Here is a 288,358-nt window from a genome sequence, read left to right as displayed (position 1 = left end):
TTTTCATGACACATCCCCAAAGGCAAGAGAAACAAAAGATAAAATGAATTTATGGGACTTCATCAAGATTAAAAGTTTCTGCACAGCCAAGGAAACAGTCAGAAAAACTAAGAGGCAGCCCACGGAATGGGAGAATATATTTGCAAATGACACTACAGATAAAGGACTGGTATCCAAGATCTACAAAGAACTTCTCAAACTCAATACACGAGAAACAAATAAACAAATCAAAAAATGGGCAGAAGATATGAACAGACACTTTTCCAATGAAGACATACAAATGGCTAACAGACACATGAAAAAATGTTCAAAATCATTAGCCATCAAGGAAATTCAAATCAAAACCACACTGAGATACCACCTTACGCCAGTTAGAATGGCAAAAATAGACAAGGCAAGAAACAACAATTGTTGGAGAGGATGTGGAGAAAGGGGATCCCTCCTACATTGTTGGTGGGAATGCAAGTTGGTACAGCCACTCTGGAAAACAGTGTGGAGGTCCCTTAAAAAGTTAAAAATTGAGCTACCCTATGATCCAGCCATTGCACTACTGGGTATTTACCCCAAAGATACAGACGTAGTGAAGAGAAGGGCCATATGCACCCCAATGTTCATAGCAGCAATGTCCATAATAGCTAAATTGTGGAAGGAGCCGAGATGCCCTTCAACAGATGACTGGATTAAGAAGTTGTGGTCCATATATACAATGGAATATTACTCAGCTATCAGAAAGAACGAGTTCTCAACATTTGCTACAACATGGACAGCACTGGAGGAGATAATGCTAAGTGAAATAAGTCAAGCAGAGAAAGACAACTATCATATGATTTCTCTCATCTATGGAACATAAGAACTAGGATGATCGGTAGGGGAAGAAAGGGATAAAGAAAGGGGGGGTAATCAGAAGGGGGAATAAAACATGAGAGACTATGGACTATGAGAAACAAACTGAGGACTTCAGAGGGGAGGGGGGTGGGGGAATGGGATAGACCGGTGATGGGTAGTAAGGAGGGCACGTATTGCATGGTGCACTGGGTGTTATACACAACTAATGAATCATCGAGCCTTACATCGGAAACCGGGGATGTACTGTATGGTGACTAACATAATATAATAAAAAATCATTTAAAAAAAAAAAACAAAAAACTTGATGGTTACCAGAGGGGAAGTGGGTGGAGTGATGGGTTAAATAGGTGATGGGGATTAAGGAGCACACTTGTGATGAGCACTGGGCAAGGTATAGAATTGTTGAATCACTGCATTGTACACCTGAAGCTAATACAACACTGTATGTTAACTAGCTGGAATTAAAGGAAAAACTTAAAAAGTAAAAAAAAAAAAAAAGAGAGAAAATGAGATATTTTAAAAATCACTTCCATGGCATGGAAGAAAATATAAAATATTAGGAATGAATTTAATGAAGAGCGTGCAAGTTCTCCTTATTGATAACTTAAAAAAATTGCAGAGAAAAACAAAAAGAATCCTAAATGAATGGCGAGACATACTATTAATTGGAAGATTAGATTTTATGAATTAGAATATTCTCTTTTGTTCAGATTTTAACTCTTTCCTCATCTATAGATTTAGCACAATTCTGGTAAAGTTGCAACAGTATTTTACATAGAAGGGGGCAATCTGAATCTAAAATTTATATGGAAATGTAAAGGATCTAAAAGAGTGAAAAAAAAACTTTGTAAAAGAATGTTTGAAGATTTACGCTACCTGATTTTAAGACCTACTATAAAGCTACAGTAATTAAGACACTGTGTTATTGGCAGGACGATAGATCAATAGACCTGAATAGAGTACAGAAATAGGTACACGGATGTACAGACAATTGATTTCTGACAAAGTTGCCAGGTTAATTCAACAAGGAAAGGACAGTCTTTTGAACAAATTGTGTTGGATCAGTTGGATACCCACATGAAAAAGAAATTGAACTTTTATCTCTATTTCCCACAATACACAAAAATTAATTCAAGGTAGTTCATAGACCTAGATATAAAAGTGAAACCTAAAATACTTCTAGAAAAAAAATCTTTTTCACTTTGAGACAAGCAATGTTTTTTTTATTATTACGTTTATTTAGCCAACATATAAGACATCATTAGTTTTTGACGTAGTGTTCAGTGATTCATTAGTTGCATATAACACCCAGTGCTCATTACCATATGTGCCCTTCTTAATATCCATCACCCTGTTACCCCATCCTCTCACCCCCTCCCTTCTGTATCCCTCAGTTTGTTTCTCAGAGTCCAGAGTCTTCTGTGGTTTATACAGAAAACATTAACCATGAAACAAAAATTGATAAGTTGAACTTTATCAAAATTTAAAACTGTTTTTCAAAAATGCGGTGGACTGTTTAATGGTCACAACTTCCTCTTCTAATATGCCCATCCCTTTGCAATGTGACTTCACCCTTTCTCACATCCAGAGACAGAGCCGTTTTCTCAGTCCCTTAAATAAAAGCTAGTCTTGTGACTTGCTTGGACCAGAAGAATGTGGCAGAAGTGATGTTTTGCAAGTTTCAGAGCCTAGGTCTCAATCCCTGTAACTTCTGTCTTTGCTCTCTGCAACATTGCATTGAGGCTGCGGTGTAAGGAAGTCAGTCTAGCCTAGTGGAGGACATGCTCATGAGGACATCTTGGATCTTGTAGCCCAGTCTACCCTCCAGCTGAATCAAGCCTCATAAATGATCCCAGACTAAACCAGAAGAGGATGTGTTCAAACCATGGAATTGAGAAATAATCAGTCATCACTGTTTTAAACCACAAAGCTGAATGAAAGAGAAATTGGTACCTGGAGGTGGGATGCTGTGTTATAAAAACCTGAAGCATTGCCATTGGCTTGGGGACTAGGTGGCAGATGGAGGCAGGAAGGATGCAGAAAGAAACAGATAGTGAAGAATAAAAGATCACAGGAAAGTTCCGTTGGAGGCTGGAAAAAGACCCACGTTATGTAATGGTGGAAACATTGGCAAAATTGTCATCTGTAGCAATTTAGAAGCTGTACATGTATTTAATGAATTTGTGGGTGTAAATAAGGAGATATCTAGGTACAATGTTGAAAGTATCAATTCGTGTTTAGCTACACATGATAAGATGCATGGAGGGAGAAATGAACTCAAAAAATAACTGTTTGGTTTTCAAGGAGAAATTAAGACATGTATTAGACTCAGTAATGGAAAAAATCTACTTGGAAATTAAGCTAATTTGGAAAATAAAACTACAGTTGACCCTTGAACAACCCAGGCATTGGGGCACTGACCCTTGCACAGTCAAAATCCATATGTAACTTTTGATTCCTCAAAAACTTCACTGATAGCCTACTGTGACTATAAGCCTTACCAATAACATAAACAGTCCTTTAACACGTATTTTGTATGTTGTACTGTATTATATACTTTGTTCTTACAGTAAAGTAAGAGAAAATAATATGTTATTAAGAAAATCATAAGGAAGTAAAAATATGTTGATAGTACTATACTGTATTTATCAAAAAAAATCCTATATAAGTGTACCTGTGTAGTTCAAACCCGTGTTGTTCAAGGGTCAACCATATTTCTTATTCTTAGTCTCTCCCAGGGGAAGACTTAAAGTAGGAAATTGCCTCTGGGTAAAGACTAAATTAAGGGTGTGTCTATAAGACAGTGTTTTTAGGAGTTCAGAACAAATTAAGTGGTGCCTACAAGACCCTCTCAATCTTCACAAAGGGCTGCTAAGAATCACAAAGGCTTTGTCCCCAATGCAGCCCCACACATGGCCTCTGTGAGTGTTCCAGATGTAGTTTTGGGGGCATTTAATGAATTCCAATCAAAATCATGGGAAAACTATAATTTTTAACAAGTTATATTAGAAGAAACACCACCAGCTTTACAGACATATGGTTCTTCCACTTCCTTGCATTCATCATTTTGTCCCCTCTGAAGTGGCTTCTGCACCTTCTACTCTATAGAAACTGCTCTCTTAGTGGACAACAGTCAGTGGCCCCCTAATTGCATATCGAATGGACTTTTTATTCCTTCTTTGTTCCCTTGAACTTTTTGGAGCATTTCCTGCTGGTGCTCTCTTCCATTTCCTTGAAACTCTTCTTTGAGTCTGATATTACACAGTCCTACTTCTCCTTCGGCTTCTCCAGTTAATTCTTCCCTGAACTCTTTATGATTTTTCCTCCCCTTTTTCACTAAACAAATCTAGTTCTCAGCCATCCTTTCTCTACATTTATTTCCAGGGTAATCTCATATTAATCCCATGACTTAAACTTCATGTCCATATGGATATTTACATCTGCATCTTCATACCCGCCCCTCATTTCAGAACTCAAGACCTCCCATTTCAACTACTTTTAAAATCAATGTCAATCCTTTTAAGCTCAGCTCACTTAGGACAAGGTCTGAACTTTGCCATTGTACTCCAGAACCTCGCACAGTGCCAGGCATGGTGTCTGACATGGAGTAGGTGTGGAATTTGGTGATTTATTGGATGCTATGGGTGGTTAGGTGTTAAGTATGGCAATGACCCCTAATTTCTTCTTTGGGTTACTGCAGAGATGACCAAATCTGTATCACACGCTCTAACCTGGTATTTAAAATGCTCCACAATCTGGCTACTACTTAGCTTTCCAAAATGATCTCTGATCCTTCCCTTTAACCAAACATCTGCTTTTCATCTCCTGGGCATGCGTCAGACAGTCCCACCTACTGAGCCACTCCTCCCATCTGGAATGCACTCCTTCTTCAAACTACCAATCAAAATCCTACCCATGCTTTAAGACTCAACTCAAATAGCATTTTATACAATTAGAATAGTTTCTCCAATTACCCCAAGCAGAAAGACTTGTACCTCCAAGGACATATCAATCTTGTTATACGTACTGATCATATAACATTCCTTCTTACTCGTGTTGTAGCCATTCACATATATGTTTTATTATACCTACGAGACTTAAAGCTTTAAGAGGTAGAGATTGTGTTTCATTTATATTCTCAATCCCTCCTAGTACCTAGCCCATCATGTGACATGTAATAAATGCTCAATAAATAATTATAAAACGGAAGAATAGAATAGAGATGAATGAATAATTGAAGGCAAGAAGGAATGAATGAATGTAGTCGTTGAGAATAACTGTTCCCCAGTTGCTTTTACATATATACCCTTCAGCAAGTTCTTAATAACTGTACTGAATGTGCCAACACTGAATGAAGCATGTGTTCAAGAGAAAATAAGAGACCAAGAAATCAGCTTGTCGGAAGAACTATCAAAGTTTGGGCTAATTGATCCATGGCTCAAAGTTTGTGGCTGTTGGTCCCAGGTAGAACTCCTGTGCCAATTAGTAGAATAGACAGTAAAAGTAGAAGCCAAGTGAAATGTTTATACTTCTCCAGGCTCACTATATATAAATTATTAATGCTTCCTGATACTACATTTTCCCTGAATATATTTAAATCTGAATACATGGATGGAAGTAGAAAATGCATTTACATTTCCATTGCTCCAATGTAATTTATAAACCTAACATTTATGATATATTTCTGATTACCAAATACTTTCATCCTAGAAAACTTATAAAGCACAGAGAAGCACAAAAATGAAATTAAAATTACCTATAAGCTCTTTCTTGTGGTATAAATCAGTTAATATATTGGAATCTATCATTTTAGGGATTTTTTTCTAAGTATGGGATAATTACATCTTCTAATTTGCTTTCTTTCTCTTAGTATACTTAGAATATTTTCTGTTACTAAATACTTGTAATAGAATGTAACATTCAATGGTTGTTACATGGTCCATAATAATCACATATCATATAGTCAATTTCTTATTATGGGACATTTAGCTTGCTTTGAACATTTCATAATTATACATAAGTGACTGTGATAAACATCCTGTCCTCAAAGCTTTAGCACCTCTCTTATTATAATTATAGAAAATTCTAGTTGTGGAATTACTGGTTCAAAGAGTGTGCACAATCTTATGGGTTTTCACACATACTGCCAGATTTTGTTTGCTTCATTTTGCTTTTAAGAAATTTACACTCTCATCAACACTGTGTGAAATTTCCTATTTCCTCATACCCCCTTCAGCAGTTTTATAGGTAAACAGTTATAGCTTATTGCTGCTTAATTTAAATGTATCTCTGTACTTGTTTGTTAAATTCCTTCCCATCTTATATAAGCTCTTTCTATTTCTTCCTTTGTCACTCGATGGCTTAGATCCTTTGTCTTTTGTTTTTGTATTGATGTTTGTAAGACCTATTTGTATTTAAAGATATTAATCTTTTGTCATATGTTATAATCATAATTTCCCAGTTTTTGTATGCTTGTGAACTTCATTTATGTTGATTTTTTAAAAATATAGAATACTTTCATTTTATGGTGTTTGCTATATCATTCTTTCCCTTCATTAATTCTGTCCTTACGTGTATACAGATTGATGTGCTTTTGCTTGTTCTTTTTATATTTTAACCTTTTAGTCAACACATAGTTTATCCTGAAGATGGTGTGGGATGTGATTGTGACTTTATTTTTCTCCCCAAATAATTAGATAAGCCTCCTAGTACTATTATTAAATAATTCCTTTATTTCAACAATTTGAATACCACTCTTACCATATATTAAATTCTTACATATATCATCCTCTGCTCTAGACTTTCTATTTTGTTTCATTTATCTGTTTACCTCTTTTAAGAAGACATTATGTTAGAATTACAAGGTGTATAAATATTTACTAAAGCAAGTCCACCTTTCTTCTTGTTTTTAGAATATTTGTTGGCTTCTTCTCATCTATTTATTTTTCCAAGTAAACTTTAAAAATGATTTACTTAAGTTCCAAAAAAATCTTTTTAGGATTAGTCTGGAACCTCATTAAGATTCATAAATTAAATAATGGTGAACTGATAACTTGCAAAATCTTACAGATCCATCCAGAAACCTGATTCTATTCCAACTATTCTTTAGTCAGTTTTCTCATGCATCACATGATTTTTTAAAAATTTCATTTATGTCTAGGATTATCATTTTTTTGTTGTTGCTATCTTGAATGGAAACTTAATTCATTATATTTCTAACAGAATATTGCTGACTTATTGTGAAATAAGTCAGAGAAAGACAAATATCATGATTTCACTCATATGTGGACTTTAAGAAACAAAACAGATGAACATAGGGGAAGGGAAGGAAAAATAAAGTAAGATGAAATCAGAGAGGGGTGCAAACCATAAGAATGACTCTTAACTCTAGGAAACAAATTGAGGGTTGCTGAAGGGGAGGTAGGTGGGGGAATGGGGTAACTGGGTGATAGGCATTAAGGAGGGCATTTAGTGTAATGAACATTGGGTGTTATATGTAACTGATGAATCACTAAACTCTACCCTGAAACTAATAATACACTATATGTTAATTAACTGATTTTAAATTTTAAAAAAATTTAAAAAATTAAAAAAAAATAAATGAGTACCCTAGGTTAAAATTATTTTTTTTCAACAAGAATATTTTTTACCTGAAGCGTAATTCAGAATACAGGGTTCTAAAGGATATATATAAAGTGTTCCATCCAAAAAAAATAGAACACACATTTTCTTCAAGTACACACAGAAGAATCCCTTGTTAAATCACATAAAAAGAGACATAACAAATATTACAAATTGAAGAAGATTGAAATCATATGAAGCATATTTTCTGACCACAGTGATACAGAACTAAATATCAACAATAAAACAAAGCTGGAAAATCTACAATGTAAATATTAAATATTTAATATGCATATATTAAACAGCACATTACTACATAAGCAATAAGCCAAATAAGAAATCAAATGGCAAATCATGATATATCTCAAAACAAAAGAAAAAGAAAACACAATATTCCAAAATCTATGGGATGCAGCAAAAGCAGATGTTAGAGTAAAATTTATGATATAAATGCTTGAATTAAGAAAAAAGTTTCAAATAAACTTAACATTACACCACAAGGAACTAGAAAAAGAAGAAACTCAGGTGAAATTTAGTAGAGGAGGAAATAGCAAAGAAAAAATAGAAATAAATAAAATAGAGACCAGCATAAGCAGTAACATAACATTGAAAGTATTGAGCAGTTTTTCCAAAAGAAATAAATAAAATTGGCAATGCTTTAACTACGTTAACTAAGAAAAAAAGAGAGAAGAGTCAAAAACTAAAATGAGAAATGGAAGAGAAAATAATACAACAGCTAACCACAGAAACAGATTACTATAAACAATAACAGATTACTATAGACAATTATATACTAACAATAAACAGCTTACTATAACAGATTACTATAGACAATTATATACTTACTATAACAGATTACTATAGACAATTATATACTAACAATAATACAACAGCTAACCACAGAAATAGATTACTATAAACAATAACAGATTACTATAGACAATTATATACTAACAATAATAGAATTCTATAAAAATAACAGATTACTATAAACAATTATATACTAACAAATCAGATAACTTAGAAAAAAAAAGATAATTCCTAAAAAAGCACAAGTTACCAAGATTGAATCATGAGTCTTGAATCCAAGAAATAGGAAATCTTTTTAGACCAGTAACAGGAAGGAAAATTCAATTAAGAATCAAAAATCTCCCAGAACAGAAAAACCCAAGACAACACAGTTTCATTGGTGAATTCTACAAACATTAAAAAAAGTAATTAATGATAATCTTTATCAAAATCTTACAAATAATAGAATAGATCCCTCTATTCATTCAAAATCATTCCATGAGGCTGGTACTACACTGATACTAAAGCAGGATAAAAACAATACAAGAACAAAAAAGTCTAGTTTGTCCGATGTAAGTATTGCTACTCTGACTTTCTTCTGACATCCCTTTGTGTGATAAACATTTCTCTATCACCTCACTTTCAATCTGGTCTAAATGAGTCTCTTGTACACATCATACAGATGGGTCTTGTTTTGTTTTGACCAATTCTTACACCGTATGTCTTTTGATTGAAGTGTTCAGTCTGTTTACATCCAAAGTAATTATTGATAGACATGTATTTATTGCCATTTCATTACTTGTTTTGTCATTGTTTCTGGAGATTTTCTCTGATCCTTTCTTGTCTTTGTCATTTTTGGCCTCTCCTTTACACTCAAAGGGGGTCCCCTTTAATATTTCTTGCAGAGCTGGTTTAGTGGTCATGAACTCCTTTAGTTTTTGTTTAGGGACCTTTTTATCTCTCCTTCTATTCTGAATGATAACCTTGCTGAATATAATATTCTTGGCTGCAGGTTTTTCCCATTCAGCACTTTGAATATATCATGCCACTCCCTTTTGGCGTGCCAAGTTTCTCTTGAGAAATCTCCAGGTAGCCTTATGGGTTTTCCCGTGTTAAATTAAGGACAAGTTAAGGACTTTTTGTGTGTGTGTGTCTTGCTGCTTTTAAGATTTTTTTTCTTAATCACTATATTTTGCAAATTTAATTACAATATGTCTTGGTGTTGGCCTGCTTTTTGTGATTTTGTGCCTCCTGGATCTGAATGTCTGTTTCCTTCCCAGATCAGAGAAGTTTTCTGCTATTATTTTTTGAAATAAATTTTCTGCCCCCTTTTCCCTCTCCTCTTCTTCTGGACTCCTATAACACTAATGTTATTACGTTTGATGAAGTCACTGAGTTCCCTAAGTCTGGTCTCATGTCCCATAGTTCTTCTTTTTCTCCTTTATTCAGCTTCATTTTTTCTAGTATTTGTCCTCTAGGTCACTAATTCATTCTTCTACTATTTTCAGCCTGCCATTCATTGCATCAAGCCTGTTTCCAATCTTGTTTATTGCATTCTTCATCTCTGATTGATTCTTTTTTAGCTGTTCTATTTCTGTGGTAAGGGTCTCACTGATACCTTTTATTCTTTTCTCAAGCCCAATGAGTTTCCTTATGATTGTTGCTTTAGAATCTCCATCAGACATTTTACTTATATCTGTTTCACTTAGATCTCTGGCCATGGCCTTATTTTGTTCTTTCACTTGGAATAAATTACTCCAGCTGGGCATTTTGTCTAAGTCTCTGTCTTCCTCTGTGTCTTAGAAAAGCCACGTATGTCTCCTCTCCTGAAAGTAATGACTCTATGAAGAAGAGGTCATGGAATCCCTAGGGTCTGGTGCTTTGGGGAGTGTCTCCAGTGTGCGCTGCATGCACTCTGCTATTGGGTTTTGGCTGCTCTATCCTTCAGGTTAGTTGTCTGCAACTTACCTGCTGTGGGCAGTATTTGGTCTCTGGCCTGAATGTGGTGAGTTTTAACTAGGTGTGCTCTGGTGACTTGCAAAATGAGACCCGACACCAGCTCCACCAGAACTGAGGCCCTGCAGAACTCTAGTTGGGAGACATTGTGCGGGCAGGGGTTTGTGCTGGTCTTCTGAGGGAGAGGCCCCTCCATGCTGGGACTGAGGCAAACTTGTCTGAGAAGGGCAGTCTTAACAAAGCACAGAGGGGTGGGGCATTGTGTAAGCAAGTTAGGCAACCAGTGTCCATACTGAACTATTTCCCTCAGATGGCTCTGTGTTTATGTTGAGGAGTAGGGGAGGGAAATGGTGCCAGCCTGCTCTTTTGTTCCTGGAGGGGCATCTCCGTGAATGCTCTCTGTCAGGGAAGCACTCCTAGAATAATGAATAACCTCTCCCCTGGAAAAAAAATCTTTTTTTCCCCCCCAAAATTGATTTATCTATTCAAGAACTTTCATTCTCCCATATAAATTTTTATTTTATTATATATTATTATTTTTTAGAGAGAGAGAGAAGACACAACATGCAAGCAGGAGGAGAGGGGCAAAGAGAGAGGGTGAGAGAGAATCTCCAGCAGGCTCCACATCCTGTGCAAATGCAGGACTTATTCTCACAACCCTGAGATCATAACCTGAGCCTAAATCAACAGTTGGATGTTTTAACTGACTAAGCCACCCAGGCACCCCTCTTCCACATAAATTTTTAAATAAATCTGCTGAGTTTCTTAAAAAAGTCCTGCTGGAATTTTAATTGGCCTTGCATTGAATATTTAGACTGATTTGCTCATATTAAAATCTTTATATCATGAGATGCTATCTCATCCATGGGCATGGTAAGTCTGTTTCATTCAAATCCTCCATTATAGCCTGTGAGTTGTAAAATTTTCTCTCTAAAAGTTGTGTGCATCCCAGATACTTAATAAAACCTCTTGTTATTGTGAATGATACAATATTTGTTTCTTAAATTCCACATACAGATGAAATCATATATTTGTCTTTCTCTGACTTATTTCGCTTAGCATAATATCTTCTCGTTCCATCCATGTAATTGCAAATGGCAAGATTTCACTGTTTTTTATGGCTGAATAATATTCCATATTTTATTTGTATATATATTTGTACATATATGTATATGTATATACACACACACCACATTTTTACATATATTTTATATATTTTTTTATATTTTTTATTTTTATTTATATATATATACACACACTACATCTTCTTTATCCATTCATCTATTGAGGGCCATCTGGACTCTTTCCATAGTTTGGCTATTGTGGGCATTGCTGCTATAAGCATTAGAGTGCATGTGCCCCTTCAAATCACTATGTTTCTATCCTTTAGGTAAATACTTAGTAGTGCAATTGCTGGGTCACAGGATATCTCTGTTTTTTTTTTTTAAGATTTTATTTATTTATTCGACAGAGATAGAGACAGCCAGCGAGAGAGGGAACACAAGCAGGGGAAGTGGGAGAGGAAGAAGCAGGCTCATAGTGGAGGAGCCTGATGTGGGGCTTGATCCCATAACGCTGGGATCACGCCCTGAGCCGAAGGCAGACATACAACCACTGTGCCACCCAGGCGCCCCAGGATATCTCTGTTTTTAACTCTTTGAGGAACATCCATACTGTTTTTCAGAGTAGCTGTACCAGTTTGCATTCTCACCAACAGCATAAGAAGAGTTCCCCTTTCTCCACATCCTTGCCAACATCTCTTGTTTCCTGAGATGTTAATTTTAGCCACTCTGACCAGTGTGAGGTGGTAGCTCATTGTCGTTTTGGTTTGTATTTCCCTGATGCTGAGTGGTGTGGAGTATTTTTTCATGTGTCTGTTGGCCATTTGTATGTCTTCTTTGGAGAAATGTCTGTTCATGTCTTTCTGCCCATTTCTTGACTGGATTATTTGTTTTTTGGGTGTTGTTTGATAAGATCTCTAAATGATCGTATCATTGGCAAATAATGATAGTTTCAATTTTTCCCTTCTTAATATTTGACCTTTTACATTCAATGATATGTTAAAAGTAGTAGTGATGGAGAAAATGCTTATTTTACTTCAATCTTAAAGGGATTGTGTTCCTAAGATTCTCCACTGAGTTTGATATATGCTTTAGGGTTTTAGCATAAAATCTTTGTCAAGTTAAGGAAACTCCCTTTTATTCTCAATTCTTTAAGAGGTTTTTAAAAATATAATAAACAAATATTTTAATTTAATCTTATAAAGTACATTCTCTGCATCTACTTTTACCACACTGAATTACACTGATAGATTTTTCTGATGTGAAACCATTCTTACTTCTTCAGATAAACTCTTTTGATCAAGATGCACACTCTTGGGTTTAGTTAGCTAATATTTTCTTTAGGATTTGTGCATCTATGCTCATAAGTAAAAATTGTTTATAATTCTTTTCTTTCTTTCCTTATAACATGTTCTCTTCATTTTGTTGGTATTACCTAGAATTTTAGTTCTGGATTGTAATGGATATGTGATAAATCTATTTTGGTAAATTCATATTATATTTATATTGTATTATACTATCTTCCTTAACTTATTTTTTCCTACTGAAATACTTTCCATAAGAGTGTTTCCAAAAAGGTATTTGTAGCAAGCCTTTTTATTACACACTCATATTTAAATGATGATTTCTGTGGACATAAAATTCTAGGCTTTAAAATAATTTCTTTCAACATTTTGAAAATATTTCCCCATTGCCATATGCTGTTGGTGCTACAGTTAAGAAAACTGATGTCAAACTGTTTCTTGTTCCTCTGTAGGTGAGCTGCTTCTTTGTTCTGGAAGATTTGGAAATATTTCTTTGATTTTGATGCTTTAAAATTTTATAATTTAAGATGTAGATGCTTAGTGTGGGATGTTTTTATATTTACTCTGCATTTCTTTTTAACTTGAAGGTTATGTTTTTTTAAATATGGAAAATTCACAATTATTTATGTCCTCTCAACTGTGTTTTTTTTTTCCTTCTCGCATTTCTAAATATATTTCATATTTTTTGTTTTCTTAATACATTCTTTGTGTCTTTTGGGAGAGTTCTTTAATATGATCTTAAAATGTTTACATGTTGTCATTCAAACTATCAATTGAACTCAATCCATTTTATTTTTCACACCTATGTCCAGAAGCATTTTCTTTATGACTTCTACCTCTTTCAGTGTTAAACCTGTCCTTCTTTTACATTCCTCTTTTGTGTTTTGAACACGCCCCCCCCCATCTCATCAATAATAATACATTTATTTTAAATTATTGCTCTATCTGTTCCACCACTTTCTTTGTCTGGCTTAACTTGTTCAGGTTGTGTTACTTTTTATAAAAGTTGTGAAAATGTCTTGTCATTGTATCTAAAACACTTGCAGTCTCCTGGAGGTTTTGTTTCAACCATAAGGCTCAGGTTCCAGCTTGTACTCCCCCTGATGAGAAATGCTTGAGCTCTGATGTCTCTATCTTTGCCTGGCTCCCCTTCAGGAACTGCAATCACCTACCTATTGAGATGTGGATTGGTATCACTGGGGTAAGAACACTCAGGGACAAACCCTAGTTGTATTTATTTTTGTTTTCCAGCTTTCTTGAAGTATAATTGACAAATAAAAATTGCATATATTTAAGGGGTACCATGTAGTGTTTTGATAGACAAAATGTGAAATGGTTCCACAATCAAATTAATTAACATATCCGTCATCTCACATAGTTATGATTTTGGGGGGAGCATGGTGGTGAGAACACTTACGATCAACTCTTTTAGTGGATAGTACTCAGACCTAGAAAAGAAGGAAATCCTTCCATTCATGACAACATGAATGAATCTGGAAGACATTATGTTAAGTGAAATAAGCCAGATACAGAAAGGCAAATACTGCATGATTTCACTTATATGTGGAACCTACAAAAGACGAACTCATAAAAGCAGAGAATAGAATGGTGGTTGGCAAGAGCTAGGGAGCTGGGGAAATGGGGTGGTGTTGGTCACAGGGTCAAAGTTTCAGTTATGCAGGATAAGTAAGTTCTGGAGATCTAATGTACAAGCCCTAGTTTTTAGCAGTACTCTGTTCCAAACAGGTTGACACACTAGCTTGATTTTAATCTCTCACCTCATTGCTAGGGCTGGTGCTTTCCTGTTGTTGCTGTATTTGTTGTTATGTATGATATCATACATGACGTTCTGCCTTGCAGAAGTAAGGAGACTAACACTGGGGGGAGAAAAGTCACACTAAGAAAACTTTCCATGGTCCAAACTATACCCAGATCTCTTTTCATGTTAATTGCCTATATTCCTATACTACCAGGAACCCAATCACATAGCTGGATCTTCTAGCAGGTTTTTTTTTTTTTTAATGTTAACTATGATTCATTGATTTTCTAGATTCTGCTGCATATGTATTCATAAGAGGAATCCAGCAATACTTGCCAGTGCTGTTACCCTGTCTGTTGTGAATTTTGTATATTTTATGTCCAGCATTCTTGCTGAATCTTTATTAGTTTTATTAGGTTATCTGCAGATTAGATATTCCGTCGAAAAATTTATTTTCTAGAAATAATGTCAGTGATGTATCTTCCATTGCAATTATTAAACTCCTGTTTTTTTCTTGTCTTGTTGTATTTGTTAGGATCTCTAGGATAATATTAACTGTAGAATTGATATTGAAAATCATTGTCTTGCTCTTGACTTTAATGAGAATAATATTTGCTTTAGGTTTTGAATAATTGTCTTTTATCAGGGTAAAGGAAGTTTCCTTCTATTCTTAGTTTAAAAACTGGTAGTTTTATTTTTGTTTTTATCTCAAATCATGAATGCTTTTGAGTTTTGTTAGATGCTTTTTTATTTACCGTGATGATCATATGGCTTTCCTTATTCCCCCCCTTCTTTTCCTTTCTTATTTCATTATTTTCTTTCTTTTCTGTGCTTATTTTTAATCCATTAATTAATATAGCAAGATTAGTATTACTTAATGTGGATTTTCTGATATTGAAATTTCTTTGCATTCTTGAAATAATATATATTTGGATTTAATTCACTAGTAGTTCAAAATTTGTGTATATGTTCATAGATGAGATTATATTTTCTTGCTTTGTTTTTGTCCAGTTTTGGTCAATCTTATATTTACCCTTTAAAATGAGTTGGATAACTTTTCCCCACCTACTATAACTATTTATGCAAGATAGGGAACAGCTATTCCTTGAAAGTCTAGAAAAATTAGGCCATAGAACCATTTAGACTGTAATTTCTTTATATGTGGGAAGAAACATTTTACCAATTAAATAACTTTGAAGTATATTGACAGGTTTTTACTTTTTTCTTGAGATAGTTTGAGAGTTTAGATTTTTCTAGATAACTATCCATTTCTCTAAACTTCAAAATTTATTGGCATAAAATTGTTCATAATGTTCTCATGATTTTTTAAAAGCACTATGATATGTACAGTTATGGCCCTTTTATATATTACTAATTTTAATTTATGACCTTTTTTTGATCATTATGTATTCCCTTCTCCTCACTCCAACTCCTTCTGGTTTGGAAATTATAATTTTTATTTTTAGTCTCTTAGTAGTTACTCTTTCAAGTATATATACACTCTTCATTTTCTGATGAAAACTCTACAGGAGTCCTTGGCCGGAAGGTTCTCAGATTGCTAGGATTATCCATTAACACAACTCTCCCACCATCTTCATTATCGTTGTCTGCAGTTTTAGGTTTGCCTTTAAAAATACACCAAAATTAATTACTTTAAGTCAATTATTTTACTAGATTTATAAGCATATTTTATCAGTATCTGGGCTCACCACTGTTTCTTACAACACTCCTTTTTGCTAGGGTCACTGATCACTTTTTAATGGTGCCTTCAATGTGAGTTGGAAGATGAAAAACAATTTTAGGTTCTGTATGTCTAGAAAAGTCTTATTTCAGCCTCACTTTTAAATTCAAACTTAAATGGGTATTGAATAAGATGAACTATTAGTTCTCCTTAGCCCTCGTTTTTCAGAATCTATTGTTCCTGGTGAGTGGTTTGTTGTCAGTCCAACATTCTTTTCTAGGTAACATGTCATTTTTCTTTGGTCACTTTTTACTCTTTTTTTGGTCTCCCTTGGACTTATGGTATAGCGATTTGGAGTGATCATAATCCATGGTTCATGAATACTAAGTGCTATCTATCTATATCTATCTATTGTAATTTATCTATCTCTGTATGTCTCTCTATACATATATATATATCAGTATATTAATATTTACATAGAAATAAATATATAGCTATATATTGATATGGACATATAGTACTTAATATCTAGTATTTAATGAACCCTTAAGAAAAATTAAACTACTACCAAAAACACACATCTTTTAATGGGGTCTTTTCTGATCCCATCTCCCTGTCTCCTTCCCTTCCTGAAGTAATCCAAACATGAATTTCATGTTTATCTCTTCTTTGCTTTAAAAAATGTTTTATTACTGATCTACCTATAATCTGTCATCTATCTATCATCTATCTATCTATCTATCTATCTATCTATCTATCTATCTATCTCTATCTATCTATCTATCTATCTATCTATCTATCTATCTATCATCATCATCTATCTATATCTATCATCATCTGCCTATGCCTCTACAGTACATTATTATTTGATCTACCTCAATTTTGGACTTCATAAAAAGGGTATCTTACTACATATAGTTCCCTGGGACTTTTTAAAAAAGATTTTATTCATTCATTTGAGAGGGAGAGAGAGCACAAGCAGGGGGAGCTGCACAAGGAGAGAGAGAAGCAGGCTCCCTGTTAAGCCTGATGCAGGGCTTGATCCCAGGACCCAGAGATCATGACCTGAGCCTAAGGCAGTTGCCTAACCAACTGAGCCACCCAAATGCCCCTCTGGTACTTGTTTTTTTCACTCAATATATTAAGATTCAAACAGGTCATTTTCTCTGCTATGAAGTATTCCATTGCATGAATTTACTATTTAACTTTTCCCTGTCAATAGACATTTATGGTGTTTCCCTTTTTTTATATATGGATAGTGCAACTATGACATTTTGTATCTCTTGAGACACATGTACTAAAGTTTCCCTTGAATATATATCTAGGAGTGGAATTGCTGAGTTGTGAGGTATAAGGGTGTTCAATTTTACACAATAATATCAAATTGATTTTTAACATAATTGTATCAGTTTACACCCCCAACAATTACACATGGGGATGAAATTGACACATGTTCTTGCCAAAACTCAATATAATCAGATTTCTTTAACTTTTACAAATCCAATCAGTAAGAGATGGACTCTCATTTTGTCTTAATTTGAATTTTCCTCATGACTAATGGTTGGACATCTCTTCACTTTTTTATTAGCTTTATGATTTCCTCCTCTATAGAATTCAGAAACTCTTTTTTTTGTTCCCAATTGAGTTGTTTGTTTCTCTCTTATCAACTTATAGTAATTTTAAAATATAGTCTCAATTTGAATATTTTGTTGGCCACATGAGTATTTTCTATCAGTTTGTATTTGATTTTTCACTTTTTAAATTGTCTTTTTTAAGCAGTTTTAACAGTTTTAATGTAGTTGAATCTATCAATCTTTTCTTTTTAAAGTTGGTAATTTTAGTGTATTATTTAAGCAATCCTACCTTAGCACAAAGCCGGAAAGACACTTACCTATACTTTTTTTCTAGAAGTTTTTTTTTATGTGACCCAGTTTTTCCACTTTGATTTCTTATTTTTTTCCTGTTTACTAAAAATAATTGACATACATCACTGCATAAGTTTAAGGTGTACAGTATGATGGTTTGATTTACATTATTGTGAAATGATTACCACAATTAACATCCATCATTTCATAGATACAATAAAAAGAAAAGAAAAAAATTCTCTCTTTGTGATGAGAACTCTTAGGATCTATTCTCTTAACAGCTTTCCTATATTTCATATGACAGTGCTAACTACAGCCATCATGTGGTACATAATATCCCCAGTACTTATTTATCTTATTACTGGAAGTTTGTACCTTTTGATCACCTTCCTCCAATTTCCCCTCCCCCAGCCATCTGCCCCTGGTAAACACAAATTTGATCTCTTTTTTTGATGAGTTTGGTGTTTTTGTTTGTTTGTTTTTAGATTCCACATTTAAGTCAGATCATATAGTATTTATATTTATTTTTCTGACATATTTCACTTAGCATAATGACTTTAAGATTCATCCATGTTATTGCATATGGTAAGATTTTCTTATTTTTTATGGTTGAGTAATATTCCACTATATATATATATATATATATATAAATATTCCATATATATATTCCATTATATATAACTGTCCCTATACAACTCCTTTATCCATTCATCCATTAGTGGACACTTAGGTTGTTTCCAAGTCTTAGCTATTGTAAACAATGCTGCTATGAACATGGGAGTGCAAATATCTTTTCAAGTTAGTGTTTTAGTTTCTTCTGTATTTAGTGTTTTAGTTTGGATTTCTTCTGGATTCCCAAAGGTGGAATTGCTGGAACATATGCTAATTGTATTTTTAACTTTGAGAAACTTCCATACTGCTTTCTATATTGTCTGTGACAATTTACAATGCCCTCAACAGTGCATGAGAGTTTCCTTTTCTCCATATCCATGCCACCATTTGTTATTTCTTGTCTTTTTGGTGGACATTCTGACATTTGTGAGATGATATTTCATTGTGGTTTTACTTTTCATTACCTCCAAAGACTAGTGATCTTGAGCATCTTTTCAGGTGCCTGTTGGCCTTTCATATATTTTCTTTGGGAAAATGTCTATTCAGGTCCTTTGCCCAGTATTTAATTGGATTATATGGGTTTTTGCTATTGAGTTGTATATGTTCTTTATATATTTTGGGTATTAACCCCATATCAGAGGTATGGCTTACAAATATTTTTTCCAATTCCATGGACTGTCTTTTTACTTTGTTGATGGTTTTCTTTGTTGTGCAGAAGATTTTCAGTTTGATGTAGACCCACACCTTTTTAAAAATTTTATTATGTTATATTAGTCACCATACAGTACATCACTAGTTTTTGATGTAATATTCCATGATTCATTGTTTGCATATAACACCCAGTGCTCCATGCAATACATGCCCTCCTTAATACCCAGCACCAGGATAACCCATCCCCCTACCACCTCCTCCCCTCTAAAATCCTCAGTTTGTTTCCCGGGGTCCATACTCTTTCATGGTTCATCTCCCCCTCTGATCCCCCACACTTCATTTTTCCCTTCCTTCTCCTAATGTCCTCCATGCTATTCCTTATGTTCCACATATGAAAGAAACCATATGATAATTGTCTTTCTCTGCTTGACTTATTTTACTTAGCATAATCTCCTCCAGTTCCATTCCATGTCGATGCAAATGGTGGGTATTCATCCTTTCTGATGGCTGAGTAATATTCCATTGTATATATGGACCACATCTTCTTTATCCATTCATCTGTTGAAGGGCATCTCAGCTCCTTTCACAGTTTGGCTATTGTGGATATTGCTGCTATGAACATTGGGGTGCATGTGGCCCTTCTTTTCACTACATCTATATCGTTGTGGTAAATACCCAGTAGTGCAATTGCTGTAGACCCCCTTTTTAATTTTTACTCTGGTGCTTGTGCTTTAGGTGTGATTTCCAAAAATTCCTTGCATAACAGCTTTTTAATGGAAGTTGAGAATTCTTAATATATTATCCATTTTTAACAGCTCTTTCTTTCTTAAAGTATTTCTATTTTTCTATGTGTATTTTAGAGAAAACATTTTAGCACTTTCTTCCAATTCACTAACTCTCCCTTTAATTATTTTAGTCAAGAGATTGTCTTGCTATTGAGTTTATTAGATCAACAACTATATTTTTCAATTTTATGTTTGAATTAAAAAATATCCACTTGTTCTTTTTACATTTCATAATTTTCTTATTTGTGGATGTTAATCTTTCATTTATGTCTTTGAAGACCCTAAACATGCTTATTTTGAAGTCTATTCCAGATTGTTCTGTTACTTTGTTTCCATCTATAGTAAATTTATATTCTGGGTTGTTGATTTTATTGATTTTTTCTCATCTTCTGTTTTCTTTGGAATTTATATTTTTAGGCTCATTTTGAATGGGTAGATATTTTTCTCTTTTCTTCTTTTTCTTTGGGCTCACTCTCCATTTAGTGGTCTTGACTTAACTGTCCCTGGATGCCCCAGAACCATGCTTATATTGGTGCCCTAGCCCTCTGCTCTGCAGTTAAATTTGGGATGTCATAGCTTCAGGCTGGCTTCATTCTTTTCTTGGTCTTAAGACTCTGTCTGCTTTCTCTTTCTTCTCCTGGTCCAAGAAACACTTGGCAACATTTAGAAAGACTGAAAATCAACCCCAAAGTACTTTTTATTCTATATTTTCTTAATTGTTAAAGACAAGAGTGAAATATTATCTCTTGTCCCACTTTTTAAAATTTATATTTATATTTATACTATATATGATTTATATGATAAATTCCTTCTTTTTTACTTCTTGGTTTTGCTGATATGATTTAGGATTTTAAATCAGGATTATTGGCTCTCAGTTTACTATTTTAAATAGCCAGCTTCCCTCTTAAACTGGAAATGCTCCCATGTAAAGAATAGGAACACCTATGGTTTTCTAGTCTTCCATAAAATGGAGCACTGGTGAGCATGATAAAGATGAAGATATTTTGGGGACTGCCAATTTTCTTCCACCCAAACTGCGACAAATGAAAAATAAGAGTAACATAACTAAAATAGATGCTCTTTTCAGGTCTTTCTAATAGTTAACTCATAAGAATGTGAAAGTATTTAAATAAAAAGTATTTGCAGGCACTAGAGATACAGCAAAACCCCAAACCTAGAAGTGGATAGCACTATACTATCATGGAATTTTTAGTTAAACAAACTGAATCATCCATAGGTCTTTTTCAAGTTCACCTTCAAAACATTTCATTCTGTCTTCTATCTCCACACGTCCACAGCTTCTTTCAAGGACACTCATAGCTTCTATATTGCCAAGTCCAAGAGACTTTTCACTATAGTTGGCTTCTTGACAACATTCAAAAACATTGACAACCTATATTTTTAAATCAATTTTCTCTCTTAATTTTGATGAGACAAAATTCTTAGTTTTCCTTCTATTTTTCTGGCTGCTCCTCTATAATTTTGCTGATAAATATTGGCATTCTCAAGGCTTATTCATGAGTTTTCATTTCTATCAACACACTCCTTATGAAGTCTTATCCAGTTCCATAGCTTTAAATAATGTATAGTGAGGATTCTCAAAATTAATCCTCAGCTTTAAATTTTCTTCTAAGCCCCAAACTCATAGGTATAATGCCTATTTAATAGTACTACATGGATGTGTAAACAGACAACTCAAACAAACCATCAATTGTTGCCCACTACACTGTTCCTTCTAAATTCTTCCCTTATCTCAGTAAATGATTTTACCAGTCAGTTACTAGGCTAACAGTCTAGGAATCTTTCATCACTTTTCCTTATCCCCAGTATCCAATCCATCTCATTACCCACAAAATATATCTTGGATCCATGTAATTTTCTCCAATCCCATAACCACCACTGAAGTCCAAGCCAGCATCATCTCCTACTTAGCCAACCACAATAATAGATTCTCACTGATCTACATGCTTTCATACCTGCCTCACTCCAGTCCCTTCTTCACATGGCAAAGTGATCTTTTTAGAATATAAATCATATCATGTTATTTCCCTGCTTAAGATCCCTCATGACTTCCAAGTGCCTTTAAAAAAAAAAGTCCAAATCCTCTTAACATGAATTATTTCACCAAACTTAATCTTGTTCTTCTCTCTCCCAGTTCTTTTCAATTTTTCAAAATGGCAGCTTTGGTTCTGCCTTAAATCCCTTGTATTTGCTGTTCCCTCTGCCTGGGAGTTCTTTGCCTAGCTCTTTGCAAGGCCTTGACTCAACTACATCATTATCAAAGGAGTTTTTCTCTGACCACACTTCCCCAGAATGTTTAATTCTTTTAACATTTTCTTTTTTTCCTTCATAATGTTATATGGAATTATCTTATTTTTTAAAATTATCTCTCTCTACCCATTAATGTTAGTTCAGTAAGGGAAGAGACTTTGTCTTGTTTGTTGATGTAGTCTCACAACCTAGAACTAGGGTGACAGTATAATTTATTGTGTTTGTGCTAAAATAGTAAGATGGATGGAATACAAAGATAACAGTTGTAAACAGGCACTACCCCAGGCAAACTGTGATGTATAGTCAATCTGCTGAGAGCATTATCTGACACGTAGTTGGCCCTCAATAATGAACTTTTAAAAACAATTACAAAATCACATAGTGCTAAGTGAAAGAAGCTGACATGAAAATGCTTAATACTATATGATTCCATTTATATGAGATTCTAGAAAAGACAAAACTATAGAGATGGTAAACAAAAACATCCGTGGTTGCCAGGGACTTTTGGGGAAGGGGGAGGGTTGTATAGTTGAAGGACAAAGGATTCTTTAGGACAGTGAAACTATCCTACGTGATATTGTAATGGTGAACATGACACTCTGCATTTGCTAAAATCCATAGAACTTTGCAGTACAAACAGTGAACCTTAATAAATGCAAAATTTAAAAACCATTGAGGGGGTCAGGGGATCCCAGGATAGAATATGAGCTATGACAAAAGACTTTAATTGTACCATAAATGTATAAAATACCCCCACTGAAGGAAGTTGGGGAGGGCAGTGATGCTGACCTAAGTAACTTTAGGAGTGGACATTGTGAGACTAAAACATAAAGAACTGCACATAAGCACTGTGCTCTGTTTGGTAAAGTCATTTCCCACAGGGTGTGGGTTAACAGCTCTGAAACCACTATACACGTATACTGGAACTGAACAATTAATTAAATGAATGCAGTTGGTATAAGCCAGGTTCTCATTGTTGGAATGGAAGGTAAAGAGAAGCAAGAAAGGAGAGGATACTAGAATGATCCATGTGGTACTGAATTAAAGTTGAAGGCATCACGGGGCGCCTGGGTGGCATAGCGGTTAAGCATCTGCCTTCGGCTCAGGGCGTGATCCCTGCATTATGGGATCGAGCCCCACATCAGGCTCCTCCGCTATGAGCCTGCTTCTTCCTCTCCCACTTCCCCTGCTTGTGTTCCCTCTCTCGCTGGCTGTCTCTCTCTCTGTCAAATAAATAATAAAATAAAATCTTTTAAAAAAAAAGTTGAAGGCATCAGAACAAACTCCTGTTTAGCTTGATATAGATATGGATGAATATATATACAAAATTTATAGATATATATACGTATGAGGGTTAATATACATATATTTCCTTGCTTTGTCATCAATGAGCCCATTCAGCATGCAAATCATGGTTTCCAATATCTTCTCCAACAAGAGAAATCACAGCTTTTTGGGGAGATGGCTGGTGCTAGACCTGAGGCAGGGACTATATAGAATGAGCCTCTAGTAGTGCCAGAAAATAATCAAGTGTTCATACACACACAAACAGAAGAATGAGGGTATGTCAAAGGAACACAGCATCCAACCTGAAAGAGCTCTCTTGAGCCAAAACTGGAACAATTTGGGCAACAAAATAGGCTATAGCCTAAAATTAAGTATTCAGGAGTTCATACTGTTATAAATAAATGATTGAATAAATTAGTAAGTGGAAGAGAAGAGACAGATCTCCTGTGCCAAAAAAAAAATTCCAAATAAAAAATTCCAAATAATTTATATAGAAACTCATTTCTCAAGGCAGTGGAGCATAACTCCCCATTTCCTAAGTGTGGGCTGCACGTGGTTACTTCCTTCCAAACAGTGAACTATTGAAAGGGGGAAAATGACTTTACATTAAAGAAAGTTGACAAACTAGCCCAGCCAGATGATAAGGGTCAACATCAATGGTGGTAAGTCATGTTGATAGCATCTACCCTTGAGAAGAAGTGTTGAGAATTCCTCCTCCAAACCCATAACCCCAGTTTAGCAATGATTAAAATATCAGGCACACCCAGATTGAAGAACAGTTTATAAAATACCTGAACAATACTCCTCAAAACTGTCAAAGTCATGAACAAAAAGGAAAGTCTGAGAAACTGTAACAGTCCAAAGGAATCTAAGAAAACATGATGACCATATATAATGTGGTACCCCAGATAAGATCCTGGCACAGAAAAAAAAGCTAAGTAAAAAATTAAGGAAATCTGAATAAAATTTGAAAATACATAGAATACTCTAGGAATACAAAAAGGGATAGTTGACTTAGTCTGGTGATGTGGGGAGGATAGGGCTTCTTCAGCAAATCTATCCATAAACTAAAGCCTGAAGGTTGAGTAAAAGCCAGTACAAAGGTAGGTTCTGAGTTGGGAACAAGGAGAAGAATGTTCTGGGCAAAGATAAGCTTGTGGGATGACGCACAGGTAGAAAAAAGGCATGTAACATTGAAGAACAGTAAACAAGTCTAATGTCTTATATCCATCATCCCATTCTTTCTCCAAAATAGTTCTTTTTTAAAAAATATTTTATTTATTTATTTGAGAGACAGAGACCGAAGCAGCGGGGAGAGGGAGAAGCAAGCTCCCTGATGAGCAGGGAGCCCAACATGGGGCTTGATCCCAGGACCCTGGGATCATGATCTGAGATGAAGGCAGGCACTTAACAGACTGAGCCACCCAGGCGCCCCTCCAGAATAGTTCTTAAAGAGGCTATGATTGGTCCCAATTTACAGAAGAGGAAATGGAGGCCATGTTCCCAGAGGCATATGGCTGATTAAAAGAGAATTGGGAGCCCAGCCCATCAGTCTCTAAAACCTATACCCTTTTCTCTCACACTACTTTCCATTTTCCTAAGAAAGAATTATATAAAAGTAGGCTGTGGTCAGGCAGTTTCTCACTTCTGAATGAGCAAAGCTGAGTCTGCAAGGAGTTAAGCAGATAACAGGGATTCTGGGAATGGTCGGCCAGAGCACCATTGGTTCTCACTAAGTTGCTCTCACAAGAAGCACTCTCTTACTTGCCAGGAACCAGAGCCCTCTGAATTCAGAGGTCAAATTCCAACCTGTGAACCCAAGGGGAATTATGTATCATGAAAATATGGCCTGGGAGCTGGAAACAAACAAACAAAAAGCCTGTTACAGAAATGAGAATTATAGCAGTGGAAGGAAGGTTGGGGTTGGAGACAGGCTGTACCCCAGCGGGGGAGAAGTAGACAAGGTGAAGAATTCAGTCTCCACTTGGAAGGTGCTACCAAGAAGAGTCAAGAGTCAGACCAACATTGTTAATTAAAAGGATTCTGCTGCCACTTCCCCCTCTGGCCCCTTTCCTCCTCCTCCGTAACTACCACTTTAACAAGCTGTTAAAAAGCCAGGAGGAACCGTCCAAACTTAGCACCCACCTGAAAGGTCTCATTGGTGTCCTCACTGGCCAAGCCCAGGAACAAAGCAACATTTGGTGGAGGAGGGTAGGAAAAGGGATACCTTGGGCAGAAAACAAACTCAATCACTGGACTGAAGCATTACAACATTGGTAGCAAAGGGAGTGATACAGAAGTTTTTACATGCCAAAAAGAGAGCCAAAAATAATTGAGAACACCCATAACAGTGTAAAAAAAAAAGCACTCAGAGGAGGTTGAACATTAGGAAAACTTGTTCTAATGAATCATTAGATCAACTGCTTTTAAACTAAAGTTCTGTAGATGTGTTTACCAATGAAAAGGGATGGCAAATATAATACTATCCTATTATTATTGACCAAAAGAATGTGGGGCTGGGAAGCAGAGCAGGGAAAATTGGGTACCCTTGTTTGTCCCTCTGTTACAGTTCCCAGTGAAGTCCTTAGATGAGTAACCCTAAGTTTCAGCAGTAAGGCATCTTTGGGTGCCCTTGAGCCCTCCTAGTTGGGCCCCAGATCTGATCTGTCCTGGGTTCCACCCACCTAAAGGATGGCCTTTTCAGAGGCTGACCTGTTGTTTGTGTGGTCGTTTGAGAGACAGCCAGAATTTTCTCTAGGGTGCATTATACTGTAGGGATCCAGGTTTGGGGCACGCCTAGTATCTCCTAATTACTTAGCTAGAGAAACTCAATTTTACCACACAGATGGAGTCAAGCATGTTGTTCTCTTTCCAAGCAAGTTTGAATCAAAGGGAGGTGTGGTAAGAAAGTCAGAACTTTGAAGCTGGAAGCAATTGACATTTGGATCCTGGAGGAGGAAGGGGAAGTATTTGTGGTTCGTGTTTACATTGGCTCAGATAACAGGGCTCAAACAGTTGCGGTATGACTTTCTCATCATCACGCCCTCTGCATCAGCTGCACAGAGCTGGCTAAGTGGGGTCCTAGGGACATTCTTCACCAGCTGACCTTTGTCCTGGCTGTTTCTAACACAAGCACCATTAGCTGTCTTGTGGCTTGGGATATTAAATGTCGGAGAATGGGGGTAGGGTGGGAGTTCACCAGGTCAGCCTGCTGCTCTGACTCTGAGTATAGCATACTGTTGATTGTTTGCCAAGAAATTCTGTACAAGAAGGTGGCATGACTCTAAATGATTAACACAGAATGGGGCTATTTGGGGACAAATATATGAGGTATGTATGTTAAGTACTATGAATTATTTTATTTAAAAAAATACCAGAATGTAACACTTTCGGATGAATGCTGCTGACTTCAATGTACTTACTCACTGAGGCCAGCCGTATGCTGACGCCATTTTGATCCCAACACTGAATACCTTAATGTTGGAACTCATCTTTGGAAATGGTCTTAGGGGATTAGTTACATTCCTTTTTATATTATCAATGGTGAGTCTTCATTCTTGGAGGATGTATTTGATTTGAAGAAAGAGCCAAAAGTCATAATGACCTCATTATGGTAGGTGATTTGGCAGAGAATGACTGTTTTTGGTGAAAATAATTATAAAACCTTTCTAGCATCATCTCTCTGACTGACATCATAGAGTCTAAGATTTTTAGTTTTGGAAAGATTAGGAGAAATAATGTAAGGCATTCCAAAAGAACTTCATGCTGAATGATATTTGGACAATCTAAACTCAGTTCTGAATTTGGAGTATCAATATCATCTATTCAGGGACTATTAAAAAAGAATGGTATTTCAAGCCAATAAAATTAGTAATACTAATATTTGTGCAATGCTTTTAACTTTTCAGAGGGCCTCTGGAACCCATATTTAATGGTTTCCAAGTTACAATGAGGTAATATTTGATTGCAGCAACTTTTAACCCCTTCAGGTATAGTTAAAGAGAGGGGTTTAAACTAATATTTGAAATACTTGATGCCCTGATTGGATGAGAATGGGTGAGGAAAGTATTGATTACTTTTTAATATACTCTCATATTTTATGGTAAAATACTTAGGAATCTGGGCTCAGGAGCCTGCTTGCCTGGGTTTGAATCTTATCTCCATTGCTTACTTAACTCAAATCAGCCTCTTGGAACCTCAATTTTCTTCTCTGCAAAATAAGAATAATAATAGTACCCATCTCAGCAATTTTTTGGTTATCAAATGAACTTAAGGTATACATATTGCACATAGTAAGCACTCAATGAATGTTGATTGTAACTACTGTTAGTATCATTATTTCCCAAATCGCACTATAAAATAGGCAGGACAGGTTTTCTGAATTTCAATTTTATTTAATTGGCATAATAATCTTGATTGTGAGTCATGAAAATGCCCAAAAGTGTAAGAGTGTGATACTTTCTAAAACTCCCTGTGTATAAGATAGATTATAACAATGTTTTTCCTTTCAGTTATTCTAGTAAACAACATACTCTTAGTTTTAGAACATCATGATTAAAATGGAATTTGTAAACTCTTGTTTTTATCTGTTGCTTCTTCCCTAGTCAGGGCATTTCTGAAAAGGTTTAGTGCATGCCAATGCTTTAAAATTATCATAAAAATAATGCAGAAGATGTATATTACATGTACTTTCTCCTATATATTCATTCAAAATCAATGCAAATGGTTGCAAATTCCTTTCCCTGAGAACACTCTAGAAAATTTTGTAGAATTTTAGGTTATGCAGGTAAGTGGAAAAGTCTTCTTCAACTAATGCTGTTAATTTTGGGTTTACATGGTAGAATTTAAGTATTTGAATATAAATGACATTCTCCTTTCAGCCAAAATGCTATCATACTTACATTAATGCCTTGTGATCAAAGACAAGTCATTTAATTATTCTGAATAATCTTTGGTCAAGTTATTCAATTATGAAATCCAAATTTGCTCATCAATAAAATGCGGTTAATCAAATACTTGGGATTAAACTAAGAAAAAGGATACGTGTTATGTACAAAAAAAATCTGCCATCATTTGTGTAGGTGTCTCCATTAGGGAGTAAACTGTTCTGAGAAATAAGAGATGATATAATGAAAATACTTAGCACCATACCTGGCATAGTAAGCTCTCCATAAAGATGAGTCACTAAAAGTAGTAGTAGTAGTAGTGCAATAATATGACAATTGCTACTGTCCTTCAGGAGCTCATTAAGATATGAGCCCACTCTCCATCCCTTGTCCCAACCTGTGATTTATTCACTTATCACAAGATGCTGTATTTTATTGTATGTGTGCATAATCCAAGAGCTTAAAAGGATGCGCACACACTTCAAGAGGGTCCCTTCTACTGCTCCAAGCATTGAGCATACTTATGAATATAACTAAGAAAGGGTGCTTGAGCTGGAAGAAAGGGTACGGAGGTATTATGGTGCCTGAGTGACCCTGGTTTCCAGGATGTGGCAGTGAGCCAATAGAGGGAATTTGAGTACTTAAGATTAAAGGACCATGAGTAGTGTGGCTGGGATAGGCAACACTAGGGTGGTAAAGGCACATGCAGAGAGAAAGAATGAGGGGTGCGACTCTCATGTCAAGGGGGCCCCACATCCAAGGCACTGGGGGCCCCACATCCAAGGCACTGGCCTTGACTGACCCATCCAGACAGTCCTAAGTCATACACTTCAGGTTCTCCTAAGGCTGAGCACTGTCTTCTCTACAATGCCTATCCTGCCTCCCCAAACACCCTAAGTAACCCTCCTCTGAGTCCCATGGTGCTATCTTACTATAACTGGTTGACTAAGGAAATTCTTCTCCTAAGTAGAGACATCATACGATTTTATTTTTTACCACTGGCTGCCCTCAAATACTCTGTATTGAACACTCACACCCCTTCTCACGGGGAAATGGGTCCTTTAATGGCACTTTTTCTAAATCCCATAATAATCCAATCATATTTACTTATTAAAACTCAGTGTGGTCCCATTTAAAAATTTAGCCTCATATGTGGTCCAAAGCCCTTCCAGTTCCCCGGCTGAGGTGAGCCTTGTGGGAGTAAGTGGCTGCTCTTTGCTCACCCCTCTGCACACACCAAGGTGCATTTCCTCTGAAGAAGGTAGAGGGGGAGGATAAAGAGAGCAGAAAGTTCTGACAGGGGTTTGTCCTGGCTCTGGTCAGAAGGACAGTAATGATGTCTGGCCTGGCTCTGGCCATGTGTCCCTTCCCTCACTCTGCTTTGATCTACTGTCTGCTGAAATTGTGGTCTGTATGTAGGTAGATGGCAACATTTTTTTTTCTGGGGGATGTTCACCCCAGCCTCCTCCATTGCCAAGGGGTTGCCTGGTAGGGCACCCACGTTGGCTGTCAACCCTGCTAGCATTGCACACCCTAGATCTCCTCTCAGTTGGACATGACATTGTTTGGCCTAGTCGAGTCTGGGCCGCCCATCTGCTTCTGCCTCTCAGCTAAGCTCTACAGTTCTTCACCTGGAGCCATAGGTACCATTGGGCCCTTTTCCTCACCTTCCAAGACCCTATGAGAACTGGGAGGAGGAGGACTTTGCTTCATGTTTGTTCTGCACACCCATCATGACATTGCTATCAAGCCCTGATGATGGCTCAGATGCCTTGAGGGAGCCTCCTACCTTCAGAATCTCAGGATGAGAAGCAGGCTGCACTCCATGCCGGGTCATATGCTCTAAACTGTAGAGAATACAGATACAACCTTCTCTATACTCTGCTCCTCAGACAGCTCCAGAGGGGACCCAAGGGTCTTTCAGCTCAGCAAGTACCCAACTGGGATGCAAGAGTCAGGATTCCTTCACTTGTAAGCACTGCCAGTGCACACACCTGATGCCCTTTTGGATAGCCTGCAGGAGGGCAAGCGTCCCTTTCTGTCCTGGAGAGGAAGGAAGAGCTGCTCTCCACAAACCCCCCACTCTTTACAAAACTGATGAATATTCCCCCTCCTTCTCCCCAACAGGAGTGGGGTGAAATGTGGTCCAGGCGAGTTGCTCTGACACCTCTTGGTAAACTCCATGGCATAGTGTCGGTGCCAGTAACTGACATCTCCTCATGGATTTCTTTAGGGTCTGTGAGTTCTGGTTCCTTTCATGTTTGGCTGTGGTGCCTAACCTATGATTCCAGAACATTGGGAAAAATCCCCTCTTAACAACTTCTTACTCTACCATATTGGAATTTTCTGTTTTTTCATCCATACTCTCTGTCATGAGCTTTAGAAGGATATAGCTTACATCTTACTCATTATACTTTTTTGTATGTCTCAAAATTTTGTTATTGTGGAAAAATACACATAACATAAAATTTACCTGAATTTATCTTAACCATTTTAAAGTACATGGTTTAGTGGCATTAAATATATTAACACTCTTGTGCAGGCATCACAACCATCCTTCGCCAGAACTTTTCACCTTCCAGTCTGAAGCACTGTACCATTAAACAACTCCCATTTCCCCTCCCCCAGTCCCTGGTGACCACCATTCTGCTCTCCGTTTCTATGAATTTGACCATTCTAGTTACTTCACATAAGTGGAATCATGTAGTATTTGCCTTTTTGTGATTGGCTTAATTCATTAAGCATAATATCCTTAAGGTTCATTCACATGTTGACACGTGTCAGAATTCCCTTCTTTTTTAAGGCTGAATAATATTCTGTTACTTGTATATACCACATTTTGTTTATCTACTCACCCATCAATGAACGAGTTGCTTCCACTTTTTTGCCATTATGAATAATGCTGCTATGAACACAGTGTACAAATATTTCTTCAAAACCCTGCTTTCAATTCTTTTGGGTATATACCCAGAAGTGGAAGTGCTGAGTCATACAGTAATTCTGAGTTTAGCTTTTTGAGAAGTTGTTGTAATATCTTCCATAGCAATTGCACTACTTTACATTCCCACAGTGTGAGAGGATTGCAATTTCTCCATGTCCTTTCCAACATTTGTTATTTGCTTTTTAAAATAGTAGCCATCCTAATGGGTGAAAGGTGGTATCTCATTGTGCCTTTCTTTGCATTTCGCTAATGATTAGTAATGTTGAACAGCTTTTTATGTACTTGGTGGCTGTATATCTTTGAAGAAATGTTTAGTCAAGTCCTTTGTCCATTTTTAAATAAAATTAATTGATTTTGCTGAATTACAGGAACTTTTTATATATTCTGGATTTTAACCCTTTATCAAATACATAATTTGCAGATATTTTCTCCTATTCTGTAGGTCGCCTTTACACTGTATTGATTGTCTTTGATCCACAAAAGTTTTTAAGTTTTATGTAATTCCATTTGTCTATATTTGTTTTTACTGTCTGTGCTTTTGGTGTTAAATCATTGCTAAATCCAATGTTATGAAGATTTCCCTTACATTTTCCTCTGGAAGTTTCATAGTTTTGGGTCTTACATTTAGGTCTTTAATCGATTTTTAGTTAATTTTTGAGTTAACATAAGGGTCCAATTTCATTTGTTCATATGTGGACATCCTATTTTTCCAACATCATTTGTTGAAGAGACTGGCCTTCTCCCAGTGAGCGTTCCTGGCATCCATAAGATCATTTGACCATATATGCAAGGTTTTATTTCTGTACTCTTTATTCTATTCCATTGTTCTAAATGCCTTTATGCCAGTACCACACTGTTTTGATTACTATATATTTGTAATAAGCTTTGAAATCAGGAAGTGTAAGACCTCCAACTTTGTTCTTCCTTTTTCAAGATTGTTTTGACTATTCAGGCTTCCTTGAAATTCCATATGAATTTTAGGATGAATTTTCTATTTCTGCAAAAAATGTCACTGGGATTTGGATGGGAATTGTGTTAAACCTATAGATTGTTTTTGGTAGTACTGACATCTTAACAATATTAAGTTTTTCAAATCATGAACATATGATGTCTGTCCATTTATTGGTGTTTTCTTTAATTTTTTAATCAATGTTTTATAGTTTTCAGTATGTAAGTCTTTTTTCTACTTGGTTGAGTGTATTCCTAAGTATTTCGTTCCTTCTGGTTGAAAGTGGAATTGTTTCATTAATTTCCTTTTTAGATTGTTCATTGTGAGTGTTTAGAAGCACAACTAATATTTGTGTGTTGATTTTGTATGCTGCAATTTAATGAATTTGTTTATTAGTTCTAACAGTGCGTGTATGTGTGTGTGTGTCTGTGTAATCTTTAGAGATTTCTACATATAAGTTTATGTCATCTGCCAACAGAGAGAATTTTACTTCTTCCTCTTCAATTTGGATGCATCCTTGTCTTGTTCCTTATCTTAGAGGAAAAGCTTCCAGACTTTCACCATTACGTATGATGTTAGCTGTGGACTTCTCATATGTGATATTTATTATGTTGATGTAATTTTCCTATACTCTGAGTTTGTTGAGTGTTTTTATCATAAAGGGTATTGAATATTGCCAAATGCGTGTTTTTCATCAACTGAGATGATAATGTCATTTTTTCCTTCATTCTGTTAATTTGGTTGGTATATTATATTGATTGATTTTCATTTGTTGAACCATCCTTGCATTCCGGGGGAGGGGGGAATCTCCCTGGTCATCGCTATGATCCTCTTAATATGCTATTGAATTCTCTTTTCTAGTATTTTGTTTAGGATTTATTTATCCCTATTCATCAAGGCTATTGGTCTATAATTTTCTCATCGTGTCTAGTTTCAGTATAAAGGTAATGCTGGCCTCATGGAATGAAGTTTGATGTTGTTACTTCCTCTACAACTTTTTGGAAGAGTTTGAAGAGGATTACTTGAATTTTTCTTTTACTGTTTAGTAGAACTCACTAATGAAGCCACCTGGTCCTGGGCTTTTCTTTGTTAGGAGGTTTTTGATTACTGATTCAATTTTCTTACTGATTTTTGGTCTGTTTAGATTTTCTGTTTCTTCATAATTCAATCTTGATAGGTTATATGTTTCTAGGAATTTGTCCATTTCATCAAGGTGATCCCACTTGTTGTCATACAATAGTTTTATGGTACTCTCTGATAACCTTTTTTATTTCTATAAAATTGGCTGTCATGTCCATCACTCACCATATTTTTATATTTAGCTTATCCAGTGCTTTCTCAAGCTGAGATACTTGGAAACCATTTATTGAACTAAATGTAAAAGAAAAAAGCACTAGACACTTCCAGCCATGTGGACAACCAATTGTAAGTAATTCACTGAGAAAGTATGGACCTGGAAAAGCAAGCCTCCAGGTCAGAACTTGGGCCATCAGGACAGGGTTCCCAAGGCTGGCCCTGGATGCTGTGTAATGACACCCTGTGAGACATGTTGGAGTCTTCAGGCATGGAATGGGTCAGGGAGGCATAGTGATCTTGCCCATTATGCAGCTTAGAACCAGCTTAACCTGGCCATGGGCGCCAGCAGGTCTTGCATGCTCCCTGAGCCCAGCTCAGGCAGCTCTTTTCACACTGCTGAAGAGACCACTAGAGGTGTTGTGTAGTAGTAATCCACATGGGAGGTTGTCTGGCAGAGACAAAGCCTGTCTATCTCTGTGCTCTTGAAGAAGCAGAGTTCAGGCTAGGAGTCACTTAGTGGGCTTCTTTAGGATGGAGTGGGGCACTTTCACTTCTTGCCCTTTCATAGTTATGACCAGGAAGAGCTATAGAGAACCACAGGTAGTACGTGTATGTGGAGAAGGTGTGGCCAGCTCTTGTCTCACAGTTGGTCTTACTCCACTGGCTTTGAGCCTGCTCTCATAGAAGCAACTCCATAATCTGAAGGGTCATGCCTTATCCCCTGCTACAGACAGCCAAAGTTGGCAGGCTCTTGTTTTTATGTAAAGAGCTATTCTACTTGCCCAGTATGATTTCAGACTCTCATTTGCAGCTCTGCCATTCCCACCTATCCCTACCCTACCAAGAATCTCTCTTTACCATCTGCATTAGCTCACTTTTACACATTCCCCACACATAGTGCTGTGTTTGGTGCTTAGCAGGTGTTTGGTAGATATGTGCTGGATGTCTTTTATTACTGTAGTCTTTCCACAGTGTCCTAATTTAGAGAAGATAGAGAAGGGATGTGTTCTCTGCCACGATCCTAAAGACTAAAGGGAAATGTATGTGTCAATGAGTCTTTCCTCTGTTTCATTCTTCTCATTTTTATTCAACTACCCAGAGACCAGCATTCTCATTTGAGGTCTTTTGAGAAGCAAGCAAACACAGCAGATGACAGGCAATGCTAGCTAGCAATTTTTCCCCCTTCAAAGCAGGTTAGCAGGTTCAAATAAAATACATTGAAGAGGAATTACATGAAACCAAAACGGAAACTGTGAAGTGCAAGCTGATATTTTTAGAAGTTTGTGTAATGACAGGTCAGATTCCTGAGGATTAGCCAAAGTGGCAAATCTAACACCGCTTATTCAAAAGGGGGTAAAAGATACAGCAAGCAATTATAGTTTAGCAGCAGTTGTGTGTGTGTGTGGGGGGGAATCAACTCTTCTTGAACTTACTGAGGGGACAGCTTGAAAAGTGTAATTTGAATATAGATAGCCAACCAGACAGAAGGTTTCTATGAGGCGGGGCTCGTGAAGCTGGAGGAAAGGGAAAAGGAAAAGAAGGGGGTTGCCAGGAGTTCATTATTTTCATATTTTAAAGCCCTGAATAGTTTGAAAAGATGATTGCCAGAGGGGACCAGGAAAATTAGTGGTTGTTTGATTCAGGATCAATTTTCAAATCTGCCCAGTTTATAATTGTACGCCTCTCGCTGTCATCACTCATGTGATTCAGGCTCCAGATGTTCAGGGTTGAAATGTCCCCCAGGGCTTGGTATGCCCCCGAGCCTTTCTGTCTTCTGTCTTCCCCCCCCAAACAATTTTTCCCTGGACTTGTTTATTGATATCTGAAATGCCTACATTGGGGCTTAAAAATAAGAGGTGAAAAGGAAACACTAAAAACACAGGGCTCAGGCTTAATGTGTATCATCTTTGCAAGAAGTGGCATTGATTAAATCCACACTCAGACATGAAGGGCCAGGATCCTGCTCTTTTCTAAGAGCAGATTTTTGTGAGGACAGAGTTCTGAGATTCCTGGGAATGAAGAAGATAAGGGCATGAAGAGGGGGAGGGGAGGGGAGCACAGAAGACAAATTTGGATAACCTGACGGTTTTGGTTAGGACTCACCTTAGTTGCCTGTGTTTGATGTTTATCATTCCTAACTTTAAGGATAATGGGGGAACTTCAGAACTGGAAAGGATCTTTAAGATCATCTGGCACAGCCTTACTCAAACTGGGTTCAGCAGGATCCTGAGATCCACAAACATATTCTTAGTCTACAAGTTTTTTGCAAGATTTAGAATTTTGTTCTCTCCTTTTAATGGTGATATAAATACATTTTCAGAACATTCAGGGCATCTGAATACAGATCTGGAGCAATGCAATCTTAGGACAGCGTTTATGGGGTTTTTGTTGTTGTTGTTGGGGGGAACCACGCAAAGGGAACTCGTACTTGAGCTTGTCCAGGTGGGAGCAAGTTGGCAGGTCCTAATATTACAATGACAGCTGCCAACTTGTGTTCTCTGTATACTCGCACTGAACTCTTTACCAGTAATAAACACAAGACTTATTTGCCAAAGATAATTTACAATTAAAAGACACTTTTATAGACTATGATTTTTTTCCCTAAAGTTTTTTTTTAAATAAATTAAGACTTTGATACCACATCATGGAAATTATAGACTATAACAGATGGCTAATGAAAAAAACAGAGTCAGGTTTAATAGATGAATTATGTGTTTCATAAAGTTAGGATGAAATACTATCATGGCACACTGTATGAATGAAAGTTTCCAGTAATTTTAAAAGAGGAAAGTGATATGAGGATTTTGTCATCACATAACACACAGAAATATAAACATATCAAACCCCCAAGTACTTGGTTGTAGCCTTCAGCACTCTATTCATGTTGGGGATAACAATTTAGTTTCTGCCAAACAACATTATTTATTATCTTAATGACTTTTATTGTCTTTTGAGTTTTGTTTCTATTTTGTGAATATGACTTTGTAGTTACTTAATACTTATAAGAAGTTATACCTAATCTTATATTTGTGTAAAAATAAAAAAAAATATGTTAAGTCAACACTGTGTGTTTGCAAATTTTTCCCCATGAGTAAGAGTCTGGATATAACTTACCTTCGAAAAACACTAATCTCTTTTATTTAAAGAAACGATCCTTCAGTGTTATGGGTTATGTCTTAGTATTGGAGCCCCCATGGTCCCCAAGAAAACTCAACCATCTTGTCCACCTATATATATGTTATTCTATGTTCTGCCTAGTGTGATTACTCTTTCTCTATTCCTACATTTGCTGTTTTCACTCCCCAGATTTCCTTAGTGTTCCTACATCAACCACAGGAAACTTCTGTTCATGTTTCAAGATCAGCTCATAAAAGGCTGCCTCTTCTGTGAAGCTGTTTTTTCTAATACCATCAAGCAATTCTCCAATTCTCAGTGGACACTGAGTGTTCCACAAATTTCACCCAATTCTCACACTACCTACCTGGAGATAGTGTCAGATCCCACAGGTTAAGGGCTCAGTCACAAAGAAGCTGCTCCCACTTTAGAAGCCAATTACAAGTCCAGGTTATCACCTGACTGACTGGCTATAAATCAGAGGTTTCCAGGATCCCCTTCTCAGGCTTGGTTAATTTGCCACAGTGGCTCAGAGAACTCAGGAAAACAGTTTATATACTAGGTTACTGGTTTATTACAAAGGATACTAAAGGATATGAATCAATAGTCAAATGAAGAGATATACAAAGTGAGGTCTGGAAGAGCCCCCAATGCAGGAGTTTCTATCCTCGTGGAGTTTGGGGTAGGCCACCCTCCCAGCACATTGATATGTTCTGATTCACCAATCTGGAAGCTCTCTAAACCTGTCCTTTTGTCTGTTTGTCTGTTTTTAAGGGAGATTTCATTACACAAGTATGATTGATTAAACCTTCAGCCATTGGTGATTGAACTCAACATCCGCCCCCCTTCCCTGTTTGGAGGTTAGGGATGGGGCTGAAAGTTCCAACTCTTTAACCATAATTCCTCTGGCATCCAACCCCATCCTTAATGGTTTTCCAAAAGCCACTTCATTAACATAAACTCGAGTATGGTTCAAAGGGGTTTGTTATAAATAATGACACTCTTTTCACCTTTATTGCTCTGGAACTATTTTAAGAACTAAGGACAAAAGGAATCATTATAACAGAAGATGCTCCCATTGCTCTTATTGCTTATGAAATTCCAAGGGTTTTGGGAGCTCTGACTCAGAAACTGGACAAAGACCAAATATATATTTCTTACTATAAATCACAATATCACAGAAGCCTTCCTTTTTTTCCTGGTGTGGAGAGTGGCTTTCTCTGTTTCCTACAGCTTACAGTTTCTATGTCTCATGCAGCACTCTCCATGGGACATTGAATATATCTACTTCTCCACAAACTTCTGATTTGAGCTTCTCAAAGGTATGGACCTAGCCCTACTCATCCACTGTTCTAGTCTGTGGCTCATTGTATATTCTTAATAAAAGTCTACTAAGTAAGTTAGATCTCTCTATATCAAAATAATACATCCTAATGAAACTGACCATCACATCATGAAGCACAGCCTCTGATGTTACCCTTACAAGATTTCCAGGAGACATTAAGCTTCTAGATTTATTTTTACCAAATTAGAGCATGAGAGGAATAAAACAGAAACAGAGGAAAATTTTGCCAGCAAGACATTATTAAAATCCCTGGAATTTATATGCAGAAGTGGGCAGGAGGCTATCTCTAGGGTCAGCTTTTGACCTTCCCATTTATGTTTGAGGAAGATGGGTTGGAAGTTAATTTTTGTTTGAATCTGCTTTGTGATTGGTTGCAAATGGAAAGACTTCTCCTCTCTTCAGGAAATGATGCCATCACATTGAGAAGCTGTTTTTTGGACTAGCAAATGGAAAATGTTCTTAATGAAAACAGGAATAATAACTCTGAGTGTGGGGAAGAAGCACTGGGAGGAAAAAGGAGAAAGAATACATATTAAATAGATGTGCCTACCAGCATACTGATGAGGGAAGGGATTTGGAGGTTATTGTAGGAAAAAAAAAAATCTCTTCATGTTATTATCCTAATGCTTTTCTGTAGCTTAAAAAGTGAATATACAGAATGTGTTACAATGGAAGGAAAATGCCAATCAGTTGTCTCTAAAATAGAGGTATGATGGTCACTTTCTAGAGCTATGGTGGAGTCCAATGTTCTGGCCTGTCCAACAGTCCAACCCTTAAATTCACTTTTACGTGTCAGACTTTATGTCCAAAGCTTTGTTTAGAAAATACGGTCACCAAATTACCAGACATATATTGCAATAACCATAATGGCTCATATTTACTAAGTCCTGACATACATTCTAAACACTTTATATGTATTAGCTCATTTTCCCCATTTTACTCAGGAAATAGAGTCACCAAGAAAGTAAGAAATCTGGCCAAGGTCACATAGCTAGAGGGTCACTCAGGCCAACTTCAGAGCCCCAGCTGCCTAGCATTATGACATTCTGCCTTCATAGTGGACATACATTGGCTTTGGAGTCACACCAGTCTCTCTACAGATCCTGACCATTGGCCCTTGGCACAAGACAAGTTATTTAATGTTTATCAGCCTCCATTTTATCCTATGCAAAATGGGAATAATAATATTTAACTCACAGGGTTTTGTGTAGATTAAGTAAGCTAACATACATGAAGTTCTTGGTATAGTATAAAATAGATAATTTCCCCACAACTTCATTAATCCTGCTTTAGGATCTTTAGAAGACAGAGCCTTAAGCTTTTTGGAATGGGCATGATGCATAAGGCTGGCTTTATGGGCTGGTGTCACCAAGCATGCATATCCTATCAGGTTGAGGTCCCACTGTGGTCATGGACAGGTGCATGAGGATGCTCAGAATCAGAGACTGATGAGATTGTTCCTCTGTCATTGTATGTTCTCTTCAAGGGGGATATGGCTTAGGAAAATGAGGAAAATGAGACTTAAAATTAAATTGCTTCCGCTAATCCTGTATTCTCTCTGCAAGCAGAGTAAAATACCTCCATACATACACAAATGTAGCTATCATGGGATTGGTGATTAGCTCATGCCCTTTGCTCAGTTCATGTCTCAAATGGAGCTGAAGTTCTGATCTTCTTGGGGGAGGGTATAGAAGGATGAAATGAAAGCAGGGGATGAGGCAGCACTGGAAACAAGAAACAAGCTCACGTTGGGGGCAGAGGGTGGATGATCACATCCTCAGTGTTCTCCCAGCCCACTCACATTGTTCAATGAAACAGATTCTAACTGGAAATTCTTAGAATCCTTTCTACTGTCCTAAAAATGCCAGTGTATAGACCCAGAGTTGTCTCCATCAATATTTAAGCCCAGAGTGAAGAATTACCATCAGGTGGCACCAAACCACAGCAGGGCACAGAAAGGATTCGGATTGCATAGCCGGACCCCTGGAATACTTCCAGAATTTCAAACTCATCACATGTGCAAAGTCTACCTGGTCATTTCATTAACCTTGAACAAAAGCGATGACACTTCACGATTAAAGTTTTTGGGCATCGCATACCATTTTATTCTGGTTTTGTCATATATGCTGAATATCTACTATTTGGGGACATATGTTAAGTGCTTGGGATTCAGAAACAAAAAATACAGCCCCAGCTTCTAGGAGCTCATTGTTCAGTGTGGAGACAGTCAAATAAACAAGCAATTACACCATGGTGTGATAAGTGCTACCACAGTGGAAAGCAAGGAATGCCTTGGGACTGCAGGGGAGACACAGGAGGGACATCTGAACCATTTTCCCCGGGGGGGGGGGGGGGGGGGGGACAGGAGTATGGGAAGAACATTCCAGGCAGAGGGAGCAGCTTGTACATCAACCTCAAGGACTCATGGTTTGTTCCTGGAAGTGAAGAGGAAGAACGTGAACATGAGATATGAGTCATGAAGGACCCCAAATGCCATGATAAGGAGCTTGAACTTTTTGCTGTATATTAATAATTCTTTGTCTTTTCTGGGATGCCGACTATAATGGAATTTATGGTCCTTTTTCTTTGGGAAAAAAAGGTACAATGACACACACATACACATACTTTTACATTTTACATTCAACTTCAGGGACAATTGTGGGCCCCCTGGCATCCATTATTTAAGGACCCCTGGTTAAAACAACCCACCTAGAAGTAGTAGACGTCAGTAGAAATCAGATTTTAGGTTGAACAAGAATATGTCCATGAAATGGCCACATAACCACTGAAATGGGAACACAGATGATGGCTTGGAAGAAGAATAGCCTGAGAATGAGGAGGATACAACCACACTTGGGAACCTGTTGTCATGGTTTAGACAAAACAATGGTTTTGTTCAATTTCCTCCATCTCCAAAACTTTTGTTGGGTAATGGGTAAGATGCAAAACCCAATCATTGGACTCAGAGCATTTTTCTGCCCCACTCCATTCTTTCTGAGGAAGTGCTCACCTGGGAAGGCAAGGGAGAGAGTAATAGGAGAAGCTATAATCTACAGATGATATCACCAGCCCCTAGATCATGGATTGCCTAGGAAGGCACCCCGGAAGTTCATCTCTGAGAACATGCTTCTGGAGCACGTTATTTGCTTCTAACAACCACAGCGGTATCTCATTAGGAGATGAGGAAGTCTCTAGGTAACAGGATGTTATTTGTTCTTCTGTGTATTGGGGAGAGGGGCAGGAACACAGAGAGGGAAAAGTGCATTCTTTCAGCAGTGAAATAGGGATGTAGGGATCTGAACTTAATCCTGACTCTTCCTGTGAGAGCCTGGAAAAGTGTCTCTGTACTCCTCTTCCTTCATCTAACAGAATAACAATAAAAGTGCTAACATACGCTGGGAGGAGTAATAAGGAGGAGAGATTACAAAGTACTTTGTAAATTCTGCAGAAAGGTGTTACAGCATTGGTGGCTGGCATGTTCGTTAGAAGAAATAGCAGTATTATAGCCATCCTCGTTTTCTGACAGACTTTTGATTTCTCCCATCAGTAAAGGCCCTCCCAGAAGTAAGGAAGTCCTGCATCCCTTTCTTGTTGCCTTCTTCAGCTCTGTTGCCATGTGACAGCAATATGGCGGAAACCCCAGAAGGGACAGTGCCATGAAGCAGTGGGAATTTTGGAGCATTGAGCTAGGCTCACTACCTCTCTGAAATAGCTGTTTGGGGGAGACAGCACTGGCACCACTGTACATGGTTTGGTTTTTTGTTTGTTTGTTTAAGTTTGGGTTTAATTGAATTTCACTGAAGCCAGGAGGGCCTATAGCACTTGCTGTCCCCCATAACATGGGCACTAGCTGCTCAGAATGGTTTGGTTTCCTTGAAGTCATGTTGTGGCAGACTGATTCACCCATCCATCCAGTTCCATGCCTGCTGCTTTTTCCATAGGACCATCCTCGCACCTGAAGAATGTGGGAATGATGAGCCCTGCTGGAATCTAAACCAATCTGCCATTTCCTTCAGACTCCCAAATGCTTGCTCCACAGTGTGATGCCTTGTTGGGCTTGAGGTTGGTTTTTTTTTTTTTTTTCCCTTTTTCTTTTTTTCAAGAGCCGGGTTTTGGCACCATTTCTGTCAGTTGCACTGGAACATAAGAGGAGAGTAGCTACAGGTAACAGATTATTTTTAATTCTGCCTTGTTATTTGGAACTGATTTCCCATATGTTGTTGTTGTTCAATTCCTTGCATGAATTTTCTCAAATATTTGTAACATATGTCATATCTATATGCAGATTTTAAATTATGGATGCCTTCATCCAATCATTTTCGAAGGAGGAAAAACCTAAGTCTAATACTCTCAAGCAGGACCACAGTCTCCTGGGTATCAGTTATCGTTCAGGTAGACACATCTGGTGAAATGCATCACATCAAATTAGTATCAAGGGTATTGAGACTCTGAGACTACAGGCAGACAACCCCCTTCTAATGTACTGCTTTTTAGATTGTTGGGGAAACTTGAATCCCAATTCTCTTGTGAAATGAGTGATACTAACATGCCTGTTCAAATGCTCAAAGTGAAGATCAAAGCAGCAGTGTCCAAATTGCCTTTGCAAACAAAGCAGCCCCTTGCATCCCCCCTGGGGATACTGTGCTAATTTTATCTACTCTCCCTGGCTCTTCTGCTATTAAATAGCAATAAATAAATTTTTTTCTGGGTTTGCCAGTGGCTTATTTGTCTGACAAACAAGCTCATTTCCTTTTAAGTGTGAGGTTTTAGTCCAACTAATAGAATTAATCTATTTTTAATGAAAATGCGAATGGCTTTTACTTAGAAATCTACCTACCCATCTCCCTCTCAGCAAGAGACCCCTCCCCCAGTGCCTTCTCTGAACACATACAACCAGCCATGAATATTTCAATACATCTCGGGCTTTCAGATCAATATAGGCAACTCTCAAGCCCTATTGATTTTCAGAGGTTTGACTCACAAGGGTGATAAATATTTCTCGACTTACGAAACCTGAGTTAAAGAGGCTTTGCTGGCCCTTCAACTTTTCCAGACGTCTTTGTCTCCTTTTCTGTCCTCTTCCCATATTCCTTCTGCTGATTCTCCCTCCCTCCCTCACCCTGCACTGCCCTTCTTCAGTGCCATCCCCCCTACACCCCCCAACAGCCCTGAGACGGAGGTTTATGACTAAGCAATAAGTCCTGGAGAAGCAGGCACTATTTCCCCACTGGGTCCACTTCAGGTCAGAGGGAAAAGAAGCCAAAGGAGGATAGCAGCCCTAGCACAATTCGGCCCCCATCCATCTCGCCTGCAGGGACTCTGCCAGCTTTCCTCCTGTCTCTCTGATTCATTTATCAGCACAGCTGACTCCTCCTCCTGCACACCTCTGAAGATGTAATCCCAGAAGGCGACCCTAGCAACATACGAGGAATTCCCCACTGAGGCACAGGAGCTGAGCTGCTCCATATGGGTAGGAAATAAGCTAATTATACAGTCAGCCATGTCCAATGCCAGGATGTATGTTGTTATAAGTTTATCCAGCCTAGTTATGAAGCAATGAGCCCGAGATTCTTGGAAAATTTTACTGAACCTCTGGTAGTTGATCTACTGTGATGTGCTTGGATTAGGAGGAGTTTAGAGACCTGGGCGTGGATTTCTCTGGCTAACCCTGGGGGGTTGGTCAAATCAAATGACTTCCCTTTGTGGGCCTCTATTTCCTCATTTATAAAATATATTCACTCACTCATTTATTTAACAAATCTTTTTTGAGTCTTTCCTATATGCTAGGGACAGAGGCTAGAATGGCACGCAAGATAGATATAGGTCCCTGTTCTTTTGAAGCCTATCATCTAGCCAGGAGTGGTCAGGAACACAGTCATGTTTCATCTTCCTCCAAACTCCCGTACTGCATTCCTCTAGATATTATAAAGACAGTGTATTCTGTAAGTATTGGTTTATGGGAGAAACCATTATGTTTATAATCTGATCCCTTACTAAACCGTGTGTTGTTTGTTGGTCTGGATTGTGCCTAGACCTTGGGAGATGCTTGCTCACTGGATGTTAGTTGAATAAATTGACTCTTTATGCTTTGTGTCCTGCTCAACATCAGATAGAATTGAGGTAACAATCCTGTGTGTGGAGCCCCAGTAGCATCACGCTCAGTAGGCAAGATCCTGCCCCAGTGGTTTTTCATTCCAAGTCTTTGTGTAAAGGGAAGCATATGAAAGGACTTACAGAAAGCAAGTTATAAACTGTCAATAAATTGTAGCTGTCCTTTCAATGGAAAGTTAGAGATGACCAAAATGATCCCAAGACCAAAACGGACAGACAGACAAATTAAAGTCTCTCTCTTGAAGTACAATCATGTTTTGTGCAAAAGTAGGAGCAAAAACCACTTTTTTTATAGTAGTCTGGTTTATTTTTGGATTTGAACCTTTTAAAAAAGTTTTAAATTTATTTTTATTTTTAATTTAAAAATTTTCAAGCTTTATTGAGATATAATTAACATATAACATTGTGTAAGTTTAAGGTGTACAATGTGCTGATCTGATGTACACATATATTGTGGGTTGATTACCACAATAAGTATCTGTTAACAGATGAATTATAAAGGAAATGTGGTATATATTCACAGTAGAATATTATTCAGCCATTAACAAGATGGAAATCCTGCCGTTTGTGACAACATTGATGAATCTTGAGGGCATTGTGATAAGTGAAATAAGTCAGAGAAAGACAAATACTGTATGATTTCATTTACACTGGAATCTAAAAAAGTAGAATTCATAGAAAGCAGTGAGTAGATTGGTGGTTTCCAGGGGCAGGAGCTAGGAGAGAGAGGGAATGAGAAAATGAGTGAAGTTGATCAAAGAGTACAAACTTCCATCTGAAACTTTTACTTGAACTCACATCTGCTGCTATGTGACTTTGAACAACACTTAGATGGGAAAAGATGCACAAGGCTCCTTCCAGCATTGGTATTGCTTGATTCTACATGGCATTGTTGATCATTTATGAGAGCACAGAAATAAGTCCTCTTCCTTTACTTTCCTACTCCCTCATAAGTCCACAGGGTGAGCACCCCTTTCTCCAGGAAGAGCTCTCTGGGAGCTTCCTTCACCTAATGCTCAGTAAGGGGTTTCTCCCACATTTATCTCTGTTGTAGTGATAAATTTTCCTGATTGTCCCTTCCACTAAACTGAAGATCTCTGAGAACAGAAGTTATGTTTCTTCATAACTTTCTTCTTATGTTTCTTCTTCACAACATTTCTAACATCCTAGCACATTGCTGGCACAAAATAGGTACTAGTAAATGTTTAAGTTGAATAAGATTGATAAGTTCTCTGCTTAACATGTTGAATAAATAAATATTAATTGAAAGTCTAAGGTGTGGAGCAGGGAGGTGCTGATGGCATTCCTGCTTGCTCTTAAACCCTCAAGAAGCATGCAAGAAAGGAATCAGGAGTCATTTACCTTCTGTGTCCATTCCACTGGAAGGAAATGATGACCATTTTGGTATCATTGAAAGACATTTGGTTTTTGTTCCCAGTTCCTGGCATAGACTTCCTAAAAGTTTCAGAATTTCCTGAGTGATAATTATAATAGGAGCCTCTTTTGTTCTAATGAGGCAACTCTTGACAGGCCCAAAATAGCTTCTGGATGACTGCTGGTCATAGCTTCAGTGGGGGCTGGTCGCCAGAAAGACCAATCTGGAATTAGAAGCTTGAAATTTTCAGCCCCATATCTAACTGCCAGAGAGGAGAGAGGGGCTGGAGATAGAGCTAATAACCAATGACCAACAATTTCATCAATCCTGCCTACATAGTAAAACCTCCATAAAACCCCTAACCTATGGGGTTCAGAGAGCTTCTGGGTTAGTGAACACACCGAAGTGCCAAGAGGGTGGTGTGCCTTGTCCCTCATATGTTCCCTGGTGCGTCTCTTCCATTTGGCTGTCCCTAGTTGTATTCTTTATAACAAACTGCTAATAGTAAGTTAAGTGTCTTCCTGAGTCCTGTGAGTCATTCTAACAAATTTTCAAACCTGAGGGCAGATCATGGGAACCCCAAATTTGTTTCCAAGTCAGACAGAAGTGTGAATGATCTGGGCACCCCACTTGAGACTGGTGTCTGAACTCAGGACAGTCTTGTGGGACTGAGCCCTTAAGCCTGTGGTGTCTGGTATTAATTTCAGTGTAGTTAGTGTAAGAATTGAACTAAATTGTCAGATACCCAGTTGGTATCAGAATTGGTTGATGTCAGGAGTAAAAGTCACACATTTGATATCAGAAGTATGAATAAAAACCAGCTCAACCATGAAGATAGACTTTACTGTTCGCTTTGGCAATAACACTATCTCCTTCTATGGGAGAAGACCCAATCTCCCACTAAGCTTGCAACTGGGTGAGTATTTCTTGAGTGGGGTCTGCAGGGAGTGGTATACAGAGGAGGTGATATACTGACAACTTCTTAGGGGCAGGAGCTGGTTTGGGGAGAAGATGGAACTCTAGAGCTTCTCATTTGCTCTGGAAGTTTTGAAAGATCTCAGAGACCTTCCTGGGGAAAAATTCAGTTACCCTCCACCAGAGACAGAAATGCAAACCACACAGTAGAGCACAAGGCTGCTCTCCAACTTGGCAAAGCAACACCCCAATGGTGGCAGAGCTAGCAGTGGATGTGGCGGTGGGAACGTGGTACGGTGTGGATGATAGCAGCTTGGCCCTCAGTGTGCCAGATGCTTTGCTGGTTGCTTCTAACAGCTGTCTCATTTTGTTCCTCTCAAAATCCTTTTATAGACAAAGTACTATGATCCTTAGGATACAGATCAAGACATTAATTCTGAAATTCTGGGGGAAAAATCTGATTTGTTACATCAGAAGTCACAAAGTTTGCAAGTGTTCCAAACTGTGTGTGTGACTAGGAGACATGATAAGCAGAGCACTTACATTGCCTCAGTATTATTCAAAGTGTTTTTTTTGGGGGGGGCAGTATTTTATATATAAAAATATGAATGCAGATTTTACTTAAACATGTAAAAATTAAAAACACATCTCCAAAGGGGCCCCTGGCTGGCTCAGTTGATGGAGCACAAGACTCTCAATCTCAATGTTGTGAGTTCCAGCCTCATGTTGGGTATGGAGCCTACTTAAAAAAAAAAAAAAAAGCACATTCGCAAAGAAAATGTGCATGGTAGCAGGTTTTCAGACCACATTCCAGCACTTCCAGTGGTGTCGGAGTTCTTTGACAGAAAAGTTTGGAGCACAGGGATGCGTGAGTCCTGGGGTCTCCGGGCTTGTAATGGAACTACAGCTATCTAAAGAAGTTGTGACGAATGTCAAAGTGCTTTCAGGCATTGACTCTGAAGTGTAATTTCTTTTTCTGTTTCTGAGAAGGAGGGGAACGAGGGATGGGGCAGATCACTTTATTAATCAAATGTGCAAGCAACATTTGTTCTCCAGCTAAGAGTTTGATGCTTCCTATCCAGTGGCACGCCCTCCATTGCACCAACATACCCCTTATTCCGAACAAGACATGAGCTGGAAGTATAGTCAATCTGGAATTAAAAAAAAAAATCAAGTTGCTGTCTGTTAGTGTCTAAACGCATCAGATGGAATCATTTGGATGGATTTCTCATTAAATCTTGAGGGTATATGAGGGGTGGTCTGGTCCAAAATCTAGGTTATGTAAAGTTTGTGAAATTTACTTTCAAGGGCTTCAGGGAGCACCTTAAAGGGAGAGACAGCTGTCCTCCAGAGCATCTGAAACTGAGTTTACTTGGGATGTCCTGATGACTTCTGATCTACATGTTATAGTATCCATGGAAAGAGACAAGAGTTTCAACTATGAGTCCCAGATTAAAGGCAGGTGCTCTGAATTGATTCACTATGGAGCTGCTTCTTGTATGGGCAACTCTACCATGTGAGGCCCAGGCTTTATTTATAAGACCCAAGCAATGCTGGGGGCGGAGCTGGGGACAGCTGGTAACCCACAACTTTCCCCAACTGAGCAGCTTTCCTTTTACATCTGCCTCCTCTGCCTTGAGCCGTTCTCTAATAAGCAAGTATTAGCTGCCTGTTGCTCTGTAGCCCAAACTCAGTGCTAAACATCTACTCTAAGAGATAATCCATTGCAGATTAGAATTTTTAGGCTAAAAGGCACTGTGAACACCACATTGTCAAAACGTCTTCCTTTAACAGTGAGGAAACAGGCCCATAGTTGTGAAGGGACTTGCCTAAAGTCATAAAATTAGCTAATAGTAACACTGAAATAGGACAGGTGTATCCTGACTCTCATCTGAGTGCTCTATTGTTCCAAATAAAACACCATCTTTTTCAGGCAAACGTGGTGGAATTTTAAAAAGTATTTGGCTCATTTGGTCACTTTTCTCTGAAAACAGGGAGCCCATGACTAATGATACAAACTGAGAAATTGAAAATAATTACTTACTGGGGTATTCTTGTTGAGCACATATTCCCTCTCCTCCCTCTCCCCCACAAAAGGAGTAGACTTTTCCACACCACTAGAAGGCTTAGCCATATGACCTGTTTGGCCAGTGTAATGTGAACAAATATGAAAATAGCACAACTGGGCAGAGGTATGCTATTATGGTGCGGGTTCTGTGTTCTCTCCCTTTCCCATAGGATGGACATGTTCTAGCCTCCTACTGCTCTTCACCTTGGGTCCTAAAATAGAAAGACATGAGACAGCCCTGAACCTAACTTAATGCAATTCAGCTGAAATGCTGACCTACAAACCCGCAGGCAAGAATACACGTTTGTTGTTGGAATCTACAGAAATTTGGGAGGATTATTTATTATACAACTTATCACAGCACAAGCTAATACACTCAAGCAAACCTTTCCTTAGATATCCGTACCTTTCCCTCACCTTTCCCATTGCAGTGTACAAGCTCAGATTGTCACTTCACTTTTCAGATGAGACTATTGCATCCCAGATTAGATGCTTTTTATAATGGCACATTGGAAAAGCACAGAGTCATAGCTGAGGTTAAAATTCATATATCCTTCCTGATTTTCTGCATTCAGTTTCATATGGTATTTAGATGTGAGATTCTTAGTACCTTTCAGGTTGAAAAAAACCAAGGCTATTTGGATTTGTTTCTATCTATCTATACATCTATCTATTAATTATCTATCATCTATCTATCTATCTATCTATCTATCTATCTATCTATCTATCATCTATCATTTCTCTCCCCCACCCCCTTTCTCTATCTATTTATTTATCCATCCAGCTATGGATTTCTTTGAACTGGAAAAAGATAGTCTTAAAGTTCCATTGTGTTTACTGTTGCGGGGTTGACATTTTTGTGTCTAAAAAAATCAGCTGAGTTGATAATGTTTAGTTGATCTGTCTGCATCTGATTATGCTTGTTTCCAGATCCAAGCAGTTGTTAATGAAACAGTTGCTGTTTTGTTGACAGAACATTAATTACTTGATCTTAGGACTCAGTAATTGCACAAGCCCCCTCTGTATACATTACTAATTACATTAGCAATTATATGGCATTTTAAAGACAAAGAAATGACTGAAGCAATTGCAGTGTCACAGGTAACCTGCTGTTAGATTTCAATCACATTCCTCACGTGCCCATGATGTGCGGAAGCAGTTCTGATGCATCTGTGACACTGACTTGAAGAAATGGCCTAAGACTTCTTGTCTATGAACCTACTGCCTAGTGGGAAGCCCATCAGGTGGGCAGAGAGAATGTCAGGAAAGTCTCTTTAACTCTCATTTCCTTCCCCTATTGAAAGAAAAATTGGAGAGAAAAAGGTTGGACAAGAAAAATTCATTTCTTTATTTAAGAAATATTTATTGAATTTTACTATGTTAGGTGTTAAGTGACAGACCTAGTCCATGACTCTGTAAAGTTTATAATCTTGTGGAGAAGACAGATGATAAGCAATAAACACTAAAATAAATTGGTAATGGTCAGAGTAATGCTTGTTAGTTGCTGTAACAAACAATCCCCCAAATCTCAGTGACTTCATATAATAAAATTTTATTTCTTGCTCAGATCTTGGTCAGCTCTTTCCAAGTGGTGGCTCAAGGATCCAGCTCTCCTATGTTGTGGCCCCGTCATTCTGGACTTCTTAGTTCCCAACGGCTTGGACAGGAAAGAGTATGGAGGATCTTGAGAGATTTTAGAGACAAGGCACAGAGGGCCATATACCATTTCCCTTATAATTTACTGGCTGAAGCTGGTCACAGGGCTACTTCCTCCCTGCAAAGAAGGCAAGGAAATGTAAAGAGAAAAGAAGAAGTGAGCATTTACCCAGTGTCTGCTGCACTACATAATTACCGATGGTGACTAGTGCTATGGAGGACAAGGATGTAGTACAATGAAAGCATGCAATGGGAACCTTTACCCACTTGGCATCCAGCATCCATTCATCCTTCTGATAAGAATGCACTCATTGCCTAAGAAGGGAATTATTCTCCACTGTGTGCAGTTTCTGTGGAGCTATTATTCAAGTTCTCTCTTTATTCAAGCTAGAGAACTTGAATGGCTCCACCCCATTCCTATGAGGCTTGTGCACATGGAATGAGCCATGCCCATCAGATTCTCTCCCTGAACATTGACCTCAACTGGAAAGACACAAAAGACAAGGGAAGGTAGGATCTCATTCTCCACCATGAATGCAGAACCAATCATCAGTTCTTGTCGCTTGGATCTGTGTGTCCCTGGTCCCTGTCCTTCCTGAGCCTATTTATCAGCATTCCTTTCAATCTCTGCATGATCTCATGTTGTTCCAATTAATTCCCTTTCTTCCTGGATTAACCAGTTGGCTTCTGTGCTTACATCAAAGAACTAATAGACACAGGGGTATGATTTAGATTGTGTGGTTCAGTGTCCCTCTTAGGAGCAGCATTTTTTTGCTGATAGATGAAGCCCAAGTTGGGGTTAAATAGGCAAAGAATGAGGAAAATTTTTTTAATTTAAATTTGATTAATTAACATATAGTGTATTATTAGTTTCACAGGTAGAGTTCAGTGATTCGTCAGTCTTATATAACACCAGTTGCTCATTATATCACGTGCCCTCCTTAATGCCCGTCACCCAGTTATCCCAACCCCCAACCCCCTCCCCTCCAGCAATCCTCAGTTTGTTTCCTATGATTAAAAGTCTCTTATGGTTTTTCTCCCTCCCTGATTTCATCTTGTTTTATTTTTCCCTCCTTGCCCCTATGCTCCTCTGTTTTGTTTCTTAAATTCCACATACGAGTGAAATCATATGGTAATTGCCTCTCTCTGATTGACTTATTTCACTTAATGTAATACCCTCTAGGTCCATCCGCATCATTGCAAATGGCAAGATTTCATTTTTTTGATGGCTGAGTAATATTCCATTATATATATATATATATATATATATATATATATATATATATTACATCTTCTTTTATCCATTTGTCTGTTGATGGACATCTGGGCTCAGGAAAATGGTTTTTAAGGCAGAGGAACTCATATGTGCAGAGGTCCTAAAGTAGAAAAAAATTGCAGTGTTTTAGAATCATAAAGTATGCCTGTTTGGCTGGAGGTTGGAGGTTGTGGAGTGAAGAAATGATATAAGATGGAACTGGAGAGGTGGGAAAAGTAATAGATTTCCTTTGCTTTGTAAGCAATGTGAATGATTTTATCTTAAGTGCAATAGGAAGCCACTAAAGGTTTCAAAAAGGAAAGAGATATGACTCAATCAACACTAAAAAAACCGAACAACAACACACTCAAGCTAATCTGTGAGACACAGACAGAAAGGAGTCAGAGTAGAAGCAGGAAGATCACTCAAGAGTTCAGGAGTCAACAGACAGGAAGCGTGACAGTGGTTTGTCTTGGTGGCTGGTAGAGCAAATGGAGGAAGACACTCTGGATATGTATTGGGATAACACTGACACAACTTGGTGATGACTAATATTCTGGAAGCAGGGAAAGGGAAGCAACAAGAACGACATCAATTTTATAGGTATTGAGATTTAGAAAAAAATAACAGAGGAGTAGGTGAGAGTGACAGAGTTAAGAATGCCTTTTTGGTGCGTTAGGCTTGAACTGCCTTGGAGGCTCCAAGCAATCATGTCAAATGTTGATGTATAAGTCTGGCATTCAGAAGAGAAGTCTTGGTTAGAAATATACTTGTAGATAGTATGGATATAGACACTGTATTTGAAGCCATGGAGAGGAGGAGATAAGATATCTGATAACCCTTGAATCTATTAGACTGGAGAATAGACAGCAAAATTGTACCACCCACCCACACACCTAACCAGGTTTGGACTATGTTGTCTCCCTCTAAGCCCTGGACTTTTAAGCAAGCCAGCCCTTCCTGCCCTACTCAGGCAGGACACAGCCAAAATGGCTCCCTCTATTCCTGAAACTTCCCTTGCTCTCCAGTCGTTTCCCCTCAGCTTTCAACCCTCTTGCCTAGTTTCTGGGTAAAGCAGCCCTGCTCCTCTCCTCTCAGTCTGAAGCCAGTTGTATTGCTCTAGTGCAGCTCCTGGCTCTCTCCCTTAATGGCTCATGCTCGTTCTAATCTGTGGGTTATTTCTGCCTCCCTACCTGATCCAGCCTGGCCTCTGAGATGCGCTTCTTATGAGCTCCAACCTTTGAGGAGATTACTTCATGGCGCCTGGTCATTGGCCTGACTACTGCTTCCTAGAGTGGAAGCAATGAGTAAAGCAGAGAGAGAACAGCAGATGCTAGCTTCTGGGAAACCAGCCTGGTGACCTGAAACTGGAGAAGTTCCCCAGACGGTGTGAGGGGGCTTGTCCTCCTGACCCCTCACCTCTCCACAGCCCTAGGTCACCTTCCTCTGTTTACTGAGAACACGCCTGTGAGAAAAACAGGGCCTGGCTGGGCTGGTGAGTAGTGTATGAGAGAATTTGAACTTTATCGATCTTGACATTTCTGCCTTGGTATGTGTGACTATTCTTACACATATGGATTGGATCAAATGAGATAATTTATGCGAAAGCACTTTGAAATTTTTAGAGGGCTATCCAAGGTATTGCTTGTTGTTATTATTACCATCCCATAGGAAAGGCTTTCCTCTTTAACATATCCACGTATTTGATTAAAATTAGGCGGCAAATTGGCAAACCCATAAAGTGCTTTCTTGTGTAGCCTGTCACCTATACCTATGGTGACCATATGGCCTGCATTTTCCAGGATGGCCCAGACTCCATGTAATTTTATTCTTTACAACAAAAGTGATTTGTTAAATTCTCAACTGAATGTCACTTAATTATTAAGCCTCTGTAAGATTTTTCTGAAAAATAAATTTGTAAGTCAAAATAAAGACCTTCGTCAGGCTCCATATTTATTATTGTCATCTACGTAAAGTGGGACGTACTATGAGAAGTCAAAGCCCCTCTTTTATCTTGGGTGTCCCACCTGGCAGGAGGGGAAAATGAGAGGACAATGGCGTGTGTGGTACCATGGCATTGTGAGGACAGCCACCCTGGAATTCGTTGGATTTCAGTGGAAGCGGAGAGAAGGATGAGGACTGGCCACAGCACCTTTGTCCCTTGTTAGTGCTCCTTCCTCTGTTTTCTTTGTGGCCGTTCAGTGCTTGCTGACAGAGAGCCCGCTGCAGCAGCGGCAACGATTTGGGTTCCCGTTGTCCACACATGCTCCATGTCCATGGCTGTGGGAGTAAGTCATGAACGGAGACTAAGAGAGGAGGAGGGACCAGAGGCCACCCGCTTGCTACCCACAGCTTATTTTTTAGGGAAGAGAAGGAGGTTCGTGTGCTCCTTGTCTAAGACATCATCACTTCCTGATCTATTCTGAAGTAGCTGTCCCACCAGGCACCTGAGAGATATTTCACAAATGGCTGCATCCTCTTCATACCTCCTCTTCTTCCTTCCCTTTCAAAACACATTGTCCTTTGAACAGCCTTCTGCTAAAATCCTAGCCCAGGGGCTTGGTTAGTATTGCTCCATAAGGGATTCAGGGCAGAGATCACTTTTGGCCTTCAAGTCAAGAGAATTTCTGAGTGAAAAGGGTCAAATTTCGAGAACATTGCATGACAGTTTGCATTTGAGCTTCAGTTAAGTCTGGCCCTGACTCCCCCAGCAATGAGCACAGTAGGCCTTACTTTTCTTAACTGTGCTGTGAGGGAAAGGCCCTTCTGGTTCCACGGAACAGTTCAAAGAACAGAGCACTTTTTGTCCCAGATACTCTTCACTGGGCTTCACAATGTAAGCTTCTGTACTCAGCTCTGCCACCAGGTCACACAGCCGCGATTTTTCTGCTTGTATAAATCAGGTTTGATGAATGTTGGAACAAACACCTCCTAGATGCTTAGCACTTTTACACACCTTTTTCTCATTGGAACTCATCTTATAGGGATGAGATATAATACCATGTACAAAATCATCCAAGAGAGAATGAGGACTCTGAGTTTCACAGAGCTCACACTCCTTGCTGAAGTTCACTCAGGTGAGACGCAGCCAAAGCAGGATTTCAACCCTGGTGCTATGGTTCCAAGGCCTGTGTTCTTCCCAGCACATCACTGAAATTGCATTCAGAAGTTGATGCTCTTTAAAAGAATTTAAAAAAAAAAAAGGAAAGAGAAAAAAGAAAATTCTGTAATCCAGTAAGCCCCGAGTCTTCTAAAATTAGTTTAGAGAAGAGTGTAAGTCATTTTGAAAAGTGAATCACCACAGCATTGCATGGCCAGAAAAATGTTTGAAAGGAAACAGCTCACAAAGATACAAATGTTACCATTCTGACTTTTGATAGTATTAAGATCATTTCACGTCCAACAAGCGTGCAGTTTATTCTTCAGTATTGAGGCTGGCCGTGGGGAATTTTCTGGGATAGACTTACAGAAAGAAACTCCATATTCTGTAAGGGCCTAAAAAAGGACATTTGGAACAATTCATTCTGGGACAAAAGTCACATTTATACTATATGGATTGGAATATAAGGAGCGTTGTGGGGACACGTAGGGCAGGATTTAGAAGGATGGAAGGAGAGGGAGGGACTATTTTTGATCCTTTAGTATATGCCAGAGAATGAGAGGGGTGTTTTTACATGTGCTGCCTCATATCATCACCACGGCAGCGCCATGAGGCAAGCAGTGTGACCCTAGCTTTGCTAACAAGGAAGCTGAGGCTAGGGAGGATAGTGGCTTGCTCATGGCCACTCAGCCAGTGGAGAAAATGGAAGAATCTTGCATGAATCCCAGCATTTTTGCTTGAACAAAGGGGTGCATGGCATTGCCATTTGCTGATGTAAAAAACTTGGATTGGAGGATCAGTTTTGGGGGGACTCAAAAGTTTATTTTGGGTGTGTTGGGTGGAGCTTTCTGTGAGATATCCAAATAGGCAGCTGTCTGAACCTCAAAAGAGGAAATATAAATATGAGCAATGTCGGCATATGAACAGGTGCTAAAAGCCAGGCTCGGGCTGAGCATGTAAACTGGCACCAGCTCCACAGATAGAGGCGACCGTGTAGTTTATCATCCAAATCAGACACTTAAGAACAAGAGGTATTATTATTAATAAGTACACTGGGACAAGGTCCTTGGCAAACTAGAGCAATTGCGTCTTCTCTCTCTAGAAGGTAATCTGGCAATATCTGAAAATTACAAATGCACATGTTCATTCACCCACTTCTGGAAATTTATCCAGCAAATTAATATAAATATTCATACATATGTGCAAAAATGATACATTTATTAAGTATTAATTACATTATTATTAATGTCAAAAAATAGAAAACAACATAAATGTCAATAAATAGGGAAATGGCCACATAAAATATATACATAAAAAAATGGAAGGTATGAAAGGGGGAAAAGCACTGCCCCCTGGGCCTGGGGACACAGCCAGAGAATGGTGTGAGCCCGCAGCCACTGTCACCTCTGTCACAGCAGGGGTCCAGGCTTCTCTCCTGGTCCTCGCCCTTTCTGCTTATAGGTTGGGGGGGGTGGGGGGGAGTGTTCTCCCGAGAAAGCCCTCCAGGGCTTGGGCTCTGCCTTCTGTTTAAAAAAAAAAAAAAGAATACAATGCAGCCATTAAAAGCCAAGCTTCTATTTATGCACAATTGAAATCTTCAAGATATATAATTACATTTTTTATAAGTGTGTAGCATGTGTTACTATTTGTGGAAAAGAGGGGCAGAGGATAATTTGTACATGATATATAGAGACTACCTCTGGGAAAATACACAAGAAATTAGTAAAATTGATTACTTACAAAGAAGGAAATTGGGTGGCTACAGGACAGTTGTCAGAGGGAGACTTTTCACGTACCTTTTGACTATCTTGAATTTTGAATCATGTTAAAATATTACCTCTTAAAGAAAAAAAACATTAGCTTAAAATTAAAGATCAATCAATAAAATAAAGTCAGTCTTAACTTTAACCTGGATTGTGAAGCTGGTCATGTTTACACATTTTCTTTCTTACAAGGTGAAAACCACAAATACTTAGATCATGCAGGAAAAACAGTATTTCTCATGCATGGTGACCAAGATATACTCTGTCAGGGGCACTTGAGTGGCCCAATCAGTGAAAAGTCTGCCTTTGGCTCAGGTCATGATCCTGGGGTCCTGGGATCCAGCAGCACATGGGGCTCTCTGCTCAGTGGGGAGCCTGCTTTTCCCTCTCCCTGCTGCTTCCCTGCTTGTGCTCTCTCTCTCCCTCTCTTTCTCTCTCTCTGTCAAATAAATAAATAAAATCTTTAAAAAAAGATATCTTCCATCAGACCAACAGACTGACACTGAATAAAAGATGGCAAAATGGACTATGAGAAACAAACTGAGGGTTTCAGAGGGAAGGGGGAGGTGACGGATTGGGCTAGGCCAGTGATGGGTATTAAGGAGGGCACGTATTACTTGGAGCACTGGGTGTTATATGCAAACAATGAATCATGGAACACTACATCAAAAACCAACGATGCACTGTGTGGCAACTAACATAACATAATAAAAATTTTTAAAAAAAGATGGCAAAATACCATCAACAAACATTCCAGATGAATACCTGGAAAAGGGCAATAATGGCATCCAGATGGATAGTGATTAGGAAAGAGGCTCCACGCACACTTGTAACCAGTGCACCAGGGTGGCAAGGCTCGTGGGTGAGTGAATAGAAAACGACAATATGAATCTATACAAATGTTCTGCAAATGTAAAAATAAAGAATGAAGAGCCCAAGATACAGAGAAAAGAGCATATAATTTAAAATAATTTAGAAGAAAAAGAAACTGACTAAAATGTTAGACTGAAATTAAAAAAAGGAGTGACATGAAATAACAAGAAAAAAAGATACACACACACACATCTATATATACACAGTTGCAGACTGAAATTAAAAGTTGTAAAAAGTTTCAGCCACCATTGAGAACTGATACCAGGCTAGTCCTTTCTTAAACAATGAGGAAACTAAACAAAACACATGAAATGACTCCTTTCAGACATTGGAAAAGAGCAGAGAAGGACTGTGACAGTGAAGGAAAAGAAACAGTGGAAGAAATTATGGCCCTACAATTACTGTGGCTTTCTGTCCGAAGGTGCTTTCTGGACCTCAGCGAAGTGAGGAGGAGCTCAAGCAGAACAGGGCTGTCTCGCTGGGTTGAGGAGACAGAGATTGAAGTTTACATGGTCTAAGGTGGCTGGAAGTTGTGTGGCAGACTATTGGAGAAAAAGAAGCAATGCAGAGAGAGATCCAGAGATCTGCAGAGGAGTCTCCTAGAGTCTGATGCTAAATATTAAGCTATCCATGTACAAGGTGCAATTCCATGAGGCCATACAAAAACTACCTATAAGGCTGAACAATTGGCAAAGCTCACAAGACCTGAGAGATGTTCAACTTTCAACTAGTCAAAGAAGAAAGACATTGTTGAACACCGAGGCATTCAGTAGATAGTCCAGAAGGGTCATGTTTTAATGGGAGGGCTAACTGAACCCAAGAGAAAAGGCTACTCTAGATTTTCCCTTACAAAATTTAACCAGATCCACAAAGGATCAAACTGATCCTTTTCAAAATAAAAAGCAAGTCTCCTTAAAGAGAGACAACAAAATCCAGACATTCAATATCACATTCATAATATCCAGGATCTAATAAAAAAATTACTAGACATATAAAGGAGCAGGAATATATGATCCATAACCAAGAAAAAAATCAGTTGGTAGAAACAGGCCAGAAATTATAGAGATAATGGGATTAGCAGAAAAGGACTTTAATACAGCTATTATAAATATGTTCAAGGATTTAGGGGAAATTATGAACATTATAGGGAAAGAAAGGGTATAAAAAAGAATCAACTGAAAATATTAGAACTTAAAAATGCATTACCTGAAATTTAAGAATTAAATGTGCTCAGTAGAATATTACATGCAGAGCAAGAAGAGATCAGTAAATTTGAAGTCATGGCAGCAGAAACTGTTCAAACAAGCATAGAGAGCGAAACACTGAAAAAGAAATGAATAGAGTTAAGTGACTCATGGGACAATATCAAATGATCATATAATTGCAGTCTCTGAAAACTCCAAAACATTGCTCAGAAAGTTTTAAAAAATACATAAACACATTGAGGAATATATTATATTTATTTGTCAGAAAACTCAGGATTGAGACATTCTTTCTCCCTAAATTAATCCATAGATTCAACACAATCAAAATCTCAAAAGGCTTTTTGGTAAGAATTGACAAGCTGATTCTAAAATTTATGTGGAAATGCAAAGATCTAAAATAGCCAAATATTTTTTTGAAAAAGAATTAAGTTGAAAGACTGATTTCAATACCTACTATAAAAGCTCAGCTTAAGAACACTGTGGTATTGGCATAAAGGTATATATATAGATCAATGAAATAGAATAAAAGAAACAGGCCCACAGCAAATACACGCTCAACTGGTTTTGACAGAAATGCCTAAATAAAACTCAATGTGGAAAGAATAATCTTTTCAATAAATGGTTCTAGAACAATGAATATTGTTATGAGATGGGGGAAAAAAAAAAACCCAAAATACCTTTTCACCCTTATTTCAGACCAAACACACAAATAACCTAAAATAGATCATAACTTAAATATAAATCTAAAATTCAAAGTTCTAGGACAAAACAAAAAAGAAAATGTTTGCAACAGTCAACCATTCAACATTGAAGTAGACAAAGATTTCTGAGACCAGAAGCATAAAGCATTATCTGAAAAATTGAAAAAGACTGTTAAATCAAATTTGACAAAAATAAAAATTTCACCGCTCCAAAAAACATTTCAATGTTATATCCATATGTAAAAAACCCAACCCAAACTAAACCAAACCAAAACCAAATCCAAATAACTCCCTCACCTTAGACCCAAGCCTCAGACTTTTACAAAACTTAACTCCAAATGGATCATTATATGACTTTTAGGAGGAAACCTAGGAGAAAATCTTCAGGATCTAGGATTAGGTGAAGAGTTCTTAGACTTGAAATCAACAGTATAATCCATAGAAGGGAAAACTGATAAATTGGATCCCATTAAAATGAAAATTTTTGTTCTGCAGAAGACCTTCTTAAGGGGAGGATAAGATGAGCTACAGACTGGGAGAAAACATTTGCAAACTTCTTATCCTACCAAGAACTATTATTTAGGGTAAATGAAGAATTCTCAAAAGTCAAAAGTAAAAAAAAAAAAAAAAAACCAACACAAAATTCAATTAGAAAATGAGCAAATCACAAAGAACATTTCACTGAAGGTGGCATTTAGAAGGCAAAAAGCACATGACTAGATATTCAACTTCATTAGCAATTAGGGAAATGCAAATGAGAACTACGATGAAAATCACTACATGGCTAAAATAAAAAACAGTGACAAGACCAAATGCTGGCAAGGAGGCAGAGAAACTGGATCGCTAATGAGATTATAAAATGGTACAGTCACTTTGGAAAATGGTTTGGCAGTTTCTTATGGTACTAGGCATGTAATTATCATATGACCCAGCAATTGCACTCCTGGGCATTTATCCCAGAGAAATGAAAATTTATGTTCACACAAAAACCTGTACGTGAATGTTCATAGCAGCTTTATTCATAATAGCCCCAAAGTGGAAACAACCCAGATGTCTTTCAATGATTGAATAGTTAAACAAAGTGGTATGTGGAGTACTACTCAGGATTAAAAAACAACAAACTACTGATACATGCAACAACTTGAATGAATGCTGTGTGGGGGCAAAAATCCCAAAAGATTGCATCCTATATTACTCTATTTCCATGACATTCTTAAAATGAACAACACTGACATGGAGAACAGATTAGTGATTGCCAGGGTATGGGGACAGTGTATGGGTAAAGGAAAGAATATCTGTGAGTATGGTTACAAAAGGGCAATACAAGGGAACCTTGTGTTCTGCATCTTGGCTATGGATCCATGAACCTACACAAGTGATAAAATTGTCTAGAACTAATATACACACACAAAGAAGTATATATACAACTGGGAAAATCCGAATCTGATGGGTGGACTGCACCTATGTCAATTTCCTGGTTGTAATGTAGTACTATAGTTTTGCAAGGTGTTATCACTGGGGGAAACTGAGTAAAAGGTATAGGAGATCCCTCTCTATTATCTTTCACAGCCTTATGTGAGTCTACAGTGATCTCAAAATAAAAGTTTAATTAAAAATAAAATCACTTCATTAAAAAAATAAAAAGGCAAGCCATAGACTGGGAGAAAATATTTCTAATGGATATATCTGACAATGGAATTGTATCTGGAATAAATAAAGAATTTTAAAACTGAATAATAATAAGACAAACCACCCAGTGAAAAAATGGGCAAATGATTTGAACACACACTTTGCAAAAGACAATAAACAATGACCAGTAAAATGCATTTTGAAAAGATGCTTCACATCATTAGTCATCAGGAAAACGCAAATTAAAACCACAATGAGATAGGCGATACACTCGAAAATACCAACTTTTGGTGAGGATGTGGAGCAACTGGAAATCACATATATTGCTGGTATGAGTAAAAATGATACAGCAACTTTGGAAAACAATTTCATCTTTTTTTAAAAATAAAATTAAATATATGCTTATTATATGTTCCAGCAATTCCATTCCTAGATGTTTACCCAAAAGAAATGAAAATGTAAGTCCAGAGAAAGTCATACATGTGAATGGTCATAGTGTTTTATTCATAATAGCTAAAAAAATAGAAGAAGTACAAATGTTTATCAACAAGTGGATGAGTATATAGATTATGGTATATTCATACAATGGGATACTATTCCTCAATAAAAAAGAATGAACAAGTAACACATGCAACAACATGAATGAATCTCAAAAGCATTATGCTTGATGAAGATAAAAAAGATTGCACACTATATAATCACATTTATATGAAATTCTACAAGAGGCAAACTAATTTATAGACGCAGAAAGCTGAGCAGTGGCTGCTTGTAGTCAGGGGTGGAAGCATTGACTGCAATGGGGGTGAGGACGTGTTTAGGCATGATGGAAACATTCTACATCTCAATTGGGGTGGTGTCAGTTCACCAAAACTCACTACACTATGTGCTCTAAATAAACCAAAACCATAAAACTCCTAGAAGAAAACATAGAAGTAAATATTTTTTGACATGGGTCTTAGCAATGATTTTTGGGTATGACACCTAAAGTACAGGCAACAAGATAAAAAACAAGTGGGCCTATATCAACTAAAAAGCTTCTGTACAGCAAAAGACATGATCAATACAATGAAAAGACATTCTAAGGAATGGGAAAAATATTTGTGAATCATATATCTGATAAGGGATTAATATCTCAAATCTTATAAAGAACTCATGTAACGCACATGTCATGAATAGACTTTTTCTTTTTCTTTTTTTTTTTTAAGATTTTATTTATTTATTCGACAGAGATAGAGACAGCCAGCGAGAGAGGGAACACAAGCACGGGGAGTGGGAGAGGAAGAAGCAGGCTCATAGCGGAGGAGCCTGATGTGGGGCTCGATCCCAGAACGCCGAGATCACGCCCTGAGCCGAAGGCAGATGCTTAACCGCTGTGCCACCCAGGCGCCCCTTGAATAGACTTTTTCTGAAAATATATGAATGTCCAACAGGTACATGAAAAGATGTTCAACATCACTCATCATTAGGGAAATATAAATCAAAACCACAAGGAAATATCATCTCAAGCCTGGTAGAATGGCCATCATTAAAAAGGCAAGAGATGACAAACCATAAAACTTCTAGAAGAGAATATAGGCAGTAATCTCCTTGTCGTGAGCCACAGCAACACTTTTCTAGATATCTCCTCAGGCAAGGGAAACTAAAGCAAAAATAAACTACAGGGTCTACATCAAAATAAAAAGCTTTTGCACAGAGAAGGAAACCATCAACGAAATGAAAAGAAAACCTACCAAACGGGAGAAGATAAACACTGTATGACCTCACTTATATCTGAAATTAAAAAAAAAAACTCATATAAAAAGAAATCATATTTGCGGTTACCAGTAGTGGGGATTGGGGTGGGATAATTAGATAGGAGTGGTCAAAAGGCACAAGCTTTCAGTTATAAGTTCTGGGGATGTGATATACAACAAGCTGACTGTAGTGGACACTGCCGTGTGATACATAAGACAGTTGTTAAGAGAGTAAATCCTAAGAGTTCTCATCACAAGGAAAAAATATTTTTTCTTTTCTGTATCTATATGAGATAATGACTGTTAACTAAACTTACTGTGATAATTATTTTACAATGTATGTAAATCGAGCCCCATGCAGTACACCTTAAACTTATACAGAGCTGTGTGTCAATTATATTTCAACAGCACAGGGAAAAATATGCCTCTTTAACTTACATAAAAAAAGGAAGCTGAGTACAGTTTGGGGGCACAACACTTTTAGTCCTTGATATAAAAGATTAGCAAGAAATGCATAAGGCTGGAGAATCTCAATAATGTAATATTGATTAATAAATATCTTTCTACCCTAAATCTTCACCTTTTTCTCCAATATCCTGAACTATTTTTTAAAATGGTTATATGTTAAGCCACAGAGAAAATATATCAAAAAACACCTTAAATCAGAAATTGTACAGTCTGTATTCTGAAATAATGCAAGAAAAATAGAAAGTAACGGCAAAATTATAAAATAAAAGTCCCCATTGCTTTGGAATTAGTATGCACACTACATAATACTTGGGTCAAGATGCAAAACCAAAATTAAGAGTATTCCATCAGTTCCATGGTTAAGCGACACAAACTGATAACATTGAGTTATCAGAGACAGAGGGATGTATTGAGAAGATCCTGATGTAACACAAGGAACTGAAAGGCAAGAAGACTCGTAGGCGTCTCTGGAAAGCCGAGGAAGGCTGTTCCAGGACTCTCAAACTGGGAGCTAATGGGGCCTCACTAAGGCTGTAGCTAAATCTGGGAGAAGGAGGTTCAGTAGAAAAAACAATAGTTATTATGACTCCACGGATGAGAAAAATACAATTTAAAACCAGTGGATTGGAACCAAGTCTGTCCTTAGAGAGAAATTAAATAACATTAAATTATTTCATTTCTAATAAGTGAAAAGGTAAATAATCTTTACTTAAGTCAAAACAGAAAACATCTCCACTACACCATCCCCCAAAAGGAAAGACATAAGAAAAAATAATAAAAGTAAACTGAAATTTTAATAGAGAATTAGTAATAAATCTAAGAATTGCTTCTTTTTTTTTTTTTAGAGAGAGAGGCAGAGTGCGTGAACCCGATGGGGTAGGTGGATGGGAAGGAGGGACAGACAGCAGAAGGAGAGATAGAATCCCAAGAAGTCTCCACACCCAGTGCAAAGCTGACACGGGGCTCGATTTCACAACTCTGAAATCACGATCCAAGCCAAAATCAAGAGTCAGATGTTCAACTGACTAAGCCACCTGGGCGCCCCTAAGAATTGATTCTTTGCAAAAAATCAAGTACCAAATCACTGAAAGTCTAACAAAAAAATATACTAAATTAGACAAGAGAAATCCAGTAGGAACTGTGCGCAATTCTGTGCTAATCAATTTGAAATTCTCAATGCAATGGTCATTTGTGTAGAAAAATTTAGAGAAATAAAATTGACAAAAGATGAAATAAAAATCCTTAATTAATCAATAATTATGAGTAAAATAGAAGAAGCTATCAGAATATTGTCTCTAACAGAAGCTCCAAATCCAAAAGTTTTGATGAACAAGTATTAAATGTTTTTCAAGAAAAATAATTCCTGTTACGTAAGCTAGAAAATTAATGAAAGTTCTCCAATTTATTTTATGATTCTTCACATCCCTCAAGAATACAAACTTGGTACTTGTGAAACTGAAAAATATAAGCCAATCTTACTTTTGACTTGACTATAAATCAAACACGGCAGCTTATTTAAACAAAGAACATAGCAGAATCAGGAATTCAAAAATGGTTGAATGATAGAACATCTATTGATGTAATTCATTAACTTCATGAATAAAAGAATGAGTCACATGATTACCTTACTAGAGGCCAAAATCCATTTGACAATTTTCAATGTCATTCTTGATTTTTCCCCCAAAAATGTTAAAATGAAACTTCTTAGCAAGAAAGAATAGGAGACTTCCTTAACCAAAGAAAGCATATTTATGTTAAATTGGCCAAAATCACATTTAATTGGGCAACCTGGATATTAAAGTCAGACCTAAGCATGGGAGCTCGTTATCATCACAACTTCTTAATATTTTCCTGGAACTCTTAGTCAACAGTACATCAACAGAAAGAAATATGAAGTATAAATATTGGAAAGGAGAGAAACGCTGATTTGCTTCAGAGGTTACGAGAATAATATCCTTGATGGGCTCAGGCTTTTGGAAACCAAATTCTCCTTATTTTCTGCTTTTTGCCTGGTTCATTTCTCCCCTGGGGCAATGAGCAACAAGCCTTCTATCTGCTTCAAGTAGAGAGGGAAGGAAAAGGGAGATGTATTGAAAAGAAAGACAAGAGGAACTGGAAAGAGCTCGAAAATATTACTGCACACACTCACGCACACGAACACATATGCACACACAGGACACAAATCTGGAGAAAAGGATAACAGGACATATTCCTTGACGGTAAAATAACCATTGATTTTTTTTCTTTTCACTGTTCGACAGTATCCACATTTTCTACAGTAAACATTTATTACTCATGTAGTAGAAAAAATATATATTATTTCAAAAGAAGAGGCAAACAAGGGGATAGTAAGAAACTGCACCAGAACTATGGCTGGTGGGGAGCTGGGGAGCAGAATCCAAGGGGAATGGGTCACCGGGATGTATTTGGAAGAACTGTGGCTCCACCACCAGAAGACCTGGATTCATTTCTGGTTGTATCACTGATAAACCTGTTAACTCCGGGGAAATCATTTAACTCTCTGAGCCTTGATTTCCTTTGACGGAAATGCCTATGCCCTGCTCCTCATGTTCCTACCTGGAGGGGCTTCCCTGGAGACTTAAGACCTTCCCTTTGCTTGACACTGGAGTCTATGGTTCAAGTTACCATACATCACAATTGCCCAGCCCCGTCAATGCTCTTTTCTCCTGATATTTATTCATTTCTTCTCTTTTCACTCTCAAAATTCTCTTGGCTTAAACACTAGATTACGTGGTCACTCTACCTATGGCAGTTTTGTCCCTGGGAAGATGGCTGTTTTATAGTTTTAAATAAACGTGGACTTTAGCCAACGCTGCCTGCCAGTGCAAGCAGGCTGCTGGGGTTTCGGTGAAACCCACGTGCCCATGTGGCTGCTGCAAATCACCTGCAACTACCCAGGCACGGGGAGGTATTGTCACCTGTCAGGCATTGGTAGGCACAACTGTGCTTGCAGCTTTGGCCGTGGATCACAGCCACATGTGCAGGCCAAGAGTTTAAATTGTGTAGTCAGCACTAATCTATAGAGCCCCAAGGTGTGTTTTGCCAGGCACAGGTAGAGCATGGTAGATCAGATGTCCCGGCTGTCATCCTGCTGTGTTGTTCCAGATACCATTTGGAGTTGAGGGAGAGAACCACGGAGGGTTTAAAACCCCAGTTGGATTCATCTGGCTTATTCACACTTTCCAGAATTCACCCCAGTTTGGCTCTGGTTTGTCAAATACATAAGCACCGACCAAGATTTTATAATTCAGGACCTATATTGTGGGTTAATCCACAGATTTTCTCCTTCCCCCAAATACTGCTGGCCTCTGGCAACACTGAATACTGAGTTCTGAAAAAAATAATTGTGGTAAGTTAACTTCTTTGGTGGCTAGAGATTTCTTGTGGTTCTAATTTTGTGGAATATGGGCCTGATGCGATAATAATCTTCTGTGTTCCATTAACTCTTTGAACTCTTTAAAAATGGGGCTCCTGAGAGACCATGAAGGAGCCACACCCATTCCCATGGAAGACAGCCCAGTCTGCATCTGCTAAAGGCCAAGACCCTCTGGTTGAGACTGAGCAGGACTGGAAATGGAGAAATGAAATTTTGGACACGAATTTCTTTGCATATCAAGTCTCAGGAAAAACTAAAAATTTGAATTCAACTTTAATTTCTTTGGACTTTTAACCCCACAAGTTAAGGAAATATAACTTTGGACTTTACTTCTGTTGGACTGAAACTTCTTTGGACTTTCTTTAGAAGAGTATTATTTAATTTTTGGCCTTCAATATCTCCCTTAGAATTTCCTAAGAGTCAAGAGTTTATATTCAGATTTGGTCCCCTCTATGTTGCTGGCATGATATAATTGAGTATATTGTTATTTAACCACATTGCAGAACTTCTGGAAGGCATTATATCAGAGAACATGGCTGAACAGTTTTGTGGGGAGGAAAACAGAATCAGGATGCATTTTCACTTAGTTAAATTAGTGTCGACTTTGGATTCATTCAGAGTCTTCTGAGGGCAAATTCCGAACTGTCCACCTGTGATCCCAGAAGGGTTTTCCAAAGGCGATGTGGCTAGTACTAGAGGGCCGGTCTTATAAAGTGGGAGCAGCACCGCTATGAGAAAATGCCCCCCCAGGACAAATAGCCACACCTGTGATGACCATGCACTTGGGCGTTAAACTCAGTAGTTTGAACAAAAGAGCTGGGATGTACCAGGAGAAATCACTTCCCGTCCTCTCCTCGTGTTTCCGTGAGTAATACTGCTGGCTCTCCTGCCCCCCTCACCCGCTCATCCCCCTAAGGAGGAGGGAGTTACCCACTCATGAAATGACAGCCTTCAGTCGATGCTTCTCAGCTGCGTGGAGTTCATCTATCAAAAGCCTTTAAGCGTGGGCGTTGTGCTCCTGGATTCTCGGTAAGTGAATCTGCTGTGAAGACCCAAACTTGTACTTGAATGGGCTGCCCCGGGTCTATGCTGCTGCGTGTTGTACGTGCCTGTGGGGCGCGGGGCGGGAATGTTAACAGACTCCTTGCCTATGTCAGCCACTCTCCCCAGTAACTTTTATCAGTAATAAAGCTGACAGTTTGCTCCTCACTTGCCTGGCTCCTGTCGGTTCTGCACTTGGGCAAGAACAGAGGTATTTGTTTAGTCTATAAAGCCCCCAGAAACCTCACCTTTAAAAGGTGAGTAATAAGCACCCCCACCACAAAAAGCTGTATTGAAAAGTTAAGCAGATAATGGATGTGAAGAGATTTTGTAAGTTGCTGATGATGATGTTGTCTGGCCAATGACCACTGTTAACCTTTATTAGTTCTAAGAGAAGCATCACCCACCTTGAGAATCAGAATTTAAAAGGGCACTGCCGGCTGTCACCTATTAGTAGCGTGAATGGCTACCACTTACTGACTCCCTACTCCATGCTGGGCACTCGGGACAGTTTCCCACTCCCAGCATTTCTGGTTTTCTTGACATTACCGCTTTCCTCAGAATGTGAGGGGAAAGGAAGTCCGTGAGAGAATGCTGCAGTGTGTGCCAGTGGGAGGTCCCGGGTGCCACCTCTCATAAGTACAGAATAAATACATTTGCTGTTGACACTGCCTCATGCAAAAAGAGTTGGGAAGGGGCTGCCCCCACTCCGCACTCTTCTTCAAGATTGGAAGGGGGCATAGCGTACCCACTTTTTCTCTCCTAACTGGATATCTTTGTGTGTCAACTTCCCATTAGCTATTCTGTCGACACGGCGGCCGGCCCCAGCTGCCCCGTGCACCCTATCCCCCAAGCAGAGATAATGAGACAGTGCTACTTATATAACCTGGTCTGATTAGAGTCTCAGATCTTTGCACCTCAACAGCTGTGTGTTGTCACCAATGGAAATTTTTAACTCGTCTGCCAATTCCCAGGTCGCCCAAATAAGTGGCTGAAAGAGTGGCTGCTGTTTCATCGTTTATTAGAACAGAATTTAGGTTCTGATAAACCCTAATGCTGAAAATTAGCTCCGAGGAAACTGGCTGCAGTTCCTGGTCTCTGGCTGATAGGAACAAGTAGAATTTATTCAGGTGGGTTTTTTTATCCTGTAGCCAGTTCAGCACACAAATTACTTCAGAGCTATTTTTAAAAACGTAATAAGACCAATACTTAGGAGAGCCAGATGCAGTGTGAGGAGGATCAGAAAGCATCTATTACGGGCTCGACATTCGCTCTCCCACAAAGCCTCGAATGATATTGAAAAATCTCTTCCTGGTCTTCCTGGTGGCTTAGCCACGTCCCTGGAATCCTCTGGGTGTTGGTCAGACTTGCCATGGGTGGGGAAGTCATTTTAGCCTGCAAAGTCATGTTGGAATTAGCCTTTTGATACGGGCAGAGTGAGCGGCGCTCAGAGCGAGGCTTTTCAGACTGTTACATGGAGGGGTTACCTCTAGGACGACGACGAGGGGTCTGCAATCTGCTCATTCAAAACTCTGGCACTTGAACATTCTTTTCAAGGTCTGCAATGAAAGAGGCTTAGCCTCCTTGGTGGTGTGTCCGAGTGTCTCATACCCACTTCAGGGGAAAAGGCAAAATTATTTTTCGAACATCTTCTAGAACTTTCCTTCTTGTTCTGACGCTATGAAGCATAAACCCTCCTCCTATCACCACTCCCCTCCGATTCCTTTATGCACAATTCCTGGAGGTTGCAATGAATTCCACCCCCTTGGCTTTTCCTTTTGCAGTCCAGAATGATCAGGAGATCAACCGGGATACGCTGCATTCCCTTCGGGGAGCCTCAGGGGGAGAGGAGGAGGCCGGCCTGTGCAAAGTTACAGGACATCGTTCCTGGCCTTGTTGGACCTTACCATCTAGTGAACAAATTCTTTAATTCTTCCCTGTCAGGCAGAGTTTTCTTGCCTCTCCCCCGAGCTCTTGTTCATTTTGGCTGCGTCCTTCCCAAGCCTTTCCAAGTTCTCCCGATTCCTTCTTCTTGTCGGAGGTCCAGCTTGAACCTCATACAGGAAAACAATAATCTTATTTTAAAAGATTTCTAAATTCAAAAAAACTATAACATCTTGCTTATATTATTTTAAAATTCAAATGGGAAATCAGGGGAATTTGAGGCGGGGCTGGGTTCTGGCTCTGCCACTGCCCAGCTGCTCAGTGTCAGGCAAGGCCCATAACCTTTCCCTGCCTCAGTTCTGGCACCTCTGAACCGTGGGTAGCCACAGGCATTACAGGCTTGCCTGGAGTATTAGAGAGGAAGTAGTACAAGCTCCCTGTATTGATTTTTTTCCTTATAGTGAAAAATTAAAAATGCTGAAAATTACTACTGCCTTCTCATGGATTAAAATAAAACAGGCTCAGGGCACCTGGGTGGCTCAGATCATGATCCCAGAGTCCTGGGATCAAGCCCCACACGGGAGCCTGCTTCTCCCTCTCCCTCTGCCTGCCACTCTGCCTACTTGTGCTCTCTCTCTCTGTGTCAAATATATGAATAAAATCTTAAAAATAAAACAAACAAACAAATAAAACAAGCTCATGGTTCTCAAAGGCAACAGCAGGGCACCCAGTGCCCCCTCTGTAATACCTTTCCTAGGGCGGGATCTGTGCTGCCAGCCCCCACGGCAGTGGTTCACAGGTCTCCCGCTCACAGGGCTTCATGGCGCTGTGTGTCCATAAACCAGCCCCTCCCTCGGGTAATGAAGCCCCATGCAACATGGGGCATCTCCTCTCCTGGTGGTCCCCAACACTTTCCCACTCACCTCCCAGTTTATAAAGCACTTCCACATGTACGAACATATTATCTCATTTAATCCTTCCAACAATCACATGAGCTTGTTCCTTGGGTCCCATGTTACAGAGGATAAAATGCGCTCAGAAAAACCAAGTCATTTTTCCGTGGTCAAAATGCTCACGAACAAGGTAACTTGAACATGAACCTCGGCCGTCTGATTGTAAAGGTTGTGTTTCTGCGGTCTCTCTGTTCCTCGGCCCCGGGTTCTCCCTTCCTGCTGCCGGTGCGGTCCCTTTGACACAGTCAACGCCCTGGTCTGCGGCCGGGAACTGAACCCGCAGGTAGACCGCAGGCTCAAGCAGTCCCGAGGTTTGTGAATTCAGGGAACACGGCTCAAGCCCCCGGGGGCCTGCAATGGACCGAAGCCCACCCACTGAGCGCCAGGCTGGCTGCAGACTTGCCCAGCCACCCTGTCCGCTTCCTCCGGGCACCTGAATCTTGCCTGAAAGCGTTTTGTAGGATCTACAAAAGCTTCGTGAGTCGTTTTAAACTCAGCTCCATCGCCCCAAGGTCTTAAACATGTTTTCTCTTGGGTTTATCTTGGTCTCTTTTTTTGCCATCGAGGTTATGAGAGGGAAAGGGACAAAAGCTACCTCTGGTCTAATTTTTTAGATCTTCTAATCTAACCATTTTTAGCAATGCTTTTCCGCAGTTGCTTGCTGAATGATCTATTACTTATCAATATGCCAGAATTGAAAAAGTCAGTCTCTAGCATGGGCCAATTTCTTTTGCTTGTTAGTTTTTTGTTTTGGGGGATTTTTTAGAGGGAGAGAGAAAGAGAGTGGGAGCAGGGGTGGGGGCAGAGGGAGAGAGAGAATCTTAAGCAGACTCCATGCTCAGTGTAGAGCCTGTCCCCGGGCTTGATCTCACCACCCTGAGATCATGATCTGACCTGAGCCAAAATCAAGAGTTGAATGCTTAACAGACTGAGCCACCCACGCTCCCCAAGGGCCGATTTCTTGATTCACATTTAAGAGCCCTGAAGTCTCCTGGTAGGTGTTGAGTTCTGCTCTGTGCTAGGTGCTTTCATAGGAGTAATCCCATTTGATTCTTACCACAACCTCACAAAGCAACGAGGCAGCCCATTTTGCAGAACACAGTGGAGTCCCAGAGAGGCCAAGAACTGACACATTCAATCAACAGACAAACTGAGATTTGAAAAGAACTCTTCTGGACATAAATCTTTCGGTTGCAGCCCAGCTGCCCACTTTAGATGTCATTTGTTGTACGTGCTTTCAAGAGCCTGATAGCGCATCATGAGCCCATGATTAACCCTTGCCAGGATGAAGACAAGCCTTGTGAAGGTCCTGAAGGCAGGAAGCTGGGCTGGGATGTGAGAATTCCCAGGTTTAAGAAAGGACACTGCCCAAGGGCACTGGCATATTTATATAGATTTCTTTGTTATGACTATTGAAGTCCTTGGCTTTTAGGAAACTAAGTTAGAGCATGTTGGGAAAAGCACCCTTCCCAGATTTATTCCCTCTTGTCTCTTTCTTGTCAAGACAGTGCTCTATTAGGCAGAAGGAGCCCAGCACCTATATGAGGGACCTGGAGCATTTTGCCTAAGGCTTTGTGTCTCCTTTGCTCCTTCCCCACTTCCTGCACCTGCTGCCTTTGCCACAGGCTCCTTCTCCTCTGCCACTCTGATGAATGTCAAGGTGAGGCTCCACGTTCTGCTGTCATTTCTGAGGAATGGTTGCCATCAATCATGTCTCCTGTGCTCCCACAAAGGAACAGCCCCCTCTTTACTCCCCACATCAAAATGTGTCCTACAGGACAGAACCTCAGTATCACTTCTCCTATTTGTGCCTAAGGCCTCTGAGAATTTACTTAACTGAACTTTTCTTCAGCACAGTACTCTGTTCAATGCCAGCATAACCTGCCATGCTAGAAAATTCTTCTGTTCTTGTTTTAAGATCAAATACATATCATACTGCATATTTGAAAGTTGCTAAGAGAATAGATCTTAAAAGTTCTCATCACAAGAAAAAAATTTTGTAACTGTGTATGTGACAGATGTTAACTAGGCTTACTATGATGATCATTTTGTAATATATACAAATATCAAATTGTTATGTTGTACACCTGAAACTAATAAAATGTATGTCAACTATACCTCAATAAAAAAAATCAAATACTTACTGTGTCTTTTCTTCATTTTCTTTCTTCTTCCACCCTCTGACATTCCTACATAACCAAAAGCACAGTTAAACAATTAAGGGAAGAGAGTAGTAGCTGGGATGAAAACTATATGCTATGCAAATTAGCATATGCTTACACACTTGTAAGCCTTTGGCCGGTACAATATGATTCAACATGGAAGAAAGGTTTAGCCTGACGCACAAGCATTTCCCCGAGCTTCTGGGCATACCACCTTCTGTATCATCAATATGCCAACCCTGCTAAGCCTGAAGAAAGGGCTGATTTTTAGAAGGCTTATTATACAGGAAGAGATTTCTTTTTGGTTTCCTTGCAAAGTCAGGATAAGTTTCCCAGAAGAGCTGGTTTGATTTCTGTTCTCACCTCTTGCCCAGTCAGTGAACTCCGGGAAGTGATAGATTCTTGGGCCTCAGCCCACACATATGTAAGGATGGTGAAGACAAGAACCAGTTGCTTTAATAAGCTCTCAAAAATAAGAAAGTGAAGGCACCAGCACATCACTTAGTAGGTGATTTTTGTGGCTTATACAGTGGAACTCCTGCATTTTCCAGGACAAACCCAGTTTCAGATACAGCTCTACTTGTCAAATCCCAAATTCTGATTCTTGGCTTACAGAATATGATCACCTTGGTTATAGGTGAGCCTGTACTAGTTGAGGTCACTTTGGTAACTAATTTTTCTTGGATGGTGTCAAAGATGACTCTGAGCTCTACCAAACTGTACAAATGAGTCATATTATTGAGATGATACAGCGCAGTTACCAGGTGGTTCTGATAATAATTAGAAACACATTTCTATATTTCATAGAACCAAGGCAAGGAAAACATGACCAGGAAAATGTTACATGTGGGGGCAATTATTCAATAGGTCCTTGGCTGAGATTTGTGGATATGAACATAATTCAGAGGCAAAAATGAAATACTGGAATAATACATGGAGATTTCTTTTATTGGTGCTGCATTACAGAACACAGGAATTAACATTCAGCCAAGTCTTGATTTTTCAAGGAATGATGACCCAATCTGTAGATTACCAAACCTTTTCCTCCCTTTTCTCATTGCCACAGTCCAGGGCTTCTCAAATTTGAGTAATGTGTTTAGGGAAAAAAAATCCTTAAGAGCCCAGAATATTTCTTAAATTATTTATACCAAAACTGTAGAATTTGCATAGAACTAAACTTTAAGATTGAAAAATCAAAATCACAAGATCAATCAATTGGACATTCACAACATTAATTTACACTGGTGGATGATGTTGTTTTGCTGAAACAACATGGGACAGACATCGCAATCTGAGGAGGAGGAAATATCAGAGACAAGAGTGAGAGACCCACAAGCCCCAAATCCTCCTGTAAGACAGCAAGCTCCTCTCTCAGGGATTTAGGAACCCTGGCTTGAGGAATACTGCTTTTATCCATTTAGAATTGATGATCTTTTTCTGTATTCCAAGATCTGCAAGGGGGGGAGTAAATGTGAAACCGCAACGGGTCAGCTATCCTTCTTGTTGGTAAACACTGTCACTAAAGGGAACTTAGGGTGATTTGCAGATTTCAATCAGATCAACTTTTGACCTCCTTTTATTCGTTTCTCATTGCCCTGGCTATTAGAGGATTATCCATAATATTGCATCTCCAGAATCGTCTGCCTGCTGCACAGAACAGGCTGTAGTGCCTCATGCAGACACATGGCTTTTCCAGAGACTCCCACATTGATTTTCGAAAGACTGGCGCACGTCTATTAGGACTCCCTTATATTGTAAGCAGATCCACTTGAAGGAGCAGCCAACTCATGTATTGTGATGTAAATGGTGTTGTTCCACACCCAGCACTTTCATCTTCCCAGAGTTTCACAAACACTGACTAATTAATAAGCCTCCTTTCAGGGCTGGCAGGGAGGGGTTGTAAGGCAAGAGTGATGGGTGGTTTTCCAGATAAACACATGTTCTTTTTTTATCTAAGGCTAAGGAGAAAGAAACAAAAACGTATAGAGCCCAACGCTTGCTGCGTCTGCCACTTTCACATTCTTTATTTTACTTAAACCTCACAAGAGTCTTGGCAGGAAAGAATCTTGGCATAAAGGTCTTCTTGTCACCAGTTTTACAGATGGGCAAATTACAGCTCCTAAAGATACTTTTCCAATAGATATACAGTTATGAGTGAGGCTGGAAGTGGGATTTGAACTCAGGTCTGCTAATTTCCAGGGCTCACACTCCGTTACTCCATCTACACAGGCTGGAAGTTGAGCATTTTCACTGTATTGGTCATTATCATTGTTATTGTTAACAGTTTTATTAATATTCAATGGCCACAATATTTCAAAATTATTTATTTACAATCTTTGAGGCACTTAGAGTTCTACACAGCTATTCTGCTCTTGCTCAGTTCAGAAATGGCAAATATTTGGATTTGATATTTTGGTCTCATTTCTGCCTTACGAGCAATTTTTCATGGGTTCAAACTCTTGGAACTTGCAAAACTCTGGAATTGAAAACAATGCTTGCCTTGTCCTCAAAAGTTATGTTCATGACACACCAGATGTTCTGGTCTATGATTTAAAAAAACAAAAAACAAAACTCTTCTTTGCTTTGAATGGAAGAAAACACAGACTGCTGTTAAGGACACATCTTTCGCTACTATTATCACTTACAAAGAACTGGGACTGTGGCTTCTCCTGAGTGTGCCACTTCCGGATATGCAGAGTGCTAGAGAACTCCTTCCTGGCAACAGGGCTGGATTGTCCATCTTGAAATTTACCATTGGTTCAAAGGGCATCACGGCCAAGTAATGGTCCCAGTGCCGTTCCCTCTTTCATCCACAAAACAGACAGAACTGAGACTTGTGCTCTGACTCCTTCCCTTCTGAGCACCTGAGAGGCAGCTGGGACCCTAAGAGGGAGATGGGAACTGACCCCAAGGCAGGAACAGGTGCTGTAGTTCTGCTCTTTCCAAGATGATAAACCAGAGTCTACTGGGTTTCAGTGCTCGTTCAGTCCTCATACTGGACAGTGGGAGAGCTGGGGAGCAAACCTGAGTCTGGGGCATTCAGAAGCCCTTGCTGGAGCTGCTGTTGTTGAATTTTAGGAGCCTCTATGGAGCCTCTGTGGGCATTTTACATATTCATTCAATTGTTATTTTTTTGTTAAGTGCCTGCAGTGCGCCAAGTACTATTCTAGGTTTTGGGAAGAGAGCAGTGAAGACCAAAAACAAAAATTCAACACTCAAGGAGCTGTTGTTCTTTAATGTACATAGGTGTTTTTATTTATTTTATTTTTTATTATATATGCATATATATATGTATATGTATATATAATCCTCAGCTATGTATATTTTTAGCTATGTAATCTTGAATAAATCACTGCATTGAGTCATCATCTTCTCAAATGCAAAACAAGGATCATGATATATATGTATATGTGTATATATGATATACATATGATTACATGTGAATACATATGCATATATACGTATGGTTGTTCTTGGTTGGATGGTAGAATTTGAATCCAGATCTCTGAATTCTAGCCATTTCCATTTTATCATACTGTCTTCTATGCATATAACTTACAGAAAATAGAGTTTTACCTTTCAAAGTGGGATCCGCTTTTGGGGAGTAACTAAAAGCACTGATGGTACAATAGTTTATGTGCCACTCCAACATATTTCCAACAGTCAGGTGGTGGGTCCCTTTGTGTAGATTATTCATTGTAACAAATTCCAGTAGTAGTTTTGGGAATTACGTGTATCTTATTATTTGTATTTGACATAATCCAGTGCAGAAAGTGAAGAATGTAGGGGCACCTGGGTGGCGCAGTTGTTAAGCGTCTGCCTTTGGCTCAGGGCGTTATCCCAGCGTTCTGGGATCGAGCCCCACATCAGGCTCCTCTGCTGAGAGCCTGCTTCTTCCTCTCCCACTCCCCCTGCTTGTGTTCCCTCTCTCGCTGGCTGTCTCTCTCTCTGTCAAATAAATAAATAAATAATCTTTAAAAAAAAAAAGAAAGTGAAGAATGTAGTCATTGGTCTGGGCCAGAGGAGCTGGTTTACAAGGGTAATCTACAAGGTCAAAGGTAGAATGAAGGGGTTCAAAGCACTATGCAGCAATCCCTTCTTGAATTACCATAGTTTAGAGACTATGAAGACATCAGATTAATATGCTATCATAAGACCTTTTCCATCAATTCCCACTCAGAATCACTCAATAGAAAAATAGGGAAATGAGAAAGAGAGTCATGAATTTCATCTTGGACGAATCTAGGGAAATTGGTTACCCCAAATCGTAATTTACAGAGAAGGTGTGGCAATGGCAGTCGGAATCAAACAGGAAAGTGTAGAGACTGAGAAAAGATGCTTCAGCTGCTACCATCAGACAAAGCTGGGGGGATGAGGTGTGACTATCCAAGGTAAAAACCAACGGTCTGTTGTTCAAACAACTGGAATTAACATGTAGTCTGATGATAAACATAGCTCTGAACCCCATTTGGCAGAGACCTAAAGCACACTGGGCAAGTCTGACATGGGAAGTCCGCAAACAAGCCACATATGTAAGAAGTAGTCAGTTGGTGAGGACGACTAGCATGCACTGTGAGCAATAGCACACATGCTGTTTCATTTTGCCCACGAAGAAGCAAAAGCTAAAACAAGTGTCTCTCTCTTTCTCTGCTCTTGTACACACACACACACACACACACACACCCCTCTGAAATAAGAATTCCTGCTAGGTTGGTACAAGGCCCAAGACCCTTCCCTCTCAAACTTCTGGCAAATAGCTGATTCAGAAAAAACTCACTACAAAGATGGGTATTATCAATAAGGCATCAAAACATGATTTATATGCATATACCATGAGAGAAAAAAAGAAAAAAGAGAAGAAGTGATAGGTGATGAACACTCACCAGAAAAAAAAATTTTCATGAACCTGATGGTAATTCTGTTCAAGCTCATTGCCATAATAATAAAACAATCATTTCTCTGTAAAACAATAGCTCAAAGAAGAGATGCAATAACTCAATGAAAATAAGCAACACAGTAGAAAGCAATGAGATATAAGCGATATAGCTTATCAAAAAGTGAAGGAAAAAATAGAAGCATCTGAAAAATTAAGGCCACATTTGAGGGAGTAGAGAGGGGGACAAGCATGGGAATAGCAACCTACAGGTACGCTAAGAGTCAAGGGTGGCTAAAGAGACCATGACGGATATGAACAACGGACACTGGAGATCCAGCATATGAATAACTGGAGTCTCTAGCAAGAGAATGAAGGAACAGAGAATATATTTTATGTTACAATTAAAGAAAAGTTTCCAAAAATGAAAGAACCCCTGAAGGTACACATTGAGAGAGAATGCTACATCCCAAAGGGGGAAAATACACAGAACTATCAACACTAAGACAAACCACTGGACTTCATATACAAAGAAAGACACTTTTAGGCAGGCAGATAAAAATATCAAGGGTGACCAACTGCCAGTTTGCATGTTTTCCAGGCATCATTATTCACTGTGCCCCCTCGCATGCTCAGAAGTGTCATGACTTACGCAACAAATGATAGGATTTCTTTGCTTATATAAGGGAAATAAAAGAGAGGAGTGAGGAGAGGCATGACTTCACATCACCACAGCAACATTCAGTCCTGGGAGCTTTCTTTACAAAAAACCTCTCATATGAAGTTCTCAGAGAAAGAAAGTGTAACCCCAGAAATTTTATACCCAACCAAACAGCCACTCAAATAGAAATAATCTTTTTTTTTTTTTAAATATGCACGGGTCAAAGAGTATAATTCTCCAGAGTCCTAAAATAAACTGTGGGAAAACAATCTTTAGCTTAACCAAGAAAGAAAAAAAAGGAACCGGAGCAGTCACATCCCAATTTAAACTCATTGTATCTCTCCATTCCCCACAATATGTCCTTCTTTATTCCCTACTTCAGTTAATGTTAGCACAGAATCCAATTGACTAACTAGCAGACTGGGACTTATACTAGTCCGTCTTCTCCCTCATTCCCACATCTAATCAGTCAGTAAAGGCCTGTCAAACTGCAAGTCTTTCTCTCAAATCTTTCCTCTACTTTCCATCTCTACTGGCAATCCTTAGGTCAGGTATGAGTCAATCTTATCCAGATTCTTACAACATTGTCCTAATTGCAGGAGTCATTTAAAAACACTTATCAGATGGTGTGGCACAGGTGCCAACCAGTCAAAATGGATGTCTCTCATAGGCACAGGTACAGCACACTGGTGCTATCAGCTGTCTTTTGTCTCTCGTCTGCTTGGTCTCCTTGCCTCCAGTATCCACTTGCTCCAATCCATAACCCACGCTGTAGCTACTGTGATTTTTCTACAGCATAAAGTGTATCGTGTCACTCCTTAACTCAGGTTCCTGGAATAGTCTCCCATTACCTGCTGCACAGTCCAGGGGATGTGGTCTAAACTCTCTGGCATGGTGAGCAAGATCCTTTAGGACCTCACTTTCACCTCATCCGTAAAGTCTCACATTCACTCTCTCACATTCACTGCCTTACAGCCACTGTGAACTTGCATTTTGGTAAAGGCACTAAAGCTCTTTGCTATTCAAATGAGTGGTTGACAAGTCAAGTGTCATATCTGGAATGGGAATGGAATGCACATTTCCCTGAAAGGTCCTGGTTCTGGAATTACATTTGAGCATCACGAAAATCAACATGGGATAAGTTCCAGGGCCAAGGGGCAAAGCAACTTCCCCAACAGGCTACCAGCCAGAGGCTTTGGCTTCCTCACTTCCTCCCGTTTTGAGATTTCTATGTTTATTAAGCAACCAGCCACTTTACATTACAGACACACTTCATCACTTTTTTTGATTAGTTGACTGACAAGATAGTCCCTAAGGAGTGGACTCTCCAAGTGATGCCATCTCCTCTCATTTATGACAGATCAGCTACCTCTCCCACATAACAAGGGAGAGCTGCCTCTGGGGTTTCAGAATCCAATGTGCTCATTCACTAATTTAACAGGTATCTGTTAGGCACCTCTGGCACTGAACTTGGTGCCCCACAGGAAGTACTGAGAGCAATAAGGCCGTTGTGCTTATGAGCCTTCAGTCTAAAGTACACAACAAGCGAATACAAATTGTGATGAAGACACAAGCAGAGTTCAGTGAAAGAGAATAAATGGGAAACTTTCATGGTCAGAGGTCAGCCAAGGCCTCCACGAGTAGAAGATACTTGAACCCAAACCCTGAAGGATGAGAAGATACCAGGCTGCAAAGAGCAAGCTCCTCCCCATGAGAAGATCAAGGGTGAGCACCATTTAGGCAGAGACCTAGTCTTCACAGAGAAAAGCAAAACAGCAGTGGGGGCTTTCTCAGAGTAGTGCTCAGAAAGAGCATCTCATCCACTCATGCAAGGGACATAATTTATGTGGTTTCAAGATAACTATACCCTTACAGAGAAAAATGATATTTCAGTCATGTGTATGTTTGTGAACAGTCTGCTGGAAAATGACATTTAGAATTACATTCACCTACCATAGCTTTTCTGTTGTGAATAATACAAGCTATGGTAACAACCCAAGATTCCATCAATGGATGAATCGATAAAGAAGATGCAGTATGTACTCCTACATATTTGACTAAGAGAAATAAAAGCATATGCCCATACAATCACTTGGAATGTATATCGATAGCAGCTTTATTTGTGGTAGCCATAAACTGGAAAAAAATGTCTATTATGTACAGGTGAATGGATAAAAAAAATAATGTGGTAAATCCCCTACTTTCATTGTGTTATTATCAGTCAGTTCCTTTATGTTTGTTTATAAACGTTATAATGTTTTTATATATTTGGATGCTCCTGTGTTGGATACATAAATATTTGCAATTGTTATTAAAAAAAAAAAAAGAATTACATTCACTTAAATGTGCTTTGTGAATTTCTTCTTACAGGTTTGTGATGGTCTTCCCATCTGCAGTGCTCATTACAACCTCTGCCACAAAATTCCTACAATTATTGGAAGGCCTGTCCAGCCCTGCCTCCCCCATGGAACCTTCTCTGATCACTCCAACCCTCTGTGATTACTGTCTTCTCTGAGCTCCTGTAGCTTTCTCTATGAGCCATTGCCTATGGATCATTCCCTTCCAGGGATAATCATCTTACTCTCTGCCTGTGATCTAAGATTGGCCTCAAGCCCTTGTGTCCAGCTTCCAATTCTTCACCATCTGATGGATCAATTCTAACACTGGTTTAACATGCAGCTTCAAACCTAAGTAGACTACCCACCTACCTCAAGAACTCCCTACAGCCAAAGACCAACCTAGAAAGTAGGATCCTTTTGAGTTTTTAAGAAGGAATTTGACCAGATGGATATATAGGTAAATACACACAGAAAAATGACCTGAAGTCATACATATTCTCTCCTCCAAGTGAGCAGCTCAGAACACTTTCCGTGTAAGCAAAAGCTGTAGTAAGATTTTCTTAACCAGAGCTCAGGGACTAGCAGTTATGAGAAAATCCCCAAACTTAAGAACAAATCCCAAACTAATTTTTTTCACTTCAGGAAAAAAAAAAAGGCAAAGTTCCAATCATTCTTACAGTACAAAAATTTTATTTTTTGTTAGGATAATTTAAAGTTTAAAACTGAAGTAGACATATTCATTTTACAAACAAGATATTCTTTTATAAGTAAGACCATTAAAAACAGTAAACAAAAAAAGCTGTCTTTACAAAAAGCTCTGTGCATAGCAACTTTATACTGTATATAACTGACAAAGCAAAACGATAGAATGAAACTATACAGTTTGAAAATGAGATCTTACTGTACAAAAGGTAGAGAAGATAATGGTTTTTAAACCATGCATATTGAAATGTGCAAAGAAAAACTGGAAAAAAATATGACGCTATAACAAAAAATGAGATAAATAATGAAGTAAATTGTCCCTTTAAATGGAAAATCTTACACAGCTCCTCTTACAAAGACAGGATAGAATTTGTAGTTACCTATAGAAATACTCGTATTCCAAGTGGCACAAAAAGAACCTGGGACTGGAATGATTCAACAGCAAGACCGAAGAGGACAGAGTAGCTTTGTTTTTAATTTATTAGTACACTAAAAATAATCCTTACACACATTTGTACAATTAAATAGATCTGTTGCTGCCAAGCTTCTAGCTGAATGGTCAAGGATGTCTGGTATTTAGTTACACACATTTTCGGTGTAAAGCTACCAACAAATTCTACAATCAGTTTGAAGACAGTACTGCACTCATCTTCATGCAAGAGCAAAATTCACAGATTCTAAAAGCAATGCTACTTAAAAAAACATTTCCTTATGTTGGATTGGCTCGAATCCAGGTCTCAATATGCTTAGGTTTGTTCCGCCTTCACTTTGGGATGGTAATGTTTGTATTCCACACACCCTTCTCCTTCGATCAGATTTTTCACAGGGGAACTTTCTCTTGTGCTTTCCCTGTGTTTCAGTGCTGTAAGCCCTGACCACGAAGGACTGTCAGCAGTATTTATAAGCATGCCAGCTTTCCAAAACCTTGGATTCTCATGTGCATAGAAATAATATTTGGGTCCTATTGAGTAACTCCAGAATAGTTGAAGGCAAATAAGACTATCAGGGGCTGGATAGCTGTGGGCAGGTATCAATGTGACCAACAGAAGGGGGTGGAATTTGTGAAGTCATCTAAAATTGGCTCAGATGCACTAAAGATGTTTTTCCATGAGAGCTGTAACAATTTCTACTGCTAGAACCCCAAACCAAAATCTGTACATGGACTGTACTAAGGTACCAATGAGTCAACAAGGAGAACCCTTACTGGACATCCAACTATGAAAAAATGACACCCTTATTGGAAATCCAAATAAGTCTGGATACATCTTCAGGGCCACCCAGACTTTCAAGACTCAGCCACTCTTAGCAGCTCCTGCAACGTTTCTCTGCCTAAAAGCTAGTTCCAGAAGTATGAGAGCCCACTGCAGCCCTGGGTCACTATGCTGCTTGGAACAAAGATGCCCCTAATCTCTAACCTTGCTAAGAATCTGGGTTTCCATCTTTTTGAACATTAGGAGAGGGACTTAGGGCTTTTAACATTCCTCTTCCACACACCATCCCATTCTTGCCTAGAAACAGTATCAAGTAAGGTACATTTATTTTTCAAGAGAGTTAAATGCCATGAGAGGGGAAATCTGCAAAGAGAAGAAAGGACAGGGATGTTCTAAGATTCGTGCTTAAGAGTCCAAGAAACAGGACCATCTTCCTTAAATCCTGTCTCTGAAGTTCTGTAGGGCACTTCTGTGCTCAACCAGGTAACCAAAGAGGAGGGGACATGTGGCTCTGTCAAGGGAGAATTCCAAAGGGGCCACTTGGTTGGGAAAGTCACATGGCTTTGGCTCTTCTTTTAGGTGAGACACGTGTCTCTGCCCAGGATGCAAAGCCTAGGTTGCACTACAACATGGCAATTCTCTGCACTGCTCGGAGGAGAACGTTGAAAGCTAATATAAATTTTTTAAAAATTCACAAAGAGTGAATACCAAAGGGACGTGTAGACTATTTAGAAAGTGGATGGAGCTGGGAATGAATTGATGAGTTTGGACTAAAACATTGTTTCTGCATTGGGCTGTTCTGTAAGAATCTATATAAGGTACATGTTCTTGCCCATGGGTCAATAAAATGATGGAAAAAGAGGGGGATGCAGGGTGGGGGATAAAAGTCTAGTAAGTAACTGCAATAATAATCACACACCTTTTAAACTTGTTACTACTGGTTTGCATTTTCATTTTACATCAGGAAGAGAAATTCCTCTCTCTTCAAAAAGGTCTTAATTTCTACCTCTACTTACAATAAGTTACACGTTTATTTATTTAAATAATTGTAAAACATTTTAAAATTTTTTCCCTTTTTTTGTTTTTTTTTGTTTTGTTTTGTTTTTTAAAGAGATTAAACTATAAGCAAACACACATACAACAACATTTCATCATTCAATTCAGGTTTCGTTTAAGAAAGTCTTCCATGCTGGTACCCTGTTTTGTTCAATTTTTTTTCTGCATAAACTAAATTGGTATCTGAAAGGCTTCATAGAAAATAGAAACTTTCAACTTTTTTTTCCTACAAAGAAAAACAAATAGTATCCAAAATATTAAGCATGAATTGTTTGCCAATTTTTTTCTTAAATATTTTACAAACATAGGAAGGTGGTTGTCATAATGTTCATAACAAAGAATTGCATTTCTGCTCTTAGCACTGACTACGTCAATGACATCTTTTGTCCTTGTCCCCAGGAGGGTCAGTTTGTGTAGCCACCATGAGAGCTAGACAAGAAACGTTGAGACCTGGTAAGATGCAGCTCCTTGCATGCCCAAATCTGTTCGTCATGTTCATTCTGGGGCACAACTCTCCCCAAAGAGCTCCTAGTGCTTTCTTCATTATTGGTCCATCAGAGTAAGTAGTTTTGTGCTATAAGAAAGCAGTTCTTCGTCTTCTTTACATTGGGGGCACAACAAGTCCGGTCATGGCTGAAAGGAAAGAGTGTGGCACAGGAATGAGACTCCGACATGTTAACACTTAGGTCTCCAACCCAGAGAGAGGGGCAAGGGTGGGAACTGACAGAGTCTGGTACAACCCTGGGAGATGGTAAACTCAGCTGATGTGGGAACCCATTTTCTCCAGGTTTGGTCTAGCACAGAGCCTGTCAGCGGCATGGAAGCCTTACCGAATCACTGCAGTATAAACAAGGTTTATTGAAGTTCTGTGGGGAGGCCAAGAGCTATGTTTTGTCTTGTTTTATAGTAATGGGTTATATACTTGACATGATAGACATAAACACATAAACTAAATTTTAATGTATTTGCGATATATTTATTTTTCATCATTAGACTATCATAATTTCTAGATTATATGGTTTCAAATCACTTAATTGAAACAGGAAAGAAAACTCCAGGTGCGGAGTAACTTTCCATGCATTGTTTATAACAAACAGGGCTTTTTATGCATCCTAGGTTTCTATCCGTTCTAGATGAAATGTGATGACCTTTTTTTCCCCCCCAAACTAGCTCATCTTCCTTTGGCGTTCACTGCTGATATGCAATGCTTGTTCACTAATGAATGCTGATCCACTGGAATAGAAGACTTAATTTAGTTCCTAATTTGGGAGTTACCCAATCTCCACTCTTCATCCCTTCCATCCCAATGCCTCCTCCATCTAGTGAAGAGGACACACACAATACCTGTGGGGGGGCATCGGGTCCAAGGTTTTCCCTTGAAGTGGGAAACAAAGCAACATCAGCACAATGGGGAAAAATCACACAGCAAAATATACCCCTCTGACCTTGGCTTTCAGGTGATGAACCCATAGAATTTTCACATTCTTGGAAATCAGCAGAGTAGTTTCCTTGCGTCAAAACTTCAAGCCATATCTAATATTTGATCCTTTGAGTTTTATCATCTCTGGCTCATCTAGAGCTTATCAATTATCATAGAAGCATTTTGCTGAGTGGTGCTTACTGAGCTTATAAGCAAATGGCCAAAATTCTTCTTGCTTCCCCTCAACACCCACCCTCCCTCCTCCCCCGCTCCTCTTCCTCCCCTCCCACCCTTCTCTCCATGCCAGCTAGTCTTCTCAGGCAAAATTGTCAGCCGTCTATTTCCCTGCCCATACAGCCTTTATTGAATGTTTGTGAGATCTGGATTAAGGTCTTACACAGCTAGCAAAGCCTTAATTATTTTTGCCTGTATTACTATATATTGAATCGATGTAACTTTTCAATAAAGGCAGTTCAATTCTGGACACTCCCTGATGATTTGGAGACATAGCAACCCTGGTAATTATCCCAGAGTGTAGGAGGTTTTTTTTTTTATTTTATTTTATTTCTTTTCCTGGAGGGAGCCGGAAAATGAATCAGGCACATAGTGCATAATATTATCTCGACAATCTATACTCATCACTGCAAATGCCTGATAAATGAGGTAGAAGGTGGGACAGTGAACACGGCATGTGAGCTCTCTGGCGGTAGGATTCTGGGTCACGTTTTCAACTTTAACTTGTCGATTACACTTAAAACTCATCAGCCCCTTCTTTTTTCTGGGTCCTCAGAGAGTTTCCTAAGGAGCTTATTAAAAGGGCAGAGCCACTCAAAGAAGAAGATCCAGCGTGTGCTGGAAGACCAGCAGATTTCACATATTTTCCTTCTTCCTAGTCTCACATCGGGCACGAGGTGGACTGTATCTCTGCTATGTGGTGACCCTGAATTTTTGCTTGTAGAAGCCATAGCCAACAGACAGATAGCAGAAGTTAATTGGAGAAAAAGTAAGCACATTCACTGGTGGGGGAGAGGGAAGCATGCTGAACTGCACTTTGTTCAATTTCTTTCTACCTTTGGCATTTCATGGGAAAGCAATAAGCCCCTTTGGTCCAGGTGGAAAGCAGGTATGAGTGAAGGGTAAGGAGAGGAACCACACTATTCTTGTCCCTGGAGAGACAGGCTCTGGAGTCAAAATGTCTGAAGTCATCTTACTCTGTGGCCTTGGGAAAACTACTTCACTAAAACTGATGATAATGGTATGAGATGTGAGCCTTGAGGAAGATAATTCATGTAAAGCGCTTGGTTCAGCGTCTTGTATGTGGTACTCAAAACCAGCAAGTCTCAGAGAGGGTTGGTTGCACGTGACCTCTGCAGATGGTTGAAACCCTCTCACCCTACAAATCGAGAGAAGAAACTTTCCATCAGCCTGTGATCATCCAAGCACCTTGGATCACACTTTTACTCTCCCACTGTCTGTCTCTAAAGAGGTGGAGCTTCATGCTGAGGACCCCTGCAATCCCAGGCTTCCTTCACTCAGTGACTATGGCTAGAGCGTTTGATGTCAGCTCGTTTTCTCTCTCGATGCATCAGTGGGACACCTTGTAGCATTGGACCTGGAGCTTCTAGCCACCTGATGCAAAATGAGGAAACGTGGGAGTCTGCACTCCTAATTTAGGTACTGCCCGCCATCCTCCCCTTGTCTTCCTTCTTCTTCGTAAGGTTCAAATCACTAAAGGAATTTAGAGGGGATTGTAGGACCCAAACAAGGCTCAGGACTTCTCAGTGATTCTATAGAAATGAGACTAGATTCCAGAGCCTACATGTAACTGACAAAATCGTCAGTCCCACAGACATGGAACAAGTGGCTCAGCCCTTCCGCAGCTTCATTATTCTGACCCGTGCTGACCAGGACCTCACATGGCTGAGGACCCTAGAGAGGATCTTATGGCTATGTTGGCTACTGCTGCCCCCATAGAGAAACCTCACTATGACCACGCACACCCTTTCAGCTTTTTGGGCCAACAACCCTGAGCGAGTAATACCACAGTGAGACTTGGGCTTTCAGCCACCAGGGGTGGGGGGATTCCAGGCCATGGGAGCCAGTGAAAAATTCATCCTGGCATGCTCAGGGGCCAAAGCCAGGCAGGCCCCACATACGAGTCTCTCTGGACAGTATAGACCCAGGAGATCTGAGACAACAAGCTCAAATTCCCCAACTAAGTACATGTGCGAGAGAGGAGGTGAGGGAGGTGTGGTAAATGGAAGTCAAATTATACTTTTTCTCCTCAAAGTGAAGCTGAAAATGTTGGCCAGGGTTGCCTGGAACAAGGAAAGGGCTGCATCCCTCCCAACTTCTGCCTACACCTGCACTCTCTCTTAGCCTTTCGTGGGGTCCCCACTGTGCATTTTCCCAACAAGACCTGTGGGGCCTCCACTTGGTTAAGGGACGTGACTAAAACCACAGAACTTACAAAGGGAGACATTGCCACTGAAGAGGGCATACAGAAAAGAAAGATACAGCAAATATTTAACAATTGTATACATTTCCCAGTCTGGAGATGAAGCCATTCATAGAAAAAGTTCTGAGCATATCCCCCAAGGATGCGATGGAAACCACTGGTGCTTGAGGAGAGACGGGGCAGGTGGCAACACTGAGCTACAGGTTGAGCCTGTTTCTCTAGGAATCAGTCATCTAGATGAAAACAAAATATATATACCAATTTTTCCCCTCAAATAGACAGATGTTTCCAACTACTCGCACATTGGGTGGCATGTTACCCAGCTGCTTTGTCTAGATGGAAGTAAAAGAATTTTCAGGGACTCTTCTGAGTGCTGGGTTTTCAGTTCCCATTTCACAGTCTCTCTGTCAAGTCACTTGACTTTGAGGAGACACCCCTGTCTCTTAAGGTAAAATGGGACAGGAACCTACCATATCTCCCAGAGCTCTGCTCAGTCACAACTGGCTGATGAACCCTCACTGGTGACCCAGAGGATCAGGAATCTATGCACAATGGTCAGGCTACTAGGCAGATGCTGTTCCAGGGATGACACAGCTCATCCAAAGCCCTGCTGACCTCAGAGGCTTTGATCCATGAGGGGTTAACCCAACCTCTGCCCTGCTTGGCTTTATCCAACACTTGCTTGTCATGAATGTTTTCATGTCAAGACATGAAGAAGAGCCTAAAAATAATATGGGTCATCAGGATCCGTAGTGTTCAGCAGGTTCCAATTTGCTCTTTTGCCATCAGCTGCCTCCCATTCACAATTAGATGATTAGATTCTCATGTACTCGTCACATTTGTGCTATGTTATGTCATACTATATTTTCATACATTGCCCAAAAATGGGTTTGATGGGTGATATTAATTTTTGTTCTTAGACAGTATATGTCTTTTTCTTCTTTCCTCCCTGCTCCACCCCGATCTGACACATGCTATTAATCTGACTGGCACATAACCAGGATTCTCACAACGTGCTGGTTGCTCCTGATGGATCCTGTCCATGTATGCCATGGGAATAGGTATGCAGTGCAGATGGGCAAGCCCGTTAGTTAAGCAGCAATCACCATGTGGTATCTGATGTGACCAGGCAGCTTCTGGGAAATCGTGACATGGCCTTCTAGAAAGCAAAGGTCTGGGAAGTCCAGACACTCCTGGAGGGTATATATGGCTCTATCATAGTTAATTCTGTGACCTTGAAGAGCTGTCCAACTTTTCTGTTTTCCCCCATCTTGTTCTCGGGTGGTGTGCTAGCTCAGTTGTATAAGCCATCTGTGTACCATGATGGAAACACCAAAGCATCTCTTTGTAGGCAAATGGCTAGAGATAGGGAGTGATGTTGTGCTGTTTGCTCTTACTTTGCTGGCCCTGTGGCCCATTTATCATGGTGGTACCAAAGTGGTACCTTTGCTTACCTCTGAATCCATTTCCATTGCCACTGGAGCAGGCAGGAGAAGGGGAGCCTTGTGGCCTGATGACAGGGGCAAAGGCACTCTTCTGTTTGACAGCAGGAAAAACTGAAGAGGAAAATGGGAGGATGGAGGATGTGCTAGACGATCCAACAGTGGGACTTGATGACATAACTGGAAAGCAAAGGCACAATCCTCTTAAGAAGGGACAAACCTAGGAGTTAAGTTCTTTCTTCAGGACACACAACCTGTACACATTCACCGAGAAATTACTCATTCACTCCAGGCACTGTCCCAGATTTCAGGGATTAAAACAAGTTGAATGTGACAACATCCCTACCCCGCCCAGTGGGGGGAACATACAAACAAAACAATGACAAGGGTAACAACCCTACAGGAGGAATGTACACAATGCTAGGGAGACTCAGCAGGCAGAGTGCTCTTCCGCCAGGGAGTCAGGAAGGTGAGAGCAGGAGGTAATACTATGACAGGTCTTTGTTCATGAGTAGAAGCTTGACAAGAGAACACTTAGACTAATAACTGAAAAATCATCAGATCTACTCAAGAATGGAAACCTCTTTTTCCCCCTAAAGAGAAGTCCTGTCTGGGACCTCTACACTTCCCTGGCAATTCTCAGGGCTCCAGAGGTTTGGCCTATGGGGTTAACATCTCTGAGAGTGCCATCTCTATGGGCCACTTCCTCATTAAATGTAAACGTTTATTAACATCTAGGAGATTACCTCCCTTTCTCTCTACTTTCAGAGCTCTTGGGAAATGAAGCTGCAAATCAGACCCCTCTGATGTAATGTGCAGAAAAAACACCAATATTAACAATAAAATTACTTAAAGGACGCCAAAAGCTAAGTGTTGTAATTTCCAAGAAAAATAAAGGCAATTTCCATGATCAAATGCCCTAGCTCTTAATGTCAGATACTCTACCAAGTTACATCATACAAGAAGATAATTTTATCTTCTATGTTCAACTAACTCAAGTAAGGGGTAAGTTAGAGTTCACAAGGGTAAAATTGTCAGATACAGCATCTTGTGGAATAAGGTCAAATTCCAGGGACTTATTTTAGAACAATCTCCAGAATTCTGAGCTGTCACACGACTTGGTACAAGAATTACTGGAACCTATCGGTCAAGGCTGGGAGTGGAAACTTCTGCTTCTTATCTTCAGTGACCCAGCTACTCCGCAAAGTAAATTTTGAAAGTGAGGACATGAGTGTAACTTATGGTTCAAAGGCCAAGTACAAGGTGAATTGAAGGTCAACTGTTCCGATGACCTGTGTAAGACTTCATCCCCATTTCTCCCCTCTCACTATAAAGATATACATTGTACTATGGTCACACAATTGCATATATAAAGCAATCATACAGCATACCTCCAATATGATGTCTTGTATAGCCAAACTACAAACCAAAGACTTCAAAAAAAGAGCTTTATCTAAAATCTGCTCATCCTTAGGTAGTCCTGATTTACAGAGCTATGCAGAAGGAAGCATCTGAGCACATCTCTGTCTTTCCTCAAGTAACATGAATCAAAAGAATTGGAAAGGAGGATAAAGTATTGGAAGAATCTCACATAATACTTAAAGATGAAAATGAAGAAAAAATGGGCTAATTCCTATTATAGAATAGGATACATGGTTAAACATTGAGGATGGATTATATTCATACTCTCAAGCAAAATCTCCTCTTCTAGCATTGGCTTTAGCATCAACGATATGGGTCGGGGACCTTTCCCCTTTGTGTAAGGCACAGAATTAGAGGTCAAAGGAAAGCTGAGACTCAGGAAACCCTGATTCCTACCACAGTCCAATCTCCACCATTCTGTGTGAACCAATCAGGCACCAAGATGGCGCCTTGGTTTCTGTGTCTGCAGTAGCACCACCTTCTCTCCTACACCATGATAGAGGACAGTTTTTATAAGGTGAGTTAGGCCTGTATATACACACTTGATTCAGTTTATATTCAGCATAGGACTCACTTTTATGAATATTTCTTTTCTAAATAAGGGACCTCAACCTAAAGTGGATTCATTTGGTCAAATGTGGCTGCCTCTCAGTGGAAGTGTCACCTCAAACTCACCAAGTGACATAAAACAACTGTTGCAGGGTTGAATAAGCACAGAGCTATAACGTGCCCATTTAAAATAGTTTTTACCAAATTTTTGTAAAATGCTAAACTAATGTTCAAATTAATTTAAAATTTAATGCAACTATATTCAAAATCCCAAAAGGAATTTTAATTTGTGTATGTCAACAAACACAAATTCTATGTTTATCTATTTAAAAAGCGACAACACTTGTAAGAGCCAGAAAATTTTGTTAATACTTGAAAAGTACTAAGGAGGCATTTATTTTAACAGATATTAAAACTTAATGGAAAATCCACATCAATGAAGTCAGTGTTATACTAGCATAGAAATAGGCAGACAAATCCTTGGAGAAAAAAGAGGCCAGAAACAGACCTGGATATATATGAGAACTGAAACTTAATAAAGGCGACATTTCAAATTAATGGGGACATAAATGCATGGGAACAATACAAAGTCCCCCAGAGACAGAAATTTAAAGCGCTTCCTCCTGTTAAACACTAAAGTAAATGTAAGTGGATTAATGAATTATTTGCTAAAACAAAATTATAAGGGCGCTAGTAGAAAAATTAGGAAGGTTATATAATTTACATAATCCTTTCAACCTCAAAGCCTAAGGAGAACATCAGGAGATAAGATGGGCCACATGACTAAAAATCTACTACTATAACGGAGAAAAGGCAAATGACAAATTAGGAAAAATCTTCCTGATAATTATTTAGATATGTTCATATCCTCGATAGCTGATAAAATTTTTATAAATTAATTAGAAAAAAGAAAAACATCCCAATTAGAAAAGTAGGCAAAGAATGGGAAAAGCCAAGTCACAAAAGGAGACAGGAACCAAAATGACCAAAAGGCCTTCGAAGACCTAAAAAACGTTCAAACTGCTTAGTAATCAAATGCAAATTAAAACAGTAAGGAGAGGATACTTTCCATTTTACCAAATTGACAACGATTAAGAAGAAATGAACAGGGCAGGGAAACAGATACTCTTCCTTTCCTAAGGGGAGCATTCATCTCTCTGGGGGGGCTTTGGCAATGTGTATTTAAAATCAAAGTGTTTTAAAATGTGTATATTCTTTAACCTAGTAATTTAATTTTGAGAAATTAATCCCAAGGAGATAATCATAAATTTGCAAAAAAAAAAATAGATTCAAGGGCATTTTTATAATTGTGAGAAATTGGAAAATAATAGAAGTGACCAAGCAGCAGGGTAAAGAATATTCAGCGTATAAAATAGCATGCTATGCAAATATTAAAGCTAATGTTGGAGAAGAATATTTGACAACTCAGAAAGGTATGCCTCCTCAGATGAATAATGCAAATTATGTCATAACATATACATCAAACCCAATTTTATTTTTTTTAAGAAAACATACAAAGCAAAAATTTAGTAGGATGTGATATACATCCAAACTTTCAACAATGTTCTCTGTGAGCAATGGATTATGAATATTCATAAATTTACTCCTTTCACTTGTCCATATTTTCAAAGTTTTTGCAATGAACATGCATTACTTTTGATGTAGCAGAAACCAATCAAAGCTGTTAAACAAATGGAAAATCTCCATTTGGGGGGGTAAAAACAAAATAATATAACCCTTAGCAATAGGCATAACAGCTTTCCTGGGTGTTAATGTTCCTCTTCGATTGAAGGCTTTACTACCTGCAAACAAGGCTGCCCGTTGACCTTTCTGCTACAAAAAAAAAGCAAAGAGACTAATAAATTCTCAAATTCCTGGGAAAAGCTTATTGATTGCAGTGAACTTCGCAAGGCAAACATCACTCCCCATATCTGTTCTCCATTCTTAGGACACAGGTTTGCATCATTGACAGATTTTATGGAGCCTAGCTTCATATCTGTGACTTTGATAATTTTGCCACTTTTCTTCCACTCCCTCTTTCATTGATCTCATGGCAGAATCCCATTAGTTGTGCATCAGAGTAGACACTGTAATTTCCGAAATGTATCCATCTACGGCTAGAAGGCCATACTTTAAAAGTTAACAATGGTCATGGCTGCACAGAAATAAAGTATGTCATTTTTCTTTTCTCTTTTACATATACATGCTTTTTAAATTGTGCATAATGAGAATGTTACTATTGTAATAGGATTTTTTTTTCTTTTCTAGAGAAAAAGACAATAGCAATATGTCAAAATGTTAACAAGGTTGTTTTTTATGGTGGGAGTATGCTTTCTTTTTGAAACTATTTCCATCTGCTCTAAATTTTCTATAATCATCATTTAATACTCTACAATAGAAAATGTCTTGATATTTATTTTTGAAAATATAAAAATATTGAGCCCCAGGGCATAGTCTAAGACGACGTAAATGAAGTAGGAATCCCTGAACAGAGGTTGGATTTCTGTATAGATTCTGTCACAAACTTTGGAATTGCTTGGTGGCGATTCTGCTTTGGAAGAAGTGGTCCCATGAGTGTTGCAAGCTTGCCCAGTAGACCATCTTTGGGGACACCAGAGTGCACCATTTTAGGAAAGCTGATCATATATACTTGCAACTGAGACTTTCTCTGGACATTTCTCTCTCTCTACGGATAGAGGCCAAAGAAAAGGCAAGTACATCTGGCCCCCAAATCTCTGTGAACGTGGGGAGTTAAGGAAAAACCACTTTTCTTCTTATAAGGATTGACTAGCTTGCACAGTCCCAGCTGGAACTCACCGGGCACCATATCCTCCTTTGCATTGAGCCATTGCATTTGTTGGCGTGAATGGGTCTGTCCGCATTTCATTATAACCCCCTATTGTCAGGGGTTTAGAATTCAGCCATAAAAACTTGCACTGAGCTGGAACTTGGCACACACTGCTACCGCCAGGAAGTGAAGTTTGTATGTGAAATTGAAAAAACATCTGTTTGGACATTTTTGAAGTAGTGTGAGAGCAGAAACAGTAAAGATGCAGGTTTCTGATACTGTGCATTGGCCATAATGCAAATCAACTTGACCGAGAGGCTTGGCTTTATTTCTTCTGAATGACTCTGGCAAGTGATTGCTCCATGGCATGGCCTGGCTGCACCAGACTAGTTTTAAAAAGACAATGAAAAATCGTAGACTGGTGTTTTTAGACACAAGCAACAGAATTGACAAAAATGGTTTCCCCTGGGTTGTTTTTCGTATTTCCCAGAGAAGTTAAGACTTAGCTGGCTAGAAATACAGGTCAGATGCTATTGTAATGAACTCCGTGGGGTATTCAGTATTTTTGCAGTAGGGGATTTTATCGTAATGAAGGCACTGTTTGGAATCCATTCCCAGTTTGTGACTGCTTCAGACCCTCCTTCAGAAAATAAAGGTGCAAGAGATCACACAGACCCAGTTGGAGCAAGAAGCGGGTTCTCTGTTGTTTCCCCCTCCCATTGGGCAGGGCGCTGCTCCCTATTCTGAACATGCCGTCTTGTTTTAATGGGTGATTTGAAGATTTGGGTGCTATCCTTTTCCTTGTGGCAGTGGGACTGGATGATCAAGGGAGGCTAGTGGAAGGAAGCTGTCACGCACTGGAGTGGGAAGGTCCCCTCTCTACCAAAGGAATTATCTCCTAAGAAACATCAAGCAATTACACAGTGGTCATATTCATTTTATCTGTTCATCTTCTTTGTGTCTGTCTGTCTCTCTGTTTCTCTCTGTCTCTCTATCTCTGTCTCTCTCTCTCAACCCTACCCACCCACCCCTCCTTGTCTTTCTTTTGCTCTCTCTGCCTCATCACCACACTATATACTGTATTTGATCTACAAAAATGACGATTCGTATGGTTCAGCCACATATACAGATTTTTATTCATAAATGGATGTTGAACCTGTGAAATCACCATTTGGGGAAAAAAAAAGTAATTCCATAATGTTCAGCCTAACCGTATATTATAAATACATGAAATATCTCTTATATTATTGAATAATTTTAGAACATGGTATTCAGGATCTGATGATGTATTTCTAGTCCTATTTTTACTATTTATTGGCTACAAATCCTTGAGTAAATCATACTAACCCTTCCCTTATAAGTAAGGGAAAATGATAGTAATAATTATGATTATAGCCATGACATAAGGTTATTGTGAGGATCCAATTGGATTCTATTTGTGTACATGCTTTTTAGGTTGCAAAGTGGAATGCAGTTGTGAGTTACTCTTATTGTTGTCACCATCATTATATGACATCCTTTACACAGTGGTTCCCTTGCCATTGTGTCATTTGTTAAGATGTGGTCCCTTCTGCACACAGGGCACCCTCTCCACAGTGATGCATGGGAGAAGTCTCTCCAAGGTCTCAGCAACAGAAAAATCAGGTTTCTCCTGAGCTACCCCCCAAAAATGTGTGGACATAAAATCTTAAAACAAATAGTGTTTCTCTTTCTGCTTTCCCATCTTGTAAGCCTCTGAACCAAGGTAGTGGCTCCTTTGAATAAGACTGAATGGTATCCAGACTAGTCCTTGGATTCATCTAATTTTCCTATCCATATTTTTTCATTTATCTTAGTTTCTTATGTTATTTTATACTTTCATAACATTCATCTCACTATTAATATCTCCCAAAATATTTTTGGAACAAGATAAGGTAAAAAGAAGTAAAGAAATAAATCGAGCAAGCACCAGTTTGTTCATCTAGACCACTCTGATCTAATTGATCTGGGCCATCTGACACGACACAACACAGAAATCATGTCTTTGCAGCAACAAGATTTTAGTTGTAGTAGAAAAACCAACCTCTACTACCTCTGCTATTTGGTTACTATGTCCTTATCACATTGAGTACACTTGTGAGGGTAGTGAAGTGAATAGATAACCCAGAAGTAACTCATGGTGTGTGTCCCTAGAGAACCAACAAGGCTGAGAAAGGCAGCCTCCAGATCCTTGGCATGTCACTCCCTGAGCTGTGGTGGAAATGGTTGTATGCTGTCCTTGACTTGTCCTTGTTCCTGGCATAGGGGAACCACTCTGGGTAAACAGATGGTCTGCTCTAGAGCCTTGCAACAGGAGCCAGCATTTCAAGAACATTCCACTCACTCACACAGACTCCCCATGGTGGCTTCTCCCCTGGCCTGAAGTATTCCCTAGGTGGGCTTGAAGACACATATTCTCTCAAGCTTCTTAGCCCTCAAAGCAACCCAAATGAGTTTTCACAACCCCCTACGACGTCTAGCTAGCCCAGATTATGATTAAAAGGTCCATCTCAGATCACTCTCTCATGAGCAGTTAAATTCCATTTCTCAGAAGGTACACAAGGAGGGGAGGGCCATGTAACAAAGTGACACGGGAGTGTGGTAAGACACACAAAATAAGCCACAAATTCTGTGTTCAAATGACGACTCTGCTCTATCCTAGCGGTGTGACCTTGGATGAGTTAACTGCTGTGCACCTCAACCTCCTCAGCCACAAGGAGAAGGTTCTTCTGAGGATTAAAGAAAACATTACATCTAAAAGTACCTAATGAAGAGTATACATAATGTTAACTGAAATGGAATCTTCGTTCCTTGATCCCATCCACACAAGCCACATACATCTATCTTTTCTTTGTGTAATGCAAATAGTTTCACTCTTTTCTTTCCTTCAGAAGACTTTGAGCAACCAAGTGCACCAAAGTCTAGCTAAGGGAAAAGAACAAAAGGCAGGAACAACATTTCCTCAGGAAACTGGGCTACTCCTCCACAAGTCAGTAAGGTGTAGGGGTGCAACTCTCCCTCAAAAGGCTGAAGAGTGAAACCCAGGGACAGAGACACAGGGAGAGCAGGAGAGATGGAAAGGGCACTTACTTCCATAAGGGGAGCCTGTGGGGGAGCCATTTAGAAATCCTGGTGACCCTGGGACACCCAGGTTGGCCATGGGGACGTTGCTGTAGCCATTCATGCTGTTACTGGAGGTGCTGTAGTTAGACTGCTGGGGGGTGGAGCTGGAAGAGTAGCCCCGCGGAGAGATGCTGCTTGTGTTGCGGATGTACCCTGGATAACAAGAAAAAAGCCAAGATAAATGAACTGATACACACATCCAGCACAGGCCAAATATGGCAGCATGGGCCCATGTGGTCCGCTGACTATAGAACACCCCCAAGCCACCCCTGGTCAGGGGTGGAAAGTCTGGAGTTTGTCTTCAGCCTTTATATTCTCCTCTCCCTTCCCCACCCTACACAAGACCATGTCCTTGACAATCCCTCCTTCCTCTTTGTTCCCACTTGCAGTCAACATCTCCAGCTCACACCAAGGATTGATGACTAATCTTCCTAACACACGAGAGCCCTATGAGATCTTAATGGGTATCACTGATGCGAGCGTTCTGTGGTCAAGTAAAGGCTGCAGATGCTGGGTACTGTAGTCATTCCTTGAACATTCACATACGTGGGGCCTAGAGAATAAGCAAAACAGTTTAAATTGCTAACCTAGTGTTTCCCAAATTTAGCGCACCACAGTATCTTTTCTGGGAACGGTGGGCAAAAGGCATCCCAATAACATCTCAAGGGCCACTCGTACTCTGCAGATCATACCTTTGGAAATGTTAGTTCAAGGTTTTTACCATGCCCTTAGTGGGGGTGGGGAACATCTTTATTTAAAAATTGTTGTTAAGTTCATCTAAATGTGCTATTCTTTGACCAAAGACATGGAACCATCAGCAATTGAGTGCAGTGATATCTGCTCTATGGGAGGGATGGGGAAGGAACAAGTCCTTCCCATACTTCCGAAACCCCCAGCACAGAGACATCACCTAACCCATCCTGAAATAACCCACTTTGGATAATAGTCTCTAAAGCTATTTAAGAAATGACCTCAATTTGAAGAACAAAAAAAAGGCAATCATATGTCTGCACCCACCCTTCTGTAAGAAAAACTCACCCTGGGCATGAAAATGAGGAATTCCCTTCCAATGGATGAATGAAATTGGAAATAAAACTATCCCAAGGTTAGGGGCATCTTTAGGAAATTTATTCCTTTTAAAAAAATGATTTGTGATCAACTCAGCACCTTAATAAAATCAACCTCAGTGACAAAAATCTTAATGCGATATACTTCACGTGTAAAAAGCACAGTTAACTGTAAAGTGTGTTGCTCTGTGTTTGTATATGAGACAATGCACAAACAGAAGTCACTAAAGGAAACAAAACCACTCTGCCTGGGCTACTGGGAAGAGAGGGTCATGCATAACAAATGACAATGGCAATGACTCAGCTTCCTTCCACTATTCAAGCTGATAATCACAATAGCTGAAGTGCACATTTTAGTCAAATTACACCTGTAAGTCTAGTTTCAGGAAGTCAAAACCCGTCTAAGTAAATCACAGTTCATCTTAACCTTAAACATTTGCAATTAAAGGGATTCTACCTGGGACCTAAAAAGCCCCAAATCTCACAAAACACCACCGATCATGTTGAGATAATCCAATATATGATTGCACTGCTTATCTGGGACACGTTTTTTTGATGGTATATGAATCAAGCTTTACCTCCCTCCGCTCAGGCAGAACAAACCTTGTAAATGGATAAGACGTTTGGAATTTTGACTCTGAGAAAGGGTAGTACCTTGATTATTTCCCTGTGTTGACTCTGAGATGCTGACCCCAAGTTGGCTGCCGTACGAATTGATGCCCATCATGCCACTGTGAGCTGGGGAGCTGGAGAGAGCTGGGATCTGGCTGGGATTCCTGGGGACGCTGTACAGGGCTTCTGCAATGTCTGCAGCTCGCTTCAGAATGATGTCCTACAAAATGGCAGGTTGAGGTGAGCATTTTCATACAGCACGAAGAGTCAAACCCAATAGAGTGTAAGATGGGAGCATCTAACCTGGTTGTTGTGTGGTGTGCCATAGAGGGCCTCCACTAGATCTGCAGCTCTTTTCAATAGCATCTCCTGGAAAAAGAACAGAAAGGGTGAGATATAACCAAAGGTAAAACCCCCAAATGGCCAACTCAAAGGAAAATTATGTATAAAAATAAAAAGTCCAGACATCCTCCCTAAAATATAAATAAGTGGCTAAGAGGTCCTATATTTGGTTTAACAGGCAGAATATAACTGTATAAATAAATCCCTTTCTAAATATGTATCTACATGGAATTCATCTAGATAAAAATGGTTCCATCCATGACTGCACCACCAAGATAAAAAATGACCAGATGAAAAGTGGAGTTGGTTAAAATTACTAATGTCATGGAAGTGCCATTAAAAACTTTCAGACTATTCCATTAAAGAATCTGGTACTCTAATTAACCAAAAATTCTTAGAATGATTGACTGACCTGAGTTTAGCTGCTTGCCAAGGAATGGTTCATAATACTGAAATTATCTTGGCAGTGCCTTCTGCAAAATTTTATTCTAATAAAGATGAATTCTTTCAATAATATTTCCCCCTGTTCACTTTAACCAAAGAGAATTAGTAATCAGTAATCCCTTTCGTCTCATTTTGTCTTTTCCACCTCCTGTTTTTAACAGCCTTTTAAATTGCTATTAACCTACTTTCCAGATATCATCTAATTTAATGGTGGGGCTGGGGATTTTTCCAAGAGGAAAATAAAGGTGTGATGCAGAAGCAAATGTGGTTCTTGAATTTTACTCACAGTACAGAAAAGAGAACACGGCAAATTATAATGTGTGTGCTCAAAATGCAAATGTAGATGTTAAAATTTAATAACATCTCATTAATCAAATACCTAATAAATTAATGTATTTTTCAATGAAGAAAGCTAGAATAATGGGCCAGATTCATGATATAATTGTCATAAGCAAGTCCACTTGAAAGCAAAACATTCCATAGAAATTTTCTATGGAGGCATTTGTCACTTCATTAAATACCTATATACCTATATAAATACCTATATACAGGGTAGTCCCTCGATAAATACCTGACTGTGGATTAATTTATTTTCATAAAGTTGGCAATGTTTCATAAACTGGATACTTGTAGTGTATCTGTTTTATAGGACCAAATTTTCAGATTTCCTATTCCCTCAGATATTAATCACAACATATCTCAGAGTTAGGAGATATTTTATGTGTATCTAAAGCTCAGCCATATTTCAGGGCCTAATGTAATTTTAAAGGGACTTAATTTGCTGGATTTATCTAAATTTGCTGAAATCCCATGATAAGGTTTTCATCTGTCAATTTCCAAAGTGTTTTTTTACCTTAGCTAATCTCTCTGGGTCTCCAGGATGCCTTGGGATGACCTTCTGCAGTCTCTGAAAGCCATAGTCTATGGTGGGTTCATTTAATGCTGAAAAATAAAAGTCCTCTTTCTGAGTATGTTTCATGGCCATAAACAAAGCCTCTAAAGTCTTCCACTGGCAATAGAAAGGTTCTGGTATTATTTGAGAACTGATACATAACGGACAGAATTAGTTAAAGATAAAGTTGACATTGGTTAATTCACATTTATAAGTTTGGAATTCATAGTAGTTTAATGTCTCTGCACTAGAATGATATTTCAAAATGTCAGGATGATTACACTTATTTTATTATTTCTGCCCTAAGTGCACACAACTTACCGTTCTCTGCCACTCTCAAATAATCAGAAATACTACACAATCAACCATATCCCAGTTTTTTATGAAAACAATAAACTACCTTTACATGCTTTTCCTTCTTCCCCCTTCTCTTTCCCAAGTATACCTTTATCATCTATTCATTCTCCTAATTATCACTTTTTCTTATCTCTCAAATATTTACATTCATACATATACAAACCGTCTGTGAGTTTGTTCTCATAAAGCCCTGTTCTTACGCATAATACACTTACAGAATTTGCAATTACAGTTTGCTACATGGACATTCATTTGATGTCATGCTCCACCATATGCTGAAAGTGTCATAGAATCAGGATGCATACTTGCTTTGTTTTGCCGCTGTGTTCTCATTGTGGAAGACAGTGCCTGGCACATAGTAGGCGCTTAGCGTCAGCAATCATAAAATGAGGGAGGGAGGGAGTAGCATTTCTATCATGCTAAAGAGTTTTTGGAGTTGAGTCCTTCTCCTTTCTCCTTCCTCTCTTCTTTGACTTCTTAAAAGTCTGTTGTTTAATTTTTATAGTTTTGAAATTAATGCATGATCAAAGAAAAGAAAAAAGACCCAAAGAATAAAATAATCACCACCTGCACTCCCATTAGGCAGCAGTAAACACAGGAGGGTGTACTTCCTTTTTAATCCTCCTTTTTGCACATATGTTTTGTGAATATTTGTTGCTGTCATTCTAAATATCAAAGCAACACCTTTTGTTTAGAAGAATTATAAAACAATTTAAATGTGGAAGTAAAAATACAATTATCCATAACCTCACCATTTCAAAGATGATCTGGGTTAACATTTTTGCTTATATCTTTCCACATTTAAACACACACACATACTTAAAATTATTCAGAGACATCCTAGTCACACTGTTACATAACCTACTTTTTATCAATTTAACAATATATCAAACTTTTCCCCAGGTTATTAATTATTCTTTTATAACATTATTTAAAATTCCTGCATATTTTTCCATGACATGGTCTATAATTTATTTAAATGGCTTATTAATGTTTGGCGTTTAACGTGATCCTTAATTTCTCATTATTATAAAAATCAGAGCAAAAATTATCCACTGTGTATAGCTTTAATGATTTCAGTTGGAAAATTCCAAGAATCAGAATTACTGGACCAAAAACTATGATTTATATTTAAGGACCAACACACATCCCATCCAACACTTCTCAGAAGAACGTGCAAATTCATACTCTCTCCAGTTACAAAATTCAAATTCATACTCTCTCCATGTTACAATATCATATTCCAATTTGTCCTTAGGTATTGTATGTAGAAAGACCATCCCAATTCCATGAAAAGTACACATGCACACACACACATACACACACACACAAAATACATGTGTATATTTGCATAAACATGTACAAACATATATGAATTCTTCTCCTTTAGGTTTTTTTTTTTCTCCTTTAGGTTTACCAGTAAAATGTGTCCTGCTTATCATCTAGGTAATACGTTTTTTATTTTCCTTTTTTGTTTTTTGCTATGTATTTCACTTTTTATCATTTTTCTTGTAAATATGATTACTCCCTCATCACATTTTCTAAGAGTTTTACTAGTGCCTAGAAACGCTTTTGGTTTTTATATGTCTGTGCAGGCAGCGTGTGAGGGGTGTGGGTGGTGGTATATGGCAGAGTCATTAAGAGAATCAGCTTTACAGTCAAATGGATCTTGGGTTGGAATTCCAGCTTCACTATTAATTTCTGTAAGTTTATGTTTAAAATCCATCTCATGGGTTTGCTGTCAAAATTAAATGAAACCATTTATATAATGCCCCCAACACCATTCTTGGCACAAAAAAAGTTTTTAACCAATGGTAGCTATCTGTTATTTTGTAACCAAACCCCTGGCAGATGTCATTAGTTATTTCTGCTCATTCTTAGGATCATATGTTCACAGCATCTACATATTTTGTCTGTATATTAATTCTATTTAGTTCTTTAATCCCATTCTTGTGTTCGCTAAAATGTCCCAAACTGTCTAAAAATGAGGATGATGGTGGATATCCTTGCTTGTTTTTCTCTGAATGGGAATGATGCTAACATTTCACCATCAAATTAGTTATCATGCTTCAATAAGGGGTTTTGCCAGGACTTGTTAGAATTTTAGGAAATTCCAGTCATGAATTTTCTCATTTGACCAATTCATATTATATTTTATAATAGATTTCCCAATATTTCACAATTAAACTTTTAGTCATGGATGTGATATATAATTTGCTTAGTATATTTCTGAATACAATTTGTTACTATTTTCTTAAGATTCCTGATGTGAGGATTAAATCAATTAAGTTACTGAAAATAGTGCCTAGCACCTACTGAGCACTCAACAATATTGGTTATATTACTGTTGCCAGGGGGGTTATATGTCCATATTAATAACTGGGATTGTGTGCATGGTATGGGCCAGCTTCTGGTTGATTTTTATTTTATACCAGCTTTGAAAAATAAATTGAGAAGCTTTCTGTATTTTATCCTATGTTCTGTAAGACTTACACAGCATGGATATTATCTCTTAACTAAAAGTTTGAAAGAACCCTGTGAAATTTCTCTTGTCAAAGCCACCAATAACATTCTAGCCAAGCCAAGAGGAACTTTTCCATTCTTTTTTTATTTTTAAGATTTATTTGTTTGAGAGAGATTGGGGAGTGGGGAAGAGCGGAGGGAGAGGGAGACAGAGAATCCCAAGTAGACTCCCCACTAAGCATGGAGCCTGACTTGGGGCTCGATCCCATAACCCTGAGATCATGACCTGAGCCAAAACCAAGAGTCAGTCGCTTATCTGACAGAGCCACCCAGGCACCCCAGAATTTTTCCATTCCTATCATAAACACAAGTTATGACGCTGAAAATACTCTCCTACTGGAAATTCTTCTACCCATCACCTTTCCTAAATGTGCACTGCCCTGTTTCACTCCCACCTCCCCAGCCACATCATCTCAGCCCACTTTGAGGACTGCTCTTCCTCCATCTTGTAAACACTGTTGCTTCTCATGCCTGTTGCCAAGCCAGTCTTCTGTTTGGCTATACATTCTTCCTCATCAACCTCACCCATGCCCCTATGATTTCCATGTCAAGCTACTTGCTGACTATCGCAAATTTTTATCTCCAGTCCAGATAGCTTGCACGAGATTCTGCCTTATTTGTCCAAGTATTGGCTGGAAATTTCCACAGGGATGGCCCATAGACTCCTTGCACCCAAGATACCCCAAGCTCACCCGACTTTGAGTGAATAGCCATCATCCATCAGATTGCCAACCAGAAACCTTAGATTCGTTCCTTAAATCTCAATGTCATTTCTATTTTTCTAGAAAACTCATGCATTTCATCAATATTTTAAATATTTTAACACAGATTCTACACAGTGTATTTAAAATTTCTAATCTATTTATGATTCTCCCCCTCCAAGCCCTGCTTTGTTGCAACTTTCTGAATAGTCATATTTTTAATTTTGTCTTCCTTTTGTTCCAAAGAGAATATCCTAAAATTTTGAGATGCCTGGGTATTAGTTAATTATTTATTCTAGTTTGTTGCATTGGATTCAAAAAGGTGTCCTGCAGAATATCTGTCTTTTGGAATTTAAGTTTTTTGTGAATTAATACATACGAGTTTTGTCTGTGTTCCATGGGTAATGCTTTAAATGCATTATTTAATGTATCTTTTTGACCCTATTATTTAACATATTGTATATGTAATTGCTACTCTAAATTTATCCTTCCACATTCTCCTTGTATTTCTGATAGTTTTTTAATGAATATATTTTTCTCTAGTATTGAGAAAGATACACATCCTATTTTAATTTAAGACAGTATTTTTAGATTTCTCTAAAAATATTTCTTTCTAATTATTTGAGTCTGGTAAGCCCTTCCACATATAAGGAATTTTGGTCACCTTTCATTTTCATACCTCACATTTTCCTTTTTTACATTTTGGTTGATCATTTGTCATCTTCAGGTAATACTACTATCTTTAGATTTTCTATGATCTGTATTTTTTAGGCTAATTTTCATATTTACATTAAGCTTTGGCATTACATTAACAATAATCGAGATACTCTAACTGCTTTCTCTGCTGACCAGGAGTCCTGCGATACCATAATTTTCTCTTCTTATGTTCTTCACTGGTTCAATCCTCCACAGTCAGGTTACATCGGTAAGAATAAGAGTTGAATCCTGTCCATGCCCTTGGAAGAAGGGAATATTTTTCTGTCTTCCTCACATGTAAATGGCAACTTCGCTGGGTACAGCATTGTTAGGTATACCCTTCTCCATTCAAGATAAAGTTTCTGCCTGTTGCTTGCTCTTACCCTGCGAGGTGGGGACAGAGGAGGCCTAGAGTGGAACGACGAGTCCAGCTTTCACACATCTTCTAACACAACGCTGTCTGCTCACACCAGCACAACAGCATAGAATTTCTGGCATATTGATGACACCAGCCTAGCTTCAAACATGAATACTATATTTCTCTTATTTTTTTTCTTGAAAAATCCTCTGATATATTCTGGGGCTGAGGGCAGATTAAACACTTGGACTCAAATTACAATTTTACCCAGAAACACATGTAGGAATAGCTGTGTGTATAATTGGAATCATTCTGTAAACTTTTTTTTTCCCACTTAGCATTATAATGTCAGCAGTTTCTGAAGCCTTTTTCCTTAATAACAGTATTTTTAGTGGCTATAATATTCAATAATGAAATTGTTATTGCCACCATTAGAATTTACCAAAGGCTTGCTATATTACAGGCACTATGCTAAGCCTTTTACATACGTTAGCTCATTTAATCCTCATTACAATCCCATGATTTGGGTTTTATCTCCATTTTCAATGCAGTTCCAGGCAGTAAAGGTGGAATTTGTACCTTGGCTTCTCTAACTCCTAGGCCTGTGCTTTAACCTTTCCTGCTGTTCCAAGCCCTATGCAGATATGCCAATAGCTGCCTGGTGTAAAGGCTACCCTCTGCACCGAGCTATTGGGCTAGAGCTGGTGAGGAGCAGAGAAGAGTGTTGAAAAGTGGCCGTGCCACCTACTCCTTCCACCTACCCCCTGCAGCCGCCCTTCCACCCCTCCCCATGCTTCCTCTCAAGCTTCTAGTAAAGGGCTGCAGATCTGGAAAGTGCAGCCCTGCCAGGTTGCCTGACTTCTCAATCACTGAGTGCGGGAGAAGGCCCCATTTGGTATCAGCAAACATAAACAGCTGCCCGGCGCTGCAGGGTGAACAGACCTAGTGACAAAATGCTCTAAATCAATCATTGCCTCGTCTTTTTTCAAATACACATCATTTCGTTACCTAGGGTACTGACTTCCTTACATGGAGAAAATGGAAATGATAGATATGGGTATGCTCACAATGTGTTGGCTATAAAGTAAGGGACTATCCTCTGAGGTAGAAAATCTAGCCCCTCAAAGGCCCCCATTGTCTCCACTAGTGTCCTTGTCCTTTCTTCCCATTTGCACAACTACTCCCACAGGCAAGCGCTCAGTCCCTCTTGCTAGAGCTCCAGGGGTCCCCCCACGACCACCACTAATCTCATTATCCCTTGTCCTTCCTGCAGCTTACAGATGAATTCTCTAAAGCCAGGCTGTAATCAGCACACAGAGGTGGGATGTAGATGGTACTTTCTCTTGCACAGAATTGATCCCACATTTGTACCCACTGTTCTTCCCATTAGATAGGAAACCCCCGGGACACGAGGGTAACGTCTGGCTTATCTTGACTGCCCTCCCCTTCTCACTCCCCACACAAATCAGAAATAGCTGACTATCTTGACCATACTGGGTTAGCAGCTCACGTTTTAAATGGAGTAAGTAGATTAGGCGTACTCATCTATTTCTGATGTTGAGTGTTTTTTGGCAGGCCCCTGTCAGACTTCATAGCACAGATGGTGGGATGGGCTGTGTATCCCAGATCAGAAGACAATGGTAAAAACACGCTGTCATCTATACGGACAGGAAAAAAATCACATGCATGTGCACACACAATTTCACTTAATCAAGTGCACTTTTGACGTACAAATCATAAAGTCGAAACTGTTTAGTCAACACCAAACCATAAGAAGGAAAGTTGATCAATTCCTCCAGTTTTCAGCCTTCAAAACATCAAGATGATATTGGACAACTTTGATTTTGGTTCCAAACTGACGTCCCAACTGGCCAGTTGCTTTCACATCCTATAGATTCAGACTCATGTTGAATCCCAGCTCCTCCACCCCCCCCACCACCTCCCTGGGTGTTCTCTGACATTTCAGGCCTGGTGTGAGCCAAGCAAACCTCAATTAGCTAATGAGGTGCCCAAGACCAGCACCAAGACTGCCTCTAAGGGCCAACCAGATCATTAACCGCCATCATCAGTGTGAATTTACAACCTCTCCTACCACATGGAGTGTGGGGGGTGCTGTGAAATGCTGCCAAGCCCTCGGCTGACAGGGACACAGAGAAGTGCTAGCAAGGCAAAAACAGAGTAAATTAAAAATATGCTTCGATCTATAGGCTCTATTTATCTATGTCTTTCTTTAGTAACATAACATTAAGGTAAAAGGTCATATCCCCACTGAAATATAATTTATATTTACCTTTTATTAAATAATTATGGCATGGCATGAAGTTAAATATTACAGAAGCTAATCAAGGGGGAATTCAATAGAGAAAACTCAGACATGAGAATTTCGTCTTTGCTATACATAGAATGTCTTAATCCTCCACTGGGAGTCATTCGGGTTTGCTTAAGGAGTTTAATAATACACATTTCAACTGCCACAGAATCTAAATCCCATTTGGATCAGCCTTGGAAAAACTTTCATCAATACCTTGAGATTTCATAATATTTCTCCTGAGAGCCTGGATCTTATGTGTCATTTCTCATTTTGATTGCGGGTATAATATATGAGGTTACTTACATATCTTGGGCCCAGCAAATAGATATAAACTTTAAGCAATGTGTAAAGGTTTTATTTTATAAGTAAATAGTATTTAACTAAAAATATCTACTGGGAACCACTCATTAAAAAAAAAAAGCTGGCTGATGTTCAGTATTAATTTTCCCAAGGGGTTGGTGAGATGTATAAATTCTATATGGTTTTTTCTTTCCTTAAGAGGAGGCACAGAGACCAGATAATGCTGACCCTAGATTATGCCTCTGCTTCTGTTTCCCAAAAATATAGGAGACACTGGCTAACATGGAAAGGGGACTCTTTGTTAGAGTTCTGGTCAACCCTGAACAAAGACAGCATTGACATTGCAGGCAGGAGTTCATTTATGCCCTGACCAACAGGAACACTTATCACAAAATGACAGCATCAAAGGCTGATCAAATTCCTTTGCAGAAATTTGAGAAGAGACAAAGAAGATGATGGGGTGAAGGAAGACCTAAGTGATCAGTTGGGATGTCACTCTGGGATGCTGGGCTGGGTTTCAGCTTTCGTCTCCTGTAAGTCTCCAATTGGAGGCTAGGATCATCATGGAGTGTATGGATGGCCATCAAGAGGCCAAGAAAATTCTAAAAGTCGGAGCCTAGCTGTATGTTTGCACATATGTTCATTCATCTGCAGCAAAGGATCTTCACTTTTATCAGATATGCATAGATCCCGTGGTCCCCTGAGGGGTCTAGCCCACAGAAGTAGAGGATCTCTCCAGTCCTAACTTGAAATCTCATCCCTCTCCAATAATAAAGAAAACAATGGAAAAGAATTCTGCCTAAGAAACCTAAAATCTATGTAAGTGACTGTCAGACAAACACGAGATCAGAAGATGGACTCTGTTAAGCAAGCAAAGGAGAAACCATGCACCAGGAATACCTCTCCGTGAGGCTCTGGTCAAAGACAGTTACTCTGTTGGCACGACAGGAAGGTGTAGAGCAATCTAGCATGGGTAAGAATTCAGATATACAGACTCAAGCTCTTGCCTTCATTTACCTCTGGGACTTCTTCATTCTGCTCTCCCCCCAGTATCCATGTCTTCAAAGAGCCTTGAGCCTACATATTGATTCCCGTGAGGTCTGCCATCTTTGTGCTTTGTTTTGAGTTCCTCTGTCTCTCCCACCTCTTCTCCCCAATTTCATTGTCCAATCACTTACTTTCTGCCCTACTGCTCATGCGTCCAACATGCAGAGCCTATGTTCAATTAGCATTTTAATGCTCCCAAGTTAAATTTTTTCGCAGCATCTGATAGTCAATGGAGATAAAACTGGTCTGGCCTGGGATCTGCTTTATATCCCACCTCTGGGATCCCATCACCTCCAAGGCCCGGTGGACTTCGGTTTATCTCTCTGCAGAGAGAAATGGTTGGGCTAAATGGCTTCTAAGATGACTTGTGAGCTCTTGCATTATATAATTCTAAGGTGATTACCTATTTTGCACAGTGAATTTCTTCTTTGAGAAGTGGAGATGGGTGGGGTTGCAGCCATAGGCTGTTGAATTATGTTGTCATTAACCTTTGCTACATTGAAATCTTCTCCTACATCCATTTGTTTCAATGTAGCAAAAGTTCAGTGTCACCAATTAAAAAAAAAAGGACAAAGATAATATAGGAACACATTATTAAGAGGTGGCACCTGCCTTTGTGGATACAGGAACAAGAACATGAGGTGAGAACCAGCAGTGCACAAGTGAAAGATTAGACTGAAGCCTTTGATATTTAATTTAAAATGAAATATTAATTTAATATTTAATTATGCTTTGGTTTTAAGAAAAACTGCAGGAGGAAGACAGATTGTTTGAAGAAGGGAGTAATATACATGGTTAAGGAGACAACTGTAAAAATTAAAGATAAATTTCAAGGGTAAATCTAAATGCCACAATGGAGCAGTTATGAATATGCTCATGCTCTCTGTAATGTGTATTTAGAATATTATAGCCGAGAGCACCAGGCCATTAAGGGGCTGGGATGTCTCCGGTGAAACAACAGCCCCCTATTCTGGGGCTTCCAACGGAGACATCATTCTTCAGACTCAGCCGGAGGATGGATCCAGATTTCACAAGAGGTGAGGGTAGAAGCAACCTCAGTAAAACTAGAGGCTACCAGGAGGGCTATTGAGTCAACCTGTTTCCACTGTGAACAGGGAACAATCGTACTCGGGCCAGTTTTTGATGTTTGAATTGGGTATTTTTAACTCAAAATCAGATTCATTTTTTAAATGGGATTTTTTTTTTAATCAGGGTAATGCTATAAGGAAAAAAAAAAGAAATGTGAAGTGGCTGAGCTATTAACATTTGCAATCCTGTGTGCACATCTGTGCAGAGCAGCTTTATGAAAAGAGGACCCCACACCCCACACAGAGCATCGGGGAAGAGACTGTTCAGGGTATGATCGGGTGGTTTATGGAAAAATCTAGGCCTCCCATTTCTCCTCCCAACTGCTGCCTGTTTCTGGCCATTTTCTTATGAATACTCTCTCCCAAATAGTGAATGGGGTGTGTAATCAAATGTATTTGCTTGTGCTAGAATAAAAGATAAGAAGTGCCCTGGGGGAGGAGGTTAGTTGACATGAATTCTTTGGTTTCTCAGTGCCTCCACTAGTTCTCTTTTGCCAGCTTCTAAGTTCAACCATGCACCTTGACAAGCAGCTCTGCTGTGTGCACCTGGGCTCACCTGGGCCAAGTCAGTGTCTCCTGCTCCTTTCATCCCCCATTAAAAACCCATCTCCCTTCACTCCACCTGCAGAGCCATGTTCTCAGGCTGCCTTGGCCTTCTCTGTCACCTACAAAATCTGATTTCTAATCTAGACCCAGATATCAAGGGCATGGTATGGTAGGTCTTTCAAGAAGAATCTACCTCTTACAGAAGGAATGACATGCAAAAAAAAAGTCCACTCTTGATCCAACGGCGATGCAGGTGAAGCCACCCAGAACTCATCCCAAAAGCTGTGTGTCCCTTTGCCAAATGCTGACAGTAGTGAATTGGACTTATATTTTTGTATTTCTATGCTGAATGCACTTGCATATCTCTATCATTTCATTTTCCCAGTAAGAAATACTTTACTGTTTGTGCACTTAGAAAACTGAGGTGCAGGACGGTTAAGTGATTTGCAGGAATGTTGGGGCTCCAATTCAATCTTGGTCATTGTCTTCCATCCTGGTGATAAGTTCTCTCTTAATAACAGAGTGGAGTTGGTACTCCTTTGTCTTCCACACCTTCAGTTATTCACGGACTGGAGGTTTCTATGACTTCCAGGGAATTCGAGGCACTTCATAGGTTCTCACCCTATCACATCATGCCATAATAGAAACATCCCACTTTGCAATCTGGAGCACAGACAAGGCATCCTCTGAGCCCCACTCCATGCTCACTGGCCAGCCCTGTATCCTGTGCATTTCCTCAAAGAAACAGCCAGAGAGCCAAGGCCACTGTCATTTGCAGGTAAAACTACTGGGTGAAGCCGAACAGATGGCCTTCGTGTAATTTCTTCTGTAAAGCTACACAGGATTGGTAAGTGGCACAGATCAGTGGTTAAGAGAGCAGCTTTGGAAGTAGACCGCTAGGACTGCACCCAACTTGGTGACCTCAGGCAACAGGATTCTTTTATTTATTTTTTTTTTAAGATTTTATTTATTCATTCGACAGAGATAGAGACAGCCAGCGAGAGAGGGAACACAAGCAGGGGGAGTGGGAGAGGAAGAAGCAGGCTCATAGCGGAAGAGCCTGATGTGGGGCTCGATCCCATCATGCCGGGATCACGCCCTGAGCCGAAGGCAGACGCTTAACCGCTGTGCCACCCAGGCACCCCCAGGCAGCAGGATTCTTATCTCTGAAGTTGAGAGACAAGGGAACCATCACAGTGAGAAAAGGCAGTGATGGTGTGAGCTCATGAGACACAGTCTGGCTCTACCTCCTCAAATGATGACAGATAGGACTACTGGATGAGTATCATCATTTGTTTTTCTTACTGGTTCTACCTGATGATAGAACTTACAGGAGATTTCTTAACCAACAATCAAATGTTTAGACCAGATTCTGCAAAGAGCTATAGGAATAACAGGGAAAACCTGTGCTCATCTGCCCCTCCCCCCCCATACGTTCAGTGACCTGCCATGGGCCGCATGCATCACGGCTTTACACTGGTTTCTGGGGCGGGGGTGGGGGTGTGAGTGTGCAGATTTTATCATTATACACAATGGCCATTCCAGCCCCAAATGCATGCTTCAGACATTCTCTTCCTGCATCCTCAAAACAGCCAAGAAAGACCTGCACAAGCAATAGCCATGATCCTACTGGGTGCCCCTACCAGGATTACTTTTCCGCCCTGACAGTTCTCTGTGGAAGTCTGTGAGGAAAGTAAAGGACCCTCTCCTGTCAGAGCCCAAGCCCACCTACCCCCGTAGGTCTCCAAGCAGACCTTTCCCGAGGAGCTATACTCTCACGTGGATCTCTCAATGCTTCAGTAGCAAGCTGCACTTTAGCAAACCATGGTTGGAGGAAAATAGACCTGCAAAGTCACATGTGTGAAGAAAATGTGTTGTTTTTCAGAGCCCTGATGTTGTTTATGCTGTACTTGGCAGCAACAACCATGGGGACTGATTACTGCATTTTGGCTCATTATACCAGGTAAGTTACATCTAATAGCCGTGGGTTTATTATGGTACTGTATCCTTGGATACAGGAACCATCAACAGTTGGACCTGGGAGCCTCCTTTCCCACCTCCTGCTTTTTGAGTCTCCTTCTAGAAAGTTCCACCTAAGAGTAAATATTATTGTGTTCACAGTGCAATGACTCAGTCTCATAACAATTGCCCCACATGTAGAGTACTTTACCAACCAGAAAGTCTCACAACAGCCTGATGAGCAGGACTCAGGTTTCTCAAACTCATTTCTTTGTTTAAAATACAGATTCTCAGACCCTCCCAAAAGAATATGATTTGGTATGTCTGGAATGGAGCCAAGCATGATTCTCATACTCAGCCAAATTAGGGAAACACCTATGGGTAATAGTATAATTAGTACCAGAGCTTTAGAGATGAAGAAAATGAGGCTCAGGGAGGTTAGGTGACTTATCAAAAGGACAAACAAGTCATTGATGCCCCCACTGGCGTCTGAAAGCTTGTTTTCTGGCTGAGTCCAGTGCATCCTCCTCTTGGATGCCACTCCCCCCTCCCCCACTCATGCTCACTCTGTCCCCACTAAAGCTCTCGAGGCTTCTCAAGGTTTTCTTTTCCTCTGGAATCAAGATGATATTTTCCACCTGACCGCTGGAGCAGAGTATTTTGTCTAGGCCTATAGTGGTTCCTGAGACAATCTCCTGCGTGTTGAACCTGTTCTGAGGCTCAGAATGTGTGGCTCAGGAGGAGGCTTGGACCCCCGAGAGCTCTCTGCCCGTCAGCCCCCCAGAGAGAAGGCCAGGATTCTCCAGGCTCACAGAAGGTAGGCCTTGGCTCTGAGGCAGAGAACCCCACCTCCAGTCACCTTGGGAAGCTACTGCCTTTCCAGCTATTGGACTAAGATTCCCAATGGGTTGTAAAGTGGCTTTCCATGCTGGTGGCTGCTCCTTGAGTGGGCAAGACAAGATCATCAATCCATTTTCTGTAGCACCTGAGCCCCTCCATGAATAACATTAGCCACTTGTCTCTACCAACCTGAGTCGCATTTGGCTCGGTAACCTCAGGTGGAAGTTTCTAGAGAAAGTGACTAGCCTCCTGTGCCATCATGGACAGCGTTTGTATTTTTATTTTCTTCTCTGTTTGTGAAAGAATGTACAACTCACCCCCACCCTCCTCACCCTTAACTGCCTCCCACGGTCCTTTTTTCTCCAAAGCAGTCTTCTGGAAGAAGCTTCACTGCTTCCCTGGCTGGAAATACTCTTCCTGTACCTAAAGAATCAAGTATACCAATGTATGCTGTTTCAGTATTTCAATATGTGGGACATTAATGTTTTACACCACATTTTCTTTCATTATTAATTAAAAATTATTTAATTTTTTCAGAAAATAATAATTATAAATAAGCAAAATTTAAACTAATAATAATAATCCCAACACCTAGAAACCACCATTGGTAATGCCTTCATATGCAGGTTTCTATATCTTACTTGGGTTTTTTTATACAACTATTCTTTTTTCATATATATTTCTGTGTGTGTACATATATACACACCCACACCCACACAAATAGGACCATACTGCGCATATAGTTTTTAAGCTTTTTTTAAAACCTATATCACAAACATCTTTCGTGCAACTAAATATCCATTCACAACACCACTTTTAATGTCTAAAAAGTGTTTCAGTATAAGGACGGTTCACTGTTTATTTAATGAGTCCCCTAATGGACACTAAGGATGTTTTCAATTTTCCACAACTATAAACAGTGCTCCAATGAACAGCCTTCAGGCAAACTCAGTTATTTCCTAAGTATACATTCCAAAAAGTAGAATTGTTGGGTCAAAGGGTATATACATTTTGAAAGCTAGTACCATCGAGATACTCTCCTACAACCTTCTACCCTCCTACAGGAGTATGTTAGAAAGTCCCCGCTTTCTACTAATTTTGCCAACTTGGGGACTTTCATTTGCTAAAAAAGAAAATCCTTGCCAACTTGATGGGGGGGGGGAATGTTATCCCATAGTTGCCTTAATTTACATGTATTTGATTATTAATGTGATTGAGATTTTTAAAAATGTTTACTGCTAAATTGTATTTCTTCCTGAATTAACTCCTGATATTCCTTGCTAGCTTTTTTTTTTCCTTTTTTTTTAATTTTAATGATTTTTTATTATATTATGTTAGTCACCGTACAGTACATCCCCGGTTCCTTGCTAGCTTTTAATTTACATATCTTTCTTTTTCTCCTTAATTTGTGAGATAACTAACATTCATCTCTTTATCCACAATGCAAACTTAGTTGTTGACAAATATAGGCATAAAATAAGCTTTTGCTGAATAAATAAAGGAATCTCTTTCCACGTAAGATAATATGACACATGTAGTGAATAAGTTCTGTTTGTCCTTTACCTTTTGATTTAATGACCATCACCTCACACATGTGAAATTTTCTTTTTATGTAATCATAGATTTATGCTTGACAGTTTCCTTGGGGTCAAGGTTAGCAAGGCTCCAGATTATAATAACAATATTTTGAAATATGTACATTTTTAATTAAAAATATTTAATTCAAATGTTTTAGTTTATAATATGAAATTAGCTATCAAACCTTTTTTTTTTTTTGGATACTTAACTAGTTGGCCTAATACCATTTGTTAAACATTCCATCTTTTCCACATTGACTTGAGGTGGCTCCTCACCGCTACACATGTTTAGGTATTTATACTATTCATGTGTACAAAACCTGTTTATTATTAAACGCTCTCTTCTGTTGCATAACACTTTTGTATGTTCCTCCAAAGCCCCATATTCTTCTAATTACTCAAAATAGGTTTTAAGTCTGGTAGGGCATGGCCCTCTCATTTTTCAAACTGAGGGGTCCTATTTTAGCACCTTTATTTTTCCAGGTGAACTCTTGTAAAGTTTCCCCAAACATTTTGTTGGTACTTTGATTGGCATTGTGTTAAATTTATGCATTAATTGACATCTTTACAATATTAAATCTTCCCACCTCTCCACCAGCTGGAAGTATTTTGTCCTTCCTCTGAACTCCCTTAGCAATTTATACCTTTTTAAAAATCACTTTCTACACTATACCCACCCAATTTTTCAAACCTGAAACCTGAGAAGCATCTCCTCCCCTCCCTTCCCCAACCTTCACCCCATCCAATCAATCATCAAGTGCTGCCAATGTTACCTCCTAGATCCCATCCCCTTCTGCCTGTCCCCACTACCGGTACTCTGGTCCAAGCTGCCATCATTTCTGGATGGGGCCACCACGCTGGCCTCCAACTGACCTCCTTGAATCCACCCTGGCTTCCAAGCCATTCTCTACAATTCCGCCAGAACGATTGTTTAAAAGGCAAATCTGATCATGGCACACCCCAGTTTAAAAATATTCCAATAGCTCCCCATGGCACTTGGGGTAGAGCCAAAGAAGCAGGTCCCAACCCTCCCTTCCAGCTTGAGGCCAACCTTTCTTTAACTCATTCTTTCTGTCCTGTTCATAGGAGCCATCATATATATCCATGTCCTTTCTTACCCCAGGGCCTTTGCACATTCTGTCTCTTGCATTTGGACTGTTCTTAGCCTTCCCCAATATCTTAGTTTAAGAAGGTTCAATTTCCCAAGTGTATATTCTCAGCATCCCATACAACTCCTTTTTAGTACTCATCACATTTGTAATTACTCATTCAAGTTTCCATGGTAATAACCCTGATAGTAAAAGTTTCCATTGTAATAACCCTGGTACTAATCATAAGAATATTATTAATAATAAGTGCTTTTGAATAGTAAGGTATAGTCACTCTCTATCCCAAGTGCTTACATGAAGAGGCACTCTAGACCTGACTTCTACCAGCTCGTGACAGCAGGTTGTTAAAATTTATGGAACATAGAAGTGGGAAGATCGGTAGGAGAAGAAAGGGAAGAAGAAAGGGGGGGTGGTAAACAGAAGGGGAAATGAACCATGAGAGACTATGGACTCTGGGAAACAAACTGAAGGCATCAGAGGGGAGGGGGTGGGAAAATGGGATAGGCTGGCGATGGGTATTAAGGAGGGCACGTATTGCATGGTGCACTGGGTGTTATATGCAAGTAATGAATCATGGAACTTTACATCAAAAACTAGGGGTGTACTGTATGGTGACTAACATAATAAAAAAATATTAATAAAATTTTCAGAAATTTTGTGAGCCAGCTGATGTCATAGTGGTACCATGGAAATCAGCAAATACAACCAACTCTACCACTCCCTCCCCACTGCTTTTCCCTGGAGAGCCAAACACCACTGTTTACATGCACAGTATTATTTAGTCTCACCACAGCTCTGTGAGATAGGTGGCCCATTTTATAGATGGGGAGACTAAGTTAAGTCACTTACACAAGATTTCAGAACTATAGGCATCAAAGAAGCCCAAACCTAGAGCATAAGTAGTTCATCTTCACATTACTATACCATAATGAAGGAAGGATCCTGCTGGTCTGACTTGTCTACAGTGTCCCCAGCACACAGCACAGTGCTGACCATAGAAAGCACGCTCGATTAATATTTGCTTCATGAATAAGTCAATAAAATTTTAGCACATTAGGAAAACAGAGCTATTTGATGACAATATTTGCTAAATAAAAGACACTAGGCAGGATGGCAAGAGACCTGAGTCCTTGTTCTGACTCCATCTCAAATTCAATGGGCAATTGTGACAAGTCGCTTCTGCCTGGGTCTTAGTTCTCCCATCTGCAAAAGAGGGAGTTGACCAGGTGATCTGCAATATCTCATCATCTCTATAATTCTTTGAATTTACAAATAACATAATATCTATTATTTTCATTATTATGTGGGCTCCCCTTTAAGCAGACACTGTTTCCACAAACTGTGGTTCATGGCCTCCTCTGTTCTGTCTGGCAAATTCCCACTTTCCTTTAGAAATGTCGCTCTATTGTCACCTCCTCTGGAAAGCCTTCCCTGATTCCCTAAAGTCAGCCACTCCCTACTCCTTGCATTTATACCTCCTATGGGACTTAACCCAATTATCATCATCTCCAGGTGTCTATCTCCCCTTCTAGAACTGTAAGCTGCTAGAGGCCTACTGAAATTACTGGTTTTGTGCCTTGAGCATAATTTAGAACTGATGTTTGCTCAATGAATGTATCAAGTACACTGATGCCTGGGACCTGCCCTCAGAGATTCGGAGCTACTTGGTCTGGGGCCCAGGTGTCAGTGATTTAAAGCACAGCCAAGGGTTAGGACCTCTGCTTCTTCGAGTTTTCACGCAGATACCCACATGTGCATTCACATGCACACAACACCAAGGCTCCACACATCCATGGCCTCACTGAGTAGTCACATCTTTCATTACTTCAGAAGAGAGCTGAGGATTGGTTGCCACATGATCGCTATTTGTCCTACCAGTCTCCTCACAGGCCAGATGGTCATCCATATACAGTAGGTAGAGAAAACAGAGATACCAGAGCCCTGGATGTGGAAAGCATCCCAAAGTGAGACCCATTCCTCGCCTAAGCTCAGGGACAGCCCACACTCCTGCTTTCCTCCTACCCCACCAGCCACTCCTCCTCAGTCACCTTCCTGCGCTCCTCCTGTCACCCTGAGCCCTACATACTGGTGTTCCTGAGGCACCATCTTGAGACTTCTTCCATCCTGTAGCTCCACTCTCTTCTGAGGCCATCTCATCCAGCCCTGTGGCTTTAAATCCTGTCTGGATGCTGACTGCTCCCTTGTTCAACATCCTCAGTGTCTTCCCTTCCAAACCCCTTGTCCTACCTGCCTTTCCTACCTCATCTTCCATCACCAGCGCCATTCTGGCCAGAGGTATTCATGCTCTTCCCTGATGATGCCAGGCTTAGTCCCACCTCTCAGTCTGTAATCTGTTCTCTGCCTGGGACACTCACCCCCAATTCTCTGACAGCCAGACACTGCTCTAGAGAACACTGGTGAACCAAACAAACGCAGCCCTGAACAGTTCCAGGTACCAAAGGAAGGCAATGTGAATGGAGAGGAGAGAAGGTCACAAAGATACGGAGGCAGGGGGATAGATTTCCACACCTGTGATAGAGGTCTCCATTCAATGTCCCTTCCTCACAGAGTCCCTCCCTGACCACCCCACACAGAGCCCTCCCTCATTCTTTATCCCTTACTTATTACTGTTGAAATTATATCATCTATTTTCTTTGCTGTCTTCCCCTCTAGAAAGTAAGTTTTATTAAAATGAGGGATTTTATCTTGCCCATTTCTATATCCCAGAGCCTAGAGTTGTGCCAGCCCATGGTACTAGGCATGTCATAAACACTCATTTAAATGAATGAATAAACTATGTCCCTTTGGGAGCTAGAGCAGTAAATATTGTACTGTGACTGTAATAGCATCTTCCACAGAAACACACATACACAATAAACCAACCAAGATGTACCTATCTCAAGAGAGAAAATTCAAAGGTGAAATTTTAAATAAATATACCTAAAAGTTCTCCTCCATCTACTCCTCAGTGATATCTAACCAGACGTTTACACATAAACAAGAAGGGGAGTCTGAATCCAAACAAGAGAAGACACTATAAAATATTATTAGAATTTCATAATGTGCCTGCTATATTTTCTAAGTTTATATATTTCTTTGTCTATACCCCTTATTTTCTCCTTCAAATTATAATATCCTAGTTGATCCTCCTGCCTTCAGTCGTTTCCCTAACTCAATCTTTATATGAAGAGTATTTGTGTTTCTTACAAGAACACTTAACGTCATCTTACAAATCAAGTCTGAATTCCTGTACAAGGCTTTATGGTTTTTGTTTTGTTTTTTTAAATTATGGTAAAACACACATGACAAAATTTACCATCTGAAGCCATTTCTAAGTGTAAAGTGTCTTCATACTGGGCAACCGATCTCCAGAACTTCTCATCTCACAAAACTGAAACTCTGTACCCATTAAATAACACTCCCATTCTCCCTCCCCCAACACCTGATCACCACCATTTGATGTTCTGCTCTGAATTTGACCATTCTAGGTACCCTACAGGGCTTTTCAGTGGTTTTATGTTTTCCTTCCCTCCCATTCCTAGCTCATGTGGGCTAAGTTCTGGTCTAAGTTCTACCCCAGTGCATTGCCTTGGCTGTAAACCAGCCTTCTCTCCTCCAGACACCTGCTCACCTTACCTACTGGGCCCCAGCACATGGGATTCCCATAGTTGGGACATTCTTCCTTCTTCTCAGCCTATTTGAATTCTCCCCACCCTTAAAAATAGTCTTTGATATCCATCTCCTCCTTGAAACCCCTCCCCCCTACTCTAGTTCACACTGAACTCTGTCTTCTTGGCACTCATATTCCATTCATTCATTGGAAACACTAAACATTTTGAATATTCTAATTCCCCAGCTGTTCTGTGCAATATACCATCGCCTCCTCCTCCTAAAATTTCTACATTTCCAAATAGGAACCATGTCTCACAAGTCATTATACCTTCCACATAGAAAAAGTAGATATTCAACAAATTTTAAACAAATATTTTTAAACAAATATTCAGCAAATTTCAACAAATATTGAAATAATAGTTAATTCCTACTTTCATAAAATGTTAAGACAATTTGAACCACTCTGCAGCACCATTGGCAATTTTTACAAATCCTTTTCAAGACAATTTAGCTATAGCCAGCCAGTTGGTCTAATTTTTTATCTGAATGCTTAGATAAAAGTCTGTTCTAGCATGGTTCTAGCTCAGTCAAATTTATAAAGAGGCACTCATGAAATGAGCTCCCGTGATCATCTTCCACTGTTTGGAAATTGCTTGCATAAAATAAAATTTAAAATCAAGTCTACACTTCCCCATTCAACACCTATCACCCAGTCCATTCTTCCCACACTAGTAAGAAGACCTAGGAAAGGTAAAATCATTATAAAGTGGAGACACTGGGAACTAGAGCAAAGGTGAACCAGGAGCCCATCTCCCTTGGATCATTTTCTCACCCACCTGTGTAAATGAACCTCCCTGGAGCTCCTTTGCAGAACTGTTTGGATTTATAAGATAATGTCACTTCCACTACTCCGGGGATGTGCCGAGGAGGAGTCTGCACTCTGATGGCATGAGGAGTTATTAGCTGAGGAATGAATAGGCAGAGAAATAAAATACCTGTTATACAAGTTATCACCAAGGCTACAGAGGACAGGAGCATCTCTGGCGATAACCCCCCCAGGGCAAACTGGCTATACTCATGGTACCCCAAATGCTCCAAATGCCCTGTCCCTCTATCTCACATGTTTCTCCCTCCCACCCTGGAATTTCCTCACAACTTAACCTGTCTAGATCCTCGCCTTCCCACCAGTCCAGCTCAAGACTCCTCCAACCTCCGGGGCCCATCCCTGTATTCACTCCCTCCCTGCGTCCTGTACAGCTACTCTCTCATGTAGTGACTTGGCAATTTCCATTTCCAACCTAGCACTGTTACTTGTCTTTTTGTACTGTCTTGTTGGTTTTCTCATTATGAAAGTAGAACATATCCACTTTAGAAAATTAGGAAATTATAGAAAAATATGAAAAAAAATATTAACATTGCATAACCCAGAGATGGCCACTGTTAATCTTTGGTGTGTTTCTAGTACTTTTCTATGGATGGCTGTTATATAATTAGATTTTATATCCATAGACACTGTTGTCCTGATTTTTTTTTTCACTTAGCATTATAGCATAAATACAATCCCTCCTTCTGTGTCATTGGAACTTTTTCAAAACCAAAGTTTTAATGTGGGAATTGAACCATTCTCATATTATTCAATATTTAGGCTGTTTCTAATTTTTTACAATTATAAACAATGCTGTGATAAATATTTATCTTTTTAAGGGATCCATGCCTACAATAAATTGTGGCTTACATGTCTTTTAATTCTTGGTGACTTGCTCACAGTAGGTACTCAGTAATGTGCATTCATGTCACTGATACTCCAGGAATTACATTTCCCCAAATCAAAACCATCTTTGGGCCAAAGAAAATCAGGGAAACAAGTTGTTTTTGCCTACCTCACTCCATACAAGCATGGTCCCAAATACCACTTGGAGACCATCAAAGAAGTTGTCTCCAATGATGATGACCATGGCTCCTCCTGTGGTCCAGCCTTCACTTGGGCTAATGGCTTTGATGCAGGGGGTAGCTAAGAAGATAGAAAAGAAAATGTCTGAGCTGTCCTTTGATGGTTGAAATTTGGAGTTTTGGGGATTGGCTGCTCTTGAAAGTTGTTGGTTATTCCAGGTTTAAGTTGAGCTTTGCTGACTTGCCATCATTCCCTAATTGGTTGCTGGTTTTCACCAGGTCATTAAAGCCTAATGAGTTGACCACTATGTATGAAAACGTGGAACACTTAGCTAATTGTGCAAAGGGTGTTTTTAAAACCCTGTTGTTTTCCCCCATATTTTTATAAGTTGATCACACTGGAAATGTGTAAATCCCTTTTCTCTCCCCACCTCCTCTGCCCCAAGATGTTAAGATTTACAAGGCCTGCTAATGTGCTAGTGAGAAAAGGAGAAAGTAAAATCTATCATAGTTGAAGTTTTTTCAAGCTCTATCAAGAGACAATTTCTAATCACTTTCCTAACTTTGTAGGACGGATTTCCCCCCCTTCTTCCATATGTTCAAGGCCTCTGGACTTTACATCCCAACAGGAACCCAATATGGTTTTCAGGCCATAACTAAAGTCAATCCATCACTCCATTTCCAAAGTTGACAGGGTCAAAGGTGGAGGAGAACTTTGGCAGGACTCCAAAAACATGAGCCCCCTTTGAACAGCCAGTCAATCACATCCAATCAGTCAAAAGAAACTGGATGGGTTCCTAGTTCTGAACCCTGGGATTTTCTTCTCCCCTTTCAGTGCCCACTGTGGGAGAATTAACACCACTCCAAATTCTTTACTGATTCAATCATTTTCTTTCAGTTCATTAATTCCTATTTAAATTGATACAAGACACATTTTAAGGACCAAGCTGGGGTGGGGGCTGGTGGGCAGTATACAGCAAAACATCACACTAAAATAGTAGCCTAGGTTAGCCATTTACCCTATATTACAAAGCCTTACTACCCCTAGTGAGTTGGGGAGTGTGAAAGATGGAATTTACTCAGGTATTTGTCAGTTATCTTCCTTGATATGCTTTAATTTTTTGGACAACTTGAAGTTGAACAGTGACCAGTATTTCTGACGACTTTAATGCACATGGAAAACTACCCAGAGCAGATCATGATTTCTTCTTGTCCAAGCAAACAAAAATCAATTAGTGTCAATTTCATTCCGCACATTGTTTTGTTTTGCCCACAATCTGTTTAAGGGCACATCTGACACTTATTCATACATGTCTGGCACTGTAATGTTCCTGTTTAACTAAGATGTCATAGGCCTACGTTTGCCTGAAATGCCCGTCTAGCAAAAAGAAAAACACAGGACTAGATGGCAGAGGTGGTAAGGCACGGGGGCCTGAGCGCCGGCTGGGAGGCATGCAGGGTTGCAACAGAACAGGCAGGAGTCAGTGTTTACAACTTCACTTAAAACCCACAAGATCTTGTGTACTTTCTCCATGCCGGCTCAGACATAAATTTAAAATTCAAACCAGGACAATGGTGGAGACCTTGATTTGTCTGCCGTTCTCAGCCCAGATAGCAGGCAGCCTTACCTTCTGATGGGTCCAGCCTTCTTGCTCGCCGGCCATGCTTTGAGTTGTTATGAACAAACATGTTGTCAGAAACAGCCAGCACATGTCCATCCACGTTCACTGTTGTTGACAACACGACCTGCATATTTAAAGTAAAATGGGAGGGGGTGGCGTTAGTTGTACATAAAGTAGGAAAAGTCTCAGCCTACTGTTTTGCCAGACTTCTCTATGGCTAATGAGAGACAGAACAGAATCTTGGACCAGGGTCATGCCCTTGGCATCTCAGCAGGTCATCCGCCCCCTGTGATTATGGCAGAGCTTCCTGGAAAAAGAGGCCACCCTTCACTTGCATGTTGTTACCTATTTGCATTCAAACCACGCCCCCGTGATGGAGTGGGGAAACTGGCCATCTGCCTGCTGGTTCTAAAAATCTTGTTCTCTCCCACAGGACCTGGACAACCATTCCCAGCTGACCCTAGAGCTGTGGTCACACCAAGGAGCCGACTGTGTGCACTCAGGAAAGGAAGATCTCACCACCGGCTGGGAGGTCATCTCTCCCAGCTCGGGACGGGTTCTTGAACTTCTAATGTCTGCTTAAGTAATGCTCAGCACAGAGATGCTGCCTGAGGAGCTGTTTGTGGGGTGTCCCCACCCGCAAGAGAGCAGGGGCGGAGATGCTCCATTTTCTGGTGAGATGAAGTTGCTGGAGTTCAGTGTTGAAAATGTAGGACATTTAGTATTTAGGCAGAGGAAAGGGAAGAGAGATGGGTATGGAACAGTGGACGAACATGGATTGGGAGTCAGCTAGAACTAACACCACCACACCAGCTGTTCCGCAACCTGGTAACCTGGGACAAATTACCTCACCTTTTCTAATCTCCATTTTGCTCATCTGAAAAACACAAACAACAATGCCTATCTCAAGGGCTCAATAAATAAAGTAAGGATAAAATGAGATATTACATGTAAAGCATTAGGTGCAGGGCCTGTCACATGCCACATGGGGATGAGCTCCTCCCTAACTGCTTCACCTCTGCCTTGTTTGGCCTGTCACTAGGACAGGTGACATCACTCACTGAGCCCCTCCCGTAGTGTCAGCTCTAAGGGAGGCTCTGCAAAGGCAGACACACAGGCTAGATTACCAAAGTACAAGGCAGGGTCCCTACCCATAAAGAGCTCACTTTCGGGCTGGAGGAACAGGGCCGACACATAAAACAAAGAGCACACAACACGAAATCAAGCTGAGTTCGATGTGTGTGCTGCAGGTCCAGGAGGCAGAAGTCGGTGAAGGCCAGAGCAGCTGGGAAAGTGTAGCAGAGGGGTGGACTTGAGTGCACCCAGGAGGATGGGCCATCTTAGATGTGAGTCTCTTTGTCAGTTATGCATGCAATTTTTTGAGAAAATAACTTGTTATATACATATTTGTGCATATATATAGACCTCTGGAGGAAAGGCATTGAATAGGTGCATAAAGAGGAGCCGTATTTAAAAATGACTCTTCCTGTCTACTCCCAAATTAAATTTGCTGATATTCTACTTATAATTTTTCTGCCATCCTTTCCTTCCTTATTAAATGAAGGGCTGGGGGGAGGGGAACCGTGGCCCTGCCTTATCTCTAATGTGAAGTAAGGTTCATTTGATGGCATTAAAAGTTTTCTAAAATGAATAATTTCAAGCAAACAAAGTGAACAGGATAGTATAATAAATCCTTCTCTTTTTTTAGGTGAAGTTTACATACATTGAAATGCACAAATCTTAGCTGCAGTTTTGACAGACACATCCCGGTAAGACAGACCATATCAGGGTACAGAACATTTCCATCTCCCCAGAAAGTTATCCTGTGTCCCTTCTCAGTTGATTTTCCCCCCTACTAACGCCCAACCCAAGGAAATCCTTCTGATTTTTTTTTTACCTTCAATAGAATTTTAGAGGGTAGCTTTTAATTTTTTTAAATATAAATTTCAATATAATAGGGGTTCAGGAGAAACCCTAAAAGCATGAGTCCCTAAAACATTTCACTTAACCTTGTCCCATGGGCATGACAGTTGCATACAGGAATTTTCCACAGACATAAGTGGGTATCACTCATTCATCCCAAAAGCATTCACTGAGCTCCCGCTACATGTTGGGTATTACATCAGGCCCTGGACATTCAGAGACGATAGAATGTGTTCCTAGTGAGCTATGTGTCTCTCCCACACTTCAGTTCCTCACTTGTGAATACACTACAGGTATGGTATCCCTGCCTCCCTATGACATCAAAAGGAACTTAAAGGAACCTCAGTTGTTGTTCAGACAATGATTGTCAATAGCTCATAATTCAGGGATGTAGCCTGTCTAGCTCCAGATCTGTTTTCAATTGTCCCACGTCAACATGTTAGGAGTCTGGGGAAAATCCTTCCAGAAATTTCCTATTGTATGGTGGCCACCGTAAGATGGAGACATCCATCACTCTCTGCAAGTGCATGGAGGCACAATCCTTATCAGGGCAAGCACAAGATGGCATCATAGTCAAAGGAAGAAAAAAGCCCAGGCTCCTGGCATGGGGTGAAGATGAGTATGAAGGTTGAAAGCATTCACCTCTGCATATGCTTACCCCCTGAAAATAATAGGAGAAGGTGGATAAAAAAGAGGAATCAGCTAACTTTTATAAATTGTATGTGTGAATGGATTGACAGAGCTGCCATCTCTGGAAGATCTAAAAACAAGAGGGCATTTCAGGCTTTAATTGCTAATGAGCTGTGTTAGGCACAGTGAGGGGAACCACAGCCTGTCAGAGGATTATGTGGATATAGAAAGCATTCTCTCTGAGACCACTTTAATTCATTCCACAAGCTTCTTGTCATACTGTACTTTAGTGCTCCTCATGCATTCTTGCCACAAAATATGGGGCTTTCTTGAGCCAGCTGATTTCATCATTGTCCATTTGGGTGGAGTGAGATTCAGTTCCAAAGTGAACATTTCCCGAATGACATACCCTGATGGTTCAGATGCACTTCATTATTTTCTATTAACAATGGAAATAAATTTTAATCTCTTGCTGGCTAGCGCTGGCCTCTCATGACAGCAAGGGAATTAACCTGAATTATTTCAGTGTCTGCAAAATTTATTACAAGATTTTAAATTATGTCCAAATGTATGTGCGTGTGTGTGTATATATAGAGATACAAGGCGAGTTCCCATTTTTAATATTCCAAATATCTTAGGCCGTGAGGTATCTAGAAGAATCTGTCAATTAAAGTGAACTGGCAAAACAGAGAGAATTTAGTCCTCCAACTCCACCATGCAAAACGGGACATGTTTGCTGGTTGTTCTTATTCACGTGCATGCCTGCACACACACAAACACACATACAAATATTGACTTTTACATCCACTCTCCTTCTGGAAGAAAATGAACTACATTATGGAGGTGAAGATACATTTGGTACATTCAAAGTCTTGAATTTAACTTCCTTCCCTGTTTTCTGATGAACGATGACAACACTGATATTATTCTATTCAGACAAGTTAAAGTTTCTGAATGTTTGGGGACTAAAGGAAGTGGAATGTGCATTCCAGCATCGTCTCACTCCCAGGCCTTCCCTTTCCACAAGCCAACTTCTTTCCCCTAGTGAGTATTTCCTGGGTCACAAAGGCTGACCTTTTCCATCTGGAATCAATCAGTCAACCCCTGACAACTTCCTGAAACACCTCACTCCATTTCCTGTTCTCCCCCCTTCTCTCTTTTCCCCTGGTTTGCTTCACTCTTCAAAACTGCAGGCCACAGCAGCTTAATGTTAGAGGGTCAGACACAGTTAGACTCCAAAACACTACACAAGGACACCTTTGACCTTCAAAAATCTTTACATCTTAGCTAAACAAATCAAGGTCAACATTTCTTACCATTACCTTGTTAACTATTTGTATGCATCTTTGCCAACGATCTTCTGATCATATAACCATCAATACCACTTGTTCTCTTGAGCTCATAAACTGATCTGTTTTCAAAGTAGCAAATTTAGACTTGACAAAGGGTGCCGTTTTGGAGGTAGCCAAAACGAAAAGTCGTGAACCTTATAACAAACATATGGAGAATATTGCCGACAAAGGAACTTCTATGTCCCATCAGCGTCTCCTATCACCTAAACCTGATACCTGGTCTTTTCTAAAGCTGTCGGCCTCTCTTGGCACTGCCATTCTGTTGGCACAGCCCGAAAGAATGCCAATTAGGAATACAGATGTCCATAATTTGTGTGGGATGGACCCCCGGTTTGTGCTGCTGACACTATGACAGCTTTCATTTGTTTCTCATATTTGGTGTATCTGTATTTTAGCTCAAAGCTCTGAAAGGAAAGCTTGCAGATCTGAAACCCAAGCTACTGCCAATTATAGCTCTCCTCGACTGAGATATTTCAGTTCAACACAAAAGCAATAACCCCTGATATTCACGCAAATATTGTTGATGACATGACACCTTAAAAACAAGATTCCAAGAAAGAGAAGTAGGGATCCATTGAAATTGCTTGCATTTTTTAAAGCAGAAGTCATTCTTCAGTTTTTGCAATTCCTTCCTTTGCTTTGTGTGATCTCTAATTTTTAGTGAATTTAAACACAGAGCAATTGGAGAGTGGCAGTGTGGGTTCCATTCAGAATCATCCGATTCAATGGCAGTTTTAGCTACATGAAGAAAAAGTCTGTAGCTCCCCTTGAAAAATACAAGACAGTTTGAAGAACTGTGTTAGCAATCTGCTAAAAGTACTCAAGAAAATGATTGGCTTGCTCAAATTATTTTTTTTTCTTCTCATTATCTAAAAGTACTCCCATGTCCCTCACTCTAATAATTTATACAAAGCAGGAGCTGAGTTGTAAAGAGCTCTTTCCTGCCTATACAGGGCCACGGTGGGAGTTACTCCTTAGGTGGGCACATCCGTTAATCTGTACAACCAGGTTTCCAACAGAGGAACAGCTCCTTTGGTATCGGAATGATAGCATGCAGCATGGGAACCCTTACCAACTTGACTTACTCCCACACACGGGGCATTTTTATGTCTCACTCTGAAATGTCTTTGGCTTTGTTGGAACATCACACTTCTATTTTTTTTTTTTTTAACATCTCTCCTTCTCCAAGCTATAACTGTATGATTTGGTTGATTTACTTAAGTCAGAGGAATGACCAGCTTGGAGTCTACTGCCAGCCTGTCTCAGCTCACACCCAGGTGTTCCTACAAAGGCCTTACGTCTCACATAGAAGAGTGTAGGAAAAAGAGAAGTCAATGAAAAATGTGTGGAATGACTACATGATCTGTTCTTTGAAACAGATGAGAATCCTGGTGTCTATAGTCACGAGAGAATAATTATACTGGGTTAGAAACCTCCCCATACACATCAGAGTTCTTGCTTTGAAAACACCAAATTCTACCATTTGTCGGACCCATTTCCCCTCCATTTCAATGAGGGTAGTGTACCTTCTAGCTGAACATGGGGCCTTTGGTAGTTTAATCGCAGTAAAGCCCAGATATGTAGCATTTAGGGCACACTTGAGGTGGAAGACTCTCTGATACCTACCCACAAACACGCATCCACCAAGCTAAATAAAATGGTCTCGAAAATTCCTGTTATTTTGCCAAGTATGGAAAAAAAATTCTTTATGACATTTTACATCTGGAAATGGAATTAAATTCATGATGTGCTTTTCCCTTATAACTGTTCAGTTGCTATATATGTTATTTCAGCTTTCCCAAAGCGTAACTATTATGTGGGATTTTATTTTCCACCTGTGGTAGGAGGAAAGAGACATAGAGACCATTAAAGGGACAGAGAAAAGCAAGACAGACTTCTGGTTGTGGTGGGCAACCAAGTCTGGAGTCCATATCATGAGGGAAAAAGACTCCGTTGGTGTTTTTATACACTGGCTAATTTTCACATTTGGCAAAGCGACTCTGATGAAACAATTTTGTCTAAGCCTCCATTAATTCAACCCAGGCTAACAACAAACAATTGGCTACTGCAAATTGTTTCTCCCTACCACTTTATTCTTGGCACACATCGTATTTTCAAACCAGATTTAAAGCCTAGATTCTTCTTTGTTACTGGACTCCAGAGTCTCCAAAATTACCTTTAAACACCTACCCCACAAGTATGGATTTTGTCATCTTTTTTTTTTTTAAGGAATTCCCAGAATTCTTAGCAATCACTGTTGTTTCATATTCCCTAAGGCTAAATTTTCTATTCGGTTAAGGATCAAGTGTCATACGGGAGAACACAAAGTTGATTGCTGTTGAGACAGATGTGGGGCATTGTGGGGCTGCTCACACCAAGGGAGGGGGGATGGTGGCCTTAATGACATAATTCCCGAGAAGACACTTTCTTAAGTAAGAAGGCCGCCCTATGTTTAGATTAGTCAAAGGTGGTTTTTGACACTCCCCATGACATTTCCAGTGACACTCTACTGCTATGTGGAATGGAGACTTACAGAAAACATTGTCACGACTTCAAGGAGCTTACCAGGGAGCTGATGAAGCATAACAAACACTAGACATAATCAGAAGAGATGACTACATAGCAATGCATAATTGAGGACTAAAATTATGTGGCCACCGTATACTCCAGGAGCCCAAAGGTGAGAAAAATGAACCTGAAATGAAGGTGGTGACCACCATTTTCATCAAGGAAATGAGATTTGAGAGAGCCTTATAGAGTTGAAAAAGTTTTGTTACACAACTCAAGGTCACTGAAATCATTCTTCTGGCATTTAAAAAATAAAATCTAATTGGCATAAGCGCAGTAATATGCTGAAGACTGTTTCCACTGGCACATTTTGAAAATCTGGCCTAAGATGGCCATCTTTTAAGAGCTTGTTTTTTAAAGACCAATTGAACGTGTACAAAAATCAAGTGGCAATTTTTTTCAATGAGCCTCTCATGTCATCAGGGAGCCTGCTTTACAACTAAATTTCCCCCATCTCAAAGGTCACAGACACTGGCTACATCTACCCTACCTCATTTTACTCCATTGAACCCATTGCTTTTCCCATCTAAAACATATGCCAGATGGAATGGTTATGGTCAAGGGCATTTTACTAGCAAACATTTTGAGAGCCACAGGGGAGCCTTAACATATTTGATGCAGTTCTTGACTTGGCTGGGCCATTCTCTTCCACCAAACTCCGCCCCCCCCAGGACCTCATGAATCACCTGTCGTTTATCAAAAACCAGGAGCATGTAGTCCCCATACGCAGCTACAAAATCTGTGTACCTATTGAAAAACTAAGAAAGCTTTGCTTTCCAGGAAGTTCTGCATCCGATTGTTCCAGAATGTGTTCAGAGGTAGGTTTGAGCACCCAAATTTGATTCTCCTAAAATGTTTGAGCATTTAAGCTTTGCTTCCACCTACCTGAAATCTCACATGCCCTTTACCAAGAGTTACACAGGCAGCTACTTGCTGTCACTTCTCTCTCTTTTCTCCCATGAATAACTCAAAACACATTCTCTATGTGGGTTGGTTAAAATTTTTTATGACCCTGATTCTTGTCCCCATTTGAGATGCCAAAAGGCGTGGAGTGGTGGTGGCAGAAGGGTATCCTGTGAGAAGAGAAAAGCTTGAAGTAACGCACAGAAAGCCTTCCCCAAGCTTAAAGCACTGGACTGAGGGAACTATCCTCAGACCCCCAGAGGTTTGTTTTTGTTTTTTTGCTTTTTTCTGACTCCAAATAGATAATTATTATTTCTCAGACTATCTGGATTGTATTACCACAAGATAATAGACTCACCTGTTGATTAGAGAGGCCGTAAGTCAAGTGATTTTCATTATGAGCTTTAAAACTGCTGCTCGGTAGCACAGCAACCTTCAAATGGTGCATGAGATCACAGAGCAGCTGGAGTAGCTCTTGAACTGAAAGATTTGAACTGAAGAAACCTGCAGGCAGCTGGAGCTGTATTAAATTTTTACCATTTGGAGTTAATTTAAACTCTCGTTTCCCTCTTCAATGGGTGTGAGAGAAACATTCAACATTTTTTATTTAAGGAAAATAGATGGTGGTGCCATTAAAAAGTTTTATATAAGAACTGGGGGCTTAAGAAATCATAAGGGTTTGTTGGATGGATCTTGGCCCTGTTCCAAGACATGAGTAGCCCTGCCCCTTGCTCCTGCATCGTTCAGTCAAACAGACTAGTGGCTAACGCCCAGCTGTGTGGAGTGGGTGTCTTTGTCATCCACATTAATTTCCCCATTGTTCCTGTGCAGTGGCTGCATCCAGGCCCTAGACCTCTCACATTATCCAGCTACCCCAGTAATGCCATTGATGCTCACATGGCCTCACTTCCTTTCTTCATCCTGATAGAGATCTTTGCATCTTCCATTCCCTTCTCCCCGCCACCATGCCTGCTAGGTGTGTCCTTCCAGGGCACAACCCTTTCCCACACCCCCACCAGGGACCCTCAAAATCCCCTTCTGGCAGTCCCATCCTGGGGGCGTGTGAAGATCCCTATACACAGGAATCAACTCAGCCCTGATGTCCTTCCCAGTCTGGCTCCCGAGATAACTTTTCTTTCATTGCAAATGTATGCATTTGCCCCCCATATATCTTGACCTTTTATGTCTTGAGCCAACAGATGACAAGACCTGTCTGGATATATTTCTCAGTCCTCTCCCTAGAATAAGTGTATAAAAAAATGATGATGTTGGTGGACCTAATCTAAAAATGGAATAATTTAGGGGTGAACTTGAGACACACAAAAGTCACTCAGAAAAGTTCAGCAAATGATGGTAAGAATCTGTATCCTAACTACATGAAAGCTGTAAGTTTATGAATAAAGGAGCTCATTTAAAATTAGTCTAGGGTTAGAGATATGTCAAGGCGCATGCTCCTAACTCTAGAATGACTAATGGGCAACTAGTGCTTACCCATATGGTAGAAAATACCCCAAGCCTCTACAGTGATCATGCCTGTTTAGAACAGAGTCCTCTTGAGGCAAGGGGAAATAACTGGCACCCAGGTCTTTAATGTTCTCAGTATCAACTAAGTTATTGATCTGTTGACATTAGTGTCCTGTCATAGCTGATACCATGGAAAACTTTGAAAACCATTGGGAAGAGCATCCACACTTACTATTATTATAATGGAAGGTGTCCCTTAGATTCTACCTCAGCTGCCAGGGACCACACCACTGAGTTTTGGCAGTCAGCACAGAGCTCACTAGCACCGTGCTGGGCCCCGTGCTTCCAGGAAGGTCACTTGAAGACCACAGAGAGGCAGAGCTAAGCTATGTGAGTCACTCATTTGTCATATTCTCCCTCTGGGAGATAAGTCCCTCAAGGGCAGTGAATTGTATCTGTTTTGCTTGTTGATGTCTCTCTAGCACCTAGGATAGTTCCTGGCACACTGAATGTCCTCAATAATATCGGTTGGGTGGGTGAATAAATGAATGATCACATCTATGTTTTCACAGTGACTTGGAGCAGACCCAGTCAGCCCATCTCTGAGAATGAGTTGGCAACAACTGCCCTAATTGTTACCAACTTCTGTATTTTAGAATCTGAGTGTGGGAGATGACAACATGTTTGACTTCTCCTTGTCTTGGTTTGATTTCCTTCCAGGTTTTTCAACTTCCCCACAATGTAGAGAAATAAAGAATGGGTTCATTGTGTCTTAATAGGCCTGTTGGCTTCCACTAGACATAAATCTCTTTCTTTTCCTTCACTGAGCTGTTAATCTGGGTGTTTCACCCAATTGTTCCATTTCAAGAAGGGCAGAAATGATCTGCATATATGGCCCATGGATGTAGATACTTTGGGGACCACAAAAATCTTTTCTTTTTTCCCTTTCTTCCTTCCCTTTTTTCCCTTCTCTCTCTTAAAAAATTTATTTAATAACAATTTATGGAGCTCTGAACAGTGGTCAGTATTGCGGTAGGCATTGGGGAGAAATATAAAAATTAAAAAAAAAAATCCGTTACGCTCAAGCAGCACAGTCTCTTAGATGAACAATTGCAAGATAATGTGATCAATGGTGTAGTAGCAGCGTGTAGAGAATGGAATGATGCCACAGAAGAAGGAGCCAATGAGTCTGTCAGAGAGAGTCAGAAAATACCTCACAAAAGAGATGCCATTCAGGTATAGTTTTGAAGCATGAGTAGAAATAAAAAATTGGAGAGGGGTGAAGGTTTCTCAGGCAGAGGGGCAAACGTGTAGAAAGGTTAAAGTAATATTCCATGTAATAGAAATCAGTGAGGTGTGCCTAGTGAGTAGTAGATCTATGGAAACATCCAGGGATGTGCCTGGTATGAAGATACTAATCATCCATGCCTTTCAAAGTCTGAGCTTTAGGACTGGACAAGGAAGGAGTAGAAGCAGGGACCCATTGCAGTTGTGTTCAGGAGAAGAGATCGATTTAGCAGATACTTAGGAGAAGAAAGTGACATTTCCCCAATGAATGAGGAAGGCACGGATCCAGAGAGTAAGTATTGAATTCTGCTGTGAACATGTGCTCATTAGCAAGCCAAGGGAAGATGCCCAGGAAGAAGGTAGAAAAGTATTTCTGCAGCTCTGGAGAAGGGTGAGGGCTGAGGATATGGGTCCAGGAGTCACCTGGGAACAGATGGCATTTATAAGAAAGCAGGAAGATTATCAGGGAACCCCCAAGGCAACAGGTCCCCTTTGTAAGGGTTAAGTTACATGGAGGATGCCCATTTAGCAGATGAATTTCATTTCTTTAGGTCAGGGGACCATGGAACACTAAGAGATGTGGAAACACCTGACATTTTAAGCAAAACTTGGTTTAAACATAGCTTTTTGTGGCAACAGAATCTATAGCTTTTACCAAATTCTCAAAAGGATCTGAGCCAAAGAAGATTAAACCTATTGTGTTTTGATAAACAGACATATGTATTTATATATGTCCGAGATACTCAGAACTTGAACTGCATTAAAGAGAGGTTTGTTTCAGGCTACAAAAAAAAATATAATATAATGATTTTGTTGTCATTTGGTCATTTTGGGAAAAAGAATCCAAGTTCCATGACCATTTTGGGGACAGGGGAAAGAAGAGAGGTGGGAGAGAAGAGGGAGTTTGGTTGGCTTCATGATTTGGTAAGAAAAATTTCATATTTCTATTCTATTCAGAGCAAATCTCCACAAAAGAATGCTTCAGCTTAAATATGTTTGATTGATCATATAACAAAATACAGGAATGAAGTAACTGTCTATGAAGTTTAAAAGTATTACCTTTGTCATTCTGAATAAGATATGTATTTCAGAAATACCTAAGTTACCATTCCTTCAGACCCCCTCACCCCCATGATTACCTACAATCTCTGGTTTGGTTTCATATTTTGAACTTGATCCAAGTTTCTCACTTGACCATTATAGCATGTAGTCAAGGCTTTCTCCATAGTAGCCTTCTCCAGGTAAAGAGCATTCATTGAAGGTTATACTCTTAATAAAATCTGAGCACAGTATAAAAATTATCAATTATTTTGTACATCAAAGGGCACTATCAAGAAAGTGAAAAGACAGTCATGGAATAGGAAAAAAATACTTACAAATCGCTTATCTGATAAGAAAGGGCCTGGTATCCCGAATACATAAAAAAAACTACAACTCAACAATAAAAAGACACATAACCCAATTTAAAAATGGACAGAGGATTCAAACGAACATTTCTCCAAAGAAGATATACAAATAAATGACGAATAAGCACATTAAAAAAAATGCTCCACATCATTAGGGAAAGACAAATCAAAACCACAATGAGATACCCCTTCACATTCATAGAATGGGTAGAATTTAAAACAAAAACAAGAAAGAAAGAAAGAAAGAAAGAAAGAAAGAAAGAAAGAAAGAAAGAAAGAAAGAAAGAAAGAAAGAAAGAAGAAAGAAAGAGAAAATAACAAGTGTTGGCAAAGATATGGGGAAATTGGAACCTTCATACATTACTGGTGGGAATATAAAATGATGCAGCCACTGTGAAAAACAGTTCGGCAGTTCCTCAAAAAGCTAAAGATAGAGTTAACATATGCCTCAGAAATTCTACTCTTAGATATATACTCAAGAGAACTGAAAACATATGTTCACACACCAAAAAACTTGTACACAAATGTTCATAGCAGCCTTATTTATAAAAGCCTAAAAGTAGAAACAACCCAAGAGTCCGTCAACTGATGTATAGATAAACCAAATGTGGTACATTTTTACAGTGGAATATTATTCAGCCATTAAAAGGAATGAAGTGCTCACACCTGCTACAACGTGGATGAACCTGAAAACATGAGGTTAAGTGAAAGAAACCAGACACAAAAAGCTACATGTTGCTCATTCCAATTTTATGAAATGTCCCAAACAGCAACATCCATAGAGACAGAAAGTGGGTTCATGGTTGTCAGTGGGTGGGGAAAAAAGGGAATTGGGAGGTATGGGGTTTCATTTGGGGATGATGAAAATGTTCTGGAATTGTATAGTGGTGATGGTTGCACAACCTTGTGAATATACTAAAGGCACTGAATCGCACAATTCAAAATTATTAAAATGATGAACGACATGTTATATGAATCTTATCTCAATGAAAAATACCCAAAAAATTGCCAATTAATTTTAGCTCTACGCCCAAAATAAGACAATTAGAATCCACAAACTAAAAAAAAAAAAAAAAAAAAAACCTATCCCTTTCTTTGCAGAAGTCAGATATTTTCACATTGGATGAGAATCTCCCATCATTTTGAGATCAGCAATATTTATTCTAACCCTGTTAAAAGCTCAGGCACACTGAAACCTTCACTTAGTAAATAAGGGAAGAAGTTTAGGAAATAGAGCATGCGTGTGCTTCGTGAGTACACTTCCAAAACTTGAGAAAAATAAAATGACAAGACATTCTGTTAAAAGCCTCCTCAAATTGATGAGAGTGTTCTCAAAATTTAAAAACTCTTTGGAAGTGATGGTAGAAAATAGGGGGATAGGATTCCAAACGGCCAACCCCTCTTCCTACCTCTGTTTCTTTGGGAAGTGAAAGCCAAGCTTTGGCCCTCAAGATACTCTGGAATCCCTTTGAATCTTGTACTTTTTTGGACTGAAATTATTTACGTTTGCATTTGGAACACAGAACACCATCAACTTCCACCCCGTACAGTGCTCCTGCGTGGTCCCCAAGAAAGCTCATTTTATTTCTGTTTGTCTTCACTCCATACAGCAGGGGAAAATTTGTATGACGGAGAGGAGGGCTGTGACTTTTTTAAGAGAGGCTGGTAATCGTGTTAAATAACTAACCAAAAATGTCCCAGTGCCAGCAAGACTGTTTGATGACCATGACTCGGTAGGGGAACAAAAAAAAAAAGACAAGAATTTTTTTTTTTTTTTTTTTTGCAAAGTAGTCTTCTCGCCTTGTGTGCACCCATCTGCCCCATGAACTCCTGAAGGACTCTGTTCCTAAGCCCCAGAAACTCTCTGGTGACAGGCGGGAGCAGCGCCATTACTTGGGCAGTCCCGCACAAAATGAGTATGTGTGACCCCTGGCTCAGAAATGAAGAAGAATTTCAAAAAGTCAGCAGCAAGGCATCCACTTAGCAGCTGACCACGGTGCAAACTCGTGGTCTGGCGGAAGGGATTTGACCAGACCGACCCTCCTCGTTCCTGGTTCCACCGCATCCTTCCTGCGATTTGAGGCAAGTTACCAAACCCCTGGAACCTCACTGTTCTCACCTAAAACAGCAGTCTAATAATCCCCATCCCTCCCATGGCTGTCAGACTTTTTTTTTTTTTTTTAAGTCTCAAGCTTGAATGCTATTGTTTAACGTGTTTTCCGTGTTTCTATGGGGAAGGGAGCGCTCTATATTTCGACAGGGTGTATGAATGGCAGGAAAGCCTTTTGGTGGATTAAATATGGGTCCTTCAAAGATTAAGGCAGGGGGCCAAGGGGGACTGCACTTCCTCTCATCTCCAACCTGACACACTTTGCCTCTCTCTGTGTTTTTATTAGCTCGTATCCTCAGTACATCAGTGGCAAGGGTGATGAAACCGGTGGCCGATTTAACTGCCAGGCAGCTGGGTCACTGTCCCGTGGGTCTTGTTGTCATGCTGCGATCTTAAAGTGACCACGGCTGTTTGGGCTGCTGCTTTCCCAAAGACTCCGACAGAGACCATTGAATAGTTAATCAGTGGGAAAGGAAGGGAAGAGGCTGTTGCTTACAGAAAGCACAGAGAAGCTGCTTTGAAAAATCCCAAGGTGGATGAATATCAAGAACACGGTTCCTGCTGTGGGCAGCTGTGTGTGCGAAGGGCAGCCTGAGGGCTTAAAATCAAATCTCCAGCCTGGGTTGGTGCCCCTCCCCGGGGGCCTTGGCCACAGAGGCGAAAGGCCTAAACAGTACAAACTGCAGAAACCCTCAATGCTATCAGATGAGGGTTATCATTCACAGTTATCTTTAACGTTAGCAGCATCGGTGAGTAATGTTTTCTAAGGAAAAAAAAAAGGAAAGAAAAGAAAAAGAAAGAAAGTGCTCAAGAGAGAGAAAACAGGACGACCGATTTAACAGGGGAGAACTGCAGGCCCCTTACCTGAAACCTTCTCATGTCCCTCGGGTTTCCTGCTGTTTTCAAACAATTCTGATTGCACTTGAGGAAAAATTTTAGAAAGAATCTGTGAAGAGAGAGCAATGTGTTACATTTTGGAGTAAACATTTTTTAAGAGAAAATAGATCTGCATTATATTAGATTTGATTTGAAAGGGATTGTATTTCACGTCTGGGGAATTTCAGCCGGCCCTGCCTGGGAAGGAACACCGCTGACCCCCTGCAATTTGCAAATTTGGATGTTTGCGATCACACGCGGCTCCAGCGGGGTTGAGGATTGTGAAGCGGTTCACAAGCTGGGCTCTGGTGTGTATACCTGCCCCGGAGTTGCAAGGGCACTCTGTCTCCCAAAACTCAGGCTTCCAAAGCAGCAGTGACGCCTGCCGTGCAAAAACGTCTTGCTCCGGGGTAAAAAATGGCATGACTTCACCCAGAATCCCAGGGTTTCTCACGCATGTGGCTTTCAGCTGGTCACACACACCTCCGTGCTCACACACCTCACACGTGTACCCTCACACACAAAGGGCCCCTGATCTTTTTAACCAATGTATATAAAATCAGAAAATGGTACGCTGCCATCCAAAGGCAGGTCCGTGTGCAGGGACACACTAGGGTTTTTGTGACTAATAACAAGTGTGAATGTCCTCTCAGACCTTCTGGAGATTATCCGGGAAAATACAAAGGCACTGAATCATGGTCTAAGGTTATTCATCGTAAGGCACATTTTTAAGCCAACCGTCTCTGAAATAAACTATTTGTGCAATTTTAAAATCAGGCATCTTTAATCAGACAACTACATCGAACCAGAAAAATGGCAGAGGTGGCCTTTTCAGCCATTTACCTATTTTAAGGCATAGGATTTTGTTTCAAAACACAATAAGTTTTTCATTTATCTCACTTGCAGAGTCCTTTTCCTTAAAAAAAAAAAAAATCCAGCTTTTGCAGTGTTAAAGTCCCAGGTGAGCTAGGCCTATTTCCCTTTCTGTTACTATGACAACGAAATTTTACCGCAGTCCCAAAGTCCCTCCAGAACTCTCACATCCATGCCTTGAATTAGAACTTTAAAGGAAAAGATATACATTTTTTCCCCAGGATTTACCAACAAAAATAAGTAGAATTCAACAATGCTTCCAAAAATTCTATTTTAAAGCAATGGCTGGTGAGATGCTCTCATGGTGACCTTCTGTTTATTTTTATTTTTTTAAGAATCACACAAAAGAATTAGAGAGCGCTCCAGTTAATTGTATTTAGCACTTAAAAAAAAAAAAACCTGATGGAAAGATAAACAGTGAATGATCAAGGAGGAGAGAATGGGAACCGTGTTCTTCAAACTGGTTTCTGTATTTCAGTCTCTTTTACTCTAGATTTGCTAAAAAATATTTGGCCAAGTGCCCCTGACCCCTATCTATGAATAAAGGTGGGGTGTGAATTTGGAAATAACAGCTAAAATTTTTTTCATGATGTTATAACATCTGCTTTTCACTTCTCTCTCTTCATCTTGGCTGGGCCGGGAGGTTAGGCACGACTTCTTGTGCCGTGAAGGTATCAGGGTCTTTGCCCGAGCTACGTCCGGAGTGACAGGACAGACAAAATGCTCCATGCTGCCTTTTTTTTTTTTTTCCTTTTGCTCCGCACTGCTTTATGCAGCGTTCAAATTCACAACCCGCCTTCGCTTCCTAAAGTGCAGTGAAACGTCTGCCGGTAGCAATCAGAGGTTGATCAGCACGCAAACATTTTATTTTTGTAAGGGGAAACGTTCTCGCACTTGTACTTTCACAGGAGAGGCGGCTACCGCCACTCACAATGCACGGAGATGCTCTCATGATATGCTTAAAACTTGTTTTTTCCTCACTTGAGTCTCCTCCCAAACAATAGCCCCCACTCCCACACCACATCTGCCCTCCAATACCCCCAAGCGTGATTTACACCTTTTCCCCTCCTTAAACTAAATCGAGTGCTTCTTCTTCCCAGTGCTTGATTTGGGGAAAGTTTTCCTTCGACTGAGCTCCTTATAATGCACTCTCTGTGGGTGATACTTCCCCTTACCTACCCGACCCTTTCTCTAAAATGTATCTGGCGAACACATTAATGTTTGAGAAGGCGTTATTATATGCATGGTGTGGTAGGTGGAAAAGTGCAGAAGAAATACGTGTTTACATGAAATCAAATTGATTTAGGGAAACAAGGGGCCTGCTGAAAGGCTTGATTCAGTTTCAGTTAGGACCCTTATCAATTCTTTGGATGGAAAGTTTTGACTCTTTTGTTGGCGTGGGATCTGAGTCTGTAACGTGCCCAGCCCCTGCACACTGAGCATATAACCTTCTGTTCACAAAGGGGAGGAGAAGGGTGGAGGAGGGTGGGATACGTGGGGAGAGAGAGAAAAATTCTCTTACATTGTATATTGCTTCCTAAAAGAAGGCATAGCAGCTTCTAAATGGCTAGCTCCAGAAATTACGGCCTGGATAGTTTTTGTGTGAACCTAAAAATTAATTTAAAGGAATCCTGGGGGTTTACTGCTACCTCCAATTTTTTCTCTCCCTTTTACTGCTGTCTTCCACCTCCCTCCACCCACCATGCTCAGGGGCTTGATACAGAACCCTTTACTAACTATACCATCCATTAACCACAGGGTGACTTGCAGGGAACAAATCCCCTGGGTCCGGATCCCTCTGAAGCCAGAGCTGCCTGGAAAATGTCAGCGCTCTGCACTCAGAAACGGGAAACCCAAATGAATTGCAAGATTCAGACCAAATGTGCAGATTCTCATCAGGATGGAAGCTGTTATTTCCACTTTCTCCAAACAGTGTTGACTACATAAATATTATAACCACTTAGCCCAGTATACTTTGCAAGCCTTCTGATTTCATTTCTTAGGAGTGACCACCAACAATGACAGGGTTATCCTTTTCTCTAGATACAGAGGACTGGAGAAGTGGGATCAAAATGTGAACTCAAGCCAGCACATTGCAACCTGGTTCCTAGGTCAGCTGAGGTGATGTAATGTACCCAATGGCATTTCTTCATTGCACAGATATTTATGACATGCTGACAGTATTCTAGTCTCGACCTGCGCCAACTATGTAACCAAGTTAGCTCACTTTTCTGGACCTCAGTTTGTTCAACTGGGTTTAATGGCTTATCTCTACGGTTCTTCCAACATTAATATTCTATGATGGCAAAGAAAAGTATGTGGAGTTGAGAGCCCTCCAGAAATGGCTACACCGACGGAAAAAACCACTGAAGACAAAAAGACCACGATTTACTGCAGTCTAAGTGGGGTGTGTGCAGGGTTTTCTGAGGGATAGGTCAAAGATAGTGGGGAAAAATAAGCAGGGACAGCTGATCGGTGGACAGTGGGGCATCTTGGGTGATGCCTTGGTCAGAGCAGGCAGTTCCCCGGGGCTTGACAGGCAAAATGTTGGGTGACCATTGTTATAGGCTCCCTTCCACATGCTTCTGAGGCAGGAGAAGGTGGCTCAGGAACATCACCGATCAGAGCCATCTCTGTCCCTGCTCACCATCCTGTGTTTTGGTCCAGTCGCTGAATGGTATAGGGGTCACAGAAGAGAAGGAAAAAAAGTTTGCCAAGTGTCTACTCTGTGCCATACCCTGAGGCTAGGTGCAGGTGTTTCACATACAATGTGTCATTTTTTTCTTACAACAACTTTATGACTAATGAATCATTTCACAGCTGGGAAGAACAAAGTCACCAAAAATTTAAGAATTTTGCCAAGATCACACAGCTTGTACATGGCAGAAACAAGGATTTGAACCTGGGTCTTTCTCACAGCAAGCTCCATCTGGCAGTCTATGTTTCCTGAACCAATTAGATTGTGGTGACAGTTGCAGAACTCTGTGAATATATTAAAAGCCATTGAACTGTACACTTTAAATAAGTGAACTTTATACTATGTAAATTATATCTCAATATAGCTGTTTTAAAAATTTCAGAAAATGGTCTGAAAGAAAGAAAGAAAGAAAGAAAGAAAGAAAGAAAGAAAGAAAGAAAGAAAGAAAGAAAAGGGAAGAAAGAAAAGGGAAGAAGAGAAGAGAGATGGAGGGTGAGAAGGAGGGAGGGAGGGAGAGAGGAAGGAAAGAAAAAGAACAACGTGAAGGATTCTGGTTTCTTGAAGAGTGAAAGGACTATAGCATTCCAAGAGGAAAACACTAGGTCAAAGATAGTTGCATGGAAGTAAATGCCTACTAATGAAAATCCTTGCTGAATTCATTTATTTACCCATTTGATCAGTTATGAAGTATATAGTATGTTCCACGAAGGTTCAGACACCATGGCAAATAAGATTGACCAAATCTTTCCTCCCGTGGAGCACACAACCAAACTATTCAAAATACACTTCTTCAGATTCTGAGAGGAATCTGAAGACCCGTGAATATGGGTCTAAGATCTCAGGGGACTGCCCAGCCACCCAGAAATCTCTTTCTCTCCCAATCTCTGGAATATTGGAACACACAGCACTGTTCAAGAATAGAATGAAAGTTCCTAGATTGGGTCTAGACGTGTCCTGAGCCCTTCCCAAACAGAATCTGAGATTCAAACTAGTTGCACAGATAAGGAGCAAAGTCAAGGTCCAGAGGTGGGGCAAGTGGGGAGGGGGGTTGTCTCTAAATCAAAGGAAGGGCAAGTACTTAGTATTCATGCCAAATTCCAAAATTATAACCAATGATCTGACTAGTACAAAACCCAGCATAATTTTGTCCAAATTTGTGGTAGAGGTTATTCAATTCATTTCCCGTTTGAAATCCAAGATATAGTGCCTTCTAAAAAATTGCAATACAAAAAGTGTTGAGGAAAGCACTATGGGAAAGCATGAAAGATTCTTTTGAGAAAAGATTAGACAGGGATGTGTATCAAAGAATGTGAACTTAGCGCTAGTAACAGCTACCATTAGGCAGAACCTTACTCTATGCAAAATAATATGTAAAATACCTTTCACTTTAAAACTTATTCCCTTAAAAAAAAATCTAATTCTGCCTACTGTAGGAATAATTTCCGCAATGCCATGGTCACATGTTACACACCATGAAGATGAGAACACCCCCATACTCTCCAAAAGCCAAGAGCGGGGGGTGCTATCTCTCTGTCTCTCTCTCTGTCTCTCTCTCTCTGCTGTGATGGTCACATAAGCAGGCTGGCCCACTGAAGTCCGAGCCATATATAGACTTGATACAGCCTCACAAACCGTGTAGGTGTTTAAAGGCCTAAGTCCATTGATTTTTGAGGAAGACACATTTTATTGGATTAACTACTAACCCTCCTTTTCTAGAGTCCAATAAATAAAAATACAGTTGGCTTCCACTGTTTGCGTGTGCCTCTGAAAAAAAAGATAACTCCTTTCCCTTAAAACACTCATACCATTTCTAAGAACTATCAAATTATCATTTCTAAAAACTATCCGGGATAGGCTGGATCATAAAATCATATTTGAAAGAAATGGGCAGCTGCCTCTCCTCTCCTAGGGCCCTGTCAAGCTTACATCCTATGGGGACTAGGCAGAGTGAGGGGTCCCGCACAGAATGGCTACACCCCTGGGGCCATTTTCTCACTCAGGACAGCCAACATGGCAGCTCACCCTGCTTTATAAGGTACGGAAACCCCTAACTGTGGGGTTTCCACTTAAGACCAGTAAAAAACATGATAATAATGTTCCAGCTTTAATGTAGGTCTTAACTGTGATATCCCCTTTGAACCTTCCTACAACAGAAAGAATACATTTTCCTCTACCAAAAGCCTCTAACAGATTCCAAATCCAGGCAGCCAAAGTAAGGTGAAGGGCAGCAGTGGGCCCCATGCTTGGGTTGAAGATGATACGCCTTACTGATTGTTTAGGTGTCAGCCCCAGTAAGAAAGGGCCCTGAAGCTTTAAGGGCTTTGTGAAGACTCTCATTGAAGTCCACAAAAATTAAGAGACTCTGGGAGGTCAAACACCCCATTGGCTCTTGCTACGCCTTAAAAACGTGACAATGGGGCATCTGGGAATGCTTCATACTTTCAATCTGCTTGGTAAAATGATGGCCAGCACAAGGATCAAGAAGATCCATGGAAAGGGGAGATAATTTAAAATTTTTGACTGACTGGCTTCTTTAGACTTTAATCAAATACTCATTTTTATAAGCTGATTTTCCATGTAATCCATTTATTTAAACAATCCCTTAAAATGTAAACATAAATACATGAACAGAGTAGGCACAGAATCTTTAATCTCCACAGACATTCCTATGGAAGAGTTTTATGACCATTAAAGCTTATTCACTTAGACTATGTCAATGAAAGGCCATCTCAGATCCGAAAAATGTACGTTTACAGAAAATTTTGAAGCACTAAATCTTCCTACTTACAACTACACTCACTGTCTCTAACTCCCAATGGCTAAAAGACAAATTATGATGATGATTATAATAACAACAAAGAAACAACCCACCTTCCTCGACTTCTTATTATGTGCCATGTGAGATTTTGTTTCATCCACCCTCCTCTGAGGGTAGGAGAATCAACATCTCCATTTTATGGAGGAAATACACAAGACTCAGACAGGTTAGCTTCCTTGCCCGAGGTCAAACAGCTAACAAGTGGAAGAGCTTGGAGGGGAACTCTGCTTTGTCTGACTCTTAAGAGAACCTTCCTCTGGTGGGAGCTTGGCCATGCTTCTTTTGAACAAAAAGGTAGGACCAATGCCAAGCAGCTCTTTGTTTCGGGAGCTACGGCCTCATTGATCCACATGGGGGAGCATGTCTCGTCCTTCATCATACTCTCTGGAAATGAGAGTGAAATCATTCTTCATGTCGCAAAACAAAACAAGCAAGCAAACAAAAATGTCTATCATTCCTATCAGGGCCCGCGTTCTCTAAAAATGTGGTGGCTAGTTTGGAGTGTGTGGAGGAAGATAAGCAAGTCTATCAGATATCAGAGAACAGACCATCTCAAGAACCCACCTGGTCCAAAGACGACAGGGCCCAAGGAGTTGCAGCCCTCTACAAAAAGAATGTCAAGAGATTGCCCTGAGTGGATGAGGAAGATTCAAAGCCATTTGTCCATCAAGACGACGGAGAAAAAAGGCTAGAAGTCAAATGTGTAACCTAAGAAGTTGAATTAAGTCTTGGAAAACATTTTTTGAGAGTCAAGTCACCAAGCTAAATTTTGAAAGCATTACCCAAGGGAGAGAGGAGACTCTCCTCCTTCGGACATTTTTAAATAGACCAGCAAGTTAATTTCTTTGGCAGCATTCTTCTAGGTGGCAGCTCATTGGGGCGTCCCTACCAAGTCATTTCCACATGATGACGAGGCTTCTGCATTACTATTATTATTATTATTAATTATTATTATTATTTGCTTGCTTAGTATTTAGGGTAAAAATTAGGGACCTTTAGTTTCTTCCTCCTGTAACATGATCCTCTAGGCCATTAGTAAGGATTAGTTACCCGCGCAGTGTTTGGGTAAACACCTGGGGCATAGTAAGTTCGCTCCCTCACTTTTTGCTAGGCATGCTCCTGCCACCCTCCCCTACACTGCCCCTTCTTCCCCACCACCTTTTAAAATGGCTCATTTTCCAAACAAAATTATACCAGAGGGAGTTGTCATAAATTCAAATCTGGTTCTCTGTGCATTGTTTCTGTCCAATATTAAACCTCTTCCCTTGATTTTTAGGGAGAGACATTTTCCAAAGAAAAAAAGACGATGCCATTAAATCTATTAGATTGCAGGAAAAGAGGAACAGCAGAAGACGGTGGGTCAAGATCCTTGTCACTGTTTTCAGTAAGCTGTGGTCAGACAAAATCAGTCGGTTCCTAACTGGCAGCAGGCCCCATCAAATCATATTCTGTTCGGCATTCGCTCCAATTACAAGCTCCTGGAAGTGGCATTTCAGTGCAGCAGCAGATCCTTCGTTACCAAACACGCTGCCCCAGGAGTGGATCTGCTGTATTCATTCAGGCACCGGGAGGGAGCAGCTGCCCCACTGTGTAATGCTGATTCTTTATTGACGGACTTCGTTTCATGATTTCTTCTGAAGTGAAAGTCTCCCATAGCTCAAGTGGCAAACAATTGACTAGCAACCATCGCTGAGGTGCATAAACAAGGGGCCACTTTGATTCTCCGCTTACTTCTGACCAGTAACCCACTATAGTTTCTGAGGACCTGGGGTTATATGTTGGGATTTTTTTTTTTCTTCTGTAGTCAGGCAGACATCTTCACTCTCTTGAATTCCATTACTTGGCCACATGAGGCTGGTAGGAAAAAAATCTCCAAGGAAAAGTCCTTGTTTTTGCACTCGGATGAAAATCTGACACCATTAATGAAAATAATAATTGAACTCTTTGGGCTCGAATTGGAATGAAATACAAGACGAAGAGCATGTTTGTAATTCCAATTGTTCTCGTAAAATGTCTTTGGAGGGCTCTTTGCAATGTGTGCAGTTACGTCGTTTCCTTTTTTTGTTTGTTTTGTTTTGTTTTGTTTTGTTTTTAACCCAAATCCTCTCTTTGGCCCTATCCCTTCCTCTCTCTTCTGATCAAGAAAAGGAAAAAAGACAGAGGAAAACGGAGCATGTTACCGATTGACTTCAGGAAGCATCTTTCCGTGAGACTTCCAAATTGGAATACAAATCTATTTCCCTTTCTAATGCCACGACTACTCGGGTGAAGGAGAGAAATGAAGTTATTAGCCAGCCATCAGCTTAATGGGTCCTTACCGTCCTATTTCCTTAGCGCCCCTTCTCCCCTTGTGCAGCCTTCCCCTCCCCCTGCCGGCGCTCTGCCCTCCCTGTGAAGCTCATCTATGCTAGGCTGAGCAGTGAACACCAATTACACCAAGAGCCCTTTGCTGCTGCCTGGTCCGCTGGTTTTACTGTTTTGCCAGATGGTTGAGGCCAATGTGTAAAACTCTCTACCCTACCATTAATTCATAACTTGGTAATAACTTTCCCACGGCTCCAGGAAATTGAAATGAAGTGCAAATGTGAATATTTGGAAAGGGAATCAAGGTTGGACAACTCTTTTATACCTGCCAGCGTAGATAACAGTCAGACAAAAGACATCCCTTTTTACACAAGCTAGAATGTTACTTTTCCGAAACTAAGGCGGACTGACTCAATATGCACTATTGGATAAAGTGACCAACAAAGTTCAGAGTTTGGGTCCCTCCTAACATCGCTTTCTCTCTGCAGTTTTAAGCTTTATACGTATTGCACCTATGGGTTCACTCACTAATGACCTTGAGTCTGAGCATCTATGTAATGCTATATTCTTATGACAGAGTCATAGATTAGCAGATATGAGTGCATTCTCTTGCTAAGACAGGACACCATCCAATGTTTGTTAGCATCATTAAACTAAAACTGACTTTTCACCTGCTCCCATACCATATGCAGCTGCAAATTTTTAAATTAAACTATGAAGCCATGCATAAATTTACATATATTACAGACTAGCCTCTCCATTTAACATGCAAATGTACTCCAATGTTTCAGAACACCTTCTGTCGCTAATTAATTTGCTGAATTATAATTAGACTAATCCTGCATAATTAATAAGCACAGATTTTTTTTTAATTTGTAAGCAGCTTGAGGAGATCATTCACTTCCTTCTATAAACTGCTAAGTAAGTGTTAAAAAAAATCTGGAAAGAACATGTGTGAAAAGGTATGTTTGATGTCGCATACAAACTCAAACTAGCGTGGAAGATACAGAAGTCAGTATTGATAAAGGTACATATTTGAAGCCAACATTCAAACAATCAAAAAAATCACATTCAGAGGATGGGGACTAATTCTCCCTTTGTCTCCTTGTATATAATGTTTTATTCTTCGCCTTCTATCCGTCGGATCTTCCAAGATCACAGAGGCGGGAGAGGATTAAAGTAACCGTATGTTGTATTAGGAGAGATAATGATATTAACACTCCACTGTATATCAAAACACTCTGTGCATGCTGGGTGCTTATAAGCCCCTTTGATGGTATTTGGAATCATTTTCATTCTGGCTGCCAAAAACACCCGAGATCCATCTAGTGGAAACAATTAAGTTCCATTAGTACTGTATCCATTCGGTAATGATTACAATGAAGGGTCCCTCTTTAATGCTGAAGAGTACAGTCTCAAAGAAACGTATACATCTGTGCTCTTGAAAATGGGAAACTGTATAGTTTTGCGACCAAGCACAAAGCTCAATTTTGGCCCAAAATATAAACCAGGATCAGGAGAGTCAAGGTATGGGTAGATACCTTGCTCGAAAATTTGAGTCACAGCAGGAATCTGGAAGACCAAGGCAAGCTTAACAGATAGTGATGGGAACTGAGAACAGACCTAAAAAAACAAAGTGGGAAATGCGTGTTCTGGCAGGGGAAGTGATCAAACTTTCAAAGAGACGAGAAATAAAACTTCGGAGAAATAGAAAGCTCCTTGGCCCTCCCACTCAGCTAAATCACTCATATCCGCAGCCAAAAGATCGGTAGGCCAAAAGAACAGAGCCACTTGAAATGTGCCTGGCTGTCTATCCCTGGAGTTTAGGTTTTTACAATGACTCTACACACAATAGCAACTTCTTCTGAAGAACGGGAAACGATTTTCCCAGGTTCATTACCATATACTTCCTCGTTACTAGTCAGCCAACATTTTTTTTTCACAAAGCAAGTACATAAGGTAGCTTAGGAGTTGAGATGAAAATTAGGAGTCCTCTCAGAGGCCTGTGGCCACAGCCAGGAGCAGATTCCAGGGGGTCGAACCAAGGGGCAGCTTTTGCTTCTGCCCCGAGAGGCATTTACCTTAGACCCCAACTATGTCATGGGGTCGTTGCAGTGACTAACCAGATTGAGAAAAATATTTTGAAAGCACCTGGAAAAAGTGCAACAATTTTTCTGAGCTAAGCAATGTTATTACTTGGATAGTTTGGAAACATAAGACATTTGGACAGTTTCTCTGAGCCAGACCGTAGCGTTTGCTTTTGGTTTCCACCTGAAGAGATTAACCAGTTTAGGAGGATTCTTAAAAGCCTAAAAGAAAGGGAGCGTTCTGTGTCTTTCGTAGTTACACAGAAGGAACATAACAGCTGGAATAATAATATGAATAAGAGGCTAAAATTATTTTCTTTCAAAAAAATACGCGAATAGCCATGGAAATCCTTAATAACGTCCTTACCTTTCAAGAAAAATCATTTTAATGTACTGTGTTGGATGGACCCAGCACGCTACATCCTATCTGAAGCAGAGCTTAGAGATAGAAAGAACCAGAAGGTCACCCAGTCAAGCCCTACATATGGAGAGGCAAGTGATTTGGTTTCGGTTTTGGGTTTTTTGGATCTTCTCTTCAGCTTTACCCAGCCAATTTCAAAATACATACCCGTGGGAGAATGCTGAGAGGAAACAGTTGTGACCCATGTGGAGTTAGGTTTTGAGACATTCCTGACAAGTTATTAGGGAGAAAGAGAAATGACTTCGTGGCATTTAAACACTAAGGTGTAGAGCAATTAGTTAACAAATCCACATCACCCTTGGCTAATGGGTTTTTCCCCTCACATACACATTCCAGAAAATTTCTCTAATTTTACTTCTTAGTAAGAAGATTTTCTCCCATGAACATCATGTCTAGTTTATTCTTGTGATTCATTCTGTCGCCTTCCTTCTCTCTCCCCCATTCCCAAATTCAGGATGGTATGTTGTGCTTCTTAAGGGCTACATAAAAATTGTCAGGGTGGGGGGCAGGGGGTGAGCTGGGAAGAAGGGGTGACTGAAGAAAAGCTGAGATGATAATGACATCAGAGAGCTACCTCATCTGAAGAGTATGGCGGCTTGCATCCGCTCTAGCCACGGAGACCTGTGTTAACAGTTAATGTAACCTTCATGCCAAAAGAGGAAAAAAGAAAGAAAGTGTAACCTGACAGGTAGCAGGTGGTACATATGGAATTATCATTGGCTATTAACACCAGGTCGGGTATCATATTAGCCACTTTCAGACTGCATTTGCCAAACCCACATAAAAATATAAAACCAGGTATTTCAATATTCTGTCACTCCCTTAGCAAAACAGATTTTCTTATATTACTCACAGTAGAGTCAGCCGGCTTTCATTAGAATTTTTTTAACTTTTTTTTTTCTTAAAGGAAGCACTAAACCTAAATGATATAAAAGAGAAACTGGGACAAAAATCAGGTCAAGAATTTGATACAAAAAGCATCCAGATAAAGCTAATAATATTCCAGAGTGTTGTCAGTATAGCAGAATATGATGACATTAGTCTAATCTCAACCCAACCTCTATATCTACATGAAGTTCTGGAAATCAGGCATTATTTCTGATTGGCTTTTCTTTTCTTTCTTTTTTTTTTTCCATTCAAACTTTGCTGATTCTAAAGCCTCTATTTACTTTATGGGTATCATTAACTTTTCGGAAATGTCCAAATCTTGGCACCAAAAATGAAATCTTGCTTTTAAATGCATTGAAGAGATTTTTATCTGTTCTACTTTTCTTCATTCTCTATAATACCACTGCATTTTGTACTAACTCTGGTTTTCTCACAAAGGCCACTACCTATCGGTTCTCACTTCACCCATGAGTAGATAACTAGTATCTCCTCTCCCCCCATTTTGGGGGGCGGCAGAGGGAAAGAGAGAATCTTAAACGGGCTCCGTGATGCAGGGCTCAATCTCAGGACCCTGAAAATCATGACATGAGACAAAATCAAGAGTTGAATGCTTATCTGCCTGAGCCACCCAGGCACCCGTAGATTTTCCCTTCATTTTCTCTTTAAAAAACAGAGGCTCCAATGAAAAGTCTCCTGATGGAACCAGATTCAAGCACTCTTCAGCGGGAACAGAAGCAGTCCCTGGCACTTCTCCTGGGCCAGCCTACTTTCCTAATCTTCTCTTCCATACCACATCATATTGTTGCTCAATATGCTGGATTCCTAGAACAAAGTGACATGGAGCCACTTTTTTTCAAAAATGGAGGCTAGGCATAAAAACCTCCCCCTTGATTTGAGTGACAGGGACTTCCTTCCCCCAGGTCAACAAGAAAGTCTGAAGGTAAACGAGGAAGATTCACGTGACATCCATATGTCCGTCCCAGTTTGCTTAAAGCAAGAACTTAAGTCCACTTTAAGGTTTGAAAAGTCCTAGACCTAGCCTAGACAAAACTCTACCTTTTCAAATAACTTCTAAACTAATGAAAATTGTTTTTCTTCTTTTAACCCAGTTTTTATGATATGCAGTGTTTTACAAGTCCAGGCCATTTCTAAAGATGAGAGTTGATTTAAGGTACTTACTCCTGCCCTTCATTAAATAAGATCTGTTCTCACAGCCAAGTGTAGTAGAATGTGTCTATACAGTACATTCGCTTGAGACCATAAAATCACGATGCCTCAAATAAGGAAAACCTTTCTTGAGAAAAAGGTCGTGAGAGTATTTGGTATCTACGAACATCCTCAACTTTAATAGTTCAACCACTCATTTCCTTCACCAGAACAGATGTCATTGCTGCATCAAAAGACACAACACACACACAGACACACAAAACAGGGTAGTACAAAAGGTATATAAGAGTTGCATCTAGTCCCCAAAACTTGGTTGAGGCTTTCAATGCCATTGGCTTTCTCACCCTCCAAAACACCTTTGAAATAAGTGCTGATAAGCCAAATGGACCATCACAAGTTCTTTTTGGAATATGGGAGAGAAGTCAATAAATGGCTAAAATTTTAGCATCACAAGGGGAAGAAAGGGTGGATAATTAATAAGCTTGATATTCAATAATCTGCAAAATCCAGAGACTCGGCTTTACCCATATGAGCCTTCCCTGCCCCAAAGCTTAGAGTTGAGTTTGTGGCTTCTCCGCATGCGGTAGATAATGGAACGCAGCCATTAAAGAAAAAAATTACTTCCCTTGGGGAGTCAACAACTGACCTGGAAGTAAAACATCTCAGCCCTGCATTCAGAGGCCACAGAGCCTGTTCTGCTTTCTCAGGGAGCTGCCAGGACTCAAGCGAGCAGTAGGACTGGGTCCAGGAGCATGGGAAAGCAATGGCCACAGCTCCCTGGGGAAGAAGCACGGAAGGTCGCGCAGCCACGCTGGGAGAAAGGCAGATCTGTCCAGCCCAGCGTTTTCTGCTGACTCGGACGCCAGGGATCCAATGCCAGCCTCTCCCTGGCAAAGCCATCAGCAGGATCACCATCCCCAGAAATGGCCCAGAAACGCCACTGGCCCAACACCATCACAAGGAAGTCATCTTGGTTCATGCATGAGTCAGAATTTATTGGCTGCACACTAGTACTGAGTTGAAGCTACAATTCTACCATTCTTCCTGGTAGAATCCTGCCTTGAAATATGACAGAACAGGAAAAAAGCATGCCCGTCTTTGTTACCATCCCTCGGCTTGCCCATGTGATTACAGTTAAGCCACGCTGAGCTAACAGTTCAGCATCTGGTCCACGTCTAAAGTTCTTCATTTTCTAAGAAAAAGGAGATTTCATCACTCCCAGGAACAGGACAGCTTTAAGTTTTCTTTAGATACTGCAAGTTCCAAACTGATCAAAATGTGTTTCCATGTCCCTGCTTTGTTATCTAGGGTCTTGAGTCGGGGGTAAGGAGGGGCACTTAAGTTCAAGTTTAAGATATAGTCCAACTGAGAGGCCCAGGTGTAGTTCACAGTCTTTCACAGTTTGTCCTCATCTTTAGGCTTATGATTTTGTTAGGAGTATATTCTATCTTGAAGCTGGCCACGATTATAATAACAAAGGCTTTTTCAGTGAACAAAGCTAGGCAGGTGGACTTTTATATTACAATTTTTAAAAGCAATAAAGTAGTTCCCCAAAATTAGTGGACTCATTTTGGTTTTAACCTGACCATTTTCACCTGGGCTGAATGTTTACTCTCCTCATAATGAGAGGACTCATTGAAAAGTGAAGATAAATGTCACCCACATTTCATGTGATCTATAAAATTAATCTCCCATGCTTATGTTAATACCGATAATGTAGTGTAGGAGGCAGTGTGACCCAGAGCATAAGACTTAAGAGTAAGGCTAGCGTGTTCAATTACTACCTATAATACCGACAATATTTGCACCTCTCTGTTTCACTGCTTACTCTCGGCACTCATACACGCTCCCTCACATATCTTCCCTGTAAAATTGGGTATTACCTCAGGGAGATGCTGGGAGAATTACTTAGGTGCTTTGGGAAACAACTTAAAACACCTTTTAGAACTTTCTTGTGAAATAGCAGAGATTGTTAATGTCCCCACCATGGCGTCAGCCTTCGGTAAATAACCATGACACATTTAGCAAATTGTCTTTCTACTCGGTGAAAAACGATCCCACGCAGGTAACCCTCCACCCAAAGGGTTCCATTTATTTCCAGAGAAGAGATGACACAGAAGGAGAGCTCCGTGGTTAGTAATTAAGTCACCAAGTTAAGAAGAGATCAATGCTTACACTTTAGGGGTTAAACCAAGAGCCGATTACAGCACGAAGGAATTCATTTTCTGTATTCAGCTGTAAAATAAAGCAGGAGTTCTGTGTTTGGTGTCTGAGACATCTTTCGGAACACTAAATCAATTTAATATCAATAATTGCCAGATAGATGCTAGATTAAATGAACCAACACAGATAGCTTTGTTCACAGAGAAAACAGGGCCAAATGGCCTGCATTAGCATGACTAATCCCGAAGTTCTGTGGTTCGATAATCAGACGTCTAGGCTTGAATTGTGACTCTCGCAATACATAGTGTGACATAAGACACTGTAAATCCAGCCATTCTGTGCCTTTAACATACATGCAGAATATCAGAACAGCAAGGTGACATTTACTGCATCCCTATAAGCCACGACTGCACCCACTGGTGCTCCGAAACACGCCAGACGCACAGAAAATGAGGAACCCACTCTTCAGCACAGGGCTGAGGCTTGTCCCAGACCTGTTTCTGGGGTGCTTTAGAAACACCCGCTTTGGCCTTGGGGGGACAATCTTAACAGGAGTTTCAAAAACCAGGCCTTTCTTCACAGCTCTCCAGCAGCCCCGTGATGCTGGTCCCTTTCCTATTGTGGTGATTATAGGACCGAATGGGCCCTGTAACTGAAGGCTTGGTAGTATTTTCACCTCAGACCCAGAGAATGTTTCCCTTTTTTGGAAATTTGAACATATCTTTTTTTCCTCGTAACTTCTCAATTTTGAAAATTATAACAAATTTCATCCCTAAACTACCCTGTGGATTTCAGGTTTTCTCTCAGGCTCTCTTAACTAGAAAAGAATGGGCTTTTCAGAAAACCAGGGGCGTACAAAACCGAGCTGAGGAAGGTCATCAGAGTGACTGGTGTGGGTGGAAACTGGGGAATTGTCAGGGCCTGGGTTCCACCACGGACAGTTGGACATGCAGGGATGTATTGGCAGAGCGCTGGGAACCTTGCAGAAGGGGGCTGTGGACGTTATCATGTCCTGGCCCTGATTCGCTAATCCTCAAGTCCACCCCCTCACCCCTAACCTACCATTACATCACCTCAGCCAGTCCTTGTGAATACACTTCACCAGCTGCCCTTTGAAGAGTGAGTGAGCCTGTGTGTGTGTGTGTGTGTGTGTGTGTGTGTGTGTGTGAACTGCCAGAAACACAGAATAGCTCTTCAGGGCCTAATCACTGGGCGGCCAAACCTCTGGACAGTCTCCTTTGGAGGTCTGTGAGCCTCGGGTCGGAGCAGCTGCCTCTGAGTCATGGTGGGCTGTGGGGCCCCAAATCCCTTCATAGCTGATCTGGGGAGAGGGAGAAAGTACTCAACTTTTCATTTCCATGATAGAAAGGAAGATTTTTTTTTTAAAACCCTTACAGCCCATGCAGGGAATGCATTTTAAAGTCAAGCATGACTCTCCCTATACTTTGGTTTTGAAAATCGCAGACTCTGATTATAAATGTTCCTAGAGCACAACTGATAATGTGCAAGTACCAGCCAATTCCTTGCAGGCTTAACTCCCTTTGCTACGCACGTATGCACGTGTGTGTGTGTTGATTACTGTAACGTTTCTCTCACTTTCTCCGATTCACACAACTACAAAGTAGTCCTTAACTGCCCTACCTAACAGGTGCCCTAAGGAGTTCTTGACTCAAACATGCAGTCAGCTCAGAGGGGCAAAGAGAATCCTTCTACTGTGAGGCAGGACCACCAGCTGCATGTCCCCAGGTACTGAGGCAACAATGCAAAGTGGGAGGAGAACCTCTTTACCCTCTCCACGTGGCTGCCTGGTTGGGAAATCAAGGGTTTCTGTGAATTCTCTGGGACCGAGTCAAAGGCAGGCCGGCTCACCCACTGTGGATGCTATTGCAAAGGAAGGCGTTTAGGAGACCATGTCCGCCCGATGAAGTCTCTCCACCCACCCCCACCTCTCCTGTCTTCCTAGTGTTCTTCTCAAGTTTTGCTATGAACAATACACCAGTGCTTGGACTGGATGGTGATCCAGTCTCTCGGGGAAATAGCGTGAAGAGGTGGATAAGACGTGTGCCTCTGTGAGCGGAACATCAGTCTTTATACCTCAACTTCAGCAAAGGAGACATAGCTTTCTCTCTAGGCATTCCCCTTCTCTGATTCAGAGTTCACCATATTAAGGTTTTCATTTAGTCAGAAAGTGTGCATTGGTCCCAATCTCTGTGACGCTCTTTGACTCCCCTGACGTTCTACCAACTCACAGAGGCACAAGTCCCTCCCACATTTCCAGGCTATTTGCCAAGAGATTTGAACACCATCAACCCAGGCAATCAATTATTGTTGCATATAATACTTGAGAAGTACACTAGAAAGTTCTATTCCTAACCTTTGGAGCCATCCAGTGTCACCAAACTACCCAGAGGGTATGAGAAGAGGATCTCCACCAGATCAGAAATCCCCGGAAATCAAGAAGGAAGTCCCTGTGATCCTTAGGGGCCAGCAAGAAGACCTGGAAGTTCCTGGATGCAGGGAAAGGACTGTGATAGTTTTGAGCGTCAGCTCGGCTAGCCTCTAGTGCCAGGTTAGTTAATCAAACATTAATCTAGGTGTTGCTGTGGAGCTCTTTGTAGCATGTGGTTAACATCTGCAATCCCGTCAGCTTTAAGGAAAGGGGATTACCTTCCTGATGTGGGTGGGTCTCAGCCAGTTGGTTGAAGGTCTAAAGCAAAAACTGACGTTCCCTAAAGAAGAGATTCTGCTTCAAGATTATAGCACCAACCCTCCCCCTCCCAAATTTCCAGGCAGCAAGGCTGCGCCATGGGTGTTGGATTTGCTAACCCCCACACCATCACTGCATGAACCAATTCATACACATATATAATCTCCTATTGGCTCCTCCCTAGAAAGAATTTCCATCATTCTAGAAACTTAAAGATGAAAAGAACCTAACAGTAGCAAAGAGTAGGAACTTTTCTGCCTGAGCAGGTAACTCCTGGGTGAGCCGTCCTATTCTGGGTGCGCATCAAGCCTCCTGGGGACCCTGCCTTTCTGAGTGGTAGAAGAAGGGGCGGGGGTGGGAGGAGGAACGGGAAGTATTGCTGTGATTCATGCTGCTGTGGCCTCACGACAGTCATTTTTACACACCAGACTGAAAAGTACTCAATTGGAACTTAAACCCTAAACTGAGTGAGTTTACATGATATTGTTGTTATTACGGAGTAGCTACAGTGAACGTGTGTCAAGTACTGTGGGCTTGCCCTTCCTTCTCTGGGAAATGCTCTATTTTTCCAGAAGGTTCCATAACTCTGATAAGAAAACCTTGTCAAAAACAGAACCTGGCCTGCACTGTCTCAGGCAAAGACCGGAATGTATTTATTCCATTCAATAAAAATGGAAGTAGAAGGAATCATGCCCATTGTAGGAAAGAAGGCGGCTTGTGCCCTTCTCTCCACACAACTGTAGCCAAACTGTTAGAAACGGTCAGAAAGGGGTTAGAATCTGGTAGGGGTGAAAGTTTTTCTTTAGGATGAATTCAGGTAGGGGGAAAAAATGCACAGTTAGCATGGATTCCTGAAGTCTTTAGCCAGCTTTCTTGGGGTTGTTGGGTACCCGAGATGTGCATGCTGAACCTGCACAGGCTGTGGGAAGAGACCCTTTAGGTACCTGGTCATTCCGGGCTTGAGTCTTTGTGCTCGCTGTGGAAGAGAGCGAGAACCCCCAGACTTTTCACCTGCTCTGATTCGATACATTTCACCCTGCAGATGGAGACTGGAAATGAACTAGAGGACAAGCGTCTTCCACCAGGAAGCAGACCAGACTTGGTGGGACCACAAACACACCAGGAAACAGTCCCTGCTTTCCAACATGAACCTGCTGTATACATGGGAGCCCCTATTCTACAGGGCGCATAGCATATCAACACTCGATGCATGGTAGTTCTTAGTATCATTATGTTTAGTTCAAAAGGAACTGTACAGAGAGAGTGCAATTGAAAATAATACACCTGCCGAGGGAATGCCCAGGGCTGGGGGGAAGGGGCACCTGCAGGCTGGGCCCACTGGGGTCCATGGTCTACCAGGGCAGAGTTCTCTTTAGCAGCACTGTATGAAGAGGGGCCGGAGCTGGGCTGGAGGTTGGAAGCTCACATCCCATCGGTAGGGCCCAAGGCCAAGGGGCCCAGGCAGAGTCAATTAAAAAAAAAAAAAAAGAGGGGTGCCTGGGTGGCTCGGTCAATTAACCATCTGACTCTTGATTTCAGCTCATGATCTCAGGGTGGGGACACCGAGCCCCACATTGGGCTCTGCGCTTAGGAGGGAGTCTGCTGGAGATTCTCTCTCTCCCTCCGCCCCTCCCCCTGCTCACTCTCTCCCCCCCCCACCAAATCCAATAAATCTTTTTAAAAAGAGAGAGAGAGAAAGGAAATAATGCACCTAATTAATGCTTATTGAATATTGGCCAGGGATCTGCTTGTAGTTCATGTGAACACTCACAATAATCCTATGAGACAGGTAGCTGTAATATCCTCATTTTACCCAAATAGGGAAACCAAGGTATAAAGAGGTAAAGGGACCTGCACAGGGCCCCATGGCTCCTGGATGGTGAAGAGACATGAGCCCAGGCAGCCTAGATCCAACTCCTGCTAGGTAAAGAAGTAATCATTGCAATTTCCTTTTTTTTTTTTCTGAAGCATTTTATCAGGGTTTATCAGGTCACTTAAAGCGCCTCATACACTGTTTATTGAGAGCACGCACTTAATACAGCTATTTATTGTGTGCTTATTATGTTTTTAAGGCAGAAAACTTCTCCAACTTCGCATTTATTCACTTTGTCCCTTCATTCCTTCCTATCGGGTATTTTTCTATTCTGCTTTTGAAATCTTGTAAGGTCTACCCATCTTTGGGGGCTCACACACGCACACACACACACACACACACACACACACACACATCATCTCCTTTATAAATCTCCATCCTTCGGTCCACAGTCTTACTCCCCTCCTTGGCATATCTACACACACCCATGAAGAAGGTCATCCTGGTCCTGGGCATCCTTCACAGCCCCGCCCCCTGCCCCAAGCTGCACCTTTTCCAGATCCAGATAAGTAGTGGGGGGAGGAGTAATGCTGGGGCTGTGTTAGAAAGGTCTAAGGGGCGCCTGGTGGCTCAGTCGGTTAAGCATCTGCCTTCAGCGCAGGTCATGATTCCTGAGTCCCAGGATTGAGTTCTGCATCAGGCTGCTGGCTCGGTGGGGAGTCTGCTTCTCCCTCTGCCCTTCACCCTGCTGTGCGCTCTCTCTCTCTAATAAATAAATAAATAAAATCTGAAAGAAAGAAAGAAAGAAAGAAAGAAAGAAAGAAAGATCTAAGGTTTACACAACAGAGAGACAGATAAAAACAGAAAGGGACAGAGAAAGAGGGGTAGAGGGCAGGAGGGGGGAGGGGGAGACCTTAGAAGAATGGAGCATGAGCTGTGGCGATACAGACTTCATGGTAGCTGAGGGTGGGAGAAGGATGGAGAATAAAATGATGAGGCAAAAATCTTATGAATGGAGTTCCCTTTAATTACTTTACTGTTCCTTGAAAGACGCCTAGAAGAAAATGAATTACTTCCAATTACTTTTAGCTACTGAAAGGTTGGGATGTGACACCATGCTGAGACAGGCACGCACAGACTTTTGGCTTTATTCACACTACACTCCAAGGCTCCTCCAAGATCCTGTGTACTTCTGGACTGTACTGCTCATTTGGTACTTAATTTTAAGCTGACTCGCAGTGTGTCAAGTAGTGTCGAAAAAACAGTTCTGGAAGAGCTGGGCTAGGATCTGTGACTTCAAAGCTGTGTGACTTTAGGGAAGTCACTGAACCACTCTGAGCCTCACTAATAATTTCTGCAAATAAGACAATATGCGTGGAAGTGTGCTGGGAGCTATCAAGTGCTACATACGTGCTACTGTTGCTCAGTGCCAAGCTGGGACTCATTAAAATCTTGCTGATTGATTGACTGATTGATTAACTCTGGCCAGCTTCCTTAAATCTTTCCTCATTTAGTTGAGAAGTGGGAGAGCCATGTAAGTCAAGCAACATCCCAGATAATCCACTTGGCTCTGTAGCAGCCTAGTCCAAGAGATTTTTAAGTTTATAAATTCACTCGCAAACAAAATTCTGTTGTTTCACGATTTCACTCTGGTTGGGATGATGAAATTTGTCAGAAGAAATGAGACTGTCACTCTGGTTAAATGCACATTTGAGTTTGGAAGAACCCAAATTCGGAACACCAAAGTGAAGAAGTCAGGAGCGCCAGCCCCCACCCGCCTTGCCCCACCAGCTCTGGACACACAGTAGGGCGTTTCTAAAAACACGAGGGATTGAGTCGAGTCTTAAATTCAGCTAACCGTCTCTGGCAGGGTACCCTGGACTGCCTGTAAGATTTTTGAGAAACACCTCAGAGCTTACATGACCTCATGAAAACAAAAATGACTTGAAGTTAAACACAGTTGAAGCGAATGAAACTTCAAACTAAATTTTTATTGAAATTCTCTTCATTGTCAGCCGACATTTTCAATTTTCATTTCCCTGCCTCAGCCCATTTTGCCATAGAAACTTGGATGTTTTCATTGAACAGCAGCCAGTGAACGCTGGACTGAAGGGGCACACTATAAATTTGGAAAAATAAATAAATGCTTCAGAACTTCCACTTGAAAACCACAGCTAAAAATGAAATCAAATCTGACCCACCCCTTTTCTTTTAAATTGTGGGAACAGACTCAGTCTGCCTCAATTTTTAAGCCCATATTAAATTTTATACAAGCACCTTGGAGATCAGTGCATGGCCTGGTCTAGAGCAATTGTGGAACTTGTGACTCATACAGCAAGGTAGGGACAACTTAAACCAGAAGGTATCATCCCTCCTACACCATGTTCCTTAATAAACATGTGTGCTTAAAAAATAAAAAGGGAAGAAAAATCAGTTTATGGGCATAGAGAGAATAATTCACTCCAAATTGCTCCTTTGATGAATGTGGACAAAAGAATAAAATTTGTCACCCAGCTAATATTACCATCAATATTTTGTCCAGCTACATTCCTTCCAATTTAAAAACAGTTCAATATCCCTTTTACCTTCAAGTAGCAGCACTTAATAAACAGTGATGGATGGTTTTTATTTTTGTTCGCATTTCAGTCTTCCCTGCTTCTGTTACAAGGGGACTACTTTGCTTGGGGGAAATGTAGATCTTCTGTCTTTCTTGCATTGACATGCATCCCTCAAGGAAAGACGGCCATATTTAATTCATAACCCCCATCGGCTACACAAACATACAACTTCCCATCAATTAGGCAACACAGAGATGTTGTTAAAAATCAATGAGCTTATTATTAAATATATTTTTTTCATGTAGCAATAATAGTTATTGCCTCACTATTGTTATTACTGCAATGTCAGCTGTTTAGGCAGCTTTCAGAGAGTTTGATTGGTTTTGATGTTGCTAGCAAGGCGTTCTATGAAACAAGGGATCCGGGTGAGACTTTCCTGTTGTGTCTCCTGCCATACCCAGAAGCCATCAAGAGAAGAGGGGAAAGGAGCACTGTAGAGCCAGGAACCTTGGAATGGAGGCAGAAGACCTGGGTTCTAGTCCCCTCCCTCTGCACAGAACCAGCTGCGTGAGCGTGGATAAACCCCTTCTCCATTCTGGGCCTTAGTGTCCTCATTCCCAAAACTGAGAGGGCTATCCTACGGGATCGCCGAGGTCCCCTCCATTCCAAAATTCAGGATTTTTTAATAACTGTAGTTTTTACTGGCAAACAAAACAGGAAGAGATTGGTACAATTCAGCGATTCTCAATTGTTCCCTTTCAAAAGACTTCTAATTTTTTTTTTTTAAAGAGGGGGTTAGAGTGCGGTTAGGGGGTGGGGGGGACACTTGTGAATCTGGAACAGACGTTACATTGATCCGAAAACCAAATATGCCCATATCTGTGTTTTCGTCCTCCTTGTGTGTTTATTAAAAATAATTTTGATATTTTGACACATGCCACTAACTGTGGGAGCCTCCTGCCTACAAACAGAGATGTTAAAACTGTGCCAGCACATGCAAAGGTTAAAAACAACATTGCACAGATTTTGGCAACTACATCATATGCTGTCTGGCCGCAGCTGATCTGAACTGAGTCCCCCGTAATTATAGGAGAAGGTGGAACAGGTTTGCTGCTAATTGGAAAATTCTGCAAATGGCAGCACTGAAGTAAATTGACAGTCGTTAGAATATTAGCAAAATGAGAGTACTGATTAGTAAAAAGCTCAGATGCAGGCTTTTTTTTTTTTTTTTTTTTTTTTACTGCCGGATTCTACTGGCAAATTGATAATAAAAGCTGAACTTAATAATAACAGCTGTTATTTGACCTGGTAATATTTTTTTTAAACTGTTGCTGTTCCCAGACCAATAATACATTAAAAAAAAAAAAAGTCTGTATCCACTGTTGCAAAATTATTTTGAATCCCAAAAGGTGGATTCAGACTTCAGACTCCATGCAGGCTGAGCATGCTTGGTGGGGCTGCCCATCAGCAGGGGCATTCTGACCGAGGGGCGTTCACTGGAGACGCTTCAAGGGGTCTCGTGTTGGCCACCTCCCAGCGGGTCTTGGTGGCCATGCCAGAGTGTTAATGTGGCCTTTTCAGAACCGGCCCTGAATTCTATTTCCGGTATACTTAAAATCTGTGACTGTTAAAAATGTCAAAGTTCACTAATTTTTCACCTTCAAGTGGACAGGAAGGGAAATTGGATGTTGCCAGACTATGAGGCTTCTATCAGCACTTAGCTGTTTGTACTTATTATTTTTCAAGTACTGCAGGCAGAGAAATACAGATGGGAAGGGATTTGGGAATGTACATATTAATTAGAATTGCTGCCATGAATCGTTGGGCTGATCAAGACTGCAACTCTGCCACACAGAGTTCTGTGTTACTCGGACACACGTGGCTATGCCCAGAAGACCTCCACTTTGGGGGACTCCAGTGTCACTGGTGGTGGGAGGATAAATTGGTACTGTCCTCCTGGTTGTATGGCAGTATGGGTCAAGAGTCTTAAAAATACATAGGGCCTTTGACCCAGCAATTCTATTTTAAGGGTTTGTCCCAAAGAAGGAGTCTTGGATATGCTTAATGCTTTACCTCCAAAAGATATTCCTTGCAACTTCGCTTGTAATAAATACCATAGTGGAAACCACATTTGTCCTGAAATGAATAATTGACTATGACATAGAGAAGAATAATGCATCATTATCTAAAATATGTTGTAGAATATTTAATGATACCGAAAGACAGTCTAGTAAGTTTAAAAAAACAACACAAACTACAGAAGAGTCGACGTAGGATAATCACTCTTTCTGAACTACAGAGAAAGAAGAGCGGAGAGGGCTAGCCAAGGGGACGGGGGGCTATTCCTGACTGGTGAGCTCATGGGTCGTTTCCATTTTATTCTCTTTTGCCTGTCCATATTCTCTAAATCTTCTAAACTGATCATGCACTGCTTCAGTCGGAAGAAAATATATAAATTATTTTTAGGAGGAAAAAAAATCTGGAGGCTTCCCGTGGTTGCGTTAAGTAAAAATTTGATTTGTGACAGTGGGAAGGACAGCACTCCTTGAATGCCGGTAGGCTTGCTTGACTTAAAGCTCTGTTGCCTTACACAACATGAGTCCATAGAAGTCAAAGGAAGGGGAAGGGTCAGCTGAAAGCAAATCTTAAAACTATGTGAAGAACTGGCCTGCTGGTTACAGTTAAGCTACACACACACACACACACACACTCCCACCTTCTTTTTTGATAGCTATCTGTTCTCTGAAAATGCAGGTAGGTCAGCAACCCCTTAGGCCCTGATACAGATAAATTTCCCGTTACAACTTTGGACTTCGTACCCTGGTAATTTTGCGCTTTACTTTAGCTCCTATTATGATAACACAGAAAATCACTTATTTCGAATCAGTGCAGGAGAGAGTCATGGCAGTTTTCAAATTTTATCTACCCACTAATCGATAGGAGGGGAGTCAGGGGTTGGACCCACACAAATCTAAACCCAGCCCACAGCCTCACCAAATACACTCTGTCCTCACATTCTAACAAGAAAAGTTCACTCCTCACTAGACGCGGTCATGCTGCGTAGGGCCCTGTTGACGGATCTCTGCATACTTCACCCTCAGCAACAAAATATTAGTGCCTTGAGCTCTCACGACACTCCCAGTACTTGAATATCAGCCAAGACGTTGAGTGAGGCTGCAGCCTTGCAGAGCTGGCCTTCCAGCGCACGTACATTTGCCGGGGCAAAGAGAGATGCATGGCAGTTCTTAACAGGTCTGCTTTTTTAAAAATTCATATTAACATCCTAAGGCACCACGGCCAAAAACATAAAATTCCAAAGGCAAATCCCCTAAGTTCTAGCCCGGCCAGAACTGGTCTGACCAGGCTCTGCCCAGGGACCGTAAGCTGCCACAGTTGCTTCCAGCAAGGAGCACAAAGCCCACGCCATTAGTTTCAGCCACAGGACCAAGCTACTTTCAAGCTGTTTCTCGCCAGGAGTGTGGGTGGGCAGCAGGCAGGATCCCAGTGCGACAACTAGACTCAATTGACTGTAACCTGGAATTTTTTTTAAGTGGCTGTTTTGGACGGTGGTACCCTGGCATTCCCCCCCCCATCCTTCCTTCTTTCTAACAGTTATGCATCAGGAAAACAAAGCGGTGAGGAGGGGGAGGAGGGGTGTTGCTGCAGCCGGTGTGTTGCCAAATACAGTTAAGGGTGGAGAGGGAGGCAGGATTGGAAAGGGGGGTAAAAATCAAGTCACTTTCAATCAAGTGTCACACCTTTAAATAGTGGTTAAATCTTTGCATTATGCAGCTCATCCCTTTACAACATGGGGTTCCCTTAGAGAATTCCCTGTTTACACTGGGAATTCCTCCAGGGCCGCATCAATAAAGCTGAACAGATGTCAGGGTGGAATGCCAGCGGCAGTGGCTGTTGTCAGGGGTACTGGGGAGGGAGGCACAGAACAATGACAGAGGCATCTGCTACACAAAGCCCTCACGCGTGGGTCAGGTTCTGCCAGTGTGTAGAGATTCCACCCTACCCTTTGTCTGGGCACATTGCCTTTCTTGTTTCTCGATGACAAGGGTTGACACATGTCACCCGGCCCTATCAGGAGTGTTATTTGTTTGCCACTCGCATATGCACCAGTGTTTCTGACCTCCCCCGCATCTCCGCAGAATGCACTGAGCAGTGCTGAAACTCTCCAGCGCTGCCCCAATCTACAATTTCATTATGCACTTTGAGTGGAAAGTGGGATGTAGATGTCCTTCTTTTTAATTAAAAACATGATTGATGAGACTTAACTGACAGTAGGAAATGCAATTTAAATATTCCTTAAAGAGGCACTAACCCTGTTTGTGTGGTGAGGGTGGCACGCCGTCTCCAAAGTTGCAACCAGCGGGAGAAAGGAAATTAAAATAAAAGCCCCGTTAAAGTCCGCTCGGCTGTGCAAGGGTGGTAACGTAAGCCAGCATCTGCAGCCGTGTAACTAGAAACTTCTGCACATTAGGAGCTAATGTGAGGTGTTACTCGGTAATGGTAATGTTCAGTGTGATGAAAGGCAGCAGATGAGTGGAGAAGAATACGATGTGAAATCATGTCAAAACAAACCACGACTACTTGGCCATATTTTTAAGGGACAATCGGCTTCTAAAAGACCTTCTACCAAAACTCCCCGTTTGCCGGCTCTCCAGAAGTGGTTTTCCCCTCCTCGGCTGTGTCTCTGGGTCCCTCCGTGTCTCTGGGTCCCTCTGTCCCCCGTTCCTCTCTTGAGCTGCTTTCCTTACACTGTCCTGTAATATACGCATTTTAAGGGAAGTTCTTGGTGCCCGCCCGGACGGTTCATACGTAGCCCGCAGCCCGGACGTAGGCTGCGGTCCTGAGGCAAACAGGAAAGCGCTCACGATTTTGTTTTAAAGACCTTCTCAGATTTATTCCCTCGGCGACTGCTAAGTTATTAGGGAAAATTATGCGAACCACAGGATACAGTAATATACAAATCATGGGAACCCCAAAATGCGATAGTCAGAGGCAAGAGTAAGTTTTCCTAATTACAGGCCCTTAGCGTTGGTATTTTCAATCTAGAAATAATGCACGCAGTTGAATAATCTTGGTCTGTACCAAAATAGCCTAAGTTAAAATACCAACAACAATAGCAGTTTAAAATTTATTTTTAAAATAAATCTCCCTTCTCGTTCTTGGTATTGTTTACAAAGGGACTTTTTTGTTGTCGTTTCAGAATGTTTGTTTTGTTTTGCTTTGTTTTCCATGGAAATAGTTATTTTCCGAGAAACAGCAACTTTGAATTAAAAAAAGAGACTTTTTCCTAAATGTATGCACAAGGATGGCTGAGTCTACACCATGGAGACCTACTAAGAGCGTAATCTTTGTACATTGTTCGTGCTTAAAGACCTTATTCTAGGTTTTCAAAATCCCCTGAAGAGCAGTAGATACCACACCGTATAGATCTTTTCCACTTAATTCCTAATTAAAGACTGATAAAAAAGAAAAGCTTTTATTGAAATGCTTGGATTAGAGGAAAACAATTGGAGTTGATTTTTGGTGAGTATTTAACTAGCAAAGGTTAATTAGAATTGTAGCAATGAGATGTAAAAGAACAGATTCTGATCAATTGATTAATGAGATGTCAGAAGGTACAAGAATTCACCTTCGGGAGAAACATATTAAAAATGAAATATATTTGCAAAGCCATAATGTCTTCCCTCTTATTTAGTTTATTAACACTAGCAGCAGCTGTAGATGTTTTTCCATCTATGACAATGCACAGAAAATTATGGCCCCCAAATCTACCAAAAAGTAGCACCAAAATATCCCCCAATTTCCCCTAACACCCATAAAAGTTAACGAAGGCTCTAGGAAGAGGCCAAATCTTCAGCAATCCCCGTTTCTGCTCCTGTCTTTCCTCCCCCCTCCTTCCCGCAGCGTTATATATTCAGATTAATTTAAAAGATAAGTGGTTTTGAAATTCTGGATTTGAAATATTAAAATAGGGCATGTTATGCCCATTCTGGATTTATCGATTCATTAGCCCCATATCAATTTCACCGTTGACAAGCGTAAGGGGCTAGGGGAAAGGATCTCCCAGACGTTTTTCCTTTCTCAATTGACGGTACTGGCGAACAAACCCATCTCCCTGTTTGTGGCATAGATGTTCTTTGTCACAATAAACCACAGTATATTCTGTTTATATATGTCCTTCAGGCATGTCACAACAGTTTGGCATTGCGAGCGGCTGTACCACTGTGTACATTAAATAGTCATGTAGTTACATTAAACAGTGGGGAGTTCACACTTCACAACCACTCAGGGTTTTAAAACAGATGTGGGCTGTCTGTTGTCAGACTCTAGTGGAAAAGCTCAGAAGGATCTTGGTGGGAATCTCCAAATGATGGAGGGCTCCCCAAATTTTCCATCCAAGTTCCCTCAGCCCCCCATACTACAGGGTGTGGGTGGGAGAGATTTGGGGAAACAGAAGAGAAAAAAAAAAGAAGGGCGGAGGGAAGCAACAACTTTCATGTCTTATAGTACAGAGATCTGAAAAAAAGAATTCAGAATTCGGAATAGTTTGTGGCATGGAATATTTTGAGCGGGGTGGGCTTGCTGGGGTATCGTGGGATTTACTGACAGGAGAATTTTTGACAGTTGATGGACAGATGAATTCTGTCATGGAAGCGTTAGTCGAAAGCGGCAAGGCCAGATGGAAACTCACAGCTTGTCTTTAATATTAATTTTCTTTTTTTTCAGGAGATCAGAATTCCCTAATTCCCTAAAATGTTTCAATGCATCTTGAGGTATTATTTTTCAGATGCCTTTCTCCACCTACTCTTAGTAAGAGTGTTCCTTTGTGTTAATGTTATTTTTCCTCCCTTACTTTGAGAAAAAAAAAAAAAAGCCTGGTTTGTTCTTTCTCTCTATCTGTCTGTCTTTCTTGTTGGCTGTAGTTGTACAGCTGTTGAAATTCTTCCATCGTTTCCAGTAAATATAGAAGACAAATATCTTAACCTTATAAGATGCTAAATCTAAATGCTTCCAAAGTGACTGTAATTTTGCACCACAATAACTGAAGGAGCTGACAGTAAGATTTTCTTTGTGGCTGGATGGAAGACATAACTCTTCACGTTTTCAGAGGGTGGAAGGGGCAATTGTTTCTCGGGTGTCCATCTTCTGGACGGTGGGAATTCAGTCATCTACTCTGTTCAGTGATGCCGTCGGGAGAGCGCAGGGCTCAGACTCAGAGGCCAAAGCTCTTGGCTTGGCTCTGCCTTGCTGACTGACTAGATGGTACCACGCGAGTCACTGCCATTGCTTGGGACTCGTTTTCCCTATTTGTGCAATAAGGTTGATATTGCAAGGAGGCAGGGAGTCCCAAGTGACCTCCATGTCTCCCTTTAGGATGTTCAAAATCTTTTAAGGGAAAGCTGACTACTCATATCCAGAAGTCATAGGCTGCTTTCCTCCACTCACCACCAAGCTTCTCAGAGACCTAGGCAACCCCTCCATGGGAGCTCAGCAAGTGGGACAGTGCCCTCCCCTCTACTCTCACCCTTTTCCTTCTGTGCCACACAAAACGCAACTACCATGCATTTTTCTGTTGTGCCAACCTCCCTCTTAAGACAAATATCTAAACATTTAAAATTAAGTGACCCAGGGCAATATTCTACATTCTAACAAAGCAAAGCTCAAAAGCTCCTAACTTTTCTGTTCCCTGATCTTTTCCCCTTAGTTCCCTTATTTTTTCACATCACTGGATTCATTCAGGTTGAGAGCATTCTTTTAAAACTCAGAGATATTTCTTCTATGTCCGCATATTACCTTTTTTCTTATCTTGTTTCAAGTTTAATAGAGAAACATGAACATGGGACAGCTTCCGCCAGAGTTTCGTACATCACTCTGGTTATATGTTGATTCCCAGTGTGCATGTGTCCAAACACACACATGTTAATGAGTCAATCTTGGCCAACCAGGAAAACCTTTTACAATTAATGTAATGAAAACATTTAGCTAAACAAGGAATTCAAAACAAAGCGATGGATTGTGGTTTGTTGGCAAAATGAAACAGGGACTTCCCTACATAGGTTCAAAGACCGTTTCTATGGGTCTCAGGAGGGGAAGCAGCAGTGGTAAAACCTGGAACAGGAAGCTTTCCCCGTACCCTGATATGTCCCTATGTAATCAGGGGTGAGCCGCTTAACTTTGTCCTTTCTCCTTACCTGTGAAGCAGAGAGAAGATGATTAACCTGGACAAGAGAGGAGTTTGAAATAGAACAATGCAAATAACTTTAGGTTGCTGAGGGTTCCAGAGGACAGAAAGTAGAATTTACCAAAGAGTAGATCTGGCTCAATAGGGAAAAAATTTGCTGAAGTGGAACACTGTTCAAAATCAAAATCAGCCCCCTTGTTAGGCCCGGTTTCCCCACTGTGATAACTAACCCATTGTCCAGGATTCCATAAAGGAAATTCCTGCGTGCTAGACTCGATGACGCTGAAGCCCCTTCTAAACAAAAACAGCTATATTTGATGATTCTAAGATACATAGCTAGACAATAGGTTATTTCACAAAAATAACCTGGAAATATCATCACAAAAGAATAGACTATTCAAACTGAAATAGACCTCGGAGGAGGGCCTCTGGACAGTGCCTACATCCCTCTGAAGCTGCTGGCAGAGCCAGACTTAGTAGTGACCTATGTCTGAAGACTGTCTTACACAATAGTTTTTCATATACCTCTTTTGAGCCTCACATCAACCTCCTAAGGTCAGACTTACTAGCTGCACATTTTACTGTCATTGAAAGCAAGGACAAGAAGGGCACAGGACTTGCCTAAGTCCGGGCAGCTAGCAAGTAGAACAGTGGAGGCTACAACTCTGAGCAGCTTCCATCCCGAGCTACACCCTGGTTCCCTGACACTTTCCTCTCGAGGATCTCTGAACATTTCTGTCTCCATCTCAGTGTTCCCAGCCGCATCCCAGACCTATGCTTAAAGAACTATTAGCCACAGAGATTCACTAATTACCAGACATGGAAAGGAAACTCTATGGTCAGTTCTCTCCATTCTTTCATTTTATAAAAGAAAACTGAGGCTTGGAGAAGTCATCATTCAGTGGGTCACCTGAAATAAAAACCTTGATTTCTGCATGGTTCCTCAAAGACCTTAAAATAGGCACCCGCCCCCTTGACCAGGCAAGTCATGATTTAAACCAGGTGAGTGCAAGAATGATTTCATTCATTGCATTTTCCATGTGCCTCTTGAGGGAAGGCATGTGGAATACGTATATAGAGAGAGACCCCCAACCTCCACAGCCTCCCCCTTCTCCCACACATGGTAGACTAGTAAATGTTTGCTAGCTATTTGTAAGGCTGACAGCGGGGATAATTTTTCCCATGTGCCAAACAACTTCATCCTAAAGGAAATATTTTACTCTGGCAAGATTTAATAACAATTATAATGATACTTTATATTTATACAGCACTCTATCTCTGAAATATTTTTTCAAGCATTATTTCATTGGTTAGTTGATAGGGTGTGACAGCAAACCTCATGGGTATGAAGATTGTGACACTAATGGCAGGGATACAGGCCACTCCTCCCCAGGCCCTGGGACTTTCCCAGCCCTGAGCTTCCACTGCTACTGAGCTGGATGACGACTGGCAACCCCCTCAAGTCGTTATGGCACCTCTTCCTTCTGCTCACCTTTGCCATCTGAGATTTTGGGGGGAGGGGAATGGGACAATAGCACTACAGAAGAAGCAAAGGAGTCCGGGAAAGGAAGGGGCAATTGAAACCATAACTCCATTATCTGACCCTCTAGTCTGTGCCTTATGGCACAGAGGAACATTAAAGACAACCAGGTTGACCAGAAGGATCCAACAAGAGTCCCAGACCACTGGCTGCTGTCAGAGTTGTCAGATTCACATCCACACTGCCCACTGGTTCTGTCCTCTTCCCTTCTTTACAGAACTCCCCACTGTCACCAACCCATGATTTAGAACACTCCAACAAACTTACTAAAATACAGTGAGGGGGTCCAAAGTAAACCATTTCTGTTCCTAAGGTGGCCTGGTGTTTTAGTCTCTTGTGGCTAAATTACGGATCACTGTTGATTCAACAGATGTTCACTGAGTATCTATTATTTGCTAAACCCTGTGCTAGAGGCTGGAAATAGAAAGGAACTCATGGTCCAGTGGAGGAAATGAACACTGGAGACAAAACTGCAAGATGATGTGTTGAGACCCAAGACAAAAGGGAGCCCAAGATGCAGGGGAAACACGTGAGAAAAACAATGAACCCCATCAGGGAACGTGGAACGGTTCTCAAGCATAGCTGCCAATTTGAAAACTAGATTTTAAGAGCCACTTCCAGCAACCTGTATTCTTTTTTTTTTTTTTTTAAGATTTTATTATTTATTTGACAGAGAGAAAGACAGCCAGCGAGAGACGGAACACAAGCAGGAGCAGTGGGAGAGGAAGAAGCAGGCTTCCAGCGGAAGAGCCCGACATGGGGCTCGATCCCAGAACTCCGGGATCGTGCCCTGAGCCAAAGGCAGACGCTCAACGACTGAGCCACCCAGGCGCCCCAACCTGTATTCTAATATAAGTGTTTCCCAGTTGGATTTGGCATGTGTCTTAGAGGGAAGAGGTCTAGTTAGACGGTAAGCTGAATCAGACACCTCTTTTTTGAAGAATGTACAATTCAGTTGCCTTGGTATAATGTTGGTTCCTTGTCAGTCCTCAGTCTGTGGAGTGAATGAAGCCCATAAGAAAAGGAGGTGTTTCCAGAGAAGCAGAAACAGAAGAACTGGGCATAAAACATATTTCGTTGTTAAGCATTCGATTTCTCTAACCTTTTGTGTACTTATATTTGATTTACTGGTAGGATTTTTATTTTGGAGACTTTGTTCCTAATTTGTGGTGTTGAAAACTGATAAAAAAAAAACATATTTTCATTTTAAAAAACGGATAACTAAAAAGCCTTGTACACGGGCCCCTGCACTGACCACCAGGTCCTGGGGCAGTGTGGGTTTATGGATTCACTACTTGGAAGTAACTCTAGGCACTCACTCAGGTGTCTGTACACTATGCAGCGTGACACTGGGAATGGCTTGCATTTCGTGCCTGTTAATGTGCACATGCTTCGATCTTGAAGAATATTGAAGGATTCTTCTGAGAGATTTACTTGACACGAGAAAAAAAAAATATATATATATATAATATAGAACACATATCATATATAAGAATATATAAGGTACGGAACCTAATAAACTCCATAAATGTTCATTGGCTTCATACACTTACTAAGACATTCAGTAACTGCGGCTGCTCCCTTGTCAACACCCTAGCATTTTGGCGGCAACTCTGAAGTAGTGAGAGGATTTTAAAACTCTCTCCTCCCTTTGCTTTCCTTCTTATATTGCAATGCTCTCCCAAACCCCTCTCCTGAATTGCCCTCCCCCTTCCAGGGCCAAGCTCTTTGTTACCTGAAAGTTCCTGGGTCCTTAAATAGTCTGAAAATCGGTTCACCCAAGTCCTGGTCAGGATTGAGAGAAGCTGCAAATTCCCCCGCCCCGGGAAGAGCCAGTCTTCAGGCTACAGTGTCCTGGAAATACACTGTTTTCCTTTTCGCCTCACTGGGAGAGGCATTCCTCCAGCCTTTTACAGTCATTAGTAGCCTGACACAACATCCCTGTGGGGCTTATCCCCCTTTTAGAGAGTCTCCATGGAGATTAAGTGCTGTCCAAGGTCAGCTGGGGCAGAGGCTAACCCCTAGCCCCCTCCTCAGGCTGCTTCAGAGATACATATATGGCAAAATCGTTTTGCAAATAGAAACTGAAAGCCTTTTCTAACTTGACCTAAGCCTCAATAGGAGATTCTACACATATCTCTTTCTTTGATAATTAAGTAAGGAAGTTGGGGCTGTGAAGGCCAGAGCAACCATGGAAAGAGGAGCCCTGCTCGTCCCCACTCACCCCTCACTTGCTAGCACGGGGGCTGCTTCCCTTTGGTGCCACAGAACCCAGTGACTAATGAGTAGGCTCTTTTACCGGTCACGGGTTGTTGCGTGGACTGTCGCGTGGAATGGGTTGGAGGATGTTTTGCAGATGTGAATGCGGTGAGTTGCATGTGTTTTACCTCGATGAAGGGGTGACTTCTTGGAGCACAGGATTTTTCTCCATGAAGCTTGCCTGAAAACTAGAGTTCACATCCAGGAGGAACTTCACAGGACTCTTGTCTCTTGCAGCCTGAGCACCTCCTCTCCCCAGCTGTGGAGGGCCTGAATTGGACTAAGAGCCAAACATATGTTTCTTCTATGGAATAAAACTGTTAAACCAGGGTAGAACTTCAGAGGTCATCTGGTGGAAACACCTCATTTGAAACCGAGGATTCCTGGCTCCTGGTTCACTATCTTTTTTTCTCTACCGTCTTGCTAGTGAAGAATCTGGCACATGGTTGGCCTTCCAAAAAGCAGACCGTGACTGCTTTAGTTTGGAGACCTAGTTCATGGGTTAGGTGACAATATTCCACCTCTTACAACAGATACCTCTGGGTTTATCTGGAAAGCTGGAGAGCCCCCGAAAAACACAGTTCTTCCCAAAACACTATGCTAGAGGCCTGTTTTGATCTGGAACATTCTTTCCCTCCTTCCCATTCCTTTTTGGAAATAGAGCAGAATAGAATACCAGAGAATCTTCATGACTGTCCTGATATCTTAAGGGATCACAAATGTCTGTATCAGCTTTCAAGCAGAAGAACAATACCTAGGGGAGAACAGGGTCCCGGTGTGCTCCAGACCCATAGCCCCTGGCCACACCCCAAAGGGGCCCTCGTTCCCCTTCAAAAAATGACTGTGTGAATGGATAAGCTTAAAAAAGAGGACATTTGCATTTAAAACATTCATCTTCTTTAAATTTTTGATTTGGGTGCCTAGGTGACCTTGGTTAAGCATCTGCCTTTGGTTCAGGTCATGATCCCAGGATCTTGGGATCAAGCCCCACATAGGACTCCCTGCTCAGCAGAGAGCCTGCTTCTTCCTCTCCCTCTGCCCACTCATGCTCACTCTCTCACTCTCAAATAAATAAATAAAATCCTTTAAAAATTTTTTTTTAATTTAAGTTAAGCTAAGCATTCATTATTTGCTTGGCTCATATTGGGTACTCTACAGGGATAAAAGAAAAGCATAAGGCAGGGTTCCAGCCCTCCAAGAAGCCACAAGCTAATGAGAGAAAAAGACACAAGTGACAGAGAGTTAGAAAGAAACTTACAACCTAACGTGTATAAACACCTGTGTAACCATTCAGCTGAAGTAATCTTTCTCATCTCTAAATTCTCAAGAACATCCACCCTCTGTTTCTGTTTAGACTTCCGGTGTATTGCCTGCTGTAGACAGTCCAATCCTCCTGGGTGTCAGTCTTCTCTTCCCTGATAAGACTACAAGTTTTTGTAGGCAGAGGTTTGAATTGCCCTTAGCATCCGGCATAGGACTTTGTACATGCTTGGCCTTCAAATATGTACATGTTGGTTCAGTTCTTAAGTGCAGTGGTAGATGCAGCCAAAGATTTGGGGCCTCAGTGGCATTCTGACCCATGACCCCTGTTTCATAGGATGGGATGTAGGTATTTGGGGCTGCTCTTAAGAAAGTTGTTTAACGCTTTGGGCACTGGGTATCTCAAATGTAAAACAAAGCAATGGATTAGATTTTAAAGCCCAAGGGTTGGAGACCTGTCCTTATTTCATGTGAGAATGCTTGTAGCATCTGAAGATTGCTACATTGCCGCCTCTTCTCCCAACCCAGCCTCCTTGCTTGAAGATTTTCCAGGCCCTGTGACCTGGACTATGGGTCCTATCACTTGCTTTCATGGTCTGCATGATTCTAATTCTCTCTGTCATGGGCCCAGTTTGTCAATATTCTTCTGCTGTGGCCCCAAAGTTGAACTCAAGACCTCTGTCTTATTCTACATGAATTTCTTTTAGGCAATATCTCCCTTATTCTATGTCATATGCTGGTTCCAACCCGAAAATTTCTAACATAATTCCATGTGTTGCTGACTTCAGGGGCCGCTGGGCTAAGGAAACCCAAGGAAAGATGTCTTCCTGTTCTGCATTTTTCCTGCATTTTGTTCTCATTTTATTCAAGCTCTTGGCCTGCATGAAGCTTCTTGCATCACCTGGTTAGAGAGGCCAAAACAAGTCATTCCAGGTTCACCCAATAATCACGGTCTTTTTTGCAAAAATCAAGATGTGAGAGGCATCATTTATACAGAATCAACTACTGCTTTCTCCTACCTTATGTCTCTTTCAGCTTAATCTGTGTTTGGCTTCCGGGGTACAGCAAAAGCCTATGAAGTTTGTTTCTGCTAACGCAATGCTTTGAGGGCCCCTGAATAATGGGTCTATACTGGGGATTACCAGGAAAAGACAGAGGGGGGTGGAGAGAAGGTGGTTCTGATTCCAGCTCTGTTAAATGTTTAATGCTACTGAGGGTAACTAAATTGATTGGGGGAAAGGGAATTTATATTCCTGGTACTGTATAAGGATTCAGGACTCCTAAACCTTTAAAATGGTCTCTCTTTCATTCCAAAGATGAGGGAGCCTTTTACTATTAATCAAGAATGCTTAGCCTCCAAATAAGCAAGGGGTTGGAAATGGGAGGACGGTCCAAGGTGAAGAAGAGTAGACTGCCATCTTAGTGGTCTGTTTACTGAAACACCAGGAAGTCCTCATGGGCCAAAAAGCATCTTTCCTACTGTCTGGTATACTGGGGAAATGCAACCATTAGAATGAATTCTTCCTGATAAAGAATTCTTCCAGAATCTCCTATTAAAGTGCATCTACTTAGAAAGGCCAAATCTCATACGTCTTTATCAGCAAACACTATTTGGAATGAGGCAAGAGCTAACTAAGAACAAATTCCCCTTGGGAGTGAAGCCCAACGAATGTAAACAAAGGATGGGGCAGGCCAAGCACAGTGCCGAGGAAAGAGACCCTGCCAACAGCACCTGCCCCTTATTCATGACTGTTTCTCCAAGGCCTAGCATGGTATCTGAAACCACATGTATTTGCTATGCTTGCAGAAAGGGAAGTGACTGAAAAGAAAATGGAAAAGTATCAGACTTCCCAGTTTTCCCAACAGTTATCTGGGATGGTGCAACTGCCATGAACAGGAAAGATGAGGCTTCTGGACTCAACACAGATGACATGGTTTCCCCCCCTTCTCTGCCCTCCACCCATCCCAACTCCATTACCTAAACCAGCAACTACTCCTAGACTGTCCTCAGGAATGACGTCACCCTCCATATTCAATCTGCCAACAAAGGCAGAAACCTGGGCAGTGGCCAAGACTTCTCCCCCCACCTCACCTTCACATCCAATCAAATCATGCTGATTCTACCTCAAAAGAGCCTTCAAGTTTGAGGTACTTCAAGTAGGAGTACTTTCTATACCCACTGCCTTCATTCAAGCCTCCTTCACTTCTTGCCTGAATTATGCCAACGGTCCCCTAACTGGTTGTCCTGCCTCGGGCTCTCCCCTCTTACATAACCCTCACTCCATACCCTAGCTCCAGTCAAAGGCAAATTCAATCAGGTTGCACTCCCTCTTAGAAACTTTTTATTTTTGCCCAACCACCCCCAACACTGCCACTGTGCTCAGATCAGAGTCCATGCTCCTTTGCTTGGCCTAAGAGTCCCTTAATAACTTAATAACTTGCCCCTATTGGTATGAACCCTGTTGGAAATTTTGCAGTGTGGCACATCCCTCCTTCTCTTGTGCACATTCTTTTGTTCCTTCTACCTGGATGCTGTTCCTCCCTTCTCTGCCTTCATAGCACTTCTTCCTTCTTCACTCAGTCTAGGTATCATACATTCTGGGAAATGATCCCTGATTCTTTATTCCCAGGCAGAGGTAGGTAAGGGCCCTTCTTATAAATTTGGTACAGACCTCTGATAAACACATGCTCTTTGGTCATTTTTGGTTTCCTCATCTGTTTCTCTAGCTGAACTGGGACCCTCTAGAGAGCAGTGACTATGACACTCAACTCGCTCCACAGAGCAGAAAGTCTGTTACATGGAAGATGTATAATAAATGATTCTTAAGGGCATGAATGATGCCAGAAAATTCTTCCGAAGAGTTTGGTTGGCCAAGCATGTATTTGTTCACTCATTCATTCATTTATTCATAGAGCCATTCTACAGGCCTCCTGTAATTTGGTGGTAAAATCTGATTAGAAGTTAATCCTAAGGGAACTGCTTTTCTAAGTGATTTGATTTCTCCTTGGTCTGTCTTGTAGAAACCAGAAATGACAATGTGCAGTGTCTCTCCTGCCACATACCTTCACCCCAGCTCAGGGGTTCTGTGGATGAATGAAAACTCTAACGTGTTGTTTCTCAGGAGAGCAGGCATTGTTACTCTGGGGAAACAAACCAATTCTCTGACTTTGAGCAAGTATCCACACAGAGCAGCTTAGAGGATGATTGGCAAGAAGGTGCTCCTTTTCCAGATACCTCTCTGATCCAGAGGAAATAAACCAGCTCGTTGCTTCACCTTCCCCAGTTACAATGTCTTGTGAGGGATGGGCCCAGAGTCCCACTCTAATTATACCCTGTTTGACTAGGAAACAGAGCTCTGGATTCATACCTAAATCTCAAACTGATATGACATTTATAACTACATTAAAAAGGAAATGCTCTTTGCTGTGTGCCTTCACTTGAGATAATTGTACAGTGATAACACTTTTGAGGGGCCTCAGGCCCTTCCCAAAATGAGAGAACAGAACCATGACTCATAAAGCAAAGGCAATAGTAGTTCCCTCCTTGAGCCCTGAACACAAGGGAAATAAACAGAGCCTTAACTGGAAGATGAACATATCTGAGAGAACTCCGGGGTTTTGGAACTCTAGGAGATCCAAAGTCTAATCCTGCTTTGGTGCTAACTACCTCCACCTTTCCTGCTCTCTGCTAATGGGGACCAACCAGAATGTGCATTTAATCCAAACTCCAACTATGACTGCAGACCCCTGGGCAGCTGGGGGCTACCACAAGCAATCTAGGAATCCAAACACATACCAAAAATCATGACTGAATAAATAATAGGTCTTGCACAAATATACCCTTCTATTTTTCAAATGTTTTCAGTCATCATCTTCATCTTCATCATCATCATCACTACCATTTATTGAGTGCTTGCCACATGCCGAACACTTTTCCAACGCCATCAACACATTAACTGATTTAATCTTCACAACCACCCAGTGGGGCACATGACCATATTGTTCCTATTTTATAGATGAGAAAACTGAGGTCCAGAGAGGTCTTGAAACTTGCCCATGTCTCACAGCAAGGAAGAAGTGGAGCTGTGATTCAAGCCAGGCAATGTGGTTTCAGCATGCCTTATCGTTATCACAACATGCCGCCTCCTCCATTGCTAGCAATTATTAAAAGTACCCACATAATCGTATTGGGATTTATAATTTGTTTTCTTTAACAAGGGTCCTCATGTACTTTGGAACTCCTAACTGGCTAAATAAGAAGGTTGCAAGAGCTACTTACTGACAGAACATTCCTACCAATGCCTGAAAGCTGGCCATCGGAGATCCCATCCATGGGTTTAAAGGGGGCCCTTCACTGCATCCTTTTAAAATGCAAGTACCCTAAGAAGGGTAATATGAAAGTCACTAGTACTCTAGTACTAGTGTACTAGTTTCTGGATCATTCCTTCATTAACATGAAAGAAAAAATCAAGGGCATAAGAAGGATAATGTTGGAAGTGGAGGAAGGGGGCTTGAGAGTGGGGGAAAAGGACGGAAAATGACCACATTTGGAGGCAATCCAGGAAGTCGAAAATAAACTTGGCCTACTTCACAGTTTTGCCTAGAGCTGGCCTAGGGGCATTCATCAGTACCACACAGGATGACATTTTTGGTGAAATGTTTTAAAATCAGTTAAGGGCTAAATCCTTATTTCTAGAAATATTAACCCCATCACCTTTTGAAATAAAAACTGTACCAATAAGCAAGAGGCCAAATTGATCTGGGATTTTACAGAAGACAACAGGGCATAGCACATCAGTCTGGAAATGCATTAATGAACGTTGTCTGAAGACCAACTTTGATAAAGGGCAGCCTCCTTAATCAGAGCATCTGAAATAAGCCACCCTGCTGAGCTGGCTGTTTCCCCCCTTTTATCACTGACTGATAAATAATGGACTGCTAGGTTCCATTACTTTTGCAAAGATCTCTTCCTTTAAACTCATACAATGGCCTCTCAAATTCCATAGTTTGCTAAAACAAGAAGGATGCCATCACCAATGCCCACTCAAATCAGATTTGCACACTTTTGTTAAAAAGAATAGTAGAAATGTACAATAAAATTGGCCTCAGTTTTCAACTACATTCAAGGCTGGAAAACATATGCAGAGTCTCTACATAAAGGATGCTTCTGCAACACATGGGTCCTCAGAATTTAAACGCTCTTGTGTTCCTGAAGGTTCCTGGCTGCCGAGGCAGGTAGCCAAGCCATGCCCCAAACATCTCATTTCTGTGGTTCAAAGGGAAAAAAAAGTATCCATCAATGACACTTTATGCATTGCTGCATCTAAGTATTGATGTGCAGGAGTAAGATTTACTAGTGCCAAATGAATAATGAAAAGATTGGGTCTCCTTCCAGGAGGAATGGGTTAAAGTCTGACCCAGGGTCAAAGATGTCACCATAATTGTTCACCACCTGCCTCAGGTGTAAAACCACAAACTTGGGTTTGGGCAACCTTCAGGCAATCTTTTAATGCCTTGGTACTCTAAATTGTACCAGAAATGCATAATTCACAGGCCTGTTAACAAACAAGGCCAATTCTCCACAATTTTAACACAAAATGACAAGAAAATAGAATAAAAATAAGTGTAACTCAGAAACTAAATGAAAATAAAAAGGTTTTTTTCTCCACCTACCCCCACACTGAGTTCCTATCCCAGCATAGGACAAAGTAGTTTTTATAGATATTCAAAGAAAATAAAAGTCTTTGAGCATATTGTACCTCTTTCTCCCCAAATGAAAACCCCAAACATAGATGCTCCTTCCCTAATCTATCTGATTTGGTAATTATTTGGCATTTTTAGAAATTAATTTTTCCAGGCAATTAAATTAGCCAGTAATTTGATATCACCATCTTATGTCATTATATAGAACACATGCTGAAATGACACACAATCTCATTTTCATTTATTATTTTTCCAAATTCAGCACTCATAAAAAGGTGTTGGATTGACTATGCCAGTAACTAGAATCTTCCCTTCTAGCTGGAAGAGAGCTGGGGAGTGATTATGTGAGCTGGAGCCCAGGCCCATACAGGCTGGGATTACCAGCTGTGAGAGCAAGAGCAAGTCCCACGATGGACAGTCCTTTATTCCTTGCTCCAGAATCCTAGTTGGCCCATCCAAGCGAACATGATAAATGGCGCCACCACTGGACAGAATCCACCCCCTCACTTCCCAATGGCCACCTGGTATTTCTATGATGCCTCTGTCCAAAGAATTTTTAAACACTTTCCAAGTCATCCAACTCAGTTCTCCAACCCTTTTAGACAAAGACAGATCTTTGAAAACCTGGAAATTCACTTGGGAGGACAGAGAACACACACAGTTTTCTAGAGCAGAGATAAATGAGTTTTTACTTCCCTTCAGCCTCTAAAGGGTGAATTGTTATGTTCTACCAAGAGCAGAATGAGGTTGAAGATTTCTTTGGGTTCCACAGGTTCCCAGGAAGAAATGAAAGCACGAAGCATATCACGGGTAAGCAAAGGCACAGAAAGGAGAAGCAATGGCTTCCAGCATACATTCTAAGACAAAAAGGCAAGATTAAGATTAACATTCAGCATTCATCAGAAATGGTACTTGTTTAATTATTCTTAATATGAACACTTTGAAGAGTGTTCAAAGGGGGCTCTGTTAATAATTACACCAGGAAAACAGGCACATAAACCAGGCCTGTCCAAGGCTACCTGAGACATGTGCTCAGTCTGTGTATGTGGAATTTACAATCCAGCTGGGCAATCACTAGGTTAAGAACTATTACAAATCATTTCAGCCTTTTGGCTCTTCCCCAATCTGCCATGTTCACTCCTTCTGCAGGCTTTGTTAATCTTTCCCCAACTCCCTGCCTAAAGGAGCCTCCCTAACCTGCCCTTCATCTAAGCAAATCTTACACTTTATTTAAAGCCCAAATGAATGTCCATCTCTCCCACACAGCAATTTCTGCCTACTCTAACTCATTCTACTCTTTCCCCTTTCTGAATTTTAAAAAATACATATTGTATGTATCATATAACATAGCACTGGCCTACAAAATACTTTGGATTTTTTCCTCCTTGTTCTGTAAGTATGAAGTTCTTTTCCCAATTAGTCTTTAAGTCCTTGGAAGGCTGGGATCTTTCTTGTGCTTCTCTTGCATCCTCCATTGGACAGCCTCACACCTGATTAGGAAGTTTGGGTAGGAGAAAAAAGAAACAAGCTTCAAAGAGAGTAGCTAGTCAAGCTGTAGCTCAAGAACCTGAGACCTCCAAGCCCTAACACAGCCTGGGATAGAATTCCCTGCGCTGGGCTTCCATGGGACCTTGTGTAATTCACTTCATGGCACACACATTGTGGTATTTCTTTACTGTAATAATTGGATGGTAATGACTTGCTTACTTAGCCGTCCATCACCATGTTGGAATGCTCTAGAGGGCAGGAACTCTGTTGGATTGATTATCATATCCTCAATAAATATATGTAACATATAAGAGACACTGGGTAAATGTTGGTTGAATGAATGAATGAATAAATGGTCTTCCTTAAAGTAATAAAATAGGCACTTTTTGGACTTATTCAAATTACTAAATTTAGTTAGGAATGAAGAGACAGAAATTCCTCTTCCCTAGAAGAGAAGAGACAAGTCATAGGAAGCAGATTGAGGTGGCTGATTCCCAGCTTCTACTTGCCTTCCAGACTGGCTAGCAGAACCCATTTCCATTGGCTTTCCAGCCCCATGCCATGCAGGGAAAAAGACACTGGATTCAAAGCCAGAGTACGTACTTTGGGGACTGCCTTTCACTGAGTCTGCACCACCGCCAGCAAGATACTGTGCTTTACACTTCAGATTCTCCATCAGAAATAGGGTAAGTCTAGCCCCAAAGATGATAGGGGTCCTTTCCAGTCCCAGTGCTGATTGGCCCACTCACTGAGGATTCCTCTAGGTGAATTCTGATTCCCAGGCAGGGTAACACACAGCAGAGCTGGACGCACAAGGGCTCCTGCTCTCCACAGTCAGGGACTGACAGCTTAGCAGACAGAACTTCTGATTCTCCCTTCAGCTGCTTCCCAGTGGGAAAGTGAGCCTCAGAGTAGCGCAATTAGGTTGCATATTAAACAGATGGGATGCAGATTTGAGACCTCTTAAAGGCTGGGGCTTTTCCTTTTTTTTTTTTTTTTTTAATATAAGCTGCTGTCACAGTGTGTTAGTATCTCTTTATTTAAACAACCTCCCTAGTATTGGTACACAGAGCTGGAACGGAAGGAAGGAAGGAAGGAAGGAAGGAAGGAAGGGAAAAAGAAAGAAAGAAAGAAAGAAAGAAAGAAAGAAAGAAAGAAAGAAAGAAAGAAAGAAAATAATCTATCATGCTAGCAACATAATTATAAGAACATATGTTAGCTCGAACTAGCTATATTCTAGTCATAGTAAGGGTATGTGTGGGAGAGACAAAGATGGCAGAAGTGTCTCAAAATAGTTCAGGCGGAGGAAGAGTGAAATCAGGCTACATGGGAACCCAAACTGCTTTCCCAAAGCCTCTACTTTGGCACCCCTAGCATCCAGGAAGGCTGCTGGCAGTGGATGCCTGCTATTAAATTCAGCCACCTGGGTCTGGAGCTCTGGCAGCATCTTGCTGCTTGGCGGCCCCACCTAGGAGCACAGGCCAAGGGAGCCACGTGTTCCTGCTTCTCTCCGTCTCTCTCCATCAGGGGCAGAGATAGAACAAGTCCAGGGAGAAAGATCCCCAAGAGATGAGGACAACCTCACCCCACCTCATGGTTTCTCACAAATGCCTCACACTTTGACGTGCTGAAGAAAAACACAACCATGCATTTTGACGGCCTTCCCCAGAGTCAATAAGGAAAAAAATAATAATAATATACTGTTTTCACCACATCTTCCTCTCTGCTCATCTAGATTTTACCTGCCATTCAAGGCCCGACCTAAATCTCCCTTCTCACCCCCACCTACCTCCAGCCCTACACAGCCCCTTCCCTGCAGGAAGTCTTTCCTGCTTTCTGTCCTGGTTGGGGTCCCCTGGTTATTTGCTGTTGTAGCACCCTACAGTTCTGGAAGATACTAATGCCCATTACACTTTTAATTATACCATGTCGGTCTTTCCCGAATGGATTGTCGCCTCTGCGAAGGTAGGAGCTGTGCCTCATTTGTTAAGCACGGTTCCGGCTGTGCTGGCTCTGGGAGCTGGGGTCTCTGTTCTGAGGACGCAGACACAGCATGCCAGCCTCTAAGACAGCTGTAAACAAGGTGCCCCGAGAACTCTGGTATGCTGGGAGGATCTGGGAAGGCTTGCTGAAGACAGCCCAGTGCGCATCCCTGAGAAGAGCTCCAGGCTGCAGCACAGTGGAGAAATCGGACAGATCACTGCCAGCAGAGAGAGCCACGGCTCCGTCTAAGCCTGGCCGAGGCGGGGACCAGGCCTGGGAGGGTGGGCTTCCCTCGCAGGCACAGGAGCCGGGGCCAGGTCCAGACACAGAAGGCAGATGCCCTCAAGTCTGTGCTCTAGAAACTTAATTTCTGAGGCAGAAGAAGGGCCTGGAGACAGGAAACCAGCTGCAGGCCATTATATTTGCCATGGTGAGAGATAAGTGCCTAAATTAGCCGAGGCCTTGGGAATGGAGAAGGGGACGAAATTCCAGAAACAGTTTGTGAGACTCCAGGCGTTTGGGGGCTTAAAAAGTTCAGGGTATAACAGAAATTTAGTAAATGTTTGCCAACCTGTAAAATACATACACTCATGTGTCCAGGAACATATAAGAATGAAGATGGATTTTTATAAAAATCTTTTAAAACATTGTCATTTTTAACAGATTTTCTATATTTTCAGTCTAGTGATGTTGTTAAAAGGACAAGAATTCAAGGATATGAAGGAAGGAAAAAGGACAGCATTCGGGAGAATCAGCTGCTTATACTCTCAATATTTGCAACCGCAAGCCACATTCAAGGGCACTTTCACCTAAAGTACTCCCATTGAGGGTGGAACCCTTTAAAATCTTTTATTTTGGTACAGTTAAGTGCTACCTCTGTGTTTAGTGAGGACAGATACAAAATTGAAGTACCGATATCAATACACGTTTTCTTCCCCTAGAAAGCATGACACAGAGGGGTAGGATGTGCAGGTAGGTGTACAGAGGGATGGGGAATGAAGAGTTATGATTTCTGACCCAGGACCCTCAGAGAAAGGGGAAAGGCAGAGGTGGAGCCCTCCATGGGGACAGGTGGCACTGGTGCGACAGGGAGGCTTTCGTGGTCACCTGCCTTCCAACTCTCACCTAAGTTTCATTTTAAATGCTAAACATTTAAACAGTATTCCTTCCCAAGATGGCACACAATTGGAATTGAATGGAATCCAGGCTGTTATGTCAATGGCACTGATAAAGCACACATGACATCTGGGCTTATCCCCAAGGACGCACTGCTGCTCATCGAGCAGAGGAAAACAGGAAGTCCAGATTGATATATTACTCACCACCATGCATTTGCCAATATCCATATTGATAAATTGGAAGTTTTGCTGAGGACCACATTTATTTCTCCACCTTCCACAGCTCTCCAAACACAGGACAGACAGATCAGGGCACGCCTCAAAAAACACTCACTTTCACTCTTTGAAAGAAAGACAGCAGTAGGATTTTTGTGTCCAGACCACCCTCCTGCCTGGCAACACCTTACCTCTTTGCCAAAACTGCCATTTCACCTCCAAAGTTCAGTTTTTCCTCCCCCCGGATGACAAAGATGATGACACTTTGCACAAGATAATGCAAGATTTTCTTCAAGACACTGTCACACACATTTCTTCTCAGGTGTCTCATCAATTAAATGAGGATCTCTAAAACTCACTGGGTAGTTATTGTTAGTCCTTTTTGGAAAATGACAAGCCAACATCTAAGGATGGCAAAGTGACCTTGTCCAATGTCTCCATCCTATTTCAAAGTCAGAGACCTTTCCACTCCCCCATGGGCCACTCCTTCACCATCCCCACTGCCACTGGAGCACCTGTATTTGGCTGGGGCTCCTGCATTATTGAATTACACCCAAGGCTGAACAAGGAACAGAAGGGACCAGGGTACAACTGTGGAGGCTAACTTCAGCTTTCCTGTTAGTTAAGCCAAATAAGATTGAAGGACTGTCCTATAAGTCCACCGAAAAGGAGTTCCACCCATCACTGGGGGTGGGTAGGAGTGGGGATTGGTGAACGGGACAGAACCAAACTGGCCAGGCTTCCCTCCACAGCCAACGGAGAGCATGATTGGTAGAGAGGGTCAGAGCTCCTCGCTGCACGTCTTCCCATGAGCTCCCCAGACAGACAAGGAAACCCGCACCCTGACTCAGGCTCTCCAGAGATGGCCCAGTTGTTTCTAACTAAAGAGGATGCCGCTCCTGACCAGAGCACAGACCCGCACCGGCCACTCGCACCTGGATTCAGCCTGCCTAGCACCACCGAGAGCCCCCTGACAGAAACAGCCCAGTCGGCCCAGAGCAGGAAAAGGTAAAAGTAAATAAACGCTGCCTTAATCTCTCCCATAGATTGGAACAATCTGAACCAACCTGTAATTTCATCCAGACACGCGGGGAGAATAATTTTTAAAGCTTTGCTGAATAAATGCACCTCCACTCATTATGATTTCCCCAGCATGTTTTTTTTTCTTCCTGCCCCCTTCTCCATCTGCACTTTATTCAATGAACACATCTGCATTCCTTCTCTCTCTTTTTTTGGCCAGAAACTCTATACAACCTTATCACTGACACCTCTCTGCAGTTTCAAATTCCAACTTTGTGCCAAATCCCCATTTCCTGCTGCTTAATTTCCATTCATTTACTCTTGTTTTTGCTTCTTCTGCCATTCCCAGCATGGACCAGCTCCAGCCCAGCTTCTTCTAATTTTTTAAGGAAGGCTCCCCATCGAGTGCTATTGGAATCTGAGCCTGTGCTCCATGCCAGTGACTAGCCATTGTTTACACTACCTAACGACAGTTGCCAATAGGGCTGCTTCTTTCCCTTTCTTTGTTTCACTCCCTGAGTGTGTATCCTAAGGCCCAAGAGAACTTTTCTCCACATATGGTGACCCAGTAGGTCTGGTTTTATTATTACTTCAGTAGACTCCAAAGTAGCCCCTTTCCATCTCTTTCTCGAGAGAAAAAAATGAAAGAAAATTGAGTCTGGAAGGTTTGTGGACACTGCCGTTCGTGGCATGATCAGCCCTAGCCCATGCTAACCTGCTGGAAGGACTGGGTCCTTGGGAGCCTCAGCAAGTTAGGCTCAGGAAAAGGACCAGAGGAAGGCACAGGGGGCCAAGGGCGGGGATAAGCTGAGGCCAAACTTTATAGAGATGTGGAGGAATCACCACTCAGTATTTCTAGGGCTCAAGGATGTCTTGTTAAGATTGTTCTGCAAAGCCAGGGGCAACCTCAGGTGGGTTTTCTGGCTTCCAGGGACAGAACTCCTGTTTAAAATAAGCTCTTAGAAGCAAATGAATTGTGGTATGAGAAGGTAATCAACATTTTTCCTCCCACAGTGGAACTGTTCCTGGTCTGTTGTTTGCGGTTTTGTTTTTTATTTTATTCTTCCAACATCTATAGCTCAGGGGCCCGCTCTGTCCATCACACCAGAGCCATTTCGTCATCGCTGCAAACATCTTTGCCCCCAGGTTCTGTCCCCCTTCCTTTCCCTCTGGGTTTTGTTATCTACAACTGCATCTCTGTAGCCCTATCTAAAACATGGCATCCAAAATGGATGGATGAGAAGTCAAGAACGGGGATGCCTCAATAGCAAACTTCATCAAGGAGCAAGAAAAGAAAATCGTCAGTTATCACAAATGCTTAAGGGACACCAAGCACTCCTGACCATCTCTTCTCCCATCTGTCTCTGCTACAGACCCTATGTCGTAGACCAGCCTCCCTGAAATCCGGCCATATCCCGCTTTGGCCTCCTGATACTAAGGTTCTGCTATACAGCATTCCTTCTCTGAAGCTGCAGTTAGAACATTTTGTACCAAGAGGAAACCTCCATCCCACAAAGAAATGTTCTCAGACACAATCTCTCTTTCTGTAACTTGCATAGCAACAATATTACTTCTCAGGAGAGCAAAAGGTGCTGTTTTATGGGACAGGTGTGCATTTTTGTTGATTTACTTTAGTCACATTTAAGAGCAAAGTCATTTTTCCAAGTAGAGCAGAGTTGGGTTATCCTCTTGACCCAACTCAAGCCAACAGTCTCTCAAGTGTTATAATTCACATCTGTACAATGCAAAAGACTTGAGAGCATTTCTCAGATTTTTAAGAAGTGTCTGAGTGTGTGTGTGGGGGGGGTGTCAGTCCTTCTCAAGAATGGGAACAATAATTAGGTGATAATGCTCCATTCTGCAGATAAGAAACCAACAGTTCAGGGTTGCAACCAAGGCAGAATAAACACAAATGATCCAAATCCCAGCCAACTTGTCTTTCCTTGTTTCCAGCAGAGGTACCCTTGAACTCATCTATTACCCTGAAGCAACAATCTTCAAGCATCTAATGTGCAGGGAGAACTTCACTGGCGACTCAGAGACTATGACTTTCCAGCCTTAGTTTGTTCCTCCCACGCTGGGGTCTCCATGCCATGACTGGCAGATTCAGCCCTCGCTCAGTCATGTAGGAGTATTCAACACGGCCTCATTTGAGATCCTGAGTGAAGGAAAGTCTATCATCAGATGGCTAGTCTATCTTTAAAGAAGTAGGATTCCAACCAGAAGAACCAATTCTATGCCTCAGGGCCAGCTGTGGCTGTCTTCACAGAGCTCAACACCAGCCCCCTAAAGCTAGCTTATAAAATATACAGTTCTGCTCGTTGTCCCAACAACGGGCAGCAAAGCGAAACCACAGCATCTGACAACAAACTTCATGTACAAATAAACAAATAGATGGCCAGGATAAATATTCATCAGATCTTGCCTGTGTCATAAATGAATGAGGAATTAAAATTATGGGGTATCATTCGTCACATCAACAGTCAAGATGAACCCCACTGGAAAGGTTCGATTTACTGCAAATTTTCTGCCTTGCTCGGGATACCTGCAGATGCTTATCACAGTAGATGAATCGGTAAAAGAAGAATTGGTCCCCTGAAAATATTTTGCATGGTCAAGAGCTTTTACTCTTTAACACTGTTCTTTCCCTAAAGAATCATCAAAACGTCTCCTAAGAGCTGGATATGTTGGTCAGAATTCTTTCTACCAGTGAAGACTCACTGGTAGATTCTTTGGAAAACCAGAGTATGATATATAACTAAACTCATTAAAAGGTATCTTTCCCACCTCTTTCAATTCTCCAATTTTAGACTCCTAAAATTACAGGTGAGGATGGTGTTACTGGTTGGTATACACAGAAATACAAATATATACGTATATATCCATATATGTTTTTAAAATGCTATGCATGTTCTCATAATTACCTATATCGATCAATGTAAAAACACAACCAAAAGACTCCTTTCATGATATGCATGGCACGTGGTGGGAAAGAGGCAGATATGTATACTATGTTGCACTGTACATACGAAAAAAAATTGCAGAAAGTTATAATTAAAATTCAAAAAAAAAGTTGGAGTATATATGAAACAAGCTTGGGTGACATAAAATATGAATTTTTCATTATTTTATTCTCTTTACTTTTACTTGTATTTGAAATGTTCCATAAAGAGAAAGTTTAAAATTTAGGGGTGCTTGGGTGGCTCACTCGGTTAAGCGTTTGCCTTTGGCTCAGGTCATGATCCCAGGATCTTGGGATTGAGTCCCGGCTTCAGGCTCCCTGCTCAGCAAGGAGCCTGCTTCTCCCTCTGCCTGCCACACCCCCCTGCTTGTGCATACTTTCTCTCTCTGACAAATAAATAAAATCTTAAAGAAAGAAAGAAAGTTTAAAATTTAAACTTAAAAGATAAAAATTCAATTTCCCTGAAGTAAATAAAATGAATTTTTAAAGATTTATTATTTATTATTGGGGGGAGGGGCAGAGGGAAAGGGAGAGAGAATCTCAAACAGACTCCCCACTGAGCATGGAGCATCTCACAACCCTGAGATCATGACCTGAGCTGAAATCAAGAGTCAGATGCTTAACTGACAGACTCACCCAGGCACCCCTATAAAATGAATTGTATAATTTGTTAATTATGGGACATTTCAAGTAATCAACAACATGGAGACTCTTCTTCATTATGCTGGTTTTTCTAAACTGCTCTAAACTTTTTGAACAGAAAAGAGTAATAATGAGTCTTTTTGGAAAGGGTCCAAGCACCAGGGCAACACACATTTGAAAATGAGTGGGAGGTGAACCAAATGGTATTGTGTGATCGCCCTCAGATGGAAAATGCATTTGCCATTATTCTTATGAAGTTAAAAGCTCATTTTTTATTATCTTTCTGTAGATTACAGCTTCTCCAAACTGTCCTTAGAAAATTTAAAAGTCAAAGCATATTTTCCATAATCCTAAATTGTCCTTCTACCCATTACTCAACTGACCTGGGCATAAGGAATACAAATTCTTTGGAATTCTTTGGAGTAGCCAGATTTAAACACAGATAATAAAGGGGGGAGGGATGTGCACTCTGAATGCCAAATGCAAATCCTATTTGTTTTCTGCTCCATTCAAGTACATATTGTGAGTTCATGTGTCTACAAATGATGGGTAAAACAAAGACACAAGGAGGTGGTCCAAATTTTGATTCCAAAACCTATCCAGGACCCACTTTCTTGATGATTGTAAGCAATATGAGCACAGAGCATTGGTGGTGTTAGCTCACTGATGCACCTGGTTTCCCCTGGACCCCAGTTGCAAGAGGGCTATTTTGGATAACAAGTTAGTCCCAGGATAACAGGGCCCTCCAGAAGCAAGAAGTATTGGCCTCAATGTAAATTCCCTGGGTCCCAAGGGACGCCAACCCCTTTGGATCAGCTTCTAACTATTATCCAGACATAACTGAATCTAGCCTCTGAACCTAAAGCCATTTATCTATCACGGGTAATACCACACACTTTCTTGGATCCACATAGCCTGACTCCCCCCAACCACCACCAAAAAAAAAAAAAAAAAACAAAAACAGCAATTGTGTGACATCAACATGTTTTCCTCAGCTAACAAGCTTCTCTATTCACCAGCAGCCAAAAATTTTAAGTGGCTCTTAAACAAAGACAGCCCAACAAAGAATAATGATGTCAAACCCAAGCCATAGTTCCGTGGTGTGAACACAAAATCCACAGGACTCAAGTTAAAAATGATTTACACACAGTTTGATCAGAGTCAGATGTAAAATGGTATCTTACTGGAGACAAGCCAGGGGCTATCAATCCGAATCCCCTACAACAAGTGATGTCATTAGTCAGAATCAATACATTATGGAGACAATTTTCTCTTTTTGTCTCTCGGCCCAGGGAATTTTCTGAGTTGAGTTTCATCACTAGATTGCAAGGCACTCGTATTACAAAGTGGCTGACAGGAATCACAACCAGGACTCGCTCACGAGGCTCCTCTGGAGGAAAAGGGGAAAAGTTAAAGGAATAAATCCAATGAGACATGGGAGACTGAGAAAAACACGTCCAAGGTCTTTGTTGGCAGGTCTATTTTGAACTTGTCTAGCCCATTCCTATTGTTTTATCCCTTTTCAGTTCATGACTTTAGACTCTCAGGTGTAAGAAGAACACTGGGGGAAATGTTTAGTTCCATTTCTCCCCTGGAAGGAACCGCCTCATCACCTTGGCTTAGCCCATGACTTAGAGATAATGACTCGCTGATGGAGTCCAAGACTTCCGGTCTCTGGCTTTGGCCTCTATGCCCTCATTTTTGTCATCTGTAACACCATATAGCCCCGATCTATCCAAAAGATCTTTATGTCCCTGCTCTCTTCTTTAAACCCTTAAAGAATGGCCAGAATGTGACCATCTAATACAAGGACAGTTCTGTAAGATCCTTCCCAGGTGTCAACATATAGATAGTACTTTTTCCATCATTAACGTTATCGAGGACATCTTGCCTCATAGCCTTGGTGCCATATGGTAGGACCTTCCAAAGCTCTCTTAAAGGCATGATAGAGAATAAGAATGAAAACACAGGAAAATTAAAGAAAATTAGACTCTTGTTTGCTTATTGCCTTCAAGCTCTTCCTAAGGAAAAATTCTCTATTCAGTCCCATGTGCGACTCCAACACAGGATATTTTTCCAGCTCACTGGTATTTCATAAACACCATTTGTTGTCATGTGGTTAAATTAAAACTGAGGATATCAAACATCAAACAGTATGTTAATGTCAAGTATGCTTGAATAAATAGTAAGAGTTCAACTGAATGGAATATGTGGATTGCTAGCTAATTAAGCAAGAAGCAGGTGTGAAAAAAATCTAATTTAGGCAATTTTTTATAATTAATAATGTTTACTTGTAGTACCCTTCTAATGGGCCTCTAGTTTAGCCTCTTGTGAATTGCTAGGAGTTTACTCCAGTATTTTAAAATTATAATTGAATGGATAATTTTACGAGATATCAGGTTTCCTTGCTGATGGTGAAGCACAATGTACATAGAAGGTTCCTGACGGGTACTTTGTATCAATAGGATCAATTAGCAAATCACCCCCAGCAATTAAAACTTAAAACACACACAGGCATACATCCACACCTAAAAGTTCTCATACAAGCTCCAGCACCAGTGAAGGTAGAAGGGAGCTTGGATGAGCCAATTTGAATGAAAATATAGTGCCCAGTTCCAACCGATTGTTGGACACAGGCGATGAGGGCTTTGGTGAATGTCTGCAAAAAGCAGCAACAGCACATTTTGTTACAATTAGGAATAAAATCTTAAGATCATATCTAAACTGTCCTGGCAAATTGCATACCACCAATCAATTAATCCAAGTATACATTTAAGGTTGGTTTTCTTTCCAAGAAGCCAAATGGAAGTAGAGGAGGAGAGAATGTCCACAGATGTGAAAACAGACCTGGAATATTTCATGGACGTGACATATCTACTGCATTTAATTAAAAGAAGAATGTATGAGAACAATGTATCCTTCTCAATCCGGGTCGAGGGAACAAAACAGGACTGGATTAGATAGGACAACCGTAATCTCTAGAGACAGTCCCATGTTTAATGGGAGCGCCACATGTTTGATATGTAGGGAAGTAAGTGGGTGTCCTGGACACAATCCACTATTCATCATAATACCACAGCCCTGTTCATTCCCAGAGAGGAGACTTAAAACCATGAAACCATATGTAGAATATTAAAAATCATTTAACGTTAAAATGCACATTATGAAAGCATGTACTTCGGGCAAGGCTACAGTCCAAGAGAGTGCTGAGAACTCTCCAGTTCAGGAGATAATGGTTGTAAAGGTAAACACACACGCTCACACAAGCACACACGCATGCACGGAATTTCACAGAAACCTGGTCCTCATCTCTGCAGTGCTGCCTTTTATTACTCTGTTTTCCTTACTGATTTCCGTAGTGAGGTCAGTATTAATAATTGATGGAGCAATGATACCTAGAGCATCAGTACATTAATTTATAATTAAAGATGAGAAACACCAGTTCCTCTCCCACGACCCATCATTTGGTATTAAATCATACACACACACACACACACACACACACACACGCACATATATGGCAGATACTAAATTGTTTCTCAGACAGAGTCAATAACCTTACTATATTTTCATGGTCTTTTCATTGCCACTGAATTAATCACAGCCCTGCCCCTAACCACATGGAATTTTATTTCCCATAAGAGCGATGTTTACTTTGGTTTACTTTGTTGGAACTCAGAGTACTTATTCAGTCTATAAAGATTTAGTGTAACAGATTTTGTTAAGCAACATTAAAAGCGCTCCCTGACAGATCTTGTCTTATATTGCTTTGCTTATATGCAGATCCTGTGCGCTTTTGACTTCATCCAGCTCTCCAACGAGGCCAATGCTGAGACTAGCTCCAGTTGCATGGAAATGCTAGCAATGCCTTTGGAGATTGCAAGTACTATTTATTTTCCTCAGTTGCCAAAAATAATATATGAAGTGAAAAGTGAATGCCATGAACCTGAGCATGTGCCCAGGGAGAAAACCTATTTGTCAACTTTTAGCAGGAGATGACAGACATGAGATGGTACCAACTGAAACTGCCTGTCGGTTCTTCCATTCTTACCATTCTGACTCAAAACACAAGGACAAACAGCTGTTCTAGGTGTCACCAGAGGAATTAGAGTCCCCTGGTCAAGGGGACCTACCTCCTTCCCCATCCTGTCCACAAATGTATCATAGGAGCCTAAAGTCACCCCTTCTGCTGGTTGCCTCAGTCCCCCCTGGGTGGAGGATGGGAAGATATTTACTAGAATGGCCAACAGCTGATCATGTGAGGCAGAGAGAAATGCAGAGTTCTGTACCTGACCAAGAACAGCCCAGCCGTGATTTTCTCTGACAGGCCATGAGAAAAGTGTTTCCTGCTCTCAGTTATACTGACTGTGGTTGGCCAGCGTACTCTACACACATGACACAACTCATTCGAGAATCATTAAATGTAGAGAAGGGACATCATCTCCCTACGTGATTATTTGGGGAGTAGGTTGAAACAATGCAAGGTGGGGGAAGCCAAAGGGAAATAAGGATGGGGAACCCTTTAGCAACCCAGACATGGGTACACATTCCACCCCACTCCAGATCAGGTTGGCCCCTCCTCAAAGGGAAAGANGGCTTTTGCTCAAGGCCTGAGGCCTTAGGGACAGTAACATCTTTCCCATCAGGGAGGGAGCTACATCAGTTCTGGAGACTTTGATTAGCAGCCTAGCCATATAAGAACAGGTGTATTTGCAACTCAGCACCAAAAAAAAAACCCCAAACAATCTGATTTTAAAATGGACAGAAAACCTGAATAGACATTTCTCCACAGAAGACATCCTGGTGGCCAACAGACACATGAAAAGATGTTCAACATCACTCATCATCAGGGAAATGCAAATCAAAACCACAATGAGATATCACCTCACACCTGTCAGAATGGCTAAAATCAAAAAGACAGGAAATAACAAGTGTTGGCAAGGATGTGGAGAAAAAGGAACCCTCATGCTCTGTTGGTAGGAATGTAAATTGGTGCAGTCGCTGTGGAAGACAGTATGGAGGTTCCTCAAAAAGTTAAAAAACAGAAATACCATATAATCCAATAATTCCATGACTGGTTATTTATCTAAAGTAAATGAAAACACGAACTCAAAAAGATGTATACACTCCTGTTTATTACATTATTTACAATAGTCAAGATATGGAAGCAATTTAATGTCCACGAATGGATGAATGGATAAAGAGGATGTGGTATACACACACATTGCACACGCACATACACACCCTGGAATATTAGTCAGCCATAGAAAAGGGGATGAGATCTTTCCATTTGTGACAACATGGGTAGACCTAGAGGGCATTATGCTAAGTGAAATAAGTCAGACTGAGAAAGAAAAATGCCACATGATTTCACTCATATGTGGAATCTAAAAAACAAATGAATAAACAAGCAAAAAGCAGAATCAGACCTATAAATACAGAGAACAAGCAGATGGTTGCCAGAGGGAAGGGGGTGGAAGGTGGACAAAATGGGTGAAGGGGGGTGAGAGGTACAGGCTCCCGGTTATGGGAGGAGTGAGCCATGGGAAGGAAACGTACAGCATGAAGAATACAGTCAATGGTATTGTCATAGTATTGTCTGGTGACGGGGACAGCTGTGCTTGCGGTGGGCACAGCATAATATGTGCACTTGGTGAATCGCTACGTTGTCCACCAGAAACTAATGTAACACTGCACGTCAACTCTACTGAAATTTTTTTTAATTCTTTTTTAAAGAATAGGTTTATTTGATGTAAGTCATTCAACCTGCCCCGGGACACATGCAGAAGGAGAAAAGAAGATGCAATGTAGTGTAAGACACTCCTTTCCCTCCACACACTTCCCGCCCAAGCCCAAGCCTGGTCCTAGGAGACCCAAAGGAAATCCCTTCCTGGACTCTGCCCTCACCCACACGTTTACTAAACAACAACAACAAAAATCCATCTAGGCAGAAAGAAAACGAGCAGGAATTGCAAGAATATAACTGCCATCTGAGAGGTTTGCTGTAAACTCCGGGGCGGGGGCGGGGCGGGGGGCTGTGTTCCATTATATACAGTATGAGGCAGAGACCTCTGAACTGTCTCACAAACCTGCATTCTTTTTCAACAACCTGAGGAGAGGGGCCCATCTCCTCTGTGAGTTCTTAAGAAAAGACAGCTTATTCTGCTCCCTCCTGGTGTTTCAACCTTCTTGCCATTTGGGCGGTGAGAGAATTAATAAAGCAAGGCTACCCGCTTCCTCTGGAAATGCAGGCTGGGTGCTCCCCCCCCCCCCAATACGAGAACACAAGGAGGAATTCTCGAGACCAAGACAGTGAAGCTACGACAAGCCTTAGCGCCCTTCCAGGCACGAGGTTGGCCAGAGATCATTTTCTGTGGACTGTCCGTAGATGGCCCGCCCAGACACTATCCCTGAATATATATAATGTCTTGAGTCAATAACAACAATAGGCAGGAGAAGTAATAATGGATAAGCTGCAGTGGATATAGCTATAGTAGACGAAGGGGAGGCTAATCAATAAGTTCATCATCAGTGATGCTGCAGAAAAATGAAGATGAGTCTAGGTATCTGGGAAATCAAACCTCTAATTAATGGCGCACACAGCATGTTGCTGGATGGGAGCTGACACTGGGTGGGATCCCTACCCACTTTCCATGGGAGGCAGCACGGAGTTCTACTTCAGCTCTGGAGCCAGACTGCCCAGGTTCGTGTCCTGCTCCCCCATTTACTAACTCGGGCAAATTTCTTAATATCTTTAAGACTTAATACACCCAGATGTACAATGTGGGTGATCACAGAACCTGCCACACAGACGTGTTATTGTGAAAATCAAATGAAGTAACCAAGGGATGCCTGGGTGGCTCAGTCAGTTAAGCGTCTGTCTTCGGCTCAAGTCATGATCTCAGAGTCCTGGGATTGAGTCCCGTGTCAGGCTCCCTACTCAGCAGGGAAAATCCTTCTTCCTCTCCTTCTGCCCCTTCTTCCCTCCCCCCACTCTCCCCCCAGCACATGCCCATGCTCCCCCTCAAATAAATAAATAAAATCTTTTTTTAAAAAGTGAAGTAGTCAGGTAAGACACTGATCACAGTGCCTGGCGCACACACACCGTGAACTCACAGTAGTGCACACCAACGGTACGTATGTGCACTGTGCAGCTTAACGGAGAGAATCAGGGCCAAAGCTTTTTAAAAAAAATCTCTGGGCTGCAGGTGGTACTTTTTCTGTTCACTGGTGGGCTATTTAGTGAAAGATGAGGCACTGGAGAGCTACTTAAGAATCTCAGTGAATCACACAATCAAAAAGTCCTCTTCAAATGCGGATTACGGTCACTGGCCTCTGGATCCTCCCTGCATCAAAGATTCCTTTTCTGAAAAGATCCCAGAGTCAAACCCTGGACAATAAGGAACTGTCTAAGAAGATTTGGATTCCAGTCTGACAAACAACAAAATGCATCAGTGAAAGTTGGTGAATTCCTCTGTCCCATATGTGAATTGCTTCCCTGAGGTCCAGGACTGGCTCCGTGTCTGGTGGGCATCCCAGGAACCGGGGGTAAACAAATTCGTTGAGCAGCCTGAGCTAGAAAGGGAGGCTCTGAAATCCACCGCCCGTTTCAGGAAATGGAAGACAGTGGACTCTGGTCTTCAGAGGGCGGGGCGATAGGCCTACGGACCGTTCTGAGTTCTACTGGGCCTGGCAGGAAATGCAATATCCACATGTGTGGGACACCTATCCTGGGAAGACACTGCACAAGGGCAGAAGAAATGCTAAATGAGACCATGTTTGCTTAACAGGAGCATCTCTCAGGACATGGTAACTGTATTATTTGGGGGTTCTTTCTCACCCATGAGTCTCAGCTGAGACAGGGTAGTTAACCGCTCAGGCTTGGGAGTCGGGAGAATCTGGGTTGCTAAGTGACCATGGGCAAGGAATTTCATCTCTCCTGGTCCCCGTTTCCTCAACTATAAAACGTGGATGACAACATGACCTGTTTCTTAGGATTGTGGTAAAAATTCAGTGGTGTGATGCATGAAACAGGCTTAGTACAGTGCCTCACATGTAACAAATATCTGATGAATATTAGCCATTATTATTTATTAGTCTCACAACAGACCTTTCTCTCCAATCTTATTACCCTGCCATGATCAAGAAGGAAGTGACCACAGAGAGGTGAGTGATTGGATAATGTCACGCTATCTGCATTGCTCCCTCTCCTGGTTCCGTTCTTTATGGTCTGCTTTCAGAAGAGAAGAGCCCTTTGGATCCGCTGACAGGCCAGGCAGAAGGCTCTGGTTTCCAGGTAAACCAGGAACCTGCCTCCAGGTTGGCTGCTGCCTTTGCCGTCCGCAGTTGGTACCAGAGTGTAAGTGAAACATTGTGCCCTGGCTCCTCCGTTTGCCTCGACAGGCGCCCTCATCTGCTCTGCCTTCTGGGAGAGTGTGTCGGTCTCGGAGCCCAGCGCTGAAGCAGGTGCGGGCATATTTTAAGCTCCAGCAAATAACTTTAATTGAGCTCTCCTTAGACATATGAACCCACAGAGCGATTTTTTTCTCTCTTCTAATAAAAAAAGACCCACAACAAACCAGATGGGTCTCAGTCCCTCCCCAACACCCCCTCCCCGCTCTTCAGGCTCCCCTAATAAATCTTTTAACTCTAAAGAAATTACCTTTCTTGAAGTGGGTATTTTATTTGGTCGCATATGTGGACTCAAGCTGCCTCCGTGGGCTAGGACGTGGGTCAGAAGGATGCAAGCCAAAGGAGGCCGGAGCCGAAGCCTGCTGTTTCAGGCCAGGTGGGTACCTGTATCGCGACTCATCCAGAACTTTCACCAGTTGCCCCCCTAGGCCGGCTCCCCTCACTCCTGGCTCACTGACCACCACTCCCCCATCTCCCCTCAGATTCAAAGTCTTCACCTTTCACCATCCTTACCTAAACTAAAATCTTCACCATGGTGTGGACCTTCCAAAGCAGCTGGCTAATGTGGAAGGATCCAGACGGAATCCCTCCACCAGGAGCCAGCCTAACTCCTTGACAAAGTGTCCAGAAAGAGTGTTGAAAAAGAAGCCCCATACTGCCTTTCACTGTAACAAGGCAGTGTGGGGCATGGAGTTCTGTCTCATTCTGCAGATGTGTGTTCTTTTTTAACGTCCCATATGAAGATGGCAGCAGGAGGAAGAGGGAAATACAATGGGAATGGATTCCAGACTCCCCTCGAAAAAAAAGACTTCAAGAATCGCCCAGGGCAAAAGAGAGAGAAGCAACACGCTCTGGTTCTGATTTATGAGCACTGAATTATTGGTAGGAGGGCCCAGAAGGAGTCGTTTACAACAGAAATTATTGCAGGCAAATGTTGGTTGGTATTTTAAATCACTCACTAATATTGATAGGTTAATGCCTGTCACACTTGCTTAAGGGTCATGGGGGGGGAACCCACACAACTTTATCTTTGACTTGTTACCAGCTAAGTATAATGATAAATACACCTTTTTGGTTTGGTTTTGTTTTTTTTTCCTCCAGCAAAGCCTGCTGTATTATTTATGGTTTTCTGAGTCACTAGCTGTAGCCTGTCTTTGGATTTTAAAAGGTTGATTTGCAAAAAAACAAAAACAGGGCACCCGTGTCGTGAGGCTGGTGGGAAGGCAAAGCAGCCTGTCCAAGGACCCTGGTGTGCAGCGGCCTGGGCGCCTCGGGCGGTGGGGGCCAGATGGCCAGTGCATATTGTTCCCTTTCTGGTGATAGTCCTGCTGTGGCAAATAAAGTTAAATCAAAAGGTTAGCGCTCTGCAAGAGGGTGGCAGAGCTGGCTGCAGCTGACGAGGGACAAGGAGGCCGAGCAGTGACGATGCAGCGGCTGTTCCCTCAGCTTGCAAAGGAGAGGCCTTGGCTGCACTGCTAGAGAGGAAAAGCATGGATCTCAGAGTCCTCTCCTTCATGGGGCCTGAGGAGAGCCGAAAGATACAACCTGGGTCTACCTGAGGCTGGGGTATGAGGGAGGTACAGTCGCTCTCAATCTAAGGTCAGAAGAGCTACCCTGACTTCCCCCAGACAACAGTGCATTCTTCTGGGGGTGATATGGGGTTATTGTGAGACAGTCGAATGCCCATGACTGTCACGACTGGAACAAAACTTTGGGATCCAGGTAAGCAACACGGGGTCATCCGAATGGGCGCATAACACTTTTCACCCTGACACAGAATTCACAAATTAATCATAGACTGTCAGAGCTAGAAAGGATTTAAAAAACTTATGGACACCCCCCCCACCCCTTTTTATAGTTGGACAAAAAGGAGACCAGGGAGGATAAGTGATTTGCTCACAGCTCAAGGTCGCAGGACAAGGAGGCAGAGCTAGCACCCAGCTGCCAGCTTCTGCCCTGCACCCCCTGGGCAAGGACACCACAGGGACCCGTGGGGGGGGAAGGGGTGAAGGATCCACAGCATGTGTCAGTGCCTGAGAGATGCCGTTTTCCAGAAACGTAAACAGATACAGTACACAGTAGACCGCAATACTGGCGTTGTCTTTTAATCACCTTTTTCATAAATCATGTTTGAGCTTGCCTTACATTTCAAAATCTGCCCCCCCTCTCCAATTCCAAAGGTGGGATCTTCTGCTTTCCTCCCCTCCACTGGGCTCAGCCCTGTGCTCCAACTCCAAGACGCACATCTTTGTGCTCCTTCTCTGAAGGAGTTGCCAAAGCACAACGTTTACCCACGAGGCCTGCAGTTTCCAGGGTTTGGAACACAATTAGGCAGTCTGCAAAAGCATTTGTTATTTACCTGTGAGACTCAGGCCATCCTTCAGTGCCAATTGGGTCTCGCAGGTAAATATGAACTTGGGCAAACTTAAAAAAAAAAAAGGCAAACATTAAAATATGTATTGAGGGATTTTTAAATGCCGATTTCAGTCTTTTGGGTTAAGTACCTTTCTTTCCACTTCAGTCCCCCAAACAGAATATCATTTATGCAATTTCAGTGCTTTTGATGCTGTTCTAATCTAGACCATATTTATGGGCAGAACTGTGTTTCCTGCCACATTTGACTGGCTTGAGTGCACAGCAGCCACTGTTTCTGTGAAGCAATATTTTGACTTCCCCTTCAAAAATTTACTTTAGGAGAAGGTGGGATTCCCAAAGGTATGCCAAATCACTGATGCAACAAGTCTAACTTTTTTAAAAAATGGAAGCTCTATTTCCATTCAAGCAGAATTTGAAAACAGCAGAACTCTCAAATCACTCCAGCTCCATCCTCAAATAGTCAAAATGTGTCACTTCCATTAGTGTTCCATTTCCATTAGGAAACATGTGGGGGTTTTCTGCTCTTCTGCGTAGAATGTGAGGATGGGTGCCACATCTCTATTGAGAGTTCCAAATGGAAACTATTTGAGAGATTTTAACCTCTTGCAAAGATCAGAACTTCAGCGAGGGAAGAGGCAGGTGAGATTGTGTTGTCAAACTCTGATTTTACAGATAAGTTCAAGAAACATCCAGGTGAACCGACACAGGTTCCAGCTGGAGTGGGTAGGTCGGAGGCCAGAGGCCAGCACCCAAGTCCCTAGACGCCTAACTCAGCGCTCTTGCCAGAACCTCCCACCGACTTCTTAGCTGACTTCCCAGCACCCCAGTCATGACGTGAGCAACCAGCGACTTTATTCTACAGGCCTGACAGTCACCACAGAATAAGAGATTTAATCAAAGTCTAGTGCATCCCCTTGTACTCACTATAAACTGAGAATACGGACAGATATCCTAGTCATCAAGGTGAGCACCTCCACCCTCACACCTGTTGGGGTAAACCTCTAGCTTGGATATTAGCTAGCAGTTAGAGCCAAAAACGAAGCAGCCTGAGTTTGAACTTTTAATGCTGTGTGAACTAAACAAGCCACTGAGAATTTTACTATTCAACTAAGTGTTTTAAAATGGGTGTCTTGAATTAATCTTTTAAAAATATTTTTTCTGACCATACACAAACATATTAACAGTGAAGTAAGTAGGACTTGAACTGCAGAATACAATGAGCCCTGCTCCCCTTCTCCGCCCCCCCTCCTTTCTCCACTCCCACCCCAGCCAAAAAATACAGTTTTCCAAGAACTGCATTTTTCTGACATCTTGTACATTCTGACGTCCGGGGAGACTTCCCATTTTCTACACTCAGCACTTTGAGGGCCATCAGGGGTCAAGGCACCAGTATTCCCAGAAGATCCCTGATGGTTCATCCAGAACAATCACGCTACTGGTTGCCCCGCCCCCCTTGTTATTAGCTGACGCCAATTTCTCAAGTAAGCATTACCTTCTTGTTGTTATTATCGTTTGCTGGAAATACAAAACCAAAAGGTGAATCGGAGACATGATGAAGTTGTAGCAGTTCCAGACTCAGCTCTAAATCCTACTCTCTGAGCACCAGTGCCCAAGTTAAAAAAAAAAAAAAGAAAAAAAAAACAAAAAAGAATCTACATCCTGGTTTCAGAGCTTCTGTTAACACAGGAACTACTGTACTGAACTGAAAATCGCATCTTCTGCTCAACTCTGTAAGCAGGGGACTACAGGGGAAAAGGAAAAAAACGGTACATGTTTCAAATTTTACAGGAGTTTACATCACGCAAAATGGAAAGGACCTTAGTGGTTTCATCTTGACTGAGCAGGGCTGGTACGGAATCAACGAGGTCTCAGGAAAACACACCACAGGCACACCAGATAATGTAGACTAACATCGAAAGCAGTATCAGACACCTTTCCCACCTCTCTTTAAGATAAAATTCAGATGCAATTTTTTTTTACTGGTTAAATAATGGAATGGGGTTAAATCGGCAGGTATCCAAGCATTCGTAGGTTAAGTAATATGTTTTGTGGGTCATTAATATGATCATATTAATGTGATTAATATGATCATTAATATGATCTTATGCATTGGCTTTATTAAAGGAAATATTTGAAATATGCAGCCTGCTTTTTCATTTCTTAAAACTATATGTTTTAAGACTGTATGTATGTTTTTATAAAAACAAGATATATATGGTTTTTGTGCTATATGTATTTCTACGAACAAGAGTCTAAGATTCTTTTATCTTTTTCTTGCCTACCCCAAAACTGCAGTATTATGTTTAAAAAGTAGTTTTTATATTTCCAAGCAACATGCTTTTAAAAAGTCTTTTTTTCTTTCCATGTCTACGGTAACTCAAACTTATCCTAAGTTGTAAAAATTGGCATTGTGTGCAGAATTAGTGAGGAGGATTAAGAGGCAGAAAATCATCACAGAATCTGAAACTTCTGTCTAGGCAGAGCTGGTGGCTGGTGATTTTGGATCTAAATTTGCACAGCTGCCAAAGGAAAGTTAAAAATGACATCTAAAGGATGAACAGCTGTGGTCAAAATTATGCTGCAGTGTTAATCTTTACGAGCTTCTTCAATAGGATTCAAACCAATGCCAGAAATTTCCAAATAGATTCCTTTCACAGAATGAGTCAGAATTACCATGTTCTGAGGTTTGGGTCTTCTTTAAAATAAAATAATAATAAATTCAATTACATTAAAACTCTCCTCAGATGAAAATTAAAAACTCAGCTCTGTTGCATCATGCTTTTTTATGAAGATGAATTAAAATGTCTTCATTGCTTTTAAAGGATGTGGTTAAAATTATTAAATTATTACTGAATCTCGTTCTCAAAAACCACTTGCAGCTTTTTTCCATGTTCTTCCACATGTTATAATGGAGATCCTTAAAATTTTGCCAATTTGGCAACAGGTCCAATAGATGATTATTAAGCCATGCTCGACTGTTAAGCTTTCTAACTTCTATAATATTTTGTAGTCCTCTATAGAACTCAAAGGACCATTCGCCATCTTTAGAATCACTCATAATGTTCTGGGCAAAACCTTAGGAAAATGACACAGAGTTAGAGTTAGCTGCCAAGACACAATATATTTCAACTGAAGACTAATAATATTTGGAAACGATTTCCTGTATTCCTTCTCTACTTATTTGTTAATCTGATATAGTTTCCAGGGTTTGGAATGTTCATGCCTTTTGTGTTCTAAAAAGAGATTAGGGGCTCCCTGAAAAAAAGAAATCAACTCACTTTCTCTAGTTTGAGCCTGCATGCTGAAGGTCTTTCGAACCTTCTAAGTAAACAGCAATGTGCATACATTAGTGGTGCTTGCTTTGAGAAGGAAAAAAAAAAAGGTTGGCCTTTTCCCTGTAAATATGGACTCTTAAGCCTCTAAATGATTTGCCAAACCGAATCGGATAATAAAGGGTTTAAACTTTGCCACTTTGGGGTTAATGTGAAAGGCTTGTCAACATCAGATTGTTTAGACATTAAAAGGAACGCGCTGTGTGCCTCCTTTTCAACCCCAGTGTCGCAGCTCCCAGTGAATTTACCCAGCTGTAAGTGATTCCAGATGCGCTGCAGTGACAAGCTTCAGTCTCAGGGTACTTATTCATTTCACATTAAAATCTCATGTTCCCAGGTCTGAGCCGTTATCTGACTGCGATCTGATTAGGGAATACAGCAGAGAGGCATTTCCAAACCCAGAGCCTGCCCTCACTGCCTGGCACGGATCTCTGACCATCAGGCACCTCGGACGGAGGGAGAGGCGCTCGCAGGTATGCAAAAAGGGCATAAAGGGGAGAGAGGGGGCTCAGTGCTACCTTTTCTATCACCTATGCCAAGTACTTCTACTAGGCTCTCTCATCGAGCCTGGACAGAGCCGCGGACATCTCAGCTTGGCTAATTCCCCAGCCCGACACAAACTTTCTCCCCCAGTGGAAAGGGGTAGGGCCGGTGACTCTGTACGACGTCTAGCACAACACCCACATGCTCAAAGGCTCACAACTGATGCATTATGAGTGATGATTGATTTGCCAAATCCACAAGCCTTCAATTCTCTTTCCTGCCCCCAGCTATGTCCGGACCACGACAGCAGAAGAGAAGTAGAAGTTTCAAGAAGAGGAAAAAGAAATGCAAAGGAGTTCGGGAGCATGGAGAGAGCATCTAATTCAACCAGGTAGCCGTGCCTTTGTTCCTGTGCAAAGGGACCTCCCGACCTCTGGCACACACGGGGTACTTCGTTCTCAGTCAGTTTTTAATTCTTTACCTGAAGTGCTGAGGTACTGATGTTATTGGTGACAGTCTCTTCCATGGCACACGTCAGAGACACAGCCTTAGAGAAACAGGTGAGCTGAGGCCTATGGACAGACTAAAGCTAATGGGATACAGGTGGGGAGAATGCTACATCCGTGATGCCTGAGAAAGAAAACTAAATTAAGAATCATTAGTATTTTATTTTCCCTTCTAAACAGGCTTTTGGTTTGCTTTGGCCTTTACTGTTTTGTGTTTGTTTGTTTGTTTCTTTTTGCCCTACTCCGTTGTCACTTTGAAGAGGTAGAGAGAGAGCACCATGAACCCCCAGCTGATCGACTGTGGTCACAGGCTGCTGGGCAGCCCCAGAGCCCATCAGAAGCTCCTGTCACTGGACTCCCGTCACACTGGAAGCCCCGGAAAACATGCACTGAATACTGTAACCCCCTCACCATGTGCTCAGTCTCCCCCAAGAGGAACAGAAAAGAATCACTCAAACCCCACATTCAGAATGGAGAGGCTTAAAAAAAGTCAGGGAATCCCCAGACCTGCCTGGGGAGGGGGGGGCTTGAAGTGGGGGGGAAATGAGCTGGCCACATGGAAGGAGAGCAGCGGCATTTGGTTTGGTGGTGGGCAGATTTTCTTTTATGAGTGCTAAACGCCTGCCTTTCTCCCCAAGCAATTACAGGGCTGCTTCCCATCAAGATGGCTGTTAGCAGCAGATCTCTAAGTTGCTGCAAATAAATCAAGAAGGCTATTGGCAGCTGTCGTGGAGAGTGGCCCGGAAGGTGCTCCTGGTCATTCCATCATAGAGATGAGGGGCGTCGCAGCAACGGTCCGAGCAGAGCTGTGGTCTGCGGCTAAAGGAAGACGGTCGCAGCCCTCCTGCAGCCCAAGTGGGTAGAAGAGGAAAGGCACACGTTGACCTCTCCCTGCAGGTTCAGAACAAGAGCACCTACCAACTCGAACTCCCCGCTATGGCAGTGCTTGGCCCCAGGAAAAATCACCAAGGCACTGTCCTCCGGCACACAGAGTGGTATCAAATGCTGTCATTACCATTAATTAGAAGCAACACAAAAGGGCGATTCGGGGCACAGAGGACACAATTCATCTAGTAACGAACGCTTTTACAAGACGCCGCCGAAGATGCCTGCCGGACACTGAAGGCAAATCGTGGGTCTGACACGGGGGCGGTTTTCTCCAGCATGCGCAGCGGCTTCGGGCTGGAAAACAGGCTGCCCAAACCTCACAGCACCTTTGATCTTCTCGTGCCACGAAGGGGGCTCAGGACGTTGCTACCTGCCTTTGTGTGGGTAAGCACACACCCACCCGAAGGACCCACATGGAAAGTCACGGGGAGGTCCCCGTTTGGTTGTACCAATCTCTGCTCACTGTCGTCGTCACACCCATATCCCACAAAACAATTAGCAGCCACTTGCTGTATGCCCTACAGATGCAAAAAGCATTTCCTCCATGATAGTGTTTGGGGGTGAAATGAGAGTAAATGATTTGGGAAAGCTGCCAGGGGTGCCTGGAAGCCAGGTGGGCCGTGTCCTCAGAGGGAAAGGCATGCTGGGCTAAGTAGCAGTCCCCACACCGGACAGGCTCCGTGTGCCAGCTGCAGACCCAAGCCCTGCCCCCGGCCCTCGAGTCACATTGTGTCATGCCACACAGCATTTGGATCAGGAGACGGCTGTGGCGTGCTGCGTAATATTTTTAAAAGCCCATTTCCCTGTTCAGGGGGAAGCAGGTGGAAAGCAGAACCCCTGAAGGGCAGATACTTTGAAAGGCCCCACAGGCAATTCTCCAATAAAAGAGCGAGCAAAGCTGGCATATATCCCAAACTTTCAAATTGACCTTCTCTCTTGATCTGGGACTTAATGCCTCCAAACCAAACTAATTCCAAAAGTCACCTTCTCAACTTCTCTGCACAATTTTTTTTTTAAACAAATGAAAGCTCAGGTATAGGCTCCCCCTCGCAGCCCTTCTGACGTCCTTAGCTGCTCAAATTAAATCTGAATGGTTCGTCTCTTTTTATTATACGATGGGCCATATGTCACCAAAATAAAAACCCAGCTGAAATCCCAGTACAGATAAAGGGCATGAAAGGCTGTTCCGGCCACAAAATAGAGACCCTGTTTAAATCTTATTAAACAATAACACCCACCCAACCATCCCCTCCCCCTCTGGAAAAAAATTCAGGAAGGAAATTGTGGTTAAATCATCTCATAGTTTGGCAAAAACTTCTACCTCTGAAAAATGAAAAGAAAAAAAAAACTTCGTTCTGTGCTGGACTCACACAGGCTAATAAAAAGCAGGACTGTATTGCTTTGCACTGTAGCTGTCAAATTCTCAGCAATGAAATACAGATCCTGACTCTCCTGGTCCCTTGAGTCCTACCCCCTCAGACCACCAAAAAAGGAACAGCCGGGGGGTGGGGGGCATCATTTAGCCTCTCCCACTCCAGAGCGAATCTTGTTTGTTGCTTTGTTTTATTTTTAATTTTTGCTTTTTTGGCCTGCATGTCTCTTTTCCTGAATAAAGTTTCCACTGTTCTTATAAACACAGTTAGATGGATGTGTAAGGGGATGTTTGGGGCTGCTGCTTTAAAGAGCTGTGATTCTGCTTTCTTGCAAAGATGCTACACACTTAGATTCAGAGAAGTTCAGGCATTGCCACAATGGTATGTGTGTCTTTAAATTAAAGAAAGAAAGAAAGAAAGAAAGAAAGAAAGAAAGAAAGAAAGAAAGAAAGAAAGAAAGAAAGAAAGAAAGAGAAAGAAAGAAAGATCAAAAAGAAAAAACATTTCCATTTCACAAGGTCCCCCAGTGGCCTCAAACGCTCCTCCTCCACCATCAAAAATTCATAAAGGGGATCAGCATTCTTTACCGAATGGATCCCAGTGGCACCATAGACCTTGTTGGGGAGAGAGGCAATAAATATCGAATTATACACCTCATGGGAAGAAAGGACTGAAGACTCGGCTTCAAGCCCTCCACATGGTCCCTGGGGGAGCTGGGTCCAGACTCAAGGTCCAGCACAGAAAGGAAATGGGTCAAGTGTGTCAATTTCTAGACTGATGACCTTTGACTTGCTTAATGACACTAGGAGGCCACCACAAAAAAAAAAAAAAAAGCCAAATGCTTGGAGGAAAGCCATGGGGGGAAGGGTGCCTTTAGGGCCACAAGGAAACTGCAGCCATAGCACTGCGGTGGGAGATGGCCCCCGGGCCCCCTGCTAACTGTGCTTTGTCCTTGGGAAACTGACCAGGTGAGTAGTAGAAAGTCCATGAATGGAGAACTTAAATTCCCACCAATGTTTGGTTCCTGGCCCCAGGAACACTTCATCTTCTGCCTGAAACTTCAAGACCAGGGTTTGGCCATTCCACCTCCCATGCAGAGCCACCACCCTCTCCCTACTGTGCCCCCAAAGCCCTCATCCTCACCCCCACTGATGACCCTCGCTTCCAGCTGCCACCGCCTGCGCCCAGCCGCACATGTGGCCCCGACGTTTTGCACCACCCCGTTTGCATGTGCCTTTTTTGCCATCTCTCCACTTCGAACTCCTGACCAGCGGGAACTCCCTGCCCCCACCCCACCCTCCCGCTCTGCACACTGTGTCACGGACGCTGAGTCAATGCTCTGTCATCCATGTCGATCGATCGCTGCAAAGCAAAAGAGAAGAGTCTAGGTTCCAAAATGAAAATTATAGGGCAAAGAAAGTGGGAAAGAAAGCAAAAACAGATGCGTTCAGATAGCATGTATCTGCAATCTGTCAGTTGAAGAATGCATGTACTTATTCATTCAATACACAGTGTGCGGAATCAGTACCCAGGACTAACCTTTCCTTAAACTGAAGGATCTACATATAAATTTTTGAAATACTCTCATAGCTTAAATGCAAATTAGAAGTCTCACAACTGGGTAATCAACAGAATACATTTTTTTTAAGGACCAGAACACTTTCAGGCAGTCTTATATAGCTCATGGACTAAGCTTTAAAAAAAAAAAGTGCTTGGCTGCACTTGTCCCAGAGGGAGGTCTCAGTAGCTTCAGCCCCTCATATTATATACAAAGTTGACCCAATTAGAGTTTGGATTTAGATGGGCATTTTTAGCTCCTGCCGTCAGACACCTGGGCTGAAGTTCCCATTTATGCTTCAAAAACAGTTGAAGTTCCTCATACTCTAGCTTTCTGAACTCTACTGCCAATTCTGTGAGCTAGTCCCTCAGACACTTGCTAAACGGTAAGCGGCAAGAACGCTGCCCAGAACACCCACACTGAACCGCTCTTTCTCCCTGTTCCCAGAGCTGGAGCTCATGGGGACAGAGCCTGAGCCCTCTGTCGGCTCCACTCCAAAGCCAAAGCTTCCCACCCAGTTAGCCCATGGCCCTGCCTCTTCATCCTTCACCCTTCTCCTCCTCCTCTCTTCTTGCCCCTTCCTCAGTGCATCTCACCTTCCACAAACAGTAGGAATGGGAAGTAAAAGGTGAAATTCAGATCAGTCCCAGGAGAAGAGTTTTAATGCCAGGCTCCACGGGGAAGGAGCCTGAGACTACTATCTAAAAGGAGACTGGGGGGTTGTGTGCGGATTTCATTGATCTATGTTTACACCGCCCTCCAAGACCATTAAGAGGCTGTTCCGTGGCCCCTAACCTTTTAAGAGTGGTAACACACTAGCACTGTCAGATTTTACCAGCACCTTTCCTTCTCTCCCCTTCACCTTTGCAAGGGGGAAAAAGTATTCTAGTCTTTTTTTTTTTTTTAAGTTAAGGTTGGTTTAAATTATTTTGGTTTTCAGAATATGGAACCAGTCATTAAGTTGAACAGAAACACACAAGAGTGACATACGGGCCAGCCTTTCTGTGTTTATATCATATCATGTTACTATAATATATAACAGTGTATATAAATGTGTAATTATATGTCAATATGTCATATTGATGTATGATTAATATGTTGTATGTATATATTTCTATTTATAAGGTTGATATTTATAGGTAAGATAGATATGATAATCTCAATTCCATGGTGAAAAAATGAGACTCAAAGTACTTCAAAGGTTCTCAACAAATGACCCAGCTAATATGTGACAGAAAAAGGACTCACAAAAAATAATAATAAAATAAATAATAATTATAATCAATTAATTAATTAAAAGAAAAGAAAGGACTCACATCTTTACCTTCTAGAAAGAATATGTTCTTACAACATTTTCAAAAATGAAAAAATTAGAATTTCTGTATATCAGAAATAATAGTGAAATGGTTATGTAAACTATGTCACATTCATCTGCTCAACGGAATAGTATTTATTCACCAAAAAAAAAAGGATGAAGAATATATAGAGCATGCCAAATGCTCATCACGCAATGTGAAGTTAAAATAACAGAACACACAATCGTGTCCTTTACCATGCATAAAAGTACACCTATAAAAAAAGACTATAGGGAACACACAAAAGTGAAAATTATTATGCTAAAGTGCTGAGAGTTGCAGTGATTTTTATCCTGCTATTTTCCAGACTTTTATTTTGTTTTGCTATCTTATTTTGTAACTGAAAAGAAAACTTAAAGTAAGTCTCCTCATCCGAGCTCAGTGCTGCCTCCAGTGGGAAGATCTTTTACACGCCTGTCTTCTCCCCTGACCACCTAGTGGCACCCAACTTGGGAATTGGGCTTTGGGATCTCAACACGACCCAACAAGCTGGAGTGCAAGGAAGAGCCAGGGCTCTGAAGCCCAGTCTCCAGCATTGCCTCAGCCCCAGCTTCCCGGGCACTCTGCTCGGCTCTGGCTGTGTGTAGCCCCTGCTTGTCAGGGGCCTCTCAGCTTATGAATTATGAAAGCTCTCTGGGTGTGCCCACTGGTGCATATGGATCAGCTGAGCCCCCTGTGCTGGAGACACAACAAAGGATTTCCCTCCTTGGTATCAACGTCAATTTAAAAATCAAAAACTTTCCTTGTGAACTATAGTCTTCCATGCCGGTGGGGTGTTGTTTGAAAGATACCCCAAGAAACTGTTCAATAATTGCTTCAAAAAAAAATAATAAAATCTAAGCATTTTTTTTAATGGTGGTTGATTCCCTCAACATTTGTCACGCTGCCATATGCTGGACTCTCTCCTCCGATATGGTACCAGGGGTTAAGGAGAGTGAAAAGTAAACCAAAAGGTGTACAACTTTGTAGGTTTATATACATACTTGGGTGCAAACTGGATCCAAGAAGGTTATTTCTGGAATGTGAAATCGAGGAGGACCTGGCTCTCCAAATTAATGAAGACTATAAGAACTCAAGCATTTCACGGAGCAGTACAAAAAAATGGCTGTTTCACAGGAACGATCTTGGCTGACTCAATTTGAGTGTCAGATTCACACACGGTTGCATTAACCATATCATTAAAAGCGTATGTAAACAGACCTCCAAACCTAGGTTTACCAACATTTACAAGCAAACAAGGCACAGAGCCTGGGAAAAAGTGAGGTCCATCAAGCCTGCTTGTACCTCTGAAACCCCCTGTTGCCAGGTGATGAAACTTGCCCAACGTTCCTTGATATCTACATTTTGGGAACAGCCCAGGGTTCTTTCTTCGAGTAAAGGCTGTTAGATTTTTACAGAATGAGATGTGCAAAGCTCAGATCTGCAGCTACCCGTCCTGGGTGTTCTCAAAGATTTTTATCCGCCTACTCCCTGAAACTGAGAAACTTTTCAAAAAACACATCTTCTGCCCAAAAAAGGGGGGGGAGGGATAGAGAAAGAAAGAGAGGGAAGGAGGAAAGGAGGGAGGGAGGGAAGAAGGACGGGAGGGAGGGAGGGAGGGAGGGAGGAAGGAAGGAAGGAAGGAAGGAAGGAAGGAAGGAAGGAAGGAAAACTAATGCTTCTACAATAAGCAAAGGGAAAGGTATCTTTCTTCTGCCTCCAGATCTCAGGAATAATAAACTGCTCTTAAGGGGGAGAATTGTTTTATATTTGAAAAGTGATAAAAACAGAACTGAGCAGAGCATGGGCTGTGATGAGGAGGAGTGTCACCAAGGTGGGAATTACCCAGTATAATTCAAGCTCCAGTGAGGTCTCGACGTTCTCCAGGGCTCCATGTGGCCAGCCCCCTTTCTCTGCCAATGCCATATAAGACAAGCCCTTTAAAATTGGCTGGGAATTTAGCTCCTGTCTTCTCTGAAATACCCAGTGGCTACATATAAAATATATGGTGCCACCGCAGATTTCTTCACACATGATATACACATAAAATTTCAGCATACTCCATCAGTAAACCCAGGTGGTAGGCCTCCAGAGAGCAAGGATGGATAAATGATCCAGGGGACTGGAGAGGTTTCGAGTCAACTTGGCCCTAATGAGAAAGCCAGGCACTTACTCTAGAAACCAGACTTCTGAACCAAGAAAATGTTATAGTGCTGCCACTAACTAGCTGTGTGACCTTGGGTAAGTCACTTAAACTCTCTGGCTTTCAGTTTGCTCTTCTGTAAAGATATACACTAAAGGTGATTCTCAATTCCTGGATGTTCATGAAAACGCTCTTCTTGGTCCAGCCAAGAGAGAAGTTAAGGAGGACAGGAAGCGATGGGAATCTTGCTACTGAAAAGCGAGGTGAGGTGTTGGTAAAGTTTTATGGGCTTACTGGTGATATCACATAGCCCTAAGATATGCATCCATTTATATAACACATATTTGTTGAGGAACTATTAGGTGCTGAGCACATATGCTGGAGTACAAAAATCCATGGTTCTTGCCCTCCTGAAGCTTACAGTTTAGCATGGCGCTTGTCTCTGAGCCTATCAAGCACCCTTTTGGATGCTATGTACCAGGTGGGTCCATCTCGCTTTTCTTTGCTCCTGCTGCAGCTCCCACCTGCAAATGCCCTCCGCCTATTTCAATTCTGCCTCTATTTCAACTCCCAGCTCCTTCGTGAAAACTTCCCTTAGTATTACTGCAGTCTACTTTGACTTCTTTCTCCTCTGGGCTACAGTACTTCTAGGAGCACTTTTGAATATGAAACCATATCACTTGTCAACTGCTGGTAAGTGCCCCCAAGTTATTACCCTACTAGATTATGACCTCCCGTGGACAGGGATGTGCCTTCTTTTTGTCACATCCCCCACAGCACCACACTTAGCAGTCTCTCAGCATATACACCTTCACTGATGCTTGACTATTTGAAAATCTCAATTAAGAAGGCTGCTTTCTACTTCTCTGAGAGTTAGTTTTCATTTCAATCTTTATTTTTAAATCCTTTTAAACTGGATTAGTATTCTACTTTCTTAATATGGCGTGTCCAACAAAATAATTTTTTAAAAACTACCTTTTTTGGGTTGGCACTTTCCTTTGTGTTTCATCAGTATCACCAACATGTCTCTGTGAACCATACTAGATGTGAAAGGAGAAGGTCCTGAGACGGGGGCTGCATCTGTGTTGACTCAGAGCCAGTGGGTCTCAAACTTATTAAAGCAGCTGGACTCTTGTTAAAAAAAAAAAAAACACACAGAAGCCCAATGTGGATAAAGGCTCTGCCAAAGCCAAAATGGGGAGCCCCTGCCCTTGCCTGGCTGTCCTGCCCTCACCGCCATCAGTTCCGTGGCACTTCCCTTGCAGCAAGTGGGGCCCCAAAACTACCACTCTAGACTTTAGCCTGGAATTTTTAAAAATCCACAATAATTTTCATCTTTTCCATTAAAGAGGAAGAGGAGGATAAAGCTAAAGAGAGGAGGAGGTGGGATTTACTCAAAGTTCCTGTTCACTAGATAATAATCTGAGTTATATCTTATGCATAATATATGTATACATACATCATATATAAGTGTTTTATACTAAATAAAACATTGATTGGAGCCTTAACCGTGTGTTCAAACACCATGATTTCCCTTCATTTTGCAGATAAGGAAACTGAGGCACAGAGTGGTCCAGAAGCCTGCCCATGGTCACACAGCCGGCAATAGCAGAGCTGGGAGTTGATCCCAGGTAGTTCCAAGAGTCCTTCTCTTAATCACTCTATGACAGCTGGCTCTATAGGTCATTCAAGCCTTCAAAAACCGTCATACCACATTTCACTTTCTCTATACTTCAGAGTTTTCTAAGAATTTTTGTGCATGGTATCCCGTCTGAGCCATTCAACTATATCATGTCTGAGGATCATGGCCTCAGTTCTTCAGCTGAGCAAACTGAGGCACTCAAAGGTTAAATTCCATTCAGAGTAACAAAGCCAAACCAAAACCTAGGTCTCCCAACCTCTAAGTTCAGTGCTTTTCTATCACACTGCTCTTCTCTAAACCAAACTTCACAAGGACCCTACACCTATTTAATGCCCCTTCGGAAAGCTTCTACCATGTTTCCTAGAAGTGGCTCCTCCCAGCATTAACGTGGGCTCCAGATAGTAGCTGGGGGTCTACAAACACACCATCAACCACTCAGGTGTGTGTTACAGTAATACAGAAAAAATAATACTTAAAAAAAAGCCTCTTGAGGTCATTTACTGATCTGGTAGGTTTTATTTTTTGGTTTTACAGGGAATCTTAAAATTCACTTTTCTTTCATGACACAGGTACATTCCAAGAACAGCGTAGTGCTGTCCAAGGGTTTTATAAGAGATCTACTATCTTAGGATTACCTGCCTCTTCCAGCCTGGCACTTCTTGTCTATAGATCCATTTGGCCAGCCATTGGATAGAAGGTTAGGAAGTATGAATAGGTGAGAAAATAAGGAGTCAGGGCATATATTCCTATCCTGGGGCCCTTACCACAGCTCTGAGGGCCCTGGACACATCAGAGAGCTGCCCACAGAGCTGTAACAGCCATAGACCAGCAGACCAGCCCTGATCTTCCAAAGGTACCATTAGTCCCTGTGCATCAGCCATTAGTGACCCCCCACTAATAGTCAACTCCCCACATGCATGCAGAAATATTCTACATGGTCACACATGCACACACTTAAATAAATTTTATAAACCCATGTACACACAGAGGAACATTGATATATAGATATAGATATAGATATAGATATAGATATAGATAGATATAGATATAGATATAGATATAGATATAGATAGATAGATAGATAGATATAAAGAAACATTTTTCAATCTGCCAGAAATTACCCCTGGGTGTCTCCACTTAAATACATACATATTAGGCACCAGGGAAAAGAAACAAAGCAATAGGAAGGCATGATCTCAGCTTTCAATCAATCAGTAAGTCATTCAGCTTATACTTACTGAGTGACTTCTATGTAGCTGGCACTATGCAAAGTTATAGAAATAGAAAAATAATGGGACATAGTCCAGCAAGAAATGGACAGTCCAGTTGGAAAGAAAATTATAATAACTGTTTACATTTTCCATAATAGTTTATGTTTTACAAAATGCTTTCTCAAATACAATCCCCCATGCTTTACAAGACATCTACTGCAAGTCAAAACGGATTTGCCCCAAATCGCATCACTAATGGGTAGAAGAGTGAGAATTTCAACTCAGTTCTTCAAACTCCAAATCCATAGTTCTTTCACAGAAACTATCCTGGTTCTGCAAAGCAAGACTAACACAGGGAAACTAAATGACCAGCATCCTACTGTCCAATTATATTAAATTGTGTCCAACACAACTATAAGGGACAGTTGGGATGTAGAGGAACCAACACCAGACAATCCGTACTCTGTCACCTACTGGTAAAAATCTATGACTTTCCACAAATCCCTCTTTGAGCCTCTTTGAGCCTCATTGTCTATAAAATGGGGATAATGGCAGCTCCCCACTGGAGGGGCATGTAAGGTGGAAAGGCAATAATGTATGTGAAGGTGCTTTCCATACATAAAAGGAAGACCTGAACATGATGCACTAGGTGTGAGTGGTAGCACAGTAGGAAGGGGGCTCCCCTCTGCTGGGCATGTTGACAGATGCAACATGCACGGGCCAATGCCCCGTTAGAGCAAGTTCACTGCCTCCCGTGTGACGTGTAGGGCAAGGTTTTGGCTTGCAGCACATTCTGGGCTATAGAGATCCATATTGTAGCAAACTTGTGAGCAAGACCTCATCTGATCTACCCTAGAAGATGTAAAAATACACAATTTACGAAGCACATCAGTTGCCATATGAAACTCTGGTTCTTTAAACAAATATCCAGCTAACCAAAGGGGGTTTTGAGAGTACAGGCATGATACCATTCAGTCTCCGATACCTGAGGCCCTTGGGAATAAAAATGATGCAGATAGATGACAATCCAGATGTTTGCAGAGAACTCGCCTACATTTACAAGTAGTTTAAATTTTCATTCCAGTCTGTTTTTAGCACTCCTGCAACAGAAAGTTGCCATGTATTCCATATAATAACAGGAAGAAGGGCACGAGAGACTCCCTTTCCACAAGCTCAGTTGACTTGGCTTTCTGGATAAAAGGGCCAGTGGGCTGCCCTGTTCCTGTACTTACCAATAAGTAAATGTGATAAACAGCAGCAGGAGTAGACTTGCCAGGAAGCCTTCCACTGAGGGTTAATGGCTTTCCTCTCTGCCAGTTCACTTGGCCTAAGGGTCAGCTTCTAGAGCCTAAAGCTGTATTAGGATTAGCATGGGAATTCAGCTCCTGGTGGTTCCTCTTCCCAGCCCCGAAAGTTGCAGATAGAAAGGAAGCCCAAGACCAAGAGCAAGTAGTCTACATACAGCAGGTGTACAATAACATCTCATGAAACCACTTTTACACAACCAGTCATACTATATAATTATGTCCTTATACACATGCATGCATTTAATACACTGCTTTGGGTGTACACACACACACACACATACACACTACACACAATCAATAGACCAATTTCTACAATACCTCATCTTTCCTCTGAGCTTAAAATATTCTCTATATATGTACATTGTTATATTAAATAATAATAAAAAGTCTATAAGTAGAAACTTTATACGATCATATATAATATTGTTTTAAACAGAAAACTTAAAATGCACAATGTTGGAAAATCTGAGAACCCTCCTTGATGTCAATCTGTAATGAAAAATAAAAAGCTAGAGCCAATCATCTTGGGGCCAAGCACTCATATCCAGGTTCTTGAAGACTGTGCTGTAAAAAAAAAAAAAAAATAGCCTGTCCTTCTTATCCCAACAAAATCTACAATCTCCAGAATTGAATTCAAATCCTCTGCATTTTTAGGCTGAGAAAAGGGAAAGAGGCTCTCTTCACCACAACAGCAGAATAGCCTGGAAATATTAAATTGACTCAACCCATGTTTTATTAGACACAGCTTAACAACTCTGAGTTTACAAAACTCAGCCAAACAGCATCAGGCTTCAGCATAAACTTTTGCTAACTAGCCCACATAGTTCCCATATGCTATGAGATGTTGTTTGAGCCAACTCGGTACCTTATAATTATAAACACACGTCTTTCAGCTCTTCTGTGTATTCTTCCCAGGCAGAACGGAAATATGTCACTTAAATTAGCACTTGGAGTACAGAGTGGGTGCCAAATTTGGGTTAGCACAAACAGGGTAAATAAAGCAGCACCAAATTAAAATGGTAAAATAAACTTCTTTATGCTCCAGTGGAAACTGCTAAGTCCTAGCTGAATGGCAGCTAATGGGTCTGGGAAAAGGATATCCCTCAAACTGTAGTTCTTGGCTTTTGAATAAGATTTTCTCATCCAAGAATCTCGAAGCAATTTCTTGCAAAACCCGAGCAGTGTGAAAAAAAAGGAGATGCTATTTCTTCTGCAAACTCTTTTGCCATCACTTTTCTTCATCATTCCCTTCCAATAATTCTGGGAAGGTTTATATTTTTATCCTTATGTAACTCATGAGGAAAAAGAAAGATTTTAGAAGAATAAATGAAGGCAGATAGATGTGACATAACCTAGTAAAAGCCACAGTGCTAGAAAACAGCACAGAAATCCAACCATAAAAAGTCTTCCAACTAGAAGCCTTTGTGCCTTCCCTATATAATTACAACTACCATTTATTGAGTGCCTACTGTGTACCAGGGACTGACTTGGAAGCCTTTCATACATTACCTCACTTTTCTTCACACTACAACCCTATGAGATAGGAATTATTTTCACTATTTTATTCATATATCTTGAGTGTGCTCCAGGACCAAAACAGGGGGAGGCACGGGGGCAGAAAATGAAGGACAGTGAAAACAAAAGGAAGGATTCATAGCAGCTTCATTTCTTTTTTCTTTTTAAGATTTATTTATTTATTTTAGAGAGAGTGTTTGTGTGCAAGTGTGAGTGGGGGAGGGGCACGGGGAGAGAATCAGCTTCATTTCTAATGGTAAACACTGACCATCAGTAGGAGAATAGCAGTGGAGTACTACTTAGCAATAAAAAAGGAACAGCTATTGGCAGTCAGACAAATCTTAAAAATATTTGCTGAGTGAAAGAAACCTTCCAGGAAGAAGTACATTCTGTTTGGTTCCATTTTTATCAAGTTCTAGAACAAGCAAAACAAATCCAGAGTGGTAAATGATTGGAACAGTGGTGGTCTCTCGAAGGGTAAGTCTGAGGTAAGTCTCGAAGGTCTCTCTGAGGTGACTGAAAGTTTCTCTCTCTTGACAGGGGTTTGGGTTGCCCAGGTGTATTCATCTGCCACAACTCATCCAATGGTACACTTAAGATTTGTACAGTTTATTGTCCGTAAATTGTAGCTTAAAGGTGGGAACTGTAAACAAATATTGAATTCTAGTTAATGGTACACATGCTCAAGTACTTACAGGGAGTGTACCAATGACTCATACCTAAAACTTACTTTGAGATTTAAAAAAATTCTGGATTTCTGGATGGATAGAGAGATAAGTAGGTGTGTAATAGAGCACGTTTTATAAAATCTTAATAATGGAATCTGAGTGGTAAATACACTGGTATCACTGTAAATTTTTTTCAATACTGTAGATTTGAACAGCTTCATATTAAAATGTTGGAAAAAAGCAGGAGGATTGGGAGAAAAGACAGAAAAGGAAGGAAAGGACAGAAAAAGAGAAGGACAGAGAAGGCAGACTTTGGAGAGAAGTCTAGGAAAGGAGAAGTAGAAGGAAGTCAAGTTGGAAGATGCCAGAAAATACAAACAGACATCAGGAAGGAAATACAAAGAAAGGAAAGAAAAAATAAGAGGAAAGAGGGGGCAATATATGTAATGAGAAAGGAGCAAACTAAGGGCAGATGAGGTGAATGCAACAGGATAAGAAAGGAGAAAGGCAGCGTACACAGGCTGAGAAGACATGCAGCTCAGGTCTTTTCCAAACCACTCTGCTCAGGGCAGCTGGACGATGACTTGGTGACCTGTCCCATGGCTGTCCTATCACTTGCCTTTGGTGGTGCACTTGGTCAAAATCTGGATTAAGAGGGTGGAGAGGATTCAAGTGTATTTTGTATGAAAGCCACTCGACTCAGCAAGCCCAAAGACTAGAGACAACATGGTATCCTGAAATGGTTTTCAAAATGTATTATGTAGTCATAGAATCCCTTTAAATAAACCTTTTATATTTATAAATTATAAGATTATAACAGGCAAAGGGGGCAATGCTCTGGTCAAGACAGAGGTCATGGAGGCCAGGCCCTGTGTGCAGAGTTGATCTGCCACCTCTCCCTGCCCCTTGCCCCACCCTCTGTGACCATTCCAGAGTTTCTACAGATCCCTAAGTCTCCAAATACACTAAGTAAAAAGTCCACTGCACTAAAAAACAGAAGATGAGGTCGTGATTCTACCACTAACTAACTAGTGACTTCAAGCAAATCACTGAATCACCCAGCATCTTAGTTTTGTTATTTCTATCTGTACTGTCAACCACTCCGGGTAAGAAGCTCAATTAAGGCTATACTGTAAAAGTTTTAAAGCACTTTACAAATGCCCAACTACTAGGACTCCTCTTCCCTGTAAACTTGCCACGAGAATCTGTGAGCTAGCTTCTGGTTCAAAATGACCTCCAGCTAACAGCATCCTGTCCTGTCTCTGCTACCGTCTTAATATTAAGATCCAGAAAGACAGAAGAAGAAGAAAAAGAAGGAGGAGAAGGAGAGCTCACAGCAACATGGAAAACTACTTATAAAATGTATCTCAAATTCATTTGTTTCTTTCTATCTGTACTGCCACCACTCTGGTCTGTAAGAACTACCTTAACTGCTCTCCTGGCTGTCTCCAACCCAAACCACCTTCCAGTCCACTTTCCACATAGCAGCCAGGGAGAAAACTAAAACCAGTATGTGGACCACAAGCTTGAGATGCTCCCTGGAAAACACAGCAAAAGGACAAAATAATGCAACAGAAGAATTACAAGAAACATAATAGAGAAATATTTTTCTAACTTGAAGAAATGAATGCAGATTTTAAGAGCTCATTATGTTCCAGGAATAATCAATGAAAATCAAAGTATTACCACACTTTCACATTTCAACATTAAATACTGGAATGCAACGGGCTATGTCTAAGTAGTTTTAAGTGAAAAAGGGTATGACCCAAGAGTTTGATAGCCAATATTTTCTAAGTGAAGACCTCAGAAAAAAAAACTCTTAGATATACAATTGTCGGAAAATATAGCACGTATGCAACCTTCCTGACAAGATTATCAAAGATGTAATCCAACTTCTGAAAAACAAAACAAAATTAGAAGCTCAAAAGTGTGGGTATTACATTATGAAGGAAGTAGTGGGGATGCTGAAACCAATTAAAATAGAAGCAAGCCTAACAAGCAACACAAATATCACTACAAACTCAAACACAGATGCCAAAAAATAGTTATTTGAAGGGAGGATATATAATGAAAAAATTTTGATATAATCACATTGATCTGGTTATAAAAGCGAAATTAATTATTTTAAAAGACTAAGAAATGGCAGAAGAGAGAGGGGGAAACTGATGCTATAAAGACAAATTGTGCTCAATTATTTGTATCAAATAGAGAGAGAGATGCATTTCAATCCTGGCTGACAATACAGCCTAGGAAATATTTTTGAAAAAATTTTAACCAATAGTAAAATTAAAAGAAGATATGTACATTTAAAAATATTTGAGATTAAACTGAGGGCCTCAGAGGGGAGGGGGGTAGGGGAATGGGATAGACTGGTGATGGGTAGTAAGGAGGGCACGTATTGCATGGTGCACTGGGTGTTATATGCAACTAATAAATCATCGAACTTTACATTGGAAACCGGGGATGTACTGTATGGTGACTAACATAATATAATAAAAAAAATTAAAAAAAAAATCTTCAGAGGAAAAAGAAAAAAAATATTTGAGATTAAAAGCAAAGAAAACAAGATCAATATACAGAAAGAGAACAAAGGAAACGACAAGGAAATGAAGTGGAACAAGATGACAGATGTTTGATCAAAAAACACCAGCTATAACAATAAATGTAAATAAGTTAAACTCTCTTATTAGAAGGGGATTGAATGAGATACTCACATTGAATCAAAAATGCATCCAACTGTGTGTTATTTAAAAGAACACTCAGATGTCCCATAATTCAATATCAAAAATTGAATGAAAATGGGAGGATTTTATGTCAACTCTACCTCAATAAAACTGTTTTAAATAAAAAGAACACTCAAGTCAGAGATCAGAAATAAAAGGACATGAAAGTGATTATGAGGCAAAGATAAAAATAAAGCAGAGTTTATGAAACTAATGGTAGACAAAGTAAATTTAAAGGCAAACAACAAGAAACTAGATAAAAAAGAAAAGTTTATAATAATAAAGAGAGCTAACATTTTATTGATAATAACGCATAGTAATCATGAATGCAAATTCACAGTATCAAAATATATGGATCTTAAAGGTATTAGAATTCTAAGGATAAATTTGCATAAAGATAGTTATAGCTAGAGATTAACACAGCCCTCTTGCTCTTTGGCAGATAAAACAGACTAAAAAACAAGGTTGGAGAAGATGTAAATAATATTAATAAAGTTGTGTTTTTTTTAGAATACCCCAAAATAGAAATAGTCCAAACCACATTTTCTAACCAAAATGCAATATTTCAAGGTAATCTCCTTAATTTTAACAAAAAAATAATTCAATCTCTTAGAAATCAGAACTGCAATTTGAGTACTTATAGATAAATGATAATTAGAAAGAAAAACACAGGGGTGCCTGGGTGGCTCAGTTGGTTAAGCGTCTGACTCTTGATTTCGGTTCAGGTTGTGATCTCAGGGTTGTGAGATCAAGCCCCACATCAGGCTCCATGCTCAGCAAGGAGTCTGCATGAAGATTCTCTCCTTCTGCCCCTCCCCACTTCAAATAAATGAATAAATCTTTTTTAAAAAATGAAAGAAAAACATATTAAAACTCTTGGAAACTCAAGGCCAAAACTGTACACAGAGGAAAATGCATTGCCCCAAATGTTTTCTCTGATTAAAAAAAGAAAAGACAGGGGCGCCTGGGTGGCACAGTGGTTAAGCGTCTGCCTTCGGCTCAGGGCGTGATCCCGACGTTATGGGATCAAGCCCCACATCAGGCTCCTCCGCTAGGAGCCTGCTTCTTCCTCTCCCACTCCCCTTGCTGTGTTCCCTCTCTCGCTGGCTGTCTCTCTGTCGAATAAATAAATAAAATCTTTAAAAAAAAAAAAGACAGAAAAAAACCTAAAAAATAAATAAACTAAAATTTCAGTCAAAGAAACTTGAAAGTGAAACAGACCTGCAGGAGGAAGAAGATGGAATTAGCAGAGATGAAAGCAGACCATAATTAAGTAGAACTGACAAATAATTTTAAATAAGTAATTTAAATATAAATTAGAAAAACTGCCAAGGATAGTAAGAGGAAGAGAGGGTAAGAGAGTAAGAGAGAACGAGAACACAAATGTGTCTACCATCCTCAAGAATGAGGGACTTGGGGAATTTACCACAGTTCAAGTGGGGATCTTTAAAATTGTAGGGGAACACTACATATAACTACATGCCAATAAGTATAAAAATGTTGGCTTATGTCTGCTACTTTTAGGATAATACTGAATTTCAGAATAAAACTTCTTCAAGTAGAAAATATAAACTGACCAAAAATTGTTATAAATCTGGAAACATTTTCAAAAGGATCTTCTTTAAAAAAATTTTTATTACTGAAGGGTAGTTGACATACAACATTATATTAGTTTCAGGTGTACAGCAGAGTGTTTGACAATTCTATACATTACGCAACGTCCACCGTAAGTGTAGTTACCATCTGTCACCATACAACGTTATGACAATATCAGTGACTATATTCCCTATGCTGTACATTACATTCCCCACGACTTATTTATTTTATAACTGGAAATTTGTACCTCTTAATCCCCTCACCTATTTTTCCTGCTCCTCAACCCATCCCCCAGCAACCAGCAGTTTATTCTCTATATTTATAAATCTGTTTCTGTTTTGTATTTTTTTTTTTTGCTTGTCTGTAGCTGTCACATATATATGATGGAATATTACTCAGCCAAAAAGAAGAATGGGATCTTGCCATGTGCGACAACATGGGTGGACCCAGAGGGTATTATGCTAAGTAAAATATGTAAAAAGGCATCTTGGAGCCAAAGCTTCCCATTCCAAATGGTCAGGAACACATGGGAGGTGGGAGAGGGATCAGCATGAAATCCTGGAGATTGCACCGCTGACATTGTACCTTACAGATTGCATTGTGTAACCCACCCCCTCCTGCACATCCCATGCTAAAATACATTCTGTTTCATGCTATGGTTTCATCACACCATGATCAGTAGGTCCCAGAGCTATGTTTCCTCAGATCATCACCATTGTCTATGCAATATCAATTTTTTTTAATCTAACAGACCAATTCCAACCACCTCCATGTGACATGGGGTATAGCAGAAAGAGCATTCAAACTGAAGCCCAGAGGGGCGCCTGGGTGGCACAGCGGTTCGGCGTCCGCCTTCGGCTCAGGGCGTGATCCCGGCGTTGTGGGATCGAGTCCCACATCAGGCTCCTCCGCTATGGGCCTGCTTCTTCCTCTCCCACTTACCCTGCTTGTGTTCCCTCTCTCGCTGGCTGTCTCTATCTGTGTCAAATAAATAAATAAAATCTTTAAAAAGAAAAAAAAAAACTGAAGCCCAGAAACCTGAATTCTAGTCCTGTTCTACCACCAACTACAGTTTGAATACTATCAGGGAGAAGGCAGTTTCTCTCTCAGGCCCTCACACCTGGCATATAAGGTTCAGTTTAAATATGCTACGATTCAGAGAACTAGTTTTCACACAAACCTGAGAGAAAGAACAGCAACATTGGTTCCAAAAGCAGTTCCCTCCACACACATATTTATACCTTCTTCCCAGCCCCCTCCCCTCCTTGCCCTCCATCACATCACTAGAAAGACTGGACAGAACCTAGAAACTTCCACTTGGAAGATCACTGGACACCAACTCTGCAAAATAAGTTGAGACATAACCCTACTTGTGAGAGGCTCACCATGTCATGAAAGAGAGACAATTGACGACATCAAGCAGTGAGAGAAAAGAAGAGAATTAAGTAACCAAATGGGCGGTTTAGGCAATAGTTGTGAAAGCAGACAGCCAAGGACCCTGGAGCAAAGGGGAGTGAGTGAGGCTGACTCCAGGGCAGAAGCCAAATTTGAACTTCCCCGCAATATTTCAAACAGTATGCAAAGAAGGAATGTCCGGTCTTGAAGGAGCCCAGGCACCCCGAAGAAAGGTTAAGAAAGTGCGTTTTAAATGGTTATGTTAGCGCCAAATTGCCATAATTTGAATAATCTCTGCATTGTAACTGAGAGGGATCATCCCACATAAACTCCTCTTGGTAATGTTCTGCTTTCTCCCCATTTATTTGTAGTACTTTCTGGGTTGTGTTTCAGAGTATCATTTAATGTCATTTTATGACTCCCTGGTTGTAAGTGTCTGAGTATTACCAGGGCTTAGAGATTTACAGCCTATTTTAAACTCAGATAATGATGTTTAATTTGTTATTGGCTGTGTAAAGGTTAACAAAGAAATAACTCAAATTATCATCTCAGGGATAACACATTACAAGAGGGCAATTAAGCGCAGTACCTGGCATTACACAAAAGATTGATATCTCGTTACAAGAGTGCAGATGAGTTCCGATTTCACAATACAGGAAACGCACTCGTCACCACCCTCTCTCTTTGAATAAACAAATAGCGGGTCCCACTTATCAGCACCACGGAGTAACCGGGAGGGGAAGAAAACAGTGTTCAAGATAATGAAAGACTGACAGCCAGCCAATTTCTTGGAGAAGAGCTGGAGAAGAAAGAAAGAAGCTCGGTCTCCTAGTGAAACTGGTGTTGGTGAGCTTCACGTAAAGGATCGGGTTCCCTCTCAGTTGTAAACAAACGATGCTAACCAGCAAGCAAAATAGACATGGGTCCAATGGGCCCCTGAGAAGAGGAAGCAAAATAAATAAAAGCATCAAAGCCAAATTGTTATTAAATTGTCCCTGAAATGGAAAATGAAAACCAATCTGTTGCAACAATCATTTTTGTCTCTTTTCTTCTCCCCCAAACACCTTTCCGTGGTGATTTGGTCTACATTCCAAGCGTTTTGGTGCCAATGAAAATATAAATAAATAATATTTTCTAAAACTCATCAGATTAAAAATGTCTTTGTATTTCTCAGCTCCCTCTTTCTTGAGTCACCTAACAAACATAGTGTGTCTCGTAGAAAGTCTCATCTGACTGATGCTCTATTTATCTCCCTCAAAGAGCACTTCCTTTTTCTTTTTCTTTTTTGGTCTATATTCATTTTCCATCTTCTGCCTTTTCTTCCCTCTGCAGTCTGGGTCTGTCTCCATCTGGGTTTCTCATTTCCTCTGTCATTTCCCTACATATATCTTCTGCTTTCTTTCAGGTTCTCACTCTAGATCTTGTCTTTCCTTTATTTCACTTTGCCTCTCATTTCCCAAACCTCCCCCCACATGCTCACATTTCCTCTTCTTCTTCCCTCACATTTCCACATTTCCTCTTCTGCTCCTTCCATGATCGTCCTCCTCTCCCTTGCCTCCTCCTATTTGTTATCTTCAGTCTTCCCATCCAGTTCTTTGTTTTGTCCAGTATGCCATTCTTCAGCAAGTCTCTGTTCCCTCCCCTTTTTCTCCACTTCCCACCTCCTGCCAAACTTCTCCAGCCCTAGCTGTGTGGCTCAAACTCTGCTCCATTTGGACCAAGACATCTAATCAAGGTCTTGGAAATGGGCATTCCCCCTAGTTCACTTTGACCTCAGAACTGACGGTACCAGTAACTCGAAAACAACAGGTCTGTCCACCATGGCCAGACACTCAAAAACAGGCCATGAAAACAGTAGAAATCACACTGTTATTGTCCGGTATGTTTTTGGAGTCCTGGAACCTCCTAAATTACAGTCCAGTGAGAACTTGGCATTTTGAGTCCTGCTTCCCAAATCACACTACCACTGGGGATTTGAAGTAGGCCCAGCCTTCTGTTTGGCTTTATGTTGAAAGAAACAAGGAGTGGTGCATAGGGCTTGCCACTAGGCATCACATTTTTTGGCTTGCCCAATTGACAAAGCAGTGCAAATACTAGCAAATACCACCATCATCGACATCATCAAATACCATTTACGAAGCCCAAACATAGTTTGCATCCAGTGCCAAGCCTTGTGGAAACGGACAGGAGACATGGTCCCTGTTGTCTCAGTGCATATAGCCTAGAAACAGGCGCCACCAGCAATGCTCACCAGTGCTGAGGCCATACTGTATGAGAAAATCAGACAGTCAAATTCAGTAAGTAGCCTCTGTTGACACATAAATGAGTGCCCTATTCATTTGTTCCTTTAATCAACTGGCTGTACCTTAGTTCTGTAACCCCTAATAAATGGAACTGTTAGTATTTCATAAGGATGTGTACATTCTAACCGTCTTGAATGTCACACCAGGGAGCCAAGCCCAGACAACACTATCATATGGAAACACCTGGGATCAAGGGATAACGCATTAGTTAAGCAAACTAACCTTGAGCTTTTGGAACTGAAATACCAACAAAAGGATAAAATAAATGTGCAAATTGTTCTTCCCTGTGGACATTAGCCAGGCGTTTGTTCTTTAGCCAACAACAATCAACAGGCGCAACACAACCGTAAAAATGCCAGCCGAGGAGCTAATCCAATAAATAAAGAAAAATCCTTGTATTATGGATAGGCCACCAATGGTCATGCTGTGGAAAGTGAGCAGTGAATTCCAATAAGAGTGGGGAGGTGAGAGTCAAAGTCAGACCTACCTCAGGGAGGGGCTCTGACTGCTCACATAAATTTCAGATTTAACGCTTTCTTTAGCATATGATTTCTAGCCTGCAAAGCAACCATATGGCATGTGGGGTACCTAAAAAAATTGCAGTAAAGCAAAACTCAGTGAAGACTGAGCACATGTGAAGTGCCAGGCACTGTGCCTGCAATGGTTTGCTCAGCACTCAAAAGGCCAAATCCTGCTAAGCCGTTCATCTATGACTTGAAGGGGAAGGAAAGGTAAACATGAGTCAGCATTTTCTAAAACTGGCTCCCACATTTCAAAAACCTTACATATACAGTTGACCCTTGAACAACATGGGTCTGAGCTGCAAGTCCACTTACACACAGATTTTTTCCAATAAGATATAGTACTAGAAATGTATTTTCTTAACATCTTCTCTTCTTTAGCTCATTTATTGTAAGGATACGGTATATAATACCTATAACCAACAAAATATGTGTTAGTTAACTGTTTATGTTATTGGTAAGGCTTCCGGTCAACAGTGGGCCATTAGTAGTGAAGTTTTGGGGAAGTCAAATGTTATACATGGATTTTTGGCTGGGAGGTGACCGTCAGCACCCCTAACCCTAACCCCCATATTGTTCAAAGGTCAACTGTATTGATAGGAAAAGAGGAAGGATGGAAGAGAGGGAAGAAGGAAAGAGGTTGATAGAAAGAGATCTAACTAGGTTAACTTGATATCTGGAAGGATATTAACCAAATGTTATTAGTGGCTAGTCCTAGCTCGTGGGCTGTTTTTTTCTTACAGTGTCTATAATTTGAAATCATCTTTCTCCATTAAGCACAGTGGATGCAGAAAGAAAGTAGGCTTATTTAAATAAATTTTTAAAACAGCTCTACCTGTTTTCCCTCCCCCGCCCGCTCCCCAAGCAGCCTCCAGATCCTAATGACGCCGTTCACATGGGGGCACCAGAAATAGGAAGGATGAAGGACAAAAGTGACCTGAAATAAACTGAACTCAGCAAGACGACTATGAAAAATAAGAGAGCTTCCCTTTATGAGGCATGAGAGTCAGAAGAATCTCTGTACTCCCCGACTTGAACATGGACGAGGTGAGTGAAGTGTTCAGAAAAAGGGAAACAGGGATCCGGGGTCTCTGCCTGAAAGCTGCGTTCAAGGTCCCAGCCAGTGCCAGAAGCCCACTTTGGAGCTCATGGCCTCCTTGTCTGACACTACACTCAGAAGTCTGCTGTGGTGGGGCAAAGTGGGGGAGACAGCGCCAAGGGATGGGCTTGATAGGAGATGGATTTTATATGTTGTTCGGTTCTTGGATAAGGGTGTTAGGAAAAAATTATTGATGAACTACTTTGTCATCGTTAAGAGTATTGCTGACACGCTCACAGCAGGCCCACTGCGAGGCAGACAGCGCCAGTCTACCCAACGCCTTTTGTAGCCGAGACATGTGCTGTGCATTAGGCAAGGTGTGTAAATTATGACAGCCCAAGTTCTTCAGTGAGGGCCCGGTCTGAGCACTCTTCTGCCTCCTTCTCCCTTCTGTGTTCTATTTCCCCATGGCACTTGCCTCAAAGCAAGTGGCACTCCTCAGAGAGAACATTAACAGGCAGAGGCTCTGGCTTGGAGTAAATATTGCAGGATTGAAATGCAGAGGGAATTATACTCCTTTCCCTCGCAGACTTTGGAGTGCTGGGTGAGAAATAAATAATGAGGGTAATAATGGGCCCGATTCTTCCCGGCTGTGCCTCTCCCCCTGGGTGTGGAGCGTCTCCTAAAGTCAGCGTGGCTGCTTGTGGTTACAGATTCACTCTCAAAGCCAATGGAGAGCCAGCCTTGGTCAGGAGAGCAGGTGGCTAGAAGAAGCCATGCTCCAGGACAGTTCCAGACGCTTTCATCTGGGGAGTGTGTCCTCCCTCTTCCTGGCCTCCTTTTGCTGACAAGGAGCTCAGAGAACAAAGAAAATCCTTGATTATTTGGGGGAAGGAATATAATCCTAGTTTGCATTCCAAGAGACTATTTTGAGTTGCTCCTTCTGAAGCCAGAGTGGGAGTGCCTTGGAACTTTGAACAAAAATGGTGCTGGGAGGGTTTGAGTATCGTGTGTAATGGATACATAAGTGGTATAACTCATCCATGGGCACTGAGCCGGTGGGAAAACGTGCTAGAAAGTGGCTGGAAACTTCCAGGCCCTTTGAGAAAGGCGCTGAGTGTCCTACTACCTCTTCTTTCATGCCCTTATACAATCAGTGCTGCTAAATTATTTTCTGTGAGTGAGAATTGTCAGAATTTCTCTGATAGCTCTGTCTTTTCCCACTACTCCCAATCTTTTCTCCAAAAGAGGGCAAGTGGATGTCATTGACAATTACTTATATGCAGTTAAAGCAGCAGGTAGATCAATGTCCTGCACTTGAACTTCTGGAATCAGATCCAGCCTCAGGAGGACAGAGCCTGCAGCCTCAGGAGGATGGGGTTGTTTCTATGGTGAGCACAAGTGGTTGGGGGGAGGGGGCACATCTCCCTGGTCACGGGCAAGCTCAGGTTGAAATCTGAAGCCCTGTAAGATGCAACTCCAGGAACTGTTTGGGGCAACTCTCACTGCAGGTGAGATAACGAAACAGGTCCTAGAACACTGAGCCATCAGGACAGGTGGGCAAGTGATTCCCCTCCTCTGCTCAGAATTGACCCGTAGGAACAAGGACTGGTCAGATTTGCTTCCAGCCATGCCCTGAGATCGGAAATGTTACTGACCCTACCCACTCCCTAATTCTCAATTTCTTTCATCTGAACTCACATTTTCTCCTGAAAAATCACCTCTCTAGTGAAGCACCAAGAGAACAGTTAGGGATTAACCAAAGTGCTCTCTCTTGCCAGCAAGACTTCGGGCTCTCAGGGGACGGGGGGCAGTTTGTACAAAGCTCTTTGTCTCTGGAACTCCCTCATCCTTGTTTACCAGCTCATTAGGAAAGGCATGTTCCTTCCACTCTGCAAAGGATTTTTGCTTCTAGGTGTCATTTAATTGTTGAATTAGTATTTTCCCCATGCCCAAAGTCCTCAGGACAACAGTGACATGTTGGAAAAAAAGGGATTAAAACCACTCAAAATAAAGTCAACATGTAATTTGTTGTTACTTTTGGTTTCAATATTTATAAAGCCTTCACACAGTGGCTTTTCCTGGAACAGAATTTTAACTTGTGTCTCTAAACCAGCATACATTTGGTAAAATTATTGCAAGAAAAATTAACAAGGTAGAATTTTTTCATGATTTTTATTGATATTCAACTTCCAAATTGCACTCCAATTGCAAATTACTTCAACAATTGAGACAGGACCAAAATCAAAGTGGTCCCTTATATAATGTTACCTATAAAAACTACTCCACCAAAATTAAAACCATAATTTTTTTAAGTACAGCAGTCCCCTAAAAGACACCTATGCCGGAATTGCCTGGGTGGCTCGGTTGGTTAAAGCATCTGATCCCAGGGTCATGATCCCAGGGTCCTGGGATCAAGTTCCGCATTGGGCTCCTTGCTCAGCAGGGAGCCTGCTTCTCCCTCTGCCTGCCGCGCCCCCTGTCCGTACTCTCTCTCTCTCTCTCTCTCCCTCTCTCTCTGACAAATAAATAAATAAAATCTTAAAAAAATAAAAAGACAACTAAACCCTTCAACATTCCAAATGGTAGCTTCATAACCAGGGCTGAGAGATGGGTGTCCTAGCTCAAACTAAGCCCCACCTCACCCCACAATATAGATAACAGAATTATCTTTAATTTCTTCATTCATCTATAACAATGGGATCATACACAAAAGTCCCTTGGGGCTGCCGGTATTCCTTTGAGGTAGACAAGAGACATGAAGAAGATAATTGAGGCACATAGAGGAAGAACCACCTGTCCAGAAACACAAATTAAACAGCAAAAATCAAATTAAAGTGCGGGACTTCCTTTTCTTTTTCTACCAGGTCATAAAAAACCTATGGAACATTGTTAAGGAGTTCCTTGGATGTTGGAGAACAGCTGGGCTATTTTTTTCTAAGAGATGTTTTCTGTATTGATGTGCACAGCAACAACTCTATTATGAGATGGAGTACCCTGTGTATTATTTTAGTGGGAAGAGTTTAAAATGATACCAGAAACTGGACCATTCCATAAGTGATGATGTCAAAGCATGAGTCTTTCCAAAAGTAACCACAATTTAATTTCCATTTTAAAATGGCTGGGGCCTCCATGTAGCACGTCTCCATTGACATCCTGGTTCCTCCTTAGCACAAGAAAAAAATTCCCTTCCTGCAGGATAAAGACTCATTTTTACAAATGGCTAAACATCTTGGAACATAGACGAACCCAGAGTGGGAACAGAAAGTTAAAACACACTCTGAGTCAAGTCATCAAAAAGCTGATCTGCGTGCTCCTTCTCGGGAACATTGTTGTAATTACATTAGGGAAAGNGAATAAAAGAAAATAAAAAACAGATCCAGAGCCATAACTGCACCACCTTAACCACTGACGATTTTACTTTCTTTGCTTCCTGCGGGCACGCTTTACAGAGCAGCAATCTATTTTTCACTAAACATTTTCCCACGTTGCCAGCCAGCCCCCGTAATCCTCTTCAATGGCTGTCTCCCAGTGCATCAAATTGCTATGCTATCATGTGCTTACTGGTCCTCTCTCCTCTCCATGACATGTTCAGATCTTTGCTATTCTGGATAATAAACAAGGTAATGAACATCTTCATGGAGGGAGGAGTTTTTTTCTGTTACATTATCCCCTATGAGTTTATTTTTAAATAAATAACCTCCAAAGTACTTCCTGGTGAGAAAACTCCATTGTCCAGTTAATTACCTTTTCTTGACACCATCTCCTTGCCAGTGCCCAGCAGGGGTGCTTTCAAAGCAAAGCTTAGAAGCCCACTAGCAAGGCTGATGTTGGCTTTAGTGAGACATGGCATACGGCCAAGGCCTCGTCCCTCTGTTTCTGAGAGACTGGAAATAGTATTTTCACTGCTGAGCTGTGTCCCTTCAGAGCCAGAGTAATTTCTTTTCCCCTCAGAGGTCGTGGGACTCGGCAATGCGAACACAGCGGCACCCACTCGGCACGTAGTTTTCAGTCCACAGTCCAGTGCAATTACCGTCAAGGAGGTGCTCCTCTGGCCGTCTTTACATTGTTACCTGAGTGTGGCCCAAGATGACAGTGCACTCTTCCTCCCCAGAAGGGATGAAGAAGTCTATCTGTTACTGAAGAAGGGGCCTTTCCAGGAAGTCACAAAGTTACTCAGCAAAGACACTGAGTTAATAGAAGCCTTAAGAAATATTCTCAATGAGAAAGGAAGCATAACCTAATGAGAACTGCGGTCGATCCTTGCTCCTTTGGGCCAAACTTCTTCAGCGAAGTTGTTCCTGTGGCCTGATCATTTCACATCACCATGTTTTAAATGCCTGGGCCAACAGGGAGAGCGGCGGGCGTTTGGGTGAGCTGTCAGGACACCAGGCTTTGTGTCCTGCCTTCCGCATTGACTCACTCCACGGCCTTGACCAAGTCCCCAAGCACTCCCTGTGGCCTCTGACATTCTCTACTCACTAAATATGAATCATTTTGGTATCAGTTCCCTTTGGGAAACCAGAGATGCAATTTGCTTCATCATGTTTTCCTGCCCATATTGTCATTTGCTATTTGTTCTCCTCTACTTTACTGGAGTTGTGCTTTGAAAATCATTGAATCTAGGCTCAATTTGTTCTGTTTTTTTTTTTTTCTTTAAAAAAAAGGTATGGAAAGCAATGGATACTAAAACAGCCTCATTTAGAAAACAAAAGCACTCATGGGGGCTGCTAGGAAAGGTCAGACTGAGAGGAGAGAGAAGTGTAAAAGACACGAAAACTTCCACATCCTTCCATAGAGGTCCCAGGCTCACCCTGGGCCTCCAAACTAAGGAGTAGAGGCTGAGCTGCAAGATTGGGGTCGTCCCAGATTCCTGGATCAGACTCAGACCTTGACCTTCCCCCCGGAAGGACCATCACTTTCTCAGCTGATCACAACCATTTGCACGCCGCACATACGCAACATGCACACACCACAGAAAAAGCAACTCCCAAGGTCGCACCTAAGCCCAGCCTGGTATAACTGGAAAAGTATAGCACACAGGTTTCAATCAAAAAATAATTTGCCAGATAGCTCAGCATTTCTCTCTGAAAAAAGAAGATATCACTGCATAGTTTCCAAGTGAAATAGTTTTAAATGTCCTACATTTGGGCTGTTCACAGAGGCTAATATTTGAATCCACTTGGGAGACTGTGTCCCCAATTCCAATGCAATCATCATGACCAGCAGGGCCTGGGATATCTTCGAGGTCAATATGAGTTTTCACAAATTGCATACAAGATGGACTTCAGTGATACATGGGCGTGGACCTGTTTTTACAAAGCAGTATTTACAGCCCGTGGCAAGAGGCAGGGAAGCCTTGTAACGCCCAGTTCTCGGGAAGTATGCAGAAAATCCCAACACGCGGCTCAGCTGCATTGACGCTTTTTTCTTTCTTTTACTGCAGTTCCCTTCACACCCTTCCAAGGCTGCATTTGACCAATAAAACTACAAAACACGTTCTGTCTTTATCACTGTGAGAAGCCTCAGTTGACAAGAACCTGGTGAGGTCATGATCCCGGGCCACTAAATTGATGTTTAAGCTACCGTTTGAGAGCCAAACGTCAGCCTGCCGGGGGCCACAGAGACAGACAGGGGTGCTGCCCAAGCCAGTTGGCACATCAACCTACTCAGTTAACCACCAAAATACTCACTAAGATAACTGTAATTAACCAGGGAAAAGCCCTCTTTTGAAAAGGGCAGTTAAGTACAGTTAGGACAAGAATTATGGCTTTACATTTTTCCCCCTTCACTTGAAATTTTTTTTTTAATCTTTTTTTTTTTAAGATTTTACTCATTTATTTCACAGAGAGACACAGCCAGCGAGAGAGGGAACACAAGCAGGGGGAGTGGGAGAGGAAGAAGCAGGCTCATAGCGGAGGAGCCTGATGGGCTCGATCCCAGAACGCCGGGATCACGCCTTGAGCCGAAGACAGATGCTTAACCGCTGTGCCACCCAGGCGCCCCCACCTGAAATTCTAATACCAACATTAAATTAGCAGCATTTTATCACCCTCACTTTTCATATCTCAGGCATTTGTTCCCTTAGAAACTGAACACTAGAGAAAACAATGGACTCTATATAGAAATGCGCAGTGAACTATCCTTCCCCAGAATAAACAAACTACTCCTAGCCTTATTTATCCACCACTCAAAAATGAAAAACTAAAACTACAATAAAAACAACAACACACCATGTGTGTATAAAACTGTAGGCAAAGCAAGCTGAGCCAGAGAGCTCGTGATATTTTATACAGCATGCTCACAAACTGAAAACAAATTTTTGATTGCTTATATATTCTGAAGTGTTTCCTGCCTACATATCCTCAGAAGTCCCAGGAGCTTTCCTGGACACATGGAAAATTTCAAGTTGAGCCATTTTTAAGTTATCCATGAGTGAAAGGGAAAAAAAGGGGGGGGGGAGCCAGCACATGGAGTGGGAGTTTGAATTTGTCATAAAAGAAGAAAAAACTTATTTTGTTCTTTGCCTTTCTTTGAGTTACTTGACAATGGCTGAACGTACTTTACCCAAGTTTTGTAATGTTTTTCAGCGAGAGGAGACTCACCTTTGTGCTAAAGCCAAGTATGAGCGTATTCAGCGTGTTCTTTCTACACAAGTGCGCACCAGGGAATTCTTAAGGCAGATCTATGTGTAACCGTAAAACTAGCATTACCAGACACAAATCAGATCGCACATCATAATGATAAATAACTGCAAGGATAGGAAAGCAAGCGTGTACTTAGCATCCTGCATCCAAAAAAAAAAAAAAAATCAACGTTTGAAATTATTTTAAAGCATTTAACACACCGAACACAGAAATAATCCTCTCCAAGGTAGAGATCCTTGACGGAAAGGCAAACACGGCCAGAGCCTGGCAACGGGGAGCTGACGAGGTCTCGCATCCTCCAGCTGCGACTCTGAGAAACACTGCCCCCAAATTAAAGGTTTCCGAGATTCTTTGCAATCGGCATCCACGTGGGATCGGGTATAGCCCCGAGAGCGTGTGCCAGTAACAGGCGGGGCAGAGAGGTACAGAGATTCTGGAACGTTTGAAGTAAAAGAGCTGAACAAGTTAAGTGGAGGGTAGAGGCCAGTGCTGTTTTTGCAGGGAAACACCCCACTCAGAAATTTTGTAGCTGGCCTCATTTCATGAATCTCGCCTAAATATCTGAGGAGAGTGCCGACATCCTAGAGCCAAGAGGAAAAACATGCGCTGCAAGAACGAGCAAGAGAAGCCAGAACACGGAATAATCATCTCGCTGGACGCCGTGCACCTCAGATACTGTGGGCTGAGGCTCCCGTTAAGCAGGAACCAAGAAAATGGATGAGAGACACTGCCTAGCCAGGAAGGGAAGAAACTTCGCTTTTATAAATAAACTTGTCACGGAGATAGGCCACACATCAAAAAGGGAAGCAGGGGGGCAACCTGGCCGGACAGGGGGTCTGAGGTAATGGAGCCCTCCCGTCTCCCATCTCGCCTGGTGCAGGAGGCAAGGGGAAACCGAATATTAGCATTGTCTAGCCCTGGCGATTTTTTTCCTTCTCATAATATAACTTTGTGAATATGTTTAAGAGAGTGTCTGCTGTTATTGGTCTAATGAGCGAACTCTGAAATCCGAGCTAAAGACAGCTCCCTAGTGGCTGCTCACTGTTCCACAGACCGAAAGGAAACTCCTTTCAGGGGCCCATCAGGGCGAACCACTGCTGACAGCTTGGAACGGCACAGCACACAGATTTATTTCACAGACAGCCACAGACAGGAATTTAGCACCCTGTGCTGGCCTCCTGCTTCGTGGAGAAGGTGTTAAAATGCAACCATGCAGAGCTCTCCCTTGAACAAAACCCAGTAGCGACTAATCAAGCGGTCACCCGTCCCCAGCAGAAAATTCCGGGTGCCGAGCAGCTGAGCGCCGAGCGGGAGCACCATCCTGACAGCTGCTGCTCGGGCGCCCGCTGCAGCTTGCGAGCTGCCTCGGAAATCGCTAAATATTTTGCGTGACCTTTCAACTTACAAATTAATTGATTTATAAACAACGGCAAATGTTATTTATTTATTTATGACATCTTGGAATGCCTTCCCTCGATTTAAGGGCACAAAGCTGACGAGACTATTCCCTGAGGCCTGCCGGCGCATCAGACCCAGAGGGTGGTGGCTCTTGCTGTCCCTCGTCAACACGCCTTGCCGGAGCGTAGGGCTGAAAGGCAGGGACTAAAATGGGCGCTGATGTGGAGACGTTCACCTGCCCCCACTAAGCAGGTCTGCAGCATGGTCCCCCCCCCCAACGTACAAGAGGCTCATTAGCTTGGTTCTAGACGTATCCGTACATGCACGGGGCGTATATGTGTATTTATGCGTGTACCATGTGTGCATATATATGTGCATGTGTATACATGAAATATATACACAGATATGTCTCTAAGGCATCTTCACCTTCAGATTTGTAGCAAAAGTTAATAACTCTCTCCCCACTGCTGCAGATTCTAAACAAGTACTCAACAGCTGATCAGCCGAGCTGTTTAGAGATAAAGGCAAACTACATTTATCGAAGCAATTGAAATTGCATCCTGGTCACTGGGGGTTGTTCCCAAGGAAATTGCATACAGTCGGTAATATTGTTTATATTGATTATTTTGCTAATATCTCTCTCCCTCACATAGGCTATGGTTTCTTAGACTTAGTTGGTGGGTTTATGAGACTACCAACTTGTTCTGGCAAAAGGATGAGAGAGAAAGAAAAAAAGGAGGAGGAGGAGGAACAGAAGAAACATTTCTCTTTTGTATTTTCTGGGCTTGGAATAAGCCCCCGGTTCTCTCGTTTTTAATTCCACTTTCAATGGCTCTGAATGCTGTCCTCACCTATTGTATTCCCAATAAATGTGTCCCTCCAGCTCACTTCTCTCTCTCCACCTGAACTCTTAAAGTTTGCCAATCAATAAATAATAATGACCAGATGTTCCCTCCATCCAGTGCTGTAACCATGCACGACGCCATGGGCAGGACGCATCGGATCAGGCAACGACCTGCATCCCGGAAGGTTTCTCCCCAAGTGCCGCAGGAGTGAGACGCATGGGCACCATCGACTGAAGGGACCCTGCCCAAGACCCCGAAATGCATCTTCCTAGAATTGAGTCCATGTTTGTTGCCACTGGCCTGTGGAACCTCCCAGGTGCGATTCACCAGTCCACCAGCATTCTTAGGGGAAAATAAATATTTATTTGGACTTTTTTTTTTTTTAAACCAACATGTTATCAAATTTCAGGGGCACTTGCCCAGCCAACAAAAGGGCATGGTATGAATAAGAAACTGATGCTTGGGCAAGTGCCCCTCCCAGAGCTCCTCCCCCAGAGCGGCAAACCCTTCCCCACCTCGCTGTGCTAACTTTACAAAGGGAGCCTTGAAAGAGCCGGAGCTTCAGAGAACTGAAGTGGGGAAAGAAACCTCATCACCTTAGGAAGCCAAATCCATCTGCTCCCATTCCAAGACAGAAAAGAAAAAAATTATGCCCTGTTTATTTTTCTACTTCTCCCACTTCTTTGCAAGCATATCATTTTCCTAGAGTTCTTGTGTCATCGATTTTGGTTAAAGGAATGAGACTGTATTTCTGTCCCTGGTCAAAAGGGACATGTGTGCCAGGTGGGGGTGTGTGCAAAGGAGGAGAGGAAACCACAGGTGAGATGTGTCGGAGGGACTCTCTATGGAAGGTTCCCTTTGCGTATATATATGTGTGTATGTATATAACACACACACACACACACACACACCCCTATATGCATATATGTATATATATAGACATATATATATGTATGTGTGTATATGTATATAGACATATATATATGTATGTGTGTGTGTATATATATATGTTAACATCACACTTACTACTATAGGGAAAATTAGGAAAAGTGTATTTTCATTTATATGAAAATAGTAGTTTATAAGAATACCATGCAAAGAAAAATGCCATCAAAAATAACTAGCTTGAAATAGAGAAACTGGCCTTAACCCCAAGCTGAAAATCATCTAAGTGAGTCCTGATGCATACTAAACTTGCCCCCTCACACGTATTCTTGTGCTCTCTCCCTGGACTCAGTATTTAGTATATGAAACAGGCCTGTTCACTCTATAAGTAACTGTGTTTGCATTCCAGATGAAATCTATTAAGGCAAGGATGAAGTATGAGCCAGGATGGGCAGATAGGGTTCTTAACTCTTCCACTAATGACATGGTTACAGTTTTTATTCTGAACTTACATAACATGTTCTGCCTTTGAGACATTTTCTCCATTTGTGCTGTTTGCTGGATTTCAAACAGGTGCTACTAGCGAGGCACCCAGGCAAAGGGAAGTTTTCCTGTCTCCTTGGTCAGTGTGCAGTGTGTATACTCAAGGCGTCCCTGATAACTCCGACCACTTAAACATTAAACAAAGTCTTCCATGATGTAGGTCTTCTTTTATTCACTCATTAAATAAACATTCACTGATACCTACTATGTGTTAGACATTATTCTAGATGTTGGGGATAAACCACTGAACAGAAAGACGAAAAACTCTCTGCCCCCCACCCCGTAGTTAGAGTCTGGGAGGGCAACATACACAACCAACAAAGGAGTAAAATAGATAGCACATTAATTGGTGAAAAGTGTGGTGAGAAAAATCAAGTAGGGAAGGGGGTTAGAGCGGCAGGACCGGGGAGGAGGAGCTTCACCGAGGTGACATCTAAGACCTAAAGGACATCTGAGCAAAAACTTGACATTGAAACCACAGTCCCAATTAAAAGATAGATATGAAATAACTAAGACTAATGCCGATCACAGCCAATAGTAAAACAGCCGAATGGCTCCCTGGTTTTCTTCCAGAGACCAGATTGCGCTTTCCCGTACCCTGTGCTGCTGCTTTCCCACTGACCTTGCACCATTTGGTTCCTGCTGTCTTAACAGTAGGTTCTCTCATTCCTTTAAGGAGTATTTGCTGAGTGTCTATTCTATGTCAACATTTTGAGGAGGAAATATCAAAATGGTGTAGAAGCAACATCGATGATGTCACATAACTCTTTCCCCTACTCTGTCTCTCCCCTCCCCCGTCCTACTTGCCCTGCTTACTTCTTAAGGCAGAAACATTCAGAGATCCCCATTCAGTACTTGGGATTTTTAATTTCAGGTGCCTCCCCCCACCACCTTGTAAATAGACGTGCTCCAGTTATGACAATTGAGATTCCCTGGTTTTCTGATACACACGTCCCAAAATCACATTTCTACTCACTATTAAAAAATCAAGGCAAGCCACAACAAAATGACTCCATGCAATTTTGTATCACAGGTAAAAGAAAACCTTGTCGATATGAAATCAGACAGTGTAAAATTCTCTCCCAGAGGAATCTGGCATTATTACATCCCCCATCAATCATGGTATTGTTTCTCCAACAACTGTATCAGATGCGGCATCCGGATATTGCGATGTCATCCTTCCAATTCAGTGGGGAAGTCAGATACCATTACAAACAATCCTGGGCCCACCAAAATCTAAACTCTGCCTGGAGATTTCAAAGTCCTCATTTGTTTCCAACAATTATCTCCAAATTCCCAGGACTTTGCCATTGAGTGTAATGGAATTTGACCTAAATATTTATGTATGACCTGTACATGTACATTTATGAGGAAACTATGAATCTGACCTAGGCATATACAAACACTATACACATTATCATAGACTAATATATGATAATATATTATTGGATAGCATATACTTTAAATCTTAACTTATCAAAGATTAGTTCCTTAACTTATCAAAGATTAGCTCTGGACATTGCATTTAATGACAGGCACAGATTCCCTCCAGCCCATATCATGGATCGCCTATAGATCGTATCTGGGCAACGCTCCAAGTATCCAGGATGTAATAGATAGACACATTAATGGGCCCAGCAAAGCACCTGCCTTCTGAATTTACTTTTTTTTTTCAGTAAGTAGAGAATTTGGGGGTTTTTTCTCATCAGATAATCCCAACATGGGTGAAAATCACAAAACCAAGCTTAAGCTTAAGTACAGATAGCAGCTGAATTTCCAAACCACCTTTTTTTTTCCCCTGATGCCATTAGGATAAAAACACTTCTCCCTCTCTCCCACTCCCCCAACGCCCCCCTCACACACACACATACGCAAGTTGACTTAGAAGGTTCCAGTTTTCCTTAACGTTTCCCTTTGTCCCTGCCACTGATAACCCAAAGCAAGTGAAGTGAGGATCTCTCCTTGGTCCCCGCACAGAAAACACCCACTGTACATCCACCTTATGCACCTTATTTATAATCCTCTGTAAATTCACCCAAAAGTCATGAACTACATAATACTAATTCTTATAGGTTGACATATTTCCCTGATCTTTCATGAGCCACATGGGGAAACAGTTTTCTCCTGATCTGAATGAAGAAGAAAAACAGTGATCCTAATCAACCATTTGCCCTTAGTGGCTTCCCTAAACAAATCTGGGAAAGCGCTTAAAGGCTTGGGAATAACCATGACCCTGCGTGATGCACTGTAATAACCCTACCTAATTATACTGATATAAAAACTAATTGGAAAGATAGCAAATGTCAGGGTAAGATGCAAATCGTAGGGTGTTAATTGCTGAACAGGTGCTGGAATAGAATTAAATGAGCATTCTGATTAAAAGAGTGGAGGAAACAAATGTGGACCCCCGATACAAACTTGGCCATGTGACTTCTTCTGCGGTCCATTCCACCAGGAAAAGGTCATGGTGCTGTGACCTCTGTTTTGTGATGGGTGGACCAAGAAAATAATAGTGACCACAGAAGAAAAAACAACCTAGCAGCGACAATATCAACATGACTTCTAGAACTGACCGCTTGTTTTGAGCCCCAGAGACTTGCAATGTGTTTTAAGAGTTCTTAGACACAGAAATAAGCCTTGAGCATGCATACACACTCATCTTTCCCCTTCCACCTTGAACAAGAAGTCTTCCTGTCCCCACCCCCCTCACCTACAGCACTACCACAGTGCTAAGGGCTACTCCGTACTCACCACACATTTGGGCGGTGAATGAATGCTTGATTAATTAACTGAATCAATAGCGTTGGTTGCCTTCAATAAGGGGAAACTGCATGAGAGCTATGGCTTTAGAGTGGGATGATGTGACAGAGAATACATCAGAGGTTCCAACTGCTGTAAACTGGTCGTTCTTACTGCAAGCGGCATTTACAGATGTTCTAGCAATCCGAACTGTAAACTGTATCTATAAAGACAATTTTCTCCTACCAGTGAAGAAGGCTTCCTCACACACTCCTGGTGCCTTGGTCAAGCTCACCACCAATCATCATTAATCTCCTGATGTTTGGCAAAGCCTGGACCAATAGCACCAGTAAGCTGAACCCATCTAAAGAGGACACCCTGACGGCAGTAGCTGTAGGTGGGTGCTAGGCGACAGTAGATACAGCTCCCAAGCTCCAACTTGATACGACCCCTTCCTAACAACATGACACCTTCCATGCTTCCACCTCCTAAAGAAGCCCTTTGCTTTGGCCCCATGAGGCCCTCACCCCAAAAGAAATGCTCTATGTCAAGGTTCTAATATTTTCCCCATCCTACAACCACAAATCACCTAGAAGGAAATTATTCCATTTCCAGGAAGGATGCTGCAGCTGAAATGTTCTTTTCTCCCCATAGTTTACAGGGCCTTGAGATTTATGATGCCAGAAACCTAAACCAGCTCTTCAGCGCAGGGAGGCTGAGGCCGCGCACTCCTGCCCGATTCTACGATATTTCTCACTCCGCCCTGCCCCAGGGTAGAACAGCATGTCATTTACTGTGCTCATTCCACTTGGGGGCCTCTTCACCCAATGTCTGCCAACTGCACACCATTCTGCCTACTTATATTTGGTTTTCAAGATATAGCTTAGGGACAGCAGGGTACACAAAGCAGCAAAGTTAATCCTTCCCACTCAGACCTGTGTCTACTGAAGTTAGAGCAGAAAGCTGATCAACCCAGTTTGCTTCCTTTTATTTTTTTTTTCTTTGTATTTAATCAATTTGGCCTCCTCTTATACTGGGCAAAAGAAAATAATATGATGGTTACATTAGACAACGCCTCAACTCAGCAACCCAATTTCAAAGTGCAAACAGAGGAGCTCCCAAATGCTTTAAGAGGGGAATGTGGCTACAGGAGGCATGGGTGAGATTTCACCTTGTTTATTTATGCTTTTATAAGGACACTGAGAATAATAATAAAACAGGATGGGAAAGAGAAAATTTTGCTCCGGCATAGAGATGGGTGGGTATAACCTCCTTGCTCTTTCCTTTTCTTTGATCTTAAGAAAAGCTCACTCTCTCTTATTCACTCTCTCTTTAAGGAAAAAAATAAACTGTCTCCTGAGTAATAAAGTCAAGACACTTGCCAGTAAAAATTGGTTAAGGTCATCACTTCTGAAGGTCAAATGAGTTTTAGACAAGATGCCATGTGGGATCACCATTCAGCACATTTAGTTAAATGGTTAAAAATAATAAAAATAATGACAGTAGTGGAGTTATTTAAAAAAAAAAAAAGCACAGAAGTCAGAGAGAAAATGAGAGAACCAGATGTCTTGAAGGAATGCTGGGAAATGCTTAAGAGAAAGATTTCTCCCACCCCAAACAAAAGCTTCCCCAAGGATCTTTTGAGATGCGCTGTCAGTATCTGATGTCGCTACAACATCATATATCTTTTTTGTGTTTTGCTGTGGGGTTTTCTTATTTATTTATTTTATTTTAACAAAGAAGACACAATAGGGAAAACTTTTTTAAAAGGATGGCAATTCAAGCTGACCCCAAAGCAAGCATTTCCCCAGATCCCTTGTGCATCTGCCTTGTCGAAAGATACAAAAGACAGTAGAAGCGATATTGCTCCAATCGTAGATTGGAATAGAAAGAGGCCAACCTCATGCTCAGCTTTTCTGAAAGTGATACCACCAATTTAAGTGAGGAGAAGATACCACAATCAATACAGGTTCCAAAGGAAGATCTCTGCTTTTTATAAGATAGAGCATGAACAGGTGGAGGCCAAGAGACTGTTACGAGATGCAAATGAGCTCTCACGGGAGACCTCGACGGCTCCAAAAACAAACTCGGAATCCACACTGACAGCACAGTCCAGGTTCCAAGTTATGTCACATCCTTTCGCAGGGCAACAGTGGGCAGTCAGGCCTGGCGGTTTTTATGATCCGTTTGCTTTTTCAGGCCACAGCTCACCCACGGAACCAAAAAGTCTCTCGTGCCAAGGGATGCTTTAAAACTCCAGTGAGGCCACCGCAAGACTCAAGTTCCAAGCGTTGCTCGTTGCCAGTGACAATTAGAACAATCTGAAAATGTTCCTCCCAGAAAAATACAGTCTTTTTTGTTGTAGCAGGGGTGTAAACGCCAGCCAATCTCTTTTGGCACCCAGTGCTGTAAGAAGTGCTTTCACTGTACCACCTCTTGACAAAAACGCCCTCAATGAGCGTCCTCCGAGGACCGGCTTTGAAAAGGGGTTTCGCGTATCAGGTTAATGCATGCACTTGGCACGGCCCAACTTTTGCACCAAGGCTCTGGGGTATGGGGTGATAAGAGCCAGGTTCTGTTTGTTAACGATAAGGCAATTATTTCTTTGGTACTTCATAGGAAAAAAAAATCTTACAACAAAGATTCAAACAAGGATCCCTAGGGAGACAACGGAACTCGTAGGTTGGAAAAGTTTCTTTTTTTTCCTTCACAGGAGCAAACAAATGGGCCATTGAGAGCAACAGAACGGCTGAGACCAAGTTCCTGACAAACACGCTGGCAGGCAGTTCCTGCACAAGTCCGCGATAACTTAGGGAGGGGAAGGCAGTCGACAAGGGGAAGGAGAGACAGAAAAAAAGGCACAGATTTAGAGGAAATGAAAAGGAGAAAAGGAGGCAAGAACAAGAGCAGAATAGGAGTAAAGAGGCGAGAAAGAGAACAAAGGGGTGGTGCCGGGATAAGAGAAAAGAAAGGGCACGATGCGTTGTTGGCGTAAGTTTCAGTGTGTTTGGAGATTGAAGAGGTCTGTGAACTTGGAAGGGTAAACATTAGATCTTTATTTTCACTGACCTCTAACTGAAACTTAGCATCTCCTTCTATTTGAAATGTAGACAACAAGCCCCTATAGGATTATAGATCCGTGGGCTTCCCTGGACCATCACAGCATCCATTACAAAAAAGAAAAAAAGGGGGGGGGGAAAGGGGGACAGGGTAGGGAGGGATATGAACACTGACACCTTGGGAAGGTATTAGACATCTTCTCTCTCTGCAGGCATAATATTTCAGAGGAGAGGTATGTGTGACTTGGGTCTGGAAAAAAGATCCTTTCATTTACTCCCTGGCTCTGGTTTTCTGCCTTTAGTCCATGGCTCCCCTAACCTTCCCTGGAATCCACTTATGTGCAACAAGTCTAGGCTTCCCATGCCAGGGAGCTTTCAGGAAGTTTTTCTCAAGGTCATCACATCTGATTAACAGCTGAGAGTCAGCTCCATAGCTCTGCAGGTCAGGTCAAGCATGACAATTTTTTCAGACACAATTTTGCCCAGCTGGTTCCTGGTAAATGCTGTAAAACTCAAAAAAAAAAAAAATGGTAGGCTGTGACTTCCTGAAGAAGCATGTCACTGACGCCTCATTTTTAGTTTCCTACTGGTGGGTGGGGGCGGGGGGGAATGCTGACGAGACCAAGAGACCAATGCTGAAGAGACCAAAATGGGTCTCAAAACAGCTAGCCTTCTGTTCAACCTTCCTTGTGCTCAGAATTACATCACAGACTCCTATTTCCACGGAGATTCAAACCCTGCTGTCAGGGTAGACTAGCAGCCAGCAGTCAGTGGACCATTGACCCCATGACCTGTGGAGTAATCTACTAGTTATGGCCCTTTACAGATGTGAGTGGGGAACAGCTGAGCCCATACCCTTGGAAAATTCCCACCTCCTGTTCCAACATCACAGGTCAGCCTGGCCCAACTGATAGAAATCATGCCAACTCACCAAACTGACCTTTCTGCCGTGGTCTGATACTTAGGTTTGGGCTCTGTTTCAGAGGTTTCTAAGCCAAAGCATCCCCCCCCCAACCTTCATGAGGTGAGGAGACCTTCACTGGGGTCTTCTTGGTGCTGGACTAGGTTGCAAATCTTTAGAATAGGTGTCACCCTCAAATCCAGCTGCCTCAGGTTAAGAAGTGAGGAGGCAGCCTTTTTCGGGGTGGTGCCAATTTTGAAACACTTTACACACTTCTCTCATCTAAGGAGGGGACGGTCTGAAAGGACAGGGGAGGGCTTCTCAAAGAAGAGCCCACAGCTCCACATCCTCTTCGGAGAAAGAACATTTCTACCTGACAAGAAGAGTTCAGGGGACTCCAGATAATAAGTTACACCTGTGAGTAGGCAGGTGCCAGCCATCAGAGTAGCAGAGGTCAGGCACAGGATGGAGAAAGATGCTAAACCAGACAGACCCCGACCAAAACCACATCCAGGCTTACCTCACTGTCTGGTTAATTTGCTTCCAGTCTCAGTGATGGGAATTAGACAATTGCTTTAAAAACTCAGAAGCCACCATAAAAATAGAAAATTATTGCTTCCTGTCATGACCAAATATTAAACACAGTGCACACCTAATGACTCTATCCCTCCCCAGGGAAGAAGCTTTATGAACAATAAAATCCCAGCAGACTTCTACTGTTTGGGTTTGGAGGTCTCATTATGGGCTCACTGATCCAATACAATTTACAAGCTCAATGGACTCCACTCGAAGTGAAAACCGCCAAGCCGGAGTTATAAACAGAACACCTACAGTGAAGCCAGCATTTCATTCTTCATAAGGGAATGAAAAGAAGAAAGAGGGGATTGAGGAGAAAGGCATTAAGGTACAAGTTGCTCACGGAAATGTTTCTGACAGCCTGTGTCGGAATCAAGGTTAGACACTTCCCTGAAAATATGAGGCAAGGGGGGGAGGGGGGTGGAGAGAAGCAAGGGAGACCCGAAAACCAAAGGCAGGAAGTAAAAAGATCAACAAAGGAAAAAAGAGGGAGATGGAGACAAGGTGGGGTGCAAGGGAAGTGAGGGAAGCAAGAGCGGAATTTTAAAATCTGCCATCCGTTTTTCAACATAGGTGGATTCAAAAATGACACCAAATTTTCAAAGTTAGATTTTTTTTCCAGTTCACTAAATTACCCAGATATATGTCTAAATGGTGGTTATCCTTCATCTTGTGACGCAACATCTGGATGATAAAATGCATTAGCCACTCTACATTTACTTGGGCAAGCATCAAGTGGACTGTTAGCATTAAATCGAAGTAAAGTCTGGCTCTTGTTCAAACGTCAGCCAAGACCAAGTGGGGAAAGAGGAGCTTCCCCTTTACCTTTAACTCCGTGCAATTTATCACTCGAGCCTAAACAATCCCACATGTTTGAAGCGCTGAAGTAGACTTAGGGAACGATGAACAAAGGCTTTCAGGGAAGTCAGAATGAAAGTGAACAGGAGATGGACAGTGGACACTAAGCAAAAGCAATGCAAGGAAGGCGACAAGTCCATAAAACAGGGTCTAGACAGAGCATGAGAGCAAGGCACCGAGAGGTGACAAAAAGAGACAAGAGACAGAGCTCTGAGGAGGGGGTCTGGGTGGAGAAACTGGCAAAGATTGGGAGCAAGGGGTGAGGGGGGTGGGGAAGGGAGGCAGTCGGGGAATGCTGATAGTTCCCAATAGTGCTTTCTGCTCACCCATCAGCCTCCTAAATTAATCTCCTAAGTGTGAGTCAACTTCCACATGGACAAGATGATGATGACCCCTACCTGAAGGTAGAAACATACACACACACACACACACACACACACACACACACACACACACACACACACACACAAAGGAAGGAACCAAGCATGTGCTGATTAGCCCTGGGGCCAGTCATGGCGCAGGGCTCTCATACACATCATCTCTCCCCAGCCCAGTGCTATGAGGCAGCCCTTATTCCCCTATTCTTCAGATAAGAAACTGGGATTCAGGTACGGTTGCCAGATACAATACAGGATGCCAAGTAAATTTTGAATTTCAGATAACAACGAATGATTTTTTTCAGTCTAAACATATCCCAAATATCACATGGGAAAGGTTTATACTGAAAATATATTTGCTGTTTATCTGAAATACAAATTTAACTAGGATGTACTTACACCAAAAAAAAAAAAATCGTTCATGTTTATGTGATATTTAAATTTAACTGGGCATCCCGTATTTTTATTGGCTAAATCTGGCAAGTCCAGACTCAGTGAGAGGCAGAAAATGAATGATTGGGTAAATGCGTGAATGGCAAAGAGGAGTGGTCAGACCTAGATCTGAAGCCAGATTTTGCTACACTTATCACGTTGCAGGAATAATAGCCACTTCAAGTATACAATCCACGTGTCATAAATCTGTGTTGTACGTACAGGCCTGTTTCTTGTAGGTAAGAAAAAGCCTTTTACATAGAACAAACTGGCTACATATAAAATTACTGATTATGGTGAAGGAAAATGTCATTAGTCTGACCCATGGCAAGTTCCAGTCCAGTTAGAAGCTTTGCAATTCAGTGACACCATCATGAATGCCATTTTTCCCCCTGGCCTCTCCTTGCATAGACCATCAGAGTTTTGTCCTAGGAGCTAGAGATCTTGCCTCTAATCCCAGTTGAATCTTTGACCTGCTTGCTACAAGGCCACTGAAGGAGTTGCTCTTCAATTGAATTTTCTCATCTGAAATGTGGGGTGACAGTCCTACTATATAGCTGAGTCATGTATAGCTTTAAATCAGGAAAATGTCCTGCACAACTGTGCAAATCTGGACCCCAAACAGACAAAAGGCTCACCCTTTGTCTCCATAGAGACCCACCTCAGGGCTTTATTGGAGGGTCTACGTGTGAATAACAGCATACAAAGGTACAATGACCCAGAATGCATGACCATTTTGTGAGTTCTCTTTCTAAAAAGTCCTGGCACCCTATGTGCCTCAAAAAATGCAGGTGTTAACCTCAAAGTGCTGGCCTGAATCCAACTGGTTCCATCCCAGAAAATTCTTCTATTCCTGCCATCATATCAGTGGGATTAGGAATTTCTCCCTATTTCCTTTTCAAAAGCTCCTGTTATATGTGAGCAGCTGCAGCACTTCTCACCAGTTCTGTCTTCTTGGTGGTCTTAAGGGGTCTGGGAAAGTTTGAGTTTAGAACAAAACCTTCCTGGAGGACAATCATTTAATTAATTACCCAGTCCAGGCTGATGAAATGCTGACTCTTTATAGACTTGGGTCTAGGCTGCCTGACATTCTTTGAGCCTCTTGTCACCCAACCATTTTCCTTTCAAGCAAATGTCCCCTCCAATTGCAACTCTAGGTCAATGTGAAGAGCAGAGCAACAGAGAACAATTCTTATAAGATTTCAATCAACAAATCATCTAATTAAGTGCTAATGGATAGAACCCTAAGTCTGCAAATCATCTGTGGATAACTTTCTTCTTATCTCCTTGGGTTATGTCATATTTCCCAATCATTTGACTTGTTAGCTTCTCGACTGTTTAAAGACAGACCCAGAAGAACTTACGTAGCCCCATTTGCTCAATCAGAAAAAGAAAGAATGAACCGGAAGTTCTAGAAGGTTCTCTCTGGATGAACATGTAGTTATATCAGTCTTTCCCCAGATCCAAGTCCTTTGTTCCCCTGAGAGCCAGCTAGACAACTCTGACAAGAAATACCTTTCCTAGAAACAAACATCTATTTCTTATTTCCAGCACAGAACAACTTCAGAGTACTGTTCTTCTACTCTTGACTCATCCACTTCCTGGCAAATCTGCTGTTTAATCACATCACACAATTTTATGAAGAAGAAGCTGGAAGTTGAAGCATACGATTACTTGTTCTGCATAACTTCATACAACCACTTGGTCCCCTGATTTGCACTGGGAATTGATCCAGGGGACTTACGCAAGCACTTTGAATGAGAGAATGGTAGTAAAGGTGAACCGGTTTGGGTTTTTTCACCTCTTTTCTAAAGAATTACATGTAAATGATTTGGATTCTGGCCTCCGAGTTCCTGCTTTCTCACAAACATCCAGGCTACTAAAAAATTCACAGATTGCCAGATGGTACAACAGCAGTTCTTTGCAAAGGATCTGAGCTTTCCAGTGAACAAAGGACGCGTACTCATGGGGACAAGTGGCAACATCAGCAAAAGCTTTGGAGTGGTGGGTGTATTGGGGGAGGGGAAGTGAAATGTGGCGAGGTGAGAAAATGGGACTTTTACCTCCAATGACTGGTATCTGGCAGGGAAAACCAAACTCCCAACCACTACTGGTGGTAGAAGGGAGCACATCCAGAAGAAGATGAAAGAAACTAAATCAGAAACTGGGATATTTTTATAGGAAGTCATAGAATTTGAAGACTGCCCATCTTCCCAATTCCTGGTGGTACAGGGTAATGGAAATAATGCCCAAGATCTGGCAGATGAACTGATAAATTCCCCAAAAAGGCACAAAAAGAAAAGCATTTGTGAACTATTGGTAACGCCTTCCTAATAGGTTCCCTTACTTCCACTCCCCATTTTCCAATTCATTCTCAAAGTTATCTCTCCAAAATATTGACCTGACCACAAAATTGCACCACTCAAAATTTTCTGTTGTCTTTCCACCAACCAACAAAATATGTCAAAATACTTTCATACAGGCATATAAAGTCTTACAAAATCTGGACCCAAGTAATCTTTCTAACTTCACCTACTGCCCCCCTCCACACATATCCCTGCACTTGTAAAACTATGAGCAGATTTAAGAAAGACTTTCCTTTCCATATGTCTTCTCCTATATATTTTCCTCCTAGAATGCCAGTTGACCTCAACCAGGAATGCCTAAGTACAGTCATCACCCCTCACACCTCTACCTAGATGAAAATCATCTGCCTGCTACATGTCTTCAGAGTTTTAATCTCTGCCTCTCTTATAGCAGTTTTTGCTTTTTCCATTGCATCACAGTTTTTTCGGCACATCCTTTTTTTCCATCTGAACTATAAGCTCCTGATGAGAAAGCTTCATGTCTATTCAATTTTATTACTCCTAAGAGCACTTTGCAAAGTCTATAATATAAGAGACCCTTGGTAAACATTTACGGAGTGATTCATTCTACCTCACAACCCTAGATATCTGTTCTTAGCATTGTTTTGTACCTGTCTGCCACTGGGGGTAAGACTGCTAAGCAGTAGTCAAATACAACTAGTTACGGGAAAGGTCCTATATGAATTGGCAAAGGACTCAGTCATCCAAACTCTTCAAGGCTGGGCGGTCACAGATTAATCTGCCAACTAATATTTACTGAGTGACTATAGTATCCAAGCCACTGGATAGACACTATGGGAGGGAGATACAAAGTAATAATTGCTATGACTTTTTAAAGGCATCTCTTCTGTTATGCACTGTGGTGGTCACCTTACACACACTAGTGTTTTTAATACCACAACTCACTGAGAAAGGCAGTATTATTAGCACCATCACAAAACTAAAAAATATTACAGACTTAAGTGGCATATGACGTCTGGCATCCAAGAATTACAATATGCTTGGAAATGTGAGGCAAACCCAAATAGGTAAAAAAATGACAATAGTCATACATCCTAACAAGAGCAAGCACAGGTGACAAAGGTCAAGTGTGAAGACTTTGGCTATAAGAACTGATATCTTTGAAGACGCAGAATCTGAAGTAGGTCTTGAAAAATGGATAGGATTTATACTGTCAGAGTTTGGGGTGGGAACTCCAGGCAGAGTAGATATGTGCAAAGGGAGAGAGGAGGACATATTCACAGTCTGCTTGCTGAAACAGACATTTTGATTCCATTTAGATTCATGGAGAAAGAAATGATAGGACTGGAAAGTTAGTACCTATCTACCAGCCACTCACCTAGTCTTCAAAGTACTTTTTACAGTTGGTAAATAAATATTTTACTGTGTGATTATTTAAGCTGCCAGCTCCGTGAGAGTAGGAACCATGGCTGTTATATTCCCTGATGGTCTCTAAGTGCCAGGAGTTCACAAATAATTTGCTTAATAGATGAACAGCTGAAAAATATCCTAAATGAATGAACAATGGAGTGAACCAATGTACAGATGATTGAGCTAGTCTGTGTCAAATCTTAAAGTTCTGCAAGTCTAGGAAGGCTGGTCCATCAAGTAGAATAAGTATAACTCTTAAACACTAACCCAACGACAGAAGTAAACATCATAACTCTTCTGTACCACCTCTTTAATCAGCAGGGAAATTTGATTTCTTATTTACCACTTCGTCCAGCCTCTCATCCTGTGAAGTGCTTCAACCCAAAGGGATGTCTTTCTCGATACCAGCAAGTAGAAGAGTCCCTTCTCCTATCTGTGTCTCCCTAAAATGGCCAAGAAACTGGCAATGTTTTTACTAGACAACAAAGGAAAGAGAACAAGAAAGAATTATGCTTTCACTTCGGGCAGATAATCTGTGTTTTTTAGTGAGAAAATCTACACCCTCTCTGAGAGAATGGAATTTTCACTAAAAAAAAAAAAAAATAGCCTGGGGCCAGGCTTTTGTAGACTCTTCACAGCACTGGGCTCCCCTACACTAGAGATGGGGAGTCTGGGCATGGAAAGCACATATTAATAGCTCCCGTAAATTATTGATGAGCAAGGCTGATGAATTAGCATGCCTGACACCCAAACCTGGGCCCTCAGCTAGAATCAGAGAATACAGAGCTGGAAGGTAACATAAAGATCACCCATTAATCCAATGCACTTCTTTTTACAGATAGGGAAACTGAGGCCCAGAGAGGCAGCTCATCACTGCTATAACATTATTCAGCTAGTTAGTGAATGATCCGAGGCCAAAAGCAGAAATCCTGATTCTAGTCCAAGGCCATGTCTGCTACACAGTGCTGCCTCTCCATCATGGGGACTGAGGACTGACATTCCATCAACCTGTCACACATGAATGTGACTTGTACAACCTCAGAGGCAAATGGCACTTCAGGAGCCAACAGTGCCCACCATTTCCCAGTGAACAGATCCCCTCTCAAATGATCCCATCAAGAGTGCTTCCAGACTATACTCCCTGGGCTTTTCCACTCTTACACAGCTCTAAGTTCTGGGAAGTTCTTCCTTCCTTTGGACCAAAGTGTTTTTCTCTGGAGCTTCCACCCATTAACTACACTCCAATTTCACCACTGAAACTGGCTATGTGACCTTGGCTAAGTTCTCCAACTCCTTAAGACTCATTTTTTTCTCCACAAAATTGAAACTTTTCTCAACCATTGAAAATTAATTAAGAAGATAATTTAATTAGCACAAACTGCTAAGCACAATGCCCAGCACACAGTAAGTGCCAATTAAATGTTGAGTATTGGTCTTATCCATCCTTCCTGGAGACAGAAATCCTTGTTCAGGAAATGCCTCTACTGATATGTCTGGCCTGTCCATTTCCAGGAAAAGAGAGGGAGTGGTCACAGATTGAAAACCAGCCTGAGTGGCCTAAGATGGCAGGAATCCACTGAGCTTCGTGGACATAAATCTCAGCAAGAGCTCAACTTCAACCACCATCCAAATACTGCTTCTATTCTGAAAGGAATAGTGGGGTTCAAAGCTGAATCTTCACCACAAGTCAAGAAGAGACTAACAGGAAGTTCGCTTGGTAAATTAACAAAAACTCCAGTGTTCAGGTTGAATGCAATACCCTCTAGCATGCACACAAGTTCGGTAAGGGCTTTACTCCCCACAGTTATTCTCCAGAAATTCCCATCCCACAAATAATACTTTCTTGAAGTTAAGTGGTACACTGGAGAGAAGAATAACAAGTATGGGCCAGAGGAAAGAGGATCCAAACGCACACTCCGATGAACCAAGGTAGTCAATGAGGTAGAAGTGGCAAGAAAAGGCAGAGAAAGAGCGAAAAGGAAGCCTGAACCAGAGGAGAAAGCAACAAGTGAAGATGCCTACCAACATGACAGCAGGAGAAAAACTTGGGATTACAACTATTAAAACAAAACAAAACAAAGAAGAGTGCCTGGGTGGCTCAGTGGGTTCAGCATCTGACTTCTGGTTTCAGCTCAGGTCATGATCTCAGGGTTGTGGAACAGAGCCTTGTGTCAGGCTCTGTGCTCAGCGGAGAGCTTGCTTGAGATTCTTTCCCTCCCTTTCCCTCCCCCTCTGCTCTTCCCCCCCTTCCCACATGCATGCTCTCACTCTCTCGCTCTCTCTCAAATAAATAAATAAATAAATAAATAAATAAATAAATAAAATCCTAAGAAAGAAAGGGAGGGAAGGAGGGAGGAAGGGAAGGAAGGAAGAAAATTTCACATAACATGGGGGGTGTGAAGAAATTGGGCTCTTTGTGCATGGTTGGTGGGAACATAAAATGAGGTAGCTGCTATGGAAATGGTTTGGTCATTCCTCAAATTATCATATGGCCCAGCAATTCCACTTCCAGGTATATATCCAAAAGAAGGGAAAGCAGAGACTCAAAGAGACATTTGTACACCCATGTTCATAGCAGCATTGTTCATGAATAGCTCAAAGACTGAAGTAACCCAGGTGTCCATCGACAGATGAGTAGATAAACAAATATGATATACTCAAAATGGAATATTATTCAGCTTTATAAAGGAAGGCAATTTTGACACATGCTACAACACGAAGGAAGCTTGAGGACTTTATGCTAAGTGAAATAAGCCAGTCACAAAAGGACAAATACAGTATGCTTTTGCTTATGTGAGGTCCCTAGAGTACTTAAACTCATAGAGACAGAAAGTGGAATGGGGGCTGCCAGGGGCTAGGGGTGGGGGGAGAGTGCAGTGTTAGTGCTCAATGGGGACACAGTTGCAGTTTTGCAAGATGAAAGAGTTCTGTAGATGCATGGTGGCGCTCACTGCACAACCATATGAACGTACCTACACCATTGAACGGCACACTTAAAAATGGTTAAGATGGTCAATTTTATGTTGAGTGTATTTTTCCACAACTAAAAATTTATTAAAAAAAAAAAAAAGAAGATAACATCAGGAAAACCCCTCATGGGTACCTATACACCAGATCTTTTTAATTAAACCTTTTGAATGAGGTTCATTGTGTTGTTTGTCTGGCTTCTTGAAAAATAAACAAAAATCCATCCACACAGAATTCAGAAATTGAATGGAAACAGAATTCAGAAATATGGAGACCAATGTCCCAAGACCAAAGACTGGGATATTTAGCATGGGAAACATAGGTTGATCTGCCCTTTTAAGAGAAAATATCATAGCACTATGCACATGCAGATGGACACAGAGTGTCTACAAAGACTCAAAAAGAACTCTTGCCCTTGCCACCCATCTGACTTTATGGGCTACAAGAACTGGAACAGTAAGGACTCTTTTCCACTCTCCTACATCGATGAAACTGTCCCTAAAATACCCTTCCCATGGACCACCGCAGATTGGTCTCCAGATTATCCTGAGAGCCCCAGAGATTCGGTAGAAATTCAGAAGAGGTTTCCACACAGGGATGAGTGTCTGAGAAGAACACAGCCCACGAAAACAAGGTTGGATTAGCTCTGAAATCACAAAATGTAAATCAGGTTTGGGACTTTTTATTTTTATTTACCACACATAGATCTTTATAGACAAGATTTAGGCCAAAGACCAAAGTAAGGATTATGGTTTTATTGTTGGTTTTGTTCTGTTCTGTTCTGCTGGAGTTTTTTTCTTTCAAATAGGAACTTTGGATTTTTACACTAAAAATTGATAAACCCTACTGCCACTCTACACACGCACACATTTGTACACAGAAGGAAGGCTCTGCTGGGAGCCCGTGATTCAGCAGCAAGTCCTGCTGGGCTGTGTGTTGACCTGGCTTTTTGGAGAGGGGTGTGTGGCTGCCTAAGAATTCACAAAAGCATGCTGAAAAGACAGCTGAAGATGAAAATTAAATTTAAGCTTCTGGAGAAGTCAAGGCAGGGAATAATTTAGTAGGGGAAAAAAAATTCTGGTCTGGGGCTAAGTCTTAGGAAATGAAGAACCAAATCTCCTATAGGGGATGCTCTGTTATAAAATCCAATGATTCTCAGTGAAGGGGCCACAAGGTAGTAAAAGCTATTTTTCGTATTTCAAGCAGCCTGTTGGAAACTGAGTATCTGCCCAGGATGTGGTCACATGGGCTAAGGGAAAAGTCAAGTTGTTTTGTATTTGAGCTGGAAGTCTATGGAGTCACTGTGGTAACACTGGTTGTCTCATCGCAGTCAAAACCTCTGATTGGCCATTGATGAGATCAAGGGCATTTCTGGAATGAGCTTTCTCCTTCTCATTCTGTTGTATGTCTTTGATTAATAAAAATGGAATTACAGCTGAATGATTACTTGTTAATTGCAGTTTAGCAGGCAAAATCTTACAAAATGCTGGGTTAGCCAAGGGAAATAATAGAAGGGGGTCTTTTGTGGTGAAAAGTTTGGGAACCACCCTTGAGCCCCCCCCCATCCCTTCCCCTGAACACGCACAAATCCAAGGGAATAAACAGACTTCCCTGGAGCCAGAGTGGAGCGTGCCTGTTGTGTGAGAAAACTCAAAGAGAGACAGTGTAAATTAACTGCATCTGGTTAGATTGAGCGAGCAGGGGGAGGAGATAATTAGTTGGCATTATAGAAACAAGGGCAAAGCAGAGAGTTCTATATTTACTCAGAGGAAATCCAAAATAGACTACTTTGCACCCGTTTGGTGCTCATGGGGGATCTCAACGTCTCCAAGTTGGCAGACGTTGAACACAGGGACTGGAGGCACAACTCAACCAAACCCCTGAATGACACAAACCACCCACCCCACTTCCAACAAATGGAAACCTGACTTAATCTCCTGTTACTTCCACAAGGAAGGGAAGGAGGCGAAGGTAAGCCCCAAAGATATACAGAAGCAGTAAGACCAGAGGGAGCAATGTCTTCAAACAAAAGCCTTACAGTGAGTAAGCAGAACAAATGCAAATGTTTATAATAAAATGGGTTCTCTAAAATCCTGATGATGGCCAATTTGCCTGTACCCTTGGATATGTACGTTTCCATATGTAGATGTACAACATTTCGAAAGTAACACATATTTCAAGTGATGCAGAGATATCACTGGGCTGTTTTATTGTGCAAAGTATAGTAAAAAAAATAAATGCCATAGTCACATAAAGCTCTATAATATGCAGCCAAGATACAATGTCCACCTTCTGAGAAGAATGTAAAGGCATTCTAGCACAAACAATGGAGCACCTAGTCTGAAAATCTCTCTGTGTAGATGCAGAAAGACTACTTTCTTTACACATAATGTGTGTATCACATAGGATGAAAATGTAAATATGTTTGGCTTTATCCGCAGGTGCAGGCTACATGGGGATTCTCAGAGTAAGAACTGCTCCGTGCGGAGTCATTAGGATGTGTGCTGATGAAATGTAAGGTGCAGCTTAGCATTTGTAGGTTTGCAACCATTTCTAAAGCTGGTTTGTGGTGTGTTTATGACAAGAGAAGAGGTATGAGTCATGAGGTTAGAGGACCATCTTGAAAGGGGAGCAAAAGTGTGTGGAGAAGAGATGATTGGTGAGGTCAGTGTGCACGCCAGAAAGGACTGGGTCTGCATCTAGCCTGTTCTCATATGCTTCAGATTCCCCAGGGGATCCTGAGGGCATCCTGGAAAGTTGGGAAATGGGGCCACGTGCAATCAACACATAAGTCAGGACAGACAGTGCCGGGAGAGGGAGGCTGTGGCAGCTAGGGGAGCACGAGCCGAGAAGGACAGACGGCTGTGTTTAGAGCCAGCTCTGTTCCACTCAGCTGTGCAATTGTGGGCAAGTCATGTCAGCAGTCCTGGGCCAGTCTTTCGTGTGTCAAATGAGGAAGATGCTGGCCCCAGAGAGTTCTCACAACCCTTTCATTGTGAGTATCTATGCACTTTCAGAAAAAAGAAAAGCCAAAACCGAAAAGGAAATTCCAAACAGCTCCCTAAAATGGGTCTCACCTGAACTTCCTACGATGGCAAAGGCACCCCACACATCCAACAAACATTTTACATTTGATCATCCTCTTCCAAGCATCTCAGAGAAGACTGGAAAACTGCCGTGGATAGACACTTCCAGAGCCTCCTAAAACTTAGAGTGGCAGACAGTACCCTTCAGTTGTACCACTGAAGAGCAGAGATGCTGAGTGCTTTGTCCAAGGTCAGGAGTGAGGACAGAATCAGGATTCCAGCCTCCTCGTTCCTAGGGCTATGCTATACTTTCCACAAAGAAACCAAGCTGGCTTTCTGGGAAGAATGCCAGAGGTTCCATTCTCCCAACTGAGAATTCATTGGAATATTGGAATAACAACTTTGGAGACTGTGGTCTCTCCAATCCATTTCAGGACCTGGCTAGAAACAAGAAAACCCAAAGAAAGAAGCAATAGGGAATTATTCCGTTTTTTAACGAAAGAGAAAAAATTAGGGGTGGGAATAGGGGATTTCTTAAAAATTACATGATTGCTGGAAGTTAATTTGGTATTTCTTCGTTGGTTTGTAAGTTCTGTTTCCAATCACAAAAACAGACAGCTGAGGATGCCTAAATCACATTTCAATGAATTAGCATCTTGTCCCAGAGAATCTTTCCCACTCTGAATATAACATAAGACCCAGAATGCAATGCTCTGTGGTAGAACAGAATCTTCCTCAGTGTAGGAGAGAGCTTGTCATAATCCCCTAAACTGTAATCTAAATTGATAGTCTTCAAACCCAACAGCAATCACTGAGAATGATAAAGCGGTTGCCTCTTAACTTGGGGTACACTGCCTCTTCCAAGAAACTTACTGAGACCCAGCTCTGCCAGATAGGAGAGCTGGCATCCTTTACCATCCACATACTCCTTATTAGCTTGACATCAGTGCACCTGGAAAAGAATCCCATCATAGATTTAGAGACACATGTTCAGAAAGGATGGTTCTGACTTCTTCCCAGAAAGGCCAACCAAAACAAGAAAACACATGTTGGACTAGCTTTGTCTTGAAGATAGCCCAAAACCAACCTTATGGCAAATCCCAAGCAATCAGTACTCAGCGTGGAGATTCATAAAGGAAAGAAACCAGGAATGATTGTTTCAATCACATTCTCCCCCTACCTGTCGATGATGACAGGGTCTGAAGGAGTCTCATTTCGGTTCCCACAACTTTTCTTCTCGCAACATCGACTGTGGATTGGGAAGGAACCAAGAGAGTAAAAGAAATTTGTTAAAATCAAGAAAATACAATGAGCATACAACATAGAAACATTCACAAAAATTATAATGTGCTAGGTAGCCTCTTAGTGTTCAGTTGCTCCAGCACAGAATTTATGGCCATGTCTGAAAACAATATTGAACCTCAAGCCCAAAGATGCTCTCTCAAATTCTCGCTCTATGGCTTTTAACTGGGTAATTCTCAGCAAATCACAACTTTCCCAGGAGCCATACTTGTATTCTGAACCACGGGACTTGGATTTTAAATCTATAAGGTCACTTCCAGTTCCATGTTGAATGATTTTATGATTGTATCTTTTAGATCTTTGCATCTTAATAAATATTTGAAGAGAGAAGGGAAAGGAAAATGCATAAAATAGACCAAGAATAGCTGCCCAGTGGTTATCAACTTTATGTACATAATAACATCTTTCCAGAGAACTCAGTGTACTTTATAAACATTCACTTATTTACCCATTTCTATCATCTTCTAAAGATGAAGGAGGAAGACCAGAACCATGGTATACATTTTAAACTAGGGAGAAAATGAGGCAGAGAGAATTGTAAAATAATCTCTCCCATGATTTTCACAAAGTCCAGAACAGAAATGGGACTTCCTGTGTAAGTCCCATCTTGAAGATGCTACCCCCCAAGACTTCCACCTAGCAAAGTGCTGGGTGCCTGGTAGATGCCCAAGAAAGGTTTGTGGAGTTATCTGGGAGGGGGAGAGAGAAGAAGAAATCCTACAGCAGATAGGAAGGACTCAGTCTGACCTAAGCAGAGAGCAAAATGCTCCAATCCAAAGGTGCCTATATGAAAGACCTAGACAGATGTGACAAGAGCAAAGGAAGTTGGGTGGTAGGGAAGCACTGGAAAATCATGTCCCCTCGTCACTGCCCACTGCCACCAGGACCACAGTCTCTTGAATACCTCTTGGCTCATTCAAACACATGTTCTACCATCAACAGGAGTTGCCTAAGAATGTAGCCTGGACATGGCACAGAAAAAAAAAAAAAGAAAAATAACCATCCACACTGGTCGGAGACTATGCTTCTTAAACATTAGCAATAAGCAAACCAGATGTCAGCACTGCCCTTCCCCTGATCTGTTTAAGTTTGAGAGTGAAGCAACACAATGGGAAGATTGCTGAAGTGAGCATCGGGCTCTGGTGTCCCACCCAACGCTGTCACCAAGCAGCTACCATAATGTAGTCAAATCTGTTTAACCCCTCTGGGCTTCGCCAACCTCATATATATAAAATTAAAATACTGGACTAGATTATCTCCAGAGTCCCTTCTCAGTTTAGGAAGCCCGTGAGGCAATGAGATCCCCAAGCCTTCTTTGGAAGTGCTGACAGAACAAGGAAAAGAGGGAGGCCACAAGGCAGCAGGGACTGCGAGGCCTACCATCAGCCCAGACACAGATTTACTCTGTGGCTCTCCCCAGTGCACTTGCCCTCTCTGGTCCACCACAGAATTGAAAACAAACAAACGAATAAAGAAGTCTTTGTAAAACTGTAAAATTTCATCTTCGCTCCTACAGGGATGTGTGGATGTGTGGGATTACCCGGCGACCCATTCTACCTTTCTCAAAGAGCAAGACAGACTGGAGAGCTGCTAAACAAGTTTCACCAAATGAGCGCCAGGAGGTTTTAAGAAATTTAATCAAATTAGTAGGAAGTAAAAGAAAAATTGTCTCAATGTTCTTAAATACCAGAGTTTGCCACTGGGGACTTTCTGAAATAATATTTTGCCTTTGAAATTATATTGGGTCTTAACTTTTAAAATTTCAATCCATCCCAAGATTAACACCAATAAAAATGCTGGCCAGCTGCTTTCCCACCTCCCAAAGCCCTTGTCTCTCTTCCCAACTCCCTACCACCACCCATTTCCCTCTCCTACCTCTCCTATTTCCGTTGCTGATGTCAGCAGAATACCTTTGCGGCTCAGGCAAATCTTTTTTTCTTAGCAACACAATTTCAAAAGCCCAGGCATGCTTGTTACCTAAAGACCTTCTAGCTAGACTCCCCTTTGACATCAGCAGTGTGTCAGCCTAACCCAAATATGTGTGCGATGCTAGTACAATTTAATTACGAGAGCACCGACTGTCAGGATGCGCCAATCTGTTTAGTTTGAGAAGGAATGATTCTGAAGAGGCCGAGTAAGTTTGCAAAATTGCTCAGCTGAATTCAGCTGCTTTCCATGGGGATTTTCTCTGAAGGAGAAGAAAAACAGATAAAAATGTAAGTCTGGTGCCAGTGCAATACAATGTGGAGAATCTCATCGGTAAAGGAAACGATATTCAAAGAAAAATGCAGAGACGCTTTAGGACCCAACCTTCCCTGTTCCAACAATAACGTATTTAAGTATAATCTCTAATGTTAATAGCACAGAAAATATGTAGAAGACACTCACTTGGTGGCCGGACTGAAATAGTAAAGGTATAAAAATAATAGAGGGGGACTGCATGTGCTCCAACTGAGCCCTTCTCAAAATTTCTCTGGGTGAGGCAAAACTAATTCTTTTCCTTTCTTTTCTTTTCTTGTTTTTAAAGAAATGTTCTCATCAAGATGTCCTAGTTATTTTTTTTAATCTGGTTTCTTAAATGGCTTTCCATCCTCATGCCGGTAATATTAACATAAGCAAGGGGAAGTGGAAAGTGGAGGACATTCATGAATCCATGGTCTCTAAACAATCACTCTGGGATCAGATGTGTGCATGATGAACCTGAAGGACTAGGGCCCTGAATTACTCAGATAACAAACTCCATTCTCCTCTCCCCTTGCTGTAGAGACAAAGCCTGTGCGACCAACGTCAGGTTTGGCTACTTGAGAGAAAAGGCTTAATAGGGTTATCTTCTAATTAGCAAGTCTCTAGGTCTGAAGTTCCTGGTAAGTGTTTTTAAAACCGAGCAAGACTGTAAAATAGGAAAGGAAGGGGGAAGATAAACAAAGAGAAGAGGAAACTGAACTTGGTACTAGGTTGATTGTGTTCCTAACTATCACGGAGAGGCTCAGAAGGACTTTCTCCCTAATGATTGAAAAGGCAGGTTGGTCCTCCACTCCACAGTTTGGCTGGGTTTGGTTTATTTTAGTCTAATTCGTACTCAGAGGACCTTTCCCCTCAAACACTACAGGCCTCTCTGATCCTCCCCATCTCACACAGTCTTTAGAGAGGGGAAGAGACAAAATAAACCAAGTTGGGGACGAGGCAGGGAGAATATGGAAAATTGCATCCCAATCCTGAATCTTACCTGCATTTTTCCGAAAGGAAGAAAAAAGGGGGATAAGGGATGGTTGGAGAAGAAAAAAGCCCCAGCCTTGGACACAGGGTGTCCAGTCAGTCAAACTCCTGCTCAAGACAAGCGAATGTGCCCTTTCCCCTCCAAAATCGTTTTTAAAATTCAACCCTCAACTTTCAAAAATCTGTCTCTAATTTCAAACTCAAATAAGCGCACAGCATGGTGGCTTTTGTTTTGTTTTCTTCTCCCCAACTCCTCCCTGCGATTGCATAACAAAAGTGTCTAAATTCACACCATCTGGCCGATAAAGACACTGGCCCCACTGCCCGGCTGGCCCATCTGATTAGGGCCCTGTCTAGCCTGCGCCTTGTGGCGAAAAGTCACAGCTGTGGGGTTTGCTCGCGCTCAATACAACTCTGTTATTAGCCAGCTGTAGGCCTTGAGACGACTTCTGTTCAAATTATAATATCTTTTAACCCTCTGAGCATTGAGGGCACAGGGGTGGCTGGCAGCAACATAACAGCTAGATTTCTCCTTGCTAATAATTGGCAAAATGAACTAAAGCAGGGAAGAGAGGAACAGAGACAACTGGGGAAGGGAGAAAAAGTTATTCCTAAAGAGATTTTATTTTATTCCCTCTGAAAGCTCAACGCCAAGCTATGAGCTTTTTTTCCTAAGGATTACAGAACATAAAACCATTCAGGGAAATTCGCAGGTATGCTCAAGAGCACCACGCAAAGGGAACTAAGAGTGAGCAGTAACCCCTCAGAACAGCGCATCTGATTCATCCCTCAATCACTGACTGCTCTCCCTGGCCCCTAAAATGTGGGAGAAGGAACTTTCTTCCTTTACTGGAGAATCAACCAACTCTGGCTGACAAATTGAGATCTTCCCCTCTGGATACACCCAGTATTTGTCACCATCCCAGCTATCTCCCAACACACACACACACACACACACACACACTCCATACACAGTACCCATCCAATGGATCATTTCTTTACCCATAATTAATATTTGTTTTAAATTCTACTTTTGGGAAGAAAATCGCAGAGCGTCTTCCCGGGTCTCAGATGCAGAGAAGTTACAGTACATTAAATTTTTATATTGTGTTACTAATGCAGACTAAACTAGAGGCTTTAAAAATTGATGCTGTTTCTTAAACAGCATAAAATGAGGAGGATTTGATTGGGCTTAAAAATAAAAATGTCAGCCTTAACTACAGCTGGATAGGGCATGCGAGTGTTATTTAAAGTGATAGGTATAATTCGTCAGACAATGGGCCAGTTTGGGCATTTGTTTTCTTTTCTTTTAAGAAGATAATCTCTCCAAACAAAGACATTTAAAAGTATAAAGAGGGATAAAAAAAAAAGTCCTTCAATTAGCCAACCAAATCAAAGTGTTCTAACTATTTAATCTAGGTATTACATGCAAGTTCTTCTTGGAATTGCATTTGCTTTCTGAATGAATCTATCAAGGGCCCTGGGATAATGGAGTGGCTATCTGCTCACTCCGTCACCCATGGCCTCTCCCAGCTACTCGGGCAGGGAAGCTCCATTCCCCTCCACCCAGGCCACTGGCGGAATTGAACTTTGCATTTGGCAAAGTTTGTTTTTCTAATACTTGGTCAAAACCAAAACAAACATGGCTGATTGTTATGGTTTCTTTCTGACTGGTTTGGGAGGGAGCCGGGGCTGCTGGGAGCTGCCCATAAAACAGTCCAAACTAAATCAGATCGTCTGCAATTACCCAAAACTAGCGAGTCTGGAGCTGGTGGACGTTCACTGGGGCAACAGCAGAGAGTAAGGAAGAACTGAGACTTTCTCTCCTGTACGAGATTTGGGAGGAAGAAAAACATGCATGGGCTTGACATTTAAACGTTTAGAGTAAAATAACCACCTCTTTCCAGAGTTTCCTTTTTATAGCCTCTCTCTCGTTTGCTGTGGGGGTCCCCAATACTCAAACGTTTGTTGAAAGAATGAATAATTAAGTGCATGGATAAATTTCTTCTAATTTTTAATTCTCTTCTAGACAAGCAGAAGAAAGGACTCAAAATGGAATGATTGGTCTCCAGAAAGAAGATAGGGGAAAATGAAGGAATCTGAGTAGACACCTCTCACAACTTGATGCTCAGAATCCAACTGTTGCTCCGGACCCCCCTGCTGGGGTCCTCTCCCAGCCTCTTCCACTAGCGGTCAATGGAACTGCTCTTTCTTCCCAGTAGTTTCTCCAGACCTCAGAAACTCCCGCTGACAAGTGAAATCATTGGAGAAGCAGCATCCCAGGAGGAAGGAAACCCTTCCGCATCACAGACAGGTGCCTCAGAGGCTGGGGTGGGGGTGGGGGTTCCCTTTCCCAGACTGCAAGTCTTTCCAGTACTTTGACTCCGTACTCCACAAGTGGCCCCTCCTGGAAATCTACCCAGAGCGGGAAGGACAGGCAGGAACCTGCAGTGTGGACCTCGGGTGGAGACCCGTTCAGGGAAAGTTGGAGACCCCAAACTTGGCCGAGGGCTGCCTGGCCTCTCCCCACGCTACCACTGAGCGATGGACAGCAGAAACTTCCTCCTCATAACGGAGGAAACTCCTGAGATGCCAGGGGGGTGAAATTCTGAGTGCTTCTGGGTTTCCTTTTGGAGTCCTAACGGATATGCTCTAAGAATCTGTCCTTTAAAGGGGGAGTTCTAGCAGATCAGCCCCCAGGGTAAGGCCTCCCTCCCCTGGAGCCAGGACTCCTGAAAGTCAATGCCGGGGACGCACCAAGCCGGCTAGCGCGGCTCACCGCCCCGCTTTCCAGCAAAGCCCGCAGGAAAAAGCGACCCTTACCTGCACATCACTTCGTGCGTCAGGAGAACTCGGCACATTTCTGGATTCTTATTTTGTCCCTCGTAAGCTATGGGCTGCAAAGGAGTGGGGGTGGTGGGGAGGACAGGGCAGGAAGGGAAGATATGACGGCAATGGAGAGACAAAGGAAAGGGGACTTCAGAACAAGCACAGAATTGGTTTTTCCCCCTCCGCCCACTGCCTCATTAGAGTTAGCACAGAACCTGAGCTGTGGCCTGATTAACTCAAGTGAAAGTATAATAGAGAAGTTTGCCCTAGTGAGGACATATTTCCTGCAAAAACGAATTTTGGGGGGACGGGATCTCTCACCAATTGCTTCCTCTCTTCGCCCCCTTGCTCCCCTACCCTAACCCCAACCAGTAAGAAACAGGACAAGAAACAAAAAATTGTTCTCCAGGTTGGACAATGTGCTAGTTGATATGGTGAGGCATATGAAGTCTGACCCAGGAAACCGTGGGGGGTGGGCAGAGGTCAGGGGCAGGCGGCGGAGAGGGGGCGGGGGGGGGGGGTCCGGAGAAGAGGAGACGGGTGGACCCGCCGGCTCACCTGCTTGGTGACCGAGTCGATGAGCCTGACGTACAGGTCCTGCTCCGTGCGGACGCCTGCGGGGGAGGGGGCGGGCACCAGGTAAGGGCCGCGGAGCCGCTGACGGCACCCAAACCCATCCTGGCTGTGGGGACGGCGGCCCAGGCAGCCGCTCCAGCCTCCCAACTGCGGGCAAGCACTCCGGCTGTGCGGTCCTGGGAGCAAAGACCGCCTGCCCGCCCCTGGCCCTGACCGAGCCTCCCGCAGCCCTGCGCTCCCCTGGCCTGGAGGCTGCCCGATAGCGACTGCGACGTGGTCAGCTGCCCTTCTAGCAAGAGAAACGTGCGGGCGCCGCAGCCGGCGCTAGGCGCTCACCATTGCTGTAGAGGAGCTGTAACTTATAGTGGGTGCCGTTGTTGGTCTTCTCGTTGCCTTGCTCCTGAAAAGACAGGCAGCGTTCGAGTCCCTTGCCTTCCAGCACCCCCCACCCAATGAAGGAAAAACTAGAGAGCGCGCTCCACACCGCCTCCCGCAGCCTTTCTCGAGCTCACTCAGCAGCTTTGAAGAACCCCCTGCCCAGCCCCAGGTCAAAGGGCAGGAACGTCTGCCAGGTCAACCTCTGAAACCTGGCTATGGCTCAGGCCACTTGACCCTCTCCAACCCCTCTGTCCCTCCCGCTTAAAAATGTCCTCAGAAGTGTGACCCCCCCAAGCTGTGACAATAGGACACTGAGCCAAGGATGCCTTTAAACAGGCCCCACCCAACCCAACGGGCTCTGTCCATCCTTAAGAAGCCCCAAGACTTCCCTTGGCAGAAAGATGCAGGGACCTGTCATTTGCAAGGGCAGCATTTGGCTCTATCCCACCAAGACTAGAGACTCTGGGGCCACAAGCTCAGGGACCCAGGCCTAGATTCGAGGGGAGCCTCAGGAAGCTCCTGCCCTAAAGCTCGCAGGCCCAGAGAGGGCGAGAGACTTTCCTTTCCTCACACGTCCATTTCATCTGAGATCGAATCCAGCCCCCAAAGCCAAGCCCGGGTCAGGAGTGGACGCTGCACTGGGGAGTAAAAGTGGGAGAGAAGGCTCAACGGGGAAGGCGGGCCAAGACTAGGCTCTGGGTCTCCACTCTGCCAGTGCTGGCAGGTGCAAAATAACAAAAAGTAACCCGGAGAAGGGCATGCTCTGGTCTGAAGGGTGTTTGCTCCACGGTCAGTCGATGACCAGGCTCTGCTAATGACCCAGAGTCCGGTACGCAGAGCCGCCCGTGCCCCCGCAGCGTGTGGTACCGGAGTTGGAACTGAAGGAGGTGCCCAGAAATCAACTGATTCAGAGGCTGGGGCGAGAAGCCTCGATTTATCATTCCTGATGATGTGAGTGGAAAAGTGCCACGAGTGACAGATGGAATCTTTAGTGCTTTGCAAGGAGGTAGTTATTAGGCCATGAGGAGAAGAGGGGGACCTCTGCTTACTTTGTCGTTCTCCACAAAATCAACGAAGGCTGTGCGCTCAATCTCCACTGGCTGCCCCTGCCTGTCATAGAGTGCCAGAACGAAGTGAAAGAAGTTGGATTTCCTCAAGTTGGAGGGAGGCTGCTTCTCAAAATGGGCCCGGGACAGGGCGACTCCGCTGCACAGAAAGAGACACGGGGGACACCGGACAGAGGGAAGGAGAGAAAGACACCATGTTACCAACGTGCCCACACAAATACCGAGGAGGGTCAAGGGTCCTGGTCTCGGGTCCAGAGTTCTGGGCCCCTCAGACCTTTTTGCAATTCAGTTTAAGAAGAGGGGACTCTTTCCGAGTAGTTGCAGTAGCCACAGGGGTCTGCTGACGGGGCCAACGCCCCTGTGCACCGCCACTGCTGGCTGTTCGAGCCTCTGGGTGTCCCAGCGCCCAGCAGCTCATAGCCTGTAGTGGAGACCAAAGGATCCCGGCTGTAGACCAAGGCCCAAAGCAGTCCCGAAGGAGGCGGCCCAAGTCTTATCCCGTAAGAGCCCCCCCTATCTTCACCCTCAGGTGGAGCCGCTGGCTGGGTTAGGATTTGGAACTAGGCACCCCGGTTAGGGCAATAAATGGCTCCTTACTTTTGAAGAAGTGACCCTTTTCCTTCATCTTCACTGGAGTTATCTGACCTATTGCTACTGCCCACTACACGCCCTCTTTGCTTTCTCCAAAAGTTGGTGGGTGGGGAACCTCCTGGGGGCAGGCGGGAAACCCAGAGCCCAAGCCTCGGTCTTACAGGGAGAGGCCTCTCCTCCCGCTTCCCTCGCTCTTCCGAAAAGTTGTGCCCGGGACAGTGGCAGAGTGGAATCCCTGGGACCAAGGATCGCGGGCCACTGCGAACGAAGTGATACTGGGGACCCCGCCCCCCAGAACTGCTGCGCTTGGAGAAGGCAAAATGTTATTAAGAGGCAGAGAGCGTCCTCGCCTGGGGCCAAGGGGATCCCCGCTTAAGCTGCATCTCCCGGCGGCGCCAGCCAAACCCGCCGACCGCGAAACCCATGTTGGAGGACCCGGGAGGCGCCCTCGAGCGTTTTGAGTGTGTGCACACACCTCCCTGCAGACCTGTCGCGGCCGGGGACAAACTAGCCGCCAGATCACATTTAACAGAAGTCTCAGGGCCCAGGCGAGCGCGCAGATGGCCAGTGCTGCCCCGCGGCGCTGGGATCTCCGGACCTCGTACCCTAGGGCGCGAGCACTTTCACTCTTTTGAATGGCGTAAAATTTTGGCTGGAGTCCGCCACTCGGGCTTCCTATTCCACGTTTAACAATTATTTGATCCGGGTAAAGGAGAAAAGTAGAGGAGGTGTCTTAAAGTGCTTGGCTAAGGAAATGCGCCTCGGAGCCGGCTCTGCGAAGCTGCCTGATTTCCCTCCTCCTGAGCCCTGCGAGTCCCCAGACCTCGGCGGAAAGCCGCCTCTGTCTCGCGCTGTCTGCCGGGGGGGGGGGGGGATATAGGAGCGCCCCCGGCTACGGCAGAAGGGAGGGAGCCGCGGACCGCCCCGGTCTCCTCTCCTCCAAGGGTGGCGGCTGGTTCGCTCTACCCGGGACACCTGGAGACGTGGCCTGTCTGGGAAAGGAGTCATTTCTCTGCGTGATGTCAGAGGGAGATGGCTAGGAGAGCGGATAGGAAGGCTGGAGTCGTGGGAAGAAGTTCGTGGGCTCTTTGGGGTTTGTGGGAGGAAGGCTGTCTTTCGAAGGCAAGGACGCGGAGACCTCAAATCCCAGCTCAGTAGTGGTGATGAGGGAAAGGGACCAGAATGTCTTCGTGGGGTGGCACCCTAGACAGGGTGTTTACTATCTTAGCACGCGGACGCTTAGAAACAAAGTCAACTTCAGTAACTAGCAAAACTAAAGGCTGCTAATCCCTGCGTTTGCGGCCCGTCTCCTCTCCTCGCCTTTCTTCTTCTGAGGCTCTTTCTACTGTTACTCCTTCGTCTTTTCTTTTTAATCTCTTCTCTCCCCTCACCCCCTCTTCCGTGCGTCTGGTCCACTGTTTTATCTCTGCGCCTGGACCCTCCAGCCTGCCCCCAGCCCTGGAGCTCCCGGCCGCTTTGCCTTCCCAGCAGCGGCTCCGGCCTCTGCCACTCCTCGCGTCGCCGCCGCCATCTGGCCGCGGGGCTTCCGGCCTTCAGGAATCACCCGGCAAGATGCGGGAGGAGAGGCGCTTGCAAAGCGGCGTGGCGAAACCCGGGAGGCGCCGGGAAGCCGGCTCTCCCACCGCCGCCGCTGCTCCCGTCCTCGCGCTTGGTTCCCGGCGGGGCCCGCATCGCAGGACTAAGGGCAGGCGTTGGATGCCACTTTATTTTTCTTCCCAAAGAGCGGTCTGTGGGGAAGGAGTGGGGGAGAAACACAAACGACCCAGGCAGCTCGGAAACTCGAGTGTTGGCTGCGGGTAAGTGTCCCCCTGACTGCAGCGACCTGCCTGCCCTAGGTCGAGCTCCAGCGCGCGGGGCCAGGGCGACAGATGGGGGGAGAGGGAGGGGGCACACAGACGGTGAGAGCGAGAAGGGGAACGATGAAAAGACTTTAAGAACGTAATAATTGCGAGACCGTATCGTTACCTCTGAGCCGCGACATTGGCGTCCACCACACCGACATTCCGGACCCAGGACCTGACCGAATCCATCTCGGCACCCAGAGATTTCTCTTTCAGAGCTGGTCCTCTTCCTAAAGTATCTTGAATCCCAAACATTTAAAAAGTATGGTCTACTGTCGCTTTAAAAATTCGAGTTACAACACTGTCCCTACTGTTCCCAATGCTGTCACCAAACCGTCTCCTCCAAAGCAATCCAAGAAAAGGGATCAAGAGCTGAAGTTCGAGTCTCTCTTGGGGGGATAAAAAGAGATAACCCGTCCTTTGCTTCGCGCGTGAGGTGCGGACGATGTAGTTAAAGTTTGCTATTTATCTTCCACAAGTTCAGATCTGCCGCCTCAGGGCCTCCGTCCTAGGTCGCTCGCATCCTTCCAGCCGCAGCGCTGCCTCCAGAAAGTGATCACAATTTAGAAGCATCACCTGTTCTGGGAGAAACAGGAGGAGATTGATGGCTGCCTAATCTCTCCCCTTCCTCCTGGTCCCCCCCCTCCCTGCTCCTCCCCACCGCTCGAATTTAGAAAAAAAAAAAAGATCCCCAACAGGATCAGTTGTAAAAGGAAGGGGAAGACCCGGAGCCGAGAGGAGGCGGTGGCTGCGAGCACCGCGGAGCCGGGCTGCAGCCGCGCGCCGGCCCCATGAATGGGTTACTACGGCCGCGGCCGCGGGAGGCGGAGCCGCGGCCCGATAAGGAGCCTCATTTGCATGGACGCTCGGGATTGGCCGGCGCTGGGCAGGCCGGGCCGACGTCCTCCGGCGGCGCGCGCCACGCTCGGCGTTGCTGGGAGTCCGGGAGGTGAAAGGGGACAGAAAGCCGTGGACGCTGCGTCCTTGCCCGAACCCCGTGTGCGTGCGTGGGCTGGGGCCCCCAAATCTCGAGCTGAATCCGAGTAGTCAGGCCTTGCAAGTTGGGATGTGCCAGCTTAGTCTGGCCGCGAGAGCGGGAAGCCTCCGTGGATCCTGCCACTAGATGCAAATTTTTGTAGCCTGCGGGGAGGCATATTCATTCTCATTCTCGGGGCGTGAATCTGTGTGCATGTTTGTGAAGAAGCGGGGAGTGTGACCACATGTACTTATGTTTTGTACAAACGTTCCCCAGAGCACCCCAGTTCCCTGAATGGCTCTCCCCAAGTCTCCTGGAGTTTCATGGTGACACTCAGATTTTGTGTACGGTTTACAAGTTGTTGAGAGAGGAGGATATATGAATGAAAGCAGCAGGGTGGGGGACGAGCAAGGCTCAAGTGCTCTTCAAATAAATAGAGTGTCACGGAAAACGGTCAAGGAGCTAAGGAAAACACCCCGGGGCAGACACAAGCCGGAGTCGCACCCGTGCAGATGAGAGCTTGCTGACAGATCGTGGTTCGCTGAGTGCGAGAGCTTCCCAGCGTTGTCCCGGGAGCCCCCCCCCAATCCACCCCCCTCCAGTTCCCGAAGCCCTGGGGAGCCAGCAGAGGAGCTGCAGAGAGGCAGTGGGGAAGTCGCGGAAACTTTGCCCACGGCGCGCGGTCGCATCGTTGCTGCCCGCGGGCTGGTGGCCGGGAAGCGGCGGCAGCTCAGCCAAACAGCTGAAACCCTAGACGGCTTTTTAACTACGCCGGGCAGCTCGCGGTGCCTATTAAAAATCCTCCTGGCTGGGTGTTATTTTCTTGCTTCTCCTTTTGTATTCTGATCTGCGCATAGATCTGCTGCTGAAATCTAGAACACCAGCGCGAAAACAGATTTGAAGACAATGAATGCAAATCTGTGCTCAAAGACCATCTGCCATGGAGGAGACAAATCAGCTGTTCCACAGTTCGAGCGACTGCGCCCGAGCCTCCCGGCTTCATTACTGAGAGGGCCTTGGCTAAAGCCTGGATTACATTCAGGAGACTTTCCCCCCATTTAGGACTCAAATTTGAGCATGAATTGACTCTCGACCAGATCCCTTAGGTGTAGGTGAGCGCTCAGAAATGAACTGCGAGAGTTTGCCGCTAGAGGACACAGCGCCTTGCAACTCATTCGCTAGAGCGGACTGGAAGCTCGCACTTTCAGAAAATGCAGCTCTCTTGAGAGAGGGACCAGTCTGCGCCTCTGCTCTACCCCAGGGGCAAACCGCGACCGTAGACTGCGCCAGCGGATCGCGCTCAGGATGAGCAGGTCTCTACTGCAGATACTCACTTGAAAACCAATGAGGAGGGGGTGGGGGAGGGTGAGCGAAACCTTTATGCACAAACCCAGGGTCCAGGGATTGAGGTAGTTGATTTAGGGGGCGGAGAACGTGAAACCCCCGCCTCTGGGTTGTGTTGATTGTGGCACTGCGACCCCAGGGCTCTGGCTTGGTCCTGTTGGACAAAACGGAGCAATGATGAAAGACTGGGCGCCAGGATATGGCACGGGAGTGTTGTAAAAACCAAGATAGGAGTTGTCCATAGAAAGAAGGAGGGTGGGAGAGAAATTTGTAGAATTGAAACTTCTACCCTGTTTCAATCTGGCAATTCTCTATTATATGCAGTCTTTATGGATAATTTCGGTCCCTGCAAACAGTAAGCTCTCGGAGCCTTCTACCCCGGCCTGCTCTCTATAAATCTCTCTGAACCTAAACCACCCAGACCCGCTCTCATCTGCGGTCTGTGCCCAGCGGAGCCGACGCCTCGCCTCGGGTGGCGGCGGAGAGTGTGGAACAGCCCTCGAGTCCCTCAAGATGTGTTGATGAGCCGGGCGATTTTTTTCAAGGGGCCTCTGATCTCCTGTACCTCCACGCTGCCCAAGAGAGGTACCGAACGCAGTCCGAGGGACGGCGAGGCGTCAGTGGGCCCGAGCCTGGCCGGACAGCCTGCCCCTCAGGTCCGGGGTAGCTGGGGTTAAAGGGCAGAGCCCGGGTCGAGGACGCTGGCTCTTCTCTCCCGCAACAGCTGCCACCCAAATTATGCCCCTCAGGAAGCGAATGAATTCGTCCTTTCTCCCGGCTCGCTGCTGTCCGCCCCAAACCAGACGGCCGCGCCGTGCGGGCGCCCCCACCCCACCTCCCTGAGACAAGTTCTGGGGCCATGGTGCGCTGCAGGGAGGTAGTTTGGGAGAGTCGAGACCCGGAACTTTGACCTGGGAGGAGAGGGGCGCTGCACCTCACCCCTCCTAGCGGGCTGCGCTTGGGACGCCCTCCCCGCGCTGCTTTAGGGCGCTCCGGCAAACAGCCGCCACGCTGCCGGGGGCCCACCGGCTGTGAGCCGCGGGCGTCCAAGTTCCCTTTGGGCGGGGGCGAAGTTCCTGGGCTAGCACAGGAAGGAGGGCTGAGGGGACTGGGAGTGGAGGGGGAGCAGCCTCGGGCCCAATGAGGCGGCGCTTCGACCTTTGGGGAGCAGGGCGCGTCTCTGCCAAATGAGTTGGGTTTAATTAGGTTTGTGTTGGTTTGGGGGGATGATGGACGCAGAGTTGGCCACCCGCGCAGAAGGAGCGTTGGTTGGTGATGAAGTGAGCGGCTGCTCCTAGAGGGTCACTCCCGTCTCTGTAGCCGCCGGCTACCCTCAACAAACCTTTTAGAGAACGCCGCAGAAATCCCGCCCTGAGCCGCGCGGGGGCCAGGCTGGCGCAGCTGCGGCCCGGGGAAGTCCTGCGGGGGTGCGGAGCCCGCGAGCGCATCCTCGGCTCCCGCCCGCGAGCTTCGTTCTGCCCCTTGCCAGGGTCAAGAAAAGTCTAAAATGACCATTATTAAAATTCTTCACGACATTCTATTTACACAAAATTGAGGTGGGGGTGGGGGTGTTGCGTCTTTTACCCTGTCCCCTCCTTTGTTCACTTTTCCCAAGGAACTCCCCGGTTTTCTTTCCGTTCACGTTTCACATCCGCACCTCAGTGCGATATGTTCAATTTCCTCCTGATCGGTTTTAAAGCCCGTTTCCCCAATATCGTTCGGTCCAGTCTCCTGGGCGCCGCATCTCTCCTCCGGGTCAGAGGTTCGGAAATTGTTCTTAGAAAATTGTTCACCAAGCCTCGTTCTCGTCCGGCAGGCTCCTGGGGTGAAATCAGAGGTGTGAACACACACACCCCCCCCTTACAACCTGACCTTCACCCACACCCTCCAAACACTCACGGAGGCGCCTGGGTCTATGCAGCCGGAAGAACAGAGCCTGGCCAGTACCCAGGGAATTCGATCCATAGGGACAGTGGGTCTGGGCTTTGTAAATAGAACAAGTTAGCCTCTCTTAGTGATTTTTCCAATTTGTTTGTTTGTTTTAGTTGGAACCTTTGCTTTTTATTTGCCGGAAAAGAAATAAATGGATTTGCTCTCCATCTCAGAATCCTGCCGAATATTTAGCTCACAATTCTTGGTGGAATGATTTTTTAAAATATCCAACTCCACTAACTCCCACTCCAAATTTCAACGTCGGTATTTTTCTTGGGGAAACTGGACTTATATGCTCCATAAATAAGAATTCCCTGGAGAGGGAGGGAGAAAAGATAGTACTGTATTCACAAATGCACCGCAAATATATCAGGAGGACTCCACCATCCATGCTGAACAATTCTTTCAGGACAATTTGGTAAGAAGTTAGATTTGCTCCTTGATTTGTTTTTATGTAGTGAAGGGAATTGGAGCAGGAACAGCTGCAGAAATGCTGAGGCATGGAAGAACGTTTTATAGACACATGATATTGCTTGCACCCAGGCCAGTCGGGTCACTGCAATGAGTTTACCCAAAATGGAATGAAGGAGCCAGAGCTGGCTCTGCCCTTGCACTTGGCAACTCCAGAAAGCTCTTCCTCCTCTCTCTCCTCTTTTTCTTCCTCCTCTCTGGCTTGCTCCCTCTCCCCTCAGTATCCCCCGCTCTGAAACACCCTTTCTTCCCATTTCCTTATACCAGGCGCAGAAAGCCAGCGAGCCCGAGCCCGGGCAAAGAAGCAGAAAGGTCAAGAGAACAAATTTTCGAAGCAGCAGCCGCGTTTGGACGTTCAGAGAGCTGGCGTCGGAACTGGGCCCGCGGCACCGCGGGAATGGCTGCCCGGGAGATGTGTGTTTTGGGAGGCAGGTGATCTGTACAGAGAGAAGCACTTCGTGCAGCGTCCACGCGAACCTGGGGGCCTGGCTTCCTGGGCGGGTGGAATGGCCTGAGCACCAAGCCCCCGACTGGCGCTGCGATGGGGTAAACCCGCGGGTTGTAGCCCCTTCCAGGTACCTGTGCACAAAGACGTTTTGGCATCTCCGTCACCACAGCACTTGAGGCGCTGCGATCGAGGGGCTAATTGACCGGCATTAAGAGACCCAGTTGAGTAGGTCTTCACTCAAGTTAAGGCGGAGAGTAAGGTACAAAAGAACCGAGGCGGGACGTTCACCCAGCACTTCCTGGACTCCAGGCACTGCCACACACTGTACTTAAACTCGACAGCAGTACTTTCAGTGGGATTTGTTTGCTCCCAGTTTACAAATGTACAAAATAGATGGGAGATGACCAATAAATTGGAAAATTGGGAACAAAGACCCACACTAGTCTTCCACTTCCAATACACCACAGTTGGCGTGCAATATTAGGCCTTTAAACAGAAAAAGTTAAATATGACTTTTTCCCTCACCTTTTTTTCGGTTTCTCAGCTCAGTTGAGAGGAAAGATAACTGAAGAGCTACTCAGAAATGCCCCCCTCTTTTCCTGGTGGTCCCCGCCTCCCGCCAGCCGGCTGGGGAAAACCCTCGGGACCTCCCAGCTCCCTCCCAGCTCCCTCCCGGCTCGTGGCGGAGGTGTGAGCGATGTGTTGATTATTCATATTTTTGCCGAGCATACACTCCGCCGCGGCCGGCGCCGCCACATTTCACACGTACACTCACGTACACACATGTACACGCGCTCACTCCGGCCCCGCGCTCGCTCCGCGTTCTGTGCGCTGGGGATCGCAGCCCGCATCAGGCACCGCCCTCCTCGGATAGGGGAGGGGTGACGAAAGACTCCCACTCACCCTCCCCAGGTCGCCTCTTCCTCCTGGGCCCCAGAAACACACCCTCGGCTTCCCGAACCAACTTTCTTCTCCACAATACACTTGTCTTCCCAACTCCCCCTCCTGAGTTGGGAGTGGAGGGGGGCGGTAGCAACTCAAATAAGGCACCAGCTAGAATTTCCGTTTGGCACTAGGAGATCTCTTCCTCCAACACACACACATCACTGTCACCTCCGCCCGCACCACACACCTCAGGTGGCAAGAGAGAAAATCGAGAAGAAAAAAAAAAAGCGCACTTGGGTAAAATGCATGCTTTCAAGTTGTCTATGAAGGTGTAAACTGGACTTCGAACGGTGGAATCGCTTCAAATGCTACCCAAGGCCTAGAAATTCCATCTCTGTCTAATGGGGACGCCCCCTCACCCCTGCACCTCCGGGAGCTAGACACGCATTTCGGGGCGGGTGAGTCCAGAGAGTGCGGGACGTGGCGCCTGAGGTGAAACCCCAGAACCAGCTGGGAAAACAGAGCTAGCTCGCCGGGCTGAGCAGCTCCATCCCACCCTCCAGGGGCGGCTTACTTCCACTTATTCTGGTTTCCCGAAGGAGAGCAGAAGGGGGTCACAGGCTTGGCGGTCACCCGCGTGGGAGCAGTCCCAGGGGCCGGCCGTTCTTTGAGCAGTGTTTTGAGCAATGCCAGCCGCACCATGTAGGGGGCGCTGGACTAAAGGCCACGAAGCCCTAGCAACTCCGCACAATTCTGCGGCTCTGACCCAGGACAAGTTGGGGCGCTCCAATTCTCCCTACAGGGCAGACTGCGCGACGAAGGAGAAACTCTTCAGCTTTGGTGTCCACAGACCCGTGTTAGAGCTGCTCGTTTACTGGTGAGGTCTTGGGCGTTTGATCTGACTCTCTGAGCCTCAGTTTCCTAATCAGTGAACTGGGGGTGTTATTCCTCTGAACCTCAGTTTCCTTATTGATAAAAGGGGATATTTGTGCCTCCAGAGCTACACTTGCCTTACGGGTAAGAAGGTGGTTTAGGTGAGAGTATCTGGCACGTAGTAAGTGTTCAATAAACTCTTGTTTGCCTTCAACGTCGGCATCTGTAAAATGAGCATGATCATGCTTGCTTGTTGTACCTCACTAGGTCCCGTGAGTCTCCTGTGGGAGTGGTTTTTCTCTCTACCTGTCCTGCGAGGCCCTTGAGACCAGAATTCTGACTTACTCGTCTCTACAGCTCTTTGGCCTGGCACGGGGCTGGTTCCCGCGGTGGGCGCTGCGTCATTTTGGTTTAGCATGGAATTCGATCTAGGAAAATGCTTTGGAGCCTGCTTGGTGCTCGCAGGTGTCAAAGGGCACGAAGGCAATCAAGTGGGAGGCCTTCCCGAGGAGGGAATGCTTCCTAGGAGTTTGCTTTTGGGGGCTCAACTGCCTTTCCCGCGCCGCAGTTGTCAGGTCGCAAGCAGGACCAGAGCGCGGTTAGCTGTGGGGACCGCTGCAGCCGCCGGGCGTGCTGGGAGAGCGGAAATCACCAGGGAATTGAAGAAAATCACAAAGAGTTCTGGGAAGGTCTTTCCGCTAGTGTGACAGACACCAGTTGATTGGTGGTTCGGGGAGAGCCAGGAGCCTCTCACCCGGCGGGAGACGCGGCCGCCCTGGAGCGACGGGTCACGGTCTCCACCGAGCTGAGCTCCAGAGCAGCGCTTTCCAGAGCCCGCTTTAAAGGAAGCTGGGGGTCAGGGAAGCAAGGAGGCGTAAGAACTCAGATGCAGCGACCCCGGAGTTGGCAGAAAAGGGGAAAGAGGACAGAAGAAAGAGAGGGGTTCCAAAATTTTGTTTTCCACAGGACTAGAGCCTCCTAGAATCCCCTCTTTAACTGCACCTTTTATGCAAAGGCTGTGCATGTTTATCGCAGGAAAAAAATAATATAAAAACATGAAAAACCACAACAGAATAAATTCATAACAATCCCTAACTGAATCAACATAAACTATTGCTGATATTTCGGTGGGTTTCCTCCCAGTCTTTCTTCTATGCGTATTTTTATATTCTGATTTGTAATCTTTCGACTCACTTATAGCATATATTTCCATACCATTTAATATTTTCCTACAGTAACATTTAATATTGGCATAGTATTTTATTACCTGGAAAAGGCATACCATAAGTTGTTTAATCAGTCTGCTGTTGTTGAAGTTGTTTCTAATCATTCACCATTATAAACAATACTGTGATGAACATCTTGTGGCTATAGCTTTTCACATAACTATGATTTTTTCCTTGAGATAAAGTCCTTAACATAAAATTGCAAATTCAAGACTATGCATGTTTTGAAGCCTATATATATACAGATTTGCAAATTGTCCTCTTGAAAGACTAAATTTACACTCGATTCTGCCCCCACCCCAACCTTCCTTAATCCTTAAAGTTATTTTCTTATTTTAAAACTTTACCAATTTGGTATGTCTTTTGGTATTTTTATTTGCATTTTATGTGTCTCTCATGAATTTCTAGTAAGGGAAAATTATTTTTTATCCATTTTTGGCCACCGTACATCTTTGGAGAATTTCAAGTTCTTATGTTATTAAAGATACTGTATTTTTATGTATCATATATATTGCAAATATTTTCCAATCTTTGTGTGACATTAATTTTATTTATGGAATTTTTTGGTGGTGGCTATAGTTGTATTTCATTTAGAATGTTTTCATCTGCAAATAACAAATCAAGTGACTAACAGTGACTTGAGCAATAAAGGCATTTAGTTATCTGACATAACATGAAGTCTGGGGGTGGATGGTCCCAGGTTAGGGGTGGCACTCACTAATGCCGTAAACTGCCCTGTTTCTTTTGCTCTTCACCCCATCATCCTCTGCACGATGAGTTTTTAATCTTGTGTTCCCTGTCTCATGGTGTTAAGATGGTTGATACAGCAGCAGACATCATAGCACACATTCAAGGCAGGAAGCAAGGGGAACAGAGATACCGGAAGATTCTGTACCTTTGTGTAGTAAAGTAAAAGCTTTTCCAGAAACAGTCCTTATGTGTCCTTGGCTATAACTAAGTCACATATTCATTCAATCCATAGTCCAGATGGGTAGCTGAGAAAGCAAGTACCCACTTTTCCACAGTCTGTGTGATAGGCCTTAGAAATAGGGGTTGAGGGGCGCCTGGGTGGCACAGCGGTTAAGCGTCTGCCTTCGGCTCGGGGCGTGATCCTGGCGTTGTGGGATCGAGCCCCACATCAGGCTCCTCCACTGGGAGCCTGCTTCTTCCTCTCCCACTCGCCCTGCGTGTGTTCCCTCTCTCACTGGCTGTCTCTATCTCTGTCAAATAAATAAATAAAATCTTAAAAAAAAAAAAAGAAATAGGGGTTGAGAATGGCAGTTGGATTAGACAAACAAGCCCATGACAAAAAAATACATCTTCAATTGTATATGATTAAATCCATTCATCTTTTCCTTTATAATATCCTCCTTTTGAGTTATTCTCGGGTAATCTTTCCCCATTCTAAAATAATTTAAATACTGCCCTATATTTTTTATGATCTCTTTTTCTATTAAAAATGTTGCCCTCAATAAACAAATTTGTTTCTGTGGTCTTGGTTCCACTTTCATCAGTAAGCACCAACATTTTGAAAGACTGATTTAAATAGAAGATTTGTTATAGATACATCAAAATATTTAATTCATTCCTTCTTTCATTCAAAACATATTTGATGTTTCTATATCAACTATATGCCACCTGGAATTTTTTGTGGTTTCTTTTATGAAATAGAAATCAAACTTCTGTCACCAAATTATTTGTACTAATAGCATTTATTAAATAATTCACAATTACCCCAAAATGTGAAATGTCACTATATATATAAAATAAATATTGAGATTTTAAAATTAGAATTGGAAACTTGGGATATATTTAGAAACTGGAAAAGCCACACACTATCCAGTTTATTCATTTTCTTTCATGTCCTTCAGTATTATAGTAGTCTTCATACAGGTCTAGCAAATTTTTGTTTAAATTATTGCTAGGTAAGGTCACCTGGGTGGCTTAGTCAGCTGAGTGTCTGCTTTCAGCTCAGGTCATGATCCCAGGGTCCTGGGATCGAGGCCCTTGTCGGGCTCCCTTCTCTAAGGGGAACCTGCTTCTCCCTCTCCCTCTGCCTGCTTGTACCCCTGCTTGTGCTCCCTCTCTCTCTCTCTCTCTCTCTAATACGTAACTAAAATCTTTAAGAAAAAAAGAAGAAAAAAAATGCTGCTAGGTAGTTTGTGAATACTTTTTCAATTATAGTTACTACTGATTATTGTTGAAAAATAGGGAGGTCGTTTATTTATTATGCAATCAGTCATCTTACTTACCTCTTATCAGTTGTTGTAATTTTTTAATTGATTCAGTTAGACTTCCCAAATAAACAATTATATTACCTACTTAATGATATTTGGTTTCTTTCTTTCCAATAAATACACCTGATTTATTTTACTTGCTTTATTACATAGGCTAGGACCTCTAATATAAGGGCAAATAGTAGAAGTGTTGGAGATAAACTTTGTCTTGTGTCTGAATATTACAGATATTTTTGTTGTATGCCATTATTAATTTGACTATTGTGTCAAATATTGTTAAATAAGTATGTTCCTTAGGTTTCTGTTCACAAATATATGTTGAATTGTATCAAATACACTCTTAGCACTTATTAGGATGAGTATAGAACTTTTCTCCTCTTTCTATTATTATGATTAATTATTAATACATTTACTAATGTTAGCCTGTCCTTGCCTTTCTATAATAAAGCCAACAGGGTCAATCATTTATTCATTCAAATTTACCAAACACTCACCTTGCTGGAGACACCGTGCCAAACAACGTCCAGTTGTGCCCTTGTGGAATTTATATTCCAGCGGGAAAGATGGAAATTGATCTACAGTTTTCTCTTGTTAAATCTATCTTTGCAAGTCTGTGATGTATTTAATCTCTTGACACTCAGCATTCATTCCCATCTCCTATGACTTCCTATCCTGGACTTTAACTTCTTTAATGATCTGTGAGTCATTCCTAAGTCCCTACTAAGAGTCTGCCTCTCCAATTATTCCAATAATTTTGCAAGCTCCAAGTTTCCTTTATTAAATTTCTTTCTGCTTATATGTTTAGAACACTTTATATTTTTGTGTCAAACTCTAACTAGCACATCAGGTTTTAATATCAGGGTTATACAAATACTGTAAAAAAATAATCTTGGGGCACCTGGGTGGCTCAGTCAGTTAAGTGTCTGCCTTTGGTTCAGGTCATGATCCCAGGGTCTTGGAATCAAGTCCCACATCGAGCTCCCTGCTCAGCAAGGAGTCTGCTTCTCCCTCTCCCTCTGCTGCTCCCCCTGCTTGTGTGCTCTCTCTCTCTCAAATAAATAAAATCTTAAAAAAATAATAATCTCTACCCTTTCTTATGTTCAGGATTAGTTTAAATAGCATATGATCTATGTATTTTTATAAATTAACAGTACTTTCCCACATAGCATCTTATCTAATTCATCTAATTTATTTGATAAGTTATCTAATTTATTTGATGGCTCTTGATTTATTCAAGTTTTCTATCTCTTGGTGAGTATATTTGGGTAATTTTTATTCTCACAGAAAAGTATTTATATCATTGATATTTTAAAATGTATAGCCATAGAGATATACCTTGTTCTTTGCTATAATTTTAATTTTCTGTATCTGAAATAATTCTTCTCAGTTCTGTGGTTGTATATTTGAATTTTGTGTTCTGTTTTAATTCCTCAAGACTATTCCAGTTTACATTCCCATCAATAGTGTGTCAAAAACTTGTTTGTGTCTGACTTTGTAATTTTGGCCAATCTGATAGATATAAAGTTATACCTCACTGTTGCTTCAATGTGCATTTCTTTGATTTCTGGTGAGGTTGAGCATCTCTTCAGACACTTTTTAGCCATTGGGATCCCCCTCCGGTTAACCGCTTCTTCATAACATTCTTCATTTTCCCAGTGGATTTTCAGCCTTGAAGATTGTTGTTGCTAGTACTTTCTGTTGCTGCTGTTATTGATGTTGATGTTTGAAGGAGTACCTTGTATGTTGAGATATTAATCCATTGAGACCTTTAGATGTTACAACTATTTGTCATTTATTCATAGCTTGGTCAGTATTGTCCTTTTTTTTTTTTTTTTTACTAGAAATGCTTCATTTTTATATTGTGAATTTCATTTATTTTTGTGCTTTCTGGTCTTATTTAAAAAGTCTCCCTGTCTTCAAGGTCACAAAGAAATACCCTGACACTTTTATTATAGTTTTATCTTTCATATTCATGTTCTTAATCTCGCTTCAGCTTAACTTGTATCATGGTCTAAGATAACAGTCCAGATTTTGTTTTCTCCATTGAATGAGACACAAAAATGTGATGGCTAAATTGTAACATGGTAAGAAAGAAAATTGTCCCAAATCTGGTTTAAGACAGAACTTCTTTATGTGTGTGATATAACTCACAATTCTTTCTGGGAAATGCTTAGCATTCTTAAGCAATTTTTTGATAGACTTTACTGAGACTAAAAGCACCTTCTGAGATGTGGGTCTTGAGAAGAATCTGATATTAACTGGCACCCTTTTATTGTATCATCTTTTTTTCTGAAAATTTACTTTCCAAGAGAAAAGTCTTTGAAATGACGAGCTCAGGACACACTTCCTTCATGGCAACTTTGAAATAAAGCTTTGATGGGGGCTTGGAATCATTTTTCCAGAAAAGTCATTTCCATGACCGTGTGTTTAGTCTTCCGCTCTTCATTCAGACACACTTCTCAGTTCACCAAAGTATCTCTTGGAGTAATTTTCGGACAATGATATATGGATATTATAATTTTTCTACAGCAACATCACTGCCTCCGTTACAGTTCTGTTTGGTAATAATCTCCAAGAATTGCTTAGAATCCCCTCATAGAATGTGACAATAACGGTCAGCTCCCCGTGAATTCTTTACTCTTATTGTGATGACAATCATTTAAGAGTTACGTTGCTAAAACTGTTATTTTTCCAGTGATTCTACAGAGCTTCAGCAGACAGATCTCTCTCTCTTTTAAATACAGACTCTCTTTAAAAATAAATGATGAATAAATGAATAAATGGACATTCTCTTTAAACATCTAAAGACTATGCCTACCCAGTGATTGTGCTTCCTCTGGGGGCAAGTCTGCTTGAGTATCCTGGGCAAATACACTTTCTGTACTTCCGTTTCATCTATAAACTGGGATAATGATGTATTTCAGCTATTTTTCTTCTGTTTTCAGGTAATGGGAGTTGAGATAGAATCTTATATGGATTTTGATGAGCTCCTCCAGGACTCAATGAGAAAGAAGAGAAATACTTCGAATCACTACACATTTTCCTTTTCTAGATTTAGGATTTTCATTCTATGGAGAATGACAAGGTAGCCATAGCTAGAGGCAGCTATACTAAAGAGTGTCATCCTTACGTCTGAGAGTTTTATTTTCATGTTTATTGTGTTAAACTGGGGGCAGTGCTCATTGGAACAGTGACCTTTTGTTTTGGAGGCTCCTCTGCCCTTACTGTGGCTAGCCTCTGTATTTAGGATACATCCCGTTTCCCCACCCTGACACCCTCGCTATGCCCAGTGCATGGCTCTGTGGCACAGATAGAATGAAATTCTCCCAGATGATTTGCAGTCCCAGCTGCTTTGAGTTAGGGCATGTTGGTGGGGTGACTTCCACGGGGCCCTAGTAGTTTTTCGGCTGAAGAAAATGCATAAAATGAATACAAAGGAAACACCTGTCTAGGCAGACCCTTCCCTCGATCCAGTCTCACCTGCAATATATCTTGGAGAAATTCCTTGAAGTTTATAGTATGAGAATGGCAAATTTCTCTAGTTTCCAGTAATAATATGTCTTTTTATTATAATATTCTTTTGGCAATTTCAATAGGAATTTGAAGCATGGGCTCAGAGGACTGGAATCTCTTACCCAGTTCTATATCCCCAGCACCTAGTAAAATGGAATACGTGTGGAGAATGTGTGTGTGAGGAAGAATAGATGAATTCAGTGAATTGTGATCACATAGCTTAAAGTCTAAGTCAGGATCTTTTTAAGAATTAAAGGAGATACTAGCTAGATGAATTATCAGATTTGTGGTAGTAAAATGGTACTGTCCCCAGCAAACCAGGATATATGGTCACCCTATGCACAAGGGGAATGGGGAAGAAAGAGGAGAGAGAAAGAGGAAAAATAGTGGGGTGAAAGGATGAGAAAGAAGATAATGTGCTTGGATCACTGGGAAAGAACTCTGAGATGAAGTCTGGGCTGCAGGAAGTTGATTGAGGAATGCCTTTGTCAACAGTCAGTGAGGGGGCGTGAGAGAAGGACAATTGGGCAGAGAAAGGAGTTTACTTCCATGGGCCACAGGGAAGTCTGAGACCAAGATGGCCCTTCAGAGATGACCCAAATCAAGGCAAGGAGCCTGTGCCTTTTCCGTCCAGCATCAAATGGTCATGAGATGTGGTAGCTTCCTTCCTTGGAGGTCAAGTTCCCTTCCATGGGCTTCACCAGCCACTACACCCAGCACTAGGGCATGCCTAGGGTTGAAAGGAGGATCAGGGTCCACTTCCATCTGCCCATCATGCTTCTCAGTCACCTCCTTCGTAGACAATGTTCACCATCATCTGGGAAAGTTCCTTAAAGTTTCAGTGGCATAAAGTATAGTACCCGCAGCTGCAGCTGGACTCGAGGCCACAGTGGATACTCATCATCTTTCTCTGCAGCCTATTCTAGATTCCCCTCACTCTCAAATAGCTTTTAGCTGGTCAGGGTGTCTTAGAGCATCATCCGTGAGAAGTTTGAGTCTCTGGTGACCATACCTCTCTCAGGCTATGGCTGCTAGATTTTTCCATTTGCTATCAGAATTGGATAGGGGAGTACCAAGAGTTCCCCCACTGGATCACTTGGCAACCAAACACATCCCTCCCTGTTCCCCTTGCGTAACAGCAGCACCCACCTTCTCCTGGGGATCAAGGTCAATTACCCAAGCCAGGATGGTGACCCCTTCTTTGGTTGCTGGTTTCTTAGCACAAGAAACCCCACATAGCCAAGCAGTAGCTGTAGCTTAAAGTTTTAAGTTCTTGCCATGTCCCTTATTGAAAGGATTTCCTTCTGGAAACCAAGACTTCTAGGCCCACCTAGAGTTTCAGGGGAAGGAAGCCTAAGTTCCCTAAGTGGGTCACTGGGAATGAAGAAATGGAGCTGTTCCTACTTCCACACTATGTTTCTCTGCCTTAAGTGTTCAATCTATCAGGAGCACAGTGCCATATAATGGCAGAGATTAAGGGAAGACACTCACAGGATAGCATCTCCAAGCTGGCACCTCAATAATTCAACAGTTTCTGGGTGATGGAATATAACAGGGTCAATGGGTCCCCTGTTTGTGTGCCCACTGGAAAATGGGTCCCCTGGTCTAATGTGACATTTTGCAGGATCCCATATTGGGGCATCAATACTGTACAAACAATGAGAGTTGCATTGGTTTCAGCACCTCATGCAAGAAAGGCAAACCCACATCCCAATTATGTGTTTATTCTAGTCAAGATGAATAACTGGCCACTTTCCACCAAGTGGCAGGTTGGTCTGCCCCAGGAATGGTGCTGTCCAGAGGACCAGCATGGGTCTCTTGCTGGCAGGTTGGACATTTGGCAGCCACAGTGGTCAGTCTTTGTGTGTGGCCACTCGTGCTGTTGGCCCATGCATCTCTGCTACCTCAGCTATGCCGTCGATGCACTCCTGAGTCAGCACTGTGGTGGTTGGGTGCAGAGACTGGCTGAGTAATTATGTCTGCTGGATTGCTAAGCACTTCTTTCCTGGTAGCTGCTCTCTGCTGTGTGTTAACACCATGTTAACATGGGACATAGAGATCTTCACACTTCATGCCCACTTCAATGGGTCTGACCACATGCCTCTTCCCCTGTCCTCTCCCCCCCCCAAATCTTTCTCCTTCTAAAGCTCTGACAAACCAGTGATTTGCTACTGCCCACCCATCCATATGTCTTCTGATTTTAGAAACCCACTTTCTCCCACTCAGAATGGATGAGCAGGCATACTGCCCAAAACACTTCCCATGGAAAGGATTTCCCCTGCCCCCGTTGTTCAGGGCCACCGTGGGTGGGGGGCAGTAAGTCAGCTGCTATCCATTTTTTACTTGCTCCACATACCATATGGACCCATCTGTGAGCCACACTTGGCCTTTTTCTACCTCCATCAGCCACCCAACTCCATGAAGCCAGAGGTATGAGCTAAGGGACAAGCACTGCTACAAAAACAGTGGTGGGTTCAGTGGGAGTTTGGAAGTTTGGCCTATTGACACATGCAGCTTTCTGATGGTCTCTGGCTTTGCCCAGGCCTGACCTCAGATGGACGACTTCCATCTCAGAACACATTGCTGCTGGGACCTCCAGACTTAGGACTTGATGGGGCTGACAGAAGCCAGCTCGTAACAGGCAGTTCAGGCTGCGATGATCACTTGAAGTCTCAGGGTCTGTTGCACCATCTCTGCCAAGGTCCAGAAGCCTTCCAGGAATTGTTTTTCAGACATATCATTCTCTGCCGAGATGGCCTGGCTTCCTCCAGAACTCCAAGGGTCTATATTGTGGTTCTCCTATTGGGACACTCCATAAACTCTATTTGGTACCTTTTGGCACTGCAGATACTTCTAATTTCCATAGGGTCTGTCGGATCAGAAGGCCTGAATATCACATTGCTTGAACCTCAGCCTGGACCTGAGCTCTTTCCTGCTCTGGGTACCACCAGAGTTGGCAGCCAATGGGAAAGCAGTATTCCTAGGTGTGGAATATGTGATTTCCAGAACCTGAGGCCCACTGGGTATTATGCTTCCTTCTTAGTGGTAAGAGGTGCAAGATGTAGTCATTTGTCCTTTACTTTGAAGTAGAGGTCCCATGATGTTCCAGAGCAGTGCACCCTTAAAAATTTTACTCTTGTGGCAGACATCTGAATCCTCATTGGGTTTATCTCCTGTCCTCTGAAGTACATGTGTCTTACAAGGCTTTCAACATACTTGCCACCTGTTGTTCATCTGGCCTGATTAACAGGAGTCAATATAATGGGCCAATGTGATATTCGGAGGGATGTCCAGATTGTCCTAGTTCCTGCAGTCCATTTTATGACTAAGGATGAGATACATATTCCTAGGGCAATATCATAATATATATACTTGCCTGGCTCATATGAATGTGAATTATTTCTACTCCTCTTTTCTAATAGGCAATGGGAAAAAAAAAAAGCGTTCACTAGATTAATGACAGCATACCATGGCTGAGACCATCTTATACTGCTCTAGCAAAGAGCTGGCAAAGATACTGTAACCAGCACATCAGCTGGAATTGGAGCTACCACTTGTTTTAGTTTGTGGCTGTCTGTTGTCAACCTGAAAGATTTGTCTGGTTTTTGTAGGAGTTGGGATGATGTGATTAAATGGAGCTATAATGAGGACCAACTTCCCTTTATGCTTTAGGTCTTTAGGAATGGCTTTAACCTCTCCTGTTGCCATCAGGACACAATATTGTTCTTTTTTTAAAAAGATTTTATTTATTTAAGAGACAGCATGAGAGAGAGAGAGATCATGAGGAGGGTGAAGGGTAGAGGGAGACACAGAGTCCCCGCCGAGTAGGGACCCTGGGATCATGACCTGAGCTGAAGGCAGACACAACCCACTGAACCACCCAGGCACCCAAATATCGTTCTTGATTTGCTCTCTTGGTTAGGGAAAAGGATAAAACTTCAGAGGTGCTACTTGATCTTGCCCACTACAACACTTCTCACCCATGGGCTAAAGAACCAAGGTGGCAGTTCTTCCAGCTACCGAAAGTGTCCATTCTGACAACGCATTCAGAGACAAGGGAAATGACATGAGATGCATGATGGGCACAATGGGCCCACTGTAAGCCAGGCCCAGAACAGAACTGCATATATTCCCGGGCTGTCATATACCTGCTCTCTAGCAGGAGGGCCATGATGACACTTTGGGTGCCCAGGTTTCAGAGTCAACTTGGAAGCCATATCCAACAGTCCTCCAAATGTCTGAATTGGCACCTTTCCCCAGGGAACAATTACTCAATTAAATGGCCATAGATCCCTTTAGAGAAGGACTTTGGCAATGATTATAGACTTGCCACAGTGTTGTGGAGCACATTCTTCTAAGGACCCTCCTCTACTTCATTCAGTAGTTCCCAGGTCTGAAAAATGCTCAGCTCTGGAAACCGGGCAACGGTTTCATGGCTTTTATCTGGATGGCTGCCCTCAGTTGGTTTTTGGTTATCCTATAGATTGAGCAATGCCCTTGCTGGCTGCTCCCCTTGTTTGTCCCTTGGGATGCCTCTAGTTGAGTTGAGGGATTTCAGGACTGGTCAAGGACAAAGCTATAACCACAAGGGGGCAGTAACACACAACGAGCCTCCTTTGGACAATACTTTGGATTGTGTGCAAGGGGAAACCCCTGATGACCAGAGACTTTCCAGAGACCAGGAGCCACCATCCAGAGAGGAAAGAGGTGAGAAAACTCCCAGGAGAGAAGGGAACGAGAGGGGGTGTAGATGTCTAGGAGATGTCACTCAGCAGCACAGAGAGCAGTCTCTGGTTTGGGAGAGCTCCAAAGGGCAGCAGTGGCTTGCAGTGTTTTATAGCCCCCGGGTTTGTCTTGTCTATGGCTAACAGATGTTGGGTACAGATGTTCTGCAGGGCATGCCAAGTAAGCAGGCTCTACATGGCTAAAAATCTATTCATGCTATATTTAAGGCAATTGGATGCTTTAAATTTAAAATTTTTGGAGTTTGACTGCGGTGGGCTTTTTTGCTAGTGATCTCAGTCTGCTTTGAAGAAGTAAACAACTTAGAGGCAATATGCAGGGGCCAGCTTTGGCTCATTTATATAACAATGCCATGTTCTCTTAACCATCTCTGTCCCTCTTCCTCGGTCAGGCCCTCTGGCTGCCACCCTGATTTTGCTAACAATGATCATTGCCTCCAGCTTGTGTCTCAAGGCTGTGTGTCCCTACTTGGCCTCTGTTATTTAGAGATCTTATCATCCCCCTTGCTATGGAAGCCCCATCAGCTAACAATATCTCTTGCTACCTGCCCTAGCCATCAAAGGACAGCCTCCTCTTCTCCCCTGACACCACAAACTTCTCCGCGATGCTGATGCCCCCTCTCACCAGGTCATTTCTTACTGATTTGGGAAGAGAACGCCCTCCAGTTTCTCCCAGGGGACATGGCTGGCTGGTGAGTTTTCCAGCCTTACATGGCGTGCCCTCTTCAGCGAAGATTTGACCCTTCTTCTATTGTCTTATACAAGCTTCTTCAAACCATTCTAAGTATGCTAGCAATGTCTCTCAAGATCTCAGAGTCTCAGGGACCCTGGGTCCTTGACACAGTCCTAAATACTACAGTGTGCCCCTATATCCACAAATCCTCCTTTCCCCAACTTTATGTTCTGCCCACCTTGACCCAGTGCCCTCAGGATTCATGCTCACACAGATTTTCCTGGCTCTTGCTAGTATGCCTGGTATAAGCCCTGCAGGTGTTTGGAGGCATAGCCCTCTATTAGCAGGCTCAGCGCTCTCCTGGCCCTGTTATGGTAGGACCTTGGCCCAATGGCCAGGACTGGAGGTGGGGCTAGGGCCTGAGAGAGATATGTGCTACCTTGAAGGGTGGAGGCCTGTGCATTGTCTTCAGGCAACTGGATCAGTGGACACTTCTTCAGGCCCAGGATATTCAAGGGACTCTGGGAATTCAAGATGTTCAAGTGTCGATGTCACCCTCCAGTCCCTCAGGGTCCCATTCTTCCCATTCGGAACTCTTGACATCTGAGACTCTAGCTGGTGATGACTCTCCTTCAGACCTTCACTGGCTTCTCTAAGGCCTCAACTGCTCTCAACACCAGTGATCCAATTCCACAGAACTTATAATTACTACTACCCTGGTTGTTATTAAACTGAATGTCTGTGCCCCCCCCCCCCAATTCATAGGTTGAAGCCCTAACTCCCACTGTGATGGTATTTGGAGGTGCAGCCTTCGGAGATGATGAGGTTTAGATGAGGTCATGAAGGTAGCACCCTCCTGACGGGATTAGTGGCCTTGTCAGAGGAGATCGGAGAGCTCTCTCTGAACTGTGAAGACAAGCAGGAAGGTGGCCATCTGCAAACCACTGAGCAGGCCTTCACTAAGAACCGAATCTGCCAGCACCTTGACCTTGGACTTCCCAGCCTCCAGAACTGTGAGAAATAAATATGTGCTGTTGAAGCCCCCCAGTCCGCGGTGTTTATCACAGCAGCCTGAGCAGACGGAGACACAGGCTCATCTCAGAGGCCCCAGTGATCTCAGTCACCAGTAACATCTTCCTGCACGAGGGCAGCGTGACAGGGCCTCTCCAGACTTACCTGCTGCCAGTGTTACAGCTCACATCCCAGCCTGCCAGCAGGTAAGCAATCCCATTTTTAGGGGCAGCTTCCTAAGACCACTCCCAAAACCCACTGTTCTGGGTTGAGATCCAAGTAAACAGACTCTGAGACTCTTAGATTTGTGAGCAGGAATTGTATTGGGAAGTACTCTCAGAAATCCAAACTTGTGAAGGAGCAAGGGGATTAGAACCAGGCAGAGGGAGGGGGAAGCTGACTACTTCGAGGAGCACTGAAGCCAGGGGGGGACTAGGCCTTTGTACTTTCGCATCATCTCGTCACAGTGTATGGTGGGGGGGAGAGGGCAGGCAGCGGGTCCCAGCTTGTGTGAGGTGACTTCCTTTGGCCAAGAACGATTCACAGAGAAAGAGCCAACTACGAGCTATCAGCAGCACCCCCTCCAAGTAGCTGGGGAACTGAGCATCTCAGTGCTGCAGGACAGCACCCTACAGGGCTCACTCCAGCCTTAGTCGAAAGCTTTCTGAAGGACAAAAATGCAAATTCTGGAGGCGCCTGGGTGGCTCAGTTGGTTAAGTGGCTGCCTTCAGCTCAGGTCATGATCTCAGTGTCCTGGGATCAAGCTACATGTCCCCTGCTGGGGGGGGGGTGCCTGCTTCTCCTTCTCTCTCTCTGCCATTTCCCCTGCTTGTGCTTTCTCTCTCAAATAAATAAAATATTTAAAAAATGCAAATTTTATCTCTCGCCATTGCATTGGTAATTGCCAAGGGGGATCAGTAGCATAACCTCTAGCAAATAAGATACCTGAGCCCTGCTTTAGGGCACTAAGCCTGTTTGTCCCTCTTTCCCAAAACTTTCCTTTGGATGTCACACTTCTCTCTCTAATACTTCTAATATTCCTCATCTTTTCCCTTTTTCTTAGCCCCTCACACCCTCTTTCCTGGTACACAACACTTGCTTGAAGGTAAGTTTGAATTGTGTCCCCCCATATGTTGAAGTCCTAAACCCCCAGTATCTCCAAATGCGGCCTTCTTCACTAGAGGGTCTTTACAGATATAATTAGTTAAGATGAGGTCGCTA

The 288,358-nt window shown here is 41.9% G+C and overlaps 1 protein-coding gene and 1 long non-coding RNA gene across 4 annotated transcripts; one reads left to right on the top strand and one right to left on the bottom strand.

Annotated features, from left to right (window-relative positions):
- Nucleotides 1-81,345: 81,345 nt before the first annotated feature.
- Nucleotides 81,346-267,442, bottom strand: EBF2 (EBF transcription factor 2). Of its 3 annotated transcripts, none has more exons than XM_040626486.1 (16): nucleotides 266,931-267,442; nucleotides 264,336-264,492; nucleotides 263,245-263,308; nucleotides 262,891-262,946; nucleotides 262,327-262,400; nucleotides 256,166-256,234; nucleotides 136,771-136,852; nucleotides 122,270-122,387; nucleotides 120,632-120,762; nucleotides 119,588-119,714; nucleotides 99,689-99,777; nucleotides 98,353-98,418; nucleotides 98,092-98,269; nucleotides 96,338-96,523; nucleotides 88,483-88,650; nucleotides 81,346-83,783 (listed from the first exon to the last, which is right to left on the bottom strand). In XM_040626486.1, the coding sequence occupies exons 1-16, from the start codon at nucleotides 267,059-267,061 to the stop codon at nucleotides 83,752-83,754; spliced, it is 1,728 nt and encodes a 575-aa protein (XP_040482420.1). In that variant the 5' UTR covers nucleotides 267,062-267,442; the 3' UTR covers nucleotides 81,346-83,751. The 3 variants fall into 3 exon arrangements, with proteins under 3 accessions (XP_040482420.1, XP_040482421.1, XP_040482422.1); XM_040626487.1 differs by having other exon boundaries at nucleotides 88,483-88,584; XM_040626488.1 differs by lacking the exons at nucleotides 81,346-83,783; nucleotides 88,483-88,650 and adding an exon at nucleotides 91,937-92,274.
- Nucleotides 202,035-206,647, top strand: LOC103673292. Its single transcript, XR_571367.1, has 3 exons — nucleotides 202,035-202,263; nucleotides 202,561-202,664; nucleotides 203,418-206,647. It is a non-coding gene; the product is annotated as an uncharacterized LOC103673292 (long non-coding RNA).
- Nucleotides 267,443-288,358: the final 20,916 nt, after the last annotated feature.

This window comes from Ursus maritimus, unplaced genomic scaffold, assembly GCF_017311325.1.
Source record: "Ursus maritimus isolate PB19 unplaced genomic scaffold, ASM1731132v1 scaffold_11, whole genome shotgun sequence".
Classification (NCBI taxonomy): domain Eukaryota; kingdom Metazoa; phylum Chordata; class Mammalia; order Carnivora; family Ursidae; genus Ursus; species Ursus maritimus.
Note: the sequence above shows the minus strand (reverse complement) of the source record. Positions and strands in the feature narration are given on the sequence as shown.

Bases quoted from the DNA above. Each gene is read 5' to 3' on its own strand.
- EBF2 (XM_040626486.1), bottom strand. From the start codon at position 267,061: ATGTTTGGGATTCAAGATACTTTAGGAAGAGGACCAGCTCTGAAAGAG. The intron at 120,763-122,269 runs GTAAGGCTGCCT...CTATCTTCTTAG, and splicing joins AAGGCTGGACCCATCAGAAG to CTACCCCCTGCATCAAAGCC. The intron at 98,419-99,688 runs GTAAAAAAACAC...TTCTTTTTCCAG, and splicing joins ACCCAGAGAGATTAGCTAAG to GAGATGCTATTGAAAAGAGC.